This window comes from Lynx canadensis, chromosome B2 (genome assembly GCF_007474595.2).
Source record: "Lynx canadensis isolate LIC74 chromosome B2, mLynCan4.pri.v2, whole genome shotgun sequence".
In the NCBI taxonomy this organism is placed as follows: Eukaryota; Metazoa; Chordata; class Mammalia; order Carnivora; family Felidae; genus Lynx; species Lynx canadensis.
Window position 1 is genome coordinate 122,705,584 of NC_044307.1, and position 288,358 is coordinate 122,993,941.

The 288,358-nt window shown below is 37.7% G+C and overlaps 1 protein-coding gene and 2 pseudogenes across 6 annotated transcripts; all 3 read right to left on the reverse strand.

The window, feature by feature from the left end:
• Window positions 1-18,069: 18,069 nt before the first annotated feature.
• Window positions 18,070-226,178, reverse strand: AHI1 (Abelson helper integration site 1). Of its 6 annotated transcripts, none has more exons than XM_030316404.1 (28): window positions 226,044-226,178; window positions 221,606-221,673; window positions 220,801-220,925; window positions 212,451-212,931; window positions 212,291-212,408; window positions 211,774-211,821; window positions 209,393-209,574; window positions 198,378-198,597; window positions 197,020-197,212; window positions 195,132-195,227; window positions 190,358-190,543; window positions 188,644-188,796; window positions 183,857-183,989; window positions 180,049-180,172; window positions 173,231-173,460; window positions 171,043-171,149; window positions 167,795-167,913; window positions 164,459-164,589; window positions 162,388-162,528; window positions 148,976-149,172; window positions 145,236-145,262; window positions 130,727-130,841; window positions 102,737-102,792; window positions 65,780-65,942; window positions 62,034-62,134; window positions 40,783-40,841; window positions 24,950-25,052; window positions 18,070-20,344 (listed from the first exon to the last, which is right to left on the reverse strand). In XM_030316404.1, the coding sequence occupies exons 2-28, from the start codon at window positions 221,613-221,615 to the stop codon at window positions 20,342-20,344; spliced, it is 3,621 nt and encodes a 1,206-aa protein (XP_030172264.1). In that variant the 5' UTR covers window positions 221,616-221,673; window positions 226,044-226,178; the 3' UTR covers window positions 18,070-20,341. The 6 variants fall into 6 exon arrangements, with proteins under 6 accessions (XP_030172264.1, XP_030172262.1, XP_030172261.1 ...); XM_030316402.1 differs by adding an exon at window positions 222,629-222,709 and having other exon boundaries at window positions 212,291-212,931; window positions 226,044-226,177; XM_030316401.1 differs by having other exon boundaries at window positions 212,291-212,931; window positions 226,044-226,177.
• LOC115514425 lies at window positions 71,824-74,794 on the reverse strand (annotated as a pseudogene).
• On the reverse strand, window positions 168,623-169,159 carry LOC115514426 (annotated as a pseudogene).
• Window positions 226,179-288,358: the final 62,180 nt, after the last annotated feature.

Consider the following 288,358-nt stretch of genomic DNA (forward strand, 5'->3'; position numbering starts at 1 on the left):
TATATAAAGAGGGTAAATTGAAGGTCAAATGAAAACCATATTAGAGAGGGTGGGGTGATTAAGAAGGGGACCTGAATAAGGGCAGAATGGTGGGGCTGGAAAGGATGGGATGAATCTCAGAGAGGTGATGGCACCAGTTGGGTTCCAGGCACAGGAAACAGCAGCCTTTCTAGGTATTTTAACCAGAAAGGATCATGATGTAGGGCATTGGGTTCTTTCTAATATTTCTGGAAAGGCAGAAGAAGTAGACTCCAGGCTTGGGATGAACAACATTGCAAAACGGCCCACCTGGGAATTGGACCCCCCCTCTTGATAAGAAAAGGGGGTAATTAAGAGGGCATGTTCAGCACTGTCAATTTCAGGAAGAGCCTACCCTCGCTATAAGAGGAGTTGCCATCACAAGTAGGGGCTCTAGAGCTACGCTGTGCCCACTCCATCTGCAACAGCAAAACATTCATGCCTCAGTCCACACCTTGCAGACTTTATTGCAGCAGGCGCCTGGGTGTTAGAGCACAATTGTGCTTGCCAACAGAAACCAGCATAGAAAGATCTCTTCCATCTCGTTTCTGCTCTCCAGATTTCATATCAGTGCATCTTATTGGTGGAACCGAATTACATTAAGAAGCTAGTGACATGCCAAGCTATATTGGAGCCAAAGAAAAAAGGAACATTAAAATGTTGTAATACATAATGCAATACTGCATTACATTTTAATTTTTTAAAAATATTGCATTAGCATTCATTGTCTGGATTCTTGAGTTTTTGATGTCCCCTTAAATTTTGTGCCTGAGGTGCCCTTACCTCCCTCCTCCTAGCCCAAGCCCTGTTGGGAACTCTAGTTGCAAGGGAGTCTTAGAAATATATTTTATAGCTTTCCATCCATTGCAGTAATGAGGGCACACTGGAGGATGTTAGCATGGAGGTAGAGAGGCATCTGTGACAGTTCATTTTATGTCTGGGCTATGGCTTGGGCTTGGCTGGGCTATGGAGCCAATGTTTGGTCAAACACCAGTTTAGATGTTGCTGTGGAGGTACTTTTTAGATGTGATTGACATTTAAATCTTTGACTAAAGCAGATTACCCTCCATGATGTGGAGGATGGCCTCATTCAATCAGTAGGAGGCTTTAAGAGAAAAGACTGAGGTCCCCAGTGAAGTGGGTCAAAATTACAAACTTCCAGTTATAAGATAAGTAAGTCCTGGGAATGTAAGGCACACAACACAATCATTATAGTTAACGTTGCTGTGTGATATATTTGTAAGTGGCTGTGAAAGTAAATGCCCAAAGTTCTTAACACAAAGAAAACACTTTTCCTTTCTTTTCTTTTCTTTTTTTCTTTTCTTTCCTTTTCTTGTCTTTTTCTTTTCTTGTTTTCTTTCTTTCTTTCTTTCTTTCTTTCTTTCACTTTCTTATCTTATGAAGCGATATATGTTAACTAAACTTATTGTGGTGATCATTTCACAATATATGTAAGTCGATTAATTATGCTGTATGCCTTAAACTTATACAGTGCTACATGCCAGTTATATGTCAATAAAACTGGGGGTGGTGGTGGTGGTGGTGACCTCTTTAGGTATTTCAACTAGAAAGGGACATAATGTAGGGAACTGGGTTCTCTCAAACTTCTTGGGCGGGCAATAGAAGCAGGCTCACTTATATACACATACATCCTATTGACCTTATTAGTTTTGTTTCTCTGGAGAACCTTGGCTAAGGTTAACCTTATCCAAAGGGATGACAATAGAGAGGCAGTTTGCCAGGGTCTCATGACTGAGTAGAAGAAACAGTATTGGTTTATAGTTTCAAGGTAGAGGGAGGAAAAAGAAAAGGAGGGGACTAGGCTGGTTCCCAGGCTCCTAGTGTGGATATCCAGCTGGTGCCTCTGGTCTCAATAAGGAAGACAAATACAGTGCCAGATATGCCCATGAGAAAACAGAGCACACATTCATCATCCTTAGAAGACAGCTAACATCTCTCAAGTGCAGCCATGTTTCAGTGCATGAAAGCCACCCTATATGTGTCACAGGTTGCCTAGAATAGGCAATTTGCTTGTTCCCTCACTCATCCATTAAATAAATGGTTAAGTGCCTATGAGTCACGTACTGTTCAATGGCTTTGGACGTCCAATGGTGAATGAAAGATCAATTCACTTCCTCCATGTTTTTATTCTTATTTAGGAAGATATAACAAACACACACACATGCATACACACACAGATAAAATAATTCCAGATAGTAATATGTGCAGTGAGGACCATGAAATTGGGCAACGTGATAAAGAGTGACAGGTAGTGGGGGCTACCCTGGACATGGTTCTTCAACTCAAATACACCTAGAACCCAAGAGAATGTGGGAACCGACCGGATGGCCATGGGGTGAGGGGCCGGCTGAGTTGCTGTGTGTGTGAACAAGCTGGAATCAAAGTAATGAAATCCAGGCTTATGTGAATTATGAAAGGGAACCCAAGCACAATAGGAGCATTTGTAATGCACCCCTTGGTTCCCCATACTGATGGCGAGTAGGTGGGAATTGAATGGGCCTCCATGGGGCAATGCAGACGGCAAACTGTACAGCAAGGCCCTGGCCCAGGGCTGAGTCTAAGAGCAGCGTGGGGATCCCGGTGCAATGGAGGCTCTCTGAGGTGCAGGCGATGCCTGGGGCTGTTAAATCTCCAGACTGACACAGTGCTTGGCACACGCTGGTTTCTCTCGAAATGTCAGTTGACAAATTAAGAAATCCCCTGCCTGAAGATGGAAGGAGCAGCCACAACAGAACCAGGGAGCCTTTGCATTCTGTGTGATTTCTTCACACTTGAGGAAGCATTTGCTTCCCTCTATGAAACAAGCCGCCACAGCTTTCCAGGTGGGGATGGGGAGCTGGCCCCATGGCTCCAATTCTGTTTCCTTGATAGCAGCAGTTGCTGTCCTCTTGGGGGGGACTAGGATTTGCTTTTAACACTTCTGCCATAGTGTGGCTCCAAATCCTTTCCTTAGGTTTGTCCCCTTAGCAGCTGAGACAGCCTGGAATTCTAGAAGACTTCATTAAATGCTAAGGAAGTAAAAAAGACAGTATGCCAAAGAGCTCAAGAAGGGTAATCTATCAGATTTACGTTGTATGGTTTTCTGATCTTTTTAGACCTGCAGGCTCTGGTACCACATTCCATGTAGAGAAATTGTTCAGGTCTAACCCCAAAAGATGGGTGCAGTTTCACAGATGACATGACTCAGCTCTAGGCCCATCACCACGAACAGGGAACAAATCTTCCTTTCTACAACGAAGCTGTGTCTGCCATTAAGATCTCATGGCCAGATCTAGCAAATAAAAATACAGGACACCCAGTTAAATTTGGATTTCAGATACATAACAAAGACTTTTTTAGTATAAGTATATCCCAAATATCGCATGTTCCAAATGTTGCATGAGGTATATTTATAACTAAAACCAGTCTGTTGTTTATCTAAAATTCAGATTTGACTGGGAGGCTCCAATTTTACCTGGCAGTTGTACTTAAGATCAAGAAAGAGATTTTAACTCGTCACCTGCACCTGGCCTTTTCACCTAATCCTCATTCTGGGTTCCAGTGCTGGGTCTCCACACCTCCCTCAGGGGTGGGTAGAGCTATTACAGCTGTCGCAGTTGTAAGTTGTGACTTCTTCCTTTATTTAAGACCCTACCTACTTCCATTTCTATACAACAGGGGTTCTTGCCTGTTTGGACAGAATCATAATATCTGAACATAAAATGAGCATATTATCCACACAACAGAAAGTATGCATCTGTCATCGTTTTACGCAGTCAGTACACAACAACTTTGTGTTTTCCTTTGGGAATAACTAAACTCAGTCCCCTAGTGACCGTGCTCAAAAATCTTGAGGACAGTAAAGCTTCTTGGACAGTTGGTAGATATTCAGTCTAGAGCATTTCCATTGCTCTTACATATCAGAGGATTAAAATAGTCAGCCAACCATATGACATGCCTAGGAGCTATTTTCAGCTCTGTTTTAACCTGTTGAACTCCGGATAGCAACTTCTGTATTTTTATCTTATGTTATGCTTCCTTTGAGGCAATAAGTATGGGGCAGTCAGGTTAGAAAGAAATAACTAACAACTTTCAAGAAAACAATCTAAAATAAGCCAACTGTGTAGCGAACATAAAAATATGTTGCTTCTACTGGTAATGCCGAAGTCCACGTACTTCGGATGTCTGCACGTAACGTGCATTTAGCCGCGTGGTTCTTTTGCACTGAACCTTTTAGATCAGATGTGTTAGACTTTCTCCCTCCCCCACTGCACGATTAGTGTGAGACCTCTTGCCTCCTCAGGTTGAAGCAGAGTGGTAATACTGTTTAACTCTTAATTCAAACATAGAGTGTAATGGCCACATGAGCCATAACAATATCTGTCTAAATATTAGCTGGAATTCCTAGTCCTGGTTCTTTTACTGACCCTGGCTGTCTAGGCAATGTTTAAAAGTGCCTGTAGTCACCTCCCTTTTTCCTTTGCTTATGTGGGCATGAGACTGTGCGTTCTTCAACAGGTTGGAAGCCTGTCTTGTTCGCTGCTGTCATGGCCGACTCAGGCTGCCATAACAAAACACCGCTGATGGGGACAGCGGTGGCTTAAACAACAGGTATTTATTTTCTCACAGTTCTGGAGACTGGATATTCAGCAGATTTGGTTTCTTCTGAGGCCTTTCTCCTTGGCTTATAGACAGCTGCCTTCTTGCTGTGGCCCCCTTGGTCTTTCCTCCATGCATGGACCCTTGGTGCTTCTTTGTGAGTTCAAATTTCTTCTTCTTATGAAGACACTAGTCAGACTGGATGAGCACTCACCCGAATAGCCTCATTTTAATTGCATTACCTCTTTGAAGGTCCTATCTCCAAATACAGTCACATTCCAATGTATTAGGGATTAGGAATTAAACACATGAATTTTGGGGAGACACAGTTCAGCCCATTAAGAACCACTGTCCAATAACTAATTCTGTGCCTGGCACCTGGTACGCAATAAATGCTGAATACAAGAACTTTGATAACGTCATTGGTGAGACAAGCCACTGAGTTTCTTGCAGTAGCTCATCCAGAGTGTGTGATTTTTAAGCTTTTCTACCTACACATGTTATTTGCCATTGATTGTGTGACAGCAAGTAATCTGACAGGATATTAGATTTGGACACCCTGCTTCCACAGAGATTAGGCCGCATGTATGTCGGAGCATCCTTCCCGCCCCCAGGCACAGAGCCTGTCACTTCCACGGCGTCTCCACCGGCTCCCCATCAGGATCCTGATGGCGGCTGACGGGAAATGCAGTGGCAATAATGAGGTTCCCCAGCTGTCTGTCAACTCTAGCCCTCCTTTCAACAGATGCTTGACCTCACCCTGTGGAGGCATGCATCTCCCAGTTTCCGTTATTTCCTTCACACTGGGAAGAGAAGTCCTAACCCACGAAGAGATCTCCTGCTACTTTTCTGGGGGAGAACGGGCATCTCGACAACATACCCATTGTCTGAGCTGCGCTTTGCTCGACTAGTCTTTCAGGGCAAGGGAGGAAAAAAAAAAAGCCCCAAAACTTTGATCCCTGGGGAGGCGAAGCGGAAGTTGATCTTCACCATTAAATTTTTTTATAGATAGCAAAGTCCATGCTTCCACCTGCATCCAAAGCACAGAGGCAGCTGGCAGAACAAAGCACCAGAGAAAAATAGCTGACCAGAATCTCTTAAATTGCCCATGTACAGGTGCAGCTTGTTTTTCATCTCGGTGGCAGTCACTAGTGATTGACAATGTTTTACTCAGAGGACTTAACCCTTTTTTCTCCTACATGAACCAGAGTCAAGGACCATGGTTTAGAAAATAACTCCTACCCCGCCGTCCGTTCGAAAGAAATCCAACCGAAATGGATGGCAACGTTACTTCAAACCAGTGTTCCCTTCAGGGAAGGAAGGAACTAAACACTTTTAGACAAAAGTTTTGGAAAACTATCGCTAGGCTTCTCCAGCTTTGTTGCCAGGGCTGAGGTACTCCTTTTGTGCTGACAGACACCCAGATAGAGGTGGATGCTTTTCCGGAATGGGAGTGATGTCATGCGTCGGATTCTCTAGGTGTGTCATATGTCTTGTACCTGACCTAGAGAACCAATTCCTGTTTGCCCTCAACTTTTTTCCTTCACCATCAAACGAGCTGTCTTAGAGGGTAAGCGGCAGAGAGGAGACACGGGCATGCAGCCTAGTTTTCAAACTTCCCAAGATGGCGAACGGGACAGCCTTGCCTCGCTGGTGTTGAGCTGGTTTGTTTCTTTCCCCCATGACAACTCCCACCGCATCTCACATGGGGTTACTTTTCATAGTTGTGCACAAGGACGTTAGCCATTTGGGGAGTCCCCTTGGAGGAGCTGAATTTGTGTAGAGTCCAGACAGATAGGTCATCTGCATAATGGCAGTCTTCGGAGCTTTCGTGGGGGATGAACTGAGGGATCACAGAGGGATGAGGGCAATTTTTAACAAATGCATGAACAAACATTGTGAGGGTGGCATGAATAGCTCTCAGAACCTCCACAAGAGTTGAACATTTGGAACAAGGCCAAGTGCAACGGAGGAATTATCTCCTAAATCGTGAGCCCTCCTAGTGAGAAGAAAAGTTTGTTACTGCTGATTACAAGTTCTCCTGAGCTCCCACCCGGGAGCAGAGTCCTGAGCCAAGGATGTTAATGAAGAGACAGTATTGTGGGTCAGAGGGCTTCACGTTCTGGTAGGTGTATTATAAAATCAGTTCCTCTCAGCACCAGAGACGTCACAGATGAACATTTTTAAATAATTTAAATGCCCGGAATGCACCACGGTATGAGCACAGAGCATGACCTCCTCAACCCTCACAGCCATGCAGCGATGGTTTGACTTCTGAATGGAAAAAATGACATGCAGATAACTCTGACACTTCAAGAGTCTTAGCAAATTTCCAGCTGTCACACATGCCCAAGAGGCTTCCTAGTCTGGGTCTGTGGCCTCGACATGGGCTTGGAAATGAGTCCATGCTAGGTTCAGGGCATCTGTCCAGATGTTCAGGTCTCCACACTCAAACCAGTTAATCTGGAAGTAAAATAACCAAAGGAACTCTGTGGCCTGGAAACCAATCTCCCTCATTCATATATCAAAACTTTTGTATGAGTCTTGGTATGGTCATGTGGCCAAAAGCTATTGAATTGTAAAATTTTGAATTTCCAATAATTGTTTTGATCTTAAACATGGATAGCAGCTGCTAGTGATTGTGCATGAAATAAAATACCAAGATTATGCAGAAATTACAGCCTCAGCACCATGGTGATAATCTAATGAGGCAAAAGCTTGGATGTATGTCAACTTAATCAGAACAATAGGTGCTGTCAACCAGACAGAGATACTGTAGGAAGTAATGTCTCAGAAATAACACGGTCTGGAGTTCGGCGGCAAAACTCTTCTCCCTGGGAGTTTCTAGCAGGCGTCTGGAATATGTTTTTCCTTCAGCCCAATTCACAAAAATCTTCTGTGGGAGCGGTGAGAACAAATCCTAAATTCTGCTTCAATATTTACCCCTTGTCTTTGGACTTATGTCACCACGAGAGTGGAAGCAGAAAACTCACAGGCCCGGATCGACCCATGGGGCAGCTGAGCACCCAGGATTTTCTTGTGGTTTTGGTCTCTCCATGAGGGAGATACTCTTTAATCACCATACTCATTCTAACAGATTTTCGAACCAGGGGTTATATAGAATGCTCTAGACTTTGGATATTCTTGGCCTTGGGAAAATGATTTTTTTTTTTTTTTAAGTTTGTAAAGGTAATTACCATTATTTACAGTTCTGAGGGCAAAGCCCCACCCTGGGCTTTGGGCCAGGGGATCTCAGGCTGGAGTGTGGTGAGGTGAGCCAACTCTGAGACAAAAGCACAATTATGCTCACATAAAAACCAACACTGGTGGTAGTGGGATAAAGGAAACACCCACGCAAGGGGGAGGGGTGTGTAGGGAGGGGCTTCCTTTGAAGTTTTGCATAAATCTTGTAAAGTTTTCCCCCCCATCGTGCTGGGAATGAAGAGCCCGAGTCTTTATCCTGGGTCTCTTATTAAGCTGTGCCATAAGGAAACGGACTTCCTTCTTATTTGATTTGCCAATTTTTAAAACTGAACTTTAAATAAAAGAATTTTAGAAGAATTAAGAAAACGGGAAGTGTTGTGTAAGGTGTTATGGAGTTTCTTCATTTCTTGGCAGAAAGGAACTCAACTAAAACACCCAAAGTGGACAGCTTTCTTTTTTAAGCCCACTTCACGTTGTAGGTAGTTCACTGACCCTCCTTTCTGATTCACATCCATTTTCCACTTAGGAAAGTCTTAAAGCTGTGGGGTTAGAAAAAGTGTTGCCACGGTGTGTCTGGTTCTCCTAGTCAGAAAATAATTAGCTAATACATAACTACTTGCACACATTACCTTCTTGTTAACTGTGCCATCCGCATCTTTTTCTTCCTGCCAGGTGATTATTGGTGCTAATGTTACGAACCCGTGGCCAGAAAGTTGTAATGGAAGTGTTGACGTGCCCTGAGATCCATGGGGGCTACAGGGTAACTAGCCATGAGCAGCGAGTGGCAGGGAGAATCGGAACCCAACGAGCAGGCACCCCCAACCTGGCCGAGAGTGGATGAGTGCCCTGGTTCCCAAAGGGCTGGCCCCATGGATTGTCCATGGCACAGTTCACGAGAAAAACCATAGGAAGTTGGATTTTCCCTTTCAGTCCCGAAGGAAAATACCCTTTGGGAACCGGTGTTAGACACATGAAGTCCTCTGGCTGTGACCTCGGTGAAGCCAAGGCTGAACGTATTTCGGGAAATCAGCCTGCCCCTCGCTGCTGCACACACCTGACAGAACCCGAGCGATCAGTTCTGGGCACCAGCTCTTTACTGCCCCGCAGCAAAGACGAAAGGGGAATTACAGGCGGGCTGGACTTGAAACACTGCTGACACCCCACCTGAATTTTCAGGTGCCCCGGGGAGTCCTTTCAACCACCTGGAATGGAGGCTGGTTCAAGGTACAGATGCAATATGTGTTTGTCTTGCTTTTGTTTGCACCTGAATACAAGTACCAGCTGGAAGCCAGAAGGTGTGGAGTATTGCAAACAATTTTGACTGTAAATAAAGAGAATGTAAGAGTTTAAAAAGACATTGCTGTGAGCTGCGTCCTGGGGGGGGGGGGGAGAGAAAAAGAGAGAGAGGGAGAAAGAGGGAGAGAGAGAAAGAAGGGGGAGGTAGAGAGAGGGGAGTATAGAGGAGGAAAGGGAGAATAAATAAATTTGCTAAAGGAAATAGAAAAATCCACAGGAATTTGTAATGGTGTGACAGTGCTGCATATTTTCTATGATATGGTAATATCCCTACCTACAATTTGTCCTCAAATTACTGATGTATAGAAAATAAGACTTTGGACCTGTGATCTGCCTTGCTCAGTACTGAGTGTGTCTACTATGTGCCTGGCCCTGAGGTAAAGCCCTGGAATCACTGATGAAAAGATAGTTCATGCTACACTCAGACAGCAAGTTCACACGTACAGTGAGAGTGCTGCATGAGAGAGACGTCCCAGGGACCATGAGAACGGAATGGGCCATCCGTGGCTCCCTAGGATAGTGAAGGGAGACTGGAGAGGGGATGCATTGAGAAGGGATATCATACACAAACCTCTTTCACCAAAAGACACAATTCCCACAAGGGTGTGAAATGTATTGGTGGTAGTCTTTTATCAGTCATTCCTTTTGGACTAGGATAATGTCTGTAGCATATGGAATTTGGAAATACAGCATTTTACTTAAATGCTAAAAGTTGATGTGAGTATTTCCAGGGCAATATGCAACACCGAGACTCTTTTTGACCAACCCATTTTGTTGAAGATTGTTCTGCAAAAGGCATTCGAAATTTGGAAATTATTAAATGTTTAACTTTCTTATCTAATCCTTATACCCTAGTTTACAAGCTGTGTGATCTGAGATACACAGCTTTACCTTTCTGAGCTGTAGGGTTTTTGTTCTGTTTTAAATGGGAGTAATAATACCTACCTTTTATTTTTTTGAATTGAGATAATACATACAAGGAATCCTGTGCCTAGCCTGTGCTCAACAAATGGTAACTATAGTTAAAATTAGTCTGTAATAATGAATAATTATAATAAACTTTACTTTTCCTTTTCCTGCTAAATTATGACTGTGCATAGGACAGAGTGAATAGGAATAATGACAATTATTTTGTGAAATCAGTGGCTACAGCCTACTAAAATGGTTAAATTTTTCAGTGAAATAATCCAGTAGTGCTGATGAGCAATTCATTTAATAGGATAAATGTCAAAATCACATTTCCCTGGCTGTGTAGACAGAGCGAGTGTCACAGCGAGGTTACCCACAATGGCCCACATTCTCAAGAAGCTGACCAGACTCTTGTTTATACTCAGGAGCAGTTACACTAATCCTAAGGAGAATTAGAAGATCAAAAGTTAAAAGCACATCAAGACTAAAAGTTAAAAGTGTTCAACAGCATCTTTAACATCAGTCACCTAGAAATCTGAGTGCACAGTGTCATGACCATAAGCAGACCTGCCTTAGCTGGACCCATGCCAAAGGATGTGGCACCCCAGCCCCCTGCCCCAGTCAGCCAGGTCTGCGTTTGACTTGGGCACCTGTGCCTCAGGGTCTCCATGCAGCTCCTGAGACTTTTTAGGTAAACACTGCCGGGCTGGATACTGGGCTTACTTGTTGAACAAAGACTTTCTGAAGCTTTCAGGATTTTTTTTTTTTTAGATGATAAAAACATGGGTGATGAAAATGACTGGATTCACTTATAGGCATGAAAATAGATAACATGAAGCCAGGAGTTCTTATGAGGAGTTGCTCAGACTCAGCAACAATCATAGTGTGGACTTTGGTCTATGAGTCTAGGAATCATTTCTCTCAGAAAACTACTGAAATTTTAAGAAAAGAGTGATCGAGGCATTGGATTCACAGGCAACAGGTTCAGATACACAAATTTTAGAAGACTTTTGAAGTTTTTTTCCCCCTCAGATGAATGGGAATGCAAAATATTATGCAAACCAGTTTTAATCTTCTGTATACTTTGCCTCAGTAAGACAAATTAAAGACAAAAAAAGGGAGGGGTCCCATCCACATTTCAAGATTGTGTTTTTATGTAAATACAGCGTTGCTCAGAATGCACATGTGGCTTGAGTAGAACTCACCTTCTGGACAGGTCCTCCATCTTGGATTCCCTGGCTTTGGAGGCAGACTTAGATGTGATCAGTCATGGTTTTAATGTTTAATGTTGAATTCAGTGAATGCTACTGGCTGATGTTAGGCAGGGAAGAAGAAAAGGGGAGAGTGTGAGAAAGCAAAGAGAGAAGGAGAAAAGATGAAACGCTGCTATGACCACAGAAAGGTATTACAGAAAGACTAATGACATTTTCATAGATTCCTTCCATAAATTCCCTATCCCCGCTGGGTATTTAGAATTATTACAAAGATTATATTCCACTTGGGGACATCCTGTGATATTGAGCGTAAGCACAGATTTGTAAGAATTATCTCAGTCACACAAGAAATAGGAGAGAATACATTGACCAATAGATTACATATTAATGTTAAATAATACCTTGATTGATAGACTGTCAGTTTCGATGTCGGCTGTTAGGTCTCTTGGTAGACATTATTTTTAGGACGCTATGAGAGCACAGTGAGGAGGTCACTAACCCATTGATACTAATTGGGAAAGGGATCTTAGTGCATACATTTGAGATGAAACCGGAAGGGCAATATTTAGCAAAGGCATGGTGTGGAAGAGTGTTTTCAGGTTGACGGCACAACCCAAGGGCTTGAAACAGCAATCGTGCTTTGTAGGAAGTACTGGGGTCTTGCCGTAATGTGAACAGAGGACATCCATGTGAATCACAAAACGGGATGAGGCAGCAGGGGACAGGTCATGGAGGTCTTTGCTGTCCTCAGCTGCTTGGTCTTTTGAATACCAACCGTTTCTTACTTTTGCTGTCAACTTTGGAAGTCACTGACTTTCCTTTGGGTTTGCTGTGATCAGAGCACAGGACTTGATTTATAGGAATTATTCTAAGCAAATAGGAAAAGCTGAATGGATTTAGTGACAGCGGATGGGGACACCAGTGAAGTTTTGAGCAGGGTGTGACATGCCAGGTTTGCATTTTATAAAAATACTCTGTGGTGCCTCCAAGTTGCTCAGTTGATCTAATGAAGTTCTAGATCAAATGGGGAGTTACTGTCTTTTAACAGAAAGTGTATTTGGTAACTTGAACAATAAGCATTTGGCTTATAAGTCCAATGCATGAAATGATTCTGTTTTACTTGGTTTATGAAAAGGTTTTGGAAAAGGACCCTGGCATTTTCTGTACATTTTCTTCCTCTTTTGACTATAAAACACAATTAAAAAGTATTTTACATGTTTTGGACTGTTATAACTTCATTTTTTAAATGTTTATTTATGTTGAGAGAGACAGAGAGAGAGAGCGAGCGAGCATGGGAGGAGCAGAGAGAGGTAGAGAGAATCCCAAGCAGACTCCACACTGTCAGCTATCAGGGCAGAGCCACTGCAGGCCCTGAACTCCTGAACCATGAGACCATGACCTGAGCTGAAACCAAGAGCCAGATGCCTAACTGAATGATCCACCCAGGCACCCCTATAACTTCATTTTTAAGTGCTTGCATTTAAAATATATAAATACTGGATGGCAGCAAAAACAAACATCTTACAGCTGACTTCAGAAGGAGATCATTCGATTCCAAAAGACACATCTAAATGAGTCTTATTAATTTATAGGTGCCTCTTCTATAGAAAACATTTCCTGGCTTTCCACATAATTTATTTCCACATATTTCAGATGTCAGTGAGGAGTTTTCCTAGTTGGAAAGAACACAACATTGGGAGAAGGAGAGCTGGACTCTCATCAACAGTTGCTGGGCAAGTCATTTACCTCCCTTGTAATTGGTGTGAAAAATGGAAGAATCCTGCCTTTTCTGTGTACTGAAGGTTGTTACACAATGAGGCTCAAATTCGGTGATGTTTGTGGAGGTCCTCTGAAAACCACTGTAGGGTGACAACAGCAATAAACATGACATTTTCAAGGTGAGACAGAGAGAAGAGTTGAGGCTCCTGGTTCAACTGTCCATCCAGCTCCTGTCCAATGCTTGGCAACCAGACATTCAATCACATGCTGTCGAATAAGTGAATGTGTGTGTGTGTGCGCACATACACGCACACTTTTAAAAAAATATTAAAAGTGTTAAAACTATTGATGAGGGGCGCCTGGGTGGCGCTGTCGGTTAGGCGTCCGACTTCAGCCAGGTCACGATCTCGCGGTCCGGGAGTTCGAGCCCCGCGTCAGGCTCTGGGCTGATGGCTCGGAGCCTGGAGCCTGTTTCTGATTCTGTGTCTCCCTCTCTCTCTGCCCCTCCCCCGTTCATGCTCTGTCTCTCTCTGTCCCAAAAATAAATAAAAAGTGTTGAAAAAAAAAATTAAAAAAAAAAAAAAACTATTGATGATCCTGAGTTATAAAAATATATTTAGGAAGGTAGTTAATAATCCCAGCTTTTTAATTTTTTAAAATTTTATTTTAGAGAGTGAGTGAGCGCGAGCTGGGGAGAGAGGCAAAGAGAAAGGGGTAGTGAGAATCTCAAGCAGTGTGGAGCCTGTTGCAGGGACTTGATCCCACAATCCTGGGATCACAACATGATCTGAAATCAAGAGTCAGATGCTCAACTGATTAAGCCACCCAGGCATCCCATCCAGCTTTTGATATATATAAACAGAATTAGTTCTTCTCTGTATCCAGTTGTCAAGATAGAAAATACACACACACACACACACACACACACACACACACACACACACAAAACCTCTCTTCTCATACATGCATAAAAATGTCACTTCTCCACTCTCTCTTACCTATTTCCAACTCTCACTCATTCTAATTCATCACTGTAATAACCTAGTTTTAAGGGAAATTTATCTGAATGTAGACCATGCTCTACATGGGATGGTCACTTTCAGCTGCGGATGAGGTTGAGAAGATTTAGGGCACTTTCAGAATTAGGATTTAGTCATTCAGCTTTAAGTGAAGTAAGAATGTTACCAAGTAGGCAGCAGTAAGAGGAGGGGAATCAGCAGAAGGCAGGGTACTGCTCTTGGTTTCTGTGATTCTGGACAAGTTACCTAACAGGGGTGTGTAATAGAAGGGGCTTTGTTTTATTTTTTGGACACAAACATACTGTCCATCCCATTTCCAAAATTTTACATAGTAGAGCTCTGAAGGGAGCTTTTCAGGGGTTGGCGGGGGGGCAGAAGGGTGCAAAAGCTTTCCTACATTCCCTCTTGTTCACCTTCCGTCAGATTATTCTGTTTGGGGGAATGCATGGTTTGTTGTTGTTTTTAAACTTAAGCCCAAGCAACAAACTTCTCAGGTCCTCTGAGATAGGATCCATTTTCAGTAGTAAGGACCAAGAGAAAGGCAAGAACTAGAGAAAATACAAGGAGCATAATGTTTGGTGACTGGGCTAGAACCACTACCTTTGCCTGGCTTCTCACCTGTTTCCCTTGAGCAGCTTCCATTTTACCTTCTACCACCTGGGACCTATCACCTTTGAGATTTCCAGATTCAAGGAAGACCTCCTTGGGACCTCTTGTTTGTGATCGGAGGAACTCTGACCTTGTAAAAAACATGGACGAGGAAGGTTGTGGACATGGAATCAATGTAGATTTATTTTTTAGACGTGGTGTCTCTCTACTCCTCCAGTAAGGAGGAGCCTTATTTACTAAGATCCACTCTTAACATCAACCACTATAACACCTTTATCAAATGACACATCAAGTAAAGACGGATCGTTCTTTCACACTGATAGGAACTGCCAAACAACTCGCTGCTTTTTAAAAGATTTTATATATAATTTTTATTACCTTTTTAAAAAGTAAACTCTACACCCAATGGGGGGTTTGAACTCACGACCCTAGATCAAGAGTCACATGCTCTTGTGACTTGAGCCAGCCAGGCAATCCCAGAACTCACTGTTTTATAGGAAAAATCTATTTTGGCAAAACCCCCCACAAAACCATTATTACATTATTTTCTTTCTCTGGATTGGAGCAGGAATAACGTCTGAATTTATCTGTGCTCTAAGTTTACAAAATGGCGGGATTGTGGCTTTCAGAAAAGGAGGACACCCCGATGGAAGAAGTGGTCTTGTGTCTTCTTTTCAGGAAGAGGATGCGTCCCAGAGACTACCAAGAGGGAAGTGACCTTCAAACCTCCCAGGAGAGAAACCCATCATAACCAGCACCAGGCACCCATGCACGGGAGGGGCTGACCAGACTGTACAGTCTCCTACCCAGGGCCATTCATCTTCAGGAAAAAGACCACAAAATGCAGAGAACAGACTAAACTCACTATCTCAGCCCAGGATCTGTTCTATATTCTAGATGTTCTTCTATTTTGAAATTCAAAATTGACAAGTCTGTCCTTGGCTATAGGGCATCCTAAATACAATAGTACTATATTCATATTTGAAAGAAAAATCTACCTTCACTTTATGTGGCTGCAGGATCTCCAACAACTATGGTATAACAGTCTGTCGCAAGTGTATTGGATGTTTCAGTTTGCCAGACCTGTCATGATAAATTAATTACAGGATGTTGCAGAAATGGCAAAGCTCCAGCAGCATCTTGCATGGTTTAATATAGCCCCATTTCCCCATTTCAATGTATTTGTGGTTAGATAAATCCTCAGAAATTTACAGCTGCTATAGACGAGTTTATTATGTACTCTGCCTGCACACATGATAAGTATAATAAGAATTTGATGTTCTTAAAGTACATAGATTTTACTGACATTTCTTTACCACCATGGAAATATTTAGTTGCTAAAAGTAGCATCTGCGGATACTTCTGAACATTAACTTCAGCAGAACAGGCAGGGATGGTTAAAAACATTACTATGCTTAACCAAACCTTCCATTTACTTTAAATTGAAGAACTGCAGCTCAGAAAAAATTACATGGGGCATTTATATAAAATGGCCCTGTGAGCAAATTTAATAGAAAAAAAAAATCAACTACTGATTGTCAGTTGAAAACACTTTAAAAACTGAACTGAAGCTACCGCACTTTTCTCCAGGGAACCTTCCTTTTGTCTCATGACTGCTTTTCTCAAGCTTCAGTTCGTTTTTGCTCTGGCAGCAGTTATTTTCCTCACCTTCTTGCTCTTTTCTCCTTTTGTACTTTATCTTTTCCTCATCTTCAACTGAGCAAATCATTTCCATTCTATTCCAAGCGATTTTAAATGATTGACAATACAGAAGTTTACTTATATAAACACTGTACAAGCAAACCATTCCTACATTTTCTTCCACCATATTCTTTCACAATTCTTGACAAGGATCAAATGATGAATGAAGGAAAACTGAACTGGAAGTAGTTAAATTAGATTGTTCACTCAATACTTGTAGAAATGACACTGCAGTGTATATATTTCGGCCATTTTGACATCGGTGACAGAGGTGGGACGTGTATTGTGGTTATATATGCACTTATGACCCTCCCTCCACTTTTTAGATTGAAAACAGGAATTAAAATTGTAGATTCTTAGCAGTCTTAGTCTCCCTCGTTGAGATAACACAAATAATTCGTCCATAATCAGAATGAGTTTCAGGTGTCAGAAGAGCAACTTTAGAAAACAGTGTGCTGAGAACATATGCTTGATGTAGATTTGAAGAAGATCATTAGAAAAAAAGCATTCTTTGTGTTTACAAAACAAATGTTTTTATGCTATCCAGTTCCCGCCTTAACTTAAAGTATTTCCTATTCACTTTAATAATTGGAGCAGAAGGGTATGATGAATGAAGCGCCTCATTACGAAGTTTGCTTTCTGGGTCTCTACAGAGAGTAGCTGTCTGCTTCTGCCTAGTTGGTCCATTGTTAACCCTAAATGATGCTGACATCAATTCTCCTGCAGATAATTGGGTCCATCCATAGATTGAGTTCTCCAGTCAACAGAGCCTTTTGATTGACGTGACTCTTGATGTTTTTATTATCTTTTATATGACTGGAATGGAGGCTTTCTGTTTCTTGAATAATATCTTACTGTACATGTATTAGTTTGATTCCACAGAATCTTTCTTAAGAAAATATAAGAATTGTAGTATGGAGTAAAGATTTATCAAAATAACTATGGGATAAACAAAGTTATCAGCTCAAAAATTTTTTGTTAACTCAGACATATTTCATTTTTTTTTTTTTGGGTGTCTGTTGCATTAAAGACATATTAGATGCTTCTAGTCTGAGTGTGGTTGTGGGTACATCCAAACTGCTTCTTTCTTCTAGCTTGTGCTGGAGTCTCCAACAATAAGCATTTACTGGCATTTACTCTATACAGCAACTGAGATCCAGCCCTTCAGAGACCTCCCAGTAGAGTCTGGCAATCTCCATTTACAACTTGTGGTGACGTCACTGGTCATGTGCACTTGGACAAATTACTTAACCTTCAAAATCTTGGTTTCCTTATTTGTAGGGCAGGTAATAGTCTACCTACCTCATAGGTTTGATGTGAAGAGTAAATGAGATCATATACATAAGGCGAAGATTTGGGGAATATTTTCTGTTCCTGAGTTCAATGAAGCAGAAATCAACAAATACATAGCTTAAAAAAGTCAGACTGTTGAAAAATGTTCTCATAATTTACTTAACAGATACGGCTCTTCGATGGAAATCATTTAAATACACGTAAAAGTGTAAAGTCTTGGGGCACCTGGCTGGCTCAGTCGGTAGAGCACGTGACTCTTGACCTTGGAGTTGTAAGTTGGAGACCCATGTTGGATGTAGAGATTGTTTGAAAATAAAATCCGTAAAAAACAAGTTGAAGGTCTTGAATTTAAAGGTCCTAGAACTCTCTCAAAAATATTTGTGAGTTAAATATACAATTAAAGTGACATGTCATATAAAGCTATGAAATGGTGAATTATTTCCCAGATATACTCTTGTCGAGCTTCCTAAAGTGAAAACGTCTTTTTGCAATAAGACTTCCCTGTAACTTAAAACTAAAATGAAGGTCAAGTATTTGCTTTTCTGGAAAGAAGCCTTACATAAGGTTTTAAAAGTACCAAGTATTAGTCACTTAAAAACACTGATTTCATTTAAAATGTGCATTTTAAACATTTATTTGCATCATGGTGTAAAATATTTCATGTCTTAAACCTTTAAAAACTTGATTGTTGTACTAGCTTTGCAAATCTTATCCACTATATAGTTTTGATATTGAAGAAAGTTTAATGTTCAAGATAGAGTAGAATCAATTGGGAAATAAATGTGTAAGAATGGCTTAAAAATATTATTTAGATCTAGAGAAAGATAGTGTCAAAATGTTACTTGTTTGGAGAAAAGAGACTTCATAAAATGGGACACAATTCAATGATTTCAGAATGAAGATAAACAAAGAAAACTCATTTGTTACTAAGAAAATGTGCAGTATTAGAATCTTCAAATAGATTCTTGTGTCCGATTCCTTTACTTGACTATAATTTGGACTTCTATTTGGAGGGCACTTTTATGATCGCCCCCACCCCATCTCATGTTTGAGAGAATGGTAAAGATGTTTTATTAATCTATTTGTGGACATAACTGGAGTCTCATTTGTCAACAGGACAAAAGAGAGAAGGATTGGGCTTTGAGTAAAACCAACTTTTCCTGGTTTTGCCTCAATTGTTATTTTTGTCTTCAGTAGTTGTGATATAAAAATAACCCTTTATTTTTCATATGAACATTGAGATCTCAGCAGATGTTTAGCTCCCTTGACATATTTCATTTGTTTTGATTTAAAATCTTTCTGCAACTTGTTGAAATTCTTTGTGATTAAAACTGAAATCAGAGAATCAGTACGCATCTCAAAACAATGCGCTGAAACTGCAGAGATGCATATTTTTATTTTTTAATAACCAAGTGCATTCACAAGACAGAAAGAACAAGCTTCTACAAGGGTGACTCAAGCTGCTTGGGCCGGGCTGTACGTGAAGGCACAGATGTGTGCACTCAGGACACTGGGGGCTCTGTGCCACCCGAACAGACTTCTGTGCTGATCGCTGAGGGTTTTGGCTGGCATTGATGCCACTCACCACCTTCAAAAATGCTCCCCCCTTTTAAGTTCTACACAGCAGGGGAATGTTTACCAATTTTCATGCCTCAACAACATGTGCAGGGATAAGAGTCACATACATTTTTACTAGAAGATATTTTATATTGGGTATACATCTGGGCAAAATTTACACCTCAGTGCTCAACACTGTTTTTCTCACTTCTTACTTTAATGGAATCAATTGTCTAATTTGGTAAATAAGTTTTCTGGGTTTTATTAGTTTTGACCTGTGTGGGATTACATATTTATTGATAGACTTATAATCACATAGTTGAGAAAGGAGAAGAGTCAAGAAAAAAACCCAAAGAAATGAACTTTTCTAACATCAGACTTTAAAATATATAGTCACACACACACACACACAAAAAAAAAATATATATATATAGTCACATGGTAATGATACCATTGTTCTGGAACTCAAGAAATAAATAATGCAATGTAATAATTTAAGAATAAATGTTAAGACTAAAATAAATATTAAACAATGTTAAGTCTACAAATTACTTATATGCTTAAATATGAAGTGCTCTTTTTAAAAAGTAATTTGAAACACTGCTGCCAAAAGCCATTTTTAGTTTGTATGTATCAAGTTACATATATGATTCATTCAAAACTAACAAATTTGTTCCCTTTTAATGTCTTTCTTACTAGGACCATTTTGAATACACATTCTGAAGCTGCTTCCCTCTTAAATAAAGTTAAATTTCAAAAGCATGTATTTCATATTCTGAACAGAACATCACACATACAATCACAATACAGATGTAAGAATATTAAATGACTGCTTAATGGACATCCTGACAGTGCAAACACTTTTCCTTCATCTCGGCTGAGTGGCAATTGTGTTTTTTTCTTTATTGGTTTTCCAACGGTGGTAATGTAATTCTGATGCAATAACTAATACACATAAGGACCAATACTTGGATCAACAACAATCACAATGGTTTAAAATAATTAAGGTCAAAAGGCCCCATTTACTTTTCTACTCATACCTCGCTTCTGATTTTTCTAGATTCTTTCATAAGGACAAGGAGTAGTGGGGCCTTACTTTCTTCCTTAGTATCTGGAAGTTCTTCACTCTGAAGAGAAATTCCGTTTGGTTTAACTTGTCATTTCATTTCTGTGTATTTGGTTGTCTCTTCATTCTTCAACTCTTTACTAGGAGAAAAGTACACAAAATGTACTAAATGAACTTAGACAATGTCTTTTGGCCACAACCACATCTCGGTATGCCCTGGCAACAACGTGGGTAATAAGCACATGGCGTAACACACACACACACACACACACACACACACACACACACACCCAAGAAAGACCAAAGTACTAATCACCTATCTCCTAATGTGCTTCTTGAACACACTGTTAACACTTTCGGCACCGTTAGTGGTTGCGTTAAGGCCTGCTCCAGCACTGACAAGTGAAAAAGAAATACACTTCTCAAATACAGACCCTAAGCACTCCAAAGCTGGAGTAACTTCCAGAAATTAAGAGCAGGCAGTCAGAATTCGGAAAGCTCTTCATTCATTGGAGGAAAAAATGTCATGGATGATGCTCCAAGGTTAGTAAATGGGAAGGATATAGACCATCTTATTAAACAGCATTCTTTCATTTAGTCAATGATTATGTCTATTTCCACAAAGTGCGTTAACTATTACATTTTTCGCATAAAACCAAAAAATGGTGTGGGTCATTTTTAACAAAGGTAGTTATGGTTAATTACGCATTTAGATGCAGCTTTGAAATAAATCAAATTATGTCACTAATGAAAATCAAGAACCAATACGTGGATGAAACAAGGACCTTCTTAGAGAACATGCAGGAAGGACACAACAACTAGGAGGAGATAAGCTAGTCGTGTTGAACCGGACACCCTTTACTGCAATTATTCATGTGCCAGTGGTGAGTATCTGAAAGTAGAGAAACACGTTGCTGTCCTTCCTCTGAACAGAAAGGGCTTCATGCTTGATTGCTCTCAGAAGGCAGATGCCGCCTGAGAGTGATGGCAATGTGGCTAAGGTGGCGATCAATTCTACCAAGCGCTCCTGGGAAAAGTAGAGGCTAGGGCATCGTGGCACGAAAGGGCAGGGTAACCATTTCCTAAGCCCCTTCCCTGGTAGCACAACAGGAGGCTTAGGCAACATCTGTGCTTTTAGGGGCAGGCTCAATCTTAAATAAACAAACTATCTTTTTTGCTATCTTTTTTTGATGAAAGACATTTATACACGAGGGGAAAGAAAATCCTCTGTCAGTCCGTTTCCGGACTTCAAATCTGTTCAGCAGAGCTAGCACAGATAAGGTGGCATTAAATGTACAAGTCCAAAAATGTTCCAAGTGAGGCTCACGAAAGCAACTGAAGTAGAGTGTAAAAGGGTACAGAGGTGGTGTGCCAAGGTACAACCTCACTTGGGGCCAGAAAAGGGTGTCATTCATTCTGTCCCTGTGTGTATACATGGGAAGCACACAAAACTTGTCCCAAATTAGGGCCCAGGGCCCAATAAAAATGGAAAAGAAAGTAGTAAAGGCTCAAATGGATGCTGGGCACCAGGGCCTGAGAAACCCTATAAACATCTGCAAGGGGCCATGGGGAAGGTAAAAGGATCTTAGAAGAATAACGAGGCAAAACAGAGTCAGAGGAGGAGTTTATAAAAGTGGTAACAAAAACAAAGAAGAAAAACAGAAAAGGGAAGGGAGAGAAGAGCAGCTGGAAGTGAGTGGGCTGCATCCTGCACGTGCAGAGGATGTAGGACAAGTGACATTCATCAGGTGGAGATGGCACTATGAGAAGTAAACAGAGAAGCCAGAGGACCCTCCGGAGAGGGAACCCTCCAGAGACACAGTGAAGCAGGCCGTGTAGATAACATCTTTAAGAGAAGTGAACCAGGCTAAGTGGGGTGCAATGCATCTTAACTCATTTATTCCTCATAATAATCCTTGAGGTAGGTATTATCCCTACTTACAGATGAGAAAACTGAAGAACAAAGAGCGAAAGAAGCTTGCCTAAAGTCATGTACAGCAAAAGTATCCAAACAGGACATGAAGCCAGGTAATATGGTTCCGAACTCAAGCATTCTTCATCCCGAGCTGTCAGCACAGAGCCCAAAGCAGGGCTCGAACTCACAAACTGCGAGATCATGACCTAAAGCCGAAGTCAGACGCTTAACCAACTAACCCTGCGTGAAAATCTAATTAACTGTCGTTGTCGTCATCATCATCATCATCATCATCATCGCTTAAGTATTCACTGTGTAGAACATTATGTGCAACACTTGTATGGAAGTGGACAGACTATATAGGCAGTGCTATGTAATAAAATTAATAATGTGAGAGTTTTATTCCTGTTTAAAACTCTGTTTTCAAACAATTATATTACAGTACAGCATGCTTCTCTCTCTCTCCTAATAAGAGAAACTGCGTATCAGCCTTTCATCACACGAGTTGTTTTTAAAAAAATGTAACAGTGTTTCCAATTGGTATAAGGAAGAGAACTACAGTACTGTAGGCCATAACAATTCATTTATTACTGTATAGGCCAGGTGACTGTGAAGCAATTACAATGATTACACTAGGCTACCATAAAGTAATCATATTGCTGCATCTGTTATCAATGCATGAATGTTATACGTTTAAATAAATACGGATTTTTACATTACCTTTTCATTTTTGATGTCAGTATTAGTAATACATATTACACCTACAGTGTTTTATATCATATAAGACAATAATGATGTAGGTACAGACAGATGATTCATCTTGTAAACACGATGTGAACTTACGATATTGATTAGTACAGTAATATAAATGTATTTTCTCTTCTGTATGATTTTCTTAGTAACGTTTTTGTTTCTCCAGCTTACTTTATTGTAAGAGAACACTATGTGATACATGTAACATACAAAATATGTGTTAAGTGACTATTTATGTTATCAGTATTCTGGTCAACAGTAGGCTGTTATTGTTTGGGGGAACCAAAGTTATACACGGATTTTCGACTGCATAAAGCAGGGACTGGTGCTCCTAACCCCTGCGTTGTTCAAGAGTCAACTGAGTATGTTGTATACAAACTACTTCATAACCGTCTTTCTTCTACTTAAACATCTTTCCATGTCTATGAAAATACTTCAATAATGTAACAAATAGTATCACATGGTATTCCCTTATAGAAATGTTTTGTAATTTAATCAACTCTATATTCATAGAAATTTAATTCTTTCTTCCTATTTTTAAAACACTGCTTGAAGGAACAGCCTTTTAACTGATTCTGCCCATGTATACTTGACCATTTGCCTATAATAGATTCCTAGAACTAAAACTGTCAAATCAAAGGACATGAACAGTTTGACAAGTTAAAAAAAAAAAAAAAGAAGTATCACCAAGCTATCCCCACAGGGAATGGATGAATCTTATACAATTACCAGCAGTGTATGAGGAAACTCAGTGCACCCATCGGTTTTATAAGTTTGAAACTTGTTGCCATTTTGTGAGGGGAAAAATACTGTATCATTTACTAATTTTTGTTATTTGATCACTGGAAGGTAGACACTTTTCATATATTCATTTTCTTTAAGAAGGTCCTCTGAAGGCCCTTTGCCAATTTTTCTTTTCTTTGTTGATTTTTAAGAGTTTTTTAAAAATATGTTAAGGGTATTAATTCTTTATCTGTCACATATCTTGTGAAGTTCTTCCTCATCCTGGGTTATTATATGTTTCTAGATTTTGCTTTAAATCATTTTGAAGTTCTTATTATTAAAATTTGTTTTAAAATGTTTTCTGATTCTGTTATCAAGGATAAAAAGTCATTTCTTAACCCATGATTGTATAACTACTCATCTATATGCTTTTGGTATAAGGAGATTTAAGTTTTTTATAATTAAAATCTAAAAATACTTATGAAAATTCTGAATCTGGTTTCCTTTAAGTGACAACTTCACAAAAGTGGACACATTTCACGTTTAGCAGACAAATGTCACCACTGCCTAACCGAGAAAACAGAGGCCTCTTCTTCAGAAAGGTCTTCCTGACCTTCCTACATTCCATCCCCCACAAGAAAACACCATCATTCAAACACACTTGTCTCACTGGCCTATCTCAGTACAAAAGTGACCCTGCCTTGTTTCAAATTCTAATCTGTGTATTTCCTCTGGTCTCCAGGGATTATTCACCTGTCCTTTATCTTGAATGGCTCCTCCCCTGGGGCTCTTTCCTTTCAGTTTGTAACTCTTCTCCTCATTCCCCTCTCTACAAAGATCTCTAAATCCCGTGTTTTCTACTGGTTATTGCCCAGCCTTTTCTTTCCTTTGAAGTACAGCTTCTTGGAAAAGCAGTCTCTTCTGATTATTTTTTCCCTCTGCACTGGAGACGGTCTGATTCAAGGACTCTCATCAAAACTATCTTCTTGGAGGTCATAAATGGCCTCTTGACAGGAAATCCTGAAAGGGCACTTTTAAGTCCTTATTTTACTTCTCCTCCCTTTGGCATTCGTCATTGTTTATTTATTTTTAATAGCAGTATAATTAACAGAAAATATTATATTAGTTTCAGGTGTACAACACATTGATTCAACAACGCTGTCCGTTATTCAATGATCATAAGTGTAGTCGCCACCTGTTACCAAAAATGGTATCACAATATTATGGACTCTATTTCCTATCCTGTACTTTTCATCTCCATGACTTATTTGGCATTTGTGATGGCGGACCAGGCCTTCCCTAAATCTTTCCCTGCTGACTCCATGCTACAACTTTCTCCTGGTTTTCCTCTTACCTCTATTAGGGTGACCTTTTGACTGGTTTGCTCATTCTTCTTCCCCTGCATATCCATTGTGTGTCCTCGGTCCTCACGGCTCTGCGCTTTGCCCACTTCAGAACTACGGGAGGGAAAGATGAGAAACAGGAGCCCGTAAGAAGACTGCTGCCATAGCCCACATGAGGCTCTGATCTAGGGCAGTAGCAGTGGGAACAGAAAGGGGAGATCAATGGATGGATCTGAGAGAAAAACATTAGGGAGATGCTCAAAATAATGTAGAGACATGAATCTTTAGCTGGTAGGGTTCCTTCTCTATTATGATGAAGGGACAGAATAAAATAAATTTAACTTCTCTTAGAAAAATATTAGATGCCCAGGAAAAGCCAGAATATTTTCTTATCAAACTAGATGGAAAAAACATGTGTGTATGTGTAAAAATAACATGAGATTCCTTAATGACAAAGAAAGGGGTGAAGGAAATTTATGCATAAGAAAGCTGTGATATGATCCAAGAATTCCACTACTGGGAATTTACCCAAAGAAAGCAAAAACATTAATTTGAAGAGATATATACCTCTTATTTACATTATTTACAATAGCCAAGATATTGAAGCCACCCAAGTGTCCACTGACAGATGAATGGATAAAGAGGATGTAGTGTATCTACCCAATGGAACATTATTCAGCAATAAAAAAGAACATGGTATTTTTATTTGTGACAACATGGATGGACCTAGAGGGTATTATGCTAATTAAAATAAGTCAGACAAAGACAGATGATTTCACTTACATGTGGAATATAAAAAAACCAAACAAGTGAATAAACAAACAAAAAGCTGAATCAGACCTACAAATACAGAGAACTGATGGTTGACAGAGTGGATGGGAGTGGGGGATGGGCAAAATGGTGAAGGGGAGTGGGAGATCCAGGTTTCCAGTTATGGAATGAAGAGTCAGGAGAATAAAGGGTACAGCACAGGGAATACAGTCAATGAGACTATAATAGTGTTGTGTGGCGAGAGATGGGAGCTCCCTTGTGGTAAGCACAGTATAATGAAAAGACTTCCTGAATCACTAAGTTGTACACCTGGAACTAATGAAGCACTGCGTGTCAACTACACTGAAACAAACAAACAAACAAACAAACAAGCAAAAAAACCAACACTGTGATATTCTGATCTGTGGGATGTGGAATGCAGCTTTTCAAATGGTTCAACAGTAAAATATAAAACAAATATTTTGTGAATGAGTGCACAGTAGTGTAAATAGTGTTAGGAGAAAAGAAAATACAAAAACAATGAAAAAAGGGAAATTTAAAAAGTGAAAGACAGTGTCTCCTTTCTACCATGTCTGGGAATGGTGGAAGAGTTTGATCCAGATGCAAGAATTTCAAAATCAAGTAAATAAATAGGATTGAATAGAGATTACTACAAACTAAACCATGTTCTCTCAAAATCACAGGCTGAAGGGGTGCCCGGGTGGCTTAGTGGGTTAAATGTCCAACTCTGGCTCAGGTCATGATCTCACAGTTTGTGAGTTTGAGCCCCATGTCGGGCTCTGTGCTGACAGTTCAGAGCCTGAAGCCTGCTTCAGATTCTGTGTCTTCCTTTCTCTCTGCCCCTCCCCTGCTCACGCTCTGTCTCAAATATAAATAAACATTAGAAAAATTAAAAAAAAAATCACAGGCTGAAGTCCTAATTCCAAAATGGAAGCAAGGACCTTTAAGGAGGTTAATTAAGATTCAATGAGGTCATAAGGGTGAGACTCTAATCTACAGACCAGAATTGGTAGTCCTTATTAGAAGAGGAAGAGACACCACAGAGCTCTTTCCAACACATGCATAGAGGAAAGGCCATGTAAAGACACAGCAAGAAGGTGGCCACCTGCAAGCTGGGAAGAGAGGTTTCACCAAAAATTGACCCCGCTGCAACCTTGATTTTGAACTTCCAGCCTCTAGTACTGTGAAAAAAAAATTTGTTGCTTAAGCGACCCAGTCTGTAAGCACTGATAATTTTTGCAATCTCTCTCCAGGGAACCTATTCTTGGGCATTAAAGTAGAAACTCAGGTGTCTGTGGAGGCTACAGTGGGTAATGCGGTGAATGAGAGAAGCAAGCTAGGGGTAATACAGTAAACTGGCGAACTGGAGAGTGGATGACCCACACAGGAGAGGCAATCCGCTTCCTCAGCTCAGCTCATGGAACTGTGGTCCAGAACATCAGATTAATTTCAAGAGAAGTACAAAGTCTGCATTTATGTGAATTTTTTTTTTTTTTTTGCATTTAGCCACTGAAAATTACACACACATACATACACATACACAGTGGATGCAACCAAAGATACTAGGACTGCATCTTGCTGGCAGGCCCTAGTTTTTGACCTCTGCTCTGGCCACAGAGTATCTCCTGGCCTCAGGGTACCCCAGGCACTTTCACACTTTAGCTCCCGATGTCCTGATTTCTAGGTCCTTCTCTTTTTTTTCACCCTGCCTCAATATGGTCTTTAGGACTTACATACTATCTTATATCTTTGGCTTTTACTGACCACTGTAGGAAAATCAGACTGTGTGATCCTCTTCACTTTTTCTCTCATAATCTATATACAATGTAACAGAAAATTACCTTGAAAATGGATACAACATCTGGACTTTTGTTTGCAGCCAAGATGGGGAGGCAGGGACTGGATATACTGCTTGCCTAAAACCACCACCACCAAAAAACCCCACAATAAACTGTATAAAATATATGAAACAATAGTTTTCAAGACAATGACTCACTGGCAACAAAGGACACTGATACCCAAGAGACAGAGAACAAATGAGATGAGCCCTATGGTCACCCAGCTCACCGCCTTGAGTTTCCAGGCTATGGCACAGGGAGATGAGGCGTGCATGAGTCCTGGTGGATTCCCTGACAGCTGAGGGCCTGAGGAGACGGAGATGGCTAGAGTTCACAGAGTGTCAGAGAGGAGAAAGCCTCACAGTGAGAGAATGTGAACATCTGCAAAGGGTTCCCTTCAAGTATTCAGAAGAGCTGGTGAACTCATACATCTGAGGACATTTCCTGAGGCCAGAACAGTGCCTGTGCCTACCAGCCAGGCTGGAAGACCTCACAACTCAGAAGGGGCTGCACAGAGTACCCAGAGGGATTTGTGTCCATGCTGAGGAATAATGAATGGCTCTGGTCCCCCCTAACAAACCTTACAAGCAAGACCCGAGAAGATCAAACTGTTCTGAAGTAGCTTAACTATATTCTAGAACAGAGCTTAAGAATATTTATAGAAATACAGAAATATCTAGTAACCAAAAGGTAAAGATTTCAATGTGTGGCATCCAATAAAAGTGTATTGGGGGGTGGGCAAAGAAATAGAAAAATACAACCCATGATGACTATCAAAAAACTGAAACTTAGAACTGACTCAGATGTTAGAATTCTCATTAAAACAATGTTAGAAAAAACATCAAAACAGTTATTATAACTATATTCCACTTGCTCAAAAGGTTAAGTAGACCCAAGGATGATATCTGTAAGACCCACTGTGAATTTCTAGAGATGAAAACTAAAAGGCCTGAGGTGAGAAATATACTGGAAGGGATTAAAGTCAGATGAGACACGGCAGAGAAAAGATCAGATAACTTGAAGACGCAGCAACAGAAACTATTAATAGAATTAAATAGAAGCCACAGCAATAGAAAAGGTGAAACACATTGAAAAAAAAAAAACAACTAAAAAAAAGGCATCAGGGAGCACGGGACACCTTCATGTGGCCTAATGTATGTGTAATTGGAATCCTCAAAGATGAGAGAAACAGATGGAGGCAGGAAACAACAAAAACAAAACTAAGAAGAAAAAATGGCCCAAATGTTCCAAATTTGATGAAAACATAAACCTAAACGATCCAACTAACCTCCAGCACAAGAAACGTAAAGAAAATTACAAGGCACATCATAATCAAATTGCTCAAAACCAGTGATAGAGAGAAATCTCACAAGTAGCCAACATATGGGAAACCACGCTCTGTATGGAGGAACACAGAGAAGCATGAGTCTATTTCCTGTTGGAAAAAACTGCCAGATGAGAAGGCAATGGAGCTGATTTTTTTTTCTTTTGATATGAAATTTATTGTCAAATTGGTTTCCATACAACACCCAGTGCTCATCCCAACAGGTGCCCTCCTCAATGCCTATCACCCACTTTCCCCTCCGTCCCACCCACCATCAACCCTCAGTTTATTCTCAGTTTTTAAGAGTCGCTTATGGTTTGGCTCCAATGGAGCAGTATTTTTAAAGTACCAGAAAAAAAGTGCCGATCTTTCAACACAGAATTGTATGCCAAATGAAAACAGCTTTCAAAATAAAAGATGAACTAGTCCTTTTCAGACATGTGAAAAGTAAAGGCACTCATTTTTAGCTAACCAACATTACAAGAGATGTTGAAGGGAGTCCTCTGGGTGTAAAGGAAAACAGTACCAGGTGAAAATACGGATCTACACAAAGGAATTAAAAAATACTGAAAAATGAAAACAAAATAGGCAAATATTAAGGTTTTCTTATTCAATCTCTTCCAAAGATGACAGTTCACAAAATTAATAACATAATGAAGGGGTTATAACTAATATAAATAAAGTGTGTGACTACAGAAGCATGAAGGTCAGGAAGGAAGAAATGGAAAAACACCATTTTAAAGTGCTAAACCCTAAAAAAAAAAAAATCACTAAAAGAGGAAAGCACAGCATTATGGGTAATAAGCTAACAAAGAAAGATAAAATAGATAAAACATAATTTAAAAGAAAGCTGAAAAAGTTGAAAAATGAGAGAAGAATTGAGACAAATAGAAAACAAAAAACAGTATAATAGACTAAAACTTCTCCATGTTAATAATCATATTTAAATATAAATGTTTGCTTAATTATCCTAATTAATAGGCAGAAATGGTCATATTGGGTAAAAAGAGCATGAACTCAGCTGTATGCTGCCTATAAGAAGCATATTTTAATTTTCAACCTATTTGCACTTTTATATTTAAAGTATAAAAACACATATATCATTCCAGCACTATTAAGAGAAGGCTGGAGTGACTTTTCTAATATTAATTGAAGTAGATTTCAGAACAAAGAATAGGACCAGAAATAAAGTCATTTACCTCCAAAAAAACATAACAATCCTAAACATATGGGCACCTAATACAGAGCTTCAAAATATATGACACAAAACCTAACAGAGCTACAAGAATTAAAAAACAAGCCCACAATATTAGTTGAAGACTTCCAATACCCAACTCTCAATAATTAATAGAATAGATAGAAAATCAGTAAGGCTATCCCAGACATAAACAACACTTATTACCCCATGTGATCGAATTTATTTATAAAAGAACACTTCAGGTAGACAAGTGCATGATACTCAGTCTTTTCTTTTTTTCTTTTCTTTTTAGTATAATTTATTGTCAAGTTGGCTAACATACAATGTATACAGTGTGCTCTTGGTTTTGGGGGTGACTCATCGCTTTTATACAACACCCAGTGCTCATCCCAACAAGTGCCCTCCTCAATGCCCAGCGCCCATTTTCCCCTCTCCCTCACCCACCTCCGCACCATCAGCCCTTAGTTTGTTCTCTGTATTTAAGAATCTCTTATGGTTTGCCTCCCTCCCTCTCTGTAACTATTTTTTTCCCCTTCCCTTCCCCCATGGGTTTCTGTTAAGTTTCTCAAGTTCCATGAGTGAAAACATGATATCCGTCTTTCTCTGTCTTATTTCACTTAGCATAATACCCTCCAGTTCCATCCACATTGCTTCAAATGGCAGGATTTCATTCTTTTTCATTGCCAAGTAGTATTCCATTGTATATATAAACCACATGTCCTTTAACCATTCATCAGTTGATGGACATTTAGGCTCTTTCCATAATTTGGCTATTGTTGAAAGCATTGCTATAAACATTGGCGTGCATGTGCCCCTATGAATCAGCACTCTGTATCCTTTGGATAAATGCCTAGTAGTGCTGTTGCTGGGTCATAGGGTAGTTCTATTTTTAATTTTTTGAGGAACCTCCACACTGTTTTCCAGAGCAACTGCACCAGTTTGCATTCCCACCAACAGTGCAAGAGGGTGCCCATTTCTCCACATCCTCGCCAGTTTCTGTTGTTTCCTGAGTTAATTTTAGTCACTCTGACTGGTGTGAGGTGGTATCTTAACGTGGTTTTGACTTGTATTTCCCTGATGATGAGTGATGTTGAGCATCTTCCCATGTGTCTGTTGGCCATCTGGATGTCTTCTTTGGAAAAGTGTCTATTCATGTCTTCTGCCCATTTCTTCACTGGATTATTTGTTTTCTAGGTGTTGAGTTTGGTAAGTTCTTTATAGATTTTGGATACTAACCCTTTATCTGATATCTCATTTGCAAATATCTTTTCCCATTCCGTTGGTTGCCTTTCAGTTTTGTTGATTGTTTCCTTCACCATGCAGAAGCTTTTTATCTTGATGAGGTCCCAATAGTTCATTTTTGCTTTTATTTCCCTTGCCTTCGGAGACGTGTCAAGCAAGAAATTGCTGTGGCAGAGGTCAAAGAGGTTGTTGCCTGTATTCTCCTCTAGGTTTTGATGGTTTCCTGTCTCACATTTAGGTCTTTCATCCACTTTGAGTTTATTTTCGTGTATGGTGTAAGAAAGTGGTCCAGTTTCATTCTTCTGCATGTTGCTGTCCAGTTCTCCCAGCATCATTTGCTAAAGAGACTGTGTTTTTTCCATTGGATACTCTTGCCTGCTTTGACAAAGATTAGATGGCCATAACATTTGTGGGTCCAATTCTGGGTTCTCTATTCTATTCCATTGGTCTATGTGTCTGTTTTTGTGCCAATACCATACTGTCTTGATGATTACAACTTTGGAATAGAGGCTAAAGTCTGGGATTCTGATGCCTCCTGCTTTGGCTTTCTTTTTCAACATTACTTTGGCTATTCAGGGTCTTTTATGGTTCCATATAAATTTTAGGATTGTTTGTTCCAGCTTTGAGAAGAATGCTGGTGCAATTTTGATACGGATTTCACTGAATGTGTAAATTGCTTTGGGTAGTACTGACATTTTAACAGTATTTGTTCTTCCAATCCATGAGCATGGAATATTTTTCCATTTCTTTGTGTCTTCAATTTCCTTTGTAAGTTTTCTATAGTTTTCAGCATACAGATCTTTTACAGCTTTGGTTAGGTTTACTCCTAGGTATTTTATGGTTTTTGGTGCAATTGTAAATGGGATCGATTTCTTGATTTCTCTTTCTGCTGCTTCATTACTGGTGTACAGAAATGCAACCGATTTCTGTACACTGATTTTGTATCCTGTGACTTTGCTGAATTCATGCATTAGTTCTAGCAGATCTTTGGTGGAGTCTTTCAGGTTTTCCATGTATAGTATCATGTCATCTGTGAAAAGTGAAATTTTGACTTCTTTTTTGCTAATTTGGATGCCTTTTATTTCATTTTGCTGTCTGATTGCTGAGGCTAGGACATCCAACACTATGTTCAACAACAGTGGTGAGAGTGGGCATCCTTGTCATGTTCCTGATTTCAGGGGGAAGATCTCAGTTTTTCCCCATTTAGGATGTTATTAGTCATGGGTTTTACATATTTGGCTTTTATGATGTTAAGGTATGTTCCTTCTATCCGGGCTTTCTTGAGGGTTTTTATTAAGAAAGCATGCTGTATTTTGTCAAGTGCTTCTTCTACATCTATTGACTACACATTTTTTTCAAGGGCAGTAAAAACTTTTACCAAGAGAGACCATATTAAGAATCACAAAATGATTCTCAATAAATTTAAAAAGATTTGGATCATTCAGAATATGTTCTTTGACCACAATGGAATTAGTAATCAATAACAGAATGATATCTGGGAAACTCCCTAAATATTGGGAATGAAATGACCCTCTTCCAAGTAACCCAGGATCAAAGAATAAATCTGAAGAAAAATTAAAAAAGTGTTTTTGAAAGAAATGAAAATGAAACCACAATATATCAAAATTTGTGGAATGCCATTCAAGCAGTGCTTAGTGGGAAATTTATGGCACTAAATGTTTATATTAGGAAAGAAGAAAGGTATTAAATCGATGTCCACAGTTTCCACTTTAAAAATTGTGAAAAAGGACAAATTAAACCCCAAATAAGCCAAATAAAGACCAGAGTAGATACCAACGAAAGAGAAAATAGAGAAACAATAAGGAGAAATCAATGAAACAAAAATTTGATTCCTTGAGATCAAAATTGATAAACCATTATTAGCAAGGCTGATTGAAAAAAGAAATTATTTAGGCTGAGATTGCTCGCTGCCTTAAAAAAATAAATTACCAACAGCAGGGATTAGGGGGCTGCAACACTACTACAGATCCTATTACCACTGAAAAGATGAGGGAATATTATGAACAACATTATATCAACCAATTAAATCACTTGAGTGAAATGGACAAATTCCTTGAAAGAAACAAACTATCAAGGTTTACATAAGAAGAAACAGATAACCTTGAGAGCTCTAATTCTACTGAATAAATAGAATTTGTAGTTAAAAATCTTCCAAAAAAGAACATTCCAGGGCCAGACAGCTTTACCTGTGAATTTATCCAACATTTGAAGAAGAAATAAAATGATGGCCATGAAAGTGGTGGAGCTAAGGACTTCCGAATATTCTCTTCTCCAAATAAGCTAAGAGAAAACTGGCAAAAATGGTCAGAATCAGCATTTTCAGATTTCTAGAAATTAGTCAAAAGCTTGTGGCAACTGGGGAATGTTTATTCAAGAAAAATGGTTGAACCTTGGTAAAAGCAGAGAGCTCTGTGGCATTTTAACTTGACCTAGTCCCATACCCCACTGTAGCTCTGTGGTGGCCTTGAAGAATAGCCTGCAATTTACGGCGAAAGCCAGCAGCCCGGCAGCTACTGGAAGGAACAGAACAGGGATGGAGCTCTTTCAAAGCCTCATTTCTAAAGAACTATTTTACTTGATCTGTCTGGTGGTTCCTTGGAAGATACCACTTATAAGGCTGTCAGTACTTGACCTATCTCAGAGCTGGCCTTTTCCCTGGGAGGCACTTGTTAAAACAATTACAGTTGGCTTCATGGCTGCCTGAGTGATGGATAATAGAAGCCAAACAACAGACTAACTAAAAAAGGTGAAAAGGAAAAGTTGGGGGAGTAAGATTTCCACATGAGTTTTCCCAAGTTCTGACACTATTCGGAGAGTCTAGAAGGTCTCACACATGTACGGTTGTGAGCATGCACAGCAGAGACCTAAGAAGGCTGTATGCCTTCACTTCTGGCTGATCTTAATGCTCTGTGCTAATAGGAAGCAAAAGCTAACACAGAGTTGTCAACTGCTTGGCTAAATATCGAAGGTGTGCTCAATACCCCAAGAGACCCCTTAGCAAGACTGAGAGACTTACTGGTTCCAGGTGTTCAAGGAAATCTTTGTCCAATTAGCTGATCACTAGTCTAACCAAGCAGAGACTTCAGTGGCCAAACATTGTAATTATAGAGTTGTAGAAATTTGTTCAGAGAAGTTATTTAACAAATAACAACTATAATAAGTAGCATCAACAACAAACCCCAGGGAAGGGAAGAATCCAATTCTTAGAGTTGTGACATTATAGTCTTTAAAATGTCCAGTTTTCAACAAAAGATTACAAAGACATACAAAAAAACCAAGAAAGGATGGCCCATACAAAGGGAAAAAAATAATCAGCAGAAACTGTCCCTTAGGAAGTCTATACATTGGACTTTCTAGACAAAGACTTGAAACCTATTATTGTAAATATGTTCAAAGAACTAAAGGAAGTTATGTCACTAAACAGAGAGTATCAATGAAGAAATGAAAATTACAAAAGAAAAAATACCAAATCTACAGACTCTTCCGGAGAACAGAAGAACTAGAAATTCTTCTTAACTCATTCCACGAAGCCAGCTTACCCTAATACCAAACCAGACTAAAACATTACAAGAAAACCAAAGACCCATATTTTTCATGAACAAAATGCGAAAAATTCTAAGTTAAATTTTAGACAATCAAGTTCACCAATTTATAAAAATGATAACATACCATGACTAAATAGGGTTTATCCTAAGAATGAATCGTTAGTTTAATATTTGAAAATCAATGTAATCTACCATATGAACACATTAATAAAGAAAAATCATGATTATCTGAATAGACACAGAAAGAGCATTTGACAAAAATCCAACATCCATTACTGACACAAACTCTCAGCAAACCAGGAAATGAAGGAATCTACCTGATAAAGGACATTTATAAAAAAAAAACCTATGATAATATCATATTTAATGGTGAAAGACTGAATGCTTTCCCACTCATTACCCATAACATCATGAAGAAGATAACGCTATCTACTCTTATCATTTCTATTCAACATTGTAACATTATACTGGAGGTTTAGCCTTTGCAATAAGGCAAAAAAAAAAAAAAAAAAAGGCATCTGGTTTGGAAAGGAAGGAATTAAACTGGTTTTTATTTGTTTGATTGTCTATGTAGAGAATCTAGTAAAATATACTAAAAAGCTACTAAAACTCAAAAGACATTTTAGTAAGATGGCATAATGCAAGTTCAACATCCGACAGTCAGTAGTATTTCTATAAATGAGCAACAAACAATTATAAATATCATTTACATACGAAATACTCAGGAATAAATGGGTCAAACATCTGTAGGACTTACACCCTGAAAACTAAAAAAAACAGTGCTGAGAGAAATTAACGAAGACCTAAATAAATGAAGAAATTGTTAATGAGTCAGATTACTGAATATTGTTAACCTGTCAATTCTCTCCAAACTGGTCTGTGGATTCAAGGCAATGCCAATTGGAATCTAGCAGGCTCTACTGTAGAAGAAGCTTATTCTAAAAATCATGTGCATATAAAAAAGACCTTGAATAACTAAATTGACATTGAAAAAGGACAAAGTTGGAGGACCAATAATACCTACTTCCAAGACTTCCAGTTTTATTATAAATCTCTAGTAATCAAGACAGTGTATTACTGATTAAAGACAGAAAACCAGATCAATGGATCAGAACTGAGTCCAGGAACAAATGCACACAGATACTGAGAATCGATTTTCACAAAAATGCAAAAAGGCCATTCATCTGAGGCAGGATTGTTTTTTTAACAAATGGGGCTGGAACAACTAGAATATGCAAATGCAAACAAACCAAAATAGATGATCTGATCCAAACCTCATACCATATATAAAAATTAACACAAAACAGATCATACACTTAAATATAAAACCTGAAAATATAAAACTTTCACAGGAAGACATAGGAGAAAACTTCTGTGACTTTAGGCAAAGGATGCTTAGACAGTATAAAGCATGATTCATAAAAGAAAAAACTGATAAACGTCATCAAAATAAAGCTTGTTCTTTGAAAGCCACTGTTAGAATGAAAAGGGAAAACTGAGGCTGGGAGAGAATATCTGCAAATTATGTATCTGCAGAAGAACATATTTAAAATATATAAAGAACATTGTGATGTCACACACCTCACAATGGCTGGGTCTGATTTCACAAAGTGGAGGTCGGGGTGGGGGGGTGGTGGTAAAAAAAAAAAAAGGCTGAAAAGTGGACAAAGCAAGAACTAAAAAAAAAAAAAAAAGGTTGCAAGCAACAGGTATTTTAAGGAAAAAAGGTAAACCACTTCCTTCTCGTGAAAAGGAAACTGGAGTCTGGAAGAGGATTATTATAAAACTCGAATAAATATATAGTGGAAGAGTGACAGGATACTTAGAATTAACTCTTAAAGCCTTCATTATATTAAGAAGAGATTTCGTTCATTCAGTTCCCATCTGAGTGTTCATAAATAAAGGACTTTAATATTACTATCTGAATTAACTTTTCTCTGATCAAAGCTGTTAATGAAATAAAACATTCTATCTTTAAAAAAAAACCCCAACAAACTCAAGTTAAAACAGATTAATGACTAGGGAATACCGGATACTACTTATTAAGAATTGTCACATATTAATAGAAACTTCATTACCAACTCTCAGGCAGTAGATAATAACATCATAGGGGCATGAAGTACAAAAGGTGTAAGTTTCAGACTTTTAAGAAAATGCTTTGGTTAAATTAACCTATTGGGGTTTTTTCTTGATACCTTAAGAAGGGAGTACAGCTTTACTAAAATGTGTAAACGTTACTTGCACAGAAGTGATTGACATTTCTAAAAAAAATAAAAATAAGAAAGAATAAAGAAGATAAGAAATTCAAGTGGAAGTAGTAAGAGGCAGTCCTATGTAGCTTATTTATATATTCTGGTCAACCAACCAAATAAGTTGCAAACTGAATGGCAAGACTGAAAGAAACAAAACAATTAGCCTTCAGGGGCACCTGGGTGGCTCAGTCGATTAAATGTCCAACTCTTGATTCTGGCTCAGGTCATGATCACGAGATCGTGTGAGATCAAGCCCTGTGTCAGGCTCCATGCTAAGAATGGAGCCTGCTTAAGATTCTCTCTCTCTGCTTCCCTCCCCAACTTGTGCTCTCTCTAAAATAATAATAATAAAAAAAATTAGCGTCCGTCCATTTACTTGGGTACAATGGACTCATTTAGGTAAATTAAAGAAATAAAGAAATGACTTTGTACGTATGGGGCTATAATATTTCCACCTTCCACTTGCCTACAGTTTTCAGGTCATTAGAAATATATCTTAATTCATCCCTACTTCTAAGAAATTACTAGTATAGGGAAAGTCCAAAAAGCTGCAGATGAACTTGAGCATTTAGACATATCTGAACTTCTCATGAAAATTTATTTTCAGAAGCTTTGTAAGTGTTCTATGCTCAAAAGGAGAAGTCAAGCTACCCTGTCAGTCTTTAGGAGCTGGGACGTTTTGTGAGGTTTTTTAAAAATTCTAACCTGGAGAGCATGGTGTGGATCTGTGTATCACCGGAGAATAGGCATCCAATGCAGTCAGTGACTACAGACTCTCATTTGCATTTATTAGATACAAGTTTGAAAATTTTTTATAAAACATGTTCAAAAACACCAAGAGTACTGTTGCCATAATGTATTAAATATGGTATTTTAAAATTTTTTTTATTTTTATTTTTGAGAGAGACAGAGAGAGACAGAGACACACACAGAATCTGAAGCAGGTTCAGGCTCTGTCAGCCCAGAGCCTGATGTGGGGCTCAAACTCACGAACCACTAGATCATGACCTGAGCCGAAGCTGGATGCTTAACTGACTGGGCCACCCAGGTGCCCCTAAATATTATGGTATTTTTTGGTTGTTGAAACAGTTTGTCCCTACTGTTTGTGTATTTTTTATATGTGTGATCTGTCATTGAGTATAAACTCTTTAGGGTCAATGACTGTATCATCAACTATTATATAAAATTCCAGTGTTTTAGAGAATGGAACTGAAAACTTTCCTGGCAGATGTAACAAGAATGAAGATCAGAAAGACCTGGGATGTGTGTTTCATACGGGAGGCAGCGGGAAAGCCTGGAAAGAAAAGCAGATTAGGAAACAGAGGACCAGTGTTCTGGTCCTGGGTCTGACATTTAGTAACCACAGTGACTTGAGACAAGTCACAGCCTCTAAGATCTAAGACAGGGGTCAGGATACTGGTCTGCAGGGAGATAGAACCAAATGTGATCCATGTGAGTGGCTGTGCTCTGAAGTGATCCAGGGCTATATATAGTTATATCATCATCAGATTTTTCTCTTTAAAAGATTTTAAAGCTTCCAACAAAATAGCATTTTACCGGGAAGCCTGACAACACTAAATATAATTTAAAACAAACAGACAAACAAACAGCCCAGCAGTCTGGGGATCTTGGCTCCTGGTCTGTGCACTGACACAGAAGTGCCCTGGGAAATTTATGCAAGGCCTTTCCCCTTAGTTTTCTTGACTAGAAAACAGAGGGGATAGAGAATTTCTTTTTTTTTTTTTTTTTTTTTTATTTTTATTTTTGGGACAGAGAGAGACAGAGCATGAATGGGGGAGGGGCAGAGAGAGAGGGAGACACAGAATCGGAAACAGGCTCCAGGCTCTGAGCCATCAGCCCAGAGCCCGACGCGGGGCTCGAACTCACGGACCGTGAGATCGTGACCTGGGTGAAGTCGGACGCTTAACCGACTGCGCCACCCAGGCGCCCCAAGGGGATAGAGAATTTCTAAGGAATCTTCTAGGTCATGATTCTGTGACTCTTTAAAACACCATTTAAATTATGTTTGTCTTTCATCTGTAGAATAAAACATTATCTTGTGAAATAATGCATGGTTTTGTTTGATAATTCCTATAAAGTAGACTGTCATCTCCTTCAGAATTTTTGAAGTGAAACAGACATATTATTCTCCAAAATGTCAACATCAGTAGCAGGGTTAACCTGAACAAACATCTTCCTGAAGGAAATTCAGCTGGGATCATCCGGGTGTGTGTGTGTGTAAGCATGTACTCATATGTGGGTATGGTTGGTGGTGGATGAACAGGAGGGCACGACAGATTATCTAGGCTGTTCGAGGCTGTTACCCTCTTGGGATAGTTTGCTAGTGATTGTGTGAATATGAAGTTTGGGCTGAAAGTCAGGTACAAAATGATCTGCACTGATAAAAAAAAATGAGAAATAGGAAGATTTTTGATATAAGTTTTTTGAGGTAAAAGGGATTTTCATTTATGTATTAAATGATGCAGCAAGTACCAAATGAAACTACAAAAACTTCCTAGTGATCTTTTATAACAAATACCTCGAAACGAATTGCCTAAATATATTATGCTTTTGGAGAAAATATACAATGATAATGTTCTGGGTATTACTTTCTTTTCTTTAATGTCTCAAAATAGGTATTTCATAATTTTTTTTTAAACCACACATCATCTCCGTGTTTTCAGTTAATGTCATTTTAAAATGTTACTCAAACAAAAATAAATGACAAAATGGTCCCAAAAAACAAAAATTTAGTATGATATTTTAATTTTATTTAATATTATTTCTTGTAACTTAGTTATAATACATTCTCAAAGTCCAACCATTAAGATATTCTTACGAGCGCCTGGGTGGCTCAGTCGGTTTAGTGTCCGACTTCGACTCAGGTCATGATCTTGCATGAGTTCAAGCCCCACGTCAGGCTCTGTGCTGACAGCTCAGAGCCTGGAGCCTGCTTTGGATTCTGTGTCTCCCTCTCTCTCTGCCCCTCCCCTGCTCTCTCTCTCTCTCTCTCTCTCTCTCTCTCTCTCACTCTCTCAAAAGTAAATAAACACTAAAAAAATCAAAATAAAATATTCTCAAGCTAGCTCAACTCTTAAAAATCAATGATCTAAAATTTAACTTTCTTTTTTTAAAGTTTGAGATTTTTTTTTTTTTTTGAGAGACGAAGAGAGGGAGAAGAGAGAGAGAATCTTTTCCTTTTTTTTTTTTTTGTTTATTTATTTATTTTGAGAGGGGGTGCAGAGAGAGTTTGAAAGAGAGAGGGAGACAGAGATTTCCAGACAGGCTCTGCATTGTCAGTGTGGAGCCCGATGTGGAATTTGAACCCACAAACCATGAGATCATGACCCAAGCTGAAACCAAGAATGGGACACTTAATTGACTTAGCCACCCAGGCACCCCAGGGAGAGAGAGAATCTTAAGCAGGCTCCACGTTCAGTGCAGAGCCCAACACAGCGTTCCATCCCACAAACCTGGGATCATGACCGGAGCCAAAATCAAGAGTTGAATGTTCAACCGACTGAGCCACCCAGGTGCCCCTGAAATTTAACTTTTGGTGTAATGTCATAAAAAGAGAAATGGAGAAATTGTCCTTAAAAAAACAAACAATACTTGTTTAGCGCTGCAAGTATTTAGAAGGAAAAGTTGCTTACTGTGTCACAGACTCTGAGCCCAGCCTGAAATCTTGGGACTTGTCCTTAATGACTGACCGCTGCAAAAGAAGAAGAACAAACGGTAAGTACAAACTCAGCACAATGCAGGTAATAGTAGCAACTTGCTGAATGAGGAGAGAGCATGCTTGTTCTGAACATAAATGTCTATCAGCATAATGTTTTCACTCCTACGGACAACCAAGGAGAAAGTTCTCTAGATCATCTGAGCACTCTGTACGCATGTCAGTTTTCAGGTATGTGGCAAAAAAAAGGTCAGATACGAATCAGTGTAAACTAATCTAGAAACACCATATGGCATATCACTTAGGTTCTAAATGTATCTTTCAACATCGCATCCTTCGTTCCTCATCCTTTTGGCATACTTTATATTTTCATAGTGATGACACTCATGGAATTCTATCTAAAATTTTGGATCTGAAAACCCAACCTTCTACAAAATTTGTTCGGTACATATTTTATTAACAGCACCTTTGTGAAGAAAACAAATTAAAAGTGCTTTCAGTGGTGCCAGATTATATTGTTATGTTTGATGGTTCCTCCAGAATTCCAGCATTAAGTCCAAATGAAAGTATACTGTGGGAAAATGGAGTTTGATATGAGACAGTATTTTATAAATCTACCCAACGTTGCTATAAAATTGACTACAAATATTTTTTTTTAAAGAGGTAATTACCTGTTATGGAAAGAATCCATTTAAAATTCACATAGAAAATATACAGTTACTAAGTTTTGAGCCATATACAAATCAAAGATATACTATAGCCACCTAATTAATTAAAAAAAAAAACTGCAGAAAACAAAAACCAAGATGAAATCAAAGAAAAGGAGCACAGTCCTTAAGTTGTTTCAGTCTTAAGTTGTTTGAGTAACTACTGTTTTCCCAGTCTTATCTTTCCTGAAGATTGTTTTGCTTTTTAAATTTTGTCCCTCACAATCAGATTTTGCAAGATCATTCTTTAGCAAGATTTGGCACTTGAGTATCTTAAAACAAGTATTCTTTTTTTTCTTTTTAATTAATAATGTTTATTTTTTAATTTACATCCAAATTAGTTAGCATATAGTGCAACAGTGATTTCAGGAGTAGATTCCTTAGTGCCCCTTACCCATTTAGCACCCCCCCCCCACAACTCCTCCAGTAACCCTCTGTTTGTTCTCTATATTTAAGAGTCTCTTATGTTTTGTCCCCCTCCCTGTTTTTAGATTATTTTTGCCTCCCTTCCCTAATGTTCATCTGTTTTGTATCCTAAAGTCCTCATGTGAGTGAAGTCATTGGATATTTTAAAACAAGTATTATTAATCATAAAGATTTCAAGACGATATTGTATTATGTAGTATTATTGCTATCTGCATAGCTTTAAATCAAGCATATAATAAAACCATAAAAGAACAAGAAGACTTAGTGGTGAAAGGTGGATCTTGTAGCAAGTGACTCAATTTCACAGAACAACCAAAGCACCAAAAACACCCTGATTTTTCCCTACTAGTGAAGATGATCTGACTTACTTAAAATGTGTTTGGGACAAAAAGTACAATCACATGAAAAATTCAAATTCACGGACTAATTCAGATTGCAGAACAGTCTACCTGCCCTGAACCCAACAGCGCAAGAAGCAAAAACCATCAAAATCTAAACTCAGAAAGTATCAATTATAACTGAATATATTTAGTTTTTCTCCCAGTCTTATGAAATAAATTCCAAAGACAGCAATCAAATTGATTTTATTTTTTACTTGGTCTAAGTATTACTTCTATCTCTTTGCTCATGGCAAGCCCAGCATCTTACCATATGTATACATATGTATGTATATGTATATAATGTGTATGTATTATATATATATATATATATATATATATATATATATATATATATATATAACGTATGCAACTTTGTAAAAGTCTGGATTAAAAAAACCCCTCGATGTAACAGCTCTGATCAGAATTTGAACCTACTTCAGAGGTTGAGGGAAGAGAAATAAGACTGAATTGTATATCACTGTTAAGTCAATGTTATTTTTAGTTATTTATCATGACCCTGACATATGAGTAACAACATATTGTCATGTGTAGGTCTTACCAAACCTGCTTTTAATAGTCTGTTCATCATGTGAAATGGATGCAGAAGGTTTGTCTTAAGTAGATTTGACACTGTCCCTGCCATCTTTCCTGCTGTATTACTATATTACAGTAACTGGCACATTAAGTCCTTCTTCATGTTGCAAAGGTGGCTTAAATTGTGTTCAAAGACTATGAATCCCAAGTTAATAGAGTATCCACATTACAAAGTTTTAACACTTATTAAAGGACACTTATTTAATTAGGACCAATATTCCACTTCTAAACACCTTTACTCACTCATTCCTTGGTCTCAGCAGCAGCACGCCATATGGGTAGTTACTCATGGAGGCAAGAAGGAGGAGGAAGAAGGTATCTCTGTGAGCTGTTTTGTTTCATTTCCTTGTTTAACAAAAAAGCCCCCACGGCTGTGATACCACCAGCCCACAGCACCCCCCATCATCCACAAGGCCAGGGAGCACGGCTGCCCTTCTTTCCCTCCTGTCCACACACACCTCTCAAGTTGTTTTGTGACTTTGTCTCCTCTTCACGGTACCCTTGATTTGGAGAGGAGGGGATGAAGAGAGGAAGAGGAGCAAAGCAAAGGAGATGAATGAAAGGACCAGAATCCAGGGGCTCCTGCTTCCCAAACCCTCACAGCTTCTTAGTGAGGCTTTTAAAATTAGATGCAGTGAGACTTAAACATGAAAGGAATGATTAACGAAATGATTTTAAGTGCCTCCACCGATCAAATGGGAGATTTACCAAGAAGAAAACAACTCATAAATAGCTTTGTAAGAGAAATGGGCCATGCAAACAACTCATCCAAGTATTTCTGTAAACTTGAAGAATGAATGTAAAATTAGGTAAATGTTCAATCAATGTCTGTTGTAGGTAGCACACAAGTGAGCTTTAAATAAGGCAAATTTATGGTATCGTACAGCTCTATATTTATGTGTTTATAATACCTTCTGATATCTTCTCTTTCATATAATTAATATCTACTGTTTATTTATACCCACTTGGTAGAAATTTTTTAAAAAGAGAGAGGAAAACAACAACTAGAGCTGGTGGCTAAATTGTAGTCGTGGCTCTGTCATTAGCTTTCCATGTGGCCTGAGTACAAGCCATTTCCCTTCTCTTGGGGTCCGTTTTTTACTTGAAAATGAACAGAAGGGGCTCCGAATAAAAGCGTGATCTATCACAGCACCATTCGCGTATTTTACAGATGAGGAAATGGAGGCCCAGACTCGCCAAGGCTACAGAAGTCGCCCAAAGGCTACAATTCTGGTTTTTCAAACTGATTTAACAACAAAACTATTTTTCAAAGACAGTTTTGCTTGGACGCCTCATATAGAGACACTTAAACATGGAATTAGTCTAGGTGAAGTTAGGTTTGGTGGCCTGGTAAACCCTGTCTTCCCACCTCTACTCCCCAGAGCCCTAAAGAACAGGGTTCTACAGAGGAGAGTTTATAGACCATAGGACTAAACAAGCTCTTCCAGATTTCCTCTGTTGCTAAAATTCTGTTTCCAGGAGCACAATTTTATGATTTTATATATTCCTTTGATTCTTTGATTTTAGAATTTATTATTAGTTATGTGAATTGTATTTGATGCTGAATTATAATGCTTTTCCTTGAGGACAAAATAGTCCCGTGCATTAAGATGCGGTTTCTGGAAGTATATAAAGACACAAAGTGAAGGTTTTCGTTTTGGCTCGTGATTTGTAGTTTTGGGTACTAACTGTGCCAGTTAGAAAAACAACAGGTATTTATGAAACCCCACTCTGAGCCAGGCACTGTGCTAGATGTCCTGGGGGTACAAAGCTGAGGAGGCTATAGGAATTCATGACCTAACGGGGAAAGCTTTACATAGGCAGAGAGGAATAAACATTACGACGACGGTAAAAAGGAAATGTGCAGAAATAAAGAAACAGAAGCCTTGAATCGTAACTGGAGGTTTTTGAGAGGGATTCACAGAGGAAGGAGCATTTAGCTAGATCTTAAGAGATCTCAGGAGATCTGCTATTTCACAGCAACATCCTTCCCATGCTCTTTCTTAGTTCACTCTTGACCAAAACTGGCATCCCTTAACCTTCTACCCTTTGTCCTTTCCATTCTTTACTAAATCTCTGATCTCATGGACTTAACCAGTATGTTTAGCAAATGACTTCCAAATCAATACCATTAAACCAGATCCAGATCTTAAGTTTTCTCCAAAATAACTTGGCAATAGCTAGTTTTCAGCAAATTTTGTAAACACAGCAGTTTTTTCTGAAAACACACTTGGATCTGTAAATTTTCATCAGAACTACCTGCAAGTCTGAGTTTTCAGCAAATCTCTCCTGAGTTCCATAGATGTCTGCAAGGTATCTGTAAGTGACTGTTGGTTGTGTAGATGCCACCAATTTCATTGAGTCTCAGACTGAAGTTCTTCTACTCTTATACACTGGGGTGTTCAAACTAGAAACCCAGGTTTCTCCTTAACCTTCACATGGATTTAGTTCACCAAATCCTAGTTTCTCATTGTATTTGGCGTGGATTATTGCAACAGCTTCTCCTGGTCATAGTTCCTTCAGTATTGCTTTTTTTCCATTTTTTTCAGAGCTTCTAGAATGCACTTTTGAAACAATTAGATAATCCTTTGGTGACTCCCTACTACCTCCAGGATAAGATGCAGCTTTTTTTCCTTTTTTTTTTTTAAGTTTATTTATTTATTTTGAAAGAGACAGCATGAGCGGGGGGATGGGCAGAAAAAGAGGCAGAGAGAGAGAATCCCAAGTAGGCTACACACTGTCAGTGAGAACCCGATGCGGGGCTCGAACTCATGAACCATGAGATCATGGCCTGAGCCAAAATCAAGAGTCAGGCGCTTAACGGACTGAGCCACCTGGGCATCCCTAAAATGCAGCTTCTTAACATGCCATAGGGACCTTCTTAAATCCTGTCTCCTTGTTCAGATTCAGCTCTTTTTTTAAAATATATTTAAAAGTTTTTTTTGATGTTTATTTTTGAGAGACAGAGAGACAGAGAGAGAGAGACAGCGCAAGCAAGCATGAGTGGGGGAAGGGCAGAGGGAGAAAGAGGGAGACACAGAATCTGAAGCAGGCATCAAGCTCTCAACTGTCAGCACAGAACCCTGTGTGGGGCTCAAACCCACGAACTGCGAGATCATGACCTGAGCCAAAGTCGGACACTTGACCAACTGAGCCACCTAGGTGCCCCAGCTCTTTCTGTTTTTAACTTTGCATCCCAACCTCTAGACCTGATGAAATACTTGTGTGGCCCAAGTATATATCTGTTCAGTCTGCCAGGAATGCCTTGCTTCCATGAAACTCAATTTAGAAATCAATTCCTCTGGAAAGCTTTTCCTGACCTCACGAAGCTTAGGTCAGGAACCATTTCTATTTGTTCTTCTTGCATTTTGTACTGCAGTCTACTGAACTCTTGTGCAGCAAAACTCCCAAATGTCTGACATCTGCCAGCTCTTTCAAGAGGGAACTCCCTGAAGGTGAGGGCAGATGATGGGCATGACCAGAGATTCCAGAATGATATCTATATAAAAACTTCCAGGAGGCAGTTAGAAATATACCTGGGGGATTCAGGATAGGAGCCAGGGTTACAGATGTAGAGTTTGGTACATCTGAGAATACCAAAGTGATATCCAAAACTATGGGGCTAGAAGTGATAACCTAGACAAAAATATGTTAGAGAAAAATAAAAAACAACAACAAAAAAGATGCAGCAGTGTACGTCTCAGAGAAGGCTTGAAATATAGTGGCTGGTGAAGCCAGATGAAAAAAGTAGTAAGTTCAGCGCCGAAAGGAAAGAGAGAAACAGCAGAGAGACGGTAGTGTTAATGACCCAGGACATTGCGGGTATGGAGTATTTCTTTACATGGTCTGTTAATTGCTGGGTTTGGTCCTTCCTTCTACTCTGCGTTTCATTCCTTGTCCTTTCCCCCTGTGACCAGCTAGCTGGCTTTAAAATTTTTCTGTTGAGTATTTCTAGCCACCTCAGGGCTTTTGCACATGTGGTTGCCAGTGCCTCAAATGTATCCTCCCGCCTAACTGGCCCTCTTTTTTTTTTTTTTTTTAATATTTATTTTTGAGGGGCGCCTGGGTGGCTCAGTCGGTTAAGCGTCCGACTTCAGGTCACGATCTCACAGTCTGTGAGTTCGAGCCCCGTGTCAGGCTCTGTGCTGACAGTTCAGAGCCTGGAGCCTGCTTCCGGTTCTGTGTCTCCCTCTCTCTCTGCCCCTCCCCCGTTCATGCTCTCTCTCAAAAATAAATAAACGTTAAAAAAAATTAAAAAAAATATTTATTTTTGAGGGAGAGAGACAGAACATGTGCAGGAGAGGGGCAGAGACAGAGAGAGGGAGACACAGAATCAGAAGCAGGCTCCAGGCCCTGAGCTGTGAGCACAGAGCCTGATGTGGGGTTTGCACCCACAAACCTTGAGATCATGACCTGAGCTGAAGTCAGATGCTTAACCGACTGAGCCACCCAGGTGCCCCTAGACTATAACTCCTATAAAAGCTGGAAGGGCAATTTCTGTCTAATTTGCCATTATGCTATCCAGACAACATCCCACTGCAGTGCCTGGAAAAACAGCAGGCATTCAATATTCATGTGTTAAATGAGTAAATAATAAGATGCCACAGGAGTGATGGAGCAAGGAAGGGGCTCATGGATGCAGTAGGAGCTAGAAGAACGTGGAAGCAAAATGACCAAAACCACCAGTGGAGGCGTCAGCTGTAGAAAGAAGGGGGCTTCCTTTTTTATCTGAAAGCAGCTGGAGAGGGAAGGTGAAATTACAGAAATACAGAGACCGTAGAGATGAGAAGTAGAGAAAATGCATGTTGGGGGACTTCTCTTCAGAGTCAGCTTGGAGTAAGAGGATGGGGCTGGAGGGATGTGAACATCTCTGTGACACAGCACAGACAGAACGGGGCAGGGAGTCAGTCAGGAAGAATGAAAAAGATGATCGAGACCATGGGCCTCACTGAGGCTGGGAATCACAACCATGACGCAGAGACAAGCAAGACAATTACGTGACTTTCCTCAGCAGTGCTAAAATGAACAGTTAGTTTACCCCCAGACCTAGGGACCGGTAAGAGTAGTAATGCTAAGTCACACACTCCAAGTACTATATGTATCTGGCATTCAACTGCTAAATAATTGCGCCTTCTAGGACTTTATTTCTGGCTGGTCTAGAGTAACCTGATTTGGGGAGAATGAAAAACGACTGCAGATGACCGGGGAGGCAGGAAACATCAGAATGCCACCCTCTCTCTCTCTTTTTGAATTCCTGCAAACTAAAGAATCATTTGGGTCATCCCCCTCCTCATCATTCGCTAGAGATGGGAGATTAAGGAAGGAAACTGGAGAGACTCATGGAGACCTAACTGTTTGATGAAGTCCATCGCACCCAGCCCTCTATCCACTACTGAACATCTGCTGTGTGAGCATGAGCACCATCACTGCGGTCTCCGACGGGGGTCAGGTCCAATGTGAAAGATTCACAAACATCTCAGCACAGGTGCTCCTATTTGTCTGTCTGACCTTTCCATCACTCAGTAAACATTCACTGGATACCTGCTTTGTATTACATGCTGGGGATTCAATTCTGAACATAACCCCTGCCTTCAAGGAACATTTGGACTTTTTATTTCCACCCAGAGAGGAAGAAAGAAATAGAAGAAAAAAGTCAGACACATGAGTCATGCTAGAAGTAGCAGGTTGTATTTTTTTTTTCTTTTAAACCAGCTTCCTTTGCCTGACCTTCTTCTTCATCTTTATTATAAAGACTTAATGGGTTTTATGGAACAACTATGTACTTTTAGGAGAGTTTCAACACACAACCGATCATTATTTATGGATTGCCTATTTGCGAATTCACCTCCTCACTACAGTTCACTTGTAATCCCAGATCAATACCGGCAATGCTTTTATAGTCATTTGAATACGTGTGCACGTGCAGGGTGGTGAAAAATTTGAGCTGCCTGATGCACACAATCCCACTTGGGGCTGAAACACTAGAAACTTCTAAAGCTTTGGAATGTTTCAAATGTTCTGCCTTATTTCAGCTCTCATACTGTAAACGAGCATCCTTTTTGTGGTCTGTTTACTGCTATGTTTTCCACATTTTTGTGTTTGGCTTGGTGATTCTGCTGTTTAAAATGATCCCTAAGCAGCATGTTGAAATGTTGTCTAGTATGACTAAATGCAAGAAGGCTGATGTGCCTTAGATGAAATACATATGTCAGATGATCTGTCCTCAGGCACAAGCTATAGTACCGTTGGATAGGAGTCCAATTTTAATGAATCAACAATATATATATATATATATATATATCAAATAAGGTGTCTTTACACAGAAACACACATAAAACTAGGTTATATATTAGTTGGCTGATGAAAATGTGGTGGCCAGAGGCTCACAGGAACCTAATCCGGTATTTTCCCTGGAACACTGGTTCAGTATTCATTCACCAATTCAGTGTTCGCGGTGAATTCAGAGACCATAACTACTATGAACAATGAGAATCCGCTCTATATTTTTTGGTATGGCTTCTGTGTATCTACAAAATTACTATTTTACTGTTCTTTGTTGCTACCTTCTCTTACTCCTGACATATCTATGAAGTTTTTGGGAGCTCTGTCCCAGTCAAATCATAATAATTTATTGAGAATATTCTCTATGTAAAGTACTAAGATGAGGGGCTTTGAAAGGAACAACTGGGAAGTTGATTCCCATTGGTTTCACACAGCTATGTGTAATGCTTTACAGGCTGCTATAATGCGTCAGGTCAACTTCAAGTTTATATATCCAGAGATCAAGGGATCTGAAGCACATATGTTATTCCTCCAATAAGGCTGGAAGAACATTTGCTAGCAAAATTCCGTAACTCTTGTGTCTCCCAGGGAGGCTTTCAGAAATATAAAGGAGTATCTCCCAAAGATTAGCATGTTTAGGGTAGGATCTGGCACCAGGATTTTTACACAAGTGCCCCAGGTGATTCTGAGGCCTAGCACTTTGATAACTATTAATCTGGCATAAATCAAATTGGCAATTTGTTGGGGTAGGAGAGCTAAGGACTAATTTTTGATTTGGTGTCTGAAGCTTAGTGAATATAGCTTAGTAACCAGTAAGCATGAATTATGTGATCTCCTCCCTTGTTTTCTTCTTCTTCCAGCTTGAATCTCTATTCTTACCAACCCTACCCATCAAGAATTTCAATTGCCCTCCTGATAAACAATATTAAACAGAAACAGTGAGGCTGTGACTCATAATTTAGTAAGGGAAAACGTATGTACAAATAATTTGGCACTGAGGTAGCAGGTGACAAATGTAGTAAGAGACCAACAATATGCCATGAGATTATGGGGGGAAAAGACTTCTCTGACCAAGTGGAGGTTCTGGCCAGTCTGTCTAAATGAATGATTCCTTATTCTTCTTCATTTCAGTATGTGTACATATGCATATGGATACGTACGTATCTATATTAGTTTGAACAAAATTGTTCAGTGATGTTGCTTTTAACTTTGCTCTTTACATCATTTTAGTAGGTTTATATCCATTAGACCCAAGCACAAATCATGCTTTTGTTTTAACAATATTTATAATGTAAAATTTATTAGCTATAACAAATGAAATAATTATACATGGCATTTGTGGTTAATTACAAAAGTTGTGATAAACAATGTGACCCAGGGAAGCCTGAATGGCTCAACTGGTTAAGCGCCTGGCTCTTGGTTTTGGATCAGAGGTCACCATCTCATGGTTTGTGAGATCAAGCCCAGTACTGGGCTCCACACTGACAGCACGGGGCCTGTCTGGAATTCTCTCTCTGCCCCTCCCCGACTTGTGCGTGCACGCGTGCACACATGCACATTCTCTCAAAATAAACAAATAAAAACTTTAAAAAAATAAAAAATTATGACCATACTACAAGATTGCTCAAATGGGGAAGTTCAATATGAAATGTAATTTACACTTATACCTGCCAGTGAGTTTCAGGACAGGACAATAGATAGCCTCATGATCTTGGCCTAGGCATGTTTTCTACTGTAATCTTGGGAATGATACTGCTTTTAGTCAGTCGCTCCAAGATGGCATCACTTGGGCAGAGAACACTTTCTTACAAAGGAGATGTCAACCTTTGGGAGGTCTATCAAGCATTCTATGTTCTTTGTAAGACACAGAAGTGTGTAACTGAGGTCGCTACTTCAACACATCCACGGTAATGGGGAAGCATAAATAGGGGTAAACAAACAAACAAACAAACAAGGCTCATTAAGCACAAAAAAGTTCTGTAAAAGAGTGATAAAAGAAAAACTGTTTCAGTGTATTGTATTATATGCAGGGTTTGTGCAGATAAAAGAGACTTTCAAATAAAAAAAGTTTCTTTCCTTTGTCTGCCAACTAAAGGAGAACCGTGTTAAAATTAGAGATCATTATGGCATTATTGGGGCTGCTGTGTAATAACAAGAACATGAGCATATAGTTAATTTCTAAGGCAAAGGAAATAAATGGTAGTCAAGAGCTATCTAAATTTAAGTGAGACATTTTATATATACTCTTCATGTTGAGCCTCACCATAGCTGGATACATCTTTATGTGAAGCTATTATTTATAAGTAAGTAGGATAGTCATAACTCCATATAGCGTATATGTGTATAGCTTGCCAAAAATGGAAAAATGAAGGCAAAATTTCCTCTGTGTTGAAGGAAAAACACACATATGTATGTCACAATATTATATATTATATATGTATATTTTTATTACAATAGAGTAGTTCTCAACTGGAGGGGATAATTTTGTGTCTCAGCGGAAATTTGGCAATGTCTGGGAGGCATTTTTGATTGTCACAACTGGAGAGATTAGTGTTTATGGCATCTAGTGAATGGGTGGACAGAGGCCAGGGATGCCGCTAAACATCCTACAATACACATTCCCTCAAACAAAGAATTATCTGGCCCCAAATGCCAGTGTGCCAAGTTTGAGAAACCATGGAGTACTTGACAAAACACAAGAGGACAGCAAAGTCAGAGTATCAGAGAACTTCAGAAAAAAAGGACATGCTTGTTGAGTCAGAAGACAGGGTGACTGATATTAATCAATTCTGCCAGTATCTAAAGGACAATTTACAACCTGGAATGACTGGTGGCAAGTTCTCCCAACAAGATCTTACACATTTTATTAATTTTATTAAAATAAGTATTTATTTATTTTGAGAGAGCGAGGGGGGAGGGGCAGAGAGAGAGAGAGAGAGAGAGAGAGAGACAGAGAGAGAGAAAGAGAGACGGACAGAGAGAGAATCCCAAGCAGGCTCCACACTGTCAGTGCAGAGCCTGATGTGGGGATCGAACTCACAAACTGTGAGATCATAACCTGAGCTGAAATCAAGACTCTGATGCTTAACTGACTGAGCCACCCAGGCACCCCAACAACTTACATATTTTAGATCGGTGACAGATTATTAGATGGATGTTACTGATACCATCATGAAAAGCAAAAGGAAATACCATATTATTCTATCAAACAACGCTTACTGTCATAGTAAGAGTGAGTAATGGGCCAAGCAAAACATGGTTTGACCGAGTACATCACTTATTTTATATTTTTAATGTATACTCATCCATTCAAAGATTGAATGCTACATCTGCCTTCTCAGAGTCATGAGGGAATGTCCTACAAATTCTTACCAATGGCTTCTTGGAACAATTATGAAATCTTTACTGAATTTATATTATTCTCTAGACTGGGTTTTCAATGGAAGCTCTACATAAGAAACCGAAACGTGATAGAGGATGGGCTCAGAGACTCAAATCAGGTGAATCATCAGTGGGTTGCTAAACTGGAAAACAAACTTGCCCTTATGTAATTTTGTGTAAATTTTAAGTAACGGGAGTTAAGAAGACATTAAGGATATGACACATTCCCCAAACTAAGTTTTGGGGTGGAGGCTACAGGGGGATTCTCTCACAGCCCCTTTAATTTTGGAACCGCTGGCAATGATGGAGGTCCCGGACCCAGGCTAGATAAGCTGAGAAGACAGGCTGTCAGCGGTGTTTCACTCTGCCGGGGTTAAGAGACTCCTGGAAACACACAGGGGGCTCTGCCCCAATAGCAAGCAACACAGCTGCTGAGGGGAAGAGACAAGGCAGCAGCCGAGGTGCACGTGTCAAACACACTGGCTGAGGCAAAGGTGTAAAAAGGAGAATGAGTAGAGAAACTGGTCACCAGACCTTTAAGAAGGTCAAGACCATACGGTTTCCTTTCAGGGTAAGAGAGATCTTGGAGGCTTTTAGAGTTTCTCCGTGTAGAACATTTAGGAACATTACTTTTGAAAGCAGAGTCTGTGGGCGTGAGGTGACTCATACTCCCGTTGCTGTCACATCATCAGGGTCCATTTACTTTCTTTGCAGAACATGTTCTCTCTCTAGGCTAATAGAAAATTTTCAGTTGTAGACAATGGTTTTTGAAGTTAATATTTTTCTCAAAATAGTTATAAGGTATTGAAACAAATTATAAGGAAAAATACACATGCGTATCGTCTGCACTGAGATTCTTCACAGGACACAGATAAGTACTTTGGTTTTAGATTTACTAGTAAGTTAAGATTTTGATTTCATGCTCTTCAGATGAAGGAAGAAAACTAAACATTCCTGAAATTTTAAAACAGATCCAAACAAAAATTAATTTTCTATCTACTTAAAATAACAAATTGGAGACAAATCAACTGTATTTTGTTTGATAAACCAAATTACTAAAGTTAAAAAAAGACATAAATTGATACTATTCTTTAGCAATAGGAAGGAGGCAATATTATGATTATATTTTCAATGATTTAGCATACATTAATTAACTTCTGGATATCTGAAAAATCTGCTTCAACATACCAAAAGTAACCAGTGCCTATTATAAACATGTTGTTGGATTAAACATAATAAAATCATTATTACTTCTGTGGTTAAAAATAATTCAGACGCACTCCTGGTACAAGGACCAGTAAATGGAAAGTTTTCTTTTCTATAGGAAGTGATTTTTGAAAATAGTGACATATAGCCCAGTTAATTCCGGCTTAATGAACTGTCTTCTTTTGGGATGAAGAGGGTAAATGAAAATTAGAGATTCCGTAGATGAAGACAGACACATGTACACTGAAGGCAGCTAATATACTGCCTACTGTTTTTCTAAGAGGTTGACAGAATTATCAATTTAAGATTTTGTGTGCATTGTATGCTTGGCTGGAAGAGGTACTACTATGGAGTTACCTGATGCTTCTGGGTTTTCTGTTTTGCTTTGGACTAGACAAGAAGAGAGTTGTTCCTGAATAAAACTGGAGTATCAGGCACTTTGGTTTAGGGGTCAGCACTTTTGAATAAGCCCAGCCTACTCTCACTAATTCTAGATGCTCAGTAAAATACTGAACAGAATTAAAACACTCTTCTCCTCATGGGGAAGCTGAGCTGTAACGGATATTTTTAGAATCACCTTGAAATAGCGAAACTAACAAATATTATTCTTTTAATGAGTTTTTAGAGAAAGAAAAAAACATCACAGTAATTTCTTTATACTCACAAAAATAATCTGACATTCCTATACATAATTATTACTATACACCTGGAATTTGCACAAAAACATACTTGGTTGTATCAATGTTGAAACATTCATAAAGTAGAAGATGCTTCTCTGCTTTGGGTTTCATTCTTAGCAAAAAAATAAGCATTTTCTGAAATCTAAAAAAAGGGGGCATTTTAGGAATTAAAAAAAAAAGAAAACTGGGCATTTCAGTACCCTGAAACTTAAAAAAGAATCAGAAGTATCTGTGCTAATAAGGAAAGATGTCCAGGATATACTGATAGGAAAAAAAAATCAGAATATTAAGTATGATCCTAGTTTCATTGAAAAGAAGAACAGACATGAATAAAGATATGCATGCTCATATGTGCAGACAACATTTTTAACAGGATATGGAGGAAACTGTTGGAATGAACACAAATATTAGCCAGACAGAGGGGTTTTATTTTTCATTTACACTATTCTTTATTGGTTAAATTTTTAAAACTATGAGCATATACTACTTTTACAGTCAGACAACTTAAAGTTATTAAAAAAATTTTAAAACAGGAATTTTAACAGCAACTTTTCTCCCCAAATAAATGGATGACATAGCCTTAATAATTAGGCTAGTAAAAATAGCCTAAGAAAACAATAAGGTCTAAAATACAAACATAAATAAACCAAGGTTGTCAGCACTATTTTTTTCCCCAAGCTTCTCAGTTTTTTCCTCCCTGATAGCACCAATATTCTTCCTTCTATTAGATGTACATTCACAGCACATCCTGATAAAAATGTTCTGGAGTGAGCCTGAGGAAAACATTCTCCTCTTTTCGCTCTCCTGGGGTATAGGTAATGGCTGATCTGTCTGGGACTCTCTGGCCTATCATGCAGAGTCACCACCTCAAGCCCTGTGCCCGCCTCCTGCCCTGGGAGATCCGAATGCTGCCATCACCCACTGACATTGCAGTGAACCAGATGAAATGCTGGAATGTACCCGGGACTTTCAGCAACAGAACAGGTGTGCTCCACTTCGAAGGACTTACAGGATTCAGCAGCTGCCAAGCTATTAAAAGGTATAATTTTACTTCTTATTCCGTAGTTTGAATAGAGATAAGTTCAAGAAGAAAGAAAACTACTGAGGTGGTTTCCTTTTTTCCTTAAAAAGTACAGAGAATACAATTCTAAAAACTTCCACATGGAGATGGGCCCCATGAAGCAAACATAAAACAGGAATGTAAAAACCAATGTGACACGAAATGTGGCTAGCTGTGCAGGTAACAGCTGTCTGTGCTGTTGACTAGGTGGTGGGGACAAAGGGGCACTAGCCTGAGAACATGAAGTCCGAGCTCCTAATTAGGAGTCATTCTGAACAAAACTCTTACAACCTTTCTGGATCTTGATTTCCTTATGTGTAAAATGAAGGAATTGACTAGAATCACCGTGGATGATCTCTAAGGTTCCTTCCATGTCATCAATTCTGTAATTCTATGAACTTAGGACCCTCCCCTCCACAATTCTAAGCACTTATCAGAACTACTTTTCATGTTCTTTTTAAACATATCTTCTATATGACAATAAATATAAAACTTGCACATGAAATTAAACATCTGATAGAATTTGTGGCAGGATCTTGATAAAATCAAACCATATATATTCTGATAAAGGACTCAACTGAAGAAAGGCAACTATGCCAGGTGCTAAGGAAGGCTGGTTACACATTTCTCAAGGGCTGGCTGTCTGCATCATGACTCAAAGTGTACCCAAAGCATTTTGATTACCTGGGCCAACATTACTGTTTCTTCTTTTTACATAAGCGTATATCATTCCTGATACTTTCTCAGAGAGGGAAAGTAAAACACTATCTACCTATACACCTGTTATATTCCTAGGAGAAAAAACATGTAGGACTCTATTCTAACACAAGAATCCAGTCTGAGCAGATAAAATCATGTTCTTCAACCAAAGAAATCTATGCATCTAAAATGTTAAAGGCCATTTGAGTTCCCTCTCAACATGAAGACTCTTCTACTCTCTTGCCCGCATGGAGTCTTATCCTCTGCAACTCCTTGCTTTACCTATTTTTATGTTTTTAAATGTTTTACTTTGCATGTCTGCAAGGTCCTTGAGGTCTGTTAGAACTAGAATTTGGGCAGTAGTGGGATTAGCCTGAGGCAGACCTCAAGGGTCAAGACGGATATCTGAAGAATTACTCTGCTGAATTATAAATATAAAGGTATACATGAATCATGGACATCAGTCTGTGAAAGGAAAAAGCACACAATATTTTTTGATGAAGTAAGTTATTCTAAGTGGAGAAGTAGGGGCAGAGGTGAGAACTGGGGACTCTGAGAAGCAGGTTAAGAGGTCTGTATCCATAGGAACACAGGTGCATCAGGAAGAGGTAAGGGCAATACCAACATCCCAGGCAGCCAGTAAGAGCAGAATTAGTTCAAGGCTACTGCACACAGACGTGGGGGTTGAGTAACCCCAATTTCAAAGGTCAGCATGATGTGGAGTCAGGGATACCAGGAAGTCACTAGAAGTAAAGGTTATGCCTTTCATAGCATCTCTAACAGTTCTTGACAGACTACAAATATTGTGAGCTATTACAATGACTCCCTGTGCTGATGTTATAAATGCTTTTTTGCATTAAATGTCTTTAGGTTGTAAATGTACATTAGTATCTTCCTAAATTCTTAACCCTGGTGCTCATTTACAAACAATGGATAATATTACACATGTAGCATTTGCTCAAATACCTTACCAACCCTTTGAACTATATCCCCTGTTGTCCTCATACTGTCACAGGTGACCACTGTCATATGTCCCTGCTGTATCTGAAACTGGTACTTTACCTAGAAACATTTTTTTTTTCAGTTCTTTGTAGCACAGGCTGTTCATTCTTATATAACCCAACCATGAATCCCAGGTGCCTGGAGTTAACACATGCCCCCTCTTAACTCTCTGTTGTTAATTTTAGGCTATTAATACTTTAAAAAAATTTTTTTTTAACTTTTATTTGTTTTTGAGACAGAGCATGAACGGGGGAGGGTCAGAGAGAGAGGGAGACACAGAATCGGAAGCAGGCTCCAGGCTCTGAGCTGTCAGCAAAGAGCCCGATGCGGGACTCGAACTCACAAACCATGAGATCGTGACCCGAGCCGAAGTCGGTCGCTCAACCGAATGAGCCACCCAGGCGCCCCAATACTTTTTTTTTTAAGTAATCTCTACATTCAATTTGGGGCTCGAACTCACAGGGTAAGAGTTTCATGCTTTACCAACTGAGGCAGCCATGCACCCCAAAGGCTTAAACCTTTAAAACACTCTTCCTTGGATGCCTTGACACCTGACTACACCACTCCCTATTTGTCTTTGTAGTTGTTGCCTCAGACCTTGAGGTTACTGTAACACAATGGTTCTCAATGTTGGCTGCACATCGAAATAACCTGGAAAGCTTCTGAAATCTACCCATGCTGAGATCCCACTCCAGAGCAATTAAATCACATTCTGGGTGTGGGGACAGGTATCGATATTTATTTTTTTTTAATTTCTTAGATGATTTCAATGTGAAGCCAAGAGTGAGACATCTGTTCTAATGTAAGAATCAAGGACATCAGCTCTTGGGTCACCAGTGTCCCCTTTATCCCAACTCTTGTAACCATTATAGAATTTTAAAGTCCAAGAGAACAACCTATTCACCACTCTGGGTCCAGTTCCTTGACCAACTCAATTTTTACAATGTGTCCTTCTATTCACTTCAGCTCTTATACGTGCTCTGTGAATTTATTATAACCTCAGTTGCCTGACATCTGGAATATTAAGTAAGCAAAAGAGTCTGTGGGCTTACAGGGCATAGTTCCAACTTTTTTTTTTAAGATTTTATTTTATTTTATTATTATATATTTTTAATGTTTATTTTTGAGAGAGAGAGAAGAGAGAGAGAGAGAGAGAGAGAGAGAGAGAGAGAGAACGCTGCGGAGGAGCAGAGAGAGAGGGAGACACTGTATCCAAAGCAGGCTCCAGGCTGTCAGCACAGAGCCTGACATGGGGCTTGAACTCCCGGACTGCGAGATCATGACCTGAGCCAAAGTTGGACGCTTAACTGACTGAGCCATCCAGGTGCCCCTTCAAGACTTTATTTTTAAGTAATCTCTATGCCCAATGTGGGGCTCAAACTCATAAACCCAAGTCAAGAGTGGCATCCTCCACCAAATGAGCCAGCCAGGCGTCCCCAGCTTGTCACCTCCTTTAGGGTCTGACACTCTGCCTCCACGTGGGCAGGCATGGCTTACTGCAACCCTGCAGAGAACCCTCCTTTCTAAGTGGGCCAGTCTTCTCCTGATTCCACATCCTTTTCAATCTGGCAGATCCCCCACGGTGTGTCTGTCGCTCTGGTGACTCTCTTAACAACACTATCAAGTCTCTTATCCTCTCATGCTTTATCACAACTGCCCTGGTTACGTATCGAACCAAATATGCCTTCTCCACTGCTATGGCCCGCATGCTGAACACAACTGAAGGAAAAAATCCAACTACACAGAATTAGGCCACCTACATTTTCAGAGGACACAAACAGCAGCTCTCAGCACCACTCAGGAACCTCTCTAGATGTCTCAGATGAGCTCTCGTGCCTGCTCTCTTTACAGGCATTCTAAGGGTCACTATTCTTCCTAACTCCTTTGGCCCTCACTTTTGAAGTGGACCTCTTTTCTGTGGTGGAGAACATAATGCTAACCTTAATTTCTCGACTTCCACCCTACCAACTTATTCGTATCTTCACTGACATTTACCTGTCTCAGAGGGGCACTGCTCTAAGTTCAGCCTTGCTGACGTTTTTGGCCAGATGATCCTTTGGTGGTGGGGGAGTTGTCCTGTACATTCTAGATGTTTAGCAGTATCTATGACAACAGTATCCCCCTCTATGCATGTATTTGTAAAAATATTTCCAGACCAAACGCCTGCCAAATGCCTCCCGGGAGGCCAAATCACCCTAGGTTGAGAACCACTGCTCTAAGCCAAGGCTAATCTATCAACCTGTCTTTCTGATAAAAACGTCCTGCTTCCTCCAAGATCTATGTGTGCTTTCTTTATCTATTTGTGACCTAAACCTGCCCATTGCTTTTGTCTCCTTAGTATAGAATTTGACACGTCACTCCAGTATTTACACAGTCACTCGTGGAAGCGTGTCGCCCTCCAGACACAGTGCGAATTTTTTTTTCCTTTCAGGTGAAGCTCTGGGAATGACCTCTACGAGTTCCCTTGCCGAGGCCCCATTCTACTCTTCAATCCTGGCCATACTAGCTGTCAATCACTGATACTTCTGCACAGGTGCCAGGGCTTCCTGATTACCAAATGCTTCCACTGCCGAACTGACTGGCTGTTTCTGACATTGTTGACCATACCCTCCTTGAACCTTTCTTCTCTCCTGGTTTCCAGGGCACTTCTTTTTTTCTGGTTCCTTCCTTCCACTCGATTATTCTTTCTTAATGTCTCCTCTTTCTCAGATTCTCCCTTAAATACCAGTGTTCACTTGGGATTCTGTCCATGGCTTTTCTCTCAAAACTCTACAACATCCCCCCCGCCCCCCGCCCCGGACTTTCTCCTTCATTACAAGCTTCAACTCTTCTGATAGAATACAATGCATACACTAACTCCTCCCCACGTGATCTGAAGCCCTACCTTCTCTCAAATTCCAATCCTGCATGTCTGACTTCCTAGGGACTATTTCCACCTGGGAGCACTACAGACACCACTAACAAATCAAGATCTCTAAAACTGAACTCATCACAGGCTCCTCATTACCACTGTCAGTCTCTATGCCCCCAACTATTCCTCATTCTTTTATTATTTCCATGGTACTACCCTCCAATCAGTTGTATAATAAGCCAGGGCCTTAGCACAATCCTAGATTTCCAACTTCCTTAATCATATTCAATCAATCAAAAAATCCTATCAATGATACCTTACATCCTCCCTTGTTTCCCCACTAGTTCAGGCTTTTATATTTTATTTCAGTGGTTTCCTAATGAATTTCCCTGACCCAGGTCTTAGGTACCTCTGATCCAACCACTGTGTTGCCACTAGAATGTATTTTTAACAGACAAATCTGTCCATGTCACTCCCTGGATTACCTCCTCTAAGGGGATCCCCTGTCTGATGCATTTACAACGTAAGCATCTTAGCAGAGCACAATAAGCTCTCCATGGCCTGGCTCTTGCATTTCTCCTCTCCTTCTCCCCATTAGACCCCATGTTCCTCAAACATAACCATACCATACCACAGTTTTCTCAAGTTGTTCCCTCTGCTAGATGTTTTTTCTAAGATCATCTAGCTAGCATATACTTTTTCATCGTATAAGCCTCAGCTCAAGAATGATCCTGTCTGAGAACTCTTCCTGGACTCCCAGGGCACATTCAGAGGGTTTCTTCCTGTGTGTTCCCGAGGCACTGTGCACATAGTTTCATGGTAGTTCCCACCATTGTCCGCTGGAATTGCCCTAGTCCGCTGGTGTCTCACCCACCAGCCTGCAGGCTCCTGACGGGCATATGCTTTGCCTACTCAATCCTGTTTCTGTGAGGACGAATAGAACGCCCAGCATGGAAATAAGCACTCAATAAACACAGGCTGAATGACTAAATGACACATGGACAGGTTCAACTGTCAAAAAACTCTACCAGGAAAAAACAACAACAACCCTATCATGACATGGTATTTGTACAAAAAATATATATGTCAGTTTAAGGAGTCAAGAAGTAAAGTTTTAGGTTTAATAAGTAATATATATGACGGTACACTGCTTGTTAAACTTTTCTATCGAAGTACTACTAACATCAAAAGAACAGACTGATATCCCCGGGGGATCAGATGACACAGACTAAAAAACATGACATTTCTCTAATATATCCATTTTCTTTTATTTTTCTTTTTTTTAAATTTTTTAATTTTTTTAATATTTATTTATTTCTGAGAGAGTCAGAGCATGAGCAGGGGAGGGACAGAGAGAGAGGGAGACACAGAATCCGAAGCGGGTTCCAGGCTCTGAGCTGTCAGCACAGAGCCCGACGTGGGGCTCGAACTCACGGAGTGTGAGATTGTGACCTGAGCCGAAGTCGGTCACCACCCAGGCGCCCCTATCCATTTTCTTTTTAGCTTAAAACATTCTGAATTTCTAGCAAGTCAAAGGAATGCTCCAGGAAAATAGAACATGTTTATTCTGTGGGCTCTAAGACCTCTAGCTTAACTGTGTACCCTCAGGCGGGTGGGTGACAGGGTCAGCACAGCATCAACACAGAAACAGCATCACACTTAAAGTCACAGGTTCCACTTGGGGTCCTTGCCCCACCACCTGGGCTGTGACCTGGGGTCTATTTTCATCCCTCTGAGCCTCCTCAGTTTCCTTATCTGGAAAATGGCTATTATGGCTACTAATATTATGAAAATAATGATAATAATATTTGCCTTATATATTTCAATAACGTAGGTGCCAATATTAAAAGAAACCATAATGAATGCAATGAAGTATATAAGCATGAAAAATAAAGTTGTATTTTATCCAGAGAGCAAAAACTACAGTTCATATGCAATCCATATTCTTGAAAACATTTACCTTTTGAAGAGCTGAAGAAGGTTTTTCCAGTTTGGTCTTCTCCTTTGTGGTTAAAGGAGGGGATCGCTCCTTTATCTCTGGAGGTAGCTCTTGATACAGTGCTGGAATTGAATGAGGAATTCACGTCACAAATTGAGGAGCACTGACGCCAGGGGTGGGGAAACAGTGGGGGGGGGCAGATATGAAACTAAAGGTATTGATAGTCACTTCCTTGGTGTAACAATAAGCTACCTGGCACTTAATATTATAGTCAATTTATAGTTGCACACAGTAGTTATCAAAAGAACATAATTTATGATTGGAAAGTTTTGATCAGCAGGATTTGAAAAACATAGAAGGTGTCATTTTCACTTCTTATGTGGTCATGCAGATGCTTATCTCATTTTCTCTCAACTCACATTTACCAGGAACCTGTTACAGGCAAGGTTACCCGCTAGGTACTGGTAGAGGAGTTGGAAGAGGATCAAAAGACAGCCTTTGCTCTCAAGGAGCCTACAATCTGGTCAGGGACAGACATGTTCACAATTGTAACATAAAACAGAATATATCATTATTCAAGAGAGACAATAAAGACAAGTTCTGATGTGGATGGCAAATGCTCAACGCAAGAAGTGGTAGGTATGTCAGACTCTGAAGAATAGGTAGGATTTTGCAGGCAGAGGTAAGGAGAAAGAATAATTTGGGAAGATGGTATGAAATAAATGAGCATGGGGCTAGGGCTATATACAATATTGAATCTGTTCACAGTCTGAGTCTAAGGTTCTGATAGTCTAAGATTATAATTTATATAATCTATTTACATACAGTGTTGACTCTGAAAAGCTTATGTGGGAATTTTCTTTCCTCTTTCTTTCTTTCTTTCTTTCTTTCTTTCTTTCTTTCTTTCTTAATTATGAAATTTATTGTCAAATTGTTTTCTATACAATACCCAGTGCTCATCCCAACAGGTGCCCTCTTCAATACCTATCACCCACCCTCCCCTCCCTCCCATCCCCCATCAACCCTCAGTTTGCTCTCAGTTTTTAAGAGTCTCTTATGGTTTAGCTCCCTCCCTCTCTCTTTTTTTTCCTTCCCCTCCCCCATGGTCTTCTGTTAAGTTTCTCAGGATCAATGTGGGAATTTTAAAGGACTAAACAGAAAACGTGTTTCAGTTAAATGAAAACCCTGGGCAACTCTGAACTGAGAGACATTGGTAAAATATACCTGATTGAAATCCTTAAATTATAAGATATATTAATTGGCCTTGTGTATGGGTTGATTTTATTATTAGGCTTCTTTATCTCTCATTGGAAAGGATGTTAGATGTCATTAAGTGAAGCTGTTCATGTTTTTCTTTCCAGTGGCTTAAGACACAAAAGGAGTAAGTTCTTTATAATAATGGGGTACTTCTATTGTGTTCTCCTAGAGGACATGGCTTTCAACTGAACGGTTGGTACAGAGTCTGTTCACATATATACACTCCCTTAGAGCATTTGCTTTGCATACTGGGCTTCAGATGAAGATAAAGGACAATTTCTCCTACTATTTTTAGAGTGGGATATGCCGCTGATGGTCTTTATTCTCTAGAGTTAAAACTGAGCAGGTGCGTTTTTGTTAAATTCAGGTATAAAGTAGGATAAAGGGGAAAAGAAGATAACCCCTGATGAAGTGAGAATTCAATCATTATATTCTCGGGTTTTCTGAGAATTTTTTGTGTGTTCTGGATAAAAGGCTTTTTCAAGAAGCAGTGACTGAGGCCAAAAGCAAATACCAATTACCCTGGGATACAATAAGGAATTATGGCAGTCGAAGGATGGTCACTCCTTGGAACATGGAATTAATTTCTGCATGCAGCCATCAACCACCACTGCAGTATGCTTCAGAAGTCTCACTTTGGTTATTATGGAACAGAAACCAATTTTAATGGATTTTTAACCCACTGTAGATCACATACCTATAGCCTCTCAAGATTCATAAGCCTAAGAGGTTATTTCTACAAACTAACTGTCCTAAACAAAATAACTACTCTAAAGTTAAAACATCTAATACCATCCTGCCTGGAAATAAATACATCATCTTTTTATACTGTCAAGTAAAAAAAAATAGTTTGAATGTTTCCACTTTGTCTAGAAGAAACAGTGGATTATAATACCTCGTTAAAATTACAGACATATTGCAGAGTGACTGTCATTGGGCCGGCAGCTCTCTTGACTTGAAAATGGGAGTTACTCCTGCCAAACTGGGGCTGTTGATCTAGAGGGAAAGCCATTACTGGGAAAGGGAAGGAAGAACTGGGACACCTGAACCGATCTGCAAGTTACAAGTACTGAGCTTATGAAAGTGACTGGGAATTAACCTGTCCCAAAATTTCTTCTTTCCGCACTCTTAATTTTTCTCCACTGTGCATCCTCTTTTGAATATTAAAAGCAGTTTTAAGAGCTATCAATCATTTATTGCTCAGAGAAGAATTACAACAGTGGCATGGAGGAAATTAAGAATTTGTTATGAGGGAGAGAAGTGGGTCATTTTTGAGACACTTCGCACTTTTGAAGGGAGGACTTTGCTGAAAGCAGCAGATTAGCTGAGGGAAAGAGCTGCAGAGACCAGGAGCTCTGGAGACTGGGGAAGGGGGCCCTGGGAAGTACCAGGGTGCAGACACTGTAATGAGAGGGGGTGAAAGAGAAATAAATTCATCTGCGCCTAGCCTAGCACCCAGTTCTCATGGAAGAAACGATTCTTCCTCTTTTCCTTCGTCTCTTTTGCTCTCAAAATTCAGAACTTACATTAGGAATCAATAGTATTTTGTTCAGCCAGTTTGGGTTAAATGGGGTTTTGCAGACTAGCCTGAAAGTCAAACTGTTACTTATAATATTTTCTTTTTTGCAGAAACAAAGGACTTAACAATAATGATTCAAAAAAGTGTGCTCTCAAGGCTGCCTGTACTACATTTTAAACCAGAACTATACAATTTTAGTGTTTCTGGAAGGAAGCTTACAGGTGACGGAGCTGAACTTCCTCATTTTATAGGAGGAAACTGAGGCATATTGATATTAGCTGTCAAGCAAGGATTAAAAGTCAGTTTTCCTGACCCCTAAATACTGTGCTTTTGCACCAAACCATCCAGTGAACTGCTGATAAGAAGCATTCTTCTCAAGAAGCACTGCTCCACTTCTCTCCTTTCTTCAGTCTTTAAACTGTTTTATCTTCAGGCTCTCTGTATTAGTTCTATTTGTACCTCTCCAATGCCTGCTAGGACATCTACAGCTCTCACAAACTCCTATTTAGAACTTCTTCTCCAGCTCATTTCCTTTGCCTCTCACAAATGGGGATTTAATTCACCCGAGAATGAAACAACCTGATGTGGTTCCATTCTAGCAGGTACCAGCCAGGACTGAGGTATACAGAGTAAAAAAGAGACTGGTTCTCACAGGGCCTGTCAAGTGAGAAGTCACTGTGGCAAGAGGTGAGCCGACATGAGTGTATGAAGCAGGTGGCCGGCACGTAGGGCTGAAGAATGTTGGTAGCTAGACAGGCAGCTCCCCTGGGCTAAGTCCATGAAGCAAATATTCCAATCTCGGAATGTAGTAGCTTTCTAGTGCATCAGTGCCACCTTTTTATTTTTATTTTTTGCATCAAGAGAATGAAAAGCAATACCCATTGGTAAACATATGCAAAAGTTACAGAGAGAGTCAAGGGTAGCAGATGATAAAATCTTGGACTATCAGTTATACCATATTAGTAAGCCAGGAAGGGAGCATAAAACTTACTTTCACTAGCCACATGATTAGCTGGGAAATAACCCTCCTGTCCCTTTCCTCTGCTGCCATACCACCAGTCCTCATTATCTTTGAAAAACACTCGGATAATGTCTCCGCGATGGATGCTTAGTTCATCTGATCGATTTGCTGTGTAGTCATAAAGAGCCACTACCTACGAGAGAGATAAGACCACCACAGCTTTATCACAACTGTACCACAGAGAAAACCCCCAACATTCACTTCCTCTTGCAGAAGAGCAGCTGAAACCAAAGCAGTACTTTGGTAAGTCTGAGGCTGTCTCAAGGTTTGCTAATGGGATCAGGGGTGGTGGGAACACAGCAGGAGAAGCAAGATAAAAGACTGCGGGATTGAGAAATGGTTAAGAGCATTCAATACACTAAGATTAGCTTCAAAATAGCAGATGTTAATTTTTTTTTAAGTGAATTACTTGTGAAGCAAATAAAAAGAAGGCTCACACACCATTCACTCTCTTAGAATTGTCTTATACTCCCTTTGGATCCCATGCTCTGTGCTAAGCAGATGTAACTGAAAAAAAATCCCTCAGAACGTCAACAATTTTACAAACAGCAAAACGTAATGAAACAGCCTGATTACATAACTTCATTGTGATCACTTGATCACTGTTAATGTCTCTTTTAAAAATATATTTTCCCATGAACACATGCTTTTTTGGTATTTTATATCAAACTAAGTCTTTTGATTAAAAATACTCTTAATAAAGTTATTTTCACCAGATACAAATTTAAGAAGAAAAGTCTTTCTACAAGAATACTCTCTCCTATACTGTATGGTAGTCACTGTATTCGATCTTTTTATTTTTAAAAAACCCAATAAAAATGAATGGCTTGCACAGAAATTTAACAAATCCCTCAGAGCAGTTATAAGGATGAGGCAGACCTCAATCCATTTTATATGTCATGTATTGTATAACACAGAACATAATATGTATACTAAAGAAGAAACTACTTCTTTTCCTACTTAAATGGCGTCTGAAAATTAACAGGTTAAACAACTATATGTGTAATGGAAAAGTATCATTACAATCCTTTGTGCATTTAGGTTACGTACTGATTCATTCACTTAACAAGTGTTTACTGAAATCCTAATGCACCTGCTACTAGGCTAGGGGCTAAATATATAATAATAAATAGGACCCTTTCTAGAAGGGCTACCTCATTTTGGCTCTCCAGGAGAATAAAGGATAATCAGGAATTAACCAGGTGAAGAGACAGAAAGCATGTCTTGGGCAGACTGTATTGCTTGTGTGAGTCCAGGGAAGAGAAACCCAAAATATTCAATATGGTGGGAGCCTGAATTAGCAGCAAGAGCCTAACTAGCCAGGTGGGGGAAAGAGGGTACAGGGACAAGTAGGGGCTAGATCATGCACGTTGTAGGAGCTCATGCTCATAATAGAGGCCATGGGAAGAGAGAAGGGTTTTAAGCAGGAGATTCCATAACAGTTTACAAATCTCTTTGTGGTGCCTTTTAGTTTACGATATTTATTAACACATTAACCAGGATATTTTAATGGATAAAAGTGGACTTACCTGCTGTCACTATATGGTATAAGGGCAGTAAAAATAATTTAATTCAAATGGTACAAATGCCATTCCTATTGTACTGCTTAGCACAGTCTGTAATAAACAATATGCTATACAGGATGTGGTTTCAAGTTTACAAATCTTTTATAACTTTTAGTGTACTGATGCCAAACTACTTATGTAAAAGTGGAACTTAAAAAAAGTTTTTTTAATGTTTATTTATTTTTGAGAGAGAGAGAGAGAGAGAAAGAGAGCAGGGGAGGGGCAGACAGAGAGGGAGACACAGAATCCAAAGCAAGCTCCAGGCTCCGAGCTGTCAGCACAGAGCCCCACGCAGGGCTCGAACTCACAGACCGTGAGATCACAACCTGAGCCGAGGCCAGCTTAACCAACTGAGCCACCCAGGCGTCCTGTAAAAGTGGAACTTTTAACTCTTCCTTCCTTCTGTCTTCTCCAAACCTTTTCTCCTTTATTCTTCTAGCTGGCACTGTCACAGAAGAAGAAAGCTAATAAAAATGTTCTGAATGCCTGCCACGGTCTAGGTACAATTCTAGCTGCTTATGTACGTTCTTAGACAATCCTGTGATGGTATGAATTCTCATTTCAATTTTATAACTGAGGGATTTTATGTACCAAGAACTTTAGTAGCTTGTCTAAACTATAAGGAGTTACTTTTTTTTTTTTTGTCCAAAACTAAATACATTTATAGGACGTCTTTGTCTGGAATCAAACACACGAGGAAGTAGCAGAGAGAAGAAGGGACGAGGGACAGAGTTCCCCAAACCTCAGGGAAGAGCAGACGCAGTTCTGGGCGGCACCATGTAAGTGGCTGGCTCTGCACAGAGAATCAAGACCTGGGTCACCTGCAGGCCTGCTCTTTCACGACACCTGATTTCCAGCCGCAGAAACCAGTGGGCTCCTCACCCTGGCACTGGTGCACCGACACAGCACAACGTGGGTGAATCTTATGGAAGGATGAGGTTGGTGTGTGCTTATTTATCAGGAGCCAGAGCTGGCTGCTCGGAAGAAGGGCAGGAGCGATTTGGCTCAGGCAAGAGAATCATTTATGAAGTCCCGTATCAGGCATGGGTCCTTGGGTGGATTACTGACAATCTGGAATCCATCAACCTAGAGCCAGAAAACCTTTCCTGAATTCTCCACTATGGTATTTGATAAGAGTCTCTTCAGAGGTACAGGGGTCCAAAAGACCTCTAAGATCCTACATTTCAACTTGCCTGTTAAAGTATCCACTGATTATCCTCCTTACACAAATATTGCACACTATTTTTTTTAATGTTTATTTATCTCGAGAGAGAGAGACAGAGACAGAGAGGGAGAGGGTGAGAAAGGGAGAATTCCAAGCAGGTTCTGGCTGTCAGTGCAGAGTCCAATGTGGGGCTTGATCCCATGACTGTGAAATCATGACCTGAGCCTAAATTAAGAGTCTGATGCCCAACCGGCTGAGCCACTCAGGTGCCCCTATAGAACACTAGTGTTACACAGCCCTCCAGTCTTTGTAAGTTATGTTCCATCCTCTTTGACCCTGTTATGGACTGAACTGTATGCCCCCCAAATTCATAGGTTGGAGCCCTAACTACCATCTGACTGTATTTGGAGATAGGGCCTTATGGAGGTAATTAAGGTTAAATAAAGTCATATGGGTGGGGCCCTAATCCAACAGGACTGCTGTCCTTATAAAAAAAAGAGGAAGAAACAGCAGGAACATGCATGCACAGAGAAAAAGGACATATGAGGACACGGTGAGAAAGCAGCTGTCTGCAAGTCAAGGAGGGAGGTCTCAGGAGAAACCAACCCAGCTGGCTACTTGATTCTGGACTTCCAATTTCTAGAACTGTGAGCAAAAAATTTTTAAGCCCTTAGTTTATTGGTACTTTGTTACAGCAGTCCTGGCAGATTGACCCAGTTCTACAACCTGATGGTGTCAGATGAATCACTCACTACTACCTGCCATGGCACTGCAAATGGACACCTTAATTCTACCCATTTTAGAGCCTTACCAGCTTACAGTACGGTGTTCAACACCATTATTTTATCTCCTGGTGTAGAAACGATGGCCTCGTCACCAAACTCCATCACCAACATCATTAGGGAGGCTACATCCCTCAAAGCAAAGAAACCGTCTTTGGAGCATGTCACCATCATACCATTACTGACATTTAAGCGAAAAACCGCTATACAGTGAGGAATCCGTGTGCTGCACATGCCAACAGTCCACATCCTGGCAGTGGAGTTACGGCCATTCCTTCATCGTACTGAAGGTACGGGACTAAAGCCACACGGCTTATATTCTGCTATCTAATCTATATAGTCTGCTTACACTACAGTGGGTGTTTTTATCCAGTATGTCATCTTCTCATCTGAGGATCACTTACTCTCTTCTGAGCATCTTCGTATACACAAAAAACTTCTCTGCTTTTTAAAATTTGCAGTGGATTCTGCGTCAATTGTCTCCCCCATCTCCAATTACATTTTGTTATTATCTCGCTATTTTCGGGTAGCGTAAAGCTCCATAAAAAAGTTGAGAGACGCGGGGCGCCTGGGTGGCGCAGTCGGTTAAGCGTCCGACTTCAGCCAGGTCACGATCTCGCGGTCCGTGAGTTCGAGCCCCGCGTCAGGCTCTGGGCTGATGGCTCAGAGCCTGGAGCCTGCTTCCGATTCTGTGTCTCCCTCTCTCTCTGCCCCTCCCCCGTTCATGCTCTGTCTCTGTCCCAAAAATAAATAAAAAACGTTGAAAAAAAAATTAAAAAAAAAAAAAAGTTGAGAGACGCAATCCCATCAGGAGGTTTCTTTTAACTTAACACCGTGTCTACTTTCCTCTTCATTTTGGTAGGTCTTGTCATAGGAAATTGTCTCGACCATTCTTGTGACGAGTGTCTTCTATAACGCACCACTGCTTTGCACACAGTGCTTGAGCATGTAGGAACGACACAACACCCTCAGCAGTATCTTTGAGCTGACAGAGCCATTATGAAATATTTCTGCAAAAGAAGTTTAAAAAATTCGTTCATGGGGCACCTGGGTGGCTCAGTCGGTTAAGCGTCTGACTCTTGGTTTCGGCTCAGGTCATGATCTCATGGTTCCTGAGATCGAGCCCCACATCTGGCTCTGCACTGACAGCAGCTAGCCTGCATGGAATTGTCTCTCATTTCCTTTCTCTCTCCTTCCTTCTCTTTCTACCCCTCCACCTCTCTCTCTCTCTCTCAAAATAAATAAACTTCAAAAAATCATAAAAAAAAAAAATTCGTTCATGTGCCCATGTTGGTAATGGCAGGTCTGGGAAATGAGATTTTTTTTTTTTTAAACAAAATTCACTTGATCACATTTTGTCCGTAATTCACATAGTTGAAACAGAGTTCCTTCTTTTCAAACTGGCCAAACTACTTGGGTACAGTCATGATGGGGGTGCCAGGGTAAGCTTTTATTTATTTTTTTCCTGACATTCCTTTTTCAGTCTTCAAAGCAGTGCTTGTCAGAGACTATTTCTTGGTAAGCAGGGTCTGCCAGGCTGTTGTAAGACATTGAGGTAAATTTCTCTTCGTATTATCTTCTGAGAAATTTTTATTGTAGTTGTCTCTGAAGAGTTCTCAGTGGCTCTCAAAACCAGTGTACGGAGGGAACATTAACCAGTATTGCTGAGCAGCAGATGTTTCTTGCAACTTCAATTATAATATAATCTAAAAATCAATATTAATAATGGTCCCAAGTCATTCAACAAGCAAAGTTATGCTGAATAAACTCATAAACTTGAGTACTTTCTCCTTTAGGACCGCTTCAGCTGGGTCTACAATCATCGGGAACTTCTTTGTGCCGGGCTGCAGACAACGGGGACCTGAATCCTACCACATTCCCTCTGCTTTCTCCTTGCTTAACTTGATTTCAGACTCCTGGCCTCTAGAAATAGTAAAAGAATAAACTTTCATTGTTTTAAGCCACACTGTGTTTGTGGTAATTTGTTACTACAGCCCTAGGGAACTAATACATGTAAATTTTACTTTGGTGAATGCTGGATTTTCTTGTATTCCCTTAAAGAGAATTGGATCTTTTACTGGTGTGTAGTCATTGAGATTAGTTTGACCCTTTTCAGGTTTGATTTTAAGTTTTGTTAGAACAGATTCATGAGGATTTTAGTCTAGGGCTCAATAACCCCCACTGTTTCCTGCTAATTTTCCTCGATGCCCCACACTTGAGGAGGTTTTGCCATTATGGCTGTCAGGAATGTGAATTGTTCCCATTCTGTTGTGTAGCTAATTTCTGATGGTCTTTTCCTTATGGAGTTTTACCCCAAGCACAGACATTAGTACTCAGCCAAAGACTTATTTTAAAAAGTTCATTTATTTATTTTGAGAGAGAGAGTGAGAGCGAGTTGGGGAAAGGTAGAGAGAAGGAGAGAAAGGGAATCCCAAACAGGCTCCGTACTGTCAGTGCAGAGCCCAGTGCGGGGCTTGAACTTACAAACCATGAGATCACGGCCTAAACCAAAGTCAGATGCTTAACCAAATGAGCCACCCAGGCGCCCCTCAGCCAAAGACGTATTAAAAGTCCTCCTTATGGTTATTGGCAGGATTATGACCAATTAACATAAAGTGAAACGAAAAGCAACATCTCAAGTTATTATTTTTTTTGCCAGAAGCCTTGTTACAATTTAAGGCACATCAACTAAAATGTGTCCAGTTTTAGTGCTCAAGGTAAATGCACTTACGACTTTATTACACATTTGGCATTCTTTAAGAAAGTGCATTAAGCTTTAGTATAGATATATTCAGGTTACACTTGTGTTTCAAATGATAAAACACTGTTCTTTTTTGATTTTACATATTTTCTCCTCACGTATACAGGAGATGCTTAAAGTGAGCTCTGGCTACGTGGCTGGCCTTGGGTTTATCACTCTGGGTATACTGGTACAGCAACTTACATGCAAGAACAATTAACTGGAGCAAAGGGAGAAGACACTTCTTTCTGCAGACTCCATAAGGACTGTGCAGAAATGAGTATGTCTCAGCCAGGCAGTTCCATTTACGCGTAAATGTACTGGGTTTTATGTAGTTACAACATGATGGGTCTGTAGCTTTTTAAACTAGCAAACCCCTGAGAGACTGTACCTTCCAGCTGAAATATTTATAATAGATTGTGTTTCAAATGCTGTTTTCTGCTTCTTGGACATTGAGGAAACATTCTTAATTTTGTAGAATTGGCAACAGGGTTCCCCCACCCTCTTCTCTCAAGCTGTAAACTGTTTTTTGTTGTTGTTTTTTTTTTTTTTTTTTTACAAGAAGTTATAAGAAGTCTGGGTACAGCTGTAGTATTTCAAATGCTTTCTGAGAGAAAGAAACTGTTTCCTTGGCCAATGAAGAAACTTCTCATGTAATCAAAGAGCAGTTTATATATCCTGATCCTTTTTTTTTTTTCCGCACAGTGTTTTTCTCTGGAATTATAATGGCTACAACAGCCTCATCAAACACTGTCTTCAATCCCTCTGGGTTAAAGTTGAACTTTCCACATGGTGGCCCCTGTCTCTTGCTAGTTTCTGTCCTTGTTCTATATATAAACAAGATTTCCTTTCATATTCAGTTTTGCTAAAGTTTTGGGGCTCACCTTGAAGATCAGTCTGAGTTCCTACTAAACGAGGCACATTTAGTGTGTGTTCTCTAAGTTCTGATGCCCACTCCTCTTTCACATTTCGAAATAAGGTCACAGAGAAGCATGTAAGGAAGACATCACGCACTGCATAAGATACAGGCCTCAGATGACCATAGTGTTCCTGTCTGATGACTATCTTCCTGTTCTGCTGTATCACAGAGTCTCAGGATGGGGTGTTTGCCCTCCGCCCTGTAGCTGACTGCACTGAAGATGGTGGGCACCACTCCTCCAGGAAGGCGTCGGTGGCACAGCTCATGAGTAGGTATGTCTTGCCAACCGCCATGCCCTTGAGCATCAGCCTCTGGGTGGGCCCCCCTTTCCTGCCATGGCTATGCCCACCCACTGCCCCCAGCAACCATTTAACAAGTAAAATAAGATTTAAGAAAATCTCATTCCTCAATGATGTGAATTACAGAATATTTGGTCTTTCTTACTAAAATAGAAAAAAAGAGCAGATTAAAAAATGCTAGTAGAAAACCAAATTTAACAAAATTCTAAATCGCACAGAAATACATTACTGAATATTCCAATGACTACTTTACTAAGTGACACTGGGACTGTATTTTATTTCATGAGAGGAATAAAAAGCATACAGCCCATTTCAAGCATCATGTGGTAGGAAGATATATGGTCTCTTATGATTATTTCCGTAAGTACTATGTAAGATACCCCACAGATGTTTATAAAAAAAGAAACCAAGGTCCTATTATTTTTAACTGATCTTATCTGGATAATAATAAATTAAGAAAACAGAGATTAAAAAAAGTAAATAATTGCACAAAGTTTATTGTCTCTGTGCCAGACAAACTATCTGTTCCTATCCTGCTATATAATGTTAGTATATGTGAACCTTAAACACTTTATCAAACAAATATTTGAAAATACTAAATTCCAAATATCTTCTGGTAAAGTAAGTAGGGTAATGGAAAGAATACCAAACTAGGAATTAACATGTTTAGTTACCAGTCCTGTTTGGGCCTCCAAGGCTGAAATGTACCATAAAACACTCAGACTGGATGGCTGTAAATGAACAGGTCTGGACCAGATGCTACGTGGTATGCCTTTGAGCTTTCAAAATTCTATCATAACATGTACTCAAGAAACTATTCCAAAAAAATAACATTCACAAATTTCAAGGTAAATTCAAAATAGTAATTTGTTGGATAATAGTGTAGCTATATTATTTGTGATCATCCATAAATTGGAAAAGCTTGTTTAACTGCTACACCACCACACCGGAAAAGCCTCCTGGTACTGAATAAAGAACAACAACAATACAGCATTTCTTCTGAATTACCATTTAGAAATTACTACTTCTTTGACAAATAGGAATGACTTGACCTTTGGACTTCACACATAAAGCCACTCATTTTATTTGATGATTGGTATCACTTAAAACTTTTCCTGTTAGAAATCATAATTCACACATTTTGTTACACTGAATCATTAGTGCTTCATTTGAGAAGGAGCTCAGATGTAACCTTTTATTGGTTATCTCCTAAAAAGATCAAGAGAATGATGCAGGCTATTTTATAGACTGGAGTACAGATTTTGTTGTTGTTGTTGCTAGTGAAGAAAAATGGCAGTGTAATTTTTCTTTCTTGGAAGGGATAGCAAAAAGAGAATTATGAATCATTGATTTAAGTTAGGGTTTTTATGGTGTGCTCTCCAGACCAGCAGCAGCAACATTACCTGCAAATTTGTTAAAAATGCAAATTCTTAGACCCCATTCCAGAGCAACTAAAATCATTCATTCTGGGGATGGGCCCAACAATCTGTGTTTTAACAAGCCTTCCAGGTGACTCTAACATACTTAAAAATTTAGTTAGTATTTTATTTCAATGATCTACTTTATAAAACATGCACACTTCTTTTTTGCACATATAAGGTATGCAACTGAATGGGTAAGAAGCATAAAATATAAAGCCAAATCTTGTAACAAAGTGTTACTGGCAAAACTTTAAAAAAAGAAAAAGTAAACCTGTTCTTCCTTTCCTATTAGTTTTACTTATCTTGCTTAGTTTTCCTCTTGTCTCACTGAAATGCTGACTAGCTCTAGAGCTGAGTAATTTAACATCTACTCCGTCATTTTATCAATAAGCACATGATCAAACTGAAACCAGGAGTCAGGGCAAACATTCCTTCAGTTTCCCTACAACCTCTTAAGGATTAGTGAGATCTTTAAAACAGGAAAACAAGCAGAACTGAAAAACAGAATCTGTTCATTGAGCAACAATTATGAGGTACCTACCGTGCCTGAGCTATTCTGACAGGCTGGGGGGATAGCAGTGAACAATACAGACAACAATCCCTGCTCTAAGAGAGCTTCTGTTTTTGTTTTGTTTTGTTTTTTAATTTTTTTTTAATGTTTGTTTATTTTTGAGACAGAGCGCGCAAGTGGACCAGAGGCAGAGAGAGGTGGAGACACAGAATCTGAAACAGGCTCTAGGTTCTGAGCTGTCAGCACAGGACCTGATGCAGGGCTTGAACCCACAAACCAAGAGATCATGACCTGAGCTAAAGTCTGATGCTTAACTGACTGAGCCACCCAGGCACCCCAGAGAGCTTCTGTTTTACTGGATATTTTATTGTTTTTGGTCCGGTAGGCCTTTTCAGAAAAAGGGCTACTTTTAATACTTGTACAAGTTACTCTTCTGTTTATCTATTTTTAAGTTGCTAATACACAGTACCAGGGTGTGTGCTCATATTAAATTCTAAAATAATTATTTATGAATTTCTTTTTTTTTTTAATTTCTTTTGAGAGAGAGAGAGTGCGCACATGTGCATGAGCGGGGCGGGGGGGGGGCAGAGAGAGAGAGGGAGAGAGAGAGAATCTGAAGCAGGCTCCATGCTGTCAGCACAGAGCCTGATGTGGGGCTGGAACCCACAAACTGTGAGATCATGACCCGAGCTGAAATCAAGAGTTGGATGCTTAACTGAGCCACCCAGGTTCCCTAAGTTATGAATTACTCCTGAAAGTATAATAAATTTCTTTAAATTCTTATAATAAACTATGAGTAAATAAAAAATTATGAAGAGCTAGATGCAAACAATATATTTAAACAAGAATAAATTCAAGTATTTGCAAATAACATATTACTCACAATTTACAAACACAGTTTTAGCAGTTATAAATTTTAAACTCTATAGTTTAAAGCAGAAATTCATAGAGATTATATATAGAAATATATCCCTTATGATAAATGAATATTCTTTTTAACTGTATTGTATTTATTACCTGGTTTTACCTACCTGTAGATGATACTTACCTAGCCAGGTCTTTCCATAGCCATAGGGTTGTGAGAGGTAGTAAAAAAATTTCAAAAGTACATAACTACATAAATGTTAAAGAACTTAAAAATAAACATAAATAGATAAATAAGTTATAAAAGGGTCTTCAAACAGACAGACCTGTATTGCTGTAAAACTACTTTGGAAAAACCCTCTCTAAACTTGAAAAGGCACTTAGTAGGGACTCCAATGTCGAAATAAGCAATAATTTCCATTGTTTTCTTTTATTTTTTATTTTTTATTTTTTAAAAAAATTTTTTTTTTTCAACGTTTATTTATTTTTGGGACAGAGAGAGACAGAGCATGAACGGGGGAGGGGCAGAGAGAGAGGGAGACACAGAATCGGAAACAGGCTCCAGGCTCTGAGCCATCAGCCCAGAGCCTGACGCGGGGCTCGAACTCACGGACCGCGAGATCGTGACCTGGCTGAAGTCGGACGCTTAACCGACTGCGCCACCCAGGCGCCCCCATTGTTTTCTTTTAGAGTGAGGTACAGGTTTATGCCTCTGTGCTTAAGTATGCATAATAGTCATAAAACACCTGTTACTTAAAAATAACATAAGGTCTGAAGACAAGTCTTTTGAGAATGAAATTTAAATCTCTTTTTGGTGCTTAATGGCATCTTCAGGATTTCCTGAGCACCAATTCTAAGTGCAAACAGTTGTAGTCCTTAATATTTCAAGACAATCTATTACAGAAACTTTTGAGATCTACTTAAAAGCACTCCTTGATCTCACGCTCTGTAAGTTGAGCCCCGCGTCGGGCTCTGTGCTGACAACTCAGAGCCTGGAGCCTGTTTCAGATTCTGTGTCTCCCTCTCTCTCTGCCCCTCCCCTGTTCATGCTCTGTCTCTCTGTCTCAAAAATAAACGTTAAAAAAAATTTTTAAAAAAGCACTCCTAAAAACATGTGTTAAATTTATTAACAGATTATAAACAATTTCTAAAAAGATAAATTAATTAAGATCTCATTCATGTAATAAATATCTCAAGTGTGTGCTATATAGAAGGCCATAGACACAGTATAGGAAATACAGAGAAATGCAGCCTACAGTTCTTGACCTGAAAATGCTTAGCATAAAATTAAGAAAAATATAGTTTCAAATACTGTACACTAAAAAATCTTTATTTTTAAAGTTTAGAAGAAGTTAATAAATTTACAATAATCTGTTTTATGAGATATTTTATATAAACACATCTCATTTAGATGTTTTAGTTTTAATCAACCAAGATTTTACATTTACTAATTCTAAAACAAGTGTATGAATCTGTTTGAGTCTTTTCTCAGCATCAATATACATCTACTGGTATTTAATAATTTGTGATGCTATAGGCATGTGTGTATTCGTGTAGTTATATCTAGAAATATATGTATCTACCATTTATTTAATGTTTACTATATGCCAGGGATGTGCTAAGCACAAAGAGTATACAAGTATATTCTGTGTGTGTGTGTGTGTGTGTGTGTGTGCGTGTGTGTGTGTGTGTGTGTGTGTGTGTGTGTGTGTATCTGTGCATACAGGTCTGCTTTTCTCCTAAGCCTGTATCTGTGCATACAGGTCTGCTTTTCTCCTAAGCCTATGCTTTTAGTCACTAAATTTACAGATTTAATTTTGAAGTTAGAGGCCTTCATGGAACCAAGTAAATATGAAGCTGCTTGGTTCATTGACTGTGACTTTCCTTAAGAATATGCTGAAAGGAAGGTATTAAACACTTGGCATTTCTATTAAAGAAGGCACCTAAAGAAGATCATCAAAGCATTTTCTTCATATTAGCTTCTTATTCACAATTAATGGATGACACCAAACTGGGAAGTTATGTGGGAAACCATCACTGGGCCAAGGTCACAGCTTTTTATGTATATTAACATATGTGCCCATCTGATCACTGCACTTTATATTTAAGGGTGGAGGGAATTACTGAAATGCTACAGGCAGAGTTAATTAAAAAACTTTGCAAAAGGATCTTGGGTAATAAGTTTAAATGTAAAGAAAAGCTTTTTAGGTTGCTGATAGCTACACATCAATAATTCACTGCTCATCTTATTTAAACACGACGCTTCCCTATTTCCAATTCTAATGTCAATCCAAATATGCCAGAAAAAGCTCATGTACATGCATGTGAACATGTGGTTTGGTGGGGAAGAAGAATAACAGAAAGATGATGAAAAAGCTTAATGGAAAATGTCCCTATGTTAGTATATAATTTTAACTGTGTTATGTATGGAGATGTACACACTTAAGGAACATGAAACTTACCATTTCAAATAGAAAAATATGAATCAGCAAATGGAATTTTTAAGATGGAAGTGGAAAATTTTAACTTTAGAACAAATGAGTAAAGGGGAAGCACTTTTGGAACAGGGGAGTAATGAAAACCGGCTCTTCCATAAAGGCAAGCACACTGGCAAAAATGGTCAAAACCAACTTTTTAATAAGTATGAAAATTAGCCAAAGGGTTGCAACAATTCAAAAAGCATGTATTCTCCCTCCCTCCCTCCCTCCCTCTCTCTCTCTCTCTCTCTCTCTCTCTCTCTCTCTCTCTCTCTCTCTCACACACACACACACACACACACACACACACACACACACACACACAGTTGAATCTTGGCAAAAACTGCAAACTTTGAGGATTTTAACCTGTCCTGTTCCCATCACTCTCTTACCAGCTCTATGGCAGCCTCAAAAACAGACTCACAACAATGGTAACTGAAAACCATGAGGCTACCAGTCACCAGATAGGGCAAAATGGGTTCAGAGTGCCTCCAAAGCCCTATATCCAGAGAAGGGTCATTATATGACCTATATGGCAGCCCCTGAAAAGTCTGTAAAGTTCCATTCTCTGGGCTCATCTTTATTTGATGTGACTCAGAGCCAGAAGTGTGAACAGCTGTATCCTGAGGATATTTATCAAAAACCATCAGTGGCAACTCAGATGATGATATGAGTTAGGAAAAGTAAGGGGCTGGCCAAAAATTAAAAGGCAACACTGGGAAATGATATGTCTACAGGATACTCTGAAAAGCTCCCACATATTCCTGGAAATCTAGAAGGCCATGCACATGTGCAGGGCTGTGTGTATGCCTAAGAAAGATCAGAGAAGGCTCTAATTTTCATCTCTGGTTGACCTCTGTGCAAACAGAAAGTAAAATCTAACTAAGACAGAGTTATACACAGCATATTGAAGCAATGAAAATAAGTCCCAACATACACAGAGCCCCTTGGAAAAGGGTGCAGAACTTGGTTCCAGGCATTTAAGGCAATTTCTGTCCAACCATTAGTTGACTACTAAGCTAACCAAACAGACATTTCAGTGATCAAAAAACCAAAAAAATATAGACTTTATATAATTACTTCAGGAAAGTCACCAACTAAAATAGTAACAATAACAAAAAATGACAAATCATGCGGAGTGGTAGTATAGAGAATCTAATTTCCAGGTCTGCCAATTTATATCATTTCAAATGTCCAGTTATCAACCAAAAATTATGATAAATATAAAGAGACAGTAAAGTATAACTCTACACAGGAATCAAGAAGTTAAGAGAAACTATCCCTGAGGAATAGACATTAGATTTAATATATATATACACACATACATATATGTTTATGTATGTATGTATGTATGTATGTATATGTATGTATGTACATATGTATGTATGTATATATACACATACATATATGTTTATGTATGTATGTAAAGATATGTATATATACATATACATATGTTTATAAAGATATATATATAATAAAGACATACATATACATATATAAAATAAAGATACATACATATATACACATATATAATAAATATAGTATATATAACATACATATACACATATATATACATATATATTACATATACATATACATATATATACATTACATACATATACACATATAAAATATATTACATATCTATATCTATATCTATATCTATACCTATATGTATGTATACATATGTAGATAGAAAGAAAGTGTAAGAATTACAGCAAACAGAAAATGTCAATGGGGGCACCTGGGTAGCTCAGTTGGTTAAGTGTCTGACTTCGGCTCAGGTCATGATTTCCTGGTCTGAGTTCGAGCCCTGCATTGGGCTCTGTGCCGACAGCTCAGAGCCTGGAGACTGCTTCAGATTCTGTGTCTCCCTCTCTCTCTTCCCCTCCCATGCTTGTACTCTGTCTCTGTCTCTCTCTTAAAAATAAATAAATAAACATTAAAAAATTTAAAAAATAAGAAAATAAAATGTCATTGAAAAATAGAAATTATTAATAAAATAAAAATTCTGGAGTTGAAAAGCACAATATTAACTAGAGGGGCTCAAGAAATTTGAACTAGTAGGGGAAAGAGTCCGTGAACTTCTAAGATAAGTATTTTGGAATTATCTAGTTTGAGGAACAGAAAGAAAAAAGAAGAAAAATGTCAGAGCCTCAGAGATCTACGGGATACCACCAACTGTACTATCATATGCATAACAGGAGTCACAGAAGGAGAGAAAAGGGAGAAAAAATATTTGAATACATAATGGCCCTAACGTCCCCAATTTTGATGAAAAACATTAATCTGTACATCCAAGAAGCTAAACAAACCCCAACAGGATAAACTCAAAAAGCTCCAGATCTAGGAATATCATAATCAAATCGTTGAAACCAAAGACAAGAATCTTGAAAGTAGCAACAGAAAAACACATCACGTAGAAAGGATTCTCAATAAGACTAACAACAGGCTTCTCATCAGAAAACTTGGAGATCAAGTTAGTAGGAATATGTTTTCAACATTTTGTGTTCAAAGACTCTGCCTATCATTCAATATGCAGCAAAACTATTCAATATGCAGCAATTAACATATTCCCAAATAAGTGATAATAGAGATCATTACTAGCAGATCCACTCTTCAAGAAAAACTAATGGAGGTTCTTCAGGTTGAAACAAAGTCATTTGACAGTAACGCAAATCTACATGAAGAAATAAAGAGCAGCAGAAAAAGTAACTACATAGGTAAATATAAAAAGACTGGTTTTTTTTGTAACTTCTCCATTTGATTTAAAAGACAACTTCTTAAGGAAATAATTACAAAAATGTGTTGATGAGTTTACAGTGTATAAAGATGGAATCTATATAATAGTAGCACAAAGGAGACAAAAAAGATAAAGAGCTGTATTATAGTAAAGTTTTTACATACTACTTAAATGAAGCTAATTTAATCCAAACTACATTGTTTTAAGTCAAAACGTTAACTGTACTTCTCAGTGTAACCACTAAGAAAACAACTCACAGAATATATATATATAAAGAAAAAGGGAATTAAAATTGTATAGTAAAGAATATTAATTTAACCCAAAACAGTGAGCAATAAAGGAATAAAGGAACAAAAAGATATGTCAGACATAAAGAAAACCACATCGTAGACTTAATTCTACCTCATCAATAATTACTTTAAAGGTAAATAAATTAAATGCTCCAAACAGAAAATAGAGATTATCAGAATGGAAAGAAATGATTCAACTGTATGCTATCAGAGAAATATTTTAGGTTTAAAGACAAAAAAAAAAAGGGTATGAAAAAAATACACCACACAAACAAAAGAGAGCTGCATATCAGATCTCTGATATCAGACAAAATAGAATTTAAAACAAAAACTGTCAGTAGAGACAAGAATATTTTAATGATAAAAACTGAATCAGAAAGACATAAGTATAAATATGTATGCACCTCCTATAGCCTCTAAGTACATGAGGCAAAACTGATAGAACTAAAAGATGAAATAGTTCAACAACAACTGAAGCTGGAGACTTCAATACCCCACTTTTAATAGTGAATACAATTAGGCCCAGTGTCAACCCAGAAACAGATGACTTGATCAAAACTACAAACCAATTAGACCTAACAGACATTTATAGAATGCTGCACCCAACAAAAGCAGAGTACTTATTTTTCTTATGAGCACACAGAACATTCTCTAGGATAGACAATATGCTACACCCCAAAATAAGCCTTTATTTTTTTTTTAAGTTTTTAATTTTTTTTCATTTTTTTGAGAGAGAGAGAGAGACAGAGCATGAGCGGGGGAGGAGCAGAGAGAGAGAGGGAGATACGAACCCAAAGCAGGCTCCAGGCTTTGAGCTGTCAGCACAGAGCCCAATGCAGGGCTTGAACTCACAAACAGTGAGATCATGACCTGAGCTGAAGTTGGATGCTTAACCGGCTAAGCCACCCAGGCGCCCCTAGCCTTTACAAAAAAAACCCTGAAATAATAGAAAGTATGTTCTATAACCACAGTGAAATGAAAATAGAAATCAGTTACAGGAACAATTTGGGAAATTCACAGATGTGTGGAAATCAAACAACACACTTCTTAATAACCAATGGGTCACAAAGACATCACCAAAGAAATTAGGAAAAGATACATGAAAAGGTAAACATAATGTGCCAAAAATCTATGAATGCAGCAAAAGCAGTGATCTGAGGAAATTTTGTAGCTATAAATGCTTTTGTTGAGAAGAGAGATATTAAATCAACAGCTAATCTTATATTTAAAAAAATAAAACTAAACGCAGAATAAATAGAAGGAAGGGAATAATATAAACACTAGCATGGAAGTAAATGAAATAACAAATGGAAAAAAGAAAAAAGAAAATTAATAAATCTAAAATTAGTTCTTTGAAAGACCAAGAAAATTAACAAAACTTTAACTAGGTTCACCATGGGTTGGAGGTAACATTCAAAATAATAAAATCAAATATGAAAGAGAAGATAGCAGTACTAGCCTTAGATAAATAAAAAGGATCCTAAGGGAGTGCTATTATCAACTGTATGCTAACAAATTAAATAGCCTAGATGAAAGGAATAAATTCCTATAAAGACACAACATTGACTGAAGAAGAAAAAGAAAATCTGAATAGACCTGTAAGGGTAAAGAGACTGAAGTAGCAATCAAAAAACTTCCCACAAAGAAAAGCCCCCAAACAGTATGTATCATTGGTGAATTGTACCAAGTGTTTAAAAACAAACTTTTGCAAACTTCCACAAAAAAATAAAAGAGAAATCAACACTTTCCAACTCATTCTATAGAGACAGTATTACTGTGATCCCAAAACTAGACAAGAAAACTACAGATTAAGATCTCTTATGAATATTTATGTAAAAGCATGAATAAAATACCAGTGAACAGAATCCACATGTAAAAAGTATTATATACCATGACCAAATGAAATTTATCCTAGGAATGACAGGTCTGTTTAACATGAAAATCAGTCAATGTAAAAGACCTTATTAATAGTGTTAAGGACAAAACCCCCACAATTATCTCAATAGATACTGGAAAAGCATTTAACAAAGTCCAACAGCCTTCCCTGATAAAACACTCAACAAATTAAGAACACAAGAAAACTTCCTCAACCTGATAAAGGCTATGTGCAAAAAACACACTACTTACAACACACTTAATGGTCAAAGACTGAAAGCTTCCCCCCAAAGATTAAGAATAAGACAAAGATACCCACTCTTGCCACTTCAACACTGCACCGGAGATGCTAGCTAGAATAATTAGGCAAGGAATAAAAAGGCATTCAGATGGAAAGGAAGAAGTAAAACTTTCTGTATTAGCAGATGACATGATCTCATATAGATAATCTCAAGGAATCTATAATCCGCTCCCCCCAACATCTTTTAGAACAATAAATTCAGCAAGGTTGCAGAATACAAGATCAATATAAAAAATCAAGTATATTGCTATGATATAAGCCGAGGAATGAATAATCTGAATATAAAACCAATTCCATTTGCAACAGCATCAAAAATAATGAAGTACTTCAAATAGAAGTCTAAGAATTTTATACTGAAAGCCACAAAATACCACTGAAAGAAGTTAAAGACTATCTGGGGCACCTGGGTGCCTCAGTTGGTTAAGCGTCCAACTTTGGCTCAGGTCCTGATCTCACGGTTCGTGGGTTTGTGAGTTTGAGACCCACATTGGGCTCCCTGCAGTCAGAGCAGAGCCCACTTTGGATCCTCTGTCCTCCTCTCTTTCTGCCTCTCCCCTGCCCATGCTCTGTCTCCCTCAAAAATAACCATTAAGAAATTAAAAAGTATTTAAATAAACTGAAAGATCCATGTTACTAGATTGGAAGACTTAATACTAGTAAGATTAAAATACTCTTCAATTTTGATCTACAGATTCAATAAAATCCCTATCAAAAAATTTATAGAAACTGAGAAGGTGACTGTACACAATAAACCTAGTATTGCCAAAACAATCTAGAAGAAGAATAAAGTCAGAGGACATGCCCTGATTTTAAAACTTACTACAAAGTTATAGTAATTAAAACAGTAGATTACTGATTTAAGACAGGCATATGGAACAAAAGAATACAATCAAAGAGCAGAGATATAAGTCCTTGCATTCATGGTCAAGAGATTTTTGACGAGGGTGCCAAGACCATTAAATGGAAGAGGAATATTCTTTTTTTTTTTTTCTTCTTCTCTTTTTAAGTTTTTCTGAGAGAGAGTGTGTGAGCGAGGGAAGGCCAGAGAAAGAGAATCTTAAGCAGGTTCCATGCCCAGCCTGGAGCCCAGTCTCACGACTGTGAGATCAAGACCTGAGACGAAATCAAGAGTCTGAAGTTTAACCTATTGAACCACCCAGGTGCCCAGGAATAGTCTTTTCTTTCTTTTTTTTTAAATGTTTATTTTATTTTTTGAGAGAAAGAAGGGGACAGAGGATCCGAAGTGGGCTCCACGCTGACAGCAGTGAGCCTGAAATGACGCCTGACCTCACAAAGCATTAGATCATGGCCTGAACCAAAGTCAGAGGCTTAACCGACTGAGCCACCCAGGCATGCCAAAGGACTAGTCTTTTCGATAAATGGTGCTGCTAAAACTGGATAACCCACATGCCAAAAAAGTAAAGTTGCATTCCTAAATCACACCATATGCAAAAATTAACTCAAAACAGATTCCAGAACTAAAGGTAGAACTAGATGTATAAGAAAACTGGAGTCATTCTTTGTGACCCTGGATCAGACAGTGGTTTCTTAGATATGACATCAAAAGCACAAGTGACTAAAGCAGAGAGTAGATAAATGGACTTTATAAAAATTTTTTAAAAATATTGTGATTCAAAGGACACAAGAAAAAGACAACCTAAAGAATGCAAGAAATATCTAAAATCATATACTTGGTAAAAGATTTGTATCCAGAATATATAAAAAAAACTCTTAAAGTCAATAATAAAAAAATAAACCTAATTAGACATAAGTAATACAAATATATTTACATCATGTTTATATTTATATATAATTTATATAATATGCAATTGATGTTTATATAATGTGTTTACATTTATACATCATATGCCTGGCTCGTGGTAAGTACTCAGTAAGTGTTAGATAGAACTATTATTATTTAACTCCTAAAGTTCTTTGAGTTATCACAGAGGGATTTTGTAAGAAAGTACTTCTGTAGGATGCCCAAGGGTATAAATGTGGTCCTATTTTTCAAATTAAATATAGAGTTGCTAACTTTAACTCGATTTCTAAAAACAATTCATTTCTACATTTGGCACAATAAGCTTTTAATCCAATATATACATATACATATACATAACATATATTCACTTAAAAATACTTCTAATTTGTAATATAGTAAAATATAATTGCAATTTGCCAATTAGGAAATAGGCAAAGGATTTGAATAGACTTTTCCAGAGACGATACACTTACATCAATTCAAAAGATGCTCTTTCATTAGTCACTAAGGAAACACAAATCAAAGTCAGAAGATACTACTCAACCACTACAATGGATATAATAAAAAGGACAGTAACAAGTGTTAGTGAGGATGTGGGGAAATTTAAACCCTTGTACATGGCTGGTGGGATTTTAAAGGTTTAGACGCTTTGGAGAACATTTGGGCAGTTCCCCAAAAATGTTAAACATAGAGTTACCATATGACACAGCAATTCCACTGCTAAATATATGTCCGAGAGAACTGAAAACATGTTCATACAAAGACCTGCACTTGAATGTTTATAATAGCTAAAAATGGAAGCAACCCCAAAACGGTCGATAGATTAATGGATAAAGAGTGGTATATCCATATAATAGAATATTATTCAGCCATAAAAAGGAATGAAATTCTAATGCATGCTACAACATGGATGAACTCTGAAATCATGCTAAGTGAAAGAAGTCAGACACAATAAGTCATAAGTGATATGACTGCATTTATATAAAATGTCAAGAATAGGCAAATACATAGAGACAGAAAGTAGATTAGTATTTGCCAGAGGCTAGAGAGAGAAGGAAGCAATGGGGGTGGTTACTAATGAGCATAGGATTTCTTTTTGAGGTAACAAATACATTTTAAAATTGGAGAGTGGTGATGGTTGTAAAACCCTGTGAATATACTAAACCCCACTGAATTATAGACTTTAACAGGGTAAATTTTATGCTATGTGAATTATACCCAAATAAATCTGTGATCTTAGGGGTGCCTGGGTGGGCTCAGTCAGTTAAGTGTCTGACTTCGGCTCAGGTCATGACCTCGCGGTCTGTGAGTTGGAGCCCCGCACTGGGCTCAGTGCTGACAGCTCAGAGCCTGGACATGCTTCGCATTCTGTGATTCTTTTCCCCTCTGCCCCTCTGTGCTCTGTCTCTCTCTCTCCCTCTCAAAAACAAGTAAGCATTAAAAAAATTAAAAATAAATAAAAATAAAAAGAGAGCATAGAAATTGTGGTTATGGGAGGTGAAGCTGGTTATGATGAATAAAACAACAGATACAAGCAAAAATACAGAGATGGAAACCATAGTTCTTCACGACAGAGGGGAGAGGCTTGATTCTGGCTTTGGAAATGAATAAGAGAGGTTAGACTATGGAAATATAATAGAAGAGAAAAAATGCACGTGAGACCTAAGAGAGATAAGTAAGCTTAATATGTATATTACCAAGGATTTTTGGTAAAAACTGAACAGCTGGTAGCACCAGGGACAGAAAATTAAAGTCCCAATGAAAGTCCTGGGGAAGACAGGAATTTTATTGAGCCGTACTCAATAAAATAATTAGGTTCTTTGAGTTAACAACTGTTAACAGCCTAAGTACGTATTATAAAGATTTTTCTATTAGAATGGAGAAAGTAAAGAGTAAGACCAGAAATATCCACTGAGGAATCATTCCATATCAACTGAAACTTGTGTGTACACAGTGAGCTTTGCAAGTAAGTCCCAGGGAAGAAGGGATAAGCCCAATCACCTCATTCTTGGGTAATAGTCACAATTACCTTCTCATTCCTTCACTCCACTTCTTCAAACAGCTGTCTGTGGCATGTGGGTAGCATAGTTTGAAGTGCAGCAGGTGTTTGTAATTTCCTTTCTCAAGGTCACAGGTGACTATGCCAGTGCACTCGATAAACCACAGCTTCTGGGCCCCTTTCTTCCCACTAAACCCCAAGATCCCCTTCTCACATCCAGATTACTCTCTGCCACTTATATGACTTTAACTCACCCACTGCTATTAAAATTGAATTATTTCCAGGAAATCTACTAAGACTCTATCCACTAACCTCAAATCATATCTGATTAAAACTTCTTGGTGGGTAGATGGGATATTTTCCAAAATATTTTTTGAAATTGGCTTTCTTAGATAACTTCCATGTTAGATTTATTAGGAGGGAAGAATTGTATTTGGTTGTATACCACCCCCCCCCCCTCAAATCCAGGGCCTCATGACCCTTTTTAGCTGTTACTGTGGTCAGCCTTTCCTGTAGTGCTTAGCTGCCCTTCATGACCACCTCTGCCCAATCTTGTTTCAAGTTACAGTGATGACATAAAGATCAGAGGAGACAATATACAGTATAAAGCCAGGCTCTTAAAACCATAAATTGTTTTTATAAGTGCTAACTGCTGTCAACATTACCAGAACTGTTCCCAATTTCCACAGAATCTGCCTTGTGCCACTGAGTAACATTAGAATGTAATGGTTTATTCACATTAGCTGATTCTGCTTTTAAGGGAGTTAATATTTTTGGTTCATCTACCATAATTCATTAACTTATTCAATTTAAATATTTCTAGAAGAAGCTTAAAGACCTTTTGTGTCTCAGTTCCCCCACTGGCAAACGATGATAATAGTGACATTTTTATTTTATACAACTGTTATGATACTCAAATGAAACAACTTATTCAAATGAAATAACACTTGGCACAGTGCTTGACAAACAGTAAGTGCCTAATAAATGTTAGGTATAATTACTATATAACCCCTAAAGTTATTCAAGGTATCATGGAGCAATGGTGTTTTATAGCAAAATATTTCTGTAGAGTACCCACACCTATGAACATGGCCATATTTTCTAAACCAAACAGATCTACTAACACCAACTCCATTTCCAAAAAACAAAATTTTATTTCTAGGCTTGGCAAATAAGCTCTGAATCCAGAAAAGGCCCTCAGAGAAGTCGGCTAATGTTGCCATAAAATATCACACCAGGCAGAGCTATGGTGAGACAAGAAAACTTCACGAAGTTTCATTCAAAACACAGAACAAGAAGTTTCATTTCCTCCAGGGATTTATCTCACTTAATCTTTATGCATCAAACCAATCTGTGACCCAATTATGTGGTTATACCAGGAGGTGTCTGCATTACTGAATGCTGTGCTATTTCTGCCAAAGACGGATCTCTGGGGATCCTGAGATAATGGCAGCGTAAAGAGCATCCAGGAAGAGGAACATGCATGTTTTTACCAAGACAAAAAAATGGATCTGCGGAACATTAATAGTGCCAGATGCCACATGTCCATCTAGGCAGGAAAAACAGAGCACTAGTTGGAGGACTTTTGATTACATTTCTCCCAAAATGGAAACTAATATTCAGGGATGATGAACGTGGAGTTTTTTCTTTTCTAAATGATTGCTTCCTTCATTTGATGGCATGATCGAGGCAAGTTTTGGTTTCTGCAATGGACTATATTAACACTTCCTTAAAGAATCAAATTTTATACTGATTGTAAGGAAAATTTCAGTAATCACCAAATCTTGATTTATTTATTTATTTATTTATTTATTTATTCATTCATTCATTCATTTTTACCAAATCTTATTAATTAATTAATTCATTCATTCATTCATTCAATTTATTTTTACCAAATCTTATTTTAAATGACAGGCAAGTAAATGCTTTGCTAAAGCACATAATGCAATTAACACTGAAATTTCTTTGAAATCATAACATCCCCCTAACATATATAAATAAATTGTTATTTTTATTTTGTTCACTGTTCAATATTTTTCTAATGTTTTGAATAAACACAATTAGTAAGTGGTATTATTAAATCTGTCAGTGTTAAAGAGTTTGGGGAATAGCTATTATCATACCTGAGCAAAAAATTCAGAATTCAAAAGAATTTTGACAGGCTGGATACTGAGCCCAAAATGAATTGATGAAATTCAACAAGGATGAATAACTATACACTTAGGGTTAAATGGTATTAAGCTAATATCTGAAAGATCATTGTGTGCTGCACACTGTACTCAGTACTTAAAACAACAGAACAACACTAATGAGGAAGGTACTATTATTAACTCCATTCTAGATAAGAGGATGCTGAGGCACAGATCTGTAAATAATGGGAAATACGTTTTGACAGCACAAGCTTAAAACTTTAAGGAATTATGGTAGGTCACAATTCAATATCAAACACAATATCCAGATTACAGAAACCAATGGTAATCACTATATTTTTCACTGCAATTGGAATATTAAGTTCACTGCTGGATATCAGTTTTCCAAAGAATGTAAACAAACTGGAATGGAATCAGCATAGATTAAGATGAATAGAAGAAAATGGGTATACTTAACCTAAAAAAGAGAAGGTCAAGATAAAATAGATGCTCCAAGCATCTTAAGAGCTGCATTTACAGAAGAGGAATCTGGGGCGCCTGGGTGGCTCAGTCAGATAAGCATCCATCTCTCGATTTTGGCTCAGATCATAATCTCTCGTTTTGTGAGTCTGAGCCCCACCCTGGGCTCCTCACTGACCTGTGGACCCTGCTTGGGATTCTTTCTCTCTTCCTCTTTCTCTTCCCCTCCCGTGCACTTTCTCTCTCTCAAAATAAATAAGTAAATACACTTAGAAGAAAAAAAAAAAAAAAGAAAGAGAACCTGATTTAGTCTACCATGGTCTAGAAGCCAAGATACTAACTATTTGTAGTAAAGCACAAACTTGGGTAATTAATGAAAACACAATGCTTACAAGGTAGAACCAGTTTTTGCTTATCAGGAAACAATGTATCCACAAGTAAAAAGATTTTGTCTTTCTCAGTGACACATCTTTCTCATATGTTGATGTTAAATAACTACAAATGTGTAGAGACTAGAAATGCCTCAACACTTGTTATCACAATATCCCATTATTAAGAAATAATGTAGTCTATTGAAAAGTCTTGGTGCAAAAACTCTGAGGCTTCTCGGTAACATGTTAACAAGGAAAAGACTTTCCTGGCTCTGTATTTACTATCTGTGATGCTGGATGAACCTCTTCACTTTTCAGTGCCTCAGTTTCCTAATTTATAAAGTGGGAATAATGATACCTACCTGAGAATTATACAGATGGAGAGAGAGTAGATATAAAGAAACACTGGTAACACAGTAAGTATTCAATATATGTATATCATTAATGTTCACAATAAACATTAATAAATAATTTTTTAAAACGTTTGTTTTTCCCAGGCTTCAAGCTATACTACAAAGCTGTAATCATCAAGACAGTATGGTACTGGCACAAGAACAGACACTCAGATCAATGGAACAGAATAGAGAACCCAGAAATGGTCCCATTGTCAAACTAATCTTTGACAAAGCAGGAAAGAATATCCAATGGAATAAAGACAGTCTCTTCAGCAAGTGGTGCTGGGAAAACTGGACAGTGACATGCAGAAGAATGAACCTGGACCACTTTCTCACACCATACACAAAAATAAACTCAAAATGGATGAAAGACCTCAATGTAAGACAGAAAGCCATCGAAATCCTTGAGGAGAAAGCAGGCAAAAACGTCTTTGATCTTGGCTGCAGCAACTTCTTACTCAACATGTCTCCAGAGGCAAGGGAAACAAAAGCAAAAATGAACTATTGTGACCTCATCAAAATAAATAAAAAGCTTCTGCACAGTGAAGGAAACAATCTGCAAAACTAAAAGGCAACCGACAGAATGGGACAAGATATTTGCAAATGACATATCAGATAAAAGGTTAGTATCCAAAATCTATAAAGAACTTATCAAACTCGACACCCAAAAAACAAATAATCCAGTGAAGAAATGGGCAAAAGACATGAATAGACACTTCTCCGAGGAAGACATCCAGATGGCCAACAGACACATGAAAAAATGCTCAAAGTCACTCATCACCAGGGAAATACAAATCAAAACCACAATGAGATACCACCTTACACCTGACAGAATGGCTAACATTAACAACTCAGGCAACGACAGATGTTGGCGAGGATGCGGAGAAAGAGGATCTCTTTTGCATTGTTGGTGGCAATGCAAGCTGGTGCAGCCACTCCGGAAAACAGTATGCAGGTTCCTCAAAAAATGAAAAATAGAACTACCCTATGACCCAGCAATGGCACTACTAGGCATTTATCCACGGGATAGAGGTGTACTGTTTTGAAGGGACACATGCACCCCCATGTTTATAGCAGCACCATCAACAATAGCCAAAGTATGGAAAGAGCCCAAATGTCCATCTATGGATGCATGGATAAAGAAGATGTGGTATATATATACAATGGAGTATTACTCGGCAATCAAAAAGAATGAAATCTTGCCATTTGCAACTACGTGGCTGGAACTGGAGGGTATTATGATAAGTGAAATTAGTCACAGAAAGACAAAAATCATATGACTTCACTCATATGAGGACTTTAAGAGACAAAACAGATGAACAGAAGGGAAGGGCAACAAAAAATAATATAAAAACAGGGAGGGGGACAAAACAGAAGAGACTCATAAATATGGAGAACAAACTGAGGGTTACTGGAGGGGTTGTGGGAGGGGAGATGGGCTAAATGGGTAAAGGAATCTACTCCTGAAATCACCTTTGCAGCTAATTTGGATGAAAATTTTAAAAAATAAAAAATTAAATTAAAAAAAATAAACCTCTTGTAGATCCTGGCAAAAAATAAAAAAATGTTTGTTTTGAGCGAGACTGCGCGCACATGTGCGCATGAGCGGAGGGGCTGAAAGAGAGGGAGAGAGAGAATCCCAAGCAGGCTCCACGTGGTCAGCACAGAGCCTCATGTGGAGCTCAATCTCACAAACCGTGAGATTATGACTTAAGCCAAAATCAAGAGAGATGCTCAACCGACTGAGCCACTGAAGCTCCCAATGAATAGTAATTTGATAAAATTCTTGGAGATTCAAGATCATTAAGAGTATTGGTAATATAATAATGGGTAGTAATAATGTGTGCAATGTACTGTACTCAGATTGTAGTGCTGAACAAGAACATGCAAAATCACTCTTTTAACAAACTGGTGCTTGTCAGAGGGGCAGACAGGCAAAATGGATGAAAGGGGGGGTATGGATTTCCAGTTATATACTGAATAAATCACGGGGACAAACAGTACAGCACAGGGAATATAGTCAATGGTATTGTGATAGTGATGTATGGTGACAGATGGTAGGCACACTTGTGAGCACAGCATAACTACAGAGTTGTTGAATCACAATATTGTACACCTGAAACTAATGTAACATTGTGTGTTAACTACACTTCAATAAAAATAAAATAAAATGCCAAATTGTAGAGTTGTTAAAACAAAAAACAAAAATAAAACCCAAACTCCTTCTCTTGATGTATTACATACTTTACTATAGAGATAAATTCCTTTATTTTTTTATATGTTTTTCTGCTATAAGACCTCACAATGGGTAAAACTTGTGAATTAAATATAACAGGGTTTGTGGAAAAGATGTGGTTGTTGCAGACTACTTAAAATCTATGGAGCTTTGTAACTAGGGCACTGACAGAAACAGTAACAATCTTAAACTATGTACTAATGTGGCGTTAAATCTTGGCTGGTGTTAAATCTTTGAACTCAACATTATTGTCAGTCCATCCTGAGACTGCAGCCCGTAAGCAGCATCCATGAGACCTCTTCTGAAATGCAGGTCCTTGAAAGGATTTACTGTCAACAGAGACCAGTTCATCAAAATTAAAAAGCCAACCCAGGTTTTAGACTTCATCAATCAAATGACAATTTTTTTGAAATTAGGAGAAATGTCTTAGCTGCTTCTTCATTTGTATTAGCAGTTACTAAAGCTACTAAAATGGCCACTCAAAAAGGTACTTTAGTTTTTAAAAACTGCTCGGTCTTGGGGTGCCTGAGTGGCTCAGCCGGTTAAGAGTCTGACTCCTGATTTAGACTCAAGTCATGATCGCATGGTTCATGAAATTGAGCCCCAGGTTCGGCTCCACGCTGACAACACAGAGCCTGCTTGGGATTCTCTCTTTCAAAATAAGTAGAAAATATTGCTTGGTCTTTCCATTAGACTGAGAAAGCTGGCCTCTGATTGCTTTCACAGTTAAAATACGCAGAAAAAATTCCTCTGCTTTCATACTGACATTATCCATTTATTTATTAATGCACACAAGCTAACTGAAACCATAGAAACACACAGAAATACAGACTGTACTTACTTATGACAACAGTAAGTACTACAAAGAAAACAGGTTAGGGGGTTAAGCAGGTGATTTGGGCAGGGCATATCAGCACTTCGAAGCCCTGTGTGGCATTAAATGGGGCTCCCGCCTTCTGGCTCCTGTCTTCCCAGTTTAAGTCTGTAAGGGAGCAGACACCCTCTAGCACTTGTTCTTTTTGCTGCTTGCAGGGGGGAAATGACCAAAATGATTCCTCTGGAGTAAGGACCTATGGGAACCATGTGTTCATACTTCTAGGTATCTCGTTGGCTTCCCTAAGAAAGTACCTCACCTAGAGTCGAAACTAAAATGATTTTAATTTTTGTTTTCAAATGCTTAAGATATGCTATTTAAAAATATTTAGGCTCTTTTGACTTCTTGAGTCATGGTTTTGATTAGCCTATTCCTCAAGTTCTACCAATTTGTGTAACTGGATGTGCCATTTCCTGTGTTAGGAAAAATAGTGAAAGAGTTTAAAATGGACAAAAAAAGATTGTGGGACATTCCTTCAATAGAATATCAGGCAGCCTGGCCAGTGCCTTTTCCCCACTCTACTACACATGCTGTCTAAACCATCTGTTGGCTCACTTGCACAGATATCTGAACACCATATTCTATTGCTTGGCATCATTTCACCACGTACTGGGCTTACGAAGGTGGAGAGATTCAGTCCTATAGGAAGGGACTTAGTTTTTGATCTACTGAAGGCAGCTAGCCTGTGTCCACCACGTAAGCGGCACAAAATTTCCAATAGCAATGATGGTGATAGGCATTTGTTACACGACGTGGTGAACATAAATGCCATGTGTATAACATAAGGAAGTGAATTCTAACTGAATCCTGAGGACGAGCTGAAGGAGAGAAATGATGATCGTGCACTCAAGAGATGACTATCAGAGATTTGCTTAATTTTTATGCTTTAGTATGTTCTTTCCTAACAGTAAGGGCAGCTGAAAAAGATACACAGAACTTTAGATCCAGAAATGGACTTGAAAGATCAACTTCTTCAACCTAATTTTACCAACTAGATAAGTAAGTCCCTTGGCAATGGACCTTGCCACAAATGCCCTACCCTACTCCTCTGCCAAATGCTAAAATCTGGTCTGCATCTTTCTCCTGCCCCATTTATATTGCTAGACATTTTCTTCTGAGAAATATTCATTTTGAATGTAATACTATTGTATAAATACCTAAATTTCATTTTTCACTTTTGAAGAACATGGAAAAACAATTACTTTGCACTCTATATAGATTAATCTCATGACAGCTCTTTTTGCTAAATGCTACTTTCTTTTGTGAAGTAAGTCAATGACAAACACAGAAGGCTGAGTGAACTGCTATTCTATTTTCCATCCTCCCCTTGTAACAGGCTTCCTGAATTCATCCAGTTCTTCATGCCTCCTAGTGTGACCATCTAGCTTCCTTTCTAGGGCCCTGTTCCCATCTCTCCCAAAGCTTCTGTCTACGAATGACAGAACAAAACTCCCTCCATTTCCACCCTCCCCAGACTTCCAACATGCTACACTATTCCTGATCTCTTCTGACATTCTTCTCATTTTATCCGTCTTCTGTGAAGGTTCTTCTTCCAACCTTTAGAATATGGACATCCCTCAGGTCCTGCCTGTCTCTTTGCTCTTATTTATTCCTATAGTTTCATCATACTTTCATGTATTCAGCTAAGCATTATCTAATGACAGTGTATAAGCAATGGTACGACAGACACGGTCCCTGCTTTCATGGAATCTACATCCTATTGAGGAAGACTGGTGATAAACAAGAAAACAACTAAATAAAAAATTACAAATGGGAATAAATATTAAGAAGGAAAAAACAAGGTACAATAATAAAGACTAATCGGGGAGTATCTACTTCAGATAGAGCGGTAAAGGAAAGTCCTTTGAAAAGTTGACATTTACTGGGATCTAAAGAAAAAGGCTGTTACGCAAAAGGTGTGTATATTCCTGGCAGAGAGACCAAATGCTCAAAGGTCTACAGGTGAGTGGGAGAGAGCTTGGCTGTGTTTGAGAAACTCGGAGCAGAGAGTATCATAGGGTAATGCTGGAGAGGTAAGTAGTGACCAGATCATGCAAGGCCCTACAGGGCCTGGGTTTTATTCTAAACATAAGGAGAAGTTACTGAAGAGTGTTAAGCCAGAGGGTAAGCTATTATGACTTAGATTTTAAAAAGATCACTCTGGCTGTCATGACTTTCAGACTGATGAATACCAACACATGGAGGGTTGCCCAACATAGTCCCAGTTTAGGCCCGTTGTCCTGGTGTAACTGGACTTCTATACCAACTCCTTTTGAGTCAGAATATGTAGTAAGTACACAAATACTAAAGCAAACTTTAAAAAATGAACACAGAAAAACAAAGAAGGTTGGTCAAGACACAGGCAGGCTTTGTGGCAACCTTCATCAGATTCCCTTGTCCCTGATGCCCCTGACCTAGGTGGGACCCTGGTGTCCTCCCTTTGATTACTGACCTAGTTTTACTTCTCAGGCTTGTGCTATGTTCTTGTCCTCAATATCTGGCCATCTCTTGTGATGAAATAATATTCAGTATCTGGTATACAAAAATATATTGAGTGGGGTGCAATGCATCTTAACTCATTTATTCCTCATAATAATCCTTGAGGTAGGTATTATCCCTACTTACAGATGAGAAAACTGAAGAACAAAGAGCGAAAGAAGCTTGCCTAAAGTCATGTACAGCAAAAGCAGCCAAACAGGACATGAAGCCAGGGAATATGGTTCCGAACTCAAGCGTTCTTCATCTCGAGTTGTCAGCACAGAGTCCAAAGCAGGGCTTGAACTCACAAACTGCGAGATCATGACCTAAGCCTAAGTCAGATGCTTGACCCACTGAGCCACCCAGGCGCCCCTTCATCCTGCTCTTCTAATACTGTTACTTAATGTGAGAGGCCCAGACACATTTAGGGAACTGCAAGTAGCTCAGAGTATTGGGGAAAAGCTGGAAATAAGTTTAGAAAAGTAGTAGTAGGACATCAAATGGCATGCTATATAGCTTAGTTTTCAACTGGTAGGATATGGGGTGCACCGTAGGATCCTAAATGCATGGCCATTCTTATCTTTTGGATAAATAGTTTTGTGGAGAATGGATTTGGAAGGTGAGTAAGAGGAGACTGGTTTCTGACTCAGCTTGTTATAGAGACTGGATATGTGCCTCCTTCCTGCATGGGGTTTTTGAATGACTGTTGTCAAGAATCTGCTTGCTCCCTGCCCATGATGACAGAATGACTTCCCACAACCTCTGCCCGGGCCTTCTGACTACTGCTTCTCCCGTCTGGACTTCAGAGCTGTAGAGTCTGGCTCTATGAAGCACAGCAAAGTTAGAACTTCAAACTCATCCTCTCTTCTGAGTTCTAAGCCTATATTCTCAGTTCTTTGAACATTTCTACTTGTTTATGGCCTCTGGCTACCTGAAATTTAGCATTCTCTAAAAATCATCAAGTCAGAAGAGAATTAGGGAAAAAAGTCTAAGAAAAACATAAATGTCAGAAGAGTATGCTAGTGGGAAAAATCTACATGAAGCATCATAATTTACAACATGTGGAAAAGCAACTAACATCTACAATACTTAATAAAATTGTTATATTATGGACAACTCATAAGTGATCTTAAAGGAAAACCTATTTTGCATTTGTATTCGAATTTCAACAGGACTGCTTTGAATTGCTACTTTATTGATAAGTGAAACAGATTCTTTTATGACAAGTTATAAATGCTTATAGTTTATCGGTTCCCTCTCCACCCTGCAATTACCTACAGGAAGAGATTGGCCATGGTTTTATTTTATGAGTTTTATAGGGGCACATTCACCCCAGTTTGCATACTATGAATTCCTGGAAAATTCTACAGACTGGAAAAAAAGAAAGTGCTTTCTTCACATCAAAAGAAGCATTTCACTTGAACTTCTGTATTTATCCATAAATATACAGCCCCAAGTACTATGTTAAAATGTGAAAGACATATTTTACATAAATATATGTATAAGGCATAGTATACTTGTGTGTAATAATAGAATATATAGCAATCTTGTGAACTTGCATAGTGGGCTAAACAATGACCCAAACCTAACAACAAAGACAACTTAAAATGTCACAGAGGGGCACCCAGGTGGCTCAGTTCGTTGAGCATCCAACTCCTGGTTTCAGCTCAGGTCATGATCTCATGGCTCGTGAGACTGAGCCCTGCCTCAGGTTCTGCACTGACAGTGTGGAGCCTTGGAAGTCTCTCTCTCCCTCTCTCTGCCCCTCCCCCACTCATGCTCTCTTTCCTTCTCTCAGAATAAACTTAAAAAAAATGTTGTAGAATAAAGATAGATTATCATAGAATCCAAGAGTCTTAGACTAAATTTTAATTTGTAGGATTCAGATCAACACCTTTACGAATAAGTTTAGTGTAAACGGCAAGCAACATCATGAACATCTCAGATATTTTTCCAGAATAGTAAAATACTGTAAAACATATTGAAATTTACTACTGATGAAACATTACATGACAAAAACTTGTCAATCAAGCCCTGAGAAAACCTAGAAGTATAACTGCAGAATGAATAAATTAAAAGTTTGCTAAATGCAACTTACAAAATGAAGAATAATGAATGAATAAATTTCTAATCAGACTAGGATATTTTAATTTCTAATAATAAATGAAATATTTAGATGGATGGCAAAAGTATCCCATAACTGGTATAATCTTAATGAGACAGCCTGGATTTTGTTTCAACCCGTTGTGGCTGATGCAAGCTGTAATTATATACACTGCCAGAAAATCCATTTGTTAAAAGAAAATTTGTTCTCATTAATGCGGATTGTGGGATCACTGAATAAAAGAGGAAGAAAGGAGTAGTATTAACTAGCGTTACAGGTTTGGAATGCAGGAGCTTTATAAAAATCAGCAATCAATTCAATAGGCCATGCTGATGCTTGAATTTTTAACATACCAGTTTTCACTAGAAGAGATTCAAAAACAATTCTTCTCAAATCACTAAAAATTCTGTACATATTCAGCATGGCTTATCGTGTTTTAATTCCAACAGAAAACATACAAAGCTATGGGAAGTTCCATGCATATAGCAGGCTATGGGCAGGTTTGTAATAATCTCAATAAGACCAAAGATTTACAGAGACTTCCTTATGCTAGTTGTGATTTTTCTCTGATTTACAAATGAGTCCTTCATTTAAAGTGAATGTGAGACTCAAGCCTGTGCTTACTTAACTATTAACTAACTTTTACACCTGCCTTGCAGGGTTCAGACAATGACCTCTGATTAATCTGAGTCTGATATTATCCTTAACAGCAACTCGTTCTTAAAGTGGCATGATCTAATTATTTTCATGTAATCTAATATCATGACTGTCTAATGTCTTATTTGCTTTTCCTATAATAGTAAAGTGTTTGAGTGACTACCATTCAGGACAAAAAGAAAGCCACATATTTAACCATCAAATCTGAACTAGGACATCAGGTATAAAGAAAATAAAAGAAAATCTGAATATATGAGTAGGTAAAACAGGCTACCTTCGCAAAAGAACTGTTAGGCTGATGTCCAATGTCTCACCCAAAACACTAAATACCAGAAAGCAAAAGAGGATCAATTTCCATAATGTTCTGAGGGGAAAAGTTTATGTCCAAATAATTAAAAACCCTAGCAAACTCTTATTCAAAGACAACTAAGATATTTTAAAATATGTAGACTCAGATACTCAGATAATATACCTCTCACATTATATTTCTGGAAAAAAATAACTTGAAAATATACTGTTGGATATAAACAAAATTAAGAGCTCAAAATGCAAAAAAAAAAAAGTGAATAGTGAGGTTTGATTCTCTTTGAAGGAGGAGGTCACGCCATGTGGGGATATTGTTGTACTTCTACTGAAGGCATCTCAAAAACACACAAGGTATTATTTAATGTCACAAAGAAAAAAATTCCAAACAAAAAAATTAAAGCTCGTGTGTTAAATGAACAACAACAACAAAAAGAAACAAGACAGTTAAAAAGAGAGTGGGAGAGAACACAACAAAGAGGTGGTTTTGTTTTCAGGCTAACCTATACTTAAAGAACACCGCATCACATTAGAACACTATAGGATCAAACTCTCCTCCATAACCATAGATTTACTGAAAAGTTCATTCCGATTTGGAATGTCAAGAAACACACTTTTTGATAGAGGCCTGAAAAAGTGTCATTTCCCTCACCTGCTGAACTGCTGTAATTAGCATCTAGCACTCTCTGGGACCCAAACCATCTGCGGTGGTTCTCGGAGCAACAGGAAAGTGGAGGTGATAACATACAGAGAGAGGTGACCTGGAGGCTGGTGGTTAGGAACGAGGTCCAGGAAGTCACTCAGGGACCTGGCCTCAGCCATTCTAAAACCCTGGTCCACCGCCTTCTTATCTTTTCTCAGGACCCCAGAGTATCTCTCCTTTTTTGGGCTAGAGTAGTACCAGATTTGAACTTACAAATACTCTACTTTGTTAAAGTTTTCCGACAGACTTTTTCCTATTTCTTTTATCTCTAAATATCTTCTTCTCTTAAACCCTTTAAGGAAAACAAGGGCACACACATACAAAGGATGGAAATTAAGTAACACTATTTCCGTGAAAATCAGACTTTTCCTCTCCTGGGGACCAGAAGACACTGGGTAATGAACAGACTTGTGATTCTATTTAGAGGTTATGGACAAAAGGCCAAAGTTAACTGTCAGCAAGGTAGGGGACTTTTTGAGAATGAGGGGGCAGTAGTAAACTAAGTAAACTAGTAAACTAAGGAGTTTGTAGTAAAGACACTGAAGGAGCTCAGAAAAACATACCAAAATGCAGCCTGGCTCAAGTGAGGGCTTGGAGAACCAATGCATGTTTGAGGTGTGCCTGTATAAACCAAATACATTAAAACTTACAGCTTTATAGATCAGAAATGTTATTAATATATTAGGAGCTATAATTTAATAATCCAACTGAAAAAACATAAAAAAAGACCAACAATACCTAAACCCTTATGTATTAGATTTTGTTTGGTTCTTTGGAGTCATTCTGAGACTGTTAGGGCATTACTGTAAACATTAATGCCATTATTTCTCATGATTTCATGAGAAGTCAGTTCTATTATTTCATCATTTAGTTAAGATGGAAATCTACAATCAGCCTACAGAGTAAAACAAAAAAACTGTTAGGTTACACTTTTCTGAGTTCTAGAATGTACCAAAAAAACCCCCAACAAAACCAGAAATGGAAACACAGGTGCTGTAGGAAAGCCTATAGGAATAAACTGAATTTCAAAAGTATGTAAATAATCCAGTAAGTATCTTTTTCAAATACATTAAGGGGTTCCAGTTCAAGATGGTAACACAGGAAGATCCTCAACTTAACCTCCTCCCACTGACACACTAAGTCTGTAGCTACATGTGGAACAATTTCCTCTTAAAAAACCAAAAGGCTGGCTGAATGAGGACTACCCCACAGGCAAACAAGAAGAAAACCACATTGAAGCATGTAGGAGAGCCTAAGATACAACCTTGCCATAAACCCCCACCCCAGTGCAGTGACCCACAACCGAGAGAAAAAGTAAAACCTGGAGTTTCTCCTCAAGGAGTAAAGGGTTCAAACCCCACCTCAGACACCTCAACTTTTAAGACCTACACCTGAGAGAAAATAAATTATTTTCCATAATTGCTAGTCTTCATTTTTTAAATATTAAAGAATACAGTGTACATGTTATGACTACTATTTTAGCATACTTACTAAAGTTTAACTGCAACACACACAATAGCCAAGTACTTTTAGGATTACAGTGGTGTTTAATTCCTCAAACACCACTTTTCCAGAGCCCCACACAGTAAGTTATCAAACAGGCTGGCTCAATCATATGAATTTATTACAAATGGAAAATGAAGGCAACCTGCCAGTGAGGAAAATATTATCAATAAAATTCAAATATAGTTTAATATTGCCTTTATTTTCATAAAAAAGGCATTACCAAATCTTTCTAACAGGAAATGATGAACTGTATGGAGTACCTAAAAGACTTAATATACAGGAACGATAAGAGAAACAAGATTATGCTCAGTGAAGAATAAGATATATTTTACTCTGTATTATTTTATGAATCTTTCAAGTGGGAATTGGCCACTGATACATATTTCATTCAAATATTATATTTAGAGAATAGAAGGGAAATTTAATTGTTTTCCTTCTACATTATCTTATACAGTTATCTTTAACATAGTAAATAGGTATTATAATTGTTAAATGCCTTTTGTTGTCTGGCAGTAATAGAAGAGGGATAAAAGTTTTCACTTCTATAATAATAAAGCATAGCAATTCATAAGAGAAATGAAACATGATGGCCTGCTTTTACTATTAAAAAATATTCACTCAATGATGCTCGTGCACAAAATAAAACTCATTTTAAAAAGTGTAAATAAATTTGTGTCAAGATTTATATTAACTTATTGAAAATCTAAAATATTTTTAAATTAAAAATCATTCTATTTATAATAGTAACATAAACAAGTATCTGCAAAAATGATACTATATCTTATTTTCCCAAATATTGGCAAAAATTAGTATGTTTTCCTCATTAAGTTAGAAAACATGAGGTTAATTTTCTTGAAGGGGTATAATTTTCGGCAAAAGGGAGGTCAAAAGACTTTTCTACAATGGCATTTTGTGTCCTATAACCAGGATCATTTTGTAGCTTATCAGTTTTAACAATGCAGAAATAGACTGTCTTACCGTTGGTGCTGTATCTACATGATGGTTACAAGGCTTTCTTTCTATGTTGATAATTCCTGTGCAAAGAAAAGATGGTAGATATTTGATTATACCTATCCATTTTATTGTGAAAACATTTATCTCAGTAAGAGGTGACTCCTATAGCTTATAAGGAAAAAAAGTCTCATTTGAATGGCAGGATCCTTTAAAGTTCTATCATGAATTCTTTGGTCAGAAACAGTTGGAGAGTTTAGCTAACTAAGAGACCCAACTCAAAGTGAGCTGAGCAAATTTTCCCATTCAAGAGGTGTTTAGCAATAGTCTAAGATGTGTCCATATCCTGCTCTTGGCTCAAAAATTATACCATTATCTCCACTCTGCTGCAGTTCTTCCATTAAATTTTTATTTCTGACTTGAGGTCATCAAGTTTTCATACAGAAATATCACAAAGGCTGTAAAAGGAATCACTTCCTTATTTTCTCATAAAGAATAAATAAATCTACTTGAATTTCTCTTTGATCACTTGACTTCCTACTATGTCATATTCTATTTATTCAATCACCATGGAGTGTCTGAAAAAAAAAAGTTCCCCCTGATTCTCTCCTTTAAAATGATAATATTGACTGCTAAACTTGAGAAAAATCCTTTTATCATGTGTGGATTTATCTTTTTGTTCCGAATGTCCTCTCCTGCATTTCTTTGTAATAAACAGCTTTTAAGGATATAACACATTGCATCTCATCTATAAAGATACTGGTTCAAAGTCTAGCTCAGGTTAAAAATGAACACAGGTGTGGGTCTCATTTACTTTATAATCTCTGTCCATCAGCAAACCAACAGGTGAGTTAGGACATTAGAATAGTTCTAGTTCCTTCAAATAATGATACAGGCTTTCACATGCAAGGCTGCTTAAAAGTAAGAACTACAAGTATTGTTAGGAGCAATTAGCACAATTTCTGATTGAAACAATAGCTCCTCCCATTTACAGTCATTTAACTCATTCTTCTTCAAGTATGATAAGGGATTATGTGAGAGCATCATAAAACAATCACTTTTTATCACTGTGAAATAATATTTAAAAATGAACAAAGTGCCATGAAACACGATTAAAAAAATTTTTTTGTTTCATTTTAAAAATTCAGCTATAATTAGCCAATGAAGTATAAAGCAGTATACTACCTTATACAATCAACTAGTATTTACTAAGTGGCTATTTGGTATCAGTGATAAAAGACGAATTATAAAGGATAAATTACAACTTCTGACCTCAAGACTCGAGTAAAACAGAGGATTTGAAAAAAATACTCTAGTATATAGAAATACTAGAGTATTTTTTCAAATACAGAGTATTTGAAATACAAATGTGAAATACAAATACTCTGTATTTGAAAAAATACTACAGAGCAAATTAAAAGTTTTGTCTTAAGAATAATAAAATCTTTAAAGTAATTTTTATGCAAAGACATTTTTATTCATAGAGTAACACTGGTCTTGAATAAAAAATTTTTAAAAACCCCAAGTAAACATATTAGAAAATGTTCAGATAATGCTGACTCTTACTGGTAGATTTTAGTAATACTGAAGTATATAGAACAAATGGTGAAATCCCCACTTCCCCAGCGCCCACACTCCCCACAACCCTCTCTGGCTGCATCCACTGAGAACAGTCTGGCATGACACAGACTTTTAATCAAGAGTTAGCAAAATCTTACATGTGTGTTCTCACTATTGTAATCTGACTGCTACAAAACTGACCTAGGCTGATTACTAATTTTAAAGTTCTTATCCATTAAGAAAGTAACTTCAAGATGTTGAAAATAAAAACTAAATCTACATCTTCAGCTTATAAAATTACAAAGAAAAAACAGCTACGTATTTTACAGTTTCAATTTCAGGATAAGTAGGTGGTGGAAACTAAAAATTTTTAAAGCGGATTATCCAAAGATATAACCTTAGTTTTAAATTTAGATTGCCAATTGAAATAATATGATTTGGAAATACAATTAATACATGTTTGTTCGAGCTTTCAGTAATGAATATACACAAAATAAGCTTAAGAAAAAATGTTCCCAAACAGCTTACTATTTTAAGTACATTTTACCAAAAAAGTCTCCATTTGTATGTTTTTTCACTTTCATTAAGGTATGATAATAAGTGAAAGCTCCTAATAAATAGATTGCTGTGCTGGTTATTTTTGTGTGTCAGCTTGGCTAGGCCACAGTGCTGCATATCTGGTCAAACATTCCAGATGTTTCTGTGAAGGTATGTTTTAGATAAGATGAACACTTAAATCAACAGGCTCTGAGTAAAGGAGATTGCTCTCCGTAATGTGAGAGGGTTTCATCCAGTTGGTTGAAGGTCTTAAGAAAAAGAATGACTTCCCCTGAAAGAGAAAAAATTTTGCCCACAGACTGCTTTTGGACTTGAACTATAACTCTTCCCTGGGTCTCCAGGCTATCAGCTGACCTTGGAGGTTTTGTACCTGCCGGCCTACATAATCGCGTAAACCAATTCCTCAAAATAAATCGATCTAAATACACATTCTACTGGTTCTGTTTCTCTGGAGGCTAACTAATACACTTAACTTTTGGAGAAACAATTTTAAAAAATGAAACTAAAATTGTTTGTACTTATTCTAAATTAAATTTTTGTTCACTAATTAATCATGCAGAATATGGTTAAAAGGTCCAACTTATTATGGTATATTTTAAAAATCCAAATACCTCACAATGAACTTAATATTACATCTGTAGGATAAATTAATCTACCAAATAACAAAATCAATATGTCAATAGATATTTACCACTAGATTATCCAGTCTGACAATCTCTGCTTCTTGATATTTATTTACATTTAATGCAATTACTGATATGGCTATGTTTAAGTCTGCCATCTTGCTATTTTGTTGCATCTAGTTCTGTTCCTTTCTCTTTTCTCCATACTCTTTTGAAATAATCAAATACTTTTACTATTCCATTTTATATCCCCAATGGCTATATTGTTAGCTACACATCTTTATTTTTTTCTTTTAGTGGCTAGAGATTGCAATATATATCTCTAATTTATTACAGGGCACCCTGAATTATGATTTTATACTTTGCTAACAATATAAATATCTCAAAGCAGTATTACTCCATCTACCCTTCCACCCTTTATGCTATTGTTGTATTTTACCTCCATATGTTATAAACCCCACAACATTTTGCCTGCATACTGTTTTAAACAGTAGTATTTAAGAATGATAAATCAGCTTTTTATATTTACACATATACTGATCCTTTCCAGTGTTTTCATTCCTTCCTGCAGATCCAAGTTTTCATCTGAGATCATTTCCCTTTAGACTGATGAACTCTTTGTTGAATCTCTCACGGTGTAAATCTGTGGATGACTGTTTTTTTTTTTTTTTTTTTTTTTCTGTAAAGACTTTAGCAGGCATTCATGTATGAAGGCTAATTTTGCTGGATATTGAAATCTAGGTTGATAGCCATTGTCTTTTAGCACTTTACTGATTTTATACCATTGTTTCTTACGAGAACAAAGCCATCATTTCTTACTATTATTCTCTGAATGTCATGCATTTTTTCCTTTGGCTGCTTTTATGATCTTTTCTTTAGGTTTCATTTTCCTCAGTTTATTTAAAATGTACCTAGGTGAGGTTTCACTTATATATATTCTTGGGGTTTGCTAAGCTTTTTATATCTTTTACGTTATTTTCTTTTATTAGAGTTGGAAAATTCTTGGCCTATTAGTTCTTCACCCTATCTTCTCTATTTTCCTTCTGGAATTCCATTTATACATGTTTAGATGATTTGATGTAGTCACACAGGTCTGATGCTCTGTTATTTCCCTCCCCTACCCTGTGCTTCGATTTGGATGATTTTTATTGTTATGTCCTTGAGTTCAAGGATCCTTTCTTTCAATGTGTACTATCAGCAATTAGGTTCACTTAATGAACTTTTCATTTTATATTAATGAACTTTTCATTTTATCTATTATACTCTTTAGATGCAGAATTTCCACTTATTTCTTTTTTTATGGTTTCCATTTCTCTGCTGAAATTATTCATCATACCCATGTTTCTTCAAAAATTATTTAACATATGTATAAAAGTTATTTCAAAGTTCTTGTCTACGAATTCCAATCCTTCTACTGATTGTTCTTTTTCTTGATTATGGGTCACCTATTCCTGCTTATTCACATGCTTCATATTTCTGACTGCAGGTTAGAGCTATTAGATATATAATTGGTAGAGAATGAGAGAGAAAGCATGCTTCCCCAGAAAGGGCTCACTCTTTCTTCTTCTTGAAAGCTATGGTGAAGGGTGGATCTTTGTATTCAAATCAGGAGTTAGCCTGGGTTGGGCTTGGGCTGTTGCTTTAATCTCGGTACATCTACTTATTAAATATCTAAAAATAAGATCAGTTCCTCCCTCTAAATCTGAGTAATGGATTTTTGAATAAGAAATCCTTTATCTTAGTTGTCTGAACAGGTTATTCCACTATCAGCCAGATTTCAAGACTTTTACATTCAACTCTCTTCCTAAGGTAAAGAACCTGTTCCTTTATGTACAGGCTTGTGAAATTTTCCCTGTATCTGGAAAATCAGAAATTTTACTAGGGTATATCAAATTGTGTCTTGGCTATAATTAACCTTTCTTGGGACTTGATAAGCCCTTTAATGGGCAGAGTTTTATCAACTGCTTAGAGAAATTTTATTCTGTTACTTCTGTAAATTTAGCAGTTCATTTTATTTTACCTTCAAAATTTTTATCTTTATGATAACCAATGTATTTAATCTTCTAAGGAAGCATCTTCTTTTCACTTTGTCTAATGCTTTTAAAACTCGAAATCATACAGTTTAGCTTAGCTTCTTTCTAGAGGCCTACAAGGATGAAAGCAAACAGGATGGCAAACCCTAGAGAGTATATCAGAAGATCAAGTTTTTTTCCTGGGATCTCAATGCCAATGTGTCAGGAATGGGGGTAGGGGCAGGTGTGGGAGGGCTCTGTTCTCCTTGGTACTAAGCAAGGACATGTGCAGGGAAAGCCGGTCTCTTCCAAAGGTGTAGGCAAAATGTTTTTTTTAGAGTTCACTGAGGTCTCTCAGCCTGCAGAAGTTATAATAAATGCTCTGGGTAACTGGCTATATTTGTCAGTTTAATGTTTTTAGTGTATCAAGAGCTTGGGAGAGCCTATGCACCACAGTGGATCTAAAAGGGCCTACATGCAAAGGGACCTACACAACTGGAGGAGTCTGGTTCCAGGCCCAGCCACTGGGAGAGGACTGTAACTTGCAACTGATGAGACCTGAGAGGAGGAGCTCACCCCTGTGCCTCAGCAGGTGGGTGTTTTCGTGTTTTGCCATAGCTCAGACCTCTATCAGTATAGTTGGGACCACAAACCATGAGCATGCAAAGAAAAGTATCAACTCTCATAAGGAGTTTCAGTAACCTGAACATGACCAAATAACTTTCTAGAACTGGTAGTGCCACTGATGACAAAGGAAGAATGAGAGGGTCTTTTAAATTAAAATGTAACGAAACAAACAAAAATCAACAACTATTAAGAATTTTAAGATATTAATTAACAAGCAATGAAGATAACTCTATTTTAAAGGAAGGAAACAGTAGTGGCTTCTAGAAAGTAAATAGGAAGATGGGTAGATTCCCAAAGTCACACAACCAATGAGCAGCAGTACCATGACTGAAACCTACGTGTACGAGTCACAAACCCTCCAGACCCATTGGCGTGTTTGACTCCTGTGGCAAGGCCCTGATTTTATTCATCTTTGCATCTACAGTGCCTAGTCCAAATGCTTAAAACCCAGAAGACCCCCAACTCTTGAAATGAATAAATGGAAACTATGCCATATCCACTGAGTTCATGTACTATAATACATATTTACCTGTGTGCGTTAGTTATCAGAATATTTGAGTTAATCTTCTAGGACTGCTTTCAAAAATGTTAATTTACTACGTTCTCTGGTAATGTATCTAAACTTACTGTAAAACTAAAGTGTGTTACTTTAAAATTTTCCTAATTTTCCAGATATTACACATTCTAGAGAAGATAATGGAAAACATTTTATGCTTTTTGGGAGATGGTTAGGTATTTTATTTTGTAGAAAACTAGAGCATGACATTTACCCCTGTACTTGACTGACTCAAACAGCGGAATTATATATTTTACAGTTTCCCTAAAGTCCACACACCTTCAACTCAAGACCACGATCAAAGGAAAAAAAAAAACAAGATAATGAAATTTCTTGCAAAAGCAAAAAAGGCAGGAATATGTGCCAAATTCTAGAGTCAGAATATATATACAGCAATATTATGTATCATCACCAAATGTTTATGGGCTACCCACTAAGCACAAGGCACTGTGCTAGGGACAAGAGAACCCTGATTCTCCCTTTCATGACCCCTTTTTAGGAGCCATTCACTTCATGCAACAATATAACTATGCATCCTTTTTGAGTTTTAGAAATCATGAATCTCTATATAAGGCAGAAAGAATTATGCTTTGATTACTTTTGACTAGGAAAAAATGAAATAAAATGTACTATATTCCAGTAAAATAGTTTTAGAAGGTAGTGTTCTTTCAAGGCAAATTTGACATAAAAGTTGTGCAGAGCTTGCAAGCATTCTTAAGAACTAGAAAAGAAGTAAAACTGTTTTTCAGATAATATAATTTTATAACTAGAAAATTCAAAAGAATCACTGCTAAAAGTAACATAATCAATAACAATACATCAGGAAGTTAGCACAATAGAAAATTTAATATACAAAAATCAATATCCTTTACATATTCAAACTAGCTAGAAGATATATGACAAAGAATACCTCATTTATAAGAGCAAAATAAAAGATAAAATACCTGAATAAATACAAGAAATGTACAAAACAATATGAATGTTAAAATACTTCTAAAAGACATAAAAGTAGCCCTGAACAAACAGACACCCCTTATTCTGCAACAAGAACATGTAACATTATATAAAGGCCAATTCCCTCAAACATAATATATGAATTTAGTGTGATTTCAATAAAAAAAGTTTTTTGCCCCAGCACAAATTGACTCTAAAATTCATACAGAAGTATATGCAAGAACACCTAGAAAAATCCTGGGGAATAAAAAGAGCAATGAGGGGAAATAAACACTACTAAAGATCAATATATATTATAAAAAGTCTCTGCAATTAAAACAATGTGGTAATGACACATGAATAGACCTGTAGACCAGTAGAATATATTAAAATGTTCAGAAAAGGATCCAATTACATATGGAAATTACATGCAAAGAGGAAGAGATACTTTTTAATACATGGTGTTGGGATGCAATGTACGTTTTGAAAAAGAACTGATCCATACCTCACACCATACACTAGGAAAAGAATTCTTAATGGGTCATATTTAAATGCTAAAAATGAAGCTATACCAATATTAGAAGAAAAAACATAGTGAATGTCTTTACAAACCCAATGAGAAAAGCTTTCTTCAAATTTTGTGCTGCAAAATCAAAAGCCAAATATAAAACTTGGAGAAAATATTTGCAACCTACATTACTGATAGATGACAAGTTTCCCTATTATGGAAAGCAAAAATATACAAATATTAATAAGGGTGATTTAAAATTTAAATTGGAAGTCACAATATGAATTCATTGAGCTTTTAAGACTTGATTTCCTAGATATGTCCAGTGAAAAAAAGTCTTAGCAGCAATGATATCCCAACATCAATGAGTATACTCAGCCCCAAATTTTAGTTTCTAAATTCCATTATCCACAAACTAGTACCAGGACTCCTTGGAGAATTGACTGATTCCAGCTTTGGGGAGGGCAAATACAGGATGAACCTAGGACACTGCAAGCAGCACATACTCTGAGCTACCTGGTTCGTATCAAAGGACACAGGAGTGGACATGAAGGGGCTCCTCCTTCCCAAATTAGGGAACAGTTTCAGCAACACAAAGAAAATGACAGTGAAGAAGTACAACAAAGTGAATGAAAAAAATTCACAATACTCAAAAGAGACAGGCAAGAAGAAAAGGAAATGCGCCTCTGGACTGAACACCAGCCAATAAATGTAGAACCAATCATAATGTTAGAAACCAACCACTGTTAATAGTTATTTCAAGTAAGGATCATCAGTGGCTGCTGAAACCGCTGAGTAAGGCTGTTGGGGAACAGGGTATTCACATGGTCTCAAAGTATCAGCCCACAGAATACCCACTCAGCAATTACAAAGGGAAAAGTTTACCTTTACCACAGAGAGATCTAGTGTTCACCAAGTTAATCAAGGATTAAATTTAGCAACACAAGTCATGGAACACCCTGACATTCCATGCCTCCTGACGTGATGCAGAAAAATACACATTATAGTGTTCTTGCCAAAACAGTTTAACCTGAATCTAATCACAGTGAAATAGATAAAAACAAAACACTGGATATTCTACCGGACAACTGGCTCAGTCAGACTCTTCAAAAAAGTCCATGTCATGAAAAACAACAACACCAAAGGAGTAGATTAACAGAGATTAAATGAGACTAAAATGACATAGCAACCAATGTAAGTGTGACTCTGGATTGGATGCTGGACAAATAAGCATGCAAACAAAAAACTGCTTAAGATACTTTAGATAGAATTAAGAAAATGTGAATATGAACTGTTTATTTGATATTATAGAATCATTGTTAATTTTCCTTGTGATAATGGTACCATGATTATATAGAGAATATCCTTATTCTTAACAGATATTTGAATGAAGGTTTTGGCGCAAATTTGGTTTTATTTTATCTTGTTTCCAACTTTTTTGTGGTATTAAAAAACTTCAAAATACACTTGGGGAAAGGACTATAGACCCTTATTAGACATTTAATGATCATATAGCAGGCAAGCAAATAGTCAATGGTTTTGAATATTGCTAAATCTTCCACGTAAGCAGAGTAAACAGGGCTTAGGTTCTCACTGAAAAAATTTCTCAGCATTATTTAAAAACAGTCAACGAAAACACTTCTCCCAACTCTGAATTTAACGGAGTGTCTTCCTAAAAATAAGAAAAAGCTCCAAAATTAATGCACAAATGAATAAAAAGCTACTACAATATGTATTTATAGTTTACATATTGATAGCTTCACTCAATAAATCTGTTGAGAAATAATTTTCATGGCAAATCCCTGTCCCAAATCAGAGGTATCAGTTATCTATAATTCTCTATTATTAGTTTTTGCCCCTTTACAATTAGAGAAAAAACATTCCAAAGGACAATTTAAATAATAATATTTATCCATAATAATCCTGACTCTGGAACTACTCTGTATGTTTCGGAAGACCAGCTCTGGCAGTGATTAGCTATGTGACCTTGGGCAAATTATTTCTCTACTCTGTGTCTCCATTTCCTCATTCAGTACAGGGAAAACAATATGTATCTCATAGGTTGATGGGAGAATTAATTAATTAACTATAGGAAAAAATACTTCAAATTGCATCTGGCATACTATGTATGTTTGAAATATATATATATATATATATATATATATACACACACACACACATACATACACACACACAGTATCAGAATGTTTATTTTGATGTTTAAAATAACATATATTTGTATATTTTTTCAATAGCCCTCAAATACATGTAGAACTAAAGTAAGCATTATAATTAAATATTTGTATGAAGGGTCAGATAGTCTAATAATGAGTTCTGCTTTAGAAAACTTAATGGCTTGCTTCATACAACCTGAGGTAAAAAATAACTAACTTTATCATACCATAAAAATATTTTTATTAAAAACTATGCCCATACATACATATACATGTGTGTGGGTTCAGATGGCATACATACCCATGTACATATATATAAACCCTGCCCCCTCCTCTCTATCCCATTACTTAACTTGGACTGTTTCTCCTCATTTGGATAACTGGAATAGATTCCTAACCAACCCCCCTGACTTGGGCTTTCCAATGACATCCCACACTGCCAGAGTGGCTATTCTAAGAAAAAATTGTTATCCTCTTCTTCTATAGCATAGTCTTTAGGATAAAAATCACCCTTCTCGAGTGTTTAACTCAACTGCTTAACTAAAAATGGCACACAAAGCTATTCAGGATGTAGCTACTGCCTCGCTCACTAACCATCCCCCCTGTCATTCACCCTTGCCATTCCCCCAGCTGCTCTTTAAGCAGAATGTACCTAAGCTTTCTCCATTTCTGACACCTCCTTCTAAGCTGAATTATTTCCTAGACATTCTTTAAAGCTCAGGTCAAACACTGCGTTCTCTAGGAAATGGTCTGTGATATTCTTCTTCAGACTGCACTCTGATTCATATACCTCCCTCCAGCTCTTCCCTCCCTTAGCATGCCTGTACAATCCTCTATCATAACATAAACTCGCTATGTTTATGAAAACTTGCTTAGTTCTATGTGTCATACAGTTCATATTTAATAAATGCCTGTTGAATGACTGAAAACACATATACAGAAAATGAGAGTTAAAAACATCTTGCAGCAAAACAGGCTGCAGATTCTCCACTGGTACAGTCATCCCATATTCTACGTATTTTTCTAAATATTCATCTAAAATACATTTTTAATAAATGCAAATCCTAAAATGACTTTTCCTCATCTAGCCTAGTAAAATGTTAACATTTATTTTTTATATTGGACTTTTTCAGGATGGCATGGGAAGCCCTTTATTTACTGGATACATATTTCAGATTACAGAAAGGGAACATTCTTTGAACAATTTACTTTTCATACATTAGAGGAAAAAAATCATCCCACACTCAGAAACGTCAAAGGCTGAGGGCCCCGAGTCTACAACGTTTGGATATCTATGCAGACCACAGACGTAAAGCACAGTGAATACACAAAACCACAAATCAGTAGGCTTTTTCCTGTGTTAGTTATGGAAATAGGTATGAGTAGGTATGACCTACTCATCAAGGGTATGTAAACACGAATGAGTAGGTAAAACACTGGAAAGGAGGGTAAGGGGTCCCTAACATTTGAGACTGGTAAACTGAGACTGGTAATGCTTCTGGAAAAGTACAAAGCAAGCAGGGAAAAGAGAGTAACTCTACAGTGTGGACGGCATCAACCAGACAATACGGCTCTTGGTTACAGCCCTGCCATCATAGTCTTTCTGTGCTTCAGTTTAAGCCTCACACCTGTTGGGAAGATCCTTCAGTCTCTAATAATCTTTGCTATTTATTCCCAACTACGACTAAAAAATTTAATTCACTGATCCACTGAGAATATAATGTTAGCATATCTCTAACTTGTAAACTGATGCCCAAATAATTTAACTGTCCTAACCAACAATCACTTAAAATTCTACAGTAGTTATTTACTACCAAAAACTGCATACAATTTTTAGTATCTGACAAACATCCTCAGTAAACTCTTAACAGGAGATTAAGGTCTGTTCAAATCATACCCTTTGTGACATGCATATTTCTACATATTCAATCTGAGAATAGTAAGGATATATTTCTAATATAATTATGTCACATATTTATTATATAGATAAAGCCAAAATACTACAATTCTGTGTGTGTAAAATCCTTTAAATATAATTTAGTATCTGTAAGTCTCTACGACTAATATTATTTTAGCAGTCATACTACAGAATCTTGAAAACCAAAGTACAGCAACAAAAAGGATAAAATGTAAACTATCATAATTCAGGCATTTTTTTCTTTCAGATTTATTATTGCAGTGAAGAATTAAAAAAAAAGAAAACATATAGCAAAAGAAGCTTCATGCAATTGCCTGCTTTCCTCATTTTTTTCCTTTTCTGTCTTCTGGTTAGTGAACATCCAAGCTATCTATTTCGGAATCATCCTAATGGCTCTTAGTCTCTTGGTCTCCTTTCATTTAATAGCCTCTTCCAGCTTATCTCATTAACTCCTGTGGACATCAAGACTACACATAGGCCACTGACTCCTTAATCTTTACTTATGCTCCAAGCCCATATTTCAAAAATTTTTTAAGATTTTATTTTTAAGAAATCTCTACACCCAATGTGGGACTCAAACCCACAACCCTGAGTTCAAGAGTCACTCGCTCCATCGACTGAGCCAGCCAGGTGCCCCTCCAAGCCCATATTTCAAAGTATGCAGTCTAGTTCCTAGGACAGGGCCTGACTCATAGCAGGATATTTAATAAATGCGATCCAAATGAATAAGCAAGCTACTAATACCTTGCTCTGAATGTCTTCCAGGCATCACAAACTCAATATATCAGAAATATAATTCATTACCTTTTTTCCCCAGTATTTCTAGATATCTCCCTATTTTTGTTAATGGACTGCCATCTACTTATTCACCAAAATTAGAAGCCATAGTTACCCTCAAATTCTCTATTCCTTACCACTCACATTCCAAATCTCTAACACTTAATGATTTAAACATCTCTATTTTCTTAAAAAAATTTTTTTTTAATGTTTATTCTTGAGAGAGAGAGACACACAGAGTGTGAGCGGGAGAGAGTCAGAGAGAGAGAGAGGGAGACACAAATCTGAAGCAGGCTCCAGGCTTCGACCTATCAGCACAGTGCCCGATGTGGTGTTTGAACTCATGGATAGTGAGATCAGACCTGAGCTGAAGTTGGACGCTTAACTGACTGAGCCACCCAGGCGCCCCTAAACGTCTTTATCTTCTTACTTCAGTCCCATTTTCCCACCTCGATTGTTAAAAATCACCTTTTAACTGACTTTCCTAGCTGGAATGCACTAACACCTTTTATGATTATTAGTTTTCTCATCTGATAACAATTAAATAGTGCCTTCTCTGAGGATTGTAACTACATCATATATACACTCCAGTACATTTTGTTCATTTTTCTTATTTAGAGAGTATCAAACTGTAAGATTCCACATACCTCTCCCGTTTAAAAATATATCTCGGGTGACTGTGTGGCTCAGTTGGTTAAGCGTCCTACTTCAGCTCAGGTCATGATCTCATGGTTTGCTTTGTGAGTTGGAGCCCTGCATCAGGTTCTCTGCTGAGAGAGAGCCCGCTTCAGATCCTCTGTCCCGCGTCCCTCTCTCTCCGTCAGCTGTGCTCACTCCCTCTCTCAAAAATAAATAAATATTAAAAGAAACTAAAAAAAGATGTCTCTTGTGAATATTGTCAGCACCAGGGAACAGGCAGTGTTCTGCACTTCATTTACACAAGATTCTGTGCAATATGGCCCCCTGCTACCTCTCTGGCCTCACTGTCTTCTACTTTTCCCCTTGTTCCCTTTACTCTAGCCATACTGGTCTCTTTGTTCTTCAAAAGAAGAACCACACCACACACATCTCTGACTTGAGATCTTGGTTAGGGATGCTATTCTCCCAGACGACATGGCTTTCTTTCTTCAAAATTTTGCTCAACTGTCAGCTTCCTTGTGACATTTTTTTTCTCGACCACCCTATTTAAAACAGCAATATAACCTCACTTCCCAGTTCACTTTAACCCCCTTCCCTCCTTTGCTTGTTATTTATTCTATATTTATTTGCTTATTGTCTCCTTCTCTCACTGGAAGGTAAGCTGAACAAGGATATGGATTTTTACCTGTTTTGTTCACTCATACATTCACATACCACCTATAATAGTGCCTGGGATAAAGTAAGTACCCATGGGGTATTTACTGAATGTATGAATGAATGCTGCATTCCCAGTATCTGCATGTGAAAGAATTAAACATCCTTTAGAATTAAGAAAAGACTCCAAAAAAAAAGTTAAAATGAGAAAAGAATTAATAATGGAAAAAGTATTTTCATCTATTACACTGTTATGCTATCGAGAATGTAGGAAGGTGAGAAGTCATATTCTCAGGTCTATCTATAAAACAAATAATTTAAGTACTAGGGAGAGGTAATATGCTAAGATTCCAAACACAAGCATGATGATTTAGAAGACATTTTCCATAACTCAAGGCAAAGAGATGTTATTAAAAAAAAGATGTTGCTATATCAACTTTTTCCCTATAAAAGTTTAATGAATATTAAGTAAATTAATTTGCCTGTTATACTGTGCATTTATAACTGCCTTTAACATTAGTTGTTAATGTTAAATCATCACTTGAAAATATACAGATTAAAAGACTGAGAAGACATTAAGTATCAAGCCTCATAACGTTACTACACAAGTGGAAATAAGGAAAAAAGAAACACAAGAGACCCCTATCCCTGCACCAAATAAAAACACTTCACATTTGGTTGACTCTGAATTGGCCAAAATAAAACATCTGCTACACTGCTTCGACAGAGCTTAGTAGCTGTGAGATGTGACTTGACTCTTTTCAAAAAGAAGTCAGGTGTAGACAACACACACACACACACACGCACACGCACACACACAGTCACTCACACATATTCGTACGAAAGAAAAGAAACTGGAGTGTTTTATAAATATTCACTCATTTATTCCCAGAACACCCTTAGGAGGCAGATTTGAAGGATATAGTACAGTAATGGAGGTTATTACATGACTTGTGATACACTGGCCTTATAAAAGGTCAGCATCAAAATTTAAATTCCTAGTTCTAAACTATCGTTGGGAGAAGTTTTAAATAGACAATACTGTTTTATACTGAATAGAAGACACACAATTCTAAGCAGAGCCATGAAACTAAGTGCATTTCACAAGGATAATGTGTTTGAGCAGACTGTTTCATGTCTGTATTCCCTTAGTGTTTTATGCTTATCTGCTGTTGAACCTAACCCCATTATTCTGAGGACTTTGAGGGCAGTCCTTTATCTTCCAGTTCTGCCAGGGTTTGGCACAGTCCCTGTCACACAGTAAGTTCTCCAAAAACAATTGTTGATGAACTGTATGAATTAATTTTTGATAAAGTATACAAAAGTTTTTTATTTTTTAAAACTAACAGGTTCTGTTAGGATATTTCTACTAAAATACAGTATTTCTGGTTCTGTTCAAAAAGATGGATACTAGTCAAAAAACGTTCTCAATTTTTACTCTTTATGAAATTATAGTTGAATATTTTTCAGAGGAGAAAGTTGAGAAAAAAAAGTAAACTGCCTGAAATTAGAACATTAGGACAAATGTTCTACTTTTTACTTACTGAACGTTTACAATGTAAAAGCCTCTTAAATTATTTTTAAAATATGACCAGTCACTCCATCTAGTCATTTCTTAAGTTGCCATATTTGTCATCAACCTTGCTCTCAGACTTGGAGGCAAGTTGCTGACTAAGAACAACACAAAGAGTGATTCTTTACATTTTCATTCACTTTTCATTCAAGGAAAAAGCTTCCTGAAAACACACATTTAAAATTCTGGAAAATACAAATCAACATTATCTAGACATCTCTATCATTACCAGAAGGACCAGTTCCTAAACCTAATTTCCATCGTTAGTTAACATTTTCAATAAGTGATGGATATTCATTTCCAGAAAACATTACCAGTAAATTCTATGATATCATAGAATGTTCACTATCCAGACCAAACTGACTAAACCACAAAATTCAAAAGTATGCACTTAGGCTAGTCTGAGAGAAACCTTAGGACTATTCTGAATATAGTCTTATAAAGCATAACCTAACTGAGTAAGAGTGAATGAAAACTTAATTTAAATAGTCCTCTTCCTCCAAATTTCCAGAGTCTTCCTCTAAATTTCTAGAGCCTTTGGTAGACAGAAACTAAAATGTTTAAAAACTGAATTATGTCTTGTCATAGACTTAATTTTTTAAAAAGTTACTCTGGGATGCTGGAATTTACAAAGGAAACAAAAATTATTATTTTTATGCTCTAAATGGTATTTCCTTTTCCCCCCCTTGACCAAGGGAGTAAACATGGGAACTGCTTCCTTGGTTCTAAGCAGTGCCCACCCTCAGAAAAATACATAAATAAAAAATGATCACTCGTTTTTAAATTTCATCACTTTTCACAGAATCACAGAACATAAAGATTGAAATGAAAGGATGTGAAATATGTGCAGGTACATCAATGGAAGGAATGAGTAAACTGGATTAACATGGAGTATTATTTGACTTTTTATTTTCAACATGAATTAAAAATATTTTTCATTAACAGAGATGTGGTCAACATCTTGAAATAGATATATTGACTAGAATACTGAAAAACTAAATAGTATCTAGCAATTGAAAGATGTCAAAATTGTGGAATACTCATTTTCCCTTCAAAACCATGCCTTAAGTTTATTATCAGAAAAAAAAGTTATGAAAAAATCTACTTTAAAACCTACATGCATGAAAATATACCCTATAATAATATCATTTTGTATGCCTTACTGCCTTAGAAATGGAAAAACTGTCAATTTCAGTGTGAGATTATAAATACAGTAAAATGCATCTTATGGTTGATGTTAAATAACATTAAACGTAGTCTTATTCTCAAGCTATGTAAAAAATAAAGTTACCCCTGGCCAAAAATAATTTAACTGTTTTATAATCTGCCCTTTTCCCCTTGCTGGGTGCAGCCATATAAAGTTGTAATTCTTTCAATAATCCTCACTTTTGAGTGAATTGATTACTGACAGTTTCATTTTTCCCTGGAGGCACAGCAGTAAATCAGAAACATTCACTACTTTCATCATGATGTAAATTATGTTCTGATAAAGATGAAAATTTCCAGCTCTCCTACTTTAGAACTACATGATAAAAACCACCTTTGTCATGGAAATGTTTTAACCAGTATGCCTAGAGATTGTATTTTGAAAAAATATATAGTGTACTAGAGGAATATGGATTTTAACACACAACATTCACTAAGTCTAATTCTAAGAAAATAGTGATTTCTCTTTCTAAAATTTAGTGGGAAGTTAGGTAAATTTAAAATAAAAAGTTCACTGATTAAAATAGCTCTGAATATAGTCATAAAGATACTATCTATAACTCCTAGTGCATTTTAAGTCAAGCATGGGTTGGTATTTAAAAACTTTCACTTGCAGTAAACACTTTCCCATCCTCTATTTTCAAATGACAAGTCACTAGGATGAAATAACTTACTGCAGGTCATAGCATAACTAACAAAATCTGGATCTAAATTCGGGTGTCTGACTTCTCGGCTAAGTGCAAGCAGAGTGTCATGTATTGATTTAAATATGAAGAGTAAGAAACTTGTAGACCCCCTATTCAAATTAATATCAATGCTGCTTATTAATAACATTTCTACAATCCTGATGATAAAACACCATAAAATTTTCAACATTATATTCAAGGAGTTCTTAATATTAAAAGAATTATGTATATTTTAAAAAGTGGTAATCTATTTTTTATATCGTAACACTGATTTGTCTGGTGTCAGATAATGAAGATATACATAGAAGTAGATTTTGTAAGTCTGAACTGTCCAACGTAACAGCCATTGGCCATATGTGTCTATTTATTTTATTTTATTTTATTTATTTATTTCAAGTTTATTTTTATTTATTTTGAGAGAGATATAGAGAGCAAACTGCGGAGGGGCACAGAGAGAGGGAGACAAAATACCAAACAGGCTTCATGCACTGTTAGCACAAAGCCCAATGTTGAGCTTGAGCTCACAAACTGTGAGATCATGACCTGAGCCGAAATCAAGAGGTGGATGCCCAACTGACTGAGCCACCTAGGCACCCCTGTATGTGCCTATCTAAATTGAAATTGAAATAAAATAGAATAAAAAACAGATCCCAAATCACCCTAGCTACATTTTAAGTATTCAATGGCCACATGAGGCTACAGGCTACTGTATTGGACTGTGCAGATCTAGAGTTTGGAAAAGCGGTCTGGGCTGAAGATAAGACACTGGTATAGAAGTTTTATTTAGTCAAGAGATCACCAAGGAAATGAACATAAATACTGGAAATAAAAGAGGATCAGATTGCAGTGGAACCATGTGATAAGACATGGAAGAAAAGAGGAAGAATTAGCAAAAAGAGAATGAAGGGTAGTGGCTAATGAGATAAAAGTTAAAAGGAGAATGTGGCGTCCCAGAAACCAGTATACTGAGAAGAGATCGAATGTGTCAAGTGCTGCTTATAGGTCAAGTAACATAAACAGGATTGACTACTTGTATGAGCAACATGAAAGTCACTGGTGAGCTTGAAAAAAAATAGGTTAGAAAGTTCAATAAATTTACAGAAGATGAAAAGTGATTAGAAATATCTGTCTGAAAACATTATGGTGGGCTGCAGTAGATACAGAATTATCTGACAGTGAAACTGAGGACCTGTGGACACAGAAAAAGCATATTTCGTAGGGGGCAAAACAAAACCCAGGAGAAATAATTGAAGGTTCATATATAAAATATTTAGGCCAAACAGGCTGCAGATCGATCCCACATAAAATGGATGCTGCCGAGCATTAACCATAGACAAAAAAAAGATTAAAAAGTAAAAATAAATCAGTGGAATTGTCCCTAAAAATATTATTGAACATACCACTTGGAAGAGTGAAGACTTCTACAGTGAATACTGTTGCCCTACTTCTCATTCTGGCAATGAGTGTGACAGCCTGACAAGTGGACTCATTTATCTTGCTTGCTTACCCTAAATATAAGCTGCCAGTTAATATGTCTTAGCCACATATACAAAGTCCTCAATACTTTCTGCTAAAGTGAACAAAATAGCAAGATTATAGAGCTATTTACACCACAGAAGAGGGACACCATATTTGTACCCAGTCCTTCATATAAAAAAAAAGACAAATACCAATGATCATCAGATACAAAGGAAAAACCACTGGCATGAAACAAAAACATAGGATACATAAACAGATGAAAAAACTGAGCACAGGAGAAAAACATCAATTCAGAGAAAAGAACTTTATTTAGAATTAGGAAGACGTAATGACATCCACAAAACTCTGACACCAGAAAAAAAGGGACAAACAGGACAAGAAAGAGACCATAAAGATCAGAAGGACAGTTGGTGAATTAAGAAAGATTCAGAATCAAGACAGGGCTCTGAGACTAACTAGTCAAAGGAAAGGACTCAAAGATGGGTCCACAGTTTCTACTGGAAAAATGGTAATGCTGTCATCCAAAATGAGGCAGGAGAATAAAATACAGAAGCTTTTTTCAGGAAATGAAAGCTCATGCATGGCAATGATTACATGTGTGTCACATATATGACCAAAGTGGTTAGTTTCTATATATCTTGCTACACAAGCTTGAGGCTAAGTATCTTCTGCATTTCATATTTCAGAGCCATCCATACTATAGTAGCTGTTTAACTTTGCCTAAGCTCTCAAAAACTTTACATGTGATCTCTTAAAAAAGGATGCTATATGCAAGTATCTTCTATAAATCTTCAAAATATAAAAAAAAAAAACACAAAGGTTCTTAGTACATCAATTGGAAAATTCTGTAAAAGATAAACATCAGAATATCTATAAAATGCAAATTCAAAGGTCTGACATGTATTTTGGCTGCATTACGATTAAATTAGGTAGTTCTCATTTATTAAATCATTTTAATTTCTTATAGTTAATGGCTTTTAGTTGCTTTCTTTTTATTTTTCAGTGAATGTTAATATAATTATTTCACCTTTAAAGTGAATCCACTGGGTAAGTACTACAATATACTTCAACAACTAAATTTAATAGGCTCTTAAACAAAACACATGCGCATGCGCACACACACACAAATGTTAAAAAAATAAAAGGAAAGCTTAAAGTTTTTTATTTTTAACACATGGGGGAAAAGGTTGAAAATTATAAGGTTGGAACCATATACACAATATAAATACCATATAAAATAGCTTCTTAGAAAATAATTGGCTAGCACCTAATGGACAAATTTAAGCTCATTCAAATCAACAGATTTAAATGAGGAGAAATGTCTGCATTCATATTCTCTCTTCAGAGGGTATTAGGAAAAATTTAGTAACTCAATGGGGACATTAATACGAAATGCATATCCATGTGAATGAAGAACCACTCATTAAGTATATTAGTATTCACTAGTTGATAAAATGATTTTTAAATTAGGAAATGATAAATATATAGATTATACTTTGTTATCAACACAATTAGAAACACTTTACTAATTCAAATGATATTTATTATTGAGGAAGTATAAGGGCTTCTATTACAAATAAGGATAAGTTTTATTCTTTTAACAAAGGGCTTGGGCGCCTGGGTGGCTCAGTCAGTTAAGCAGCCGACTTCAGCTCAGGTCATGATCTCGCGGTCCGTGAGTTCGAGCCCCACGTCGGGCTCTGTGCTGACAGCTCAGAGCCTGGAGCCTGTTTCAGATTCTGTGTCTCCCTCTCTCTCTCTGACCCTCCCCTGTTCATGCTCTGTCTCTCTCTGTCTCAAAAATAAATAAATGTTAAAAAAAATTTTTTAAAACAAAGGGCTTGACTTGGATCACTGGAGAATTACTTAGTAAAAATAATGATACTGGTTACTAAAATGGCACCTTAATTCTTTAATGTAACAATCAAACATCATTGTTAGATATTCCAATTACAAGCAACAACAAAAAAAATCTAACAAATAAAATCTCATTCTTTGTGGTAGGGAAATATAAAATAGTGACTTGTTAAAGAAAAAATATTCATGAAATCAAGGTCATTTGCTCAGTGTCCAGAAAAATCCAAATATGAACATAGTCCCACACCTCCAGGGTTTTGTGTTGACTCGTACTTATGGGGAAAACCAAAGTTTCAAAGTTAAGTGGATTCCAGTGGATTATTTAAGTTTGAGACGCTCGTTTGAAAACTTTCTTCTTAAAATTACTTCATCTTAATGTCTTTTTTGGCATGCTTCTAAAAATTCTACAACCATTATTTGCCTCTCTGATGTGTTCTTTTTTTTCTATAATCATCACTTATCATATTTTATTAAAACATGTCTTGAAATAAGATTTCCTCCATTCCTTTGGCCACAATACAGATTGTATGATTCCAAACAAACAAACAAACAAAAAATCAGAAGAATCTCCTATAAAATCTCATATTGTTTATTCTTACAATTTCTTATGGATTTCAAAGTATTAAAAATATTTTTCTGATCCTCACAATGAAGTAGAAAACAGAGACAATACACCTGGAGAGATAAAGGCAGTTACCCAAGAAAACAGCTGGGCAGTGGCACAATTAGGGCTTGGGCCCAGCTCCCCTGGCCTTCTGACCCCAGCTCTAGTGCAGTGCTTTTTGCACCATAAGGCACATGTACTGAATTTAGAAAACTGGTTGTTTTGGAAAACAAACTCTTGCTTTTAAAAACTGCATAATAGGGGTGCCTGGAGAGCCCAGTCGGTTAAGCAGCTAACTCTTTAATTTTGGCTCAGGTCATGATCTCATAGTTCATTAGCTTGAGCCCCACATCAGGCTCTTCACTGACAGCATGGAGCCTGCTTGGAATTCTCTCTCCTCTCTCTACCCCTACCCCGCTCGTGCTTGCTCTCTCTCTTTCAAAAATAAATAAACGTAAAAAAATTAAAAAAAAAACGTTGCATAATAAAAATATTTTTGATTCTTTTTAGTACCATAAAGCACATTTAAGGACATGTGTCTATAGAAAATCAGTTAATTCTGCAGACATCTTTATCTGTGATGGCAAATTCATTCCTGTCACCTGTCCCACCACCCAAATCGCAATCTTGGAATTCTGGAAGTCTGTTATCAGAATTCAATAAAACATGCTTTCAATTAACACTTTAAAGTTCATTAAGTAATACTATGAGAAAACTGCCAATTCTGATAACATGAGAGAGTTCTTTGAAGCTCATTTTACCTTCCTTAAAATGGAAACCCCCTTCTACCATCAGCTGTGTTTACTCAGAGTCATTGTAACTCCCGATTTTTGCCAACATGTTTTCTTTCCCTTCCTCTGAAATACAAGTGTCATGTTTCCAACTTGGATGTAATCTACCTTCTATGATGGGTTATATAATGATATTACAGAATCTCTGGTGAAACTAGGGTCCAGGACTCATTTTAAATTTCAGTGGTATTATAAGTTTTGCATTTTTCTGCAAATAATTAAAACCTTAAGAAATACTGAAATCTTGAAAAGAATAAAAATTAATTTTAACTGGAAAGTGGCTCCTAATTTTAAGAGCTGGTCAAGGGAATAAGTGTCTACTTGTCAAAGGCATGCAAAATCAATGGAAAAAACCCAGTTCTTCAAATATTAAACATGTAGATGCACAAAAGTTAACTTGGTATCTCTTAACCAATACTGCAGCCATCTGAATCAGTTTATGATTATGTCTAAATCAGATACTTTGCCTGTTTAGGATATGATAAAAACTTAGATTAAATGGTTGTTTGTAAAGTTTAATATATGTTTATATGGGCTATTGGAAAGTGCAGCCAAAATATGGAGAAGACAGAGCTATTATTGATTGTTTTTAAAAACCATGTCACACGGTCTTCCCTATCAAACTCCAAGTCTACAATGAAAAGAGATATATTAATAAACACATTAAAAAATGTCCTATTTTGTATGACTCAACTTACCTATTGAATATGAAATAAATTTAACTTAAAGCAATGCTGTGAAAAGATACACTAATAAGGGGTGCCTGGGTGGCTCAGTAGGTTGAGCATCCGACTCTTGATTTTGCCTTGGGTCATGATCTCATGGTTCGTGAGTCTGAGCCCCACATCAGGCTCTGTGCTGACAGTGTGGAGCCTGCTTCTTGAGATTCTTTCTCTCCCACTCTCTCTGTCCCTCCCCAACACAAGCTCGTATTCTCTATCTCAAGATAAATACACTTAAAAAAAGATACACTAAATACATAAAAATGAAGCATGCTGCCCTTCAAATATAAACATGAAAAGATGATACACCACCTATCCCACTGCCAGTAGAATGAGCACTTGCTGCTAATTTCTGCTGCCCATAACAGTAATTAATTCTATTTTTTACTAAATAATCCACATTTTAAAATTTACTTCCATAATAAGTACTCTTGAGATGGCTGAATGGGATCTGGGATTGAGACAAACTATCACAGAACAAAATTTCTCTGCAGACAACCTGCTGATTTGACTGCACACTTAAATACCACAGTATCGCTGAAACTAAACCTTAAAAAAAATCTAACAACTAGCAAACACAGAATTATATTTAAAGGTCAAAGCAAAGTAGAAGTTCTTTAATCCTTAGGAAATACCTTCATTTCACCTCAGCTTTAGCACAGAGTTAGTACTGTTCAGATTATTACTCTACAGTAGATCACAGACCTCCAAAGCTGGTAACAAAAGAGAACACCTGCAGCCAGAGGGACCACGTGGCAGAGTGGGAGGTCAATGGACCAGGAATGAAGGAGTGGCTCCAGGGCCAGCCTCACGGACAGAATCGAGAAGGCAGTCCACTCCACCTCCTACACTCGTGCCTTCCTCTAGGAGTAGGCAGTTTGGTACGGTAGTATGAGAGGGACGGAGCTAGGAGCGAGGAGATACTGTTTTAAGACACTACCAGCTACATGGACTCTGTCAAGCCAGCCTCTCTGCCTCTCCCTTTCACTGTAAAGGGCTGAGCAGCCAAAGTTTTAACGTCCTAGATGCTCTAGAAGGATTTCATGCCCTATGATTTTAATGTTTACCCTACTTCCAAGAAAGTTTTATCAAAGATCAAATGAGAATGTATATGAAAGCACTTCACAATTTTTTTTTTATAAACACAAGTTACTCTTATTGTTTTAGAGATTTTCTTCATTATATACTAAAGAAGTATGGAAACAGTTTTGAGATGCAGTATAACATGTCCTCTACATGGTGAGGCATGATGAGCTATAACCTTCAATTTAACCTAAAATGTTAAGATTACATTTTTGTTTTGTTCCCTCCAGCTTTATTAAAGTGTAACTGACAAAATTATAAAATTTTCATTCTTAAACAAAGTTACTCGGGAAGAGATTTTTTGGGGGGATTTATAGTTTTAATTTTAACAGGATTAATAGAATTAGCTGATTTATTCCTTTGTAACTAAGAACCTAGAGTAATAGCCTAATGAATACTTCTTGAAACAAGGATCTCATAAGAGTTGTATCCAGCTTTTTTCCTGTCTAACCCATTCTTCACTCAGTTACCAGACGTATTTTTTAAAAATACATTTTGGGGATGCCTGGGTGGCGCAGTCGGTTAAGCTTCCGACTTCAGCCAGGTCACGATCTCGCGGTCCGTGAGTTCGAGCCCCGCGTCAGGCTCTGGGCTGATAGCTCGGAGCCTGGAGCCTGTTTCCGATTCTGTGTCTCCCTCTCTCTCTGCCCCTCCCCCGTTCATGCTCTGTCTCTCTCTGTCCCAAAAATAAATAAAAAACGTTGAAAAAAAAATTAAAAAAAAAATAAAAACACATTTTGGACAGCTCTATTTTACCTAGAAAATAAAATATGAACTCTTCAGTAGGACACAATTTGACCCCCACCTACCTTCACAGACTCAGTTCTTCTTAAGTACATTCACCTGAGCATTTCTTCCAGCTAAGAGTCAACCCCCCTAGCCAAGCAAAGCTGTCTTTAAAGCAAAGGTCTGGTTACCCGCTTCTTGGCTCTCTTGGCATGGTCCCTTAACCCCCAGCTGTTAAGGAGGCCAACATGAAGACGGGCATGATTCTGAAAGGTTTCATAAGACAGGGTGGGAACTCTGGGAATCATTCTAATTGTGATAGGAAGCCATTTAAGAGCTTTAAGCAGGAAAGTAACATGCTCCAATTCATTTTTTTTTTCCAATTCATTTTTCAAAGAATCACAACGCTTTAGGGAGAATAAGCTAAGAAACAAGGGTGGAGGTGTAGGAAGTGGTGGGAAAAAAGATAACTAAAAATTTACTCCTAGTTTCACCTAACAACTAGGTGAATGTGGCTGGAGCGCTGGGATTGGGAAGCCTCGGTATGTGTGCAGGAGGGAAAGTGGAGGTGGAAGGCGGGGTTTGTGGCATAAATTCTATTTGGACATAGAAAAATCTGAGAAAACTCTTAGCTGCTCGGTCCGTCTCTATTCCAGTCCTGCTTTGCTTACACTGTGATTTTATAATCTATCCAATGCTGACCTAATTTGGTCCACACTCACTACTGTCTCCAATCAGACTGTAAGCTGCTTGAGAGTGGAGACTATAATACTTAGTCCATTTAAGAAAGGATCTTCAACAATGGAGCCACTTACAATGATTGTAGAATGAAAAAAGGCACTGTTCTAGAAACTCCGAGGAATGCAAATCAAAGAAGAAAAAGTTACTTTTCTAGCAGTCTCCATTACATAGAACTTACCCTGAATAAGAGTTAACAGAAATTACTACAGACCATAAACCTGCTTTGGAGTCTAGCCTTCCAGCATAGAAACTCATATAGAACGTAAATCAAACCAACCTGTGCTCTTCAGCCTCCTAGCATGAGGGCTAGAGGGCCCATCCTGATTAGCTCTGTGTTAAGGAGCTTTTCTTTATACTGTACAAAGCCAAATGTCTACAGATATGACTGAATATTTACAGAGGTTTTCAAGTAAGATTTTTATTTTTAAACATTCTATTTACATTTGTTTTTGTAGTCTTATATTTTAGATTCTAATGGTTTTTCTGTACAGTGGGGAACACTTAACTATCCCTTTTTAAGGCTCATTTGAATACAGGACAGAATCATAGAATTTTTAAGACAGAAACTCTTTAAATTCAGAGCCCTCATTTATCTGTAGGGATGAGAAAACAGGCCTGAAAAAATTTCTTGGGATTCTACAGTCATTTAGAAATGGAGCCAGATGTAGAAACTAGTTCACCTGTTTCCTACTGCATAGTTTTTTTCCCACAGATAGGCTTCTGAATGAATGAAATGGATTAATTTGGCCATTTTGCAATGCTTTTATAATTTTTCCATACATTGATATCTCAACAAATTTTATAGGAAGGCTATGCCTTAAAATGAGGTCAGGCATATTAATAACTGAATCAAGTGAAGCAGTGTTACCATCTATCATATGGTTTAATGGTAATGCTTCTAAGATAGTGTATACACAGAGAGATGCATGATACAAATGCTACACTCAAGGCCATGGAAAGCTGAAGGTAAATGGACCAAATCCTATGTATAATGGTGAAGTCTGAAAGACTGGCCTTTATCATATCTGGCTTTCCTTTTTCCTTTATTTGTCTCAGTGGCAATCCCTCTTCCCATTTCAAAAGGCTTCCTATCTATCCCTATTTTTCCCTTTATGGAAAAGGGAAGAATTCTTCATCTATCATCTTCACTTTTTGGCTGACACTACTTGAATGAGTTTTAATCAATATATTAACTCAACCAGATTTGATCCTGAAGCATCCGGATGACAGGAATCAAGTGGTAGAGATAGGTTCTTTCTTTCCTAGTCATTAAAATGACCTGATTTGAGGGGCGCCTGGGTGGCGCAGTCGGTTAAGCGTCCGACTTCAGCCAGGTCACAATCTCGCGGTCCGTGAGTTCCAGCCCCGCGTCGGGCTCTGGGCTGACGGCTCAGAGCCTGGAGCCTGTTTCCGATTCTGTGTCTCCCTCTCTCTCTGCCCCTCCCCCGTTCATGCTCTGTCTCTCTCTGTCCCAAAAATAAATAAACGTTGAAAAAAAAATTAAAAAAAAAATAAATAAATAAAATGACCTGATTTGAGGGCAAACTAAGTATCTACTTAGGGTGTAGGGATTAAGAGTCTAAAGGGGTGGCACACAGTGTGCCCTTTATTGTGCCTAAAAATTACTAATGCCATTGTTCCAACTTCTGGCACACATCTAAAACACTAGAAATTTAAAATTTCTAAGGTTTGAGATAACTTAATTATTATAGTGATTTGCAATGAGAATTGAAAGTATTTTCACAGCTAGTGTATATACATTCATCATGTTAATAAGTATGTTATATTCATATGGTACCTATGCTTACAAAGTGTTTTCATATGTGCTATGTGATTTGAAGTTCAACAATATCCAATGTAAACATCACTTCCACTTTTCAAATGAAGATTTAAAGTTCTCATATAATAAGAATAATAAAAGGCACAGCCAGGACTGAATATAAGAACTGTTAATTTAAGTATGTTCACACTGTAATGTGTAACTTATACAGCAATATTAAAATGCAACTATATTAAAACAGCTTGTATATGTAAACTCCAAATACTTTTAAAGTAGAAAAGTAGTATTGTCCCTGGATTTGTAAATAATGTTAATCTTTTCAAGCTCAAGTTTCTTATTATAATCTCTTTGTCAAAGATAATCATTTTGTTATTCCCAGCTGTCTCATCTTTCTAAAAGAATTCAATAGAAAATACACTGTCATAACATACAGCCTAACAAACAGAAATAGTCCTCTTTCATTACCCAAAATACACATTTCTCACCTTGATGCTTTTTCGTTGACATCCTTTGAAAATATTATTCAAATAAATTTAAAACATTCGCCTAAAAATTTGCAACTGTACAGTTCGATTCAACTCAGTGACTTAATGTAGATTTCTATATCCTATTTCTTCCCAAATGTATTCTACCTTGGCTTTCCTTGAAATTATAAAATGGGATTATCCATCAACTATGGTTCTTTTATCCAAGGGAAACTGAATCAGATTTAATATTACACATGTTTAAAATGCATGTTTTGCTACTTTAAAATTATTTTCTGTTCAACAAAATAGAGCTTGAGAGCTATCTACTATTAAATTTACCAGGTTCAGGGGCGCCTGGGTGGCGCAGTCGGTTAAGCGTCCGACTTCAGCCAGGTCACGATCTCGCGGTCCGTGAGTTCGAGCCCCGCGTCAGGCTCTGGGCTGATGGCTTGGAGCCTGGAGCCTGTTTCCGATTCTGTGTCTCCCTCTCTCTCTGCCCCTCCCCCGTTCATGCTCTGTCTCTCTCTGTCCCAAAAATAAATAAACGTTGAAAAAAAAAAATTTAAATTTACCAGGTTCAAATTTGCTTTTGAAATGACTTCAGTGATTTTAAAGAAAAAAAAATGCCAGAACATAACTCAAATATGAGAACTGACCATTACAATGCTATGAGCTACAGTTCTCAAGTGAAATAAATGACATCTTCTAAAAAAACAGTATCTGAACATTTAAAAGAGTACTCAAAATAAGAAAAGGGGCTCACCGGTCTGAGTGAAACCAAACTGATGAATCTGATGAGCGGCCAGCATGTCTGCCTGCTTTACCTTAGACGGCTGTGAGGAGGCTGGCATTGAAGTAAACGAGAGATTTTTGTTGACCTGTAATAGGAAAGGCAAATCAGAACCAAAGTGTAATTTCCTGGGTTACTGATGCAAAAACTGGATGAGAAATGTTTGCTTACAATGCAAACCAGGACACATGGTAGGTCAAAACAAGTGGTAACGATTTATACGCTTAGTTTTTAAAGTTTACAGAGTAGTTTTTATCAAGAAAGGAATACAGTGGAAATGAAAGCAGAACTATAAAGTAAATCTGCCTTACTAAAACAAATGTGCTTATCATGGAATTGACATTATTAATAACAGAGTGGTCTTTTTTTTATTTATTTAAAAAAATTTTTTTTAATGTTTACTTATTTTTGAGACAGAGACAGAACGCAAGTGGGTCAGGGGCCAGAGAGAGAGGGAGACACAGAATCTGAAGCAGGCTCCAGGCTCCAAGCTGTCAGCACAGAGCCCAACGTGGGGCTCGAACTCACAGACTGTGAGATAATGACCTGAGCCGAAGTCGGACGCTCAACTGACTGAGCCCCCCAGGCGCCCCAATAAAAGAGTGGTCTTAAAAGTTATGCAAAGACATGCAAAAATTAAAAATGACCTGCCCCCTTAATTTTCAATTAAGAAAGTTAGAATGTTTTACAGCCACACTTCTTTAACATTCTGTGAAACAGCAGGTACTTCCTTTTCAGAGACTGTACAGAAAACACCTCTAATATTCACGTTTTCATACATCACGGTGACACAGGTAACACAGCTGTAACCTAACCTGCCAAGTGGAATAGTTTCCACTGTCTGAATACAACGGTCTTCTAGAAATGAAACCTGTAACAAGTACATGATAATAATAGCTTATGCAGGAAAATAAAGAACAGGTCACCAAATGTGTTAAATGTATATTAGTAAATTTATCTTGCAACTTGTAATTAATTTCAGCAATGATCTAGTCTCTTGTTGGTTATTAATAAATTATACCTTTATTATTTTTTGAAATAACTTCATTTTCAGAAATCATGATAAAATGTGATCTAATTCTGAAAATTTTTAAAGTTTGAATTTCTAATTTATTGTAAAATATAATCTGTGAATTGCCAAACTGTTAAATGATAGTTTATGGCATATAAATACTAATATATGAAAATAGTTGCCGTCCCTTGCTCTTTTCAAAAAATAATCAGAGGACAACTACTGTACTAATATTAAAAAATTCCCTTTTGATGTTCTACATAGCAGTAGATTGTGGTTCCTGCATGTCCTTTATCTGACTCATCATTCATATAATGTTTGTAAATGCTTCTCTTCTTTCAAATAGTGATAGTAAATGGTGTATCAAACTTTTCTTCTAAAGCAAAGGGCTTTTACATATTTGGTAAAAAAAAAAAATTATATATTATACCATATAATAGTATAGCTCTAAAGTTTGTAAACTGTTATGATGTCATTTTATAAAAAACAAAAATATTTTTCAAAATAGGGTCAAATACCGCATCAGTGCTAAAAAAAAAAATTATCCAGCTTTAAAAATTCTATCAGGAGCCATGATTAAACGTTGAGCAACATTAATGGTGACTATTTACATCAATACAATACCTAAAGTGTCAACGAAATCATCTCACATTTTTGAGTTTTATTTCCATCTTTAAGTGAAGATAATAAAAATAGTATGCATGCTTCATTGGGAATGTGCTGGAGGAACAATAAAGATGAATTGGTATTATAAAGTGCTATTTATGTATGCAAAACATAAAGCACTGGATAACATATTAAATAAAAAATATATGAAATAGAGTATGTTGGCAAAGGGAAGCCATAAAGTGCTATACAAATATAAAGTGCCATAGAAATATTAGTTATTATTATTAACATCACTAGAAGTAAGAGTAATTAGGAATATGTAATTCAGTATAATGATACAGTAAATTTTTCATAGTGCTATGCTTTTACATGGAAATATTATACACATGATATATATTTATCACTTAACTATTTAATCCACTTCTCTTTTTAGAATCATTTTCAGTTTTACTTCTGTGTTCTTATAAAGTTTTTTCCTACATGTCAAACAATGCATTTTGAAATCTGGTCCAAAGGAACAAGTGTATGCTGGGGACACACACACACACACACACACACACACGTGTGCGCGTGCACACGCGCACACACACACACACACACACACACGCCATACTACAGGCTTTTTTAGTCTTCCTCTTCAAATATTTACTTGTGCTAAAACCAAAAAGAACACCGGGGAAGCTAGAATAGGATACTTCAATGTCTCTGCTCAAACAGAGACTTCACATATTCTTCCTAGGCATTTTAAAAATTCTGTTCTTTCTCAAAACATTTCTTTAGGGACTATCTAATACCTATGAGGTGGTAAGTAGCAACATACAGCAGATTTCAAGACTTTGGATAGGTGTTAATTATTATAGTGACTTGAAATTCGCACTCCAAGTATTTTCAAAGCTAGCCTATACATATTCACTACTTTACCTAAGGGGAGAAAAAGAATAATAACCATTAACTAGAGTGAAGCAATATCTATTTTTGAAATATATGCTGTGGAAAAGAGTTGCTTAATAGTTTTACAACAACAGAAAGGTTGGCTAAGATAGTCTACCCTACACAAATCTACCCTCTTTTCACAACACACTTTTCTGCTTGCTTCATGCAAAAACCACAGTCTGCCAAAGTCAGTTTAATACTCCAAATTGGGGAGAACTAAAAACATAAAAATTTAATGAAATTCTTAATAGTAAAAAAGAAAACATATCACCTGAACTTCGGCCAAGTTAATCACAAAAATGCTTTTGCTTACTCTTTCTGAACATAAGCAGCTTTGGGCAAAATATGCAAATACTAATTCTGTAGGAGGAGGTTAATTTTCATATTAAAAAAGTCATTACCCTGACCTCAAATTGAGTGCACAACACTGAACAAGCTAACAATTAGTTTCTTGTTTAGTGATTAGTTAAACTATGAAACCTTTGGGAGATACATAACACTCATTTTCATATGTATTTACAGACCTCATCATTTTAGCTGATTTTAGATTATATGGTACATACACATGAAGTAGAATTGTTTTTAAAATTTCAAGTTGTGGAGATACTTCAAATTGCTTTTAAATTGTAACTTGAAAGATGATAATATGGTCTATACATTTATGTTTGCAAATGTGTCCCCTCCTTCCTCCAAAAGGCTATTTTTTTCCATTACACTGGAACAACAATGCAGATAATACTTTCATTTGAAGACAGTTCTGGTTGCAAAAAAAAAGCCCAATACCCAGGAAATGTTCTGTTGCAAACTGAATGTCTGTTATAAATATTAGAATCCCAATATTAAAGAACAAGTGAAAGAGAAAACCTGAGCCACAATGAGACTCGAGGCAACTGAAGTCAGTCAGGTATCTTAACATTCTCATATGATAAACTAAAGCAGCTTAAGTTCCTGTGATTTCTAGGTTAGTAAAACCTAACAAATGAGTAGCCTGTGGTGTCATAAAGAGAAATTCAAACATGAGCTCTAGGTCCCTAGGTATTTTCCATATAAGCTACCACAGTAAAGTGAGGGATCAGGAAGAAACACTGTTCGTGCAGAAGAGAAATTTCTACAGTAGGGTAAGGTGCCAGGAAGTCTCCCCCCAAATCAGTTCATCACTGCTACATGAACTAAAACCAGAATTCAAATTTGAATCAGTCATAACGAAGTTTTATTTTGCAGTATTTAATCAAGATTTTTTTGAACTTCTGATACACACACACACACACACACACACACACACACACACACACACACCAAGGACTGGTAGTTCAAAAATAACTGATATGATTCCTCCATGCAAAGCTTAAAACTTAAGATGTAGTGCTGGTTCAAACCATTTATCCAACATGTCTTAGTCAAAGTCAATTTATCTCAATGTCTTTGGCTTTCTCCAAACTTTACCTCCTTTCTCAGTGTATTTCCTTACTTCACAGAGAAAATTTGGTCTTCAAGTCTCTGAAACCCTCATTTTCAAACCTCTCAAAGAATACAGCTCTTACATCCACCTTCACCTCTTTTCATCTAGTGCCCCTCTGTTGAACATTAATCCCTCCATCTGTTCCCTTGGGGATACCTTTTTTTAAAGTTTATTTATTTTGGTAGAGAGTGAGAGAGTGCGTGCGTGGTAGCAGAGAGAGGGAGAGAGAATCGCAATCCACCCTAACAGCGTGGAGCCCAACACAGGGCTCGATCTTAAGAACCTCGAGATCATGACCTGAGCTGAAATCAAGAGTCCGATGCTTAACTGACTGAACCACCCTGGTGCCTCTCCCTTGGGGATACTTCAAGCTCTTCCAAATTCTACTTTCAAATTCTCCACTGGCTGTTTCCCTATAGTAAAAAAAGCATAGATCTTTCTACTTCAGTCTAGAAACAAATAGCAAAAAATGAAAAATTCTCAAGCTTCACTGAAAGCCAAACTCCATGAAAAATAGCACATAACTGCTATCCATATAATTCAACCATTCAATCTCAACCAAGCACAATGAAGCTTTTCTCTACCAGAAGACTAAATCTGAAGTTAAAGTCACCCAAGACTTCAACTGGGCCGATTTAGCAGATTCACTTAAGCCTCTGAGATCTCTAACACTGCCAGTCACTCTCCTCTGTTTCTGGAAAACTGTTTTCTGTGGGCTATCCTGCCACCACTGCTTATCAGGGTTGCCTGTTAGACGCACTGGGCCCTCTTCTTCCCTCACACCACAAGGTCACCCTAGGCAGTAATATTTGTTTTCATCACTTCATCTGCCTTCTATGCCGACGTTTCTGAAATCCAAAACTCTTTCAAACACGTTAAGTTCAAAGCTAAACTAACTCCCTCCATTATTTACTGTCTCAGGGAAAGCTACTGCTATCCACTTAGTTGCCTCAGACACAAGGGTGGACATCATCCTACACGACCATCTCGCACTCCACAGAGTTGGTCACTAGGTCAATTAGATGCTTGGACATCTGACCCCACTCTTTGTCTCCAGTCAGGGCTCTGGTTCAGGCCTTTTTCTCTGCTTGCAAAGTACTGCAATAGTCTCCTGCTTTGTCTCCCTATCTCCTGTATCTCTAATTCTTCTTCTATACTACTAACAAGATAATCTTTCTGAAATGCTAATTTTACTGACTAACATTTCTGGTTAAAACCTATCATCAGTTGTTCCACTAGATAATGTCCATAATTCTCATCCTGGCATACAAAGCTTTCTATTCTAATAATTACCTAGTTCCTCAACCTTATCACTCCTTTTCCTACGTTGGCTAAGACAAACTGTGTATAACTCTGCACACATGCCAAGTTGTTTCATGTCCCTGTCACTTAGCTCATACCGTTCCATTTCCAGGAATGGGCTTTCTTTTGCCTCCACTTTCCTGATGGATGTCAACTCCTTTTTCAAGCTTTAGCTCGAGTATTATATCATGTGTGAAAAGCCTTTCAGATTCTCCCAGGAGAACTTACCTCTCCCTCCCTTGTCTCCCCACCATGTCTCGTATCTTATTATCATGCTGTATTATCACAGCAGTGGTAACACTTTGGTGTGCTTAATTATTTGGTTAATTACTATCCAACTGACTGTAATCTTCCTGAGGGTAAGAACCAGTTTTTGTTCATCTTTCTTTAATAAATAACTCCTATAAAACTAATAAGAATTGCACAGAAGTCAAATGAAGTAATATAAATGTGAAAGCAGTGCATGTTTAAAAACCTACCCAAAGCTAAGGTGGTAACTGTGTTCAAGACTTCTCAAATGTAACCTTTTAATGATAAAAATTGGTAGAATGAAAGCCTTAAAAGTAAAAAATACATTAAATTTCATGGTTTAATACTCAATTTAAATCTAGAAATAGGTATGTGAAGTAACAGAAAAAAAAATATTGGTTTCTGGCTGCAGTTCCTGGCACAGAGCTCCTGTAATTTCCTAAGTGATAAAAGTACTAGGAGGATCTTTTGTTCTAATACTTGGTCTTTGACTCTGGTTCCAGACACTGAGCTCCTATATACCTTGGAATTTCCTGGGAGACAGAAATGTCTTTTGTTCTAATGAAGTCACTTTTGGTGTTCTCTGGGATGAGGGCTGGTCTCCAGAAAGATCAAGCCATGATTAGAAGCTTGGAATTTTTAGCCCATGCCCCCCCCCCCTCCATTTTCCAGGGAGGGGAGAGGGGCTAGAAATGGAATTGTAACTGATCATGCCTACCTGAAGAAACCTCCATAAAAATGCCAAGAGTATGGGGTTCAGATAGCTTCCAGGTTGGTGATCACATGGACGTGCGGGGAGTGCTGTGCCTGAGAGATCATGGAAGCTCCGGGCCCTCCCCACACACCTTGCCCTCTGCATCTCTTCCATCTGGATGTTCACCTGTATCCTTCATCCTTTTATAATAAACTGGCAAACAGTAACGAGTAAATTGTTTTTCTGAGTTCTTAGCTGCTCCAGGGAATTAACTGAACCTGAGGAAATTGGCCCGGGACCCTCCAATTTACAGCTGATTGGTCAGAAACACAGGTAACAATGTGGACCCACACTGGCACCTGAAATGTCAGAGGTGTGGTGGCACGTGAAGTCTTGTGGGACTGAGTCCTTAAACCTGTGGAATCTGATCTGCCGCTCTCCTCAGGTGGACAATGTCACAACTGAGTTATAGTGTAGGACATCCTGTATCGCAGAGAACTGCTTGGTGTGGGAAAAAAAACCACAGCCCATCTGGTACCAGAAGTGTTGTGAAGGTTGGTGGTAGAGTGAGAGTAAAGGAGACACATGGGAGGAAAACTGGCTTTTCGTAAACCAAAGGGTTTTTCTTGTTTTCTAAAACTTTCAGGAATAAAATTACATAATTTCTTTTAGTGGCCTATTTTGGCCTGTACCACTCCTACAGTCAGGCCAGTCTCCCAAATACTGTCAAAATAACAACACTTAATTTGCTTTTCTCAAGTTTTGGAATGCCATGAAGGAATAATTTTAAGCATTAAAAACAAACCATTGAGAAAGAAACTCTCCAAATAAGCGTAAACAACTATTCTATTAAAATCTCAACTTAATTTTTATCTCTTCATGATGAAAATATCCAAACTTTTTTTTAGGAGATTTATAAAAATCATCATCTCTGGATTCTCCGTTTTTTAAACCTTTTTATTTTTTAGTGAATACTATGTTCTATGATATATTAGATTATAATTTAATTATGACCTTACCTTTACATTATTCTACTAAACATAATTCAATGAACTTCAGCTTGGCTGCATTTATATTCATCTAGGACAGGTGATATTACTAATTTAAAAAACAAACAAATAGCTTTGAGAAGCTCACAAAGGAGTGTGGAGATTCAGAAATGTAACATTAGAGGTGGAGGCAGTACTATGTGAAGCTGAAAAAGAAGGAAAGAAGGGAGGGAGAACAAGGAGGAGGGGGAAGAAGTTAGGAAGGAAGGAAGGAAGGAAGGAAGGAAGGAAGGAAGGAAGGAAGGAAGGAAGGAAGGGGAGAAGGCAGAAAGAGAGTTGTTTCTCTCTGAGGGAATTCATAATTTCATTCTGGAAAAGACAGCCAAAATTAATTATAATTTAAGGAAGAATAGGCCCATTTCTAACACATGCCAGGTATGATATAATTATGTCCGGAAACAGGAGAAAAACAGATTTAGTTCCATTTGTGAGGAATAACACAGAGCTGAATGGACACAGACTCCAGGCAATACCATTTCTGATGTGCTTCAATCCAACTCTAAGCCAAGGAAAAGAGCAAGGAAATCCGTAAGTTGCAAACTCATACACTGATATTTTAGGGCTATCACAATTCAGAGCAATGCAAGACTTCTAATACCATTTCCTATCTTGGAGCAATCAGATGAGCACTCTTACAACCTCCCATCATCAAATTTGTATCCAAGCATCTACCCAGTTTCCACCTACTGGCCTATCAGACGGGATGAAAAATCCCTTCTCTTAAGGCCAGCTCCTCCACTAGTATTCAGGATTACATCCCCTCTCACTTTTTCAAGGACTTGAGGGCAGCAATGACCACCTCTGTGGTACAGTACCCACTTCTCCATCACTGCTGAATTATTCCAATCAGCAAATAAATATGCTTTGATGTTGTCCACTGATGACTCCTCCTCAGCTCCTGTTTCTCTGCTTCCCAGTCAAAATTTATGGACTTCTATTCTGTCCTCAACTCGCTTCAATTGTGCGTTTGTCTCTGCCACTTACTGAAACAGTTTCCATCAAGGTAACCAAAGGATACCATCCAGCCAAATACAATCCTCAATGTTCTATCCTCATTTTGCTCATTCTCTCAGTCACACGTGATAGTTTAGCACCTCTCTTCCTTGGAATACTCTCCTCTAGGCTTCTCTGACATACGCTTCTCCTGGACCCGTGCCTCAGATCTTTAGCTACCTCTCCCCAGGAGATCTCATCCAATCTCACAGCTTAAATAAATGTAACTTTAGCCCTAACTTCTTCCCTGAACTCAAGACTCAGAAGTCCAAACACCTACCACACAACTACGTCCACATCCAAAACTCTGCTCCTAAAATCTGCTCCCTCCACGCCAGCATTCCTCACCTCATTCAAAGCTCTACTAGCATCCGTACAATTGCCGCAAGCAGCAACACAGAAGCCATCTTTCCTCTTTCCTTCACTTACACCACATCCAATCCATCGCTGAGCTGTGTTGAATCTGCTTCCAAAATATACTGCAAATCTGTCCAATGCCTGCAAATTCATTATTGCCACTGTGAAATTAATTAAACAGGAGGCGATGAGTCTCAGGCAGCTCTAATGCCATGGCGCCTGGCCTTACAGGCTATGGAAGCAAAGCCCAATCTAAGCCAGTAAATACCTCCAGGTTACAAAGTTGAAACCTAAGGACAACCAATCACAAATGGCCAACTAGGCTTTAAACTACCATCAATCTCTAATTTCCTTGCTTTGCTTCAGCCTTTTCTCTATAAAAAGTCTTTCCTCAGTTCCTGCCAGTGGAGCACTTCTAACCATGTCCAGTTTGACGCTGTGCCGTTCAAATCAATTTTTGCTCAAATAAACTCTAAAAAATTTTAATAGGTGTCAGTTTATCTTTTAACACCATCCTTAGTCCAGGTACCATCTCCTCATAGACAACCATGAAAGTCAGCTAACTCATCTGCTTGAAGACTTACTCCCTTTAAAATCTATTCTCACATTCTCCCCAGCTTAATACCTCCATCACAGCTTCTCTGATTAAAACAACACCTAACTCCTTACTGAAGGTTTAGCAGAATATGTCACCCTCAAATATGCTTCTTTGGCATAAGGATTATTTTCAGAAACTGCAGACACTGGAAAAGCTCTGAAAACAGGTAGAGAAGCTACCCTTCAATGAGGGAAATGTACTTAAAATTTTTTTTTTAATGTTTCTTTATTTTTGAGAGAGAGAAAGAGAGAGAGAGAGAGAGACAGAGCATGAGTGGAGGAGGAGTAGAGAGAGAGGGAGTCACAGAATCCAAAGCAGGGTCCAGGTTCTGAGCTGTCAGCACAGAGCCCAATGCGGGACTCAAACCCACACACCATGAGATCATGACCTGGGCCAAAGTCAGATGCTTAACTGAATGAGCCATCCAGGCACCCCAGGAAATGTACTTTAAAAAGGAGGCCTTAAAAAAAAAAATTAAAAAAAAAAAAAAAAAGGAGGCCTTTACTAGGAGCCATCCAGGCGCCCTAGGAAATGTACTTTAAAAAGGAGGCCTTTACTAGGAAGAGAGCTATGCCCAGAGAGACCTTTTTCACTGGAGGGACTTAACTTCGTGGCAGGGCAGGCTTTCTTCGCCTAACAGTTCCTCCTCTCACTTTCCTGGGAATGGCTGCCTTCCCACTTTGAAGCCCTCTATCCTTATCACTCCCTTTCCTACGCTAAGGATGGTTTATAAAAGCCTCAACTGCCTGCAGCTTTGTAGTCTCATATTTTTTGTGGGGCTCCCATATGTGCATAATTAGATTTTTTTCTTTTATTAATCTTTCTTATGTCAACTTAACCATCAGACCTAGAAGGACAGAACCTAGGAGAGAAGGGAAATTATTCCTCCCCTGCATTACCATGCTTACAGGCATTTTAAAGGCATGCATGGTCTCCTGATCACCTCTCCAACCTCGTCACGAAACACCGTTTCTCCTTACTTGCTCATGATTACTACTTACACACAGTGCTCTTCTTTCTGCCAGTTATATTTCCAGATGAGGATTTTCCAGGACAGGACTAGCTCCTTGTCAAATGTTTCTCTCAGAGAGGCCTTTTATGAACACACTTTGAGGGCAGCCGTCCCCCACTCCCCCGGCATTCTCTGTCTCGGGGATCTACTTTTATTGTTACATCACTTATTGTCTGAAATTACCTTGTTTCCTTTTTTTACTGTTTATCTTCCTATGACAAAATGTGCCTATTCACTGTTCTAACCCAAGCACACATGTGCGTGTGTGCACGCGCGCACACACGCACACGCGCACACACACACACACACACACACACACACACAATACTTACTAAAGCACGTTAATGGAAAAAAGGAATGAATCTTCAACAACATAAAAATTTGGCTGGGATTTAAGGAAGAAAAAACTTAGATACCTGGCAAAATTTACTACCCTGGTTGCAACAAATGAGAAACTGCAGAAATATACTTTGCTTTTAAGACTAAGGACTTTTGACAATGGCGCCCAAACCACTCAATGGGGCACGAACAGCCTTTTCAACAACTGGTGCAGAGACAACCAGGTGGCCACATGCAATGGGATAAAGTTATAGCTCCACATAGCATTATACACATAAAAAAAGAGAAGATAATCACAGACTAAGTGTTAGAGTTAAAAATATTAAAATCTTAAAAAGAGGTACATCTTTGATGTGTCGGGTTAGGCAATGGTTTATTAGATATGATACCAAAAGCAAAGTGACAAAAGAAAAAATAGATAAACTGAACTTCACAAGAATTAAGACCTTTTTGCTTTAAAGGCCATCATCAAGAAAGTGGAAAGACAACTCACAAAGTGGGATAAAACATATGCAAATCATCTATCTGATAAGAGATTTGTATCCAGAACTCTTAAAAAAATGCACATTAAGGGACGCCTGGGTGGCGCAGTCGGTTAAGCGTCCGACTTCAGCCAGGTCACGATCTCGCGGTCCGTGAGTTCGAGCCCCGCGTCGGGCTCTGGGCTGATGGCTCAGAGCCTGGAGCCTGTTTCTGATTCTGTGTCTCCCTCTCTCTCTGCCCCTCCCCCGTTCATGCTCTGTCTCTCTCTGTTCCAAAAAAAATAAATAAACGTTGAAAAAAAAAATTAAAAAAAAAAATGCACATTAAAAAGACAATTTTTTTTTTAAATGGGCAAAGGATTTGACCAGACACTTCTCTAAGCAAGATATACAAATGGCACATCAAACATGCTCAATGTCGTTAGTCATTAGGGAAATGCAAATCAAAAGCCACAACGAGATACCACTTCTCACCAACTAGGATAGCTATCCTAAGAAAGACAGAAAATAACAAGTGTTGGTAAGAATGAGGAGAAACTGGAACCCTTACACATTCCTGGTGGGAATATAAAATGGCACAGCCACTTTGGAAAAGTGTTAAATATAAAATTTCCTCAAAATGTTAAATATAGAATTACCACACAGGATTCTAAAATGGTGCAGCCACTTTGGGTAAGTTTAGTAGTTGTGCAAAATGTTAAATGCAGAGTTATCACATCACCCAACAATTCCACTCCTATATGTCTCAAGAAATGAAAACATACACCTAAACAAAAACTGGTACACACATGATTGGAGTAGCATTATTCATAATAGCCCCCAAATGGAAACAATCCAAAAGTCTATAAACTGATGAATGGGTAAACAAAATGTAATATATCTGTACAACAGAATCTTATTTGGCAATAAAAAGTAGTATTGAAAACATGCTACAAATGGAGGAACTGTGAAAACATTATTCTAAGCGAAAGAAGCCAGTTATAAATGACCACATATTCTTTGATTCAATTGATATAAAATGTTCAGAACAGGCAAACCTATAGAGACAGAAGGTATATTAGTGGTGGCCAGGAGTTTGGGTGTGTGTGTGTGTGCATGTGCATATACCTATAGAAATAATGACTGCTAAGAGAAACATGATTTCTTTTTGGAGGCAATAAAAAAGTTTGAAAATCAGGTAATAGTGATGCTTGCACAGCCTGTGAGTAAGGTAAAACCCAGTAACTGTATACTTCAAAAGGGCAAATTATGATGGTATGTGAATTACCTCTCAGTAAAACTTACCAAAAAAGAATAACTAGAGACAATAGTAAGGTTAATCTTTCCAAATACTTAATTTCCAAATATATCATCATATTTTCTTTTTTTTTTTTTTTTAATTTTTTTTTCAACGTTTTTTATTTATTTTTGGGACAGAGAGAGACAGAGCATGAACGGGGGAGGGGCAGAGACAGAGGGAGACACAGAATCGGAAACAGGCTCCAGGCTCCGAGCCATCAGCCCAGAGCCTGACGCGGGGCTCGAACTCCCGGACCGCGAGATCGTGACCTGGCTGAAGTCGGACGCTCAACCGACTGCGCCACCCAGGCGCCCCTCATCATATTTTCAATGAGCATTTAATTTACTTCTGTGAAAGACTTGGGGTACAAAGATGAATATAACGATCCTTCATCTGCAGAGAGGTTCCAGATTAGCAGATGACAGTTGCCTCAACCTTTGGCAAATATGTACAGATCACCTGACTTTTGGACATTCAGAGAGCTTTACAAAAGAAGCGTATATTAAAAAAAAAAGGGGGGGGGCGCCTGGGTGGCTCAGTTGGTTAAGTGTCCGACTTCGGCTCAGGTCATGATCTCACGGTCCGTGAGTTCGAGCCCCGCATCGGGCTCTGTGCTGACAGTTCAGAGCCTGGAGCCTGCTTCAGATTCTGTGTCTCCCTCTCTCTCTGACCCTCCCCCGTTCATGCTCTGTCTCTCTCTGTCTCAAAAATAAATAAAATATTAAAAAAAAATTTTTTTAAACAAAAGAAGCGTATATATATTTATTTGTTAAAGAGAAAAAGCTCTGAATTGCTAGCCAGAAAATTATTTTTTACTTTGGTTTTATATACTATGTATACTTAAGAAGAGGTAGTAATCTTGGAGCTACAATCACTATAGTAATCACCGCTATCAGGAGCAAGTTTCCTGAATATCTGCAGCCCAAGTCAGAATATAGCTTGTTCTCTTCTTCCCTTCATCTTCCTTCCCCTTGTCTATATTCCATATCCTGTTGACTTGCGATAATTAGGTAAAAAAGTGATGGGTCCTCACTGATACTGGACAGTTCAGTGATGGGGTAAGTATAGTGTTTTCTCACGTTTCCTCTATAAGATGCCTCATGTGAAAAGCAGCAATAGCCTAGGACCTACTTCTGTATTCCAAGTGCCTGCCACATGGTAGTATATGTTTACCGAATAAAAAAATACTTCCACTGCACTGATATGACACAAAGCAGTCTTTGAACATACCAACACCATGCTAATTCCCTTCTGAATGTCTCACCCTTTTACTCTGTGATAGATATAATTACATTTGATAAATCAATGAATGTCTAATTATTCAACTGAATTTGGGGAGTGGACAGAGGAGAGGGAAAGACAAACATATGGTGCCATTCCAAATCTTTTAAATTAAAATTTATTTTCTTGACAATGGAGTTAGAGATTGCATATAAAATAGCTTTGCTTGTAAAAAGAAGAAAGCTGCTGTGTTGGAAGCATCTTAGATACAATTTGGTTGAAACTGTTTAATAATCAAAAGGTATGCTACTATTTTTCCACTAACTTTGGGGTCTTGAGCAAATCACTTAACTTCAATAAGCCTCAGCTTCCTCCTTTCTAAAATTGGAGTAACAATAATATCTAATTTGCCTGTCAGGATTGCTATGCAGCTAAATGGAAAAAGAAGTGTGAGACACTGGTATAAGGAAATGATCAAGAGCATTATAAGCACACAGTGTATCACTGTTATTTACGCGCAGCTTGCATGCATTTCACGGCTTATACAGTTTACTCAGCATACATCCACTGGAACTGTACTGGTGTCTCTTACCTATTAAGTATCGTATAATATTTTTCTCAGAGGATCAAATGACCTTGCTGGCCCTTTACTGAAAGTACATTCCAATTACTTAATATTCTTAAATCTTCGAAAATATGAAGGTATTTGTTAAAGTCTCAGATTCCCGTATATAATTCTTTGATAGATTTGAGCTCAAATAAGGAAAATACACATCTGACTAGCTTTTGTAAAAGTTCTAGTAAAAACTCCGAATGGTACATTTCAATTCTCTGGTACATCACAATGAAAGCTCTGGTCTTAAAGTTATCTTCCTCCTGATAAAAACTGCTTACCTTTGCAGTACAGGCTCGTATCACCTCCTAAAAGAAATACAATACAACAAGTAAGGAAATATTCATAATTTTATCTTAATAAAATTATCAACTCTTTTCAACACATTCTGATATTAATCCTTTAATAACCAAAATCAACATTTGGGAGAGCCTCTTTGTCTATCACCCTGTAGCTGTCACTCTGCATTGTTTCCAATGAGCTGGAAAGAGTGTGAAATAAAAAAAAAGAGACTCAGTGAGTTCTTGGTAAATCTAACCTGCTGAAACAAAAGGCATGGAGAGCCCACGCACATCTGCCTCAAGAAAACCGTGTGGCCTCAATAAACTTCATAAACAAACCTAGTAATAATAAACTTGTAAATGCCAAAATTCTACACCAGAGCACTAACATGTCTCAAAGACGCACCCATAATTAATTATTGTATATAATTATCTCTACAAATAACAATGCCCATAAATATAATATCCATATTAATAATTTACTTCTGAGGAAATCTAGTAACAAACACTACTAAATGGCAAAGTATGTTATCAGTATTGAAGGAGCTACAGAAAGGAACCACCTACAATTCATGGGACAAGGGAAGAAAAAGATCAGTTCTGACAAAGAAACTAGTAAAAGTCAACATTATAATAAATGATTTGAAAATGTGCTGCTATGGAGACACAAAAAATATCCAAGTCCAATTAAGGTCAGCCAGCATGTATCATCAGACTACACGAGAAACAGAGAAAAATGCTAACGATGAATGTGGAGTTTAGGAAAAAAGAGAACTAAAAGAGGAGTATCAATTTTTTATCCAGAAATTTCTAAGGGACAGAGACTATGTCTGAAAGGTATTAGTAATTCGATCACTAAAAGGAGAAAATGACACTGCCGGAGCATGAGATTCTGTCTGGACTGAATCTCAGTTCCAGCACTTGCCAACTGTGCGACACTGGTGATATTGCTTGAGCTCTGTAAGCCTCAACTTCACTTTCCGTAAAATGGGGATAATACTAGCACTCACACTATAGGATGTTTTTGAGGATTAAATACAATGAACAAGTAAAGCACTCAGCACAGGAATTCATGATGTTAGTCATCATTCATAATTAAATAGATGTTAGTTATCATCAATCATTATTAGGTGAAATCTCCCAAAAGGTAGAGAAAACTAACCTTTTTGCAAAGCTGGCATAAAACATTTTTAAATCTATCTAATCCCTACTCCTATGACTCTGCTTATAATCAACTCTGTCATCATTAGCCTGGGCTTCAGATTAATTCTTAAAAGTGAGAGTGGTCTTGAGTGTTCAGGCAGCTAGAAAGGTATACCTTTCCCTATAAGTAAGTTTCTTAACTTCATAAATCAACTTTTTGTAAGTCTGATTACTCCCAGTAGGTATCCCAGGTTCTGAGCAAGTTTGGATGCACTGATAAGATCAAATTTTAAAAACAGAGTGACTTTTGGCAATGCTCTTAACATACTGTCTACCTAAGAGATCTATCTGGGCTGCAGTATGCCTTTCAGGTATTGCTGTAGCTGCAAATACAGTCAACTCTGTTAAAGGTAAGAGAAAAGAGCTAAATGACTAAATGGTAAGGCTATGGAGAACAGAGAATTATCTATTTTTGTTTCCTTTATCCATTAATGAGTAAACACCTGCTGAACTGGATTGGTTATGCAATTCACACACACACACACACACACACACACACACACACACACATACACACACACATCATACCCTAAGCTTGCACTATATTTTATTTAAAAAATTCCTACTGTGGTTACAAAGAAAGAAGTATCTCTAGTAATATAGTCCTCATAATATAGAAGTAATCAAGTCTTCCCTATTACACTTCTCTATAGAAGACCACTGTTAGAGTCTTCAATGGACTAAAAACCTAACAACAAAAAATTGGGCTCTACCAAAATAAATTACAAGAAACAAGAAAAAGGATTTGTGACAAAAGGTAACAATCCAGTCAATGCTTGCAAAATATAAAAATAGAGCTGCCAAGGGAATAAAGAGAACATTTTGTTTTAATTCCCATACATACTATCTACATTCCAAAAGAAAATATATTGCAGATGACATTTGAAAGAGTTCGGTGCATTCTCTCAACATGGGAAAAATAGGGCTTTTCAAAAACCACAGCCATTATACACAAAGTTTTCATTTCTAAAGGCAGCCTTGGTCTACCTCAATCCCAATGCAAACAGATACTCTAATTTAAAAGAAATAAATAAATAAGAGAAATTTTTCTCTTATAATAATCAATCTACTTCCCCCTTGCTTTTGATTTCATATCTTAAAAAATATTTTTCTGATTTTTCCTTTACATCTACTTTCTTTTGTTCTTATGTCCTTTCATTTATCTGAAGATGACAGCTATATAAGATGACAAAAGAAAAGCTACAAGGCTAAGGTAATTCCAGCACATTAAGTTTTATAGTGTAAAGATAACAGATTGTAGGAAACTTGTTTTTTTATTGATCAGTGAGTTGCTCTTAAATCTGTGAAGACATTTTGCCATGTAAGATTTTACACAAGGGACACTTTTTTCCCTAGTGAAGAAACATTTTTCTCTAGTTTTTAAAACTCCATTTATCTATTTATACTTCCTTTTAAAATCTGGAACGTCATACATTATTCAATTAAAATGGTAAAATACACAGAATTACAACTTTGAAATAAATTTATTAATTTATAGTACGTATTCTAAAATTTATACTGATAAAAATAAAAATATTTCCCTTATATTCCAACAAAACCTGCATTCTGGTATACCTGAAACTCCAATTTTCTAAAGAAAGAAAAGTAGAGAGGAAGTAAGTATAGTCATAACTAAAGGTGTCTCAATACAGTTCCTCATATGTTTGGGTTAAAACTGGTGAAGATTCCTATCAATGGAGGAGAGAAAGGGATTATATTTATTAAGTGCCAGGCACTGTGCCAAAAGGTGACAACACGACAAGGAACAAGTCTGCACAGTCCCTGTCTTCAAGGAGCTCAAGGCTAATTCTAACTAAAGGAACTATTATGTTCAAAGAGCATTAAGCATTTTTAAGGATATCTAAGCTTCCCAATACATTTTATTAGTTATCTTTGAGAAAGTTAATGTAATAATTTATAATGAACAGAATAAAAAGCACTCTATTTTTAATTAAGCATCCTCCTCCTCATTTTCATGACCTATTTTCCAGTTTTATGGCCATTCCTGATTTTGACAGCACTTTTCTTGTAGTGAGATAACAGTCCTTTTAAATATGCTTCAGGAACATCTGTATCTATTCTTTTTGGAAGTTCCTGCTTATTTATTTTATCCATTTCTTTGTTCAAGTCTTTTTTCTTTATTATTTAAACTTTGGCATATTAAGGAGGTTGTACCTTTAATATATTTTACATGAATAATTTCCCAGGTTGGTGCCTTTTGTGTTTGTGTGTGTTGTACATATGCACACACATACGCACTTCCATTTTTAAATAGCAAAAGAGATCTTGGGCTGGTCTTTACAGAAATATCAAGTCGGGAAAGCATGATAGTTTATCTATCCCATATCAGTCTGTTTACTGCAGTGGGTGATGTTAGAACAAATACCAGAAGGCAACCAAAAAAGCATTAGAAAACCTATTTTTAAGTAACCTACTTACTTTTTTGAATTAATACTCATTGGCATGGCAATGTAAAATAGAATCAAAATGGTTTTAAAATTTCCAACTTCTCAACTGCATAAAATCATCAGACATACTGTGACAGAATCGAGTCTCTGTTTCACTTGCTGCATCTTCATTGAAGAATTGTCAGCGTGGACGTAGTCATCTATCTGAAAAGAGCCTTGATGAGGCAGTTTAGGACAGGTGCATAAAGCATCTTGACTTTGGTGTATTCCAGGTAACGGAAATGTCCCATTGTAGCGTTTGAACATTTCACCCTCTTGCTGGGCAACTGAAAAAATACATCCATAATTAGTTAAAGTCATCATAGAAAAAGCACAATGAAATAATTAAGCCATGAGACTGTAGCATTAAACCAACGATCAGAAACTACATAATACATTTTAAAAACTGGGTGATAATAAGACAACATGACTGGCAAAATGTGAAATTGTGGAATTATTCAATAATATAAAAGCATGAAAAAGGAAAAATAATAATTTCACAGATGATTTATGTCAGGCAGTATTATAAATCAGGCTTGAAGGCCATGTCATCTCTTGGTGTGGTAAAAAACATGTTGGAATGGGAACCTAACTTTAAATTTTTTTTTATGTTTTATTTATTTTTGAGACAGAGAGAGACAGAGCATGAGCAGGGGAGGGGCAGAGAGAGAGCGAGACAGAATCCGAAGCAGGCTCCAGGTTCTGAGCTGTCAGCACAGAGCCCGACGCGGGGCTCAAACTCACAAATCGCGAGATCATGACCTGAGCCGAAGTCGGACACCTAACCAACTGAGCCACCCAGGCACCCCGGAACCTAACTTTAAATATATGTATACAGAAAACGTAATATAAAAAATCAAAGGCATTAGGGAGCCTGGGTGGCTCAGTCGGTGGAGTGGCCAACTTCAGGTCATGATCTCGTGGTCCGTGAGTTTGAGCTCCACGTCAGGCTCTGTGCTGACAGCTCGGAGCCTGGAGCCTGCTTCAGATTCTGTTTCTCCCTCTCTCTCTGCCCCTCTCCCACTCATATTGTCTCTCTTGCTCTCAAAAGTAAACATAAAAAAAAATATTTAAAAAAATCAAAGGCATAATAGAATAGAATTAAAGGAAAGGGAAGAACAATAAAAATAATCATTTGCAAACCCATCTCCCTAAAACAACTCTTTTCATATTTCTATACCCCTCTTAATCTTTATACATATGGACACTTTACACAAGATACCATAATGTGAATAAATTTAATTTTCTTCAATTTAATTACAAACATTTTTCGTATTTTTATAACTATGTAGTTACCACTTTTAAATGCTTTACAACATCTCATCCAATGAAGCACTATTATTTATTTATGCATTCTCCTATTACTAAATATTTACAATGTTTTGTTTTCCCTCATTACAGACCATGTATGAACAAGTACTTTTCATAGTTCAAATTATTTCTTGAAATAATTCTTTCTTTGTATTTATTTCCCCAGACTGGAATAGATGGCCAAAAGAGTGAATGTTTTTGATGATGACGACGACGACAAGGACAACAGCATGAATACTGTACTTTATGGTGTTTAGAATGCGTTTATATACACTATCTCATTTGATCATTTAAAATAAAGGAATCTAAAAATTTGTAAGTACCTGTTTGTATATACAAAGGAGAAAAGTATACAGTAATCACTTAAAAAGTATTTCCTTAATTATATAATTTTTAATAGAAGGACTTTCTAAACATAACATGAGAAGAAAGTGATACAATCAAGATTCATAACAGGGAATCAATCAATAGACCAGCCTCCAGGGTTTCTGTGGACTATTGAAGTTACATATAGAAATACGAATGTGTAAATGTTTATGGAAATCAGATCCGTAACTTTTATCAGATTATTTGTCAAAGGACTGCATGAGTCAGAAAATGTTAAGAATTGTCAACATAAAAGATGGACAGATTTTTCTATGTGAACATTTAAAGAGTCTCTATTAAAATTAAAAAAATAAGGCTATCATAATAAAAATAAAAAAGCATAGGAAAGGTAAGAGAATTCCATCTCTGGCCAAAATAAGAGTAAAAGGGACCGGATTTTCCCTCCTGCTTGGAACTACCAAAACGTAGATAGAATGTATAAAAGGAAGAAATGAAATTGTCTTTATAAACAGAATCGTCTATCCAGAGCTAAGATGATGGTAAGGCAAGTGAAGCAGTACAAAGGAAATTTATGAAGGTTCTCACTCTCAGGTCCTGGCCCCACATTTGTGTAAAAAATCTGACTGGAATCTAAAAACATAAGTCATTAGAACTAACAATCAACTTTAGACAAGATCAGCATTATTTCTATAGACAAGTAACAAAGAGTCAGAAATTTAAATTTAAAAAATATATATCATTTAGAATGATATAAAAAACATGACATATTTTGGGAAGCATCTGATGAAAGATGGGAAAGACATGTACACTGAAAACTACAAAAACAGTGCCGAGATAAAACTGAAGAAGAACCTAAATAAAGAGATAGATTATGTTCATGGTTTGAATAATCAATACTGTCAAAATGCCAATTCTCCCCAAATGATCTGTGCTTTCAACGTAATCTCACTCAAAATCCAGCAGGTCTCTTTTGGGGAAATTGTCAAATTCTAAACTTCAAATGGAAATACAAAGGATCTAGAAGAGTCAAAACAAGCTGAAAAAAAAGGGGGGAGTTATACAACTTGACTTCAAGTCTTATTATAAAGTGTAGTAATCAAGACACTTTGTTTTTGGCACAAAGATAAACAAATAGATAAGAGAACAGCATAGAGCTCAGCATGTACGGACATGGTGTAAAGCCAGTTCTTTTGAATAAATAGTGCTAGAACAAATGGATATTCATATGTGAGCAAACGAACTTTGATACATCACACCATGTACAGAAAATAACTCAAAATGAATCTAAAACCTAAAACCGTAAGACTTCTCTAGAGAACACACAGGAGGATACTTTTGTGAGCTTGGATTAGGCAAAGATTCTTAGATACAAAACCGAAACTCCATATAAAACAAAAATTGGTAATTTAGAACGTCATCAAAATTGCAAACACTTGTTCTTCAACACTGTTAAGAAGAGAATTAGAAGACAAAGACTGGGAGAAATATTTGCAAATCATGTATCTAATAGAGCACCACTTTTATGGAGAAAACCTAACACTTAAAACTTCATAGTCAGAAAATAAGCTAACTAAAAAACGGGCAAAAGACATGAACAGACACTTCACTGAAGAAGATAAATGGATGGCAAATATGTACATGAAAAGGTGGCTCAACAACATTAGTCATTAAAGATAAGCAAATTAAAACCAGCATGAAATAGCACTGCACATCAGTATCAGAGGGGGCTAAAATTAGAAAGACTGACTACTTCAAATTTAGCAAGGGTATGGAGATACTGAAATACACACTACTGGGAGACAGGTTAAATGGCATAACCACTTTAAAAACAGTCTGGCAGCTTCTTACGTTAAACAGACATCTGCAATTAGATGCAATCTTCCTACTCTTAGGAATTTACTCAGGAGAAATGAAAGCATGTGTTCAGACAAAGACTTGTAGATGAATGTTCATAGCAGCTTTATTTCTAATAGCTAAAAACTGGGTACAACCCCCATTTCCATCAACAGACAGACTGTGATATATCATAAAATGAAACAATACTCATTGTAAGGATGAAGGATAAACTATTAATAAAAGCTAAAATAGAGATAAATCTCAAAGTAATTATGGGTGAAAGAAGTCAGACAAAAAAGAGTACATGGTATAAACAGTCTCACTTATACATAATTCTACAAAATGGAAATTAACTCATAGTGATTGCCATGGGGAAGGATGTGGTAGGGAGAAATTTCAAAGAAGCACAAAGTAACTTAGAGATGATGGATATGTTCATTATCTTGATTGAGATGATGGTTTCACACATGTTTAAATATGTTTAGATTTATCAAAATGTACATTTTAAATATATGCAGTTTACTGTATTTCAATGTACCTTAATAATGTTGCTCATACAAAAAAAAAGCAAATGACAAACTAGTGATAAAAGGGGTTAATATTCTTAACATGCAAAGAGTCCCCATAAAATGAATTAAAAATAAATAATCTAACAGAAAATGGGCAAAGGACCACCACAGAAAATTCACAAAAGAATAACTATGTGGCCAATAAAAGAAATATTCAGCCTCACCAGTAAGAAGGAATAACGGAAAAAAAGGCAAATTAGAAAATGATGTTTTTTGTTTGTTTGTTTGTTTTTGGCCTGTTTAACTGACCCACTGTACCTCAAGATCCTTCTTCCTAAGAAGCAAAATGGAGTAGCCAGGCAAGTACTGAAGTCATGTTTAAAATATTGAAAAACTATGTAACAGTGGAATTGTACAATAATATTTTAAATAAATTATGGTGTATTTGTTTAATGAAAGGGAATTCAGCAACTAAAATTATGTACAGAAGTACAGCTGCTATGATGAAATATTACTAACATGTTAATTGCAGGAAAAATAGTTTATAAAGCAATATAATGGATATACAGAAGAATAATCACGTGGTTTTGTTTGGTTTTGTTTTGTTTTGTCACCGGTCTTGGGGTTTCATCAACCATGAATCTGAGATAGCACATCTAAAAAATTTTAGGGCCTTGACCACTGTATTCATGCCCTACTTCATTTACACACTCTAAATACAGCACACACTCTTAACGGGTGCTCTCTTTCTGCAGACCTTAATGATGAAAGTACCAGGGAACAATACTGAGGGAGAAGACCTGCTTACAACCTACCATCCCAGAGGATGCTCCTTCCTCAATACCCAACTACTGTTTGCAGATGGAAGCGTAGCTGCTTCTATGCTTAGATTTTCATGGGTCTGCCCACTACTTTTCTGTACACGTTCTGAACTTCCCTTCCTAACACTGAAAATTTACTCTCAAATATTCAGATTGTTTAAAGAACAACAGAAACTTTGAGGAGGTGAAAGAAAAGTGCTCTTGGAATTGGAAACTGAAGGCTTAACATTAGTAGATGAGCCAGGGATGAATGAATCAACAGATAAAAATAATGTTTCACCATCTTTGCCTTATTTGCTTTTCAAAACTGTTCTTTTAACATTTCATTGTTTTTTGTTGTTGTTGTTGTTGAGTGGAAAGTAGAGCTGGACTTAAAGTATTTAATGGCATTTTCTGATTTCTCTGTTTTTCTGTACTTGCTAGCTACCTAATAAGCCCACCACGATTTAACTTGAAGCTATGAGTGATCGAGCACAGAAGCACATAAATGCTGATATAAGCAGCAGTTATGCAGGATAGCAGGATTTTGGTATTTATCTTATTCTTCTTGCCAAACTGTATTTCCTAAGTATTATGCTACACTAAGTATTATGTATCATATTTTCTTTAAAAAAGGAATTTTTTAACAAGTAAAAATAACAAAAAGCATTGCCTGTTTATTTTTGGTGGTATAAAGATGCCTTTCCAAAAAGATTACAATGGCCTACACAGATGCAGGTAACAAAAATAAAGCCCAAACAATTATGAATATTTGTTTCTGTTGTCTAAGGAGAGTTTTCTATGCAAAAGACATTTGACTGGGTTTCCAGGAGTCACACGGACATCATACTTTATATTTAACACTTCTAGTGCTGTGAAGGCAGTCATAAAAACAGAAGTCTGCAGAAATATTCAAAGACCTAGTTTCTCAGATACTAGAAACAGAAGCTACTTACAAGTCTTTGCATTCTTCCCCTCCCTCACCCTCCACAAATACATACACCTATTTGTATAGCGCTGTACAGATTATTTCACTGTAAAATAGGTCATAATGGAAGCTTTCTGAAATTCCCTTGAGCTCTACGCTTCTAACATTTCAAAGGTTTCTAAACCATTTTCACATAGGCCATGATTGGAGTACAATGTTGCAATTAAATACCTGTATTTCTTCACTTAGTCATTTTCTCTTCTTTGGCTAATTTAACTTTGTACACTTAAAACTAACTTAACCTGAGAAAACTCAAAATTGTAAGTCTCATCTCCATCCTTCTACCACTTTTTTAGGAGTGCACGAGAGCAGGCTCTGGGAATGCAAAGACACAGGCCCGTCTTGGGGCTTGAATCTCTTGGAGGTCAACAAATAAGTACTACTGTGTGCTCAGTCGTGTAGCAGAGGGACCCACAAGGTGCTAAGAACACAGAGGTGGCAACTACATTTGCTTAAAGGAATGATATACCCATCAAATTACTTATAAACCTGCCTACAATTGGCTATAATTGGGGATTTTAAATTTTACACACTTAAATTCATAAAATGTTTTCATAACTGATAATCAAATTTTGATTTATACAAGTTCAGTGCTGTTGTGTACGTTCTGACCTTAAACAATTATAAAAAATAACGTGGTTTTCTCAGGAGATTTTTATCTTTATAGGAGGAAGAACAGAGGAAATAAGATATTTTAATCCAGAGCCTTTTGCATTCAGAGTGAATACATGTTTGTTATTATTAAAACCTATATTTACTTATGTTATTGACTTTATAATAAAGTGCACCTAAAAAAACAAAATATTTTTTCTCTTATACTACATTAAGATTTCCTTTTGGTTCAACACTTAATTCCTTTGCTCAAGACCTATTATTTTACACAGCTCTGTTAATGGGTATAGTCATTTTACAGGATACCTAATTTCTTTACTTATAGATGAACGATTTCTAAATATAGTATTACTGTAAGCTGGCAGGTCTGCTTTTCTAGTTCCCAGCATTCAGCAGTTATGCAGCACCCTCCTTCTCTTCCTCTAACATCTGCAATGTGTAGGGAATTCCTGTGGTCTGAGTGTTTGTGTCCTCCTGAAATTCTCATGTTGAAGTTCTTTCTAATGCCCAAAGTGCTGGTACTTGGAGGTGGGGCCTTTGCGAGGTGAGCCCTCATGAATGGGATTAGTGCCCTTATAAAAGAGGTCTCAGAGAGTTCCCTCACCCCTTCTATCACATGAGGTTACAGCTAGAAGATCCTGTCTATGAACCAGAAAGTAAGCTCTCACTAGACATTGAGTCTGCTATGCCTTGATCTTGGGACTTCCCAGCATTCAGAATTGTGAGAAATAAATTTCTGTTGTTTACAAAGCCATGTAGTCTCTGGTATTTTGTTATAGCAGTCTGAATGGGCCAGGACAAGAATGTTGAAGGGCTTATAATGGTTTTTTAAATTGTACTTTACTGGGCCCGACTTGTTCCTGCTTCAGCTAATCTTAACAAACTGTATGGATGCACTAGAGAAGTTCTATTGAGTAACACTTTGATTCGAATAGCTTGGGTGTATTCAGGACCATTAGTAATTTTATATTTAATATTTAATATGTCAAAGAGAACTTCTAAGTGTTACTAATGAAACTGTCCAGGGGCGCCTGGGTGGCTCAGTCAGTTGAGCATCCAACTTCGGCTCAGGTCATGATCTCACAGTTCGTGAGTTCGAGCCCCATATCGGGCTCTGTGCTGACAGCTCGGAGCCTGGAGCCTGCTTCAGATTCTGTGTCTCCCTCTCTCTCTGCCCCTAACCCACTCGCATTCTGTCTCTTGTGTCTCTCAAAAATAAACGTTAAAAAAAAAAAAAAAAAGAAACTGTCCAAAAAGCTATACAAGAAAGTGTAATAGATCCATGTCTCATAGCCAACCAAATGGGAGAGCATCTACCGACATTCAGCAAATCTGAACACCAGAATATAATAAACTATCTCCAGGTCCCCTGAAGTACATGCTATTGTCTTTCTGTTGATTTCCTATTCCATTATCCATCAATTTCCATATGTCATGCTATTCAACTAAAGTGTGTGATGTGTGTATCGCTATAGAAAATGGCTAGGATTTCTCTTCTGAAGCCTGGTTCATGAATTCTTAATATACGAATGCTCTATACCATGCTTTATAGTTGCATTTTTGCCTTTGATAAAACACTAAGACAGGTATTTGATAAAACAGGATAGATATTTTAATTTTACAGTGAAAAAAAAAACAGATACAAAAATGCTAAATTACTTGACCAGGGTCAAGCAGAAAGTGATGGCACTTTGTCTAGAATTCCAGTGAGCTCACTCCTACTCCAGCCTTTCCCACCACACTGTTATTTTACACTGTACCATTCTTCCTTCTTGATGCACTTTAAAAAGCACCAATGTAAACATAAAAAAAATGTCTGAATGAGGAATTCACAGCTCTGGTTTATGCTCAAAGCTACTTTTTCATATGTCTTCAATCTATGAATGACACAACCAAATCAAAGTATCCATTTTGCACAGAATGTTAAAGTAGACACTTCAGGATACAACCAAGATATAGGTAGTTTAAGCATATCTTCAAATATGGCATTTCTATCTCTTAATTCTCCTACTAGGCTAACAATAGACACTTAAACTTGGACCTACCATCAGTTATATATGTTACTGCATAACCTTATCCAAGTATGAGAATTGTAATAACCAAGCTTGTTTTCAGGCATTCATCATTAGTACTTTAAGAACACTATTAAATTTATACAGACAACTATGCATATTAAATTTACCTCAACTACATATTAGCTTGTTGCAAAAATATTACAAAATTAGTTACATTAAAATTTAATGCTACATAATAAAGATAATTCGTATTTTGGACTATACTGAGAATACAACTGCTTAATGCGTTATAATTGTCCCCAACATTTGTAAAGGAATGAACTATTAATAATACTAAGTAACCAAAGTTCCTTTTAGTCTTAAGGGCTTTTTCGAAATATTAAAATTAAAAATAAACAACACACTTTATTACAGGAATATCTGGTTACCTTCTTAACTAAGTTACTTCATGAAACAGGAAATGCCAAGACTGAAGTAAGCAGACTGGCGTTTTAAAACTATGGGCTCTGGACTTAGCTGGGTAAACTTTAACATTTACCAAATGTGTGACCTGATGTAAATTACTTCATTCTCCCTGTGCCTCAGTTTCATCATATGCAAAATGAGGATAATAATAGCATCTACCTTGTGGGGTTTTGAGAGGACTATATGGGAAGATGTATGTAATATGCTCATAAGAGTAGGGGACACAGTTGGTTAAGCGTCTGACTTTGGCTCAGGCCATGATCTCACGATCCATGAGTTCAAGCCCTGCATCAGGCTCTTTGCTGTCAGCAAGGAGCCCGCTTCAGATCCTCTGTCCCCCTCTCTCTCTGCCCCTCCTCTGCTTGTACTCTCTGTCTCTCTCAAAATAAATAAATAAATAAATAAATAAATAAATAAATAAATAAATAAATAAATAAATACACTTAAAAAAAAAAGAGTAGGGGACACAGTAAATGTTTGATAAATGTTAGCTCCTACTACCACTATTATTATTATCCCCCAATTTACTCACTGATCATGCCTCTCATTCTATGTTTTTTATAAAATTTAAGGAAAAAATGCTATTCTATAGGATTTGTAATTCTCATTTCACACACTTACTGCACATCAGTAATATACCAGGTACTATGTTAGACATAAGGCATTGCAAACACCATGGACTTTTGGTCAATAAGCAACTTATACAACAAATTTTTTATAGGAACATAAAGGTATACATTGCCTTGAACTCTGGTAAAGTATGTTGCAGTGTGCAAAATAAAGCCATCAACAATGACAATGTAGGTGGTTGTTAATGAACATGAATCCAATAATAAAATCACATTTAGTGTCAATGCTAGAGATTGTTGTTCAGTTTAACTAAAATTCTTCCAGAGGTTTAATCGACAACTTGGAAAGCACAAAAGACTGGAAAGGAGCATGGGAATCTCAGTCTGATTCCTGGATTTTATAGCTCTATTCAACTTGGCACACAATAGATGCTCAATAAAGATCTGTCTTCCCTCAGAAAGCCACTACGAATAAAAAGTACTCCAGAGTTAATCTGATTCAGAGAAAAGATTGCCACCTAGTGGAACGTCAGGCTCATTACCTGGGATTATCAAGTAATGCTGACAATTTACCAATTTAAGACTCGATCCTGCTTAAAATACTACATGTATTTTCATTGTGTGTTGGTATTCAGGCTAGGTACTGGTAATAAAAAGATGAATAAGCCTCCATCTCTGCTCCCTACGAAGTACAGATAATACAAAAAAATCACATACTCAAGAGGCATAAAGTAAATGATACTGCAGGAAAAAAAAAAGTCTGCTTATTAGACAATCAAAAGCTAGTACTTCAGGAAATTTCCTAAAGAGGCAAGTTAGTGTAGCAAATAAGAGCATGGTCTCCAAGGGTAGTTTTTTTGGATTCAAGTCCTGGCTCATGTAAAATGAGGATAATTACAGCACCTATCTTTTAAGATTATTGTGAAAAATGAAGTAAATATATATAAAATGCTTAAAACGGTACCAGGAACAAAGAAAGTGCTTTGTAAGTACTAGTTATGATTATCATTACATGTAGAACAGGATCCTAGAGATGGAGGTAGACAGATATTAATAACAGAACATTAACTGCTAGAGCCTAGGTTCATAAATTTAATTCAGTGGAAGCCGTTTTCTTCTGACTAGTACTCTGTTATTATGGGAATCCTAAAAGTACATTATTTGTGGTACTCTGTGACTAAATTTTGTATTACTAGATGATTAACCCTTTCAACATCAGGCAAATAAAACTGCCTTCTGAAAGTAAAAATTGTGTTCCTTACCAAAAACAGCAAAAAGTCAGTAGAATGAAAGACCCAAAAGACCACAACCTGAACATATGCTTAGCAGGGAAAGATGCTTGCTGACTCTTCACAGATTTTGCTAGAACTGAAAGACAGATGATACATTTAGCTACCACTGTGGTCTCATTCACAGCTTATTCAACTTATAAAAAAAAATGAGTTTGCTCCATTTTCCTTGAAAAATGTCTAAACGAATGAGCAGCTCTGATAAATACTATTTTAAAATCATGTAACTATTCTGTATCTTTCAAATTTTATACCATTAAAACATTTATATAAAGATACATGTAAACTTTATTTTCAGACAAGAAAGTCTGGGCAAAATATTCCTGTATTAAAAATAAATAAAATATAAGGCAAACCTGTAAAAGATTAATAATAAATACTATATGTTTTAATAAAAAATCTAAACACTATTTCACTTGATGATTCTGGCCTGTATTTAATAAGTAAAATTTATTTTTGGATTGAAAACAACTTTCTGTTTTCTTATGAATATATACCATTCACAAGAACTGTGCTAAATCTTGGACTGCCTAGGATTATGTAACTTCTTCCTAAGCTTCCTCATTTTAAAAATAGGCAACAAAGAGTTAGGAAAATGTGTTGAAACATTTTGAGTTTTGTTTGTAAAGGTATCAGTATATTGAAAATTGTGTTCTAAAATCATGGTACAAAATAATTTAAATTCCATGTGTATTATCTGAACTTTTTAATTTCTGAAACACTTTGAATTCCTTCCTTTTGACAGTAATATAGTATAGGTATAACATGATGTTCTTAACTTCATGATTTATTTTCTAATACAACTGACCCCAAAAGGTGCATACTCTAATAAAGGCTGTCAATAGAACGAATGAAAGGGGAAAAACCCTTTTTTTCAATTCCCTTTCATAGAGAGATGCTTACCAGCATATTAAAACCTAAATTACCACAAAGTCAAGTATATACGGGTTAAATGAATATGGTAACAACCCATTTTACCTTTTTCCTTGTTTTAATATAGTCCTTTTCCATATATGAAGTACTTTCCCAGTTCCCGACTCACAGATTCCCCACAAATGGCTCTCTTAGGTGGCACAGGTATTAAACAGTAGGGGTATCACTTACCAGATCAGGAAATGGAGCTTCAGGAAGGCAAGAGGCTTGCACCAGGTCACTACAGCAACAGAAAGGAACCTAAAACCTCTGTTTTTGAATTCCTAAAAGCACTTTGCTCTTTCTACTGACATTTCTAGAACGGACTTCTTAGTCTATGTGCCTACTGCCTCAGAACCAAACTGGCAAACCCAACTGGGCTAATCTTATGGAAACCCTTGATCCATGACCAAAAATTACTGAATAAAAAAAGATAAGAGTGGGACTTTCATTTGCATGTGTAGTGAAAATTTCCAAAGCCTAAAGAAAAGCACATTAGGAATTAAATGAAGACTGTTGTGAAACCTCTAAAGGTTCTGAGGAAATAACTGCGCTGCTGATTTCTGTACAACAGTCCCAGGTTAAGAATAAGTGCCTAGGTGTAACTCTCTTTCACAGGAAGATTTAGAGTTGGCACAGAGAAAGACCTGTCTCTGGATACATGTTTGCACCAGTCAACAGATTTGAATATGCATTAGAGAAACTGGTTACATCTTGGTAAGATTTTTAAAAATAAATTTCAATTTTACAAATTATTTTCTAATATAATTTGCCTGGAATAGCATAATAATAATAATACCCATTCAGTGATCAACAATTTCAGGCTTAGAACTTAACTGTTTAATAATTTAGCACATATCACAACCATTAACAAATAACCAATTAACGCTAACATTTCTGTGTGATCTGCGTGAACACAGTAAATGTAACCACTTGTATTTCATTTAAATTTAAAACTCTTTGCCAAATAATCCCACATTCATGTTACCTATAATGGATGTATTTGCACATTTATGCATTTATGACATTGTATGTAAGCCATCCTAGCTTAGCAGAAACAGTGAATGATGATATATGACATCCTAATCAAATCAGAAACTAATAAAGACCATTTATTTTTGAACAAGATTTAATACATAAAGAAAATGGAACTGTAATTTTGGGAGTGACAGCACTATCAATGCAATGTAGAACAATGAAATCCTAATTTCAGGAAAGAAATTAAAGAAATGTATGAAATACAGCATAAATCCAAATAATTCTAAGAATGCTACATTATTCCTGAAAAATGTGTCCAGAATCTTTATTTATTTTTTCTCAGAATGATGGAGCAGTGTAATTTTAGAGTAAAAAAAGACATTAAATTTCCAATTCCAGATCTTGTTTTACTGACACTTGATTTTTTTGCCTTCCTTTTAGGTTAAGAAATTCTTGAAACTATAACTTATTACAACTATGTGCTCTGGTGAAAAACAGAAATATGGAATAAGAAATTAAATATTCAACTGAAAACATTAAAGATCCATATTTCCTAAATGTTATTTACCTTTGAAATTTAGTTAATACATTCTCAAATAATTTTTAGGTGAATTTGACTTGTGATGACTACCTTTCTATGATTCCAACATAAGGGCACAACCATTTATGTGTATCTTCGCTGATATTTAAACTCCATAATGATAGTGCTTTTGGAAAAATAAACTGTTATAATAATAATATAATCTATTTAATCTGTTTGGGTCTTAAAATATATTTAAGAAAGCTTTATTAATACAAAGGTTGATAGTCTTTACAGAGCTCATGATTCCTGGGTCAGTCTAAAAGTAAAGGTTACTCGAAATATTCTTTACTTATCAGCAGTGAACTTACCATGGAAATCATAAATATACAGAAGAATTGGCTCATTCTGCCCAAACGCACAAAATGCAACCATATTTTCAAGTGGGTGATAAGAAATGTCTCGAATGGGTGATTTGAATGGCAGGTCAGAATACATCGCAACTTGTTCTCCTAAATAAGAAAAGACATTCAATCATTTGTACTATCTCAAATATCTCTCATTAGAAGATTATTCTGCAACTTACTAAAATAGTTACAGTATGTAATAAAGCTCATATTATTTACATGAGAACTTCAAATACTTAAAAATAGTTGAGTAACTCTTAATTTTTTTTTAAAATGTTTATTTATTTTGGAGAGAGAGAGAGAGAGAGAGGGAGGGAGGGAGGGAGGGGGAGGGGCAGAGAGAGAGGGAGACACAGAATCTGAAGCGGGCTTCAGGCCCTGAGCTATCAGCACAGAGCCTAATGCAGGGCTCAAACTCACGAACTGTGAGATCATGACCTGAGCTGAAGTCGGACACTTAATCGTCCAAGTAACTCTTATATTTATTTTTCATCCTGTTGGACCTTTCTACTTTGCAATTCAACCTCTTCAATGAGGTTTTCCAGGCACAAAATAAAAACAAAGAACTTACTAGTAGAGAAGTATCTGACCCTGAAATCTGACAGAGCTGAGCAAATGCCAACTAACAAAGAACTCAGGGAAAACTCATAAGGAACTGCAGGCTCTAACACTGAAGATACTGTCTGGCTGAGGGAGATCTGGTGGGGAATAAATTTTTCTATTTTTTTTTTCCCCAGAGACTGAGATACCTCCTGCTTTAAAGATATATCTGATTATTAGTCGCTAAAAGAGACCTACAGTAGAGGCCTAAGGAACCTATGAAAAACAGAACTCACAAAGAATCTAGATCTACTTATTGAAGGAGAAAAGAGATTTAACACTTCCAAACCGATCCTAAAGTATCAAAACACGATAAGAAAAAAAAAAAAAAACACTAAGTGAACTGACTAGTCAAAAATGTTAAAGAAAAGATCGAGAGACTGTGGATTAAGGAGGGGCACTTGTGATGTGAACCAGGTGCTGCATGTAAATGCTGAATCACTCAATTCTACATCTAAAACTAATATTACGCTGTATATTGACTATCTGGAATTTAAATAAACACTTGGAAAAAAATTAAGAGAATAAGCACAGTGAACCAAATACTACTGATTAAAGATATTTTAAATTTTATAAAATCTCTCAATTTAGTGCTAAGAAATGTTTATGTGGTTTTAGCTTTTCTTTTGAAAAGCAAAGGTGAGGCACAAATGAATAATTAATTACAGTAATTGAAGTAAATGGTGTTTTTTTTTTTTTCTTCTCTGTTTTAAAGATTTTATTCTTAAGTAATCTCTACACCCAATGTAGGGCTTGAATTTACAACCGTGAGGTCAAGAGTTCCATGCTCTACCAACAGAGCCAGCCAGGCGCCCCGCCCCGGGTAAGTTGCTATTAAGTTTCAGACATCAAAACTTTGACAGGAATATGTTTGTTTTTAACAAAAATATACTATAGATATGTAGCCATTTGTATACTCACTTATATTCCAAATTCAGCTTATAAATATTTTGTATTTTGCATTACAATCTTAATTGTAGATACTTAATTGTAAATACTTCTCTTAATATAGGATAGGGAATATAGTCAATCATATTATAATAATTTTGTATGATGACACATGGTAACTACACTTATCACTGCAAGCATTCTGTAATTATGTAACTGTTGAATCATTATGTTTGTCATACAGCTTAAACTAATATAATATTGTATGTCAACCACAATAAAAAATACTTCTCTTAAGATTGATAATATCTCATTATAAACATTGAATTATAATGTGAAAGATATCAAAACACTAAAGAACAGAATGTTAACACAAATTTAGACTGCAGCTTAGTTCCATTATCAGCTTTCCCATTTCCCATTTTGATAAACATAATTGAGAACCTGAAATCAGAATTTCCTTGAAAATTATTCCAGAAAATGGTAGTTTTCACCTTTATTCAAAATAAAAACAAACCAAAAAATATTTTTAAGATAAATGAAATACCTGTTTCTGGGTTCCAAACGTATACTGTACCATCCTCACTTCCAGCAAAGAGAAAAGTCCCACATGGTGTCAAAGTACTATGAATCTTTTCCCGATAATTTGCTGCACCTACAAATTTCCTTGCTGCTAATCTATAAACAAAAAAGATTTCACACATATGACCTGTCTTAACCATGGAAAAGACCGGTGGTTAAAAAAAAAACCAAACCCTTTTCTCTTAAATACTTCACTTGCATTTAACGATTTTTGAGACTCTGTTACATGGGAGACATTCTATGATGGATGTAGAATAAAGAAGAGATAGTCCCGGAGGTCAGGGAGTTTCTAATTTAGCAGGACAGAGAAGGAATGCATCCATGTAAAACAGAAAATGGATACAGAAAGTGCCATAAAAGAACAAAAAGAGTACTTTGCAGATTTGGATAAAAGTGATTATTTCTAGCTATGCAGAGAGAGCCTATATTATAGAAGTAGCATTTGAGTTGGTTACTGAAAAATGTACAAAATTTTTATACTCATATTTTTTCCAGGTGATAAATTAAAAAAAAAGTTTACTTACTTTGAGAGAGAGAGAGTGTGCACGAGTAGGGGAGGGCAGAGAGAGGGAGAGAGAGAATCCAGAGCCCAACAAAGGGCTCAATAGCATGAATCAAACTGTGAGATCAAGACCTGAGCTGACTAAGCCACCCATTTACCACCCCATGTGATAAATTTTTTTTTTTTAATTTTTTTTTTTTCAACGTTTATTTATTTTTGGGACAGAGAGAGACAGAGCATGAACGGGGGAGGGGCAGAGAGAGAGGGAGACACAGAATCGGAAACAGGCTCCAGGCTCTGAGCCATCAGCCCAGAGCCTGACGCGGGGCTCGAACTCACGGACCGCAAGATCGTGACCTGGCTGAAGTCGGACGCTTAACCGACTGCGCCACCCAGGCGCCCCCATGTGATAAATTTTTAAGATCACACAATGCAGAGTTGGGACACTTGCAGAAATATTAGATAAAAATATAATTAAATCATCTATTAAATATGGTATATAACTTTCTAGACTTTTTTGCTTGTGAATAATAACTAACATTATCTTAGTGCTATGTGCCAGGTAGACACATAATTGTCCCTGATTTAACAATGACTCATGAATAACGGCCCTGTGTGTCAGAGCGTATAAATTAGGTATTATCATTTTAGTAGGTATGTATTATATCAAGTCTAAACGTACCTTAAGAAATCTTCTACTATGAGACAACAGAATATTCCCAGCTTTCTCCTACCATGAACATGATTTCTATGAACAAGCTTGTGTAATTGTACTTTTTCCCTGCTTTATAACTATTTTCACATAAATTCCCAGACCTGAGGTTACTGGGTCAAATATTTCTAGAGTCCTTGCTATACGGTGTAATGTTTTAAGCACTTTGCATGTGTAAACTAATTTATTCCCCGCAAAACCCTTACAAATGTGGTATATTATCTCCCCTATTTGAATGAGGAGGAAAAGAGAGGCACAGAATGGTTAATCAGTTAGTCAGGGATGGAAAAGGCAGTATTTGACTCTAAGCAGTTTGCCGGGGTGCCTGGGTGGCTCAGTCGGTTAAGTGTCCGACTTCAGCTCAGGTCACGATCTCGCGGTCCGCGAGTTCGAGCCCCGCGTCGGGCTCTGGGCTGATGGCTCAGAGCCTGGAGCCTGCTTCCGATTCTGTGCCTCCCTCTCTCTCTGCCCCTCCCCCGTTCATGCTCTGTCTCTCTCTGTCTCAAAAATAAATAAATGTTAAGCAGTTTGCCTCTAGAGCTCAAGCATGATTCTAAGCTGAATACTACATACTACTTAAAAAGAGAATAACCAAACTTCTAAGGCCTGACCTTCTAAAATGTGGCTCTAATCTCTACTTCTAAAACTCTCAGGGCTCCTAGGTGACTCAGTTGGCTCAGTGTCCGGCTCTTGGTTTCGGCTCAGGTCATGATCTCACAATTTGTGGGATCGAGCTCCGCGTTGGGCTCTGTACAATTCTGTTTAGGATGCTCTCCCGTTTAGGATTCTCTCTCTCGCTCTCTCTCTGCCCTTCCCCTGCATGCATGTGCACCCTCTCTCAAAATAAATGAGTAACCTTTAAAACCAAAGAAATTCTCTCTCAGCACTCCTTATCAAGAAACTTATGCTTCTACAGATTTACCCACCTTGCCTCGAACACAACTTCTATTAACCTACCTCTGAATTTTATTCCAGGCTTTTCATGTTTTCCACCCTCCTGACAACACTTCTATCTTCTCTAAATTCCATCCATCCTTCAAGACCGAGCTCAAAGGCCAGCCTCTCCATAGAGCCTTTAATAGAAGACTATAGTAGACCTATCATCACCTTTACTATTGCCATGAAAGATATAATCCTCTTATTATGTATTTATCTTCATTAAAAAAAATACATATCAAGTACTTACTATCAGCCAGGCATAACATAGGTACTATGTATGTAAGAAGAATAAGCAGATTCCAATCCTAGAAGATCTCACAATTTAGCCTCATTAAATGTTTTGTGAGTTATTTTGGAGGCAGTTCAACTAGATTATAAACTCCTGATGAACTCATTCTGGTAATCATTCTCTCATAGCACTGATGTCAGTACCCTGAACAGCTCCACATAAACACTGAAGGCCTTAACAGTTAGCCGTAAAAGATAACTGCAGAATAAACTAGTATAGACTACCACATTTTCCTTTCAAAATACAATAGTGACAACTAACAGAACTAGCCTTCTCTTGTTTGTTTTACAAGTACTATTAACACCAAACAAGAACCATCAGAAGACCATGCTGGTTTGTCCAGAATTCTGCTTCTCTGCTTTTAACATTAAGGATATTTCCTTTCCTTATTTAGAAATAAAACAGAATAAGAAAAACAAGGACATGTTCATCAAAAGCCATCTCATTCTGTTATGGTAGGTATATCAGAGTACTACGCTATACCAGTATCATAAAAGTAAAAGATCTATCTAAGGCAGAAGTTTCTTCTTTTTTTTTTTAATTGTGACAACAAAGAGCAACTGACTATATTTCTACTTCAGAACTATTCACATTTGAGCCAGAAAACTCTTTGTTGTGAGGTGGGGGCACTGTCTTATAAACTGTAGGATGCTTAGCAGTATTTCTGGTCTCTATCCACTATATACTATCTGGTCTCTATCCACTAAATGCTAACATTCAAAAATGCTTCCGGACACTGTCAAATGTCCTCTGGAGGGAAAACTGTCTATTTAAAAACTACAGCTGCATTTTATAAATATGAATTAATTCATTTCTTATTCTATGAGTGCTTAATCTGTCAATACTGAAATATACTTACATTCGGAGATCCATAATTCTCAAAGTACTGTCTTTGGTATGGATTAACAATCGTTTTCCATTGGGATGAACCTCCAAATAACTTATGGGAATCCCCTTAAACTCACTCTCTTTAATTTCCTGAAATGATTAAAAAAGATTATAAAATATTAGCACTGAACAGTTTATTGAATATGAAGCCTCTTTTAGAGTACAAAACTAATTTGAAGAAGTCATTTTCAGTTATAATTTAAAGCGTCCTTTAAAATTGCTAGCCAAAGAATTCCCAATGAAGGTTGAAAATAAAGCTGATAACATGTATTTTTTGACTGTTATATACGGCTACACTTAATTAGCATTATTGTAGTATATCCCCAAATAAACAGCACTTCTTTTTTTTTTTTAATTTTTTTTTTCAACATTTTTTATTTATTTTTGGGACAGAGAGAGACAGAGCATGAACGGGGGAGGGGCAGAGAGAGAGGGAGACACAGATTCGGAAGCAGGCTCCAGGCTCTGAGCCATCAGCCCAGAGCCTGACACGGGGCTCGAACTCACGGACCGTGAGATCGTGACCTGGCTGAAGTCGGACGCTTAACCGACTGCGCCACCCAGGCGCCCCAAACAGCACTTCTTAAAACATAACTTCTAACATTGAATTTTCTTGCTTACCATCATATAAGAAAGATTCTAATTTTTATAACTTCAAAAGTTAGTACGGAGTTAACTTTCAAATTCTATTTCAGTATGAGATCATTTTTTCATGTACTTATTTCCACTTTATCCTGAAAAAGGTATGTTATTGGCATCTTATTCTGAGCTCATTTAATTTAGATTGTAGTTTTAGGGATTTTTTTTTTTTTTTTTTTTTTGAGGAACAAGAACCAAGATTTTTATTTGTTCAATTCTTGCATTTGAAGTATTCCTCAATGACATCCTTGGCCTGAGACTCTCTGCCACAGATAGTCTTAACCACTACACAACTGCAACCAACCACTTTATAGGATTTTCCCTGTTAATTTTACAGAGGCCGACCCATTCCCCCAGTTTCCCATTGTCATCAACCTTAATGAGGTTGATTTGGTGTTCAGCACAAAGGGCCTCCCCACCAACTTGACATACAGAGAGAGGCTCATCCCAGTTGGATGCAAGCAGACAAAGACGGGCTTGATGCTTGTCTAAGGCTTTGGCAGCTTTGCGAATTCCACGTGCTAGGCCACCGTGGACGAGGGTGGTCTTCAGTACCTCTTGTAAAGCAGTATTAACGTCCATTACACCTCTAGCAGCAATGCCTTCCTCCGTGTGGTGGTGGGTTATGGTGGAGCCAAATCTAAAGTGCACCTGAGCCTCCAGGTTTTTGTTTTTGTTTTTGATTGTTATTTAAGGCAGCCATGGAAGACTCCTGGCTAATGATGTCAAGAAAGACATACATACTGAAGGAAAATCTGCCTGGATAAGCCTCACAAGGAAGAATTACTAAAGCAAAACTGCTCAGACTAAAGTCCACAGAGTCAACAGAAAGTCTGCTTTAACCTGCAGGCAGAATTTGGAATTAGCCTTCATGTCCTTTGAGGCTCCGACATTATGTTTTGTCGCCAGTTCCTAGAGGGGTCTCCTCTTCAGGGGCGGTTTGGCACCAGCTGGAGTACAGAGGGCTACAGTTCCGAGAGCAGCAGCTGAGCCCACGCTATCGTTGTCTGACACTGAGACCCGCCGCTAGCTCCTTTTTAAAAGTTACAGAAAAGAGCCAAACACTGACAGCACAGATGGGGGTTATACTAATTGAACTACAACAACTTGGGGTCGGGGATGCACTGTTGCGGGTCTGAGAAACATTTACACAGATGCAAAGGTGCAAAATCAAAAACACAGAGCTGTCTAACAAGTTATGTTAGGCATGAATTTGACAAAAGTGCTAGCAGGTCTAGCGTTTGTAGTATCTGTTAATGATTTCCTTTATAGTTTTCTTTATCGTACTCATCTTCAAACTAAAAACGTTCTAGTTCTGAAGCCCATGTCCTGTAACAAGGAGTGTGTGCAACAGCACACAGACACTTCATCTTAAGGGACAGCTGAGTATAACCTCCCATGTCTCACTGCTGGCTGAAGAGAACCACATAAGAAATCAGAGTCTACAGTTTGTTCTAGGGCATTAGCTACTGAAAGACATTCCAGTTCATTTCCTGACTTTTTATTTTGGACTGTCTCAAATAACTACCAGGCTGTCGATTCTGAAGATAAATTTGCCTTTTAACAACTATACTGAGGTAAAGAAACACACGATATTTAACACAAATAACAGACTTCGCATTCTACACGCAAATTACTGGAATAGGTGACTTTGGAGTTTTGCCAATCCCTCAGGTATATAAGAATTAGAAAGTTCTTTTCAAAATGTGTGAAATTAATCTACAACACGAATTCCAAGCCATCAATAATTAATCTGAGAGACTAGATGAGAATGACTAAAAATAGAATAGACAGTTTTTTAAACAGATCTGATAGATTCAACTAAAGTTCATAAAAATTCTTTTTCACTTGGAGTGTCTTTACTTCAAATGAGGACAACTGTTATAGAAGAACAAAAACTTAAGAATAAATTATAGCATATTAGAAACTATATCAACTTATACAAAACTCAGGTTTAAGAATTCACTTTGTATTTTTAACTAAAAAGTACTGAATACGCACCAACAAAATTGCTTTATATACCAGCCACCTTAAAAACACTCCAAAAATGAAAGATTATTCGTTTGTTTCTGCCTACTTAGCAAAGTTTAAATGAAAGCAATTATAGTGATTGAATAGCAGACCCCACTCATAATTACTTAATTTTGATTACATCATTGTGAAAGACACGACTGTTAAAATGTTGAGCATGTTGTTTTTAGAGTGATGTTATTGGGTCAAAAGAAAGAATATGAATAGCAGATAACAGAAGTTATGACTTAGAGATGGTAATATTAACATATGCCTCATTTGAGCATAATTTCAGTAGTGGATCACTGAATGCCATATCACAAATTAGGGTTCAAAATAAGGAAGTGAAGTCTGACCAAAATGAAAATTTTCACTAAGTTGCTATATCACCACTTAGCCATCAGAAAGACTTGATAATGAATCAATGATAGCTTGCAGGGACTGAGAAAAACTTCACTTTTTTTTGAGAAGAGAGAACAGAGTGTCCTGACATCATATTTTTAAATTCATGTGGTTCAATTTTTTCTAATTTCTTTAATTAAACCCTAAATATGAAGTATGATTTTATACCTTATTTACACTCCAGTGATGCACTGAATGTGGCACATCATTAACTCTGACATAGGTATTCCAAACAACAATCACCCCTGTGCAATCTCCTGAATACATGTGATGACCTATTTAAAAAAAAGTAAAATTACTCTTTTATAAGTGCTACACACAGGTAGAAACAAATAATATGAAATTGGTAAAACACAGCCCAGTATAACAAAGAATCAGAGGGGTATTAAAAGGTGTTTTAGCGAAAAAAAAAAAGGCCAAAAACCAAAACACAATTTGTAGTCAAATCCCAATGATCTTTAAATGAATTCTTCACTCTACCGAATTACTTTTGACTTATTTCCCTTTGTCACTTACTTGAACTTGAATACAAAAAGAAATGAGCATCTTAGTGCATTTGTACATGGTTCAAATTATAAAGCCAAACAAATTATTTGAATTATCCAATATGTCTGTATTGCTCACTTTCATTAACCTGTATAATCTGTTTTGTATTCCTGGAAAAACACCTATATTTTATACATACTTGTAGCAAAGTGCCTGATACCAGTAGAAACTCAGTAAATGATCAGGGAATGAATAAAATGATAAGTAACAGGTGCTTCAGTTTAACATACATTCTTAGAGTCAAACCCCCTCATAGTTGAATGGAACCTCAGAGACCATCAAATTCAACTTCAAACCCACTCAGGAATATCTACCACACCATAATGAACAATTGTCTAGCAACTGTGAACTTAATATTTTACAAAGCAGCTATTCAACTGATGAACTACTCTGTACACTAGAATGTTCTTTCTAATTCTGAACAAAGAGTATCTGCCTTCTGCCGCTTTGGTCCCATCTTTACCTACTGGAAGCAACACAGACTGACTTTCTTTGTTTCATGTATAGAGGTCTTAGTCAAATATTTGAAGAAATTCCTTCCTCTTTTTATAATCTGAGTTACTTCTACTATGACAAAGTTTACAGACACCTTTCTATCCTTGGTTGACTTTTCTAAATGTGTTCCAATTTTTTAACATCCTTATAGTTAAAATGAATATATTAGCAGTATTGTCATTTTGATCTGGATCCCATACTAATTAATTATAGCTATAGTATGTATACCCAGCGTCTGAAATATTGTGAAGGTATATACCATAATCATACAGATTTTGTGAGGAATAAACTAGTTTACACATGTAAAGTATTTAAAACATTAAACCACATAGCAAGGACTCCAGAAATGTTTGACTCAGTAACCTCACATCTAGGAATTTATGTTAAGAAAATAATAGTGCAACAAAGCTTTATATATATACATATATAAACATATATGTTTATATATATAAACATATATAAACATATATAAACATATATGTATATATATAAACATACACACATATATATATAAATAAAATTCGTATTCATAGAAATCATGTTCATGATACGAGAAAGCTGAAAACATTTTAAGCATTGCCGATAATAGAAAATGTTTTTTTCTTGAAAATTTCTTCAGATACATTTAGACGACTCTATAACATATACCTATTAACTGTTAGCTGAATGCAGTGGTGCTCAGTACACAGTGTAAATACAGGTTTTTCCCACTATCTATCTAATATTCTTTTGGTATTTCCCGTTCTTCCTCATTTTAACCCTTTCACTCAAAAGCCACTTAAAAAAAAAAAAAAACCTACTGAGGGGGCACCTGGTGGCTCAGTTGCAGTTAAGTGTCCGACTTCCACTCGGGTCATGATCTCACAGTTTGTGGGTTTGAGCCCCCATTGGGCTCTGCACTGACAGTGTGGGGCCTGCTTGGGATTCTTTCCCTGCCCCTCTTCCACTCACACTTTTCTCTCTCAAAATAAATAAATAAATCTTAAAAAAAAAAAAAAAAACCTACTGAGGGGATAATCACCAATCCAATGAAATATATCTATGAGATTTGATATATGACTGGTTCTCACAGTAAAGATTAGTTGAATATAAATGTTTAGGAATTTAATGAACTTAAAATTACAAACAAAACTCCCTCAGTGCTAAATCTGTGCCTACATCTACCATATGATCTGCAAAATACACATATATACAAATACGTACAATTATCAACACAAAAAATCCCTCTCAAACTTAAAAAATTATCTTAGTGAAATAAAATTTAAAAAAAATTCTTCATGCAACTATCTTCCATTTGGAATATATTGTGACATACCTTCAACATCAAAACAGAGAGAGTTGATGAAACTCCTGTGTGTGTCAAACTGTCGGATCAATACGGCAGGATCCTCTCTCATATCAACTTTCCATATCCGTATCATGGAATCATAGCACCCTGTAACCACCACCTCTTTCACAGCGGGATGGAATTTAGCCGTGTAAACAAAAGAAGGATGAGGCAAAACTCTGAAAGTACTGGTACTATTTATTTCATTTTTCCAGATCCTGGAAAAGGATAAAAAGTTATATATTGCTTCTGAAATGCACAAGTTTCTAAAACTTTCTCTAAAAACACAGCCAATGGGACTCAAGTAAGCAATGGTAACAACCAATGGTAAACTGTATTTCCTAACAATCAAAAATAATATGATCAAAGATTTGATGGCTGGGGTTCTTTACAATTTGACAAAGCTATTTCTTAGTTATTATGAACCATGTTAATTGTCTACTAATTGTAACTATACTGTAAAATGAAAAATTATATTTGGATAGGTCTGTTTTTCTTAAACATACCTACTTTTGTCATTGATTAAATACACACTGTATAGCTGGTAAAATACTGCATTTAGTGCATTACACACAAAAAATAAAATCTAGGGAGAGCTTTAATTATTCCCCACCTAGGTTGTGTATATTGCTCTTGCAAAGTGCTCACTGTAGAGGTTTAGAGAACAGGATACTCCATTAACCTTATATATGTAATTTCATAGCATAGATAAAGAACATGATCTCAAAGACTTAAAAGCCATAATGAAATAACTGTATGAATACTTGCATAAGATTAAAATAATTATGATTTTTGATAGAAAACAGACTACCTTACATTAAATAATCAACTTATGTTCAACACTCTCATTATCTCTTCCTCTAAATAATGGACAACTTTTAAAAAGCAGTGTTACTGTCACTGCTACAGTCTCGACAAAAGAGTAAATCTCAAGCGTTAAAATTGTTATGTCAGATACTCTGCAATTCTAGTCAATGTGTAAAAATTGGAAAAATCTAACAACAGACAGCTACTAAATGAGTGTAGAACACTGTTTTTTTTTTTAACTTGATTAAATTACTAGAATTAGAAAAATATATTGATTTTTTAATGAGGGGATTTACAGTTCATTCTTTTAATTACTACCTAAGAACTAAAGCAAATTAAGTCCTTTTCAAATTTATCGAAGAAAAAATATGGTTGCCATTTAAGAATAACATTCTATGCATTTTCTCAGCAGCTGCTTCAAATACAGGATATGATCTTCAATTACTAAGAATCCAAACTAATGATGAAGGAAGTGAAAGAACATGTTTTCAAGTAAAAATAAAGCATGTATGTCACTGCATAAACATTTTTACCATAGCAATACTTTCAACGAATGCATGCTGCATGAAATACAGTACTTAAAGAACAAAATCATTAATTTGTGATTAATATTGTGAAGATTGTTTAAAAGATGAAAACTTCAGTTGCTTGCTAAAAAATCTCAGTGGTATAATCTGAAATACTATATAGCGGATAGAAATGAAGCAATCATACCTTAAAAACAGCTCAATTAAAACAGACACAGCATTTTTGGGGGCACTTGGGTGGCTCAGTCGGTTAAGTATCTGACTTTGGCTTAGGTCATGATCTCACAGTTCACGGGTTCGAGCCCTACATCTGGCTCAGTGCTGACAGCTCAGAGCCTGGAGCCTGCTTCGGATTCTGTGTCTCCCTCTCTCTCCCTGCCCCTTCCCTGCTCCTGCTCTGTCTCTGTCTCTCAAAATAAATAAATGTTTAAAAAAATTTTTAAAAAATCCAGACAGCATTTTAAAATAAAAATGAAGCTTTTTATGTGAAGACCTAACTGGTGTGAATGATGGCTTTCATCAAGCAAGCAATGGTTGAATCCAAGAACAAAAGAAACATATTAATGAGTCTGGGGGAAAAAATAGGCTAATCACAAAGAACAAGGAGATACTCAAACTTGTAATGACTAGATGAGCGCACAAAAAACATTATTAGAACTGGGTAAGAAAAAACATGAAGTTAAGCAGTATGTGGGATTAAGGGTGGCATAGGGACCTATGTGCCTAACTGGAGCCATTACACATGGGAAAAATTGGATTATTTTAGGAGTTGCCGGTTAGAGAAAAATACAAATTATCTGGATGACAGCAAAAGATTTTGGTTAAACTTACATGGCAGAGAGCTATCCAGTGGGAAACAGTGGTACTCAGGAGACACTAACATGGTGTGGATCCCCAGGAAGATGGAAGAAACAGCCAGAGAAACTCATCCCTCTGCCACTCTTGGCATTAGCAACTCTAATTCTCTTCCTTTTGACATTAGCTTATTCATTTTTAGTAGTCCTTACCCCTTTCAAAAACCTCAGTCTTTTTGGTTCTAGTCACAATGTTTCCCTCTTCACTCAGTTAATCTTACACATTAATATTTTTATGATGCCAAGAGCTCTCAATCAGTATAAATTTCAAAGCTACAAAAAGAAAAAAGTATACTGTACTGCAACATATTATGTGCTGTGTGGAAAAATCCAAGAGTCTTCAAGAAATGGTTAAATCTGAGCTGAGTTTTAAATGATGACTATGAGCCCATGGTGGCTCATAAAAGGCACTTAAATGTTTGCTGAGTCACTGAGTTGGGCAGGAAGGCTAGGAAAAGGGCATTTAAGCACAGGAAGAGGAGGCAAGGCTACAGGGCACAGGGATTTCAAAGAGGGTAAGATACTAAGGGCATTTCAAAAGACTGTGTGGGTGAGGCCGAGGGCATATAGCAAGTGCACAGGACAAGGGTGTAGGGTCAATGAGAAACATGCTTGTTATGCCATGCTAAGGAACTGGAATATTTTTTCTTTCTTTCTTTCTTTCTTTCTTTTCTTTCTTTCTTTCTTTCTTTCTTTCTTTCTTTCCTTTTTCTTTTACAATTTTTAAAATGTGTTCACATGTCCTCATGTGAGCAGGGGAGGGGCAGAGAGAGAGGGAGAGAGAGAACCCCAAGCAGGTTCCATGCTGTCAGTACAGAGACTGACATGGGGCTTGATCCCACCAACCTGACCTGAGCCGAAATCAAGAATTGGATGTCCAACCAACTGAGCCACCCAGGCGCCCCGGGAACTGGAACATTTTCAAAAGGGTGGTGGTAATCAAAGACTTCTGAAAATCAAGGCATTATGAAAGATGGTTTTGGAAAGATGGAGGAACAAGAGACTGAACAGTGGGAAAGTTCAGCACCAATAGTTTAAGAGCAGATAGCAAGGGCCTGAATGAAGGTAACACCAGTGAGGACAGAAAGAGTGTGATAGAATGGTGAGCCTTTTAGAAGGGTGAACTGATAGACCGTGGCGCTGCTTGGATGCGGGGAGGAATGGTGGGAAGTAAAAAAAGAAATGAGGGCTCCCTGGGTTCCTGGCTCAGGAGACAAGGTGGATAAGGATGCCATTAAAAAATCCACAAGAGGACTAAAAGAGGAAAGCAAAGTTTTGTGATTATCAGCAAGTCTGATCTGAGGTGCCACTGGACAGTCCAGACAGAAGTGTGTAACAGAAAGTGCAATTCAGAAAAAAGTGGGCGCTAGAAGTCACTGCCTATGACTGAGACTCCAAGCCGGGAAAGACGAGACAGACCAGGTCGAGCACCCCAAACCAGGGAAGATGACAAGAGGATCCCAGGAATAAACATCTACAGAGACTAGGCAGAGGAGGGGGAACAGGAGGCAGGGAATGAGAACTGGCCAGAGTCACAATAAAAAGGAAACAGAAGAGGTTGTCAAGGAAACCATTAACTGAGAATATTTGAAGACTGGTCAATAATTAAGTACTGCAGTGAAGGCAAACAGGATAAGGACCAAAACTGGCCCTGGGATCTGAAAATCAGCAAGTGACTGCTGACCTCTTGAAGAAGGTTTATCTAGCAGAATGGGAGTGAAAGCCAGACTAACTGGGTTGAAGTAAAGACAACGTGCATAGAATGCCCTTGATGGTGTAGAAAGAAAAATAATGTGGTAGTCTGGAAAGGAGAAAGAGTTGAGAAAAAGATTTCTTAAGACAAGAAGATGTGAACATATTTTTAGGATGACAGGACAAAGTCAATAGACAGGAAGATAGTGAAGAGACAAGAGGTAGGAAACAGAGCTGCAGACTGAAGGACTGAGATTAAAAGCATAGATCAAAGAGTGGCCGGAAAAAAGTGTCTTTATTCACATTTTTGTTAAGGCAGCAGACAGAGATAAAGATGGGTACACTGACAGACACTGGGTGGAAAACCAGGGGGAAATACAGGAAGTGCGTGTCTGGCTTCATTTCACTGTAAGCTGAAGGCATTCAGCTAATGAAAGTGGGAAAATGTGACTCAGTGTACAGAACCTGAAGTGCCGTGAAACCTGGATATGCCGCCAGAGAAATGAGGGGAAACAGGTGAATTTTGATAAGGAAAAGGATTGTGCAGCTGAGATGAGAGCTCAAGTGATTTTAAGACTTACAAATCCAGTCAGGCCTGGCAGGGTTATAAACTGTTCTCTAGTACAACCTGGCATCAGACAGAATGGCTATGCCGAGAAAACAAGCAGACCACAGGTTGTGGAGGATAACGTAAGGAGGGACGCATAGCAGGTTCCCAGCTACACAGGGAAGGAAACCAATGCTCACCAATTACTATCTTTTGCATTTAAATATAAAGTAAACGGTAATGATAACATCTTAATCAATTAGACATCTTATATTAACAAGGAAGCTGATAAGACTAGTAAAAGAAGGGATCCAGACGCAAGGAGTATCTGCTACAAAGTGTGTTAGAAAAGCAGGAAGCAGAAGAGTGAAGTCAGAGGGGATCGCAAACTGCTCCAAGAATCAGCTTCTTAGTGTATAGAAAGAGTAAGTGTTGGGAATGCAAGCTGGTGCAGCCATTCTGGAAAACAGTATGGAGGTTCCTCAAAAAACAAAAAATAGAACTACCCTACGACCCAGCAATTGCACTACTAGGCATTTATCCAAGGAATACAGGTGTGCTGTTTCGAAGGGACACATGCACCCCCATGTTTATAGCAGCACTATCAACAATAGCCAAAGTATGGAAAGAGCCCAAATGTCCACCGATGGATGCATGGATAAAGAAGATGTGGTATATATACACAATGGAGTATTACTTGGCAATCAAAAAGAATGAAATCTTGCCATTTGCAACTATGTCGATGGAACTGGAGGGTATTATGCTAAGTTAGTCAGAGAAGACAAAAATCATATGATTTCACTCATATGAGGACTTTAAGAGACAAAACAGATGAACATAAAGGAAGGAAACAAAAATAATATAAAAACAGGGAGGGGGACAGAATAGAAGAGACTCATAAATATGGAGAACAAACTGAGGGTTACTGGAGGGGTTGTGGGAGGGGGGATGGGCTAAATGGGTAAGGGGCACTAAGGAATCTACTCCTGAAATCATTGTTGCACTATATGCTAACTAACTTGGATGTAAATTTTAAAAAATAAAAAATACAATTAAAAAAAAAAACAGCAAAAAAAAAAAAAAAAAAAGAACCTCAGTGATTATCAGCCAGAGTCCCATTAAAATGAAGGGTGTTTGGAAAGTGCATTGCAATTCCAAAGAAAAGGCCACACTGCTCAACTCTAATCTTAAATAAAGTTCTGAGAATGGAAAAAAAAAGAAATAATAAATGTTTATGTGCACCCACCTACATTTGTTGGAATCAAATTAAATGACATCTATAAAGGCATTCTGAAAAGTTGCCTAATAATACATTTATATTACATGCAAGGTAGAGTAAGCAGCTAAAACAGTGTCAATGGCACTTCACAAAGTAGTTTTTAAAAATGCTACTGTGATACTTATTAGGTTGGAAGGGGTTAGATTATTTCATGACTGACATTCTGAAAAATGCAAATACTGACAATCTAGAAAACTCTTAAAACATGAGGTGCATATTCACTTACAAGTATCCCCTGCTTTTCGAAAGTCTGCATGATACCACTTTGCTTTTGCCTAAGACCTGTGTTAGTACTTTTTGGTTTGTTTTCACTAACCCAAAGACAGCTGAAGAGAATTTTTGCTTTGATGAAAAAAGGAGAAAAGCAAAACTAGGGTTCAGCATCTGTTTTGCAGTGAGCCCTTACACAGGCAGCATACACCCCAAGCAGCGAGTAGCACCGTCAAGCTCTTCCCTGGAAACCACACTCAGCATCTCCACATTGAGCTGCTCTAGCTCTGAACTGTATCTGTGAACATCTCCGCTTTATCCCAGTTTATTGTGTGCATCCATTAGCAAGACATGTCCTTTGGTATCAGAAAAGTCCAAGAGGCTATTTTTAGGTCTGGGAACACTCAAAAACTTTTCCATATACATTAACAGTAATTACTTCTTCATTTTATGCCATTTTTGTCCTAGGAAAAATTTCATAGAAATGCCATATTTTTGGAGAGCAGAGGAAACCTTACTGGCTCTGTACCACATATAGTGCAGCACTATGGCCTGACCCCTGCATAGAGCTAACAGTGAAGACAGACCCCTACCATTAAGAGCTTATATTTTGGGGAAAATATCAATTGTTTAATAACCTTATGTCAAAGTATTAATCAAACAGTGTATATAATGATCACTGAAAGACACTGAGACCAAAAGTATTATACATTACCTAATACACTTAACAAAAACATCTTCAGGAAAAAAATTTTGCACTACGACTCATCTAATCAGTCTGTAGGATGCATCTCTGATAGTCGCTTGATCATCCAAACATAACTGATGCATTAGTTACTTTCCTTGACGGCAAGCAACGTACAGAAGAAGTACTTCTCAAGGATACTAACCTGGCGGTGCCATCAGATGAGGCAGTAAGGATATAGCGATCGTCATGTGACCAGCAAAGATCATAAATAATATTGAGGTGGCCACACAATTCTCTCATGAAACGTCCAGAAGGAATTTCGTATACTAATGAAAATATTCAAAAATTAGTAGGTTTCCAGGACAGAGACTCTCAATCCAGTAATACATAAATACATAGTTTACGATAATCTGTATGTACATAAGGTAAGCACTGCCTCCAAGAATATTATCACCAAAGATATTTTAGCATAAAAGATTTCAAAGTCTACTTAAAAACAGTTTTTCATTTCCTTTAGACACAAGAATTTCCACATACAAAATTTTACAATATGCTCCAATTAACATTTATTCTCATCACTTCAAAGCAATTTTTCTAATAATCTTTGACAATCATTAATCAAATAATAAATAACATTTAAATTGCAACTCCAAAGATTCTATAATTTGGGCTTTCATGAATAAAGCATTAGTTTACTGAAAATTAAATTCCAACAGAATTTTAATTCTTTGAAGAAAAAATGTGAACTGTGCTATTGTCAGAAAAAATTTCCAATACTAAAATGATTTAGTAAGAGAATTAACAAAGACCCAATCTGATTAAAAGGCATTGTGGTTTTCCTGTAAGTTAGGTTCACAATGAAATCTTCCAAGACAATGACTGAATTTAGAACAACAAAGTGTGCAAGTCTCTACTTCCACCTAGTGGTAAAACCAAATCCCCTTTAAAATACTAAGCAGAACAGAATTACTTCCGGAATAGCAACAGAAGGACTTCCGAATATCTGCTCCCTGATAAAAACAAAGAGAACACTGCCAAAATTATCCAAATTAACTTTTTCAGAACTCTAGAAATTAAACAAAGGTTTGCAACAATATGAGGAGCATTTATTTAAGAAAAACAGCTGAATCTTGGTAAGAACCTGAGCTTCGTGGTGTTTTAACTTGCCGTGTTCCCATTCTCTTCCCCCAAGCTCCAAAGGAGCTTTAAAAATCAATAGCCTCACAACTTAAAGCCAGCAGCATAGCAGCCACAGGATGGGGCAGAAGAGGTATGAAGCTCCCCCAAATCCCCATCCCCAAGACTTACTACTATTAACACAGTCTAGCAGTTCCCTGAAAGTCTCCATTCTCAGGGCTTGGCTTTATTTAACTGGGCTCAGAGCATGCTCTGTGCGAACAGCCCTAACCCTAGGGTACACGCTGAAATAATCAGTGGCATAGCTGTCTGAGGCAGTGATGCCAACTGAGGCTAAGAAGAGGCTGAGCAAAAAACTTAAAAGGAAAACACTGAGAATGAGATGTCCATAGGGGACTTCAACAAACTCCTGGGAATCTAGCAGGACATGTACATGTGAGTAAAAGACTCTAGGCCCTCTCTCACTCTGGCTGACCTCGGAAGGCTCTGTGCAAACATAAAGTGAAGGCTATGGCAGAGTTGCAAACTGCCTACCACAACATGTTAAGAGTACATCCCAATGCACACACAGATCCCCTTGGCAAAGGCTGGGTGATCTGCTCAGTCAAGACATTTAAAAATCTCTAACCGTGGCTGACCACCAAGTTAAGTGAGTAGAGACTTCAGAGACAACAACAAATCCTGGGTGGGTGGGTAGAGAGGAGGGGGAAGGAAAGGAATCTGATTTCCTGAACAGCCACACTGTAATAATATCTACTTCTCAACACAAAATTAGGGAGACATGAAAAACCAAGCAGTCAACTATGGCCATACAAAGAAATGAGGCAGTCCACAGAAACTGTCTAAGAGGAAGCCAAGATGTTAGTATTTCTAGACAAAGACTTTAAGCCCACTTTTACAAATATACTCAAAGATGTAAAGAAAACTATCCCTAGAAATTAGGAATAATTCTCACCAAAAAAAATACCAACAAAGGGACAGAAATTATATATAAAAAATCCCAAAAATTCTAGAGTTGAAAAATACAATAATGGAAATAAACAACTCACTAGAGGGGCTCAATAACAAATCTGAACTGGCAGAAAATCAACAAACTTGAAGATAGGTCATTTGAGATTATGCTGTCTGAGGAAAAGAGAGAAAAAGAATGAAGATAAAAGAATAAAGCTGCAGGGACCTGTGGGACACCACCAAGTGTACCAACAAAGAGATGATGAGTCTCAGAAGAGAAAAAATAGAAAGGAGCAGACAGAACAATGTGAAGAAAGAAAGACTGAAAACTTCCCAATTTTGTGAAGACATTAATCCACACATCTAACAAGCTAAATAAATTTCAAGCAGACACATCATAAGCAAACAATCAAAAACCAAAGACCAAATTCTTCTTCTGTTTTTTGAGACTTAAGCAATAAGTACGTCTAAATTTATATAGCATTTTACACAAGTTGTTTTTAAGAGTAAAGTAACATTTGTCACTGAAATGTTGAGAACATAAATCAGAATGAAAATAATTCCTTCACTGCCCGAAAAAAATAAATCACTATTAACACTCTGGAGTATGTTTCTTAAGAATCTTTTCTCCCTCATGAATAGGTTTTGATGAATTTTTAAAATAGCATGGCTATAATAAAACTACACAAAAAAAAATCTGTTTTTTTTTAAACATTTCATGAAAAAAATATTTATTTGATTTATTTAACATTTAATGTTTATTTAAAAAATGTTAATCAAGCCAATTAGAAGTCCCTGCTGAAAGAATAAATCTGCTAAGAAATAAACTGTGTGAGACTGAGGGAAGTTCAACACTACCTAGTGCTTTGGGCAGATGCCCATAGGGAGTGGGTTACTTCCTGCTGAGGAAGCTGTTTTTCATAATTATGCAAGAAATAAGGCAAAGTAGGGGCACCTGGTGGCTCAGTTGGTTAAGCATCAACTCTTGATTTTGGCTCAGGTCATGATCTCGTGGTCCATGGGTTCAAGCCCCACCTGGGTCTCTGCTGATATGTGGAGCCTGCTTGGAATTCTCTCTCTCCCTCTCTGCCCCTCCCTCACTCGCTCTGTCTCTCTCAAAAATAAATAAATAAATATTTAAAAAGGAAAAAAAAGGGAAAGTACTTAATGCCTTTAAGTCTAGAAGAGATGCTCACTTAAAAAAGATCTCTACTGTTACAGAAAATTTTAATATGGTTTTCTCTATATTTTTTAAATGTTTATTTTTGAGGGATAGAGACAGTGCATGAACACAAGCATGCACCTCCAGAAAAAAGGAAGAGGGAATCCCAAGCAGGTTCTTCACTGTCCGTGCAGAGCCCAACATAGGGCTCGAACTCATGAACCATAAGATCGTGACCTAAGCAAAAATCAAGCGTTGGAGGCTTAACTGACGGAGCTATTCAGGCACCCCAACAAGGTTTTCTATATTTTTTTTAGAAGCAATTTGAGAGTGGGTTTTGGGCCACTGCTGACTTCTCTACCATAATGAGAGGTCGTTCTCTAGATACTCCTGAGCCAGATGTAACCCTTCTAATGCATATGAAATTCAAAGGCTTTCATAATTTAAATTATCACTGTTACCAACTGACCATAATGGACTAGAATTCCTCATGAGATTTATTAATGCCTGCACATTTCTAAATTTCTATTTTAAAATAGAAAATGCTTACAAAAATCCTCCTGCATGTTTTAAAAGTAAACTTACCATCCTTCATTTGGTCATTCTCTCTACTCCTGAACATAAATTTTATAGAAATCTGTAAAATTATTGTTAAAAAACTGGAGGATTACTCAAATTAAGATTTCAATGAATTTTAAAAACTAAACAATGTCCTCCACATAGACTTCGATCAGATTAAACAGGCAGAATTATTACTCACAAATAATCGGATATCCGTCCCTGCTAGCACAGGCTGCTGCTAATATTCTTCCGTTGTGAGAGAAAGCAAGACAAAAACATCCTCGTTCTCCTGCATTTAGTGAGAAGAGGTGCTTGTTTGGAATACGGCAAGCCTAAGAAAACATATATTAAGAAAAATAAGAAACATTAAAATATGAAGGCTAGTTGTTGATTCAATTACTAAGTGGTAGAACTTTATTTTTTTTTTTTAAGTCCCTCTACTGTGATGCAGAGAAAGAGAAAAGCAAGTAAACAGAATGATGGAAAACTATAGTAAATTATTTTACTTCCTAAAGAGGGAATCAGTTCTCCATAAAATAAAGTCAATTTATACTCAATAAATTGAGTACTAGCACTTAATTCACCTAAACTGCGAAGCAATAATGCCATTATCTGGTACTCTAAAGTTGTCACTACTGCACAAAAGATATAGCCACGCACAAAAAAATGTCGTATCAGATCTTTATTCCATGACACCTAATAAGTGATATTTGCTGAACCACAACTAATTCTGAGACCATAAATGCCCTATAGGGTCTAGCTTAAGCCCAGAATGTATGAATGCTCATTTTCTCTCTTTCTCTCTCTTAAAATCATCATCATTTGTGGCTGCCTTCCGAAAGGTCCTTTAAAGTAATCAATCACCTCTTGTTGGTTTCTTCATTAATTTTATTAAAATTTCTTCGTTAATTTTTATGAATTACCAGACGAACCCAAAACTTTCCATGTATAATATCTACTGTAGAAAATACTACTTTTATTTGTCCTAATTCTACTTCTTCCAAACTTTCGTGAGCCTTAGTTCTTGTTATTCTGCAAGTTCAATTAAACACATATTGGACCCTTACTATATGCTATGAACGTGGTACTACCTCACAAATGTCTTTTAATATGTTCATCACAGCACCCTGTAAGTAACCATTATTTCTACATACAGTTAATAAGGATTATTCAGAGGGTCAAGTGCAACTTGCTGGGCCTAGTCAAAGACTATTAGCTCAAGAGTCTGCCTTCTGGACAGGTACCAGGTGCGTCACAAGTAGCACCAAGATTCAGCAGCATTATTAGCAGGCAGCATTACAAGCAGCTACTAGGAAAGTGGAATATTCAACAGACATTTCTTAGGTGTCAACAGGGTAGCGGACACCATGCTACCCATCTTTGCCCTCCATTCTCCATCCACACATTTTAGAAAAGGAGGGGTGATAAAAAGAGGATAAAAATGGAAGGAAAAATCAGGAGGTTTTATAAGCACTTGCTGCCGGCAGTAGATGCGGCTGAGGAAAACTCTGCCACCCCACCAAAGTAAAATCACTGAAGCTACTACAATTTTCTTCGTATGACCAGGGTTTGGCACTGTACTAGAAGAGGTGCTCAATGAACAATTGATAATAAAGGTCTTCCACATCTTTGACTCTTCTCCCTTCTTTCCTACCTGTCAGTCATTAAATTATGCTGGTTTTTGTTCTATCTTTCTCTTGTATTCATCCCATATTTTTCCTTTTTGTTACCATTATCCCAAGGTTAGACCCTTTTCCCCTCACACATTAATGACTACAACTGCCTTGAAGTGGGTCTCTCTCATTCTGATGTATCCTACCTCAAGATCTCCAACATGCTATGCCAGAATTAATTTGTTCTAAAATATGGTTATGAAGTACTATTATACTTTTCTCCTACCCAAAAACTTTCCATTACTTCTCACATCCCACACAGTCAAGTATTGGGCTACCATTAGTGATACTCTACATCGTGGGCCCAATCAATCATACCACTTTATTTCTTATGCAAACTCTGGTTTCCAGCCAGCCATTTTTTAAAAAATGTTTATTTACTTATTTTGAGAGAGAGAGGAAGAGAGAGCACAGGGGAAAGGCAGAGAGACGGGGAGAGAGAGATGACCAAGCAGGCTCTGGTCAGCACAGAGCCCGATGTGGGGCTCAAACCCACGAACTGCGAGATTATGACCTGAGCAGAAATCAAGAGTCAGATGCTTAACCAACTGAGCAACCCAGGTGCCCAATCCAGCCTGCCAAATTTCTGAGTGCCTGAATACAAGAGGTCCATTCCCATTTATTTACAACTTTGCCCCCATATTGAAACACCCTTCCCTGTCCCTCTTCACCCACCCCTAACTTGGCTGCCTTTAAAGTCTATTTCAAGCTCCCCCAACCTGTGGAATGAACCCTTCTTCCACCACTCCAGCTCACCTTCTTCATATCTGCAATTCTCAAATTGTTTTAGTTTCAGGATGGCTGCAGAGTCTTTAAAGAATTTTGAAGACCCCTAAATACTTCTATGTGGATATAACCATATTTATCACATTAGAAATTACAATTGAGAAATTTAAAGAACATTTCTTAATTCATTGAAAAAAATAACAAATAGCTAACCTATTAAATGTCAACATAAAGATGTTAGTGTTTTATGAAAAATAACTACATAAAATGAATTGTTCCACACTTTTGAAAAACTCTTTAATATCTTGCTTAATAAAAGACAGCCAAATGTTCATAATTGCTTCTGCTGTCACTCTCTTGTGCTATCACGTATCACTTAGTCTCTGGAAAACTCCAGTGTATACTTAAGGGAGAACAAAAGTGAAGAAGATAAACTAAATCATTATGAAGTAATCAGAATCATTACAATTCTATTATGAAAATTAGGTGACTTTGTAGACGCCCTGAAAGGGTCTCAGGACTTCCAGCAGTTCCCAAATCACACTCTGCAATTATCATCAGAACTGCCTTTCCTCAAGACTTGTCTGCAGTACACCTGACAGCGAACAACACGGCAACTGTCTCCTGCTTCCCCAACGAATGTTGAAGGTCTCCAAGGGCACAGTCTAATGTTACTCTATCATTATTATTATGTTCAAAGTATTTTATTATTTTTTTTTATTTTAGAGAGAGAGTGTGACCCAGGGAGAGGGGAAGAGGGAGGGGGAGAAGGAGGGAGGGAGGGAGGGAGGGGGGGGAGAGGGAGAGGGGGAGAGAGAGAGAGAGAGAGAGAGAGAGAGAGAGAATATCTTAAGCAGGCTCTACATTCAGTGTGGAGCCTGATGTGGGGCTCAACCCCATGACTCTGGGATCATGACCTGAGCCAAAATCAAGAGACAGATACTCAACTGACTGACCACCCACTCGTTCCATATTCAAAGTATTTTAAAATGACTTTAAGATGTATCTGTGAAATGGGACTCAAAAAGAAAGTCAAATGTGATGCAAAATACAGAAAGTAAAAAAGTCTATGAAGGTAATTATTCTTATGTATATATTGAATGTTTGGATAAATTAAGATTTTGGATAAACTGCACCTGGCAATGTCTCAGATGTACAGAATGAACCACTCCACTCTTTGTGGAAATAAGTAAGAGATCTGCAAAACTGTATCAACAATGTTTCTCGCTACTGTAAAATATGCTAACCAGAAAGGAGAACATTAATAAAAGCTTAAATATTACTCAACTTGTGGTAGAAAAATATGCATGTATATGTATCTCCATCAAAATGTGATTCAGGAAGAAGCTGGGAATTAAAAAATAAATCTCATGAACACATTAAAAAAATCCATTTTTTTAAATTTTTTTTTTTTCAACGTTTTTATTTATTTTTGGGACAGAGAGAGACAGAGCATGAACGGGGGAGGGGCAGAGAGAGAGGGAGACACAGAATCGGAAACAGGCTCCAGGCTCTGAGCCATCAGCCCAGAGCCTGACGCGGGGCTCGAACCCACGGACCGCGAGATCGTGACCTGGCTGAAGTCGGACGCTTAACCGACTGCGCCACCCAGGCGCCCCAAAAAAATCCATTTTTTAATAAAATCCATTTTACTAAGAAAACCCATTATGAGATCTACTTCTTATAAACATCAGAAATCTGTTGTTTTATTGCTGTTATGGGTTGAACTGTGTCTCCCCAAATTCATAGTTGAAACCCTAACTCTAGTAACTCAGAATATTTATATTCTAATAATAATATTTGGAGATAAAAATCTCTAAAGAGTTGATTACATTAAAATAAGGTTTTGTTTGTTTTTCTTAGGGTGGGGTCCTAAACTACTAAGACTACTGTCCTCGCAAGAAGAAAAGACACCATGGATGAACACACACAGAGAAAAGACCACGAAAAGGCAGCAAGATGGCAGCCATTTGCCAGCCAAGGAGAAAGGCCTCAGAGTAAACCAACCCTTAACCCTGGGACTTTAGCCTCCAGAACTATGAGGAGGTAAGCTTATGCTGTTTAAGCCCCCCTCCCCCCCCCCCCCCCCCCCCCGGTCTGTGGTATTTCTTTATCGCAGCTCCAGCCACCTGATAGAAAAAACCCAGGTCCCTAACAAAGAACCTAAGATAGTGCTTTTATTTTTATTTTTTTAAAATGCTTTTATTTATTTTTGAGACAGAGGGCATGAGCGGGAGCAGGGGGAAGGACAGAGAGAAAGGGGAACAGAAGATCTGAAGCGGGCTCTGTGCTGACAGCAGGGAGCCGGACCTGGGGCTGGAACTCACAGTAATATCATGACCTGAGCTGAAGTTGGATGCTTAACCAAGCCACCCAGGAGCCCCAAGATAGTGCTTTCATAAAGCACATGATATGCACTCTCTATTATTAGTTGCCAAGTGAATTAATGAAAAGACAAGATTGTGGTAAAAAAAACAGGGATAATCTGAGAGTTTTAAGTAGCAAGCTAGTTACCCTCAGAACTGTTGGAGCTTTTAAAGTAAGTAAGGACACCTCTAAATGAATCAAGAATAATCCAACACTTCACCTGCCCAGGTAGTCGTTTCCACTTCACCACTTCCTTGGAATCTTCTAGTCCAGGTTCTGCATCTAATGAACTGGGCTCGTGGTGTCGTTCACAGTGCACTGGTTTACCTTTTTCCTCCTGAAGAGCCACCACAGAATGGTAAGACGGCTTTATCTAAATATGTATAGAAGTTGAGAAAATGTTAAGTATTGATTTAATCTTTTTCTCTTTTCTAGCACACAGGGTTTTTTTTTTGTTTGTTTGTTTTTTTAATTTTTTTTTTTTCAACGTTTATTTATTTTTGGGACAGAGAGAGACAGAGCATGAACGGGGGAGGGGCAGAGAGAGAGGGAGACACAGAATCGGAAACAGGCTCCAGGCTCTGAGCCATCAGCCCAGAGCCCGACGCGGGGCTCGAACTCACGGACCGCGAGATCGTGACCTGGCTGAAGTCGGACGTTTAACCGACTGCGCCACCCAGGCGCCCCATGGGTTTTTTAAATATTGAAACAAACAATATGGAAATGTTTTCAAAATGTAATTCAGAAAAACATTCTACTTTTATGTACATTATTCTAAATAAGATGAAGGGAACTTGAAATTGTAGTTCTATAAAACCAAAAAGCCTAGAAGTTGGGAGGAAAAAAACAATTCCGATGGTTGCATGAAATGGTTTTAATAATTCTATCCCTTTGTTTTTGCCTCTTCACCAACACCTACCAGATGTTATTTCACAGCTCTGATATACAATGGTATCTCTCCCCTTAATATGGCAAAAGTGATACCCTAAAGACCTAAAGTTTTTAAATTGTGCTTTTCTTAAGAAGAGACTTAACTCTATTCAAATCAATGCAAACCAACCCTGTGGTCACAACTTACAATATCAATTACAAAATATCCAACTGTTCTTTGCTAAAGTCATTCATAGCTTTAATCTATGGAAAACAGCAGCAGAAACATTTACTGATTATTTGAATAATATCGTGAAAAGTATGCCTATAAATCATGGTACTGCAAATGCCTGGACCAAATCTAGCTTGCTGTTTTTGTCAATAAAGTTTTACTGGAACACATCCATACCCATCTGTTAGCATTGCCTACATATGTGTTATGTACCTACTTTTACGCTATAAAGACAAAGTAGTTCCAACAAAAACTATATGACCTACAAAGTCTAAAATATTAACTATTTGGTCCTTTACAGAAAATATTGGTCAACTCCTACTTCATATCATTTTTTATGTTTAATTTTTAAAAATGAATATTATTTTAAAAAATTCTCCTAACACTGAAACTTTTATTTAGTACTAAAAAATTCGTTTAAGTTTTTTTGTTTTTTTTTTTTTTTTTTTTTTTTTTTGAGAGAGAGAGAGCAAGAGAGGGCACACAAACTGGGGAGGGGGAAGAGGGAGAGGTCTAGAGGAAGAGAGAGGATCTTAAGCAGGCTCCATACCCAACACAGAGCCCAATGTGGGGTTTGATCCTATGACCCTGAGATGACTTCAGCAAAAATCAAGAGTTGCATGCTCAACTGACTGAGCCACCCAGGCACCGCCATTTAAGTATCTTTTAAAATATAAGCTAGCATAGGCTTAATACATAGCTGTTGAAAGTACTTCTATATTCCAGAAATCAATTAAAATAATTTTAGAGACCTTATCTTTCTAGAAATGGAAAATGTTACCATTTAATTTCAACAATGGAGAACATATATTTATATGTGCTATTAACTTACACATTCTGGAACTTTCAGTCCTCTTACAGTTACGTACAATGTTGATGGGTACCAATTTCTTGGGTGTTTTGACCACCATTCAAAAACCTCAACAACATTTAATTGGTATCGAGGCTTAGTAGGTGGGTAATACAGCTGCAAACGAAGTTTTGAATTGATGTTTACATTTCCATTGGCTCCGAGAAGCTTAAAATAAAAATTCATATAAAATATTACTTTCACTGAAAATAAATATATCCAGTAAAGCAATAGTACAAGTCAAAAACTCATTGAAGGAAAAAAAAAGATTAATATGGCATGATGAAATTCCTTAGAGATATAAAGCAAAGAATACTGAATTGGTTAAACACAATTCCAGATCATCTCAGCAAAAGGTAACCCAAACAACTTTTTACATATTTTCTTGATAGCCGTCTGGCACGTACAAATTCAGGCTGTTGGTAAAGCACTTACATTACTGTGCCAGATGTTACTTTGCACAAAGGAGGTGATCAAAACACCTTTGTTTGTAATAACAATGATAAAATTAAAATGTGTATTATTTAAACACAGAAACAAATTTTCCATTTGTTTGTATCAGTTTTTTAATGGGAACATTTTAATGTTTTAATTTTCAAAAAGTCAAAATCATTTTCAAAGAGTAATTAACATAAAGGCATTCATTACCTTAAAAAATATTTTAATCTACCTTCTTAAAAAAGTTTACTCAATAAAAAAACTTATTAAAACAACTTATACTTAAGTAAATGGAGATGCTTATGAGGAAAAATAAAAATCTTACCAACTCAAAATAGGTCCTCTTTTACCAGACCATGACTCTAAGTTGAAGATGTCTGTTTTCTTTTTTTTTTTAAGTTTGTTTATTTTGAGAGAGAGAGAGAGAGACAGAGATAGAGAACCTGAGCAGGGGAGAGAATCCCATGCAGGCTCCACACTGTCAGCACAGAGCCCAACACAGGACTCAATCTCATGAACCCTGAGATCATGACCTGAGCCAAAATCAAGAGTCAGACGCTGAACCAATTGAGCCACTCAGGCGCCCCAGAAAATGTCTTTGTTAGCCGTTGTGTCCTCTACAAATTAGGAGTAGAAACAGTTTGGAACTTTTGCAGCAGTTCAGACAGAACATGAAGGTGACAAACTAGGAGAACAGGGACTGGGTGCAGGGAATATACTGAGTAGCTGTTCCTGACTGCTGCAACTTGGAAAGGAGAAAAAGGGAAGATTCAAGAAAAACTCAAAGGTAGTGCTGTCCAACAGAACTTTCTGTGACGATAGGACTATTCTACATTTGTGGTCCTCAATACAACATACACTAGTCATCTATGGCTATCGAGCACTTGAAGTGTGGCTAGCACAACTGTGGAACTCAATTTTTAATTATATTTAATTTTAATTAATTAATTTGAATTCTAATAGCCACACGTGATTTGTGGCTACCAAAATGAACAGTGCGGCTCTAAGGCTGTAAACGTGGGAGACTGGGCTGATGGCAACACTATCAACTGAAGTAGCAGATACAGAAGAGGTAAAGAATATAGGTAGAATGTTCAGACTGTAGGAGTCTAGGTATTTATGGGTCATCCAAGTTGAAGTGTCTGAAATGTGAGGCAGAAGCAAGAAAAGTGGGTCTAAGAAAGGCAGATCAAAGCTGAAACTATGAGTAGGAGTGACATTAAAGAGGTAAGTGGAAGACCATGCCGGAAACTGAAGGATGAGTACAGGGAAAATGAAGGAAACCAAGAAAACAGAGGTTCGAGAGAGTGATGGATCAAACACACATAGGTGTGATTAAAAAAACCTAAAGTGTTCACTCAATAATGTGGCAAAAAGAAGTCACTGATTCATTTGGAGATGTATGCTAGCTGAAACAAAATCCAGATTGTAGTCTGTTCAAGAATGAAGCATCAATAAAGAAACAGAGCTGACAAAAATATAGCCCATCTCATCCCTAGCCTTCTAGGGAAGAATGTAAAGTCAATGGAGGTCGTAAGCTGAGAGTTGATGTTATGATATATAGGGGTAAACAACAGTTTCAATAGAGTGATAGAGTTGTTCAGTAATTAAATAGTAAGCTCTCAAGACTCCCTTCATAAATCCTACTCCTGTCTTAAGCTTATCATAAGGGAATAATATTTTAAGGAGATATCATTCCCCAGATTCTAAATGAAACTTTCCTATAGGTTGTTTTAATACCCACCAGGCAATCTAGTTTACACTAGTATGATGATTAGCATGAGTAAATGACTACAATCCAGCCAACATCCTGCTATTAGTAGAACTTGGATAAATAAAGCTTTATTAAATTTAAAAGAATGGTAATATATATGTGCTAAATGAATTGAAAGTACCTTTAACTGAGAATTTGTATCTGGATAAGGGTCCTTTGGGTTTATTTGAACCCCTGTATAACTTTACAATATCCTAGGACATTCCTGGAACCAATGGTATAGGTATTAACACATTTAAATTTTAACTTAATCCATGCTACTTTCAAAGATGGATTTTTCCTAGTCACTGTTTCCATACATTTGTTCATTTTCTCAATAGACATTCACCATACACTTTCTGTGTACCACTAATAGGCTGGGAGCTAGTGGTAATTATGCAAGAGAGATTTTCAAGAGAGTAGTATGTCAAATGCAAAGAGATATGGTAAAATAAGGACTAAAACATATTCAACAAATTTGCCAAAAAGAAGTTCCTGGTGATTTTGAAAAACTTACAATCTAATGAAGGGAATACATAAGTGTTATAATACAGGAAATACATAGAATACTTTACCCTTTATAGGGGGTGGAGAGGAGAGAATTCCTGATTTGCCATTTCTGCCAATGGCGTAAAATGGATAAATAAAAACCTATGTGACACTTAAAGGGAAAGGCTATGAGACATTATTGTTTCCCAAGTGCAGTTCGTAGTAAATACTGTAGTTCTGCACAAAAATTAGCATAAAAGGAACGAAAGTACTTTCTAGTAAGACCACACAATGACAGTATTTACTATGTGAAAGTAACCTTTTTTTATTTGTTTTGGCTTTTGCATTATTTTTCACTCTAAATCAGTTTGGGAGGAGGGATATAAAAAGGTTTTAACACATTACAAAAGGGTGATTTTAGAAGGTGCATTGGACCAACTGATTCCTAAGTCCACTTTAGAATAACTTTCTCCCACAGCCAATCTGGCTGCCTTATAGCAGGCAGTCAGACTATACCTCTTCTAAAGACTCTCTATAACCCCCAATGAGGATTAAGTGCCTTACCTGGGTTTTCACACCATCCACTCTATAGCACATAATCACATAAGTAATATGGTTTTAAAAAATTTTTTTTAACATTTATTTATTGCTGAGAGACAGAGAGACAGAGCACAAGCAGGGGAGGGACAGAGAGACAGGGAGACACAGAATCTGAAGCAGGCTCCAGCTCTGAGCTGTCAGCACGGAGCCTGACGTGGGGCTCAAACCCACAAACCGTGACATGACCTGAGCTGAAGTTGGACACTTAACCGACTGAGACACCCAGGTGCCCAAGTAATATGTTTATACAGAGACTGAACTGGAGGGTAAGGACAATGTCTAATTTATCTATGAATGCTCTGTATTCAGCAGAGTGCCTGGCATTTCACAGACACTTAAAGCTTTATTGAATGGATGGATGCAAAAATGGAAAAGTTTTATAAAGTGTACAAAATAGGTTAATTTCAAGATGTTTTGTAACTCATTTATATTTGAAGTCAGAAATAGAGGATACCAGGAATAAAAGAATTTTTAACCTTATAAATTATATAAATTATGATTTATATATAATATATAAATTTACATGATTTTATATATAATATATATAAATTATATAAAATATAAAATTATAAAATTCCCCTTTTGTAAAAACCAACCTATCCATGTCTTTTATGTCTGTTGAAACACTCAAAAGACACCATCATTTCCTACCTAGATTACTGTTAACAATTTTTAACCTTAATCTTCCAGTACATATATCTGTACCCTCTCAAATCATCCTCCACCAAGCAAAATAATCTTTCGAAAACATAAATTATTTTACCCCTTTGTTTAAAATCCTATAATGGCTTCCCATTGCTCTTTAGAATTAATTCCATAATGGCTTTCTGTTCCTATAATGGCTTCAAAGACCTTGCATAATCAAGACTCTGTCTACGTCAGCAATCTTTTCAGACACCATTTCCACCCTTAGTCTCTGTCCTCCAAAATCAGCGGCCTTTTGGTTATCTGAGTACATCCTGCTCCTCCCAACATCAGGGTCACTGCATATATGGTACCTTCTACCTACCTACAACTCTCTCTCCCACTGCCACCATCTAGCTAATACTCAGGTTCAACCTCTCTTCTTTAGGAAACCTTTCTGTGACCTCCACACAGTATTTACAAAAATTGCAAGGAATGATAAATTGTATAATCAATTGTTTTATATCTCCTTTTCTTGCTAGAAAATGAAATCTACAAGGTCAAGGAGTTTATCTTCTTTTTCACTGACTAGAAAAGTTGCTGGCACACAGACAGTATCTTTTTCAATACTACATACTCAGAACCAAATAGTGTATCTGGCACATACTACATGCTCAATGAATATTTAAGAATCTGAATGAGTATGCTCTAAGCTTGAATTAACAATTCTTCTCCACTGCAATCTTGCCTCACATCACAACTCCCTATATGAAAGCAAAGTGACTTGGGGAAATGTAGCCAATCAGATTTGAAGATGATTTTTAAAGCATTTAAAATGGGTGAAAAACATACCTTGAGAAATGCCCAGGCAATTTTCCGAAAGCCACATTCTTGACTTTGAATTTCAGAGTTATTCTTAATTTCATCCATGCTTAAGAAATCAAGAATCTGTAAATACGTACAAAAAATTACTTCAGAGAACACTAGCCTACATGAAATTTAATATTTTCTAGTAAAATATTATTGAAATTAAAAGAATAATTAGTATACTTCACAGATGTTTTCTTCACATGGAAGAGAAGCAATTCTTATCTCATTTCATTCACCTTTAAGTTAACTCATTCTGTCAGTGAGGGTCCATTTTTTTGACCACTTTTATCTTTTATTAGTAAATCATTTATTAAGAATTATTTCACATCCAAGACCAAATATTAAGTATCTCAAATATAGTCTAGGCACAAATACACCAAGCACAGAATTCTTAGGCTTTGATTGATTGATTGATTGATTAATGTCTGAGAGCGACTTCAAAAGATTGTTTAAAAAACCTGAGATCTGATCTCTGGGTCCTTCCTTGGATCACTTTCCTGAAGTTGGGGATTTTTCTCTTTGGATATGTGTTGTCATTAGGCTCTCAAGAGGATTTCTTTCATATCTCCATTCTGTCTGGATGTTCAGACTCATGGATGTGGACCCAAGCTGCCACAGACACTATCTGTGCTCTAGGTACTTCTCAGAGACGATCACTTAGAACTATCTGGTACTTTTCAAGAGCTCAGCTGAGATAACAAGTCTTTACAGATTGCTTAAAAAAATGATTTTAAAGACTTCTAATAGATACCAAATTGTCCTCAATAAACCCTTAAAAAGCTGAAGTCAAAAAGTAGTTTTGTTTGACGATAACATTATGTTAAAACTTAAGAAGCAACAAAAAATGTCATAATCCAACAATCTTTCTTAAATCTACTAATCTTACTAAAATAAATGTGAATGAGCATTATAACAAATGACAAATTTCTATGACAAAGAAAAAGTTCCTTGACGTACAAGTTACGTCACTTTTCAAAAAAATCACAACTTTGTGTACATCACACAACATAATCACAGAATGTAAATAGTGTTTATATAATAAACATATATAGATCATATGAAAGTTAAAGATCAGAAAAACATGTAATTCCACAAAATCAGTCATTGGTGCTCGTCACATCTTGCTGCTCCACTGCTAAAATTCTGCATCTTGCTTAAATGGGAAGAGAGGTTTCTCCACTTCCCTGGGCTTATGGAGAGAAGACATGAAGAAGAGAAATGTGTATTTCAGGTTTAAATCACCTTCAAAAACAAATTACCTACACCTAAAATTGGAGTAGCTTTGGGGAAATATTTCCTTTACACTCTGAACCTTGATTTCCTTTGCTGGAAAAAAATCAGAATAACAAGTCAACTCAAAGGCCATCTATTCCATAAAACTTTCCCTGACTGCTCTGACTCTGCACTAACCCTCCACATCAAAGAAGTTCTACTTCCTCTTGGTTATATATTACACTGTCTTAGCTAAGCGATCTCTATTCCTCTTTATTGCCCTTGATAGTATATAAACTCTTAGAGAGTCCGATATGGTTAAATGAGTTTACATTTTATAAAACGGATTAAGAAAGAGGACTACATAGATACAGATTACATTCATCACCTCAGTTTACAGTCATGGTGTTGCTGTAAGAATTAAATAATAGAGTGAATCAAATGGCTAATTACTTGCACTAGTAAATGCTCAGGACACTTGCTATTACTTGAATTTCTCACTTGTTATCTCCATAGCATATTACAAACACTAAATCCTGGGGATTCAATCCTCACACTACTTTGTTGCATTATTAAACTACTAAAAACAACAGCTTATATTTATGCAATTAAAATATTAATAACCAAACATAGTTTAAATCACTCTATTCAATCATACCTCAAAAAACAAGATGACTTTAGGGCTCTCCTCAGAATCTCGAAGCAAATAGGGGAAGTTTTCATTAAATATAATTTGTTCTTCCCATTCTGGAAGTCTTGATTTTAACTGTTTGAAATCAAATGGCTGGGTCATAATGGGAAGAATGTAATCCACATTCTCTTTTTCACAGTAAGATGAAACAGGCCGTTCACTGTTCAAAAACAGATACGTCCAATAACACGATTAAGATTATTTTGAGAAGATGAGAAAAAAATATAGTGCTTGAGGTAAAGAAATAACAAATAGTCGTGATATATGATGAAAAATTATTTTGGTTGTCCACTGAGAAAATTACAAATTTTATGAGACTTAGAAGTGGTAGTATCCTACTATCATCTTGTATTTATATGCTATTGATTGGTTTCAGTGAATCATTTTATTACAGAAATATAAAGCAAGAGTTCAGCATACAGAGCTACAATAAAGTAACTCCTTTAGAATCTTAAATGAGTCTATGATAAAACAGTACACTACATTTAAATAAGAAAATGAGTACAACAGGATTGCAAACCTTTTGAGGTATGTCATATTTTTTTGTATGCCCTAAGACAAGTGAATAAGTGACTTTTTTGATAATCTTCATGTTTCTCATCCCTGTCATTTTTCAAACCAAATGACTTTTTTTGAATTCTAGTATAATCATTTATTTTACTGTGCTTTTCATTTGTAAGCTTCAAGCAGGTATGAGCTATAGAAGTAATATTAGAAAAAAGATTAAATTCAAGATTCATTTCCCTCATACGAGGCCCAGGTAACATACTAACTTCAAAAGAAAAACATGAAGTTAGACAATTAAAGCACTTATAGTGCAACATGCAATGATTTACACTGCAAGTTACATGCCATAAATTAGTCATGAAGTTTGGGAGAAGCTCTCTCAACTCCCCTAGACTTAAAATCAATCCCTGGGGGCACCTGGCTGGCTCAGTCAGTTGGGCATCTGACTTTGACTCAGGTCATGATCTTGCAGTTTGTGATTTCGAGCCCCACACTGGGCTCTGTGCTGGCACCCCAGAGCCTGGAGCCCACTTCGGATTCTGTGTGTGTGTCTCTCTCTCTCTCTCTCTGCCCCTCCCCGGCTCACGCTCTGTCTCCCAAAAATAAATGTTACAAAAATTTTTTAAAAATAATCACTGAATTAACATATGTTCTCCATTTCTTCTATAAAACATACTGATCAGTATCAATGGTTGATGAACACCGACAACTAGTAAACTCTTCTCTAATGCAAATCTTTATCTCTAATGATAGAAAATAGGACTTCTACTGCAGACAGTTTCAAATTCAAGGGTTGGCTGTGCAATTAAAAACATTACCTATCATCTTTCTTGACATATTGACCAGTATGCTCATCAATCACATGAATTTTTACCATTGGGTGAGAAATCATAAAATCAGACTTAAGTCGATCAGTTCGGTGAATGTAAACTCCCAGGACAAGATCATCATCAAGCAAACATTTGGGATAGACAGGACTATCTCGGCTTGTAACTTCATGAACACCATCACCACCTGTGTCTTCTTTATCATCTGAAACTACATACATGAAAGAAAATCTACATTATAATTAATTGTTCCCATAACGATATAGCAACAATATAGCAACCTAATCTTTACAATCCATGATTATTTGTGTTTGTAACAAAGTAACTTCAAAGGAAAATAAAGAAAAAGCCAGACAATCGCAGATTACACTCTAAGATAAAATATTATGTTTACGAATGCATTAAAATAGGGTGAGGAATCTTTTCTTTTTTTTTCCCTAACAAGAACCACGAACACAAAAAGAAAATAATGAGAACTAAAGACAAAAAAGTGATTTTATTTAGGTATTTTCTAAGTAGAATATGTATCACTCAATTAATTTATAACTGTAATTTCTTCTTCTGGGTAGGAGGTAGCAGGTCAATGCTTCTGGCATCAGCAACTTGAAAAAGTCAAATGAATTACAAAAACCTTATTTTTAAAAGCATCAGAACAGTACAGAGACAATGTATAGCAGATGGACTAAAATTCCAGAGGAGAATCATTCAGTGATAAGCTGATGGACTGAAAGCTCTTTTAGTCTCTGGGGACATTTGTTGATTCAGGGTGTACGCTGAGGATCAGGGTTTAGCCCCGCAAAAGGTCACCACTGGGAGAAAAAGTAGCAGTAAACTTTTAGCGGTTGATAGGGCTACAGCCATCATACTGGAGATCTGAAGAGCCTCAAACACATGGCTAATTTTTCCCCGCAAAACTGAACTGAGAGACTGAAGAGGTAGTGAAATCTCCCCAGTCTTGTGGTACTAGGAAACAATGACCCACCAGAGGAAGAGGCCTGAAACAAAACAGGCAAAATAAAGCCCTAGAGGGAATGGTCATTTTCCACCTATAGCCACTTTTCACCTGGGGTCACTTACCAATTCTGGGTGCAGCTAGAGGTTGAGAATCCAGGCATGGCCCCTGGAAGAAGGCCCCGACTGGGGGCACAGAGAAGCTAGCAGAGATTCTGGCATTCACATGGGGCCGGAGTAACAAAACTGAAGACTTGAGGGGCCTCACACGGCCAGTCTCCCCCGAAAGGTATCTGCTAAATTTTGAAGCTGCATGGGGCCGAAGGCTAAAGGACTAGGCTGAAAACCTCGGAAGGGCAAAACTGAATCTCCCACAGTCTTTCAGGCTGAGGAGATAAATATTTGTCAGATTCTCAGTTCAAAACTCCTGGAAGGCCACATCCGAGGAATGGGGCAAATCAAAAATACAGCCTACCAAAACTAAAACCCAGTGTTGACCTAGCTCAATTTCTGATGGATTAAAATCAGTTTTCAACCCTATCTGCCTAAGAGAGTAAAGAGGAAACTCTCTCTAATGGGAGATAAAATCAGCTGGAGCCTCTAGCACTCCACACACCATATCCAGCATATAATAAAGAGTTACTAGACATAAAAGAGGCAAGACTATATAACCAACAACCAAGAGAAAAGACAGAAAACAGAAGCTGACCCACAGATGATCCAGACTGGAGTTAGCACACAAAAACTTTAAATAACTATGATTAATATGCTCAAGAAAATAAAGGGAAAGATGGGTTAAAATGGAAACTTCCTGGGGCACCTGGGTGGCTCAGTTGGTTAAGTGTCCTATTTCAGTTCAGGTCACAATCTCATGGTTCCTGAGTTCTAGCCCCATGTAGGGCTCTGTGCTGACAGCTCAGAGCCTAGAGCCTGTTTTGGATTCTGTGTCTCCCTCTCCCTCTGTCCCTCCCCTTCTCATGCTCTGTCTCACGCTCCCTCTCTCAAAAATAAATAAGCATTAAAAACATTTTTAAAAAATGGAAACTTTCTTTTTTTTTTTTTTTTTTTTTTTTTTTTTTTTTTATATGAAGTTTATTGACAAATTGGTTTCCATACAACACCCAGTGCTCATCCCAAAAGGTGCCCTCCTCAATACCCATCACCCACCCGCCCCTCCCTCCCACCCCCCATCAACCCTCAGTTTGTTCTCAGTTTTTAACAGTCTCTTATGCTTTGGCTCTCTCCCACTCTAACGTCCTTTTTTTTTTTTTTTTTTCCTTCCCCTCCCCCATGGGTTCCTGTTAAGTTTCTCAGGATCCACATAAGAGTGAAACCATATGGTATCTGTCTTTCTCTGTATGGCTTATTTCACTTAGCATCACACTCTCCAGTTCCATCCACGTTGCTACAAAAGGCCATATTTCATTTTTTCTCATTGCCACGTAGTATTCCATTGTGTATATAAACCACAATTTCTTTATCCATTCATCAGTTGATGGACATTTAGGCTCTTTCCATAATTTGGCTATTGTTGAGAGTGCTGCTATGAACATTGGGGTACAAGTGCCCCTATGCATCAGTACTCCTGTATCCCTTGGGTAGATTCCTAGCAGTGCTATTGCTGGGTCATAGGGTAGGTCTATTTTTAATTTTCTGAGGAACCTCCACACTGCTTTCCAGAGCGGCTGCACCAATTTGCATTCCCACCAACAGTGCAAGAGGGTTCCCGTTTCTCCACATCCTCTCCAGCATCTATAGTCTCCTGATTTGTTCATTTTGGCCACTCTGACTGGCGTGAGGTGATACCTGAGTGTGGTTTTGATTTGTATTTCCCTGATAAGGAGCGACGCTGAACATCTTTTCATGTGCCTGTTGGCCATCTGGATGTCTTCTTTAGAGAAGTGTCTATTCATGTTTTCTGCCCATTTCTTCACTGGGTTATTTGTTTTTCGGGTGTGGAGTTTGGTGAGCTCTTTATAGATTTTAGATACTAGCCCTTTGTCCGATATGTCATTTGCAAATATCTTTTCCCATTCCGTTGGTTGCCTTTTAGTTTTGTTGGTTGTTTCCTTTGCTGTGCAGAAGCTTTTTATCTTCATAAGGTCCCAGTAATTCACTTTTGCTTTTAATTCCCTTGCCTTTGGGGATGTGTCGAGTAAGAGATTGCTACGGCTGAGGTCAGAGAGGTCTTTTCCTGCTTTCTCCTCTAAGGTTCTGATGGTTTCCTGTCTCACATTTAGGTCCTTTATCCATTTTGAGTTTATTTTTGTAAATGGTGTGAGAAAGTGGTCTAGTTTCAACCTTCTGCATGTTGCTGTCCAGTTCTCCCAGCACCATTTGTTAAAGAGGCTGTCTTTTTTCCAAAAAATGGAAACTTTCTACAGAGAACTGGAATGCGTTAAGAAAACCAACAGGCATTCTGATGCTGAAAAATAAAGCATCTGAAATTAAGAACTGGATATATAGATGTGTTTAACAGCATACTGGATACAAAGAAAGACATGATTAGTGAAACGGAAGAAAGAGCTACATCAATATTCAAACTGGAGCATAATGGAAAAAATTTAAAAAGAATATGGGGAAAAACATAAGAAACATGTAGATACACTTAATATTTATATATATAAATTTATAGTCTAGAAAAAGAGGAGGGAATAGTGAAGAAACTATATTTTAAAAAATTCTGACCAAGAATTTTCCACAATTGTTAAGTAGTATCTACCAGTAAACTCTAAGCAGGGTGATTTCCAACAAACCCATATTTAAGTATAATGTGATAAAACACTCAAATCAAAGAGAAAAAGGAAATCTAAAGCTGAGTCAGAGGTGAAAAAAAGTAATAATCCCACTAATGGGATGTAAATAAGACTGCTGCTAGAAACAGAAATGATGGCAGTCAGAAGACAACTGCATGATTTCTTTAAAGTGTTAAAAAAAAAAAAACAAAAACCTGCAACCTAAAATTCTATACTAGCAAGTAGGCTTCAAAGATGAAGGTAAAGTGGGGCACCTGGGTGGCTGAGTCAGTTAGGCATTGGACTCTTGACCTCGGCTCAGGTCATGATCTCATGGTTTGTGAGTTCGAGCCCTGCCTTGGGCTCTGTGCTGATCGCACAGAGCCTGCTTGAGACTGTCTCTCCTTCTCTCTCTGCCCCTCATCTGCTTGCACATGCTCTCTCTCTCTCACTCACTCAAAATAAATAAATAAACTTAAAAAAAAAAATGAAGGTAAAGTAAAGGAATTTTAACACAATAAAATTTGAGGGGATTAGGAGGCCTGTACTAAGGGAAATACTAAACTGAACTCCTCAAGAAGATGAAAAATGTAAAAATGGAGATTAAAGAAAAAGTAAATTTGGGGGTGAATATAAAGATCAGCGGTACAAAATGGTCAATATATTAGCTGTGAAGTTTAAAATACATGCAGAACTAAAATGCATGATAAGAAACCTATGAGGCAGGAGAGAGAGATGCAGAAAAAAAACACCTGGCAAAATTAAGATGGAATTAAACTATTCTAATGTTCTAGCAGTATTGGGGGAGCATATTTTGTTAGGGAATTAATTTGTATTAGACTATAATAAGAATAAACTTCATGTTCTTGAGGGTAACAAACTGTAAAAGAATATAGAATTAACAAGTTAATATAAGAAGAAAAATTTTTCTAATTTTTTTTTTATGTTTACTTGTTTTTGAGAGAGAGACAGAGCAGGGGACGGACAGAGAGAGAGGGTGACACAGAATCTGAAGCAGGCTTCAGGCTCTAAGCTGTCAGCACAGAGTCTGACACGGGGCTCGAATCCATGAACCATGACATCATGACCTGAGCCAAAACTGGACGCTTAACCAACTGAGCCACCCAGGTGCCCCTAGAAGAAAATTTTTAAAATAACTTGAACAATTCAAAAGAAGACAAGGAGGAAAAGGAACATAAAACAGATACATCATACAAGAAGCAAACAATGAGATAATAAATATAAAGACACAGAAAGATTGCAAACAAGGGGCTTTTTGTTTTTTTTTTTTTTAATTGCCTTCACTTTTATTGAAGGTCTGTTCCCAAGATGCTCACAGGCTGGGGGCTGTGACCCCACATGTTCTGGGGTGGGGGAAGAAAAGAAGTGAAGGCAAAAAGGAAATGAAGAGACACTATGGCCCAAGCAAAGGGGGGGGGGTGCAAAGTAGGCACAGGTGGGACACCTAGAAGGTGGCATGGAGGAGAAATAGAGTAATGGCAAGCTCTATCTAGACCTGGGGACCATGGGCGAAGCATAGGTCTGAAGGCTACCCCTCCCTCACCAAGTTGGCACCACCTGGCAGTGTATTGTGGGTAATGATGGAGAAATGATGATGGGCAAAACTGTATGATGCAAACTCAAACACAAGTAGATTTTGAGGGAAAAAAATTATTAGAGATAAAAAAAGATACTGTATAATGATTGCTCTTATAGACTGAATGGTTCTGTCCCCACAAGATTCATATGTTGAAATCCTAACTTCCAATGTGACAGTACTAAGAGTTGGAGTGTTTGGAAGGTGATTAGGTCATGAGCATGGAGCCCTCATGGATGGGATTAGTGCCCTTATGAAAGTCTACAACCAGGAAGTGGGTCCTCACCAGACACAAAATTTGTGGGTGCCTTGATCTTGAACTTCCCAGCCTCCAGAAATGTGCAAATAACTTCATTAAGCCATCCAGTCTATGATATTTCGTTACAGCAGCCTCAATGATTAAGACAACTTGCAAGTATCAATCTGACAGGAAGATATAATGATACTAAACATGCATAAATTCAATAACATAATTTCAAAAAATATAAAGAAAAAAACAGAAATAAAAAGAAAAAGAAAAACCCAAAATTACAGTGTGAATTTTAACACTTAACAAATGATAGAATAAGCAGGACAAAAAAAAAAATCAGGAAAATGAGCTGGACACAATAAATCCAATCTAACTGACATACATAGAACACTGTGCCCCATGGCATCAGAATTCACATTCTTTTCAAGTGCACATGGAATATCTATCAAATTGACTATAAGCTGGTCTTAAAGAAAGCCTCAATAAATTCAAAAGACTGAAATCACTCACAGTTTGTCCTCTGAAAACAATGGCAGATAGAAACGAAAACAAGATAACTAGAAGATCACCTGCTGCCTGAGACTTAGACAATATACTTCTAAAATGGGCGATTGAAAGAGAAATTAAAAAGGAAATCAGAAAATGTCTTTATTGAATGATAATGAAGATACATCAAAAATTTGTGGGATACAACTAAAGTAATACTTCGATGAAAAGTTAAGATCTTAAATACACATAAAGACTGAAATCTTATTAAAATCTATCTTACAAAGCTAGAAATAAATAGCAAATAAAAGCAGAATGAAAAAACTAATATAAATAAAATAATCAAAATAGTACACAAATGTACGACAGATAAAATTCAAAGCTAAAGGGTGATTCTTTGAAAATCCTGAGACTTATTAAGATATCATGAGAAAATGAATTACCAAGATCAAGGGACACCCTTTCAGACGCTATAGACATAGAAAATTTGAAAATTTGGATTAAATAGACAAAATTCTCAAGAAATACAGTCTCTCAAACCTGACAGAATAGAAAATATGAAGAGTGATATTTATTAAAGAAACTACATCAGATGTAAAATTCTTCCCACAAAGAAAACTTGACCAAAAAGACTTCATTAGTAAATTCTCCAAACATTTATGGAAGGAAAAACACCAATTAATACAAATATTTCTAGAGAAGTGAAAAAGATGAAACATTTCCCAACTATTTTTGAGATCACCAAAACCTTTTGAGATCATCAAAAACTCTCAGTATTTCAAGAAAGGAGAAGTACAAACGATTCTCGCTCAGGACCCCAGATACAAAAATCCTAAACAAAGTATCAGTTATTCATATCCAGTAACAGATTAAAAAGTAGAGAAAGAGGACCTCTTCCAGGAACACATAGATGACTTAATATTCAAATAACAATTAGTCACATTAATAGAAAAAAATGGTGAAAATTTATATGATCAAGTTGAGAGATACAGAAAAAGCACCTGATAAAATTCAGTATCTATTCATGATTTAAATTTTTTTTAAACGTTTATTTATTTTTGAGACAGACAGAGACAGAGCATGAACCGGGGAGGGTCAGAGAGAGAGGGAGACACAGAATCCAAAATAGGCTCCAGGCTCTGAGCTATCAGCAGAGCCCAACGCGGGGCTCGAACTCATGGACCGCGAGATCACGACCTGAGCCGAAGTTGGACGCTTAACCAACTGAGCCACCCAAGCGCCCCTATCTATTCATGATTTTAAAAAACTATTAGCCAATTAGAATAGAAGATAACTCATAAACTTGATACAGGGTATTTACAAAAAAAACCTACAGCAAACACCACACTCAGTGGTGAATTAATTAACGGAAGCTTTTCCCCAAGGTTGATAAACAAGAAAAGGGTACCTGGTATTTTCACTTACTATTTAACACTATAATGGAAGTCCTAGCCAGCGTATCAAGGCAAGAAAAAGGAGTAAGATACAAGGACTAAAAAAAGTGCAATGAAATAATCATTATTAACAGAAGATATTGACTGTGTATGTAGAAAATTCAAAATAAGCTATGGATACGCTCGTAGAAGTAATTAAATTAATTTAGCAGAAACACTGCATACAATCCTAGTTTTTAAAAAATCAATTCTATTTCTATCTACATAGATTTAGAAGCATGTGTACATACACACACACACACACACACACACACACACACACAACCAGCAGCAAACAAACAGAAAAAATTTAAAAAACAATGTCATTTATGACAGCATTAAGAAACATCAAATACCTAGGAATAAATCTAAAGACAGACTCTCCCGATACTTACAATATTACCAAGATAAACTGGAGATGTAAATAAATGGAGGGGCATACCAATTTCATAAGTGGCAAGAATTAATACTTGGTAAAGATGTCAAATCGATCTAGAAAGTTGTTAAACTATAAATATCTTTCAATTCTGGATCAAAATAATGGTGGGTGTGGGGGGAAAAAAGAGGGAGAATTGAGAAGCTGCTTCTAAAATTCATCCGGAAATTCAAAGGGCCAAGAATAGCCCAGGTAATGCTGAATAAGAAAAAATTACTGGAGTAATTACACAACTAAACAGCAAGATCTATCATAAAGGTACAGTAATTAAGTCATAGTTGTATTGGTACAAACAGTCTAATGCAACAGAATGGAAACTGATCCATTCACATAGTCATGTTATTGATGATAAAGGTGACACTGCAATACAGGGGGAAAAAATGCTCTCTTCCATAAATGGTACTAGGTCAATTATACATTCACACGGGGAAAAAACGGGTCTTAACCACTACCTCTCACCGTACACAAGAATAAATTAATTCCAGATGAAATGTAGAGCTAAATGCGAAAAGCAAACAAAAAACTTTCAGAAAATAATGTATACAAAAACATCTTCAGGACTTGGGAAATATTTCTCAAATCTCAGAAAGCACTTGCCATCAAAGGAACAAAGTGGATAAATAGGGCTATATCAAATTTTCAAATTCTGCTTTTCAAAAAATACCAGTAATAGAAGAGTAAAAGCCAGAGTGGGAAGATAGCTGCACTATGCACGTGTGTATGTACGTACGTATTCCTGTCTGAGAAAAGACTGTCATCTAGCTATATGAAATATTCTCACATTAGAGAAGGCAGACAATTCCATTTCTTAAAAAACACACATAGAAGACTTCAACAAATTCGCAAATAAAGAAATCCAAGTAGACAATAAACATGAAGAAGTTGTTCAACTTCACTAGTTACAAAAGTTTAAAGTAAAAACGAAATATCACTATATATTAAGAATGCCTACAATTTTAAAATACTGACACTATGTTAGTGAAGATGTGAAGCACTGGGAGCTCTCAAATATTGCTAGTATCATCAATACTAAACCAGCTCTGGAAAATGGCAAATATTTATAAAGTGAAAAATATACACAATCTATGACACAGTGACTCTCTCCTAAGAAGATGGCCAAGAAAAATGTGTATCTATGCTCCCCAGACAGAAGATGTGACTAGAATATTATAGCTTTATCTGTACTCACCTAAAACTAGAAACAACTCAAATGTCCATCAGTACAACAGGTAAATTACTGTGGTACATTCACACAGTGGATACATATACGGTGCAAAAGCAGAACTGATAATGAAGAAGCTCCACTACGGGCAACAACAGTATAAATCTCACAAAAATAATTTTTTTTTTTTAAAGCATTTATAAATTTTTTTTTTCAACGTTTATTTATTTTTGGGACAGAGAGAGACAGAGCATGAACGGGGGAGGGGCAGAGAGAGAGGGAGACACAGAATCGGAAACAGGCTCCAGGCTCCGAGCCATCAGCCCAGAGCCCGACGCGGGGCTCGAACTCACGGACCGCGAGATCGTGACCTGGCTGAAGTCGGACGCTTAACCGACTGCGCCACCCAGGCGCCCCTCACAAAAATAATTTTGAGTGAAAGAAGCCAGACACAAAGAGCACAGTATTTCTGATTCTATTTATACTAAAGTAGAAAAATTGACAAAAATAAACTGTGTTACATGTCAAGATGATGTGTACTCCTGAAGGGCAATGAACTGGAGGGGTATTTAAGGGATTTCTGGGTGCTAATGATGTTCTGTTTCTTGATTTGGATGATGATTTTATAGGCATATTCAGTTGGTGAAAATTCACTAAGTAGTGTCCCCGACACCTGCACACTTTTCTATATGTATACCACACTGCAACAAACATTTTAAAAATGTAGTAACGGGAACCAAAAAGCATCATCAATTGCATATCCAATGAATAACTACCATAAATTTTAAAGTTGCCTATTCTGTAGGGCACTTGGGTGGCTCAGTAGGTTGAGCATACAACTTGGGCTCAGATCTTCATGATCTCACAGTTCTTGAGAGGGAGCCCAACGTTGGGCTCCCTGCTGTCAGTGCAGAGCCCACTTCAGATCCCCTGTCCCCTCTCTGTTCCCCTGCTCTCTCTCTCTAAAATAAACATTAAATTTTTTAAAAATTGCCTATTTTGGTCCCATTTTTTGGCCAATAAAATGGAAATTGAAAAGGAAAAAAAAATAAGAGGTAGGAAAAAGGCAGTAACAAGTAAAGAAAAATAAGAGGAAAGAAATGAGTAAAGAGAAAAATAGAAAGTAAGTGGGGGGAAAGGAAAAGTGGGAAGAAAGAACAGAAGCTGAATTAGGCTGAGGACATGGGAAGACAACCATGTTTGACAGAGGGATACAGCCTTAACATCTGAAATGTTTATTGGCTGTGACCATTTATAGCTCTTAATAACTACGGGTCTTAATTATTTAGGGGTTCTAAAACTCAATGGTATAAAGAAGAAATCTTCTGTGCCACAAAAGTGAACTACAAAGTTAATGTCATTCTAGGGTTCAATTAAATTAAGAATTAGAGGAGACTCAAGTAATATTAACTCATCACAGAGACCCACAGTTACAAATAAATCAATGTTTTAATATAGATGAACCCAAGAACAAGTGCCAAATACAGTTACCTCTTGAACAATGCCAGGGTTGGGGCGCCAACCTCTTGTGCAGTTGCAAACCTGTGTTTAACCTCTGACCCCCCCCAAAACTTTACTAATGGCCTATTGGTGACCAGAAGCCTTAATGATAACATAAATAGTCGATTAACACGTATTTCACATGTTGCACATATTTGGCAAGAATATATATACTCTTATTACAATAAAGACAGAGAAAAGAAAATGTTACAAGGAAATCACAAGGAAAAGAAAATACATTTACAGTACTGTACTTATTTATCAAAAAAAAATCTGTTTAAATGAGCCTGCACAGTTCAAACCCATGTTGTTCAAGGGTCGACTGTATGTTATATTGGATTTTTTTCAATTATAGTCTTTGGAACCAGATATTCTTTAGTTTTAAGGACTCAAAGTTTTAGAATCAAATTCTTTTTATCAAGGCACACATTTTTTCACTTAATTTGGATAACAAACCTGATCTGGCCTTCTTTTTCTTTTTTTTTGGTTTGGATTTTGTGTCCTCTTGCATGCTGTCTTCCCCATTTTCTTCCATTGAGCTTATTTTACCATCTTGATGAGAATCCGAAGTAACTGTTCTAACTGGAGATTTCTTCTTTTGTTCACCTTCAACTGTGTCATCAGAGATGGTTAATGTACTGCAAATACAACCCAAGTACAAGCTGTTACAAATGCATTCTTCACTTTCTTCTTAATGGTGCAGCAAAGTGAACAATGAACAGAGTCAAGGATAATCCTAAAATCAGTATTATTTCCTGCTAAGGGGATACATATATTTTATTACGCACTAAAATGGTGAACTGTCAAATTAGGTATCAATGGGTAATATTTCATATTTGGTAATGAGTTACATACCCATGAGCCAAATTAAACTTAAGCTGTAAACTCCCAGAAAAAAAATGAATTTGTATGCTTATGAGCAATAGATCTTTTTTTTTTTAATTTTTAAAATGTTTATTTTTGAGAAGGAGAGACAAAGTATGAGTAGTGGAGGGGCAGAGAGAGAGGGAGACACAGAATCCGAAGCGGGATCCAGGCTCCGAGCTGTCAGCACAGAGCCCGACAAGGGGCTCTGTTTTTCCACTGACTGTTGAAAGGATCCTCACCCTGTTGCCAAGTAAACGACTAATGAAGGAATTTTTAAATTATTTAAAAACAAAAAAAAATGTTTTAAGTTTGTTCTGCTTTCAAGAGGCTTCAAACACCCAACTTTTGACTTCTAGGTAATGATTAATTGCTTGTGTGCCACTACATTTTCAGAAGGCTGTTATTAAAATTAATAATTTTAAAGGTCTGCATCACATGAACTAATAAATGGTAAGGGGTAGCAGCCTAAAAGCATACTGAGTTGTGGAGAAAAACCAGCCTATTAAAGTTTGTAATTTATCAAGTAAAAAATCTGCATCTAAGTAATAAAAAACTGACTTCAATATATATAGTCATATTTTTAAAAAACACGTTGAGAAATAAAAAGATCAGAAAAATATTTCAAAACTGCCTATCACTCCAGAAGGCCATGCCATTTTATCACATCACCAAATACATGTATTTGTATTTAAAGAGAGCTATCTTTTGCATGCCAGTCATGTAACCCATGGTTTTATTTAAAATTCATGAACTAATATTTAATAGTGAGTATGGCTTACCAGTCCATAACAGACACAGTAGTTGTAAGAAAGGTTTGTGGTATACTGTGGCAGGCAGGCTCTAAGATGGCTCTCGATCCTCACCTCTTGCCATTAGTATCTTTGTCTAATCCCCTTCCCTTGACTGTGGGCTGAATCTAGTGACCCACTTCTAATAGACAAAATAGGACAAAAGTAATAGATGTCACTTCCACACCATGATCAGGTTTCACAAAGACTATGACTTCTCTCCATCTCCCTTTCCAAGTAGCTCATATGGAGAGGTCCATGTGGCAAGGAACTGGTATCTCTGGCCAAAAGTCAGTCAGGACCTGAGACCTGCCAAGCACCACATGAGTAAACTTAAAAACGGACATCGCAAGCCTTCCAACAACGATGTCCCCCAGCCGAGCGTGAAGATGAGTGCAGCCCCAGCTGACGTCCTAATTGCGGCCTGAGTACTCAGGAGAGACCCTGAGTCAGAGGCACCCAGTCAAGCCAGGCTCAGGTTCTTGATCCAAAGAAACTTGAGACAATAAGTGCTGTTTTGCTAACTTCTAGAGTAGCTTTTTCTTTTAATTTTTTAAATGTTTATCCTTGAGAGAGAGAGAGAGAGAGCACACACAAGCATGAGCGGGGGAGGGGGAGGGACAGAGAGAGAGAGGGGGAGGGCCAGAGAGAGAGAGAGAGAATCCAAAGCAGGCTCCAGGCTCTGAGCTGTCAACACAGAGCCCGAAGCGGGGCTTAAACTAATGAGCCATGAGATCATGACCTGAGCCTAAGTTGGACGCTTAACCGACTGAGCCACCCAGGAGCCCCTAGAGTAGCTTTTTAATGTAGCAACAGATAACCAATACATATAGTAACGTGTTCAGGTAGCAAATCTATTTGCCTTCCCTTTGTTACCACTGGTTGTCTAGCTTTTGGCAAGAGGGGAATTATGTTTAGGTGAGGACACTAAGGCAAACTGTCCCTGAATGCCAGGGAATAATCAAATATAGAATGTTCTCACCTCAAGTTGTTTATGTAAATGTGGATTATAGAAAATGGAGGTAATTAGTTAAAAGACATTTTTTATCTTGCTTTCCCCAAAGAGAGACATAAGAATACAAGTATGATCACAGAAACTCACATTGTACACGCAAACACATATGTGTAAGTATCATATACAGAAAAAAAAACCTAGAATACAAAATTTCTTATAATGATTACCTCTGGATGGCTGGGTTACTTTTAGCTTCTTCTTTATGTTGGTATGCTCTACAATAAGCAAATGTTACTTGTATGATAACGAAAAAAACACTATATTCATATATCTGAACAGGTATTCATAACTCAAAAATGAGGGAGAAGTTGGGTTTCTGTTATTAAATAAGCTGATATAAATAAGTGGTTAAGGGTTAGAGACTCCAGAACAAGACTGGTAAGGTTTTGGCTAAACTTCATACTAGTTCTGTGACTGCACCCTTTCAAGTTTCCTCATCTGCAAAACAGGATGATAGTATTACTATTCCTCATAGGGTTGTCACAAGGAATAAATGAGTTAATTCTTATAAAGCACTGAGCATATACTAAGGTGCTATGGAAAGCATAACTGTTATTATTGTACTGGCAACAGGTTCACATGAAAGGTTAAGAATTTCCTTAGTATAACTGCAGATATTACTCAAAAGCTGAGAACACTAGTGTTTTTTAAAGAGGACCTTTCATATTTATCAACACAAAGTACCTTGACTCAGCTTTAGATGAGATTGGAACTTTCTTCTTTTTCTTTACTTTTTTTTCACTGTTCAATTTGCCATCATGCAATGAAGTATCTTTTTTCTCACTGTTCAATTTGCCATCATGTAATGAAGTATCTTTTTTTTCACTGTTCACTTTGCCATCATGCAATGAAGTATCTGAAGGAAAGTAAGTCAACTGTTCTTTGAGTTTCTTTCTTATTTTCTTCTTAATCTCCTTTGCCATTTCTTCAGCTACTTGAAGTTGGTATGCTTGCATCAGCTCTTCTTCCTCATCTAAATTATTATTTTCTCTTTCTTCATCTGCCTTCTCGCTTTTCTGACGAGCAACACCTGGCTGTGACCTGGTTTGTGCTTTCCGATGCATAGAATCCACCTTCTTCCTGGGAGTTGCCGGTTCCATTCCCTGTGCAGTCACCTGGAGTGCTGTTTTTACCTTTTTACTTGCTTTTCCTTGCTTGTCTTCCTCTGCACTGACATCATCTGGATTTTCAGGGGCTGACTGGAGATTCCTTAGTTTGTTTTTAGTGACTGGCATGATCTTCTCTGGGTTATTAGTGTTACTAGCACTTACATCATCACTTTTAGTTTCTTTAATTTTCTGAAGATTGCTTCTAACAGCGTCAAGCTGGGAAAAGAAGACACAATAACAAAGTTTCAGCCGACCACAGTTCAGTTATATAAAGAGAAAGCACAGTGATCGTTGTTCAATGTGTAATCTTGGGAAAGTTATTTCATTTTTCACTTGGACACACTGATACCATTCTAGACCATCTCATTAGCACTATCCTAGTTTATTCTCTCAGCATTCAATTAGTAATTTCTGAGAGTAACTTCAGATAAATGAGGTAATTAACAGGGAGAAAAAGTAGTTAATGACTTTTCAGAAGTGAATAAATTGCTCAAACCTCAAATGTTATTTTTCTCTTTGGCAGAATGATGCATACTTTAATTATAAAGTATTTGAGAATTGCTAAAAGAGCCACAGAGTTAAAGCAATTCAGATTCCCCCTGTAGAAAACACAGGTCATTTATCTTGCTTCATAATTACATTCTAAAGTCAGAAGTCTATAGTTCTAGAATCACCCTACAACTGATTCAAATACATCACTGAAAATCCTGCTAAATATTAAATATTATCAAGTTAAATCAAATCACAGACTAAATACATGCCTATATATCTTTCTAATTAAAATTACTTAAAATAAGACATATTTTTACTAGAAAAGGGCTAGAAATCAAAAAGAAATGTTACTAGTAATAGAATATTCTGAGAAATTTCCCAAGGATAAAAAATAGAAAGGATTAGATCTTTGAGGAAATTAGCAGAAAAAAACCACAACCCACAAGAAAAGACTTCTCCGTGGAAGGGTGATTCTGGAGAAGCCACATAAGCCCTGAATCAAGTAACATCAGCAGAAGGAGGGGATTAAACCTGAGGATGACCAACTGAGGAGCTGGGAAGGACAGCTCTGTCCCCCACCTCCATTTGTGTTAGATGGTGACTTTCACCCAGAGGACAAGCAGGTGAACAGAGAGAGGGACATGCAGCATGCTTCAGGTAGGTACAACTGTCACGATACATACATGGAATCTTACAGTATATAGCCTTTTGTGACTGGTTTCCTTCACTCAGCATAAAGCTTTGGAATTCATTCATGTTGTTGCATTTGTAGTAGTTTATTCCTTTAACTGCTCAGCAGTATTTCGTTGCATGCATCTATACTACATTTTGTTTCTCTATATACTAATTAATGAACATTTATTTCCAGTTTTGCACTGTTACACGTTTTTTGTTTCTCTTGTATAAGCACCCAAGAATTACTGTGCTATAGAGTAAGTAGATGTTTAACTTTTTTTTTTTTTTATGTTTATTTTTGAGGGGGGAGGGGCAGAGAGAGAGGGAGACACAGAATCCGAAGCAGTCTCCAGGCTCTGACAAGCACAGAGCCCTACTCGGGGCTTGATCTCATGAATCGTGAGATTATGACCTGATCCAAAGTCAGATGCTTAACCAACTGAGCCACCCAGCCACCCCTAAATGTTTAACTTCTTAAATAACTTGCCAAACTGCTTCCCAAAGTGGCTGTAACATTTTGTAGTTCCAAACGCATAAGAGTTCCATTTCCATAATGGCCTTATCAGCATTTACCGTTGTCAATTTTTGTTTTTTAGCTATTTAAATATGTGTGTAATGGCATTTCAGTATTGTTTTACATTTTAAGTTTTTTGTTTGTTTGTTTGTTTTTTGACAGAGAGTACGCAAGCAGGGGAGGGGCAAGGAGAGAGGGAAAGAGAGAATCCCAAGCAGGCTCTGCACTGTCAGCAGAGTACCCTATCATTACTGTTTTAAATTGTATTTCCCTAATTAGCAATGGTATTGAAAATCTTTACACGTGATCTCTTCTTTTTTTTTTTTAATTTTTTTTAACGTTTTTTATTTTTATTTTTGAGACAGAGAGAGACAGAGCATGAACAGGGGAGGGGCAGAGAGAGAGGGAGACACAGAATCGGAAGCAGGCTCCAGGCTCTGAGCCATCAGCCCAGAGCCCGACGCGGGGCTCGAACTCACGGACTGCGAGATCGTGACCTGAGCCGAAGTCGGACGCTCAACCGACTGAGCCACCCAGGCGCCCCCGTGATCTCTTCTTTTTTTTTTAATTTTTTTTTTTCAACGTTTATTTATTTTTGGGACAGAGAGAGACAGAGCATGAACGGGGGAGGGGCAGAGAGAGAGGGAGACACAGAATCGGAAACAGGCTCCAGGCTCCGAGCCATCAGCCCAGAGCCTGATGCGGGGCTCGAACTCACGGACCGCGAGATCGTGACCTGGCTGAAGTCGGACGCTCAACCGACTGCGCCACCCAGGCGCCCCCGTGATCTCTTCTTTAAGTGTTAAAATTTTTTTGCCCATTTTCATTGGGTTATTTTCAAATCATTGAGTTCTAGGAGTTTTCAAATGTTCTACACATAATTTATCAGTATGTTGTTGAAAATATTTTTCTCCATCTATAGCATATGTTTTCATTTTCTTAGCAATGTCTTGAATTTTCACAAACCTGATTCATATTTTTCTCTTTTATGTTCATGCTTTTGTATGCTAAGAAAATCTATTCATAACTCAAGGTTACAATGGTTTTATCCTGTTTCTTCTATAACATATGTAATTTTAGCTCTTATGCTTAGGTCTTTGCTCCACTTCTATTTAATTTCTGAACATGATATGATCATAGTTTATAACATTGTCTATGGAGATATGTTCCAGCACCAGTTTTTGAAAAGGTTATCTTTCTCACTCCTTGGCAATTCTGGCACACCTTGGCAATTTTGTCAAGAATCAATTAACCATACACATTTGGGTCTACTTCTAGACTCTATACTGTTGCACTGAATCATATGTCTATCTTTATGACAATAACAGGTTGTCTTGGTTACTACAGCTTTACAATGAGCTTTGAATCAGACAGTCAAATTCTTTCAACTTTGTTCTTCTTTTTAAAAATCGTTTTTAGCTATTCTAAGTCCACTGCTTAAATTTACAAGTAAATTTTAAAATTAGTTTTTCAATTCTTAAAAAAAAAAAAAACACCTACTGACATTTTGATAAAATTGAATTGAATCAATAAATCAACTTTCAGAGAGTGGATAATAATGTTCTGTCAGTTATTATTTGACAACAATGATTCTTCTGATGCATGAACATGAGTATCTATTTGACCTTTGTTTTTAGCAGTTTGGGGGTTATCAGGATATAACACGCCTTGTACAGTTTTTGATAAATTTATTTTTGTAGTATTTATTTTCGAGAGACAGAGAGACAGAGTGTGAGTAGGAGAGGGGCAGAGAGAGAGGGAGACACAGAACTGGAAGCAGGCTCCAGGCTCTGAGCTGTCAGCACAGAGCCTGATGTGGGGTTCGAACTCATGAACTGTCAGATCATGATCTGAGCTGAAGTCAGATGCTTAACCAAGCCACTCAGGCGCCCCAACTTTGACCTTATGTTCATAAACCCACTTAATAGTTCTAGTTAGTAGCACTTTTTGTAGGTTTTTGTCACCTGTAAACAGAGACACTTTTACTCCCTTTTCAATCTTTATGCCATCTTTTAAAATAGCATTATTGCATTGGTCAGGGTCACCAGTACAATCATGAATACTCATGGTGACATAAGCTCAAACTTAGGGTAAAAGCCTTCAATGTTTTACTTTTTTTTTTTTTTAATTTTTTTTTTTCAACGTTTATTTATTTTTGAGACAGACAGAGACAGAGCATGAACGGGGGAGGGGCAGAGAGAGAGGGAGACACAGAATCGGAAACAGGCTCCAGGCTCTGAGCCATCAGCCCAGAGCCCGACGCGGGGCTCAAACTCACGGACCGCGAGATCGTGACCTGGCTGAAGTCGGACGCTTAGCCGACTGCGCCACCCAGGCGCCCCCAATGTTTTACTTTTAAGTATGATGTCAGCTATAGGTTTTTATAGATTCCCCTTATCAAGTTAAGGAAATTCTCTATTCTTTTTGTTTAAGAGTTAACAGAACGGGTGATGAATTCCGTCAAATCCTTTTACTGCATTTATACAATCATATTGTTTTTTATTTAATCTTTTAATGTGATGAATTATATTGACTGATTTTTCTAATACTGAGTTAATGATGTATTCTTGAGACAAACTTTATCTCGTCATGGGGTATTATCCTTTCCATATAACTTAAGATTGGTTTCCTAATATTTTATGGAGTTATGTCTGCTCTATGTTCAAAAGGGATACTGGTATAGTTTTCTTGTAATGTCTTTGTGTATCAGGATAATTAACGATTGCCTGCCCAAAGAGTAGAGAAACAGTTGCTCACTTTGTATAGTCTGTAACAGTCTGTACAGAATCATTATTACTTCTCCTCAAATGTTTGGTAAAATTTACCAATGTGGACACCTGAGAAAAGTAGGTAGTTTTCTTTACAGGCAGGTTTTTAACCACAGTTTTCATTTTTTAAAGGTGTTCAGGGGCGCCTGGGTGGCTCAGTCGGTTAGGTGTCCGGCTTCGGCTCAGGTCATGATCTTGCGGTCTGTGGGTTCGAGCCCCGGCGTCGGGCTCTGTGCTGACAGCTCAGAGCCTGGAGCCTGTTTCAGATTCTATGTCTCCCTCTGACCCTCCCCTGTTCATGCTCTCTCTCTCTCTGTCTCAAAAATAAATAAATGTTAAAAAAAATTTAAAAAAAAATCTTAAAGGTGTTCAATATACAAGTTATCTATGCCTCTTTGAGTCAGCTTTGGTAGTCTGTGTCTTTGAAGTAATTTATGCATTTCATCTAAACTGCTAAATTTATTGTCATAAAATTATTTGAAATATTACGTTATTCTTTTCAGGTCTGTAACATCTACAGTGAATACCCTCTTATAGTCCTAATTGGTAACTTGTGTCTTCCCTTTTTCTTAATCAATCTGGTTAGAGGCCTTGCAGTCAGACACTCAACTGACTGAGCCACCCAGGCGTCCCTGCAAATTTTTATTTTTAAACCTTATGTCACTGTTTTTGATCTGTCAATGTTGTAAGTCAAATGCCTGTCATTTAAAAAATCTATTTTAGAGTCTACTTTTAAAAATAGGAAGTTTAGAGTCGCCTCGGTGGCTCAGTTGGTTGAGCATCTGGCTCTTGATTTCTGCTCAGGTCATGATCCCAGGGTCATGGGATTGAGTCCCACATCAGGCTCCATGCTCAGCATGGAGCCTGCTTAAGATTCTTTCTCACCCTCTGCCTCTCTGTCCTGTTCACGCTCACACACATGCTCTCCCTCTCTCTCTGGAATAAAAAATTTTAAAAATTAAAAATAAATGTCCAGGGGCGCCTGGGTGGCACAGTCGGTTAAGCGTCCGACTTCAGCCAGGTCACGATCTCGCGGTCCGGGAGTTCGAGCCCTGCATCAGGCTCTGGGCTGATGGCTCAGAGCCTGGAGCCTGTTTCTGATTCTGTGTCTCCCTCTCTCTCTGCCCCTCCCCCGTTCATGCTCTGTCTCTCTCTGTCCCAAAAATAAATAAACGTTGAAAAAAAAAATAAAAAAAAAAATAAATGTCCAGGAACGTTTATTTGTAGGACCAATAGTTCTATATGTCCTCACTACTTATTTCTTTCACTTTAAGTGTTTTAGCCACTTCTTCTCATGGAAGAATGCTTCAAATTTATCTTCCACATCACTAACTACATTTTCCATTGGTACCAATTCTACCATTTTGGGCTTAAGATATAGTTAAAAAAAAACAACTAAAGAAAGAACATGGGAGGTGGTGGTTTTAAATCTCACTTATTCTACTTTTGGTTATATGGCCCTGGCAAACCACTTAACACCTTTGTTAAGTGGTTTTTCTGTTCAGATGTCTATAAAATCTGTCATGTCTATAAAATCTCTCATGTGCAAAGTAAAAGCCTCAATACCTATGTTCCATGATTAACATGAGAATCAGAAACAGCATTTGGAAAATTCTCATCACAGTGCCTAATAGATTGCTGAAAAATAAGGTGAATCTGCCATTATTACGAGTTATTACAGCCTTTTCCTTGCTTCCTTTTCTTATTTCAGCCAGCTTCCCTTCCCATGTCAGTCTGCTCTGTACATGAGACTCCCTGTTTTTGTTGTGAAGAGGTCCTATCTCTTCGCACCTTAGTGAAAGAGATCCTACTGGGTTGTGGTTAGGAGAGGAGGTTCCACAGCCAGACTGTGAATTCTGTCTGGTTCTACCACTAACTGTGCAAATTTAGGCAAATTATTCAACCTCTGTGATCTAGTTTCCTCATTATAAATGGAGATAAACCACATCATTTTGTTGTTTGTATTAAAAATGAGTGGATATGCATAAAATGTTTAGAAGTGCTTGAAAGATAGAAAAGCACTGCTATCTAGTAAATAGAAGCAGATATTCTTCCTCTACTCCTAAAATAAATCATTTAAAAACATTTTGTTTCCCTCTAAGTCCTCCAGGAATACCCCCCCTTCTTTTGAGCTGAACAATCTCTTCCTAAGTATTTTTTCCTAGTATACTCATCTCTGAAAGAGAGAGAGAGAGAGAGAGAGAGAGAGAGAGAGATTTTAAATGGCCTCCTATGAACTAAAAGAGGCTGGGTAGGTCATGTTTAGTCACCTCACACTTGTGTGTTCCCAATATCTAAACTGGACCATAGGTAAATGGATGTACCTTCTGCCCATTTTCTGGCTGTCCACTTAACTGAGCATTCCAGGCCTAAACAGCATTTGGTTCATACTCACAAAGCCCAGTTCTAATAGTGAGAGAAAATATGAGGTTTCACTTTGACTAAGTCCATAAAAATATCCTCAGTTGTTTCCAGGGTTCTTTCTGCTTTTTTTGAGTACATACCAACTTGCTCAAGGAAAGGGCATATCCCAATAAGCAATGTTCCATCCTCCACATGCCTCTGTTCCCTACCAAACTACATACTGGTACCACCAGAAGAAGCACGTTCTATCTAAGGGCAGCATCCACTACAGGAGACCTAACCTGCCCCATTCTGTCAGTAGTTCTAAACTGATGTGCAGTACTACACAGGTGTACTATGAACCCCGTATGTGTGTGCAGCTGATTCTGGCTAATGTCAGTACTTACTTTTGCTTCACTTGAGAATATATACTATTACACTGGTAACTGCCAAAGAGAATATTAGAATGAAGAGAGCACATGACAAAATTCAGAATAGGGTAAAATTTGCTACAAAATACAGGTTATATATATAACTTCTAAAACTCCTGCCAAAGAAACACTATATACCAATTTACCAGAACATGCATGAAGTTATCTGTGTGTGTGTGTGTGTGTGTGTGTGTGCGCGTGCACAAAACAGATTATGGTCAAAGGAGTAAAAGGTGGGAGTGAAGTAGCTAGACAGGTTTAAAGAGTGACTATTACATTAATTGTGGATACTATTACAGACACTTTATAATACCCTGGAATCAGGTTGCAGTCATTTGTTGATTTGTTTAGTACTATTTGAGTTCTGCATTTTTAATCTCTTCAAACGCACTGCCAAAAAAATTCTATCATTTGAAAGCGCACCTCAAGCACAAAAGGATAATTACGGTCTTAAGGTTCCACTGATTCCTCTTGCTTCTGCTGGGTAGAATCAAATTATCTAGACTGGGTAAGTCTAGATAAGCCACTGAATAGCTGAAGTAAGATAATTACTCCCTAAGTCCTTCACAATGCTGGGTTAAAAATCTTCATTTTCTTTAAAAATGTGTAATATGTGTGGGCACCTGAGTTTGCCCAATCTCTCATCACTCTGTCTACGTTATTCTCATAGGACAGCACTCAAGACTCAACTCAGTACCCCAAGAGTGACGTGGATTTTACTGTAAACTTTATTTTACCACACATTATTGACCATGACATAGCTTTACTGTTGTTAATTTCCAAAGTTCCTCAGAGTTTTAATATGAGAGTCATAATTTCATGCAGAATATAAGTCATCATTACCAAATAACTGATTACTCACTACAATTTTTTCTCCAGATATGCCAGTTTTTTTCTTCAGTTTTTTTCGTTCATGTATAACATCATGGTGGGTCTTAAGCAATTCCTCAAAGCGAACTCTGGTTTTCAGTTTGGCTTCACTCTCCACTACAAATGATAAAGACTCATCATTTTCTGAACAATATTACTATAGCACATATCTGCATTATTATTATGTTAAAGAACACAGTCTTTAGACAACTACTTGAGTTCTTTAGCTACCTTAGAAGAAGTGACCAGTCCTTTCTTCTTAAAAAACTTTTCTTTTGGCTATGGTGTCACCACACTCACCTGTATCCCTCTCACCTGTTACTCCCTCTAAAAGTTTTCTTTACTCAGTTAACTTTCTACTTATGATGCACAGTAACATTAAACATTAACATTAAATAGAAACTGAAAACCAAACTATATCTAAATATAATATTGGTTAATAACATTGACTTTATTCATTAATTGGTTAAAGAATCCCTTTAAATAGTCCCAACTTTTATTTTTTTTTTTTAATTTTTTTTTTTCAACGTTTATTTTTTTGGGGGCAGAGAGAGACAGAGCATGAACGGGGGAGGGGCAGAGAGAGAGGGAGACACAGAATCGGAAACAGGCTCCAGGCTCTGAGTCATCAGCCCAGAGCCTGACGCGGGGCTCGAACTCACGGACCGCGAGATCGTGACCTGGCTGAAGTCGGACGCTTAACCGACTGCGCCACCCAGGCGCCCCAGTCCCAACTTTTAAATAAACAAATAAATAAATAACATGTATTGCATATATAAATTTCATAAAAGTCTTACCAGTGGGCATATCTCAGCTATATGGAGAGCACCAAGTTGTAACGTAAAGCCCTGACTCGATAAGCATCCTATCAAAACAAAGAGAATTTACTTGTAATACGGAATTTGCAAATAAAAATTACAAAACATTCTTCATACAAGATTATGTCATGATTTATCTACTACCTCATAAGATTTATACCAATAAAGCTAAGTTCTCTTCTCTTACTTTAATCTTATGCAAATGACTTAAATACATTCAAATCAGTTTAGGGTCTGAAAAAAGGTAAAGAAAACTGGATCGTATTTGGGTAAAATATTTATATGTTTGAAACAAAAAATTTAAAAAGAATCTTGAAAGCAGTAAATATATACTTTGTATATTAATGCACTTTTAATAAAAGTGTTGTAAGTAAAAAATAAGCTTTTCAATGTACTTTTAAGAAGCCAAACTCCACCCCAGAATTGACTTTCCCAAGAGCACACACTATTATATTGGTAAAGTATGACTGTGGGTACCATATTAACAGAAAATGAATTTAAACATTTTTGTACCTGCCACTGAAAATGCTGCAACAATAGAGAAGGTTAAGCACAAGCATTCATATCATTCTCCTCAAATAAAAACCTGGGTGTGTATTATTACATATCAAAACCAGGGATAAACTCAGTATACATATTCCTGCATTTCCAATTTTACTTAAAGATGGAGGTATGTGTCCAAAACATATTAATTTCCACCTTAGAGCATAATATTCACACATTTTAAAGAATAAAGTGGAAGACTGTTAAAGAAAAAAAAAAAGAGAGAAAAATATAATTTGAATTGGCTCAGCAATTATTGGTTGAGGCTCCAGATCCCTGGGGATCCACATTCATGTTCCTCTAATATTAAGGGTATTCTGGACAGAAAAGTCTGAGAAGAAACGCTAAAAAGGAAAGAATGACTACACACATACACCTAATTATGCAGTTTAAATATAACAACTATCTGGTACACAGACAAAATAGATGTCACTAAATCCACACAGGAAAGACTCTTACACTTTACTGATGGGAGCCCGAATGTACTCTTTCTAGTAGATACAGATCTAATAAGTTTGGTCATCCACTTTCCAATCTACCCTAAGTTAGAAAAAAGAGAAGACGCAAAGGCAAGTGCATCAGTAACTGAAACATAAAGCAAATAAGAACCTACTATTTATATATTCCCTGGTCATTCAATACGTAGGAAAACAGCTGAACTATATATATGACTTTGAGTCATTAAGAAAAGGCTTACTTATATTCAGCTTAACCTGTTTTCCCTTAAAAAATATGATATTTTAGACATTTCAGAAAGATAAAAACGACTGAAGAGGCAGGACAAAGAGTAAAGGATGATTCTCGTGCTTCTGCAAGTAGAATAATTACGCTAGTAGTATTATTAACTGGAATACAGTACAAGCATAACGGAGAACTTTAAAACCCAAGTCTTGGGATTAGTCTTACAAACAATTAATTGGGACCTTAGGTGTTTGTTTCCTCATCTGTAAAATCAATCTAAAGATGCACATTCAAAAGGTTGTTGTAAGGGTTAGATGATTTAGAACAATGCCTTAAAAAAAAGCACTGATAAACATCTGTTACGATTGTAACAGATATTTCCTACCGGGACAACACTCAGGCGAGCTTGGTGGGGCATGTTGAGCTGGGGCACTAACCAGCTACAAACGATGGCTCCACTGTCAGATCCCTAGATTCAAATCCCAGTTCCACCTGCCAGTAAATTAATCTCTGGACCTCAACTTCCTAATCGTTCGAAAGGGAATCATAACTGTAAATTACTCACAAGGTTTTTGTAAAAATGAAATAAGAATATGCATGTAAAATACTCAGCACAATGCCTAGAACATGGCAAGCCCTTTGAAAATGACAGCTATTAGCACTGTATATATAAATCTGTGTTTGTGTATGTATAATCAGATTGTTTGGTAGGCAACAGAATATAGTAATGCAGCAAGGAGAGCCAGGCTGAAGATTTGAGCAAGTTGTGAAGCCTGTCCACTGGATCTGCAGTCTGGAAGTCACGTGTTTGCAAAAATGTTTGTGAATGGGCAGAAATCCGGCAGCCATAGGCGGAAGAATGAATGGAAGGTGAGACCTATAGAAACGTGTGGATAATTATTTCTACAATTCTGCTTCCAACTGTCTTCCCCCACCCCCAAAGGCAGTGACATGAGGCAGTAGCTTTGAGAGACAAAAAGACTGTGGAAAGTTTTTACTTTTTTTTCTTAAGATTGTTTCCATGTTTCCATCACCCTATCCTTTTAAAAATAAATAAATAAGTCATCCTCCACGTTGCAAGCAGAGGAATTTTCTAAAATACAAACATGATGGCATCATTTCTGTTTAAATATCTTCACTAGGTTCTGAGGCACCTAGGTGGCTCACTCAGTTGAGCCTCCGACTTCAGCTCAGGTCATGGTCTCGTGGTTCGTGAGTTCGGCCCCGCATCTGTGCTGACAGTTCAGAGCCTGGAGCCTGCTTCAGATTCTGTGTCTCCCTCTCTCTCTCTGCCCCTTCCCCACTCGTGCTGTCTCTCTCTAAAAAAAAATAAACATTACAAAATTTTTTTTTAAATCTCTTCACTAGATTCCAATCACCCACTGGAAAAACTAGTTAAGTCCTTACCACCGGGGTTCTAGGCTACTTATAAGATGACTCCCTGCCCTTTTTTTTTTTTAAACCTCTCTTTCTCCAGCCACATTTCCATACACATTTTGAACTCTAGCCATGTGCAACTACTTACAAGCCTTTAATCATGCCAAACTCCTTCTTGCCTTTGTACCATTACACGTACACCTCTCTCTCCTAAGAAATGACTTTCTTCTTTTGTCTAGGAAACTCCTAACTATCCTTTAACACTAAATGTAAATGGTATCTTTTCTGGGAGCTCTCTAACCTAAAGGGGCAGTTAAATACTTCTCTGTGATCCCACAGTGCTTTGAGCTTTACACCTCCCTCTCTACCTCAGCCCTTTATTTCCACCTTGGTAAAACGTTCTATGACCCAGGAAATTAAAATGGCACCTACTTTATTGTAAGGAGAAAAGGAAATAGTGAAAAGCAAAGTGATCAGCACAGTGGCTGACACATTGTAGGTGCTCAATAAAATTATGTCTATTATTATAGTACTAAAAATAATTGTGCCATAAATAAAATACATCAAGTGAATTACAAGTTCACATTATTTACTATCAGTAGTACAATGTACAGTTGCATAGACACTAATATTTCTTAATATAGCATATACATAACAGAAATAATCACCTCCAAACATTAATGTGTTTGAATGAATGACTAATATTTGATTAGTAAAATCACTGGCAAAAATTAAGGGACAAATTTAAAATGGTATCTCTGGCCCTCATATATACCATTATTTTAAAGCTTCTCCCTCACAAATCCCTTTATAGGAGCTGCTAAGAAATACTAAATTTTGCTATTTATATATGAGATGCAGTACATTTCATCTCATATTTCCTTTTCTCTAAACATCTGATTATTGGCCAATACATGTGCAAAGACCATGGGGAGAAGAAGCAGAGGCTTGAATAATTTACCCTTTAACTGAATTTTATAGCACAGGAAAAAAAAAAAGAATCCAAAAAAAAACCCTGTATGCATAATTCAACTAATAAATGAAGATAGCCTCCATAAATAAACAAGATAAACAAATAAACCAAGCACGGTTTTAAAAAACGTTTGGTATTTGGATCTTTCAGATATTTTTTAAAAACTTCCCAGAGTTCTCACAACGAGCAATCTTCCTCCTGAAAGCCCAATCAGTAACAGCAATAGTTAAAGCAACAGGTGAGAAAATTGTTAGCATCCTTTTCTCAAAACGTGAAAGCCATATACCCCAGTGAGTAGATGTTCTCACAGTAATGCTGAAATGCAGCACAATCATTGGTAGCGATTCTAAAGAGTGTACTTTTCACATACATATCAAAACGACCCTTTTCTTATAAACGTAACACACTGATCACCTTTTCTCAGATGTAATTAAGGCATTTCACCGGTTCGAGATTCAGCACCAAGCTGACACCCTAAAAGGAAACAGACACCCTAAAAGGAAATAAACATCCTTAGTGCGCATCTGACTTAAATGCTTTTAAGCCAGAATCCGGAGTAGGAAAGCCAAAGATTGCATTCCCTCCAGGCTGGCTCAGGACACCACACTGGGCGGGCCCGGGATGGGAGCCCAGGGAAGGGAACGGGAAAGTACTTAGAGGTATTCATCAGAAACTACATCCCAAGGCTCCGCGGCACTTGGCGGGTCAGCCTGCGGTGGCGCAGTGCCGCCCCCGCGCTCTCGGACTCAAGCAGTCCCCCAAGTCGCGGCCCCCGGAGAAGGCCGAGGCAGGCCCAGGGCCCGGCCCGGGCTCCCGCCACCAGCAGGCCTGCAGCGTACTCACAGAGAACTGAGCTCAGAGCGGCCGACGGCCCGTTCCCCCCGGGCGGACACTGGGACGGTGCGAAGCAGCCTACCGCGCCGGGCGGGGCGGGGCGGGGCGGGGCGGGGCAGTCACGGGACGCCCCCGCAGCCACCCAGCAACCAGCCAGCCACTCCGGCTCAGAGAGCCGACTAGGTGCCGCAGTGCGGGCGGCGCGCCGCCTGCTGACGTCAGCGCCTGCCTACGCCGCCGTTCCCACGACAACCGATGCGGCCCGAGCTCCGGGACTGGACCGCTGCCCAACTTAGACTCCGGTCCGCGGCCCCGCCCCCGCGCCGCCTACGCCGGGGCCCCGAGCTGCTGCAATGCGGCGCCTGTGGAGGCGGTGCGCGCGCGCCGGCCCGCGGGCCTTCAGACTACGGCCGGGCACGCGCTCCGGTGATCGCGCGCCGGACTCCTCGTGCCCGTGCGGAAAGCGCGAGGCCGCGGCCCTCCGAAGAGAAAGAAATGCCCGGCCGAGAAGCGCTGAGGGGCCCAGGGAAGGGTCTGAACCCATTTGGTCGTCACGCCTGAAAAAGCGTTTTGTCCCTCAAAACCGTAGCCATCGCTGGAGCAAAACGAGAGGGGGCAGGGATAGACAGGCAGGCAGTCGTGGAGCCCTCCGAGGCGAGAAGCATGAATGAAGGAAAGCAACAGGCACGTCACCGCCCTAGCGATCGCGCCCACAAATGAAACATCCTTTTAAGCGTGGAGAATAGAATTGTGCTACAGACCAGATATTAAGGAAACAAATTTCCATGATTCGTCTGGCGCGGTGTTATGTCGCCATGTGTTTAAAGCAGAACAAAAAGAAAACCCTCATCTTTTTCCACGCCAAGTGCCCCCTCCCGCTTTCTAATTTCTGCCAGAGGCGCCATTTTTAGCTCCGAGTCACCAGGGATGGAAAAATACTAGTCAGGCCCCTCCCTAGCTCTTGAATTTTTTGCAGTTTGTAGTCATGCTCTATGCCATAACCTGTTGCTTAGTTTGTAAAGTGAGAGTGTTCTGCATATTTCTTTGGAGGCCAGCTTTTCCATTTATATTAGAACCACCACACTTTACAAGCACATCTCATTTGTTTCTCCCAAACGCTGTGAGAAGGCAGTGAAAAAAATTCCCATCTGAGGCATCTCAAAATGAACTGTTCAACTTTCTAATGAAAACCTATTACTCTCGGGTCGCCTAGGTGGCTCAGTTGGTTGAGCTTCCGACTATGGCTCAGGTCATGATCTCGCAGCTCGTGAGTTCAAGACCCGCATCAGGCTCTGTGCTGACAGCTTGGAGCCTGCAGCCTGCTTCAGATTCTGTCTCCCTCTCTCTCTGCCCCCACCCACTCGCATTCGTCTCTGTCTCTCTCAAAATAAATAAACACCAATAAATAAATAAGTAAACAAATAAAATCTATTACCCTTTCTGGATTTCTATCTTGGTTTCAACCACCACTGTCCTCCCAGTTTTCCAAATACCTGCAGAGCATCCTAAATGCCTCTTACACCAAATTATGTCCGCTCTGCTTTTTTAACACTCCCAGTGTATAGCCTATCCATCCTGACTCCCACTGCTTTGTGCCAGCCTTCATCACTTCTCACTGAGATTATTGTGGGAGGGCGTCTTTACCAGCCCCCTGACTCCAGTTTTGATTCCAGAACGCCATCCTCCATACTGCTACCAGAATGACCTCACTAAAATTATAAATGTGATAATGCCACTGTCCTGAAAATTCTTCAAGGACTATCTGTAGGAGAAAATGTAGTCGCTTTACTTAAACTATAAGACACTCCGTTTGCCTGACTAGTTTCCTCTCTCATTGCCTTCTTTCAATGTATATTGAATTCATGTGTACCATGCAAAACAATCCATACCCTCATGTCCCCATTCTTGCGCATATTGTCTTCTCTCCCTGAAAAATCTCTTCTTGTAAACTCCTACTCCCCCACATCTCACCTCAAATGTTGTCCATACTTTGAATCCACTTAGCTATTTTTTCCCCTAGCTCCCTCTGCTAGAGAGATGTAAGGAACAATGATACCTTAGAAGCAATGAGCACATAGTGCCTATTCTTGGTTTTTTAAACACCATTCTCTATTTAAAGGAACTAGAGCCTCTTGGGGAAATGGCTTATTCAGAACAGGAGCAGGAGAAGTTTAACATGAGTCTGGAAAATTTTTTTACACCAGAAATTAAAGAGTTTTTACAGAATAATGGAACATATGAAAGGGACTCAGAAACCAGCTTGAAGGAGCCCCCCATCAGCAACATCTGGGGCAATCTGAGCACCACTTTAATAATATTAATAGGTTATGATCTGCTGAATAAAATAGGAAAACTTGAGTCTATACTGAAATAAGTACATGAATATTTTTAAATGGGCATAAAGAAACGTCCTTTCTTATCTTAGATCGCCAACTAATAAATGTAGAAGGAATGATGTAGGTAGATATATCATCATTTGGCAACTATTATAGTAAAAACTGATTCAGCCAAGAATCATCATGTATGCTATACCAGAGGGTGAGAATTTTAAGAGGAACATTATAGTCCTAAATTATCTTCTGACCAAATACTAATTACAAAGGGAAAAATAGGAACTTGACAGTACAGAAATCTGGCACCGGTGACCAACGTTACCATCCCCAGTAATAGGACAGATCAGCATTGTAAGCCACTTGGTAAAGACACTTAGAACACACTTTTGTGATATTCCTGCCAAAAATGTACAACCTGAATCTAATCGTGAGGAAAGATCAGACAACCACAAATTGAGGAACATTTTATAAAATCATAGGTCTTTACTATCCAAAAGTTTGTCAAGGTCATGAAAGACAAAAGAACTAAAGAACTTTTTCAGGTTGTAGGAGACTGAAGAGGCATGACAACTAGTGGAACATACAATTCTGTATTGTATCCTTTTTCTGTAAGGATATTATTGGACAATTGACAAAATTTGAATGGAATCTGTGGACTAGATAGTATTTTAACAATGTTAATTTCCTGATTTTGATGACTACAGTCTGGTAATATAGGAGATACTTTGTTTCTAGAAAATGCACACTGAATTATTTAAAAGTAATTAAGCTTCATATCTGTAACTTACTCAAATGGTTCAGAAAAAAAGTATATATAAGTAAAATATGAGTATGTGTAGAGACAGAGAAGGATAAAGCAAATGTAATATGTCAACATTGGAAGATTTGGGCAAAGATAGAAGTTCTTTGTACTATTCCTGCAATATTTTCTGTAAGTTTGAAAGTATTTTAAAATAAAAAATGTTGTAAAGGTACTGAGATTTCTGGCTTAGGTAACTGGATGGAAAATGGCTAATTAATTAACAGTGGAAAGGCAGGAAGAGCAGGTATAAAGGAAAAGATAGTTTCAGTGGGATATATCCAGTAGCAATTGAATATATAGTAAATATAAAAATGAGCCCCATTCAAACTGGAGAAAGCAGATATGTTGCTTTCCCTCATTAGCTCAGAGTACCAGACTGAGTTCCTACTGGTACTAGGAGAGGCAAGCAATCAAGAGTAGTAGCGCTCATAATAAAATTGGCCAACTATTCATGAAATAGATTTAGGGTATTCAAAAACATTTAAATAAATATAAAATAGCAAATTTATTGAATAAGACCTAAGTATGGTTGATAGACAAAATGTTCTCCCCTCTACAAAATATCCATTAACCAATCAAAAGAGATGTTGCATTACTGCTTGTACTGCATATGCTAGGTCTACCATACAAAGTACCATAGACTGTTGGCCTAAGCAACAGAAATTTATTTCCTCACAATTCTGGAGATTAGAAGTCCCAGATCAAGATGTTGGCAGGCTTAGTTTCTTCAGAGGCCTCTCTCCTACCTTGTCCTTTTGTCTTCCCATAGTCTTCCCTCTGTACCTGAGTCCTAATCTTCTCTTCTTAGAAGGACATCAGTTTATATTGGATAGGGCCCACCCTAATGACCTAATTTCAGTGTAATTACTTCTTTAAAAATCCTATGTCTAAATATAGTGACATTCTGAAGTGCTAGGGTTTAGGGTTCAACGGATGCATTTTGGGGGCAAAAATTCAGCCCTGCAACACTGCGGGTGTTATTGTGCTGGAAGTACAACAGAATGCAAAGATGGGACCTGTTTGGATTCTCATTCAGAACAAAACTGTCTAGATAAAGATTGTTCAGGCAATCAGAGATTTTTCAGTATGGGCTGAGTTTGAGATGATATTAAGGAATTTTTATGTCTTTATAAAGGAAATAATGACAGTGTAGTTATGTAAGAATAAGCTGTTCTTAAGTCAATAGAATAGAATGACAAGATGTCTAAAATTTGCTTTAAAATATTCCAGAAAAAAAAAAAACAGGTAAGGGAAAGATAACACATATATACCTAAATTTTGATGGTCATTGAAGCTGGCTGGTAGGTACCTGGTATTTCATTATACTTTTTCTTTGTGTGTTTGGAAATTTTTGTAATACGCCATCAAAACAAAAGTAGGAAAACTCATAGAGAATTTGAAAGACATAGAACCACAGAGAAAAAGGAAAAAATATTCAGTACTACTTCTTAAAGAGAATCCCAATTAGCTTTTTAAGGCAATTTTGTTTTCAGTCTGCTTTCCATGCATATTTTAATTTTGGTCATATTGTATATAATACGCTTATTTCTGTTTTTTGAATTAACATTATGTTATACTTTCATTTCCATACTATTGTATACGCCATGTAAACTTCATTACAATTTTTAAGCTTGTTAATAATGTTTGTGTGTACTCATAGTAACAATTCAAACAATCATCCAGACATTTATAATGCAGAAACTGAAACCCTGTCATATGATAATCACTGGTAATAGTCTTTTATACCTTACTCCTTTCCTTCATGTATATACTAAATATACCAAGTTTAAAAAAAAACAAAAAACTTCATACTATCAACTTTGTCCTGATGCCTTGTTTAGTCTTTACCATGTATCACCATCCTAGAAGACTTTTTTTAAATGTCAGTAACATGCATCTATACATTCATTTTAATGGCTTCATACTCTATCAGTTTTATTCCAGTGTTGCCTTATCAATTATGATAAGAATGCCAAATATAATGGTTTTTTTGAATTAAAAGAGCTTTCATATAAGAGTCTCACATTATCACTAAATTTATTCCTCAGTATTTTATATTTTTGGTATTATTTGAATTCATTAACTTCTCTCGCTTCATTTGCTAACTGGTGATTGCACATTTTCCTACTTTTCCTCTATTCTAGGTCTCTTTTGCTAGTTTTTGTTTATTTCCTTAACCTCTTGGTATTGGAATATCCCAGAACTAACCTCTTGAACCTTTTCTCTATCCACATGTACTCACTTGGTGATCTCTTCCAGTCTCTATAGTCCCCTGGTCATACAGTCTACTTCCACACATGTCTCCCTAGCCCATTCCTCTCTCCTGAACTTCAGACTCATACATCCAACTGCATACTGAATATCTCCACTTAGATGTCTAATACACATGTCACGCTTACTAAACTCCTAATCACCACTTGAATATCAATGCCTCCCTTGAGGCTTTCTCCATTTTGTGTAATGGTAACTCCATTTTTTTTTTTTCCAGTTACTGACGCTAAACATCAAACACCTTGGAGTACTCTTGACTTTTCTCATTTTATTATACCCCATATACAACCAATCAGATTAATATTGATTTGAACCCAAATCCCACATAAGAGAGGTTATATTTATAATTTGGAAGGGAAAGTTTTCTTCTACTCAAACTTTAGCCCAGACCAGCCTCCTGGTCTTCCTTTGTTGGTGTAGTCTCTTGAGGGTCACAGTTTTAGTCAAAGGTCTTAATGCCCACACTGAACAAGAGCTCATATTCTATGTTTTGGTAGGCCAATCCACTGTGGGACTACATTTAGGGAATCAGCAAATACCTCTAGTGTAGGATTACCTGTGAGTAGTTCCTGCTTACCATTTTGTTTCACTTTTTTTCTCTTTGGGCCCCTGAGAAACTTCCTTTGCTTTCAGAGAGTTCAGTGAGGCAATTTGGTTGGCATTTGTAGCTGATTTCAGAATTTTTTTTTTCTGCCGAGTATCTCTTTGACATATTGGGTAAAAAAGGATTCCTTCTCTCTCAACTCTTAATACATATTACAGGGTATGTATGGGTTAATAGTGATTGCCTTGTAATAGTGATTGCCATTCAAATTCAGCAATTAGATTAGATGAATTACTGAAATAATTGAGCTTTCTTTATAAACTTTCTGTGAAGAGACTTGCTAATAAAACTTGGTGAGCCCGTAGATGTGGGTTAGGTCAGAATTCATGGAACTTCCCACAATGTATAAAGATATTTATAGATTTATTTCATATATATGAATATTGTTTTGTTAGGAAAAGTGTTTTGATTTAGGTCTCATAAGGCCTCATGAATAACAGGAACTGCAGCAGAGATAAAGGAAAACAACAAAAATTCATCAAATGCTCAATTTGGGTCTCTCAAGCAATGAACACTAGATGGCAGCAAATCAACATTTGTCATTACCAGGGCCTGAAAGATCCCAGTTTAAAGACATGGCCTTATTACATCTTATTATGCATCCATTTGTAATCCAAACCATTTAATTTACTGATGTTTAATCTACTAATTTGAATTTATAATAGTAAGATACATTTGACACCTGGACTGAAAAAATGTAGTTTCTTGATTAATAAATATAGTATACAGAATGGTGCCCGTACCATCAGAAGTCTGTCCAGCAACACTTCCAAGAATCCACTCTCTCAAGACCACTCTCTACACAGCTCATCTTTTGTCTATGATGTGAGTTCCTGTGGTTGGACAAAAGGTACATGTCAGACACTCATTCCTGTTCCTGTGTTGTAAGCCTCTTGTGCCTATTAATGCTTAAATTTTCATCTTATCATTCAAATGATATCTGTTTATTAGATTGAGAACTAGCTTCACGTTTCTTACAAAGTGTGAAAATAGAGGCTTCCCAAGCTTTATGATGAGTAATTACCAGGCCTCCTTCTCTAGGGACTCAGGTTAGATATTTCTACCATGAGTGAGAAGGGACTTTACTTGTTTTCACATTTAAGGTTATCTTTGTATAATCAGCATGTCAAATTAAAAAATATGTAATTTGGGTGTATAATTTAGCTTCATTAACCCATTTTTTTCTCTCCATACCTGAGATCATTTATAATTTTATGTCTTTTGAAATGTTTAGAATAAATTATTATTAACAGAAGACATTAATAATACAGAAAGAAGGGGAAAATGACAAGGAAGTAGTTCACCACTTCCTTCTCCAAGTGCTGGTCCGAAGAGTACAGCAATTCACAATTCCCGTTTCTCTGCAGTTTCACTATCCAGGGTTTCATTTACCCGCTGCACACCCAGGGTTTGGAAGCAGATGATCCTCCTTAGGAGAATCAGCAGAAGGTCAATAGTACCCTAGCTCTATGTCACAATATGTCGCAATGTCATTTGCCTCCTGTCATCTCTGCACATAAGCATTTTATCATCTCACATTATCACAAAAAGGGTGAGTACAGTACAATAGATATTTGGAGAGATCACAGTCACATAACTTTTATTACAGTATAATTGTTCTATATTATTGTTCACTATTGCTGTTAATCTCTTAGAGTGCCTACGTTATAACCTAAACTTTTTCATAGGTGTGTATGTGTAGGAAAAAACAGTATATATTGGGTTTGGTACTAGCTGCAGCTTCAGGCATCCCTTGGGGGGGGGGGCGGGGTGGCGGGAGGAGGGCCTTGGAACGTATTCTCCTTGGATAAAGGAGGACTACTAAATCCCCTTAAGCAGGGGCGCCTGGGTGATTTAGTTGGTTGATTGTCAGACTTCAGCTCAGGTCACGATCTCACAGTTTGTGAGCTCCAGCCCCACATTGGGCCCTGCACTGACAGCCTGGAGCCTGCTCCAGATTTTGTGTCTCCCTCTCTCTCTGCCCCCCTGCTCATGCTCTGTCTCTCAAAAATAAATAAAAACATAAAAAAAATCTTTTTTAAAGCCCTTTAAACAGTTTCTGGTTTTGTTTCTTCTGGTGTTTACCTCCGTATCTCTTAACATTATTGCTAAATTCATCAGTTTTAAGTATTGCCTTAATGTACTGCTAAAGGAGATGAATGAACTCATTTGTATCACCTTCTATATTCCTTCCCCATCTCTTCCCAATAAAGTCATGTGAGGAGGCAGCAGACTACAGTAGAGAAGAGCACACTCTGGAATCCCATTTCTGCCCCTTGCAAGCTGTGTGAACTTAGGCAAGTGAATCCGTCCCTCTGAATCCTCTTCCTCATCTGTAAAATGGGGATAATAATAGTCCTTCCTCAGAGGATTATTATGAGGATAAATGGGTCAAAATACACCTAAAGCACTAACCAAGTGTTGATATTACTATATTTAATTTCTCTCCTGGTTATTTTTTAAGTAATATACCCCTTCATTTTTGGTCAACTACATATCATATCTCCTGTCACTCTACTTTTTAAGATAAAGATATTGGCAACCTTACCCTTCTTTTACTCTCTCCCCCCTTTCCACACCTCCATCTCGCCTCCAAGTATTTTCCATCTTTTAACTAGTTCTATTTTCTGGGAGATTTTCTCAATTTGATCCTCTAAGCATCTACTGAAAATTTTACTTTAGCAATCTGAGAGTTTTACCTAATCATTAGTTTTACAGGATTTTACAGATTCAAACTCTTCTTGACTATTGTGTTAGTCAGGATCCGGTCAGGGAACAAAAATTACCACACCGATACTTTGAATAGAGAAAATAACTGTGAACTAAGTACATTGTGTCCATTGAGAAAAGGAGGCAAAAGTGAAAACACAGGCCTTTTGAGAGTCTCAGAATTGCAGTTCCCAGAGCACAGATTCTGAAGTAACCAAAGTGTCCAGCTCATAGGGGGAAGTAAGGGGTTTTTTTGTTTGTTTGTTTGTTTGTTTGTTTAACGTTTATTTATTTTTGAGACAGAGAGAGACAGAGCATGAACAGGGGAGGGGCAGAGAGAGAGGGAGACACAGAATCCGAAACAGGCTCCAAGCTGTCAGCACAGAGCCCGACGCGGCGCTCGAACTCAGTAACTGTGAGATCATGACCTGAGCTGAAGTCGGACGCTTAACCCACCAAGCCACCCAGGCGCCCCGGAAGTAAGGGGTTTTTATGAGAAGGGATGATTACATGATTTTGATAAAGAAGAGGGAGAAAAAAAAACCCACAACCTGCTAATTTGGTGCTGACCACTTGAGCCGCTGTTGATTACTATCTAATTAATTATTTTATTGGTGCTATCAAACAAAACTATTCCTGATATGTATTAATTAACTTTTCTGTCCTCAGAAAGTTCATTTATGGCTCAAATGCAGTTGTTCTGTTGGATTTATGAGCAACAGCTTGTATAACAATAACCACTATGGCTCAGTTTGAAAGTTCATTAGTTGGAAGGAAAAATGGAACTTGAAAATGGAGCCTCTCATGGCCAGAAACTGTACACGATTCCACAGTTGTGAACTAAGTAAAAGACGTATGTACCAAAAGGGGTGAAAGGGAACTCGAAGGTATATAGAGGTAGTAACTGCAGAGAACAGCTACTACTCCCAAGGTTGAGGGCAAAGAGAATAAGGAAGCAACTTGGAATCTTGGAAGAAGTGGTCCTGAAGGGGGGAGATTCAGACACTGACCAGTGGGTGTGGTTGGAGCACTGGAGCACCCAATCCTTCTGCTAAGGTTAGGAAAGGCAGGACCTCTGCTAGACCCTGAAAGAAAAAGAAAGAGGGGCCAATACCTCCTCTTTCACTGACCTCGTGGTGGCTCCTCAGTGCCCTCTATTGGCAGAGGCTGCATCCGGCCAGCGAGCCAAGGCTGAATGTTACCTGCAGAGCCCACTTTCAGTATCACCATGGAAAAAAGGGATGAGTTTGGAGCGGAGAGGCGCTAAAGTACTCATTGGCATATTTCTCTGAGTCTATTCAGTAAATAGGCTGCCTTCCCTTTCCTGGTTCTCTCCTGTTCCTTGAATTATTTCAACTTTTTCTATACTCCTCCCCTCCCCATTCCCTGTTTATCTCTGGCCTTTCTTTACTTTGAGGTTCCTTCCTTATTTTTTTATTTATTAAAAATAACACAATGAAAAGCTGATTGAGAGCTCCAAGGTTGTAGGCTGGGCTTGCCAGCTGATTAACCTTGCTTTAGGATGTTTGGTTGGGGAACAGCCATGTCAGCTGCCCCACTTCTCTTGACAGTGCAGTTTCTATTGAGAAGGATCCCTCCCTTTTTTTTTATTTCCTTTTCTGCTAGAGTGGTAAATACCTGGCTTCTGGATATCCTGCTTATTGGGATGAGAAGTAGTATGAGGGACAATTATCACTTATACTCACTTTCTTTTTTTTCTTTTTTTTGTTAATGTATATGTATTTTTGAAGGAGAGGTGGGGAGGGGCAGAGAGAGAGGACGACACAGAATCTGAAGCAGGCTCCAGGCTCTGAGCTGTCAGCACAGAGCCCGACATGGGGCTCGGACCCACGAAACGCAAAATCATGACCTGAGCTGAAGTTGGACGGGTAACTGTTTGAGCCACCCAGATGCCCCAACTTATACTCACTTTCAATTAATTCCCCCATTTAACTCTACATTCCATCCCTTGCTTCCAATTAGTGTTTTCTGAGCTTCTCTTTATTTCTGCAAGGCCAAATTTCCCAGTTTCTTTAGAAGCCACTTGCATTAATTTCCAGTAGCTATTATAACAAATTTACAGTCACTAGGGAGCTTAAAACAGCAAGAATTTATTTCACAGCTCTGGAGGCCAGAACTCCAAAACTAAAGCGTTGGCAGGGCCACACTCCCTCCAGAGGCTCTGGGGAGAATCTGTGCTTAGGGTGTCCAGCTTCTGGTGGCTGTTGGCACTCCTTGGCTTGTAACCACATCATTCCAGTCTCTGCTTCCATCTTCACAGGGCTTTCTCTTCTGTCTGTGTAATCTCCCTCTTATAAGGACTTTTGTCATTGGATTTAAGACTTACCTAGAAAATCAAGAATCTCCTTATCTCCTTATCACAAGATCCTTAATTACATGCAAAGATCCTTTTTCCAAATAAGTAACATTTACAGGTTCTGGGGATTAGGACATGGACATATATTTTGGGAGACCACCATTCAACTCACTATCCTACTCTCCTAACTACTATTCACTTTAAGGAATTGATAGCAGTTCAAAAAAAAAAAAAAACCAATAAAAAAAGGGGGGGGGGCGCCTGGGTGGCTCAGATGGTTAAGTGTCTGACTTCAGCTCAGGTCATGATGTCACAGTTTGTGGGCTCAAGCCCCGCATCCGGCTCTGTGCTGACAGCTCAGAACCTGGAGCCTGCTTTGGATTCTGTGTCTCCCTTTATCTTTGTCCCTCCCCCATTCATATTCTGTGTGTCCCTCTCTCTCAAAAATGAATAAACATATAAAAAATTAGAAAAAAGAAATTGATGGCATTTCTTTTCTGCTGATGGTCTACTTTCTGTTCTCTCTATTGAGTTTGTGTATATACTCACATATATTATAGGTATGTATACACATATATGTATGTGTGGTGGTGGTGTTTTCTTTATAACCATTTTCTAGGTTATTGAAAAGAGGAAGAGATATATGTGTGTGGTCAATTCACATCTTGACTTTAGCATATATAATTTATTTCAGAAGAAGTTTTACTAGGTAGTATCTGAATAAAACAAATTAAGCTAAATCTGGGAATATACAAACCAAATAAACCAAGTTATTAAAAAAGTTCAATTGATAGTTTGTTTCTCTCTCTGTTTCCCTCTTTTTCTCTGCCTCTTAATCTTTTTCAACTTCTTGCATCATGACTTCCCAAATATTCAAACATTTCATATTTCCAATAAGCCTTCAGCAGTTTATCTAACACTTTGTATTTAAGATAGGAACCAAATAATAGAAAGGAGATGTTATTACTTGATGCAAAGCTATTAAGAAATTTTGCCGGTTTTTTACCTTTTCAAATATTTTCAGTTCTTCCTCATGATTATGACTGCAATATTCTTTCTGACTAGTAATGGCAGCAGGTGTCATATATGCTTCCCACTTCTCCAATCTTGCTATTGGCCAGGATCACTAATGGCCATATCATTCCTTCTCAATAAGCCTGGACACAGATTCAGAATTGCTTTCAACTTATCCATGCAGTTATTACTAATTTATTGGTGCTGGCATGTACGTTGTAAATTGTTTGCTATCTCTCTACCTTAAAAATCTCATGACTTCAAGGCACCTGGGTGACTCATTGGTTAAGCATCTGACTCTTGAGTTTGACTCAGGTCCTGATCTCATGGTTCGTGAGTTTGAGCCCTATGTCTGGCTCCATGCTAATTGTGCAGAACCTGCTTGGGATTCTCTCTCGCCCTTTCTCTTTACCTCTGCCCTGCTCATTCTATTTTTCTCAAAATAAATTTTGAAAAATCTCATGACTTCAACATATTATATCACTGTAGACTTCCAATGTTATCATTTTGATATATCTTCTGCTATAACCAATCAATTAAAAGATTGGGGGTCAAAAGTCTTGAGTTCTAGTTCTATATTAAGTACTTGTGTTATATTAGATAAATTATTTATCCTTCTAGATCTCAGTTTTCTCACTTGAGCAATAAAACAATTGGACTATGATAATTTCTAAGATACTTCCTAGCTCTGAAATCTTTTAATATCAAATACCCATATAGAGATTTTTTACTTAAATGGTCTATCATTACCTGAAACTCAACATTTAAAAATTTTTTTCTTTTAAATTTTTTTAACGTTTATTTATTTTTGAGACAGAGAGAGACAGAGCATGAACGGGGGAGGGGCAGAGGGAGAGGGAGACACAGAATCAGAAGCAGGCTCCAGGCTCTGAGCCATCAGCCCAGAGCCCGACGCGGGGCTCGAACTCACGGACCGCAAGATCGTGACCCGGGCTGAAGTCGGATGGTTAACTGACTGAGCCACCCAGGCGCCCCTAAAAATTTTAATTCAATGCCTTAAAAACATCTTTTCCTCTTAGATTCTGTATTTTTGGTAATTTACACTCTAATCTCAAAATCTTTTATTTAACTTTTGATTCTTCTCTTTCCTTTACCTTTTATATTTTATCCATTACCAAGCCTTGTAAATTCTTCCTCAGAAGAACCTTTGCATTATCCATTACTTTGTATAACAGCTGTTACTAGTCTGAGGCAGACTAAGAATCTATGTTCCCAATAAACTTGACCTTTTTAACTTTCAGTTCACTTTATATAACCTTATAAATTCAATATTCTTATTTATTTTCACAAGTAATCTCCTACTCAAAATCTTTTGTGATTTTTCCCCTGCTAGTATAATAAAATCAGAATTTCTTAGTCTGTAATTCAAACTCTTCCATATTCTGCCTATGATTTAATCCCGTTAACCTGAAACAAGATACCCCTAAATTGTCTGTTGCATGCATGATCTGTGATCATGCAGGACCAATTTTCTCAGTATAAATGTTCAAGAAAGAGAATTTGATTGGTTTAGCACAGCCTCTAGGGCTGTTGTCCTCCCCCAATTTAAATCATGGTAACTGGGAACATCAAGGACTATTAGTGAAGAAAGAGCCTTCTCTTAAAAGAAAATAGGATAGTATCTCTAGTGAACCCTTGGAGTTAAAGATTATGCAACTCCCAAACCTGAAACTATAGGAAATCCAAAGTTTAAATAAAACATTTAAATCAAACACAGATCATTTAGTTTTCTGAAGCCTTTTTTTCCTTTTCAAGCTTCTATCACTGAGCATAGTCTGTTGGTCAGACAACTTGGAGTAATACCAGAAGTTATATGCTCATGCTCTAGAACTAGACAAACATGAATTTGAAACACATTTCCTACATTAGTTATCTAACCTTAATCTAAGTATATTACAGTTTACTCATATGGAAAATGATATAATAATTCCTAAGATTTGTGAGTACTTGCTGTATTTCAGGCACTGGAGTATTTTTCATATAGTAACTAATCGTCACAGTTCCATTGAGTAGGTCGTAGTTTACAGATAAGGAAACTAAGGTGCAGGAAAGCTGAGCACTTTGCCCATGATGGCTACTAAATAGATGGAAACACAATGTTTGAATTCAGAAGACTGTGTTCCAGAATCTGGAGTTTTAGTCATTACACAATGCTAGTGCCTGACAAATAGAGCTTTATAACTCGTAACCTTTATTATATCAATTGCTGTTTATTTTATGTACTAAAGATCCATTCCATTCTTTCCATATCTACTCCCATTACTTCTACCTGGATGATACAGAAGCCCCTTAGGGCAGAACATCTCATCTTTCTTCAATCCATCCTCTTCACAGTTTTCCAAGGCTCTTTAGCATTTCACTTCCCTGATCAGAATTTTTCAAAGGTTTGCCTCAAATACTCGATATATATGGCCTACAGTGAGCCACATATATCAGCCCCACCATTACTCTCCTATCCCTTGACCAGAAACACTATATGTAGTTCTGGAAGATGTCAGTTCCTCCAATATTTAAAGTAGAAACATGTCATATCAGTCATAATTTTGCATATTATTTTCTCAGGCTGGAACACTATCATCCATTTTGTCCATCTGTCAAAGTCCCATTTCCCTGCAAATGTCACCTCTCCTTTCACATGGCCCCCAATTCCCCAGTGTACAGTAGATATTCATGCTCCAATGCCTTTGAAACACATTGATTGCATTTATATATACAATGAACATTGGTATTTCTATACCCCTCCTGTATGATAGGTACTGTCTTAGTCTGTTCTGGCTGCCATACAAAAATACCAGAGACTGAGTGATTTATAAACAACATAAATTCATTTCTCACAGGTCTAGAGGTTGGGAAGTCCAAGATTCAGAAGCTGGAAGATTTGGTGTCTGGTGAAAGCCTTCTTCCTTTTAGACTGCCATCTTGTCTCTGTGTCTACACATGGAAGACAGGGCAAGAGAGCTCTCTGGAACCTCTTTTATAAGGGCACTAACCCCATTCATGAGGGCTGCATCCTCATGAGCTAGTCGTCTTTCAAAAGGCCCACCTTCAAATACCATCACATCGGATATAACACATGAATTTGGGGGAACAAAGGCATTCTAGTCTATAGCAAGCACCTTGAGAGCAATGATGATGTATGTCCACCTTTTTTTGTCCGGTATTTATCATACTGCTCTACACATAGTAGACACTAACTATATTTTAACTGAATTTCATTCTCTTAACATCGCTCAGAAAATGTCAAAGCCAGGGGCACCTGACTGATTCGGTTGGTGGAGCATGCAACTCTTGATCTCGGAATGTGAGTTTGAGCCCCATGATGGGTATAGAGATTCCTTAGAAAATGTCAAAGCCATAAAAACTCACAGCCCCTTTCCCACTAGATTATTTTAACCTATACGTCTCAGAAATTAAATTTCTTGGGAAATTGAAACTTTCTTGGAAAAAACACACTTGGTTCTACAATAGATACTGATCTCTAATTACTGAGCTAATCCTAATGAAAGAAAGACTGGATCAAACTGACCTAAACCCACTGTGGGACTTAGTTGGGAGGCAGAGAGTAACAAGGGAAGACAGAAGTGGGTGAATGGGGTTGATCGGGTCTGACCACTGGTCTAATACACCCAGAGTGCCCTTGCTGCCCAGGAGTGATTGCTACATTCTGGCCTTGCTCTCTGAGTCATACTTATTCCTTTATTTTCTCTTGGGTTCCCTGCATTTGATTCTTCTTTCTGTGAGCCTTCTCACCCTACTTTATCCCCAGTCTCTAGTTTTTCTTATAGTTACTCCAGTCCTTTTGTAGAATTGAGGCTCTACCATGTTCTTTCTAGTCATTTTCCTGAGAAAGTATTGCAACTGTCTTAATCTCAACCCAGCTGCTTTTTTTAATGGGCAGATTATCTGGAAAAGGAACTTCAAATTTTATTGATTGACAGTATATCTTAATATAGTGAGTGTGTGTGTGTGTGTGTGTGTGTGTGTGTGTTTTCTACCCAGCACCTCTTCCTTCTTGTTTTGGTAAAAATACTTAGATTTTCATGTGGAAAATAATCCTTCTCCCATTATATGTGGTCTTGGAAGGGATGTCAATGAAAAAGCCCTACTTTTGCCTTATCTAAGGCCAAGACATGGATACAGGGACACTTGAGCTAAGCAAGGACAATAAACTCTCTCTCTGGAAATTAAATCTTGAATGGGGTAACACAGTTATTGATGATTAATCTGATGGCAGCAATCCAAAGAGACTATAAATTAGTCCTGACTATTGGATTATTGGAATTATCTGTTTTGCAGTAATTTCGTAGTTTATAATATGCATTATCTGCAATAACATTATGACAGTTCCATACTTTTGTTTGACACACAATACATAGATAGAACAGATTTATCATATTTGGTCTGTAGGTAAATCATAAATCTTTTTAAATTGCTTAACTATATACCATTCTGAATCTTTTCATTCCACCAGGAAAATACAGGTTTTTTTCTCCCCTCTCTTTAAAAAAATTAAATACCGGGGCGCCTGGGTGGCGTAGTCGGTTAAGCGTCCGACTTCAGCCAGGTCACGATCTCGCGGTCCATGAGTTCGAGCCCCGCGTCGGGCTCTGGGCTGATGGCTCAGAGCCTGGAGCCTGTTTCCGATTCTGTGTCTCCCTCTCTCTCTGCCCCTCCCCCGTTCATGCTCTGTCTCTCTCTGTCCCAAAAATGAATAAACGTTGAAAAAAATAAAAATAAAAAAATTAAATACCAAAATAACTATACTTAAATAAATAATGTTATGATGATGGCATTTAGAAATTCACAATAAGGCCAAAGCCTTCTATTTGCAGGACTGCTCAGCCCTGACCCTGTGGAACACTCTGGGCAGGCCTGTGGGTTTTCTTCTGGGATAGTCTGAACTGAAGCTGGGAGGGGGCCACAGTGCTCACTCTCTTACCTTTGTTTCCTTTGCTCTGGATTTTAATTTTTGTAGGAGAGTCAGCCCTAGGACTGGATCAGTATGAAAGGCTGTGGGGAATTTCCTATTACAAATCAGAAAACAACTTAGATGTTTTCAATGCTTAACTTCAGGGCACTTGCTCCAAGACCCTCCTGTCAACACGCAGCTTCTGTTCCACCTGAGCTCCAGCTACCTGTGAGCAGGGCCAACAGCAACATCATGAGGTAGACAAGCGGTTGGACTTGATGATGCCTGGAACCGATGACACTGAATGGCCAACAAGCCATGGAGAGATCTGTGACATTTTGAAAAGGGTGTGTTGTAAAAGGTCAAATCTTTTGTTTTCCAGTCCAAGTAGTAACAGTTCTGTTGTTCGAAACCTACATACTCCTTATAAGACTTGTTCTACTTAGAGTGGAATATTATGCCTGGGGGGGGGGGGCGGGGGCGGGGAAGAAATCAACACAAAGAAACTACAAAAAAGAGCCGGAAAGAAAAACAGTTAAGTGCAGCTCCTGTGAGTCCAGCAGTTTTTTTCCTCAATGTAACAAGAGGTTATCTGTCTGTCCAGTCTGTAGGGCCACCCTTACACACTGAAATGGAGGTGGATTAAATGCATGAAGCACCTGCTCTAACACAGAAAACTTGCAGATGTTATCAAGCAGTTCCATCTGAACTTTAACAGGACAAACAAAAGGAAATCATCCGTAGCTGGAAACAAACAAAACTGCAAAACAAACAAAACGAAATCCACGCGAAAAGTCCTGTGTGATTCCAGAGTAGAAATGGAGTGATTTGAAATGTCAACGCCTCCCCACCCCCATTTGGTAAAGAAAGAAAGTACACGTCGACATATTCTAATTCCACATGGGAACAACAAAAAACTGTCTTACCCATAGTGCCCTGCCCACAAGTCCCCTGAGCGAGGCGAGGTGGCCCCCGCGACGTCCTGGCAGGTCAGCTTGCCCCAAGCGTTGGGCCCTCTCGGAAGGACCCAGCTGCCGGAAGGAGGTTTCCCTTCCGCATGTGGCTTTGTGCAGGTGTGACTTCCGTGCTTTAACTGAATGCCGCCTGCATTTTTGTTTGCAGCGCTGAGGAGAAGTCCGACCGCAGGGGGCCTCTACCTGCCGAGAGAATGCGCTGGCGACGTGGTGGGGAGGTAGCGTCCCCTTCTGGCACCACAGAGTTGACATTAAAGTAAGAAAAGCTCTCCTAGTGGCCAGACTTGGACGCCGTCCTCCCGCATGGCGGCGGCAGCTTTCCCATGCTCGCCGCGAGACGAAGCTCTGGCCGCCTGCGGTCGGGACCCCGCTTCTGCCGCAGCCATTTGGACGGGTCCCGTTCCCGTGCTCTGTGGGCAGAGACCGCCGACCCCGACGTGTTTGTCGCCAGCCGCTTCAGACCACTCACCACTGCCTCGGAAGCCCGGCCGTGCCCCTAGACCCGGATTGGCACCACGTGATCCCGTTTGCTTTACAGTTTTTATTGGTAGCTGGTGCCGACCTGGAGGTGACCGTCTGAACCGGGGTGGCCTGTCACATCTGATCCCGCTAGCGGCGCCTCGTGTGGCACGGCTAACCGCAGGAATAGGTTCTACTTTCACTTTTCCTTCTTCCTGGTCTTCACACACGTCCTGAGGCTCTTGCTTAGGAGGGGCCGGCACGGCCACCTGAGTGACCGGCCACCCGCTCGGCGACAGCGTACGCGTTCGCTGGGGCCAGGCGGGCCCTCGCTGGTGACGGGGCACCGCAGGGATCCAGTGGACGGCGCGAACCGTCTGCATGGCAGGCTGCTGGGAGGTGGAGGTGGTCACCGGGGCTGCGACGGTGGAGGTGACGGGCCATCAAGATGGGTGGACTAGACGGAGGCGAGCCTGGTGCCCTCCTGGACGAAGGCCCGTAGGGGCTGTGAGGCGCCAGGCTTGGGCTTCCAGGGCTGTTGAATCTTCTCTGACCCCTGGGAGGTGGTGGGGGGGGGGGTGGGTCTGAGAGCCACCGATGTGAGCAGACAGGCTCCAGTGGGGTTGGGAGAGGCCGGGCACTTCCGAGAGCGGTCCCAGAGGGATTCTGAAGCAAGACCCTAGACCTCCTTTCCTAAAAACCTACTCAACTAATTTGCTTCGGAGGCAGGCTCTATCCTCCAGAAGGAACCTTTACCTGTTCTTCCTGGGAACCTGGTACTTTGATGCAATAAACAATTCAGAGAGACATTGTGGCGTATGAATTCTGCTTGCCCTTGTAGTATGGATAATTTTTAGTGATGTGCATATACATTCCATTTTAGGGTGAGTGGTTTATCAGGAAACATCGTAATTGCTTGTATGATTAATTGTGTGCAGGAATAAGGTGGCTTCGTATCATCCTTTAGCTTGTCTCTACCCAGAAGCTTCCTGTTCGTTTTCTGTCTGTGAGTTGTGGGCATTAAATTGAAGTCAGATGGGATTCCACAGCGGGTTTTGTACTCCCCGGGGGGCTGGATGGGCCAGTTTGCAGCACTGGTGGTTCCCGCAGCCGGAGGCGAGGGGGCTGATGAAGTGGCCGTGTGGTCTGGAATGTCGATGGCCAGGGGCGAGATGTGGGCCTGCTCGGTTTCACGGGAACTCGGCGCCTCCCGTCTCTCCCTCTTCTCGCTGGACAGGCATCGATCACAATTTTGATGTTGTGTTCGGAACCCGGACGTGCACGCGCGCTGCAGCTGCAGCGGCGGCTTCCCACGCCCTGAAACATGTCCGTGAACGCCCGCTTCTGGTGACGCAGCGCGGTGGAAATCACCACAGGCTTGGGGCCTGGGCATGAGGTCAGCTCCGGGCAGCTCTGCCCTGGCCACTGCTGCCTGGGGACATGAAGTCTGGACGTGTTGCTGCAGGTGTGCGCCAGCAACCAAAACTCATGTCCTTGAGGTCCTGGGACGAGTTGGGCCCCATGGTCACTGAGCGTTTCTTAGGTACTGGAACTGGAGGCCTTAACATGTGCATCATGGCCCAGTCTCACCATTGAACTGAGGGCCGCACCAGGCTGGCCGGCCCTGTCCTGTTTCTTTCAATATTCTATCCAATGCTTTATTGTTCGGTTCTGTAAATGACCTCATACCTTTGTAAGAAATCATTTTTTTGTGTCCTTAAATTGAACAGTGTTGGTTTACATACTAAAGCCCCAATTGACAAATGTAAATTCCTTGCTGCAGTGCTCTTCCCAGCAACTGGGAAGCATTGAGATCCCAGTGTTAACTCTGCTGAATCACCAACACCAACAACAAGGGTTTTTAATAATAGGGTTTTTAATAGTTCTCCAATCTTCCTGTAACTGGGAACTGATGTAACTAACAGATCCTATGATTTGCCCCAATGTGCTGATTTTCTGTATGGTCAGTCCTTGTCATGATGATAGCACCATCTATATTTACTCTTGTTGTTGTTGTTGGGTTCAGCGTCGATCCAAACTTGTGCTACCTACTTTCATTATCTGACCAAACCTTTTCTTTTATGCTTTTCTGAGGTATAATTTACAGACCACAAGATTCACCTATTCCCAGTGTAAAGTTTAATGATTTTTAGCAAATTTATACATTGGGTAACCCTCATCACAATCCAGTGTTGAATGCCCAGTCTTAACGTGTATATTTTCCATGGCTCACTGATGGGTCCTAAAAGCATGTACTGTACAAGCTATAGCAACACCAGACATAGGGCAAACCTGGAGATCTGCTGGTGTCCTCAAGCTTAATGTAAGGGGAAAGTGTCAATGTGGTAGATTTCAGAGACAATTACTGTTATTGAAGGGGCGATGCCAAGGGTCAAATAGAAAAGACACTAGAAACCCCAAATGGGATCCACATAATAGGAATCAGCAAGACAGACAAGGCAACTGGAAGCAGGACACAAGAAAGACATGCTATATGGTTCAACCTTATGCTGTGGGCAGATCTCACTGCTTTGAATGGATGTGACACACTTTTGCTTGATAATGCCACCTGGTGCCTGATATCCCAGATTTCACTTAACATAAATTTCACTTAAGTTAAATTTTTCACTTAACAAATTTTTAACACATGGAATGAAAATGTTAACATATATAATATTAGCCTTGGGACTAGGGTTGAAAAATTTTTATTCTTCCTCCTTTACTCTTCATCTTACAGTGAACCTGTGAGAAAAGTGGGTGATACGTGACTAACATAATGATGATGATACTTTATTCTAGCTCATGTCATACCATATTTGAAATTAGTACCCTCCTGCTGCATCTCAAGCTTATTGATGAGTTACACCGTGTAGGAATATAAAAAAATTAAGTTGGCAGATTTTGGAGACTGACTCTAGAAGGCTAGTGTTAATCATGAAAAGATCTAATATTGAAACAGAACAACTAGAGTGAACTTGGAGGAGAATAGAACTTTTAATTTTTTCTCTCCCCCATTGTTTTTACTATCTGTGATCATGTCTTCAAGGTGGCACAATACAGAGTGGCCAGCAAGGCCTTCCTGTTGCTTTTGTATGTTCCAGCTTATTATTCTTGCGAACATGATTAAGTTCTGTAAATATCTTAGTTTGGGGCTTAGCTGCAGCTACCCTGGAAAAAGAATATAGATTGAGAAAGGTACAAAATATATGTTTCCCCCTTTGGTAATGTTTAGTTGATTTGTTATTTCTTCAGAGTAATTAAAATTGGGTGTCAAGGACAATTTTTTGAACATCAAAGAAAAACAAGAGCCCTGAAAAATAGAGATATCAGAAGTATTTCTTTATTTTATCTTTATGACATGGGTTACCATGGAAACGGAAGGGGTTAGAACAGAGAAAACTAGAGAAGATATGGTACCATTGGGGATTATAATGACTTTGTGAAGGTTTCTCTTTCAGAGATAGGTTCAGTTTGGACAACTGACTAACTCACATTATGTGGTGTACTCTAAATGGCCAATAAAATTCCCAAGGTTTTTCAAAGCAAATGGTGTTTGTATCTCACCAAAGACCCACATCCAAAATGTTACCCAAGACTTGTTCATACTACTTTGAAACTATCCCCATGATTCATAGATTTTTACAATTTCTCTGTTTCTGTTGCTTTTTTCTTAAGTCCCCACTATTTCTTGCCTGGATTCTGTGATGGTGTCTTTACTAAACTCCCCACCTCAGTTGTGCCTCTAAATCTATTCTGTGCATGGCTGTCAATGGGTCTGCTCATAGCCACCATGCTTGAATTTTTAAGTTTTCCATATCTTTCAGAATAAGGTTGACATATTAGGAAGACTCTTCATGTACTCTTCCAACATCATGCTTACCCCTTTCCTTCCTTACACTCTTATGTATCAACTGAGTACAACTATTTGATTTATTCGCTCATCTACTTAGCGAATACTGATTGAGGATTCAGCATCTGTTGGGCGCTGATCTGGGTGTTGGGAGTATAGTAGTAATACTTCCAATTTTTAGAATGATTCCTCTTTGCTCTTACATGTAGTTCTATCCATATCTTCCTCTCTTCCAGGAACTCCCTTCCTCCTTACAAGCCTATTTTCTGCTAGGTGCACTTCTGACTTACTTCTGATAAGCCTCTCCTATCTTGTAGGCTGAATGAAGTGACATGATGTGTCATCTCATAATACCCTCACCCCTCATGCATTTATCACACTACATTTTTCCTCTTCTCTTTATACGCCACTAGGGTATAAGCTCCTTAAGGCGATATATCCTACTCCTTTCTGTACCTCCAACGACTGTGCCTTGCATCTTATAGGTGTTGTTTATGGGAGATCCTTTGAAAAATCTCCAAATGGGTTATGAAATCCTAGACACTGCCTAGAATGATGTTTCCTTCTGATGGAACAGATGAATTAAATATACTTTGATCATTGTTTTTAAAGCAATTTATGCAAAGGTGGCCATGCCTTTTTATGAAAGATATCAGCACAAAGGGAGAAAAGAATAACATTTGCAATCTTTGCTTAAAGCTTTTCCTTAGAAATCTACTTGTGTGCTTTTTTAGACAACTATTTTTTTAAAAAAATGTATCTGTCTCCATAGCTAGATTAGGAGAAATTTTGATCTTAATTTGAACTTTTATATTGAATTAAGACAAACAGAAGTTACAGAATTTGTAATGCATTTCACCACAGATACAATTCCTGCTCTGGAGAAGACATCAGAACATAGTCTCCACTAGTAGAGCACACCTGAATATCACATCAGCTGTGGCCCAGTCCCCTCTGTTGTCTACTCCTGAGAAGGCTGGATTTTCCAGAAAATGGACCCTGAGATTTGTATATGAGAGGTTTATTAAGGAGGGCTCTTGGCATCTACATGTGGGGTGGGGTGGGAGGAGGTGAGTGAAGAAATCTGCACTGTGAACACTTATTATCCTACAGCTCTTAGTCACTTAGTGGGAAAATCTGATTTTGAGGTTCAGAACCATTAGGAAAATTCAGATTCCCATCTCCATGGAAATGGAGGGCTATCCTAGGGCAGGAAAGTTATAGTAGATCCTGGTGTTTGCTTTCAAGTTTATTTCCCTCTTCTTTCTTGCTGTTAAAACTTATCCAGTTGTTCACCTGCTATGTAGCCATTGGCTCGGGAAAAGTGACTCCGATCCTTTGTTTCAAGAGGATAAATCTGACTATTCTTAGCCAATCATTGTAATTTGATTCTGTTCTCCAGAGACTGGATTAAGAAGAGGCATGCCATCTTTCTGGCCAATTTTCATTTCATCTTTGGATGAGGGGATGTCTGCTGGTTACTTCTCAGAAAGGCTTGTTTTAAGAAAGAAACATGTTTTAAAAAACCAGTGACATTATTCTGACTCTGGATGTAGCTGGATGAAGAAGTGGTCTACAGCTGCTGCAGTCACATGCACCATGAGAAGAACCAGCATAAGCTGATAAGCAAGATATTAAGATGGCAGAATGAGAAGATGGCAAGAATCTGGTCCTTAATACTTCTGTGCTACTGAATTAACCAACCCTGAAACTTCATGCATTAGGATGCTACAGAGAAACAGAATCGATGGGATATATATGAAATTATAAATTTAGTATATATATGTTCTGTTGATTTTTTATAAGGAATTAGCTCATGCGATTATAGAGGCCAACAAGTTCCAAAATTTGCTGTCAGTAAGCTGGAGGTCTAGGAGAGCTAATGGTATAGTTCCAGTTCCAGTTTGAGTCTAAATGCCCAAGAACCATAAGAGGTAATGGTGTAGTTCTAGTCCGAAGCATGACAAGCTCAAGACCCAGAAGAGTTGATGTTTGAATTTGAGTCTGATGGAAGAACACTGATGTTCCAGCTCAATGGCAGTCTGGCAGGAGGAATTCTCTCTTACTCAGCTGAGCCTTTTAGTTCTATTTAGGCCTTTGATGGGTTGAATGAGACCCACCCACATTAGAGTGGGCAATCTACTTTACTCAGTCTCTCTATTTAAATGTTGAACTCATCCAAAAACACCTTCATAGAAACACCCAGAATAATTTTTTAACAAATATCAGGGCACCTCATGGCTCAGTCAAGTTGACACTTAAACTTAACCATTACAATTGATCCCTTATCAACTTGTCACCCATATGCATCTCTTTAAGCCATAATTACTCCCCAAATGAAGACAATAACAAGGTCATAATTTTATCTAGGACCATACAACCATCTTGCATACAACTGAAAATGCCCCTTCTCTAGAAGAGGAGGTAAAGTCCTTGAGTGATGTTTGCTATTCTTCTTGATATCCTATAACTTAAATACCATGATGTAAAATTAGCAATACTTAAGTATTATGATACAAAGTCAATACATTTTATGTTACATAACAGGGGAATAAGAGAGGAAATAAGACAGAGATATACATAAGCTAATATACATGTAAGTATATTCACAAAAAAATAAGAAGAAAAAACTCATGACAGTTAAGTGCTTATTTCTGTAACTGGTTACATGGTCATAGCTAGTATTTATCACTACCTTCTTTTACTACCCATTCTATATTCACTCTGCCTTCATCAAGCACCTTAGCTGGTCATGGTTGATTACCTGATGAGGTGACCAAAACCTTTATTCTTGAAGGGTCTGGGCTATTAGTAGTTCTGCCTGGATTGGTTTTTTTTTTTTTTTAGTCTTCTAGTGACCTTAATCACAAAGTATGGGAATACTAAGGGATATATTTCAGACATACTCTTCCTGCTCTGCATTGTAGAGTAGCAGTCCAATTTCCCATTAGCAGTCAGAATCAGTCACCCAAGACAGCACAGTAACTCCCTTCTTTGCCTGTTGATTCAGACACAATGAGTCCAAAGTGGTCAGGTGGCAGGCTTAACTTCTAGTTCAATGGAATCATTGTTGTGTCTCCTGGTGAAAGCATTCCTTCCTTAGGAACTAAGACTAAGCCAGCAGACAGAAAGTTGCAAGAACAGGAAGCAAAAATTTTGCTAGTGAGTCATTAAGAGTAATAGTGAGTGCTGCTACTCCTGTTTCCATCCTTTGATTCCTGGACCCATGAATTCCAGTTATTGCAGAAATAATTCCATATATTGAACATTGATTCAGATCATACACAGCCATCTGGAAAACCTTGTTCCCGTCCTGCAAGGTATTAGCATCTAGGTTGTGCTATAGCTGAGTCTTCAAAGGACCATTCTACTGTTCTATCAAGTCAGTTGCTTAAGGATGGTGCGTAACACAGTAAGACCAGGAAATTCTGTGAGCCCACGCCCATGACCACAGCTCATTTGCTGTGAAGTGAATTCCTTTATCAGAAGCAATGTTGTATGGAATACATGACAGTGCGTAAGATATTCTATATGTCTACAGTGGTAGTTTTGGCAGAAGCATTGAATTAAAGGAAGGCAAATCAATATTCAGAGTAAGTGTCTATTCCAGTAAAAATAAAACTCTGTCCCTTCTATAATGGAAGGGATCCAGTGGAATCAACCTGCTACCAGATAGATGGATGATTACTTCAGGGAATAGTGTGATGTTAGGGACTCAGTGTTGGTCTCTGCTGCTGACAGGTTGGGCACTCAGTAATGGCCATAGGCAGGTCAACCTTATAGAAGTCCATGTATATACCAGTTCCATTTGATGATGGAGTCCTGCTGTGTATGCCCAACTCTATGGCTCGATGGGTAAGATAGCACCCAGCTCATGATGGGCAGTGGGGTTGCTTCCTAACTTGGTGAGCCAACAATTAAGCAGTCAGCTTCTAATAAGACCCTGTATAAGTCTCAAAAGGAGAGTAGTTATCTGCGGAAGATGGCGGGGCTTTTTCCCGAAATCCAAGAGCCTACACTGTGATTTACCTATAGGAGTCCGCCAAAAGCTCTAAATAGGATTTCTGTCTGCCACTGATATTTCAGGCATCTTTGGATCTGCCTGCCAGATCATATGGCCCAAGTAGCAGAGCAGCTTGCATGGACATGTTGCAAAGTCTCTTTAAATTCTGGGCCCCACTCAAAACTAGCAGCTTTACAGGTTACTTGGTAAATGGTCTGGAGTAGCGCACCCAAATGAGGGATATGTTACCTCCAAAATACAAAGAGGCCCTTTTAGCGGTGTGCCTTTTTTCTGGTTGGAGAGGGGGTGCTGGATACAGCAACTTATCCTTCGTGTTGGAAGGGATATCTTGGCATGCCCCACACCACTGGACCCCTCACAATTTTTTATTTATTTCTCACCCACTGACACACAAATGTCTTCCCAACAAGGTTAGGATACTTCTTGCTTGCCAGATCCAGTCAGTTCAATGCCATCAGTGTAATAGACCAGTATGATATCTTGTGGAGAGAAAGGTGATCAAGATCTCTATGAACTAAATTATGACATGGCTGGAGAATTGATACACTCCTGAGGTAGAACAGTGAAGGTCTCTTGCTGGCTTTGCCCACTGAAAGCAAACTGCTTCCAGTGGGCTTTAAATGACAGGGATGGAGAAAAAGGCTTTTGCAAAATCAATAGCTGCATATCAGGTACTAGGAGATGTGTTAATTTGCTCAAGCAATGAAACCACATCTGATATAGTAGCTGTAACTGGAGTCACCACATCCTTAAACTTACAGTAGTCCACTGTTATTCTCTAAGATCCATCTGTCTTTTGTATAGCCAAATAGGCATGTTGAATGGGGATGTGGTGGGAACCATCATCTCTGCCATTTTTCAAACCTTTGATGGTAGCACTAATCTCTGCCATCCCTCTAGGAATGTGTATTGCTTTTGCTTTACTATTTTCCTAGGTAAAGGCAGTTCTAGTGGCTTCCACTTGGCTTTCTCACCATAATAACCCTAACTCCGCAAGTCAGAAAACTAATGTGGGAGTTCTGCCAGCTATTAAGTCTGTCTAATCTAATTATGAGTTCCAAAACTGAAAAATAACTATGGGTTATTTTGGTTGACCCACTGGGTTTGATGGAACTGATAGGCCTACAGTGAGGTGGACCTGGGCTCAAACTCCATTGACTTTTATAAGCCTTTACTCTAGCTGGTGACCACAGTGATATTTTGGATTTCTCGGAATTAGTGTCAGTTCAGAGCCAGTGTCCAGTAGTCCCTGGGAGATCTGATTATTTTCTTTTCCCCAATGTACAGGTCCTCTGGTAAAGAGCCATAAGTCCCTGCGGGAAAGACTGGGAGAAAGGTTAATAGTATAAATTTTTGGCAGTGTACTGGGGCCCTTCCTCAAGGGCATTTGGCCTCCCCTTTAGTCAAGGGGTTCTGGGTCTGTAAACTGGCTCAAGTCTGGGAGAGGCCATGGCTCTCTGTTTTTATGATTCAGGTTAGACTTTTCATTTAACTTAGAACTTTTTTGCTTATACAGATCATGTAAGAATTTAGTAGACGTGCTACTTATTTCACTTATAGGAACACCATGTTCAGCTAGCCAGTATCATAGGTCTGTATGAGTCGGACTGTTGTGACTGTTGCTTTCACTCTGCTATTATGGTAACCCTGCCCACCTTGCCTTTGGTAGTTGAATGCCCTCATTTCACCCCTGCCACACCATGATCCATTTACTCTCGTTACATTTAGGTTTCCCAATTCAAGGACTGCATTCCCCACTGTAAGGTCTGGCCTCCAGAGAATAGTGATCGCAGCTCTTCAAGGATGCTGGGGGGTGCCTGGGTGGCTCAGTTGATTAAGCGTCCGATTTTGGCTCAAGTCATGATTTCAAGGTTCGTGAGTTCGAGCTGTGAGTCAGGCTCTGTGCTGACAGCTCAGAGCCTAGAGCCTGCTTTGGATTTTGTCTTACTCTCTCTTTGCCCTTCCCCCACTCACACTCTGTCTCTCTCTCTCAAAAATAAATAAACATTAAAAATAAAAAAAAAAAGGATGCTGGGGCTCCCCTCACAAATTTATTTCTTACAGTCTTGATGAAAGGTATGTATTCTGGACACTCCCAGAGTGAGTGAGTATGTCTTAAAAGACAAGTCCATTCCAATCTCCATATGTCTTTGAGGCCCTTCTTCTACATTAAACTAGGCATGTCCAGCATTTCCAACTTGCTCACTGTGGGCCACCATTTGGTCCATGTTTCAGCCAACCAACCAAAGAAACTGTTCAAGCCCTTTCTAACTCCCCAAGCTGCATAATTCAATACAGAATTTCTGTTTACTGAGAAATTAATAAATTCAACCTGATACAGTTTTATGTTCCTTTCTCTATTATCCCACACCCTCAACGTCCATTTCCATACATGTTCTCTAGATTTCTGTTTGTATAAATTAGAAAGTTTAAATATTTGGGAGGGGGAAGTGTAGCACACCTCTTATGAGTCGTACTTGTACCTTACTTTTAGGGGCCTTCTGAGGTTTGAGTCAATAGGTCTAGAAGCAAAGAGAGATTGTAGCAGTTGGTCCTGAGGAGACTAAACATTGTCTTGTATGACAATTGCCTCAAGAGAGGCCATTACAGTTTTCTCAGTCAGGATTAATCCCCTCAGGGGTAAAGAGTTCTCTTCTATTGGGGGTAGAGAGGCCTCATTCTTTATGGGTGGAGGGGCTGCTTCCACCGGCAAAGAAGTTTCATCAGAATTTAGGGGCTCAATGGCCCCAGCATCATCAAAGTTTTCCCACATTCCAACTTTCAGGATCCCATCCCTTCCCAAGCCAATACCCTCACTTTAATGCTAGACACTTCATGAAGCTGGGAGTTCAACTTGCGTTGTTATTCATTCAATTGCAGTCTAAAGTTCTGTGTTTGATTTTCAGCAATTTCAGCCCTGCTGCTACAGGAGATAAGGGTCTCCTTCAGGACATACGTTGAAGCTTTCAGGTCATTTGTGTGGTGCTTAATATTTGGCTAATTCATTCTTTAATTTGACAAATACCTATTGAATGTTAGCTGTATTCCAGCTAGGCATATGGCATGCTTCAGTGAACAGAGAAACAATGATGCTTTTTGTGGAACTGACATTCTAGTATATAAGCGAATGGTCAATAGAGGTTTGGGTTTATTTAAGTTTATTCCAAAATAAAAACCTACTACTTCAAACTGACATTTCTTGCATACCCATGCCTAAGAAGCAGATACGACTTAACGTAAACTTATAGACACAACACCATCAAATTGTTACTCAAATGAGACTCAAGCTTGGCAGGCTGTCAGGAGTTTCATTCCTATCAATAAACAGTGTCTGGAACTTATCTATTGCCCCAAGCCTGCTGTAGAGTGAGCCTGTATAAACGACTGTGTGGCCACCAATGTTAAGCTCCTTGGTCCCAATTCTAACCCTACTGTATACGTAGACTCTTGCCTCTGTTCTGTGTTTGGACTTCACTCTCTGCTGGTAATGGATTCCAGCCCCGAACCCTGGCCAAATTGTCTGGGCTTGGAAAGCTGACTGGTCTTGCCAGCCCCCTCTCTCTGGGGGATCTGGATCCTATCCCAGTGTTCTCCTGTCTGCAGTCCACTGACTAAGGCCCTCTTATAACCGAGACAACCCTTCCCACTCCAAACATAAAACTGTCATTTATTGGATAATAACACTTCCCATTTAACCAATTTCTGGTGTCATGCTCTTACCTGGCATATTTGAGATGATGACTATCAACATTAAGCTGGACTGGACTCAGGTTTTGTGTGTCCCCTTAGAAGCTGAAATTGGGGGGAATTTTATTGTCCTATCAGGCCGGCCCTGTCCCTACTTGGTTTACCTCCCTCTCTCTTATAGGTCTATAGCTGGGGTTCTCTTCTGAATCTGCTGCCAAGACCGATCAGATCACAACACAAAGAGTGAGACTTTTCAGCATTCTGTAGAGTCTGCTTTTCTAAACAGTGCTTTAGACTGTAATGACTCTTAATCATAGTTATAGGTAACATCTTATACTTTCTGTAGATTAGGCCACCTGGAAAAGAATCATTTTCAAAAATTGTCTAAGATTCAGATGCTGCACCAAATGTTTATGCCTTTTGCAAGCAGTATGGTCCTATTCCAACATATCATGCAGAGTGCAGATCGGTGTTCCTTTTAACTTCAACAGTGATAAATATTTATTAAACCTCCACTATGTTCATGGCACCACACCAAGTGCTGCTATAACTATTTTTCCTTTCCAGGAAAAATAAATTCAAATATGGACTAAAAAGCCCAAACTCATGAAACTGGACTGACTTTGTTTCTTAAAAATTGAACATATTGCAGCTGTGTGCTTAAACCTGATTTAAACAGGATGAAGACATAAACATGATTATTGTTGGGCATATAATACTGTCTGAATAAATAGACCAAGTGAAGACTTCCTCTAAAAACTATAGCACATGTATGTGAAGATGGTAGTCAACTTAAACATTCTTCTGCTTTTCTGTGACATGGCCAATTCAGAGTGTCTTGGCATTAATCTTAAAGACATTTAAAGATGCTCTCTTTTCCCCACTCTTTTTCTATGAAAGTATATGTGAACCTTACTTGCAATAAAAATCTCATAATATTTTATTTCTTTTTAATGTACGATTTCTGTCAAATGCTGTGTGGAATAAATCAGCACTGACTTTTCAGATTCCAATGCTGTTCCAGAGTTCTAGCAGCTGTAACACATATTTACATCTTCTAATACCCTTACTATTAAGGACATAAATGCAGAGACAGAATTTTTGTGTATGTATAAATATAAGCTTGGCCAATTGTGTCACTAACAAACTTCCTTCAGAAGGCTTCCAATGTTGAATTTTAATTATATGCTGGAACAATTAAGACTTTGGGATTTTGGTTTTGAAATACTTACTAGTAGAAAACATATTGAAATGTTGGATGTTCCAGATAAGTCTCTTTAATGATTTTGCATATCTGTGTCATGTTTGAATTAGAAATATCATTACTATTTTGATTTTATACATCTGTGAACCTAAAAACCTGCAGGACTAACTGTCCAGGAAAAATTAGTACTTGTTGCTCAAGTACTAATAAATGATGCAAGTTTTATGTAATTCTCCCTATTTCAACATATTCTCTTCAGTATTTTGCTCTGTAAGACTTTCTGACCTCGTCATTTGTGGTTAAAGATAATATTTTACAGATCAAAGCATAGGTACCTTGTGGAGGAAGGCAAATATCTTGAATAGTGCCAGAAGCAAGTAGTGGTAAATAGTATTACACAAAAAACCTTTTTACAGATTAGTGAACTAAAACTCTTATGGTTAAAGATAACTGCCACAGATTAGCAGAAATTCCTAGTTTCATTAACAATTCTCCATTTTTAATAAATGCCCTGCTTTACCCATGATTTTGTGGATAAGAAGTTAGTTGAGAAAGTTGCTCATTCCTCTATAATCACTTTTATTTAGTGATGTTAATTTGTGAATAATTTTCTTGTTTGTTGAGGCATGTGCCATGAAGTTCAGATGCAGGCTACTCTTTGTCCAAGAAAACTAATTAGTTAAATGAGAATGGGTTGTAATTATCAGGGGTGATACCAGCAAATAGTTTTTTCAACTTTATGTAAAACAAACTTTATAACAGTTAATTACATCACAGAATTTTTTAGTAGGAGCTGTAAGCACTAACAATAAGCATTTAGTGAGTGCTTGCTATATGTTGATATTTTTGCTATGCTCATTATATACTTTATTTCATTTAATTCTCCCAAGAGTCCTATGAAGTATGTGCCATTATACTTTATTTTAATGTCACTGAATCTGATATTGCAAAGAAAAGTTTGTGCCTAAGGACAGATAGCTACCAGGTGGGTGTTGGGAATCCTGGGCTGGGTAAATGGACTAAACTTCCTTTGCTCCAATAACATTTTGTAAGTGTCTTTTACACAAGGATGTCTTATCTCCCTTGTAAGCTCATTGAAGGGAAAGACTATCTGTTGCTATTATGCTATAAACAAAATGTCTTATAAATTCCTTGATATAGCTTTGCTGTTGAGGAGTGCAAACATTCATTCAAAAATTATTATTAAGCATCTACTTTGTGCCAAGTTCTATTGCAGTAGCTGGAGATACAGTGGTGAACCAGAAAAACAAGTCTTTATTCTTATACAGATTAAATTCTAGTTTCTGGGATAGGGTGTGAATAGGGGGTAAAGTGAGAAACACATCAGTTAATGTCCATCTGCCATAAGTTATTCTACTACAGTGATTGTCACATAGTCGGGTCTGGACATGCATTACACATCTGCTTCATGCTGGGACTATTAGTCCCTCAAAATTTTAACCTCAACGAAGAACATGAGTAAACAGCAGCTCTAAGTTTACACAGAAGAGCACCAATTAAAAATGTGGCTCATGGGGGCACGTGGATGGCTCTGTCAGTTAGGCATCCGACTTCGGGTCAGGTCATGATCTGATGGTTCATGAGTTCAAGCCCTGCTGTCAGCGCAGAGCCAGTTTTTATCCTCTGTCTCCCTCTCTCTCTCTGCCCTCCCCCTGCTCACTTTCACTCTCTCTCTCAAAAACAAAAATAAACATTAAAAAAATATATGGCATACGTGTTCGGACTTTCACCTCAGAGATATGCCATTTTAAAAGACAATTTGGGGTGCCTGGGTGGCTTAGTCGGTTAAGCGTCTGACTTCAGCTCAGGTCATGACATCACAGTTAGTGAGTTCAAGCCCCGCGTCAGGCTCTGTGCTGACAGCTCAGAGCCTGGAGTCTGCTTCGGATTCTGTGTCTCCCTCTCTCTCTCTGACCCTCCCCCACTCACACTCTGTCTCTGTCTCTCTCCCGAGAATAAATAAACATTAAAAAAATTTTTTTAAAGGACAATTAACTTGCATAAAGCATTTACTTTTGCCATTAAGTCTTTATGGCATTATATTATACTAATGTTATTAGTTTTAAATAAGAAAGCACTATATTTATTTTACTAATGCACATTAGTAAGTATGCATTATTAGAGATATTTTTATATGCTGTATTAAATGTAAGTTCCTTTGTTTTATTTATTATGAATATTATGGAATATTTGAAAATAGATTAAAGTATAAGTTCTTTGCTTTAAAAAACCACATTACAACATTAAACATTCAGAGTAAATCTCTTATCTTCAGTTATTTATATTTTTAAAGAGTCCTGTATAAAGATTTCTTCTCTGGTTTGCTAAGTACCTTTAATGTATTCATTCATTCAACAAATATATTATGAAGTCACAGCAGTGGAGAAAACAGGCAAAACTATTGCCTTCAAGGAGCTTAATTTCTTATGTGAGAGAGAAAAATAAAGTGTTACATTACAAAATATGCTAAAGGGTAACAAGTCCTATGGAGTGGAATGAAGCAGGAAAGGGGGCAGAGAGTGCTAGAAACAACTGGAATTTTAAATATTTGGATATTGTATTTCTTCAATTTTTGAATTGATAAAATATAGGCCTTCTACACTATTTTCTGTCTACCATCCCACCTCCCCATGGAGATATATTTCTTGTGCCCCAGGAGGCTGATGCCTGTAGAATGTTTCACTAGGGACCCTCTCCACCACCACTTCCCCTCCCTGGCTTTCAGCTGGGCTCAGCCAATTGGCTACATGGCAGGAGATAAGAAAGCAGGAGGAGAGAAAGGTAGGAGTATTTATCCCACCCTTCCCAATTTCATCATAGTTCTAGCAGTGGCTGTGTTCCTTTACCACCACAGCTTATCACTGGTCAATCTGTATCTAGAGTTGCACCTCTTACCAGTCTCTCTATCTTTACACTTCAGGTTTAAAGGCTTGGTAATGGTGTCTCACTTTTGCTAGCCTCTACGTACTTAACCTACCCTTCTTGGTACATTTAATCCTGCCCACGTATTGGTAAACAGCCCTTTCATTAAACTCACTGGAGTAAAAACCCTTTGGAATGTACCATCTTCTTTTTTTTTTTGCTCCTGAGAGCTCCTGAACTATTTCAAAAGAGATATAGCACAAACTGTTGGAAATAAAGCCTTTCAAAAACTTTTATATTGCGCATCACAGCATTACATTCAATAGCAAATAAATTACAAACAACTCATACAACCATAAAACAAATTATTAATGAATGAGATTACATTAACATGAGAAAATATTATTCATCTCTACAGTGAGACTTATGAAGAAAACGTGGGAACAGAAACAGAGTATTTGAAGAAAAAAAAAAAAGAAACAGAGTATTTGAGGTGGGGTGATGACCCATGTCAAGGAGCTTTGTTCTTATGTTTTCTTCTAGGAGTTTCATGGTTTCAGGTCTTCTATTTGTATTTAGTCCATTTTGGAATTAATTTTTGTGAGTAGTGTAAGGTATGGGTCCAGTTTCATTCTTTTACATGTGAGTATCCAATTATCCCAACTCCAGTTATTGAAGAGACTGTCTTGTCTCCATTGAGCATTCTTGGCAGCCTTGTCAAATATTCATTGACCATATATGCTTGGGTTTATTTCTGTGCTTTCAGTTCTGATCTACTGGTCTGTTTGTTTTTATGCCAGTACCATACTGCTTTGATGACAATAGCTTTATAGTATAGCTTGAAATTAGGAAGTTTCTTACCTCCTGCTTTGTTCTTCTTTTTCACTATTTCTTTGGCTATTTTGGGGATCTTTTGGGGTTCCATATAAATTTTAGAAGTGTTTTTTTTCCTACGTTTGTAAAAAATGCCATTGGAATCTTGATAAGGATTGAAATGAATCTATAGATAGCTTTTAGCAGTGTTGACATTTTAACAATAATTCTTCCAATCCACAGATACAAAATACCTTGTCATTTGTGTCTTTCTCAGTTTGTTTCACCAATGTCTTATACTTTGCAGTGTACAGATCTTCCACCTCCTTAGTTAAATTTATTCCCTCAAATTTTATTATTTTTTATGCTATTACAAATGGGATCAATTTCTTTATTTCTCTTTCAGAAATTTTGTTGTAGTGTACAGAAATGGTACTGATTTTGTGTATTATGTATTCTACAACTTTACTAAATCATTGATTACATCTAACAGTTTTTTGTTTGAGTCTTTAAGATTTTCTTTATATCATATCATAAAATCATATAATCTGCAAATAAAGACAATTTTACTTCTTCCTATCCAGTTCTGATATCTTTTCTTTCTTTTGCTTGCTTAATTGCTTAGCTAAGACTTCCAGTACTATGATAGATAGGAGTAACAATAGTGGGCACCCTTATCTTGTTCCTGATCTTAGAGGCTAAACTTTCATCCTTTCACCATTGAATATGATGTTAGCTGTGGGCTTGTCATATACGGACTTCTTTACGTTGAGATGTGTTCCTTCTATGCCTAATCTGTTAAGAGTTTTTATCATGAGTAGATGTTGAATTTTACAGATACTTTTTCTGCATTTACGGAGGTGATCATATTCTTTTCTGTCATTCTAGTAACATGATATAACGCATTGATTTGCATATGTTGAACCAGCCTTGCATCTCAGGGATAAATTCCACTTGATCATAGTGAATGATTCTTTTAATGCGCTGCTGAATTCTGTTTGCTAGTATTTTATTGGGAATTTTTTTTGTCTCTACATTTATCAGGAATATTGGCTTAGAGTTGTGGGGTTTTTTTTTGTTGTTTTGTTTTGTTTTGTTTTGTTTTTTCTCTATTAGTGTCCTCTTCTGGTTTTGGTATCAGGATAATGTTGTCCTAGTAAAATAAGTTTGGGAGCATTCCCTCTTCTTTACTTTTTGGAAGAGTTTGAGAAGGATTGGTATTAATTCTTCTCTAAATGATTTGGTGAAATACACCAGTGAAGCCATCTGGTCCTGGGCTTTTCTTAGTTGGGATATTTTGATTACTGATTCAATCTTCTCACTAGTAATTGGTCTGTTCAGATTTTTTTTTTATTTATTCCTGATTCAGTCTTGGTAAATTGTATGTCTCTAAGAATTTTTCCATTTCTTCTCAGTTGTCCATTTTGTTTGTTCATAGTTGTTTATAGTAGTCTCTTATGATTCTTTGAATTTCTGTGGTATCAGTTGTCATTTTTCTTACACTTTAATTCTAAAACTTAGCTATAATTATTAACAGACATGGACTTGCAAGGTTGAAACACAGTTTTTGTAAAATAGAAAATTTAATTTTACGTATAGTTTCCAATGGTTTGTAATCAAGGCACACTCTCCCAAACAAACAATCTGCTTTATTTTTTGTAAATTTTTAAATGTTTATTTATTTTTGAGAGAGAGAGAGAGAGAGGGAGAGACAGAGCACGAGCAGGGGAGGGGCAGGGAGAGAGGGAGACATAGAATCTGAAGCAGGCTCCAGGCTCTGAGTTGTCAGCACAGAGCCAGATACAGGGCTCAAGCTCACAGACTATGAGATCATGGCCTGAGCTGAAGTTGGATACTTAACTGACTGAGCCACCAGTGCCTCGAACAATCAGCTTTAGAACTGAGTATATCCATTCATCAGTTGATGGACATTTAGGCTCTTTCCATAATTTGGCTATTGTTGAGAGTGCTGCTATGAACATTGGGGTACAAGTGCCCCTGTGCATCAGTACTCCTGTATCCCTTGGGCCATACAGAGAAAGACAGATACCATATGGTTTCACTCTTATGTGGATCCTGAGAAACTTAACAGGAACCCATGGGGGAGGGGAAGGAAAAAAAAAAAAAAAAAAAGGACGTTAGAGTGGGAGAGAGCCAAAGCATAAGAGACTGTTAAAAACTGAGAACAAACTGAGGGTTGATGTGGGGTGGAAGGGAGGGGAGGGTGGGTGATGGGTATTGAGGAGGGCACCTTTTGGGATGAGCACTGGGTGTTGAATGGAAACCAATTTGTCAATAAATTTCATATATAAAAAAAAAAAGAAAAAGAAAAAAAAAAGAACTGAGTATAAACAAAAGAAATCGTGTTAATATCTAGACAGCTATATTAGGTAACCTGGTTCTTAGTCTTTCAATGTGTGTTCATCAGCCTTTATTTCTATTGACCTATCTTCTAGTATATTCACATTTCAGATTTCCATTTAGTACATTCAGAGTCTGAAGACTGATATCTGGCTGGATTTCAAGGAGAAAAAACTAAAAGGAAACTAAAAAGGAAAAACCAGAAAGGAACTTTATTTCAGATTTCTTAATCAAGAATTTACAGACAAATCTGATTCTTGAGGAAATACTCTTAAGAGGGAATTCTGAAAAGTGATATTCCAGAGTATGTGGAAAATAGATATATTCTGATGAAGTGCCAGTGTTGAAAGTCCAAGTGCTTATGCTCCAGTGACCACAACCCTAGATCTGGTTGTTTGATGTTTTAATTCAATTCACTTTTAGTTGTTTTGCTTTTCATTCAACAACAAAGTGCAGCATTATATTTTGGGGGGTAATATTCTAATATTTTTCTAAGTGTGGGATAATGAGTTTATCCTCTCCATCAGTTGTCACTCATGAGGTATCCAGAATCATCAAACACCAGTTGTCATACCTTTGATGTTGAAGGAATGCTGGTTTACTTTAGTAGACATTGGACCAGGTGACTAATCAATATTACGCATCTCTAATTTCAGTGAGCCACAGAAACCTATTTCTCCTTGTTACAATGATCTCTATGAATGGAGTGATTTATCATATAAGTGATAAGGGGATGCACTGATGAAATGTGCATGTTTTATTTTAATGCTACAGAACCAAACAGGGGGCTGTTTTTCTTAGTCATTATTTTCTGATGTTTTTAGCAAGCTTACTTATTCTGCTGTTCACTCTTTATGTTGCTACAAATTCCCAAGCAATCAAGATGCATTTTTTCCTACTGAACATGTATTCCCCCAAAGGTGACCAATTTTGACAAAATTTCTTTTTTTTTTAATTTATTTTGAGAGAGAGAGAGAAGGGGCAGAGAGAGAGAGAGAGAGAGAGAGAGGCAGAGAGAATCACAAGCATGGTCTGCACTGTCAGTGCAGAGCTCCACATGGGACTTGATCTCATGAACTGTGAGACCATGACATGAGCAGAAATCAAGAGTCAGACACTTAACCGACTGAACTACCCAAGCACCCCTAGACAAATTTCTTTTAATGCAAATCCAGTTAATTTTTTTTCTATAAAATCATTCATTCATACCAGTTAATACATGTTATGGATTTCTTTGTAGTTTTAACTAGGCGCCAAATTACAATATACAGATCTACATAAATGATGTAGGGTAGAGCTAAAAAATAACAAGGCTTCGTTGCCAGCTATGTGACCTTATTATAAGCCTAATCATATCAATGTTAATTATTAAGTATGAAGATGATTCCTTTAATTTATTTTTTCTATCAATTCATGCCTGGTAGTTTAGCTCTAATTATCCCTAATCTCTTCTCAAACTCCCTTGTGATCAGATCCCTTGTAGAGGACCATCAAATACTGAATGGGCTGTTGAAAGGTTCCTTCCTACCCAATGGATAGAAGATTCTAGGATGTCTTAATATACTTAATACTTTATTTAAATCACTCCTTGTGTGTGATTTATATATAGATCAGCTCTCTTGAATATATAACTGAATACAGTTATTAACAGGGCATTTCTAGGTCCTATTGGGTCTCAACAGGACCTACAAAGAAAACTTGTCTCAGATTCCATTCTGGGACTGCTTTATTATGAACTACTAATAAATTACCCCACAAGAGGTCACCAAAGCTCCAGTTTTTTATGGAGTATGAGTTTATGACTTTTTGGCCTCACAAAAGAATTGAAAAAGATTTTGTTCCCTGGTTTTCTGCTTACTCAGTAGGCAGATCTGTCAGTCTACTCCAGCTAGACATGAAGGTAAGTAACAGAATTAGGGCTTAGTTAGGGCCAAAGCAGTTTATGGACATTTGTAGCCATCTGTTGTATGGGCCAACTATTATAAGATATCCATAGTTTGGACTTTAGAAAAATGGTTCCTTAACATAATTTATATGTGAGAAGAAAGGAAAAGACAACACAGGCACCTTCTAACCTCAGTAACTAAGCTCCTTTAGCTCCTTTATCCATAAATTAGACCCTTGTAAAGACACATTAGCACTTTTAGGCCTTTGGTTTATATTCCACATTCTTGTACATACCAGAATGATAGAAGAGAGATCATATAAAAGAGGCTTGTGTACAGGGTGCCTGGGTGGCTCCATCGATTAAGTGTCCCACTCTTGATTTCAGCTCAGGTCATGATCTCACAGTCCTGAGATCGAACCCTGTATGTGACTCAGTGCCGAGTGTGAAACCTGCTTGGGATTCTCTCTGTCCCTCTCTTTTTGCCCCTCCTCTGCTTGATTGTGTGTGCATACTCTCTCAAAAAAAAAAGTAAATAAATATTAGAAAAAAAATAAAAGAGGCTTGCTTGCAATAAATAACTGCTTGGGGAATATTGAATTAAGAAATACTAGAAGTACTCTCAGTGATGGAAAATTGCTAGATCTAACTACTTGTTGGGAAGATTTTTAGAAGTAAGTAGATTTCTGTGAAGAATCTTTAAGAAAAGCTTCAATTTTCTTTATAGCAAACATGAATGTTAATTTTTTTAATGTTTATTTATTTTTGAGAGAAAGAGAGAGAGCACTAGCACGTGTGAGTTGGGGAGGGTCAGAGAGAGAGGGAGACACAGAATCTGAAGCTGTCTCCAGGCTCTGAGCTGTTAGCACAGAGCCTGACGCGGGGCTCGAACCCATGAACCGTGAGACCATGACCTGAGCCAAAGTCTGATGCTTAACCGACTGAGCCACCCAGACATCCCTATAGCAAACATGAATATTAAAAGAAATTTGAAATTATGGATTAGGAAAAAGTTAGGTTTTTAAAATTTTTCTTAAACGTTTATTTTTTGAGAGAGAGAGAGAGAGAGAGAGAGAGAGAGAGAGAGAGAGAGAGAGCAGGGAGGGGCAGAGAGAGAGGGAGACACAGAATCCGAAGCATGCTCCAGGCTGAGTTGTCAGCACAGAGCCTGACATGGGGCTCAAACCCACAAACCTTGAGATCATGACCTGAGCCAAGTCAGACACTTAACCGACTGAGCTACCAGGCGCCCCAAAGTTAGTTTTAAATTTGAGGATATTTCCCCCCACTCTTAGAAGCATTCCCCCAACCCTTATAAACATATTACCTTAACATAAAAATAGTGTTATTTGATTTCTCCACTCCCTAGATCTTAGAATAAATAGTGTTACTTTTAGAAGCCTTGTGCAGTAAAATTATTGGCTGTATGTCTACTTAGCTGGGGTCACTAGTTGCATTTTTTAATGAGTTCTATTACATAGGGGCAGAGGGTACAGACAGAACCTTCTCTTATTTTTTCACTTTTCTTCTTGAAATGGGGAATATTTAACTTGAAATATTGTGATTTAAACATATACAAAAAAGTTCTGTTGTGAATCAAGTGTTTGAACATTCTTATGCTTTCATATGAATAAAGAGTATTAAAATTACAAAGAATATTAGAATAGTAAGGATGGAAAGACCTGTAAAGATCCCAACCCTATCAACATAAAGAGGTTTAGACAAGATGATTTCTAAGGTCCTTTCAAGTCTGAAAATGTATGGACTTTATTTAAATTCTCACATTTTGGACTATAAAATGCCCATTTCTACTCCAATGAGAATGTTTTGGGTGGAGGGCTTTTCTTTTTTGAATAGTGATCTTATGCCTCATAGTTTGGGAGCTAAAAATCAGAACATGAAAATCTAATTTTCTATAGTTACTGAGATTCTGCAAGATTTCCTCAGCAATATTTATTTAATATATATTTTCAACTTCCATGTTAATGAACATACTGTTTCATTAAATGCTTTTGTAATATGTTAACATGTTAAACATGTTCATTTTCTTTTGAAGGTGGGAGACTCTTGTATCAGAGATGCTCATGAACTAAAAGGCCCAAATGACTAATAATATAAGGACACTGAATTTCTATTTGATTTGAGTCATTACTCAGCAAAAAAAGGAGAAATGAAATGTAGGCTAGTCAGGAGAGTGGGAATGAAGGAGTAAACCAGTCCTACTATATGAAAAGGCAAATTATAGTTATAAGAATCTCAAAGAATCACGCAGTAAGCCATTTTGGTATCACTGCTGTCTATTTCTCCATCCTAGGCTAGTGTTAGCTGATTAGCACTGGTTGTCCCCAATTTACTCGCTGTAAGCCCTAGGTAGGCACTGCTAGAGAACATTTCAAATATGTGTGTTACAAATAAGTGTGAGTCACCAACTCCTGGCCCAGCTGAAATGACACAGTCAGGAGAGGATTAGGATTGCATCAGCACTGCATGAACTTTACCTCATGCCTGACATTGGATTCTGTGCTTAGGAAAAAGGCTTCCCTAGCTCTTACACAAAAGTAACAGTACATTTGAGAAAAGGGGACAAGAATATGGACCACTATATTGTTGCATCCATGCTAAGGCGTGCATTGTTTTTTTAACAGTTTTATATCTTTGAAACCAGGTTGCATGTTACAAATGCTGTTGGCAAGGTGATAGTCATAAGTAGTCTTGGTTTGTATGGGTGCAAACTGGATCACAGCTGTTCATATTGCCTTCCCTTCACCGATATGTACATTGTTGATACAGCATGAGTTGAGCTAATTACCCTTTAGAGTGCTTTTAAAGATGACACTATAATTCACCATTAGATTGAAAAGTTCTAGCCTTGGTAGAAAGGCTAGAAACAGTGCAGTGGGGTGTCTTTTTGGTATTAGGAAAATAAAATATTTATCATTGGAGGGGTGACCCCCTTTCTTATTGTCTTGCCAATTAATAAGATGCTTGAAGGATCCTAAGAAAGGAAAATACAAGTTTTTTAAATTGTGTAAGGTGTTGTGACTGAGATATAGGCAAAGGATTGATTGCCTGTCATTTTGCTATAATACGTGTGGTCTCCAGACAAAGACCATCAGCATCACCTGGAACTTGTGAGAAATGTAGAATCTCAGGCCCGATCCAGACTTACAAAGTCAGAATCTGCATTTTAAGAAAATTTTCAGGTGATTCATATGCACATTAAAGTCTGAGAAATACCGCTATCACAGGATAAGCACTTAACTGAAGGCAGGAGAAATTGCCAAATCCCTTTGAAAAGATGAAAGAAGTTTTAAAACAACAAGGAGTTGATGTGACCAATCCATTCATCATGCAGGGCTGTCATTCAGGTGTCAAAAACCAATATCGGAAACTTTTGCTGGGTTTGAACAGCAACTGCTTAACTTTCTGTGGCAAGTCAATGGAGGAAAAATTGAGACTATTAGTAGGTTAAATAAGAAGTGCTCACAAAACCCTGGGCTCTTTGATAGATCTCAAAATTGCACCAAAAGAATTCTTTCAATATGTATGAAATGAAAATTCTAAGTTATAAGAAAGCATTGTTATAATTGTATTGACAGCTTGTTTTGTTCCTTAGTGTTCCGTGAAATAATGTATCTCCTAATTGATGGTATCTTAGACTTAATGAAAAGCAGTATAACACAGTGTGCTAAGTGCTATAATAGCAAGGAACAGAGAATTCTTTGGAGCAAACAGGAGACCATATCTCTCTCATAAGCAAGGAAGGTGTATTGCCTTGAACAAAAGTTAGGCAGGTAAAGAAGAGAATGGAGTGAAGTGCACTGAAGAGAGGGGAGTGTTCCAAGGCAACAAGGCAGCTTGTCAAGAAGCAGATAGAGAAATGGAACCAGGTTTTTATCTGGGGCAGGGAAGCAGACAGAGATTGCTGGATTTGTAGCTTTGCCTTAGCTGCAGTGTTACAGAGCAAAGGCAAAGGTAAGTACCTCCGAACTTCAAACGTCGTTTTGGTAGCTTACAACTCCTTTTCCCGCAGGGAGAATGGACCTTGCTTGGGGCCAGTTTTCCGTTGAATTAGGTTTAGGGACAAAGGTTGCTTTGTCCTTGGATTTTCCTCAATGAGTTTGGCCCGAATTTAAGGAATGGAACATTAGTTTTGATGGCTAGAGGTGAGGTTCTCAATCCTGTCTGCATATTTTAATCACTCCAATGATGTCTGAACCTCACTCACTGAAATTCTGAGTTAACTGCCTGGGGAAGGAGCATAAGTATTGGCATTTTTTGCCCTCTCCCCCTTGATACTATTAGGTAGCTTATCTTAAAACCACAGGCTTAGGGTCAGAGTGAGTTTGGGTTAGAGGAGCAGCTGGTCAGCAATATACATGAACTTCAGGGACCGTAAGTTTGCAAAGGAAGTGAAGCATCATTCAAACCTTTGCCCTTTAGGGGAAATTGAAGCTGACTTTCTGCCATTATCTTGTGAGCCTCAGGAATAACCAAACATCTTTGAACATCTTGGAACCCTAGGATAACCGATCTCTTTTCTGGCATTATGTGGGTGTTTGGGGTGTAAAAGCTTTCCCTTTCAGGCTCCCAGATATATACTTTTCAGGGCAGCCATTAAGGTGGTGCTGCTGAGCTAGTCACATTTCACCTTGGAAATGCTGCTGGAGGCAGTGGTGCTGTCTTTTCCTTTCTTTCCACCGAGTGTAAGGCTCTTACAAGGTCAAAGAAAATAGCCTAAAGTTGGTGTCCGTGTATTTGTTCAGAGAATTTAAGCTCAAAGAAGGCGTATGCACACTGGATAAGAAGGCGGACACTCATCCATGATGAGAGTATACTGGTGGCATCTCTGCTACCTCTTAACACAAATATGATTCATAGCGAATAACCTTGCTCAGTCCCAGCAGTGAGAAAGGCATCTGAATGGGGAGCTTAAGTGAATGTACACGAGGCTGGCAGTAGACATTTGAACCAAAGTGTAGTAGGAACATGTTCTAGAATAAAAGAAGTGGTGGGTTTGCAGAAGTTGAAGGTAACATTATGCAATAGGTCGCAGACAGCACTGTTCTCTCAATTCTTTGTGTGCAATGCCAGGGGGTGTCAGCCAGGGCTCCCCCGATAATGTCTACTCACACAGGAGCCAGCTTGGGGCAGTGAGTGTCTGAGCTATAACTGTACTTGCCTTTGTTCTGCAAAGCTGTGTGATGCTTTACTGTGTTACAAGCTGGGCTTGCCTGCTTGAAGACCAGAGTTTTGTAGTCCAACCGGTGGAATGTTCTTTGTTTGAGAGTGGAGGCTGAGGCACCTAGATTATGACAGCAGCCTCCTCATTGGTCTCTCTGCCTCTGCCTTTGCCCCTCAAGATTCTATTCTCAATACAATAGTCAAAATGATCACTTAACAGAGTGAGTCAAATCATGTTTTCTCTACTCAAAACCCTCAATGGCACCCTTTACTGAGAGTAAAAATCAAAGTTGGTACCATGGCCTCCAAGGCCCTTTGTGATTTCTGTTCCCTCTCCTACCATTTTCTGACTTCATCTCCTCTTACTTGCCTCCTCATTCACACAACTCCAGGCAACCTAATCTCCTTAAAGGCTAGTCACACTCCTGCCCCTGAACTTGCTAGCGTTTTTCCTTAAAATACTGTTTCCCTGGATTTTTGGAGCGCTCACTCCCTTTTCTCTTTCAAATCTTTGCCTGAATGTAATCTTTATCGTACACTTTCCTTGACCACCTATTTAAAACAGCCACCAACAGGGGCGCCTGAGTGGCTCAGTGGGTTAAGTGGCCGACTTCTGCTCAGGTCGTAATCTTGAAGTCTGCGAGTTTGAGCCCTGCGTCAGGCTCTGTGCTAACAGCTCAGAGCCTGGAGCCTGTTTTGGATTCTGTGTGTCTCTCTCTCTGACCCTCCCCTGTTCATGCTCTGTCTCTCCCTGTCTCAAAAATAAATTAAAAAAACATTAAAAAAAGATTTTAGAACGGCCACCAACATTCCCTTTTTTCCCTGTTTTATTTTTCTGTTTTCTCTATTTATTTTTAATTAATTAATAAGATCTAGGAAAGCAAGTTCTTTTTTCCCATTTTTTCCTCTTCTTTTTGTTCTTTTTCCCCAGAGCCTAGAAGAATGAGTGGTGAACAATAACTAGCTCCTTGTTGAATAGATGAAAGGACGTATGGGCTACCCCCAAACCATATGATTTGTTGGTGTCAGTAACACTGGGAACCGGGTACTGACTGTGTGGTCCATATTCCAAATGTGTAGAGCTACCCTGATTGGTGACTTGCTTTTCTTGTTGATTCCACAGGAAATAGAGTCATACGGGCACTGCCTCCTGGCAACTCTAGTGGTGGGTGAAAGGGGTTAGGAGTTGGAGGTGGGCAATTTGTTATGCTTCTAGCATCAGGATGAGTTATTTGAGTTCAGTGTGCAGCACCCCTTTAAGCCCTTGGGGTCTAAAATCATAAAGCATCCTGGTACCAGGGTTAACATTTATTGTGTTTGTTGCTCAGCACTCACTACCCTAATTTGCTTTGAGGGACTGACTTTTCCCTTACTCTCAGTCCACGTGCTCAAGTCTTGTGCATACCCTACAGCAGAGGTTGGCAAACTATTGCCCATGGGCCAAATCCTACATGCTGCCCATTTTATAAAATGTGCGCTAAGAATGGTATTTACGTTATTAAGTGGTTGCAAGAAATCCAAAGAAGAATAATATTTCATGATATGTGAAAATTATACAAAATTTCAAATTCAGTGTTCATAAATAAAGTTTTATGGTAATGCTGCCATACTCATTCATTTATATGTGGCTACTTTTGTGCTACAATGGCCGAATAGTTGTGAGTAGTTGTGACAGAGGTAATGTGTCCTATAAAGTCAAAAATATTTACTCTCTGACTCTACAGAAAAAGTTTGCTGACCCTAACCTAGACTATCAGTGTATGATTCTATTCCCATGATTGCAGTGTCTATTTCAGCATAAAACCCAGAATTAAACATCTGGACCTTTGTTTGAGCTTTTGAGGAAGATGGCTACCCCCTCTGCTGCCTCTGAGGATGTCAGGAACCATCAAGCAAGTCCCTAAGGATGAGGTCCTAATCAAGTTTGTCTGAAACTATTCTAGCTCTGGAATCTTCAGCTATGTGATTCAATATATTCTTTTAAATCTTGTATTAGCTACAATTGGTTTTTGTTGCTTGTAGCCAAAGAAACTTAACTGATAAGGTCATTTGTGTTTCTTGTTCTTGTTTTAAGAATATTGTGTTATTACTTGGTGCATAAATATTCCTGACTGTCAGGTCTATATTGTGTATTGTACTGCCTTTCTTTGCCACATGTGGTGCTTTTGACTTGCATTCAACATTGTCTGATGGCTGCTACCATGACCCTGCTTTCTTTTCGTTTATATTTGCCAGATAAGTCTGTTGAGTCTTCTGTTTTCAACTTTACTGAGTTACTCACTTTGTTTCAAACTTTGCTTTTCAGTATAGCATGTATTATTATGAGATCCTGTCTGATTCTTTTTCTTTTTTTACCTTTCCTTTTATTTTTTTAAAAGGATGTATGTTCTTTGATTATTAGTGGGTCCTTTTATACAATTAAATAGTATACACAGAGTATTATTTAGACTGTAAATGAGTCATGTATTTTAAGCAGTGTTTATCAGTTCATCCCCCCGGGCCTTCATGCTCTCTCACACCAACCTTCCTACTGGATGGGCCATACCCCTTTGTACCTTGTCATGGTCAGTAAAGTCCATGAGCTGACCTGTGACCACCATTGCCACAGTAGTTCAATCTCAGTTCTACATTCAAATGCATTCATTGCTCATGGCTGTTAACTTTCGCCACAGCTTCTTCTTCCTTTTATTGATTGGCTAAAGTTTGCTTCTTTAAGAAGTATTTATAGGACTATATTTCCTAATTCATCCATGTTTGCAATGTCTGATGTTGGTCTCTTTGTGCCTGCACAACACTCTGACTATAAAAATCTCTGGAGTGCATGATCTTTTTCCTGATGACAGCACATTTCTCCCATCATCTTTCAGCATTGTATTGTGGCTGTGGGAAAGTTGAAGCCTACTGGATTTATACTCCTCATAGACACCTCCTCATAGATTCTTTATTTTTGAAGTTTAATACCTTTACCAGGAAACAGACTTCACCAGTTTGATTAGTTGCGTGTTCATTTCCTGAAATATAATGTCATCTTTGAATTGGTGAATTCCAATCTGTATTGAAAAAATGATTTTTGAATTATATTTTGAAATTTTTTTGTGTCTTACTCTTTTCTTCTTCAGAGGCACCAAATAAGTATGTATTTGAATTCCTTTGTCTTCTATCATTTTAATTTTCTCTCTAGTCCTTTTAAACTCTTTGGGTTTTGCTCACATTCTCAAGCTTGCCCTTCATGACCTGGATTTTGTTTTCTCCATTCTCCTTTCTGTTGCTTCCAAATGTGATAGTCTTTCATTTTTGTGATAGTCTTCTTTTTAGTTCACTGATACCCAGGAGGACTATTCAAAGTCTTCACCAGCTTCATGGCAATATATCTGAGGTGTGTGTTGTGGGTTTAAGTCTATTTTGGGGGGTCATATATCTTTCTTATCTTTCTTAGAGTGTTATTGCTTCAGCCCCATGCATGTCTCTCCTCCTTTTTTGTATTATGACTGATTTATGAATGAGGAAGTTTCTTCTCCTGAGCAATTAACAATTAGTAGTGGTACTACTTTCACCCCAATATCGCTCTGATTATTTACAATGGTTTACATGCATTCTCAACAGGAAAATCCTTTCATTGAATGAGTTCTAAACTTACTTTCTTCATTAAAAGAACAAGCTGGATAGGGGCACCTGGGTGGCTCAGTTGGTTAAATGTACAACTCTTGATTTTGGCTCAGGTCATGATCTCACAGTTGGTGGGATCAAGCCCCACATTGGGCTCTGCATTGGTGGCATGGAGCCTGCTTGGGATCCTCTCTCTCCCTCTATCTCTCTGACCCCCTCCCGCCTTGCACTCTCTCTTTCTCCCTCTCTCTCAAAATAAATTAAAAAAAAATTTTTTTTAAATCTTTAAGAAAAGGAAAAGAAGAAAAAGTAGTTGGATAGAACTTGTATTTATGTTTTTAGTTTTTAGTTTAATTTCTCTTGTTCAGAACGGAGCTTTAGTCTTTTCTCTGGTTATAAAATAGAACCTCATAGGAAGTATGAAACAACATAGGAAGCATAAAGAAGAAGGTAAGAATCACCTATAATTTCACCACTTAGAGATCATCATTATTTTGTTGTATATCAGTTTATAATTTTTAAAGCATTTAAATTTATATAGCATACATATGTTGCTATATATAGCATATATACACACATACACAGAAAAAATGGCACCCATTTGTGTATATACATACGTGTGTGAGGGCATAATATGTATATTTAGTGTATATACACACAGAAAGAAAAGTGTACTTATACTGTAAATATATAATAAAGGGATCTAACTTTATTTTCCCCTAATGGTTAGCCCCAAGGTTCCCAAACTATACACTAAAGTTCTCTAGGACACTATAGCAAACTCACAGGGTATTCCTGGAATTTTTTTACTCTTAAGGAAAATGCAGTTGTGAACCGAATAAAGGAAAACTCATATAAAATGGAGTTGGGAGGCCAGAAAGGGGAGCTCTCACACCCTACCACTCCCCATCAATTGCAGACCCAAAAGAAAAAGATTTACCTTGTCTACTTCTCTGGCAACAAAGTCAGCCAATAAGAAAATACCACAACTCAGCCAATGAGAAACTGTCTGAACTCTTACTTTTCTCCAATGAGCTTTCATTCAAAGCAGTCCCTCTGAATTTCCTCCTTTTTTCTGTGAAGTAACATTCTTATTTAATCTCCAGGTTTGTCATACCTTGTATGTGATGAATTGTAATTCCTGTGCTATGTGTGAATAGACCTATTTTGCTGGTAATATAACTGGCTGTTTTATTTTTAAGGTGGACCCAGGGGTAATGATATGTTCTGGATACATCATGAAGTACTAGACTGAGGCAGTTCACAAGTCTGACTTTAGACTGAGCTATATTCCTTGTAATGATATCTTTTTTGCAAAACTGGGTTGATGCAGTTAAAAGTATGTAGTACTCTGTGAAAATCAGTGTGAGACAGGAAATTGTGGGTGACAGTGTCCACTCTGATTCTAAGGTTTGAGAAGTATGCAGTTGCCAATACCAAGCACATCCCATTAATAGTAATTAAGAGTGAAATAAAAATATTTATTTCAATTTATGTATGTATACTTTTTCAAGCACTGAAATCTATGCATCAATCAAATCTGTAATAGAATAAGCATATTTTCAGACTTCCACAGTCTCAAAATATTTACCTCTCAAAATATTTATACCCTTTCTCAGAAATCCACTGTAGGATATGATACTTGAAAATGAGGGAATAAATCAAGAAAGAGGATCTGGAGAAGAGGGGATTTATCATAGAAAAGCAGCAAAGGGAATTCCCAGTATAATGACAAGTTGCTAAATTAAATCTTTTATTCATTTTTCTGTTGGTCTTTTCATATTGACTTGAAAAAGTCTTAATTAATTGACTTGAAGAAGACTTGTCATTTTGTGGGTTATTTCTCTAAATTGCTTTTGTCTTTTGATTTTGTCTGTATTTTTTTAAGCTTTGCTACACAGAAATTTAACAATTTTATGTGATCAAATTGATTAATCTAAATATAATTTAAACTCTCAGATCCTATGATTGTAAGTTATAAAAGAAACCACTGTGGGGGTGCCTGGGTGGCTCAATCGGTTAAATGTCCAACTCTGATTTCAGCTCAGGTCAATATCCCAGGGTTGTGGGATTGAGCTCCATACTCAGCGTGGAGACTGCTTAGGAGTCTCTCTCTCTTTCTCTCTCTCTCTTCCTCTGCCCCTCTCCCACTGTGTCCCTCTCTCTCTCAAAAAAAAAAAAAAAAAAAAAAGGAAAAAAGAAACCACTGTGGAGTAAGAATAGGGTGCAGGTGGCACAGATGAAAGAATTCAGGATTGCAGTCCAGAACATATGGATTACAGGTAACATAAAGTAGTGTTATGGTTATAGAATTTAAGCCAGTTGCTTGATTGCTTTGGATTTTAGGTTTGTTATCTAAAAATTGATATCTGTTAAGCTCCTTCCAATTCTGTGCATTGATCAATTTCAACTTAATGTAATGGGAAGCTTTTGACAACAAATTTAAATTGGCTCTTGGAAAAATATTAGAATCCACCACCAACAAAAATTTCAGATTAAAACCATGAGACTAAGTATTATAAAATCTGAAAACATGCTGATTAAACTCATACAATAATTTAAATTGACTGCTGCTCAAAAGAAACTGAGGAAGGAAAAGATGTGTCCTCCTTTGGGCTGTGGTCTAGTTATCCAGTGATTGTGGGAATGGCAGATAGGGCATATAGAGGCCAGGACATGCAAACTGGTTTCAACCAAGCTTTTCACTGACAAAGAGGAAACAGATGGGAACTTACTAAAACTCCACCTGTAATGGAGTTTGTGCTTTGAACACAAACATTTTCTTCTTGTTTTTTGTTCTGAGAGTGACAACTCATTTACAAAAGATGAAGTAACTGGAGAGCTCTGAAACTCACTGACAGTCTGCAAGGAACGTTCCTCACTCTAGTTCAGGCAAAAGATGGGGAAGGAGTGGGCAATAAAGAGGAGTTCACTGCTGTTGCAACTTTTTCTCTTTCTTTCTAAATTGCCACCACACATAACTTTTTCTTATTTTTATTTATGTGGTCCTATACAATACTATGATCAGGATGCGTCTTTCATTAGCATTATCTGCAAACAGGAATGACACATTGCATGCATTTGTTCTGATATGGTACTAACTTTTTACCTTTAAATAAGTAAAAGTGCTTCTCAGCCAATTTGAATTTTGCATTTATTTTGTCCAGAATATAATCAGTGGAACAAATCTTTCATCTCTGCTCTAGATTCCTTTTGTTTTTCATGTTTTCTACTGCTGGTTCGTTCTTATTTTTCCATGTATTTAGTGATAAAAGCATCACAGCCATATAATTTGTGAAGATCTCGTTTGGTCTTGTTGAAAATTACACAGTCAAAATAATTTCATTAGTATCTGAGATAAAATGATATAAATTTCAGGTCTCAGTCAGGATATATGGATAGGAATCAAATGAGCTTGAAAATCTGTTAACATTTGCACACGTTTGAGACATCCATTTGGTCAATATAAGGTAGCTGGTCTAGCAGACTAAATGGAGTAAATGCATTGGGTTTTTAGGTTGTTTGGAATCATCTTAGATGAATTCCAAATGAAAAAAAATCCATGTGCATTAAAAACAAACTAAAATTACTAAGTATTAGAGGACATGTATTCATAATCATTGTAAAACTTTTAATAATCATTTTGTGGCCACATGAGGCTAACCATTTCAAAATGCCAGGCACATTTTTATTATAAACATAATGCAAAATGTTACAAACTACTGAGATATAGAGAAGAGTACAGGGCCACTACCTTAACATACCATTGTGTAAATTTTACTATCCATCCTCATGGACTTTTGTCTTATGCAGATTTTTACATAGCAATATTTACCTGTATTTAGTAGTCTATCAAGTGCATTTTTACGTTTGCTTTATTTTGACATTATTTGTGATAGACATAGCAACAGTCTGTTTGTACTGTAACTTGCTTAAATAGTGCTCATTTGTTGAATAGTCCCCCATTTTTCTATTAAAATATCACTAGTATAAATGTATATTTATAAATGTATATATAAATAATCAGGTTTTTTACCCGTTTTTAATTATATTTTTAGGAAGCATAATCAAGTTAAAATGTGTAATATTTTCTGTGGTTCTTGACTCATATAGCCAAATTGCTCAAAAAAATGATTATGCATTTTTAGACTGCAATTAACAATGTCTGAATTTGCCAGTTTCACTGTACCACCACCAAAATAAAGAAACCAATTCCATGGATTTAATAGTACTTTTCTGTGTTTTGTTTTAAACTGATGGCCTTTGCAGAGTAGGTCCAGTGCTGTTGTAGAAATTCAGTGTGGTTAGAGAGAATGGAGCAAGAGATCCAAGGCTTTCCTGGTGGTGTTTAGCAGTAAAAGGCAAGGCAAGTGTGAGGTCAAAGTTTTTTAACTGGGTGTGGAGTGGAGTGTGAAAACATTTCTATTAAAAAACCCAGAGTTTTTCTCTGACTTTTTGGATTTTGGTTTTAAAGTTTGGCCTGTTTGATTTTTTTATTATGGGTTTGTTGGAAGTAAAAAAACAATCTCTGTCACCTGCCACTTTAATAAAAAATGTATTACTTTTGTCCCCACAATCACTGTTTTGTGCATGGTAATGGGAGATTAGGTTTCATGTGAACTTAATCTGAACTTACCTGTGATCTCTGGCAGCCACAGCTCTCCAGCATGGGAAGCCCGGCAAGTGATTCTTAGCACTCTCTGGTAAGGAGGCAACTTTTGAATTGAAAGTCTGGCTTTGGAAACTCCAGGAGTTGTTGTTGTTGTTGTTGTTGTTGTTTTTTTTTTTTTTTTTTTTTTTTTTTTTAAGCACTTGGAAAGGCCTAAGACTTCAAACAGCCTTAGGCCATTTGGCCATTGGTCAATTAGAGCAAGTGATTCAACTGCTTCTGCAGTTGGCAGTAGGCAAGACAGAGCAGCCTGGCCAGGGACTTACCGTACTGTGGGCATGAGGGAAAGTCTGCGACCAGCTGCCACCTATGAAAGGGGTGTACGTGTGTGTGTGTGCGTGTAAGTGGGTGTGCATGTGTGTGTACACAGTGGCAAGGGAAGTAATGGGGTTTGGAATCCCATTTGTTGTCTAAGTAATATTGGCCAAACAATATAGCCCTGGTTTTTGCTTTTAATCTTTAGCTGGAAGACCTCTTATTTTCTGTGTTGGTTGAAAACTGGGACTGTTTCCCTGGTTACTGAGTCTACTAACTGGGGCAAAGTGTAAGGTGAACATGCCATCCTTTGCATTAATTAGAGCAAAGACCAAGTCTCTGTGTGGGGTGCATGCATGTGCCTGTGTTCAGCATTTGAAATAGGTGTGGTAGACCACGAACAGGGACGTGGGCTTGAGTGTTTTTGTTTCTAGAGATTGAAGGAGTTTACTTTCTGCTTTGAGCAGGGTTATAACCTATGGCTAAAGAGCTGGTAGAACCAGAGAGGATGAGGACCAGGAGACAGAGAGAATGGCTAATGGAACATGCTCCTGGTAGATAGCTTATTCATTCACAAAGATACGGCTCAGCAGGCAATAGGAACTGGGGAAGATGCTTGATGGTGAATTCGGAAGCTAAGAGCAAGAGAAAATAACTGAAGTCCTGGGAATAGTGAACTTGTCATGAAAGAGCATGTTGAAGATGGAAAACAAAGAAAACATACTTAGATGTGGAGACATGAAAGGAGAGAACAAGTAGAGATAAAATTCAGAAATAAATGTGAGGTCAGTCTTATATTTGTCACTTTAGAAAATCAAAATTAAATTGGTATCTTAGAAATTTTAGGCTAAAACACATGCAGGCATTCCTCTGTCTTATTAGAGGTATCACGAGAATTACAGCAACTCCACTTTTGGCTATGTATCTAACAGAATCGAAAGCAAGGATCTGAGCAGACATTTGTACACTCATGTTCATTAGCAGTATTATTCACAATAGCCAAAAGGTGGAAGCAACACAAATGTCTATCAATGGATGAATGGATAAACAAAATGTGCAATATACATACAATGGAATATCATCCTACCTTAAAAAAGAAGGAAATTCTAACATGTGCTACAACACATGTCAGACATGTGCTTAAGGACATGATGCTGAGTGCAATATGCCAGTCACAAAAGGAAAAATACTGTATAATTCTAGTTATATAAGGTACTGAGAGTGGTGAAATTCATAGATACAGAAAGCAAAATGGTAGTTTCCAAGGGCGAAGGGGCGGAGAGTTAGTGTTTAAGGTACAGAGTTGCAGTTGGAGAAGATGAAGAGTTATGGAGAAAGAGGATGGTGATGGCTGCACAGCAATGCAGATGTACTTAATGCCACCGAACTGTATAGTTAAAAATGGTAAATTTTGTTATGTGTATTTTACCACAATACCAAAAAGCACAGGGCCATATATATAAAATTATATTGCATAAAATTATAGTAATCTCTTGCCAACCACTGCTTTTGGAACTCTAGGGTTAATTTATAGTGATTTAAAATTTTATAAAACATTTTAAAAGTCTGACATCTTTTACATATGTAAGTTTAGTTCAGTTCTTTTTTTTAGATATTTTTTTAAAGTTTATTTATTTATTTTGAGAGAGACAGCAAGAGTGGGGGAGGGGCAGAGAGAATGGGAGAGAGGGAATCCCATGTAGGCTCCATGCTGTCAGCACAGAGCCAGATGTGGCCCCACTTCTGGCTCTGTGAGATCATGACCTGAGTGGAAATCGAGAGTCGGACGCTTAACTGACTGAACCACTCAGGCACCCCAGTTTAGTTCAGTTCTTTACATGTGTTCCCAAATCTGGTTCTATCAAAATCACTTATTAAAGTTCATAAATGCACGAAATACAAATTTCTGGGCTCTGCCCCAGACCCATTAGATCATAATCTCAAGGAATGGCAGCCAAAAAATAGTATCTTAACAAGTGCTTCAATGGTCCTTATGCAGCAAAAGAATACTAAATCTTCAGATTTCTCTTTACTCTTTCAGATCTGGTAGGTTTATGCGGGTGTGCAGAGAGAAAATTTATCCTTTAAAATTTATCCCGTCAACAAGGAGAGAAGCATAGAAGACTAGTATAGGAAAATAAAACTTCTTAATCATCTTGATAGCTTATTAAAGAGCAAATGCATTTTGTAAAAAGGAATAGGGGAGCACCAATGATAAGTAATGTAGAAATTATTGCCATCCTTGGTAAGTGGCAAGTCATAGTCAGGCATTATTTGATTCAGAAAAATAAATAAGTTTTATAGTTACAGCACCTCCAATGTTGTGAAGCCATATATATATGTATGTATATTTGTATATATACATGTGTATATATGTGTATATATATATGTATGTGTGTATGTATATGTATGTGTATATGTGTATATATATATGTGTATATATATGTGTATGTGTATATATATATACACATACACATATATATACACATATGTGTATATGTGTACACAATATATATACACATATGTGTATGTGTATACACAATATATATACACATATGTGTATGTGTATACACAATAGTATATGAACTATTTCTTCTTTCAGTTGCCTTTCATACCTATGTAGGGCAGGGCCTTTGGATTTATATATTGGAAGAATGCAAATGTAAGGCATTAATTTTCAAGCAAGTAAGTGATGGTTTTCAATCCCTTTAACTGGGCGATCAGGCTTATGAGTACATCTGCCTCAACAGATCGATCACAAGACAGCAGTAGTTGTAGAACAATTGAAAGAAGAGCTCAGGGAAGATTTTCTTTGAGAACAAGTTTTAATGATAAGTATGATTTTTTTTTGGACAAGAGGTCTTCCAGACTTTTATTTATTCTGCTTCTAAATATCATATATATAAATATCATATATCATATCATAAATATCTAAATATCATATATATTGGCAAGAGATTACTGTAATTTTATGCAATGTAATTTTATATACATGGCCCTGTGCTTTTTGGTATTGTGGTAAAATACACATAATAAAATTTACCATTTTTAATTACACAGTTCAGTGGCATTAAGTACATCTGCATTGTTGTGCAGCCATCACTATCCTCTTTCTCTAGAAATCTTACATATTATATATAATATTTATTTATTCTGCTTCTATGTATCATATATAATATATAATATATATAATATAGCTGTATATATAGCATAGCTATTTGAGCTCTTTTTTCCCTTTCCAACTTTTAATTTTCTATGAAAAAGTATTGCCAACAAACTATTGCCAGATCCGGAGCTTTTCAAGAGCATGGTTGGCAAGGAATTACTATAATTATTTCAGGCATGAAAATAAGCATTTATACACTCACTCTTCATTACCTTAAGGAAAATTGGACAAGTAACTGAAAACATTTTAATAACTGTGGCAGGACAAGGTATTAATAATTTAGTGGAGCAACTTCCTCCATGCACCACCTCTTTTCTGCCCTGGTAGAGAAGACTTAATTGAAAAAAGAATGGAAAATAAATAGAAGCTTGCTGATCCCATGGAGGATTGTCATGAAGGCATTTGTTAAGGCAAAATCTTAGAAGGCTTGTGGGCAGCCATCAGAGTTCCTGTGATTGAGGTGATGCCCACCGAAGGAACTGAGAAGGTATATCTTTGTCAGTCTCTGTAGGCTATTCTATCAGCAGGCCTCCAAGTTGCGGAAGGATCAATGTGCCATGGTAGGATGTGTGCTCAAAGGAGAAACAGTAAGATGGCAACCACAATGGAGTAAGAACCTGAGAATTTCACATTTCTTCCATACAGTCCCTTGAAGGGTGTGAGAGTAAATACTAATGACTGATATTTGATTAGCTGCTTCCCTCCCTAGGTGGGTGTGGGCTCAGATCTGGGAATAATTTGATATGGAAGATAAACAATTCCAGCATCTCATGTTATGGGGAAGTTTATACATGGTACAAATGATTATGGATATTGCTTACAATTTCCATTCCAAATTGATTTTTACAGGACTTGTTTTTTGTGTGTGGGGGAGGGGATTTGATTTTGCCTACTGGAAGATGAGGCTTTCCCTGAGTCAAGTGTGAGAGAAAGAAGGAAAGATTGTGGAAACAGCTCTAAGCAGAAATGCAAGTGACACTGTTGTGGAAAATGTCAATACAAATTTTGGGACTAGAGGGTTTTTCAGAATTATTAACTTTATATAAATTATGCTTTTGAGGCTGAATTAGCAGCTATCAGAATCCATATACAATTTTTTTGTTTTCCATTTTTTATTGCTATAACATAGTAGGCTTTGCTACTGATGGTATGTGTGAAAATACCAGTGGGGGAACAGATTTTTCTTTAACTGATTAAAATGTGTGGAGCTGCCGTGATGATTTCCTCTGTGTTTCCTTTGGCTGCAGATAATACCACAAAGCGAACTCAGTGACGCACATAGGCAGCTGATAACAGCTGACACATGTGGATCTTAAGCCAAGTGTATATTATCAGAAAACGAGCTAAAAACCCCATAAAATTCCCCACTGACTGACTTAAAAACATTCCTTTTAAAATCTCCTAATGACATTATAAATAAACGTTGAAAAAAAATAAAATCTCCTAATGACACAGTAGATGATCTTTTTAATTTTGCATACTAAAACACTTCTAGTGAAATATGAAATGAGAGTAAAAGTATGTCCCTTTAGTGAGTATGAGCTAAGTAGAAGTTTTAATGTACTTTTCAACAGCATAATATCTGAAAATTGCATAAATCATTCATTAGAATTTATAATTAACTATTGGACAGTCTTTATTTGCCTTTTAAAATTTAATGTTAATATTTTAATCAAAGTTCAACATTGACAGAGTTTAAAAAGTCAATACCATAGGCTTAAAAAGAAAACAGCAGTCCTCTGCTAAACCTCTTTCCACCAGATTTCTGCTGCCTAGAGACACCACTTTCAATCATTTTTGTTGTTACTTCTATCATTTACTTTAATATTTTTAATTAAACTGCTTACACTGTTATTTCTTGAGTCTTTACTTTTAAAAATTGTCCCATGACTTCCTATATAGAAGTTATTAATTCTGGTCTCTTCCACACACACCCCTCCCCCTTCTCTGTCCACACTCTTGCCACCTTACAATGTAGTTTTTGATTAAATCATTTTGGTACGTTTTACTTGGTTAAATTACATGCTTGTTATGATCATTAAAGTGTCACTCACCACTGAACCATAGTGAATTATGATCTTTCTTTCTTGTACAACTTTTCATTTTCTCTACTAATTGCCTTTTGTCAAGTTTAGTTGTCTATGCACACTCATCATTAATTTATTACCAAACTCTAGATCCCTTCTCCTTGCTCAATATGCAGATATCCTCTCATCTGTCCTTATCTTCAAATACCGTGGTGGCCATAGACCTGCACTGGTCAGCTATCCTTTGAGAGAGTCAGCGATGGGGAGGATAGGGATCACCTCCAGTTGCTGGTCCTGTGGGAGGCTTAGGCCATGCTTCCCCTGGATTTCCCCCAGCCAATAACTGAGCATGGCAGGCCTATTCCTGTCCTAGTACAAATGAGCAGTCTTTGCTTGGGACTGCCCAACCCTATTGCCCTGGTTGAAACTTTCTCACAACTGAGCTGTGGTCTGGGAATTTCTTTTTTAAAATTTTTTTTTTTTTTCTCAACGTTTATTTATTTTTGGGACAGAGAGAGACAGAGCATGAACGGGGGAGGGGCAGAGAGAGAGGGAGACACAGAATCGGAAACAGGCTCCAGGCTCTGAGCCATCAGCCCAGAGCCTGACGCGGGGCTCGAACTCACGGACCGCGAGATCGTGACCTGGCTGAAGTCGGACGCTTAACCGACTGCGCCACCCAGGCGCCCCTGGTCTGGGAATTTCTTACACAATCCTTCTTTCCCCCTCTTCTTTCACAGGTGTCAGATTGGCATCCCAGTCTTAATTCCTACTTAATCCTGCTACATCCTCCTTTATTCTCCACAGACATTAACCCCAATTAATACTTGCATGTCTGATCTCATCTTGGCACCTGCTTCTTGGAGGACGTAAATTGGCACAGGGAAGCTTGGGAGGGGTCTGAGAAAACAGGCACTAAGATAGGATTTGGGGACTGGCTTGCTCTATGCCCAGGTGGTGAAGAGAACCTCATCCTAAAAAGAATGTGGGTGCTGATACAGCTGGAGGCCTAATTATTTAAGATTTCACTTATTATTTGGGGAACAAATAGCAGCCAGCCAGAGGGCTGATTATTGCTAAGTTCTATAGATGTTCTACAAGGGATAATAGAAAACTGAGGGATGGTTAACAAATAGTTAAGAGCTAACTGTAAGTACCAGAGGGACTTTCTGGAAGATTACTAATAAGCCCTTATCTTCTTCAGTGGAGGGACATACCCAGCCAAGGAACAGAGACAAGAATTTGTAAAGTTACAGAGCTGCTTAAGCGACATTTAAATGCTCAGCCAAAGCAGGTCCTGGGACCCCAGTGCATGGGATGGAAACATATGGGAGAATGTTCCCAGAGATTTTTGGCTCTATAAGTCCCCCAAACTCTCAGAATTTATAGATGTTGTCCTCTTCTTCCTATCAAGGACCATTTATTTTTCTTGTTGGAAGATGCTGCAAAAGCCTCTCTCCTATGAGACAACAAGTGTCCCTTTCAGGAGTTCCCCACCCTCTCTCCTAGCTGTGAAGCTGATAGCTAAATCCCCACTGGGGTTATGCTAAGTCTGATAAGAGAGGAAAGAAATAACACACCAAAGGAGTGTCAAGAATTATTTAACATGTACTGACAGGAACCAGAGGAATACACTTGTAATTGGATTTTGATGAGACTTAATCAAGAGGGCCCAGTAGTAAGACTGGTTTGAAAAAACCTTTTTGACCTGGAAGTATTTTCCTGGGATGTAGGATTTAACACCCTGGCAAGGACCCGAGGCAATGGAACCAACTTACTTTTGAGTGGATCTTAGAAACCTGGATAAAACAATCACTTGAGTTGAATGGAATTGGCAGACTTTAGAGGAAGGACTACAAAGGCTGAAGGAAGTGGTCCCTCACAAGGAGGGAAGACATTTTATCAGATGTTAATGTCTACTAGAAAGCATATACCATGGAAGAGGCACTAAATAACCAAGTAGACAAAATGACTTGGCCATTTGATATTATATAGTCTCTGTGATCAGTCACCCTGGAACTGACAGGATAGGGAGATGAACACCCTGGCACGTGATGGAAGAGATGGGGGATATACATGGACCCAGTAGGAAGGTCTCCCATTTACCAAGGCCTGTGGACTTATTTCTGCCTCTGAATGTCCAGTTTGTCAGTAATGAAGACCAATGCTGAGCTCCTGATCTAGCATTATTATTTTAGGAGGCCAACTAACCACTTGGTGGCAAGCCAGCCATATTGGGTCTCTTACCTCCTATTTAATGATGGCCTCTATTTTCTACTTGAAGTTTGAAACAAGTCTGTCTACTTAGAGTGAAGGGGATTTGGTAAAAAAGAGTAGTGAGAAAAGAAAGAGGTTGACTATGGGATTTAGTAGGTACTAGTTATTTGAACAATAATAAATGGGTTTTTAGAAACCATTTTTTGAGTACTAACAGTGGCAGGCATTGTATTAAACTCTCTTCAAGAATTGTTTGTAATATTTATAACCTAACACATTTACTTTGACAATTAGTTAATATTATCTCTATTATATGGGAAAGAGATGGTATGTTAATTGCCCGGTACATTCCTTTACTCATTTTATGTATATTTAGTGACTCTAATTGCATACTAAGCATCATTCTCAGCATAGTAAGTAAATTTGTCAGTGATGCAAACCAAGGACAGTCTCACTTTAGAATCCAGTTTCTTTACAATCAAAAATTTAGGTCGATAAAATGGCTCAACAGTGCAAGCATGTTTGCCAAATGAGCCTCTACTGGGTTTACCATTATAATGAGACAGAGAACTACTGCTTTTACAACATGGGCAAATAAATTATTTCATAACTACTTAAGTCCATTCAAATTATCAAGGATAAGTCTGGAAGTTGAACTCCAACTTAATTTCTCTATTGTAATTAGAAAGATGGATTAATAGCTTGTCCTTTTATGTAATTTCCTTCTTGTATATTCAAAAAGCAACATCTTCAAAGATTTTAACACTCTTCCAGTAAATTACTGCTAATTCATAATTTAGGATATTTCACTTCAGTTGAAGTTAACATGGGCACTTACTCTGAGGAAATAATGTGATAATCATTGCAATAGCTTACATAAAATTATAAGGAAGAGTGACGGTGGTTGCATTTAACTCATTTTTTAAAACGCTATTTTATTGATGGTTTATTTCTTTGTTAGTAACTTCAGTCATTATTTAAAGCACACTCAAGTGGTATTTACTTGCACAATGCTATTAGATTTACAGTACTCAATTTGTTTTGAAAAAAATATGATTTAAGATTTCCATTCTGTTGGGTTTTCTTTTTTTTGTAACTCATACAGTTTTTCTGTTTACACATTCACATCTAGTTTTTATTTTTGAGAGATAAGATTTCTTTTGTTTATATTTTTCTATTGATTGTAGTTGGAGGAACAAATTGTATTGGCCACCTTGTGCATGTGGGACTTGTGTGGGAAAAGTGAAATGCTATGGAACATTTAAAAGCATACTAAAAAGCAACAATACATCCTTGAGGGTAAGTGCCATCCCATAGCGGTTACTGCTATGGCCTCAGTTGTGGCACAATTTTGGCAAATAGACCAATAGGGCTAAGCACCTCTCAAAGCAATTTTTATCTTTGAACAAATATAAAGATGGAGCAGTAGAGTGAATTACTCATCAAGGGCTTGGCAAGAAAGATGAGTTACTATGAGAAAATGCTAGTGAATTTAATGACTCTTTGGGAACATGTAGTCACTTATAAGTCTCTGGGGGTCTAAATTTGGGTAATTCACAAGTGTGAAATTGGCAGTCTAGTTAAAAAGGCAGAACTTATGCATTGCTTTTAGAAAGCAATTTTAATATGAGAGGAACACTGGAAACTGGACAGGACATAGCAATATTATGTTAACGACTTTCATTTTGTCATGGTGGAACAGTTCATTGATTCCATGAGGAAGATGGAACAAAAGTGACTTCCTAAAAATGTCTTTCTTCTTCTAGGAAGAGAACAATTAATCAGGTAGGATAGCTCATTTGAAGTCTCTTTGAATTAGTTGCTATTCTTGATTTAAAAAGAAATTTCTCTAATAAGTAGGTGTTCAGAGTTTGGGGAAATGTCATTTGACTAAAGGGAAAAAATAATTTGAAATATCCTCATTTTCTCAAACTAAATTGGATTCAACATACCCTGTATGTTTTTGCTAGACACTGGGATGTTTGAAGGGATGATTTACCAAGTATAATATATTCTTTTGTTTCTCAATATATTTCTCTTCCCAGGCCTTCTAATACTATACCTGTTACCATTCCTGCAT

Bases quoted from the DNA above. Each gene is read 5' to 3' on its own strand.
- AHI1 (XM_030316401.1), bottom strand. The intron at 173,461-180,048 runs GTTAGTATCCTT...ATCCTTTTCCAG, and splicing joins TCATCTGATGGCACCGCCAG to GATCTGGAAAAATGAAATAA. The intron at 162,529-164,458 runs GTATTTCATTTA...TTTCTTATTTAG, and splicing joins CGTTTGGAACCCAGAAACAG to GAGAACAAGTTGCGATGTAT.